This window comes from Oncorhynchus kisutch, linkage group LG19, assembly GCF_002021735.2.
Source record: "Oncorhynchus kisutch isolate 150728-3 linkage group LG19, Okis_V2, whole genome shotgun sequence".
Classification (NCBI taxonomy): domain Eukaryota; kingdom Metazoa; phylum Chordata; class Actinopteri; order Salmoniformes; family Salmonidae; genus Oncorhynchus; species Oncorhynchus kisutch.
This window is the reverse complement of record NC_034192.2, coordinates 33,446,116-33,672,206: the sequence shown is the minus strand read 5'-3', so window position 1 is coordinate 33,672,206 and position 226,091 is coordinate 33,446,116. Positions and strand designations below refer to the sequence as shown.

Sequence of the window (226,091 nt, the reverse complement as noted above, 5' to 3'; positions counted from 1 at the left end):
GATGCCAAGCAAAGAGGCACAGAGTTTGAAGGTAGGCCTTGAAATACATCCACAGGTACACCTCCAATTGACTCAAATGGTGTCAATTATCCTCTCAGAAGCTTCTAAAGCATGACATGTTCTGGAATTTTCCAAGCTGTTTAAAGGCACAGTCGACTTAGTGCATGTTAACATTTGACCCACTGGAATTGTGATACAGGGAATTATCAGTGAAATAATGTAAATGTCTGTAAACTATTGTTGGAAAAATTACTTGTCCTAACCGACTTGCCAAAACTATAGTTTGTTAACAAGAAATGTGTGGAGTGGTTGAAAAACAAGTTTTAATGACTCCAACCTAAGTGTATGTAAACTTCCGACTTCAACTGTATAGTAACAGACAGTTATATGACCTAGAGCATGGTCAAGCAAATGTCTGTTTCCAACATTTTCAGACCACTAAACAGCTATTGATTTAGAACCACAGTAGATATGGGAGTTTATTAAAATTGGGTTTGTGGATCTGTGTAATCTGAGGGAAATATGTGTCTCTAATAGTCATACATTTGGAAGCTCAGTTTCCACCTCATTTTATAGATAGTGTTGCGCATAGCCTGTTAGCTGAGCTTCTCAGTCATTTTTTGTTCGCCTCACAAAAGTCAACAAATTCAGTTTTTTGAATATCCATTGCGAATGATAGTTCCTCAGCGTTTAAAAAATCTTTCCAACACTCCTGGCCTCGATAATAACCAAGCCTCGGTGTGAAGGAGCAAAATATCACGATCTGATGATCCTATATATCCAGTGGAAACGTCATAATAAAACAGTTGTCTGTCCTGAGCTCACTGGCCCAGGAAACTCTGAGGGTCCGAAATAGGCTAGTTGATACAACGATGCAAGTTCGCCAGCTACAGCTTCAGGCCGGACCCAGTGATGATTTAATACAATGTTGCACTTCACTAGCAATAGCTCAAGTCAAAACAGATAGAAAGAGAGGAAGGACAGGCGGAGTGGAGAGATTGTGGAACTAGAATTTTTATCAGGATATTTTCTACTGTTTTTATTTGTCAGCTTTAGGTCTATGTATTTTACTTAGTTGATGATGGAAGTTATAGGCCTACTGCTGCATTGGCCAATAGCCTATCTCTGAGTTCTATGCTCTCATTTCTTTAGCCGCCAATGGGTCACAGATTGTTAATGTGTCCATATGGCAGAGGGTAGTGCTCTTGCCATAGTTGATTTTGAACTTTTAGACCTGTATCATTTTACTTCCGACTTGTATGATTAACCACATGACAATGATTTTGAGAAACTAAAATGTAATTATTGAAATGAAACTGTTCCACGGAAATGCGTATATCAAAATAATCATAAACTGGCACACAGATCGGTAGGAATGGTCAATTGCAAGCTTCCCCAAACTTGAAACTCACGAGCAGCCTATGGTCTTTGCTATTACACCCATAAAAACAAATCTAAATGCAAGCAAGTGCACACATAGGAGGTCCCGTGCAAAAACGTGCCCCGCCTATGGAAATCAAAGGCCCGGCCAGCTGATTCGTTCTGCCGCCGGCCCTGGAACCTCGTAATCCCAAGCACTCGTTTGTGTGTGTGTGTGTGTGTGTGTGTGTGTGTGTGTGTGTGTGTGTGTGTGTGTGTGTGTGTGTGTGTGTGTGTGTGTGTGTGTGTGTGTGTGTGTGTGTGTGTGTGTGTGTGTGTGTGTGTGTGTGTGTGTGTGTGTGTGTGTGTGTGTGTGTGTGTGTGTGTGTGTGTGTGTGTGTGTGTGTGTGTGTGTGTGTGTGAGAGAGAGAGAGAGAGAGAGAGATATGGTCTACTTGAGTCTGTAATGTTTTATAGGTGACTGGGTCTTTCAAACCTCAGGCCAGAAGTATGTGAGCTGAGCTTATGCTGAGCTGGTGTTCATTTCTACTGAAGGGGAGGGTGAAGGCTGCCACACTGATCTGGTTACTGTCGTCTCACACACACTCTCTCTTTCTTCCTGTCTCTCTCTCTCGTAAGCAGACACATTAAACACACTATATAACAGAGAGAATGCTTCTGTCCTCTACCCTTAGAGAATAGCATCTGAATGAATTCGTTCTAAACCAGCACCTACAGTAGGAACACAGTACATGAGAGTAAACACATATCTCCCACTTGGCAATGCTAACAAGAAACCATGACACGTTCCTTTCATAAACGGATGATGATGAGACCCATTAATTTAGCCTCCTCTGTATGCTAATGAGGATGATGAAGGTGAGGGTATTGTCTTCCTGTATACCAAGGGCATCTGTATTGAGATTCTATAACCTTTATAGCCCAAAGCATGACAGCTGTTCCTGCCATACTGCCAATGAATCCCACAAATCTAGATCAAATCAAAATCAAATCAAATTTATTTATATAGCCCTTCGTACATCAGCTGATATCTCAAAGTGCTGTACAGAAACCCAGCCTAAAATCCCAAACAGCAAGCAATGCAGGTGTAGATGCAGGAGAATCTTAGACAGGTGTGCTATGTCTTCCATTTAGGATGACACATTTAAAATACCCAAATGCAGGACAAAGGGACGATTTGGCGGGACATTCGGCGGGATAGTTTTTTTGGGCAGTACCGCGTCAGTTTAATCACCTTATATATACTTTCAGTCTAATAAGGCTATTTATTTACTTTTGTAGCTCTTTGTCAGAAGCATGTTTTGGTTTTTTAACTGTCCTCCAAATTTAGCTGGAATTTTGTGATTGGTATGACATTGGCCTACATCTCGCCTTGCACTCCACAGAATATCAGATTTCAACAACCATTGGAGAAGTGATTAACATCATCAGTGGCACATTCTTATGATATATATCTTGTCAAAAGAGCAACGAGACTGTAAACAGAGATCTGTATATAATGACGAGATGCTCATGTCTCCGTCCTAACAATGGGTAGTCGTCGTCCCAAAGGTGGGAAGGCAGGCGAAAAGCTTCGGTCCAAAATAAGCCCATAGAAACGCATTGGCCAAGATAAAGCAAAACAGTGCGACAAAAAACACAGAGTTACACATGGGATAAACAAAAGTACAGTCAATAACACAATAGAAACATCTATATATAGTGTGTGCAAATGGAGTAAGGAGGTAAGGCAAAAATAGGCCATAGTAGTGAAGTAATTACAATTTAGCAAATTAACACAGGAGCGATAGATGTGCAGATGATGATGTGCAAGTAGAAATACTAGTGTGCAAAAGAGCAAAAAAAAGTAAATAAAAACATTATATGGATGCGGTAGGTAGTTGGATGGGCTATTTGCAGCGATCGGTAAGCTGCTCAGATAGCTGATGCTTAAAGTTAGTGAGGGAGATATAAGTCTCCAACTTCAGCGATTTTTGCAATTAGTTCCAGTCATTGGCAGCAGAGAACTGGAAGAAAGGCAGCCAAAATAGGTGTTGGCTTTGGGGAAGACCAGTGAGATATACCTTCCGGAGCGTGTGCTACGCATGGGTGTTGTTATGGTGACCAGTGAGCTGAGATAAGGTGGAGCTTTACCTAGCAAAGACTTATAGATGACCTGGAGCCAGTGGGTCTGGCGACGAGAGCATACAGGTTGCAGTGGTGGGTGGTATATGGGGTGGGTGGTATTTGGTGACAAAACGGATGGCACTGTGATAGACTGCATCCAGTTTGCTGAGTAGAGTGTGGGAGCCTATTTTGTGAATGACATCACTGAAGTCAAGGATCGGTAGGATAGTCAGTTTTATGAGGGTATGCAGACGATGCAGTCATTTGAGAAACCAAGGCTGTTGAGTCTGCCGATAAGATTATGGTGATTGACAGAGTCGAAAGCCTTGGCCAGGTCGATGAAGACAGCTGCACAGTACTGTCTTTTATCGATGGCAGGTAATGATATTGTTTAGTACCTTGAGCGTGGTTGAGGTCCACCCGTGACCAGCTTGGAAACCGGATTGCACAGCGGAGAAGGTACGGTGGGATTCGAAATGGTCAGTTTGTTCACTTGGCTTTCGAAGACTTTAGAAAAGCAGGGCAGGATGGATATAGGTCTTTAACAGTTTGGGTCTAGAGTGTCACCCCCTTTGAAGAGGGGGATGACCGCGGCAGCTTTCCAATCTTTAGGAATCTCAGACGATACGAAAGAGAGGTTGAACAGACTAGTAATAGGGGTTGCAACAATGGCGGCGGATAATTTTAGAAAGAGATGGTCCAGATTGTCTACCCCAGCTGATTTGTACGGGTCCAGATTTTGCAGCTCTTTCAGAACATCTGCTATCTGGATTTGGGTGAAGGAGAAGCTGGGGAGGCTTGGGCAAGTAGCTGCGGGGGGTGCGGAGCTGTTGGCCGGGGTTGGGGTAGCCAGGAGGAATGCATTGCCAGCCGTAGAGAAATGCTTATTGAAATGATCGTGGATTTATCGGTGGTGACAGTGTTTCCTAGCCTCAGTGCAGTGGGCAGCTGGGAGGAGGTGCTCTTATTCTCCATGGACTTTTTGGAATGAGAGCTACAGGATGCAATTTCTGTTTGAAAAAGCTAGCCTTTGCTTTCCTAACTGACTGTGTATATTGGTTCACTGACTTCCCTGAAAAGTTGCATATCGCAGGGACTATTCGATGATAGTGCAGTACGCCACAGGATGTTTTTGTGCTGGTCGAGGGCAGTCAGGTCTGGAGTGAACCAAGGGCTATATCTGTTCTTAGTTCTACATTTTTTTGAAAGGGGCATGCTTATTTAAGATGGTGAGGAAATTACTTTTAAAAAACAACCAGGCATCCTCTACTGACGATATGAGGTCAATATCCTTCTAGGATACCTGGGCCAGGTCGATTAGAAAGGCCTGCTCGCAGGTGTTTTAAGGAGCGTTTGACAGTGATCAGGGGTGGTCGTTTGACCGTGGACCCATAACGGATGCAGGCAATGAGGCAGTGATTGCTGAGATCCTGATTTAAAACAGCAGAGGTGTATTTGGAGGGCAAGTTGGTCAGAATAATATCTATGAGGGTCCCCATGTTTATGGATTTAGGGTTGTACCTGGTGGGTTCCTTGATAATTTGTGTGAGATTGAGGGCATCTAGTTTAGATTGTAAGACAGCTGGGGTGTTAAGCATATCCCAGTTTAGGTTACCTAACAGAAGATTGGGGGCAATCAAGTCACATATGGTGTCCATGGCACAGTTGGGAGGGTCTATAACAGGCAGCAACAGTGAGAGACATTTCTGGAGAGATTAGAAGCTCAAACTGTTTGGGCATAGATTTGGAAAGGTGTGTGTGTGAAAGAGAGAGAGAGCGCAAGAAATTGTGAATGACCCTTGGGAGATCCTGATGTTGTCCCAGTCGCCCTTTAAAGTTGATATTTACACCAAATTTTTTTTAGGGGAGTTGTGACCATATTAGGAACATCCTCTTACCAGACCTACACGGAGGAAATGTGCTGGAGGGAGAATGGCTAACACTGGCGGTAAAGAGAGCTGCCTCCCATCTGAAAACATCTCCTGCCTGGAAAGGTGAATGGGAAATGTCCATCCCTAGTCAAATGGTTAAAGTGTTTCCTAACGATGTGACCTAGGCAGAAAAAGAATAACTAGGACTCTAGTTTTTAAATCAGGGACAACTCCTGAACCTATAGCCAGAGGAGGAGTACTGAACACCTCCTTATACCTACATCTGCCCAGGGAGGAAACCTTACCCCACCTCAGTCTGTGTGGCAGTCCAGGTAAAGGATGGACCAGTCTCTGATGAGAGGATCTGGAGAGAAGTAGGTTTGAGATTCAGGCTGTCCATCCTAGAGGGTATTGTGATACAGTACTAAAGGGGATGAAGGCCAAGGCTGGTCGATAAATGACTGGCATGATTTAAGAGGTTTTTTGTTCTGTTCTTATTCCAGACAAATCTTAGGGAAAGGTCTGGACTGGAGAAGTCTGCATCAGAGACTTGATCTGGTTAGCTATTAGCTAACGTTACATTCTCAGAGGCCAACTAAGATCGTGTCTACATCATAACGTTGATGTGAAATCAGCAAGTCAATAAGGATACGATTACAGAGGGGTTCAATCCAAAGCACAGGATTCTGTTTATTGAATATTTTGCACGCAACTTGGAACAGGTGAGGAATATTTACAGAGATGTAAACAGTCAGTACCTGCAACACTGGGGGAGCACAGTGTGGCACACACGCATTACAACAGACACACACGCATAGGTGTAGACAACATGCGCACACACACACAGCGAAGTAGCAGTATAAACACAGAGTGGACAGTCTGAAAACACAGAGCACAACAAGCCCCTTTGGTCAGCTACTTCAGACTAGTGTCAACAAGTTAATTACAAGTTACCATTGACAGTTCAAATAAAAAAATGGAACACATACTGTAAGAACAGTACTGGCAAATATAAGTAGACCTACAAGGGGCTTTTTTGACCTACAACATTAGATCTGTCAGTGGTAGACTGGTACACACTCCTGATTTTTGACCTTCTTGTTGTTGTGAAGACAGTCAACGGCATGGAATAGGAATGAGGCCAATCTTGTTTCTCTTGGTAACATAGGCCATAATAACCTGTACATAAATGGATCACATTTCCCTGGATTCATGTGAATTCCTTTTCATTTCATTATAAACCCAGCATGTAATTCAAAGCCAGTTAAAAGCAGCTCAAAAGTAGGACAAATGTCACATGCAAGACAATCGAAGCAAACTGAAACAAACGATTCTCAAAAGACAAGTGCAAATGCTGCAACATCCTCAATGCTTTCGCCTTATTTCCCTTCATCAAGAATAAAAAAACTATATAGAGGGAAACAAACAGAATATAGAGGGGGAAAAAAGAATTAACTGCACACTGTGGTGTCAAGAGGCATGCCTGATAAAAATGAAGAGAGAAGACACGTGCCGTCAGAGGTTCCTGCACAGCAGGAGGTAACACTGAGGGAAAGACCAAGCCATGTCTAGGAAAAATGTACACTATTCATCTCTACCTCCCTTTGCTCAGCTCCTACCCTGCCTCATTCTCTCTCCTACTCCCTCCCTCATCTGTAGTGTTGTCTGGCACAGTGCCTGATTCCATCCATATCAACAGTGCGTTGCCAGGCAGGTGTCCTGTCAACAGTTCCTGTTGCACTACACTAACAGCCACCGCTGATCCCAGAACAGTCAAAAGGTTAGAGCACATGAATCCAAGCAGCTCAGAGGAGCTACTCACTCTGATCGCATACCAGTCACAGGGCAGAGCCCATATAGACAAGAAGCTTAGAAGAGCTACTCAGAGGCCAGGCATCAGCTATAAAATCAGGCCAAACCCCATACAGCGAGGCATATAGGATACATTAGACTAGTGTAAGTCTAATACAAACCTATTGTATAATTATTTTACACAAATAAAGATTAGCACAAATTCCTTTTGTACAACCATTCCGTTTTCTTCTCAAAATATCTATTCTGAATCATTTAATCCGAAATGTTACCCCAACTTGCCTATTCAAGTTGAGGGATTTCTACATACTATGCGATTAATCACAACATCATACAGTATCAGGGACCATGTAGCCAATAGACCAGTAACTCGGGGCAGTTAACAGTTGAACTGCGGTCCAGTATATACAGTGCAGCCCCTCAATCTTTTGACACGGACATACCTCAGGCCATTCCCATAAGTAATCCCAAATGAAGCAAATTCAATTTCAAATAGAATTGGATAAGAAATGATGAATAGATTAAACATCGTTGATCCACAAAACGTAAATTCCAGACAAATTTGACAAAAACAAAGCAAGTTTGATCCTTGATCAAGAGCTACTGTAGCATGTTCCCTGTATACTACTTCAACGCAGTGAATAACCAGATAGATCTTAGCCAGTAGGAAGCAAGAGCTTAGCACAGATAGAAAGTCCACAGTAGGTTTGATAATAGTTAACATTGCAGTCCCTAATATCAAATATTCACCATGTTACACATACAGTATCGTATAATTACAGTGACAATGAGTTATGTAGCTAAAGTACTTATAGTATGTTGCAAAATGCATACAAAGTATTTTGAGGCTGTCTGCACTCTTTTCATAAAATCAATGCAGGAGAAAATGGCACTAGCTTTCACCGTACGGGAGATTTGGATCTGGTATTCAAAACGACAGCCCTTCTTTCTGCATCTGTGGTGAGTGACATCAGCTTCTAAAGTAAGGTGTCAAACCCTCCCAAAGTCACAGTCTAAGGTCGTTGTGGGAAGTCCAAGACAGTGTGCCAGGCTACACTGTTAGCCTGGTTAAACCACTGTCCTTCCATTGTCATTCAACCAGGCTTTTAACATTGTAACAGTCCACAGCCCAACGGCTCAAACGCAGACAGCCCGTCACCCATAGAAAACGTCGCCACCATGTGGACGGAGGAGTGTATTACTTCAAAAAAAGGGAAAATAAAACTAGTGGTCACTGAGGCACTTGATTGTAACTGTATTCACATAGCAACAAAATGCAACACAGAGCCATTAAATCAAGTCAGCATGCCTTGGATCACACAGAGAAGGCAGTAACATTCAGGATCAGACCCAAAAACAAGGCTACAAACTCAAATCAGCCTCTCAACCTTCTCACTCCCCACGCATAGAAAAAGGATGCACAATTTAGCATGCACAGTTAGCATGTCACCGTTATTACACACCTTGTGATACAGAGACAAACTAGCTGTTGTACTGTGACCTCCACACATAGACTAATGCATGCGCATAGACTCGTATTGAGTCCTCTACAACGCTACTGTGACAAGATTGCCACGTGGTACTATTAGAAGACAAACTGAGAAAAGCTATCGGTTTAACCAAATCAAAAGAAAACATGAATAAATACTTCATATTACAGTGATGGCGACAGGAGTACAAATGAGCAAACAAGAATGAGGTAGAGACATGGATTAGCCACTTGAGAAACTCAAAGAGGAACGAGAGTGAGGGAGAGTGAGAAAGAGGTGATGAGCAGTATGAGAGAAAAGGAAAGAGAGAGAAAGACAGTCAGAGAAAGACAGACAGGCACAGTCAGAGAGACAAACAGACAGACAGAGAGAGACCAGTCTCTTGCTGATATTAGTTGATCTCATTCCTGCATATTAAGGTGAGCAGGACAGAGAGTGAATTGGTCATCTGGCTAGCTGGCCTCTCTTTCGCCTCACATCCGCATACGGTGTCGGGGGTCTGCGAGGGGGGGCTCGGAGTCGTCCATGGGCAGGACCAGGCGGGTGCCCCTCATCACCAGCTCGTGGTCACCGTACGTCAGCTCGCGGTCCAGGTCATCGGCGGAGATGACGGCGGAGGTGGTGCCTGCGGGCCCGGCGCTGATGTGGGCGCCGCTGGCGTCTGTGCTCACCGTGATGTCACCGTAGGTCAGGCTGATGTCCCCGTCCGTCAGGATGAGGTCCGAATCGTCATCCTTCAGCTGGCACTCGTTCTGGTTGCAGGAAAGTGAGAAAGGAACATTTAAGAATAGGTCACAACTAGCTCTAACGGATCAAACACTCCTGTTATAACTGAACTAATTCTTTAGCTTTTATGAAACAGGCAACTCTTCATTTGAGTACATTCATCAGTACGTGAGCCATTGTGATACCCATTAAGACAAAGAAGAAAACACTACATGTCATCGCTATTACCATAACCACCCTAACAGGGTCACCGGGTTAATAGGAACACATGGTTTGTGGGGACTGACCTCGTAGGCCTGTGGGCTGGTGAGGCATCTGGCCAGTGGTCCACAGCAGGCAGGCATGGTGACGGTGAGAGGAGGGCCGCTGTGGGTCAGGATGGGCTTCAGGTAGCTGGAGAGGGGTTACAGTCAAGGCCTCAACTGTGTCACAGAGAATCAAAAACAAACTGCTCAAATACGTAATGGAGATTTAGTATGTGTACCATACTCCTCTACCTGAATACACCAGCCTCCACTGCTGTAGGCTAGTATGTTATTGCAGAAATTAAGCACACATACTGTATACAATGCATTTGGAAAGTATTCAGACTCCTTTACTTTTTCCACATTGTTACATTACAGCACTACTCTAAAATTGATTAAATTGTTTCCCCCCCTAATCAATCCACAAATAATACCCCATAATGGGGGTCAAAATAATACCCCATACCAGTCAAAAGTTGACACACCTAATCATTCAAGAGTTATTAATTTGACTATTTTCTACATTGTAGAATAATAGTGAATCACAACAACAACAAAAAATGTATATAGTGTTAAACAAATCAAAATAGATTTTATATTTGAGATTCTTCAAAGTAGCCACCCTTTGCATCGATGACAGCTTTGCACTCTTGGCATTCTCTCAACCAGCTTCATGAGGTAGTCACCTGGAATGCATTTCAATGAACAGGTGTGCCTTGTGATGTGACATGGTAGGGGTGGTATACAGAAGATAGGGCTATTTGGTAAAAGACAAAGTCCATATTATGGCAAGAACAGCTAAAATAACCAAAGAGAAACGACAGTCCATCATTACTTTAAGACATGAAGGTCAGTCAATCAGGGAAAATCATGGTTTTATACTCAGAGAACAACTGGATAGAGAACAAAAAATGCTTTGAAATGAATGTCACTGGAGTGCCATCTGCTGTGTGCTGATGGGAGTGACACCAAAGGATACTTGTGGTCAAAGTTGTACCAGATCCTGAAGAGCCAGGCACTCTCGTGTTTGGTGCTCCGCCGCTCTGATCCCTCTGTCATGCTCATCTGAGGAGACAAGAGTCACAGAAAAGACAGATACAGAGATCCACTCAAAACAACAGCACTACATTAAATCAGATGGATTACAGCAGTCGAGTCAAATAACTCAATATTCATAGGCTTAATACTCACTGAGTTATCTGCATCCGAATCTACACCCACACTGTTAGAAATGCAGAAACACAAATGAGTCTACCAGATCAGTGTTCACAGACGATCATACTGAAACTGGACAGACAACTCTACGTGCTGTGTATATCCGAAATTAGAATAAACATCAAAAGGTTCATTTTGAAGGCAAAAAAAAGACATACACCAACAACCCCAAACTTTGACTTCCGACCCCCATGGTGGACCTACCGTATGTGCTGACAGGAAAGCATCTGGGTGGTTCCGCCTCCACAGACCCATACAGTGAAGAAGACGATGAGGAGGGTGGTTGTGAACATCATCTGACGGGCGTAGGTAGCCGTGTCCCGGATGGAGAGGGCAAAAGTCATCGCCCCACGCAACCCTAGGGAGGACAAGGAGAGGTTATTTAAGGTATAAGGCACGAGAGGGTGTGGTATATGGCCAATATACCACAGCTATGGGCTGTTCTTAAGCGCGACGCAGTGCCTGGACACAGTCTTTAGCCGTGGTATATTGGCATATACCACAAACCCCAGAGGTTCCTTATTGCTATTATAAACTGGTTACCAATGTAATTAGAACGGTAAGAAGGAATGTTTTGTCATACCCGTGTTATACGGTCCGATATACCACGGCTGTCAGCTGAAGGGTATGGATTTCTGAACTTTAAATGTTATTAATCATTAGAGAGACCTGAGGGGCGTCATAGCCGAGGGGCTACACCAAAGGTTATCTGTAGGGGGAAGGTATATGGTGGGTGCAATTATGCTTTGAATGTACTGAGTGTGGAAAACGATCACATGGCAGACATTGATAAGGGGAGAGAGCCATGGATTTGTGATGAAGGGGGTCGAGATCAGGTCACTTTAAGGGAGAAGGAAAAAAGTTTATTGTCCGTATCACTTAGTTTGCCTAGCAATAAAGATAAATGTTTAGCGAGGAGGAGACTCCGCCCAAAGTGGGGTACAAATACCACCACTATTGTAAACATGTTTTTGTCGTTTCAGTTGTTAGATTTTTTGGGAAGAATAAAACTTGGTTTAAGCTTTCAGTGTCCGTCGAGTTCTTACTCTAATAATCAGAACAGTTGGCGTTGTCGGCAGGATTCACCACGATTTACAGTCAAACCAGAGAGTCGGGATCAGTGGAGCAGGAGCTGGCAACAAACTAGGTAGGCACAGTTCCTAAACACGTTTCAAATCATGTTGACATCTTGGGGAGATGAGAATTGTAGACCGAACAATTATAGGATACAGACCTAGAAAGCCTGTGTTTATTCAGTAGGCCCATTGTGTAACGACCGGTAGTAAATATATGGTGTAGGGTAGGTTCCATAGGGATAGGTCCCGAGTAGGGGTGATCCTCTGTGAGATCCATGAGTGTCATGATGGTGTAGGGTAGGTTCCTTTAACCTCTTGAAACTAGGAGGCACCATTTTTATTTTTGGAATAACATTCCCAAAGTAAACCGCCTATTTCTCAGGACCAGATGCTAGAATATGCATATAATTGACAGCTTAGGATAGAAAACTCTTAAGTTTCCAAACTGTCAAAATATTGTCTGTGAGTATAACAGAACTGATATTGCAGGCGAAACCCTGAGGAAAATCCAATCAGGAAGTGCCTCTTATTTTGAAACCGTTGTGTTCCTATGCACCCCTATTGGCCATTGAAAGGGATATCAACCAGATTTGACGTAGTTTCACGCCTTCATGTTGAAGAATGAGTGTAAACGACTACATTGCGTAAGTGGCCAGCTGAGGGCTCTCAGAGTGATTCTTGCGTAAAAGACAGAGGTAGTCAATTTTCCTCTCGCTCCTACTGAAAAGCCAATTATCCCGGTTGTTATATTATCGAATAGATATTTGAAAAACACCTTGAGGATTGATTATAAAAAACGTTTGCCATGTTTGTCGATATTATGGATATAATTTGGAATGTTTTTCGGCGTTGTCGTGACCGCTTATTTCCGGTGGATTTCTCAACATAACGTGACCAACAAACGGAGGTATTTTGGGTATAAAAATAATCTTTATGGAACAAAAGGAACATTTGCTGTCTAACTGGGAGTCTCGTCAGTGAAAACATCCGAAGATCAAAAGGTAAACAGTTCATTTGATTGCTTTTCTGATTTGTGACCAAGCTTCCTGCTGCTAGCTGGACATAATGCTATGCTAGGCTATCGATAAACTTACAAACGCTTGTCTTGCGTTTGGCTGTAAAGCATAATTTCTAAATCGGAGATGACAGGGTGATTAACAAAAGGCTAAGCTGTGTTTCTCTATATTTCACTTGTGATTCCATGAATATGAATATTTTCTAGTAATATTTCTTGACCGATGCGCTATGCTAATTAGTTTAGTTGATGACAATTCTCCCAGATCCGGGATGGGTAGTTCCAATAGTTAAGGATAGGTCCCGAGTGGAGGTTTTGCTCTGTGAGAGCTAGGTAAATATATGGTGTAGGGTTGGTTCTTTAACTTCTTTGGGGTAGGGGGCAGTATTGGGAATGTTGGATGAAAAGTGTGCCCAAATTAAGCTGCCTGCTACTCAGCCATAAAAGCTAGAATGTGCATATAATTAGTAGATTTGGATAGAAAACACTCTGAAGTTTCCAAAACTGTTTGAATGATGTCTGAGTATAACAGAACTCATATGGCAGGCAAAACCCTGAGAAAAAAAAAATCCGCCAGAAAGTGGGAAATCTGAGGTTTGTAGTTTTTCAACTCAGCCCCTATCGAATACACAGTGGGATATTGGTCATGTTGCACTTCCTACGGCTTCCACTAGATGTCAACAGTATTTAGAAAACTGGTTTGAGGGTTCCACTATAAAAGAGAGGCTCATAAGAGCTCTTTGAGTGAGTGGTCTGGCAGAGTGCCACAGCATCAGTCTCGCACGCTCACGTGAAAGGTAGCTCAGTTCCACTTCATTTCTGAAGACAAAGGAATTGTCCGGTTGGAATATTATTGAAGATTTATGTTAAAAACATCCTAAAGATTGATTCTAAACATCATTTGACATGTTTCTACAAACTGTAATGGAACTTTTTTTTACTTTTCATCTGCTCCTAGTGAAAGCGCGTTATGAATGTGGATTACTGGACTGAACGCGCAAACAAAAGGAGCTATTTTGACATGAATTATGGACATTATCAAACAAAACAAGCATTTATTGTGGAACTGTGATTCCTGGGAGTGCATTCTGATGAAGATCAAAGGTAAGTGAATATTTATAATCCTATTCTGACATCGGTTGACTCCAACATGGCGGATATCTGTTTGGCTTGATTTGGACTCTGAGCGCCATACTCAGATTATTGCTTTTTCGGTAGTTAAAAAAGAATCTGACACAGCGGTTATATTAAGGAGAACTGGATCTATAATTCCGTGCATAATACTTGTATTTTCATCAACATTTTATGAGAATTTCTGTAAATTGATGTGGCTCTCTGCAAAATTCACTGGATGTTTTGGAACTACTGAACGCAGCGAGCCAATGTAAACAGATTTTTGGATATAAATATGAACTTTACCGAACAAAACATACATGTTACACAATACATGAAGTCCTATGAGTGTCATCTGATGAAGATCAAAGGTTAGTGATGAATTCTCTCTATTTCTGCTTTGTGTGACTCCTCGCTTTGGCTGGAAAAATGGCTGTGTTTTTCTGTGACTAGGTGCTGACCTAAAATAATCACATGGTATGCTTTCGTCGTAAAGCCTTTTTGAAATCGGACACTGGTGGGATTAACAACAAGTTTATCTTTAAAATGGTGTATAATACTTGTATGTTTGAGGAATTTTAATTATGAGATTTCTGTTGTTTGAATTTGGCGCCCTGCACTGTCACTGGCTGTTGTCATATCGATCCCATTAACGTTATTTCAGCCGTAAGAAGTTAAGAACAAATTCTTATTTTCAATGACGGCCTAGGAACCGTGGGTTAACTGCCTTGTTCAGTGGCAGAACAACATATTTTTACCTCGTCAGCTCAGGGATTCAATCTTGAAACCTTTCGGCTACTAGTCCAACGCTCTGACCACTAGGCTACCTGCCGCCCCGCTAAGATGTAGCATTGTGAATGCTAACAAAATGTACACTTTCTTTTCCAGAAGAGGGGATTTCATTGTCTCTCGTTGGAATGTTCCCTTAGACTGTGGTCTTGGAGAAAGCAGTTAACTTCGAGTGTATTTTTGTTTTTGGCTAAAAAAACGTACCCATTTGAAACTGCCTATTTCTCAGGCCCAGAAACTAGAATACGCATATAATTGTCAGATTAGGATAGAAAACTCTAAAGTTTCCAAAACTGTCAAAATATTGTTTATGAGTATAACAGAACTGATATTGCAGGCGAAAACCTGAGGAAAATCCAACAAGGAAGTGCTGTTTTTCCTGAAAGCTCTGTTCCATTGGATGCCTTGCTTCCATTTAAAGGGATATCAACCAGATTCCTTTTCATATGGCTTCCTCAAGCTGTGAACAGTCTTTAGACATAGTTTCAGGCTTTTATTTTGAAAAATGAGCAAGAAAGAACCCATCGCGTCAGTGGATGGCTGGGTGCCAGCAGAGTTTTTCATGCGCAACAGCCATTTTCTCTCTCTCCTATGGAGGAAGCTACATTCCGGATGACATATTATCGATTATATATTGTAAAAACAACCTGAGGAATGACTATAAAAAATATTTGACATCTTTCTACCCACTTTACTATTCGGAAGTTGTCTGCGATGTCGTGACCGCTTGAGCCTGTGGATTTCTGAACATACCACGCCAAACAAATGGAGGTATTTTGGATATAAAAATCATCTTTATGGAACAAAATTAACATTTATTGTGTAACTGGGAGTCTCGTGAGTGCAAACATCCGAAGATCAAAAGGTAAGCAATTGAATTTATTGCTTTTCTGACTTTCGTGACCAATCTACTTGGCTGCTAGCGGTTTGTAATATTTTGTCTACCGAGAGAGATGTTCTTAAATAAACGCTTGTTATGCTTTCGCCGAAAAGCTTTATTGAAATCTGACACGCCAGGTGGATTAACAATAAGCTAAGCTGTGTTTTGCTATATTGCACTTGTGATTATGAAAATTAAATATTTGTAGTAATTTAATTTGAATTTGTCGCTCTGCAATTCAGCTGATGTTGATGAAAATGATCCCGCTAACGGGATGGGTGCGTCAAGAAGTTAAGTATAAAAGCAACTGGAATAGGCCACAAACAGAGTTCCCAGATAAGGCCTGTTCATGTGCGTTTTGACCTACGGTTTACCACACACAATTTACTGGTTATGAATATGCGTTAGTGGTGTTGAGACTGTGGGATTTATTTTGTGTGGGGTCTTTTCAATTTGGTTTTAAATTGGGTATGCAGAATGATGGAAATGTTTGACATGTTTTAAAGGGTTTCTGAAGGACAGGGAAAGAAAGGGGAGGGGAAAGGAAATATTTAATGGTGTTGTATGCCCTGTACCCTGACTTTCTGGTGAGGCCTGATCAATCTCACTAGAAAGGATCAAAACAGGTGGGATTTAATTATAAAATGAATGAGAAACACCAGTCTCTCTTCTATTTTACCATTACTTCATGAGATATCATTATTTCCTTATGGAGTTATCAAGAGTTGTAATTCTAAGTTGATGGGTTATTCAAATTGGTTTATTTTAGATTTAACAAGACTTTGAATCCCAATGTGAATCATGTGTTCAAAGGGGAAACTACCAGCTGATTTCATGAAATGGATTGTGATATGTGAATTGCTGATTTAATTTCTTGACATTGTTTTGATACAACATTTCACAAGATTGGGTCTGCTGGATTGTTGGGATTCTCCCATGGGTTAGGGTGCTAACTCCCTGACCTGGTAACTCTTCCGAGAGGTCGCCAGTAAAATAAGGGAGTATGAACTCATTTTAAAAATGGTTTCAACTAACAGTATGTTGTTATGCTCTTTGGCATTGGTCGTAGAAATAATGTTAATAAGGAAATTGGGAATGTAATAGTTTGAACCTCAAAACCATCCCTAACTGGCTGAAGAAAGAGCAAAAAAGGCGTTCGATGCGAAAGTGACTTTAAACACTCCAATCTGAGTCCGAGCCATTAACCTGGGGGCGGCAGGAGTGCGCCATGAGTCCTGAGACCGCGCATGTGGAGTGAGATAACATACAAACTTCTCTTATGCTCCTGTTGTACTGGTGGGAGAAATGGACCAGACAGAATGGTGGTAGTGGCTCAGGTGAGAGAATTGTGTATGTGGGAAAAACGGATTACTTTATATTGAAAAATCGGGACATTACCAAGAGCCATCAAATCTGACAGGCAAGAGTTACATACAGTTGAAGTCGGAAGTTTACATACAAATCAATTTAAACTCAGCTTTTCACAATTCCTTGTCTTAGGTCAGCTAGGATCACCACTTTATTTTAAGAATGTGAAATGTCAGAAGAGAGAATTATTTATTTCAGCTTTAACTTCTTTCATCACATTCCCAGTGGGTCAGAAGTGTACATACACTCAATTAGTATTTGGTAGCATTGCCTTTAAATTGTTTAACTTGGGTCAAACGTTTTGGGTAGCCTTCCACAAGCTTCCAACAATAAGTTAGTGGAATTTTGTCCCATACCTCCTGACAGAGCTGATGTAACTGAGTCAGGTTTGTAGGCCTCCTTGCTCACACACGCTTTTTCAGTTCTGCCCACAAATTGAGGTCAGGGCTTTGTGATGGCCACTCCAATACCTTGACTTTGTTGTCCTTAAGCCATTTTGCCACAACTTTGGAAGTATGCTTGGGGTCATTGTGCATTTGGAAGACCCATTTGCGACCAAACTTTAACTTCCTGACTGAGGGTCTTGAGATGTTGCTTCAATACATCCACATGATTTTCCATCCTCAGGATGTCATCTATTTTGTGAAGTGCACCAGTCCCTCCTGCAAAGCACCCCTACAACATGATGCTGCCAACCCCCGTGCTTCACGGTTGGGATGGTGTTCTTCGTCTTGCAAACGTCCCCCCCTTTATCCTCCAAACATAACAATAGTCATTATGGCCAAACAATTCTATTTTTTTTTCATCAGACCAGAGGACATTTCTCCAAAAAGTACAATCTTTGTCCCCATGTGCAGTTGCAACCTGTAGTCTGGCTTTTTTAATGGCAGTTTTTGAGCAGTGGCTTCTTCCTTGCTGAGCGGCCTTTCAGGTTATGTCGTAAAGAACTCGTTTTACTGTGGATATAGATACTTTTCTACCCAGCATCTTCAAAGTCCTTTGTCGTTGCTCTGGGATTGATTTGCATTTTTCGCACCAAAGTACATTAATCTCTAGGAGACATAACGCGTCTCCTTCCTGAGCGGTATGACGGCTGTGTGGTCCCATGGTGTTCATACTTGCGTACTATTGTTTGTACAGATGAACGTGGTGCCTTCAGGCGTCTGGAAATTGCTCCCAAAGATGAACCAGACTTGTGGAGGTCTACAATTTTTTCTCTTGAAGTCTTGGCTGATTTCTTTTGATTTTCCCATGATGTCAAGCAAAGAGGCATTGAGTTTGAAGGTAGGCCTTGAAATACATCCACACGTACACCTCCAATTGACTCAAATGATGTCAATTAGCCTATCAGAAGCTTCTAAAGCCATGACATTTTCTGGAATTTTCCAAGCTGTTTAAAGGCACAGTCAACTTAGTGTATGTAAACTTCTGACCGACTGGAATTGTGCTACAGTGAATTATAAGTTCAATAATCTGTCTGTAAACAATTGTTGGAAAACTTGTGTCATGCACAAAGTAGATGTCCTAACCGACTTGCCAAAACTATAGTTTGTTAGCAAGACATTTGTGGAGAGGTTGAAAAACTAGTTTTAATGACTCCAACCTAAGTGTATGTAAACTTCCGCCTTCAACTGTATGTGCCATTGGGAAGGAGGAAGTGCCGGAGGAGGGGGTGGTATTGAGGAAGGTCTACACACTGCGAACAATCTAGACTAAGAATGCATTGAGATACCAATCGTTCATTACCATGCCACTCGCGACAGGAAAACAGGGATAAGGGGGGGGGGGGGGGGTCAGAATTAGTGTGATCAGAATTAGTATGTTAAATCGCATCAACACATATAGATTGCTGGATGATACGGTACAATTAATTGCATACAAGGCTCATAATGCAAGACCCAGACTAACACCCAAGGACGAAAATGAAGGAGACGGGCACGGAGACCAGCATCACATGGGCTTGGAACGTAACGGATGGATGGTTCTTTCCCCAGTTTTAGTCGCATCAAGGGTGGTGTGAAATTATTGAACCCTTACTTTTTCCTCTTTCCTTTTCAAGCCAATACGTTTTTAGGTTTCGTGCAACACAAGTGTGATCATTGTTCCAGGAGGGACTGATGTACATTGACTAATTGATTTAAGAATGTGTTAGTATGTTTCTAACTGTAGAAGTGCATTAGGGGGTAGGGACTAGTGTGTTATGGTTTAGATGGAATGATATGTGTGCAAATGTATCTGTAGCAGGAAGTGAGGTACACATGAGATCTGTGTTTGAGACATAATGTTTACATAAGGCTGTTAAGTGAGATGGAATGTGACTGGGGTGGAGATCTGTGGGGCTCATAAGAGACTATGTATATTGTTACAGGAGAGAGTTGTCCTCACTCTCCTGCGAGCTAACTGTGCACGATATAGGGACTACTATGAAGTTAAACTGAACGTTACACATACCCAGATCATGGTGTGAGTAGCAGAGATAGTGTTGGCATTTCAGACACTATTGTCAACATTCAAGAACTCTGTGACGCAAAGAGTTTTGTTCGGTTGGATATCCTTCATTCATCTTTTCCCTATTCATAACAGCCAGCGAACACTTGAAAGATTCCATGCAGTAGCTACTCACGGCAGTTGCTGTAGGGACAGTAATTAAAAGGAGGCTATAGTAACAAACAGCATGGAATTGGACTACGGAGCAAATGAGGGAGATTGATGTATGCGTCACGGGCAGGGTCAGTAGTAGCAAGGGTTATTTTAGTAGCATTGTTGGGATAGAATTTTATGAGGACTCATGCCACATGGCTTGGTAACTGGGAGACCGATGGGAGTACCGGGGGCTGTTATACATGTCACAGATTAGTGATCTGGGCTAAGGAGAGTCTGTGTTGTCAGGAAATGACCAATGCATTGCAGTGTGTATATTCCCAGGTGGAAGCAGCACATGAGGAGCAGCAGATAACCGAGGGCACGGGCTGAATTCTGGAGATTGCGTGTACATTAATATACACCAGGCAGGGGGTGTTGGCACAGCGTTGGTCTGGTCTACACACAGTACTCCTTACAGCACCTGCAGCGGTAAAGATCGTCATGTCTCTCCTCGGTGGGTTCACGGTTCTCACATGAAGTGAGGTCCAGCCGCATAATGGGCGAGCTTGAAGACGCCATGACAGAGGAAGCGGAGCTAATGAGAGAGAGAAAGACTAGATTCCACTGTAGACATACAGATGGTTTGGGTCTGGGAGCTACTTCAACCACCATAGTTGGGTTGAGTTGCCTTTTTGGTTAATGCATCAGATGAAAGGATATATGTTGGGGTTATTGTACTCTGGACAACATTCTGGAGGCATTGGTGTGAAAGCACATACAGTGCTGAGTTACCTCAAGAGTAGCGTTGATCAGGGCTATGCACTTGCACATCAGGTGGCAAAGAAGGAGACGGGGAACAAAGTGAAAATGACATGGCTTGGGAACACCTCTCGTAGCCTGTGGCAGGAAAGGGGAAGTCTGGGTGAAAGCATGAGGAGGTTCTCTAGGGCCTTCATGTTTGTGGAATCCAGCAGAAAAGTATCCTGGAGGCATAGTCAGGCGAAGAGAGAGTGGGAATTGCCATGTTATCAGACTTTAGGTTTTCATGCATATATAATTATGCATAGCTTACCACACTGTGAATACTGTTACGTTTTGGGTTTCTTTTTGCTTTTCAAGTCTTGTGCCGTCACTCTCTTAGGAACCAGAAGGAGAAAGTTGAAATGGAAGAAGTCAACAGCTCCAGCGGACACGTTTATCATCAGTGTTCTATGAGAAGTGGAAATGAGCGTGTGCTTCCTGTGATCATATAGAACACAGGCCATGAATGTGAATGTTATTGTCATTGTTTGTCCATTTAGAAGTAATTTCCAAGTTTATGTGATGTTGAACAGTATGATGTCAAATGTTCAAAAAAAGGGGGGGGGGGACTGATGGGTTTGAATTTCTGAATTTTAAATGTTATTATTCATTAGTTATACTAGAGACCTGAGGGGTGCCACAGCCGAGGGGCTACACCAGAGCTTAATGGTTATCTGTAGGGGGAAGGTATATGGTGGGTGCAATTAGCTTGGAATGTACTGAGTATGGAAAACGATCACGTGGCAGACATTGATAAGGGAAGAGAACCACAGATTAGAGAGGAAGGGGGTTGAGGTCACGTTAAGGGAGCAGGAAAGGTTTATTGCCCCCATCACTTTGTTTCCTGCCTACCAATAAAGATACAATGTTTAGTGAGGAGGAGGAGACTCCACCCAAAGTGGGGTACAAACACCACCACTATTGTAAACATGTTTTTGTCAATTCAGCTGTTCGATCCTTTGGGAAGAATAAACTTGGTTTAAGCTTTCAGTGTCCTTCAGGTTCTTACTCGAATATTTAGAACCTAACACAGCCAATCAGCATTCAGGGCTCGAACCACCCAGTTCGTATGTGTGTGCACAAGCGACAAGCAGTGTGTGTCTCTCCACAAGTCATATCACTTAAAAAAGCTTTTTGTTAGATAACGTGGCTGGTGTGGGAACTTTGTAAACAGCTTCAATAACCGTCATCAGATGACAATCAGTTAGTACAGTTACATAGCGGTCAATTCAACAACACGTTCTGGTATGACTTGTTTTTTATATATTTATAATAATAATAATAATAATAATAATATTATAGAATCAAACGGAACTATCCTGGCATTGCAAGCACTTCTCTATCAACTGAGCTTCAGAAGACTAAGGATGTAATGGCAGAACAGTGACTCCTAAAAATCACTGGACACAAGAATTCACACTCATAAATCAACCTAGTTCAAAAAAGTGGCAGGATATCCCAGCCTCTGCACTTTTAAAAATTTCCATAAAAATGTTTTAAAGTAATAATAAATACAAAAATTGGGGCAGATATTTCATCAATTGAAACCCAGAAACTGGACAGAAAGCAAGATATCATCATCACCTTTTCTCTTCAAGTAAATTCAATGTTATTTAAATCTAGTGATTAAAAAATGAAAATGAAAAATGGTGGCGCCAGATCTCCGCCTGGCCACATTCCAATCTTAGTCTTTTGACACATTAGAACAGCTCTTTTGACAATAAATTGGGCAAATGATCAGAATTGGGCTGCCTGTGTAAATGCAGTACCTGCAAACATCATCATGTGTTGGAAGTTGGAGCTGATCTTGTTCCTGCGTCCAAGGTTGAGCAGGAAGGACAGGGGGTAGATGTTGGCTGCTCTGCCCAGGAACACTGCCAGCTGGGAGTGATTGTTGTTGAGGTCCATAGAGGGTAAAGAAACTAGCAATCTCCTGAGAAAAACTTTTCAGTCTAGTGCCTTCCCAGCATTACAAACCAAATGCTGTACTTAGATGCCCAGTAATGCTACTTACTCTATTATGACTACAGTGTTTAAATAAAGGTTAAATAATGCCCAGTTTGTCATTGCTTATGCCATTCCCACCCAGTCTTACAATTTAACCCCTATACACTACTCTACTCTTAGACTAGGGTTGCCTGCTGTACTCCCATCATCTCATTGCATTATAGGCGAGGATACAAAAGCGCCCACGATGAAGGTGGGGTTGAAGATGTGGTTCTGGAAGGTGAACAGGGCCAGACCCATGTAGGAGAAGATGAAATTCTCTGCCAGGAAGTTCAGCAGCTCAAACAACTACAGGACAACACAAAAACAACCTTTCAGGGACCATGATGGAATGTCAATATTTAGCAGATGACATTGCTGTCCAGCGTAGCTCGCAGTAAATAAATGCAATGGTAAACGTGGTCCTCACCTGTTTGGTCCTGTCCTGTGATTCAGGAGACAGGTTGTTGAAGGTGTAATGAGCCTGAGTGATCCCGCAGAAAAGCACTGCCACCACACCTGCAGACACAAAACAACAACAACCAGACACACCATGATAAAGTGAGTCATGGGGGGGGGGGGGGGGGGGGGGCTATCACTGGTTCAGTAAGATGATTGGTTACCTGTGAAGCCACAGGCCTCTGCCATTAAGAAGGTGCTCCAGGACATGAGGAAGAAGAGAGCAGTCTCCAGTAGCTGGAAGTCCCTCAGCTTAGTGAACTTAGTGACGTGAGGATAACGGTCAAGGAGAAAATGCGCCATGAAAACGACCACACTACACAACTCACCAAACAATGAAAGAACAGCTTAGACTCCAGAGCATTGAGGTCAATATATAGCAACTAGCAAGTTGACAATACCAAAAGCACTTTAGCAGACGCTCTTATCCGGAACGACATACAAGAGCAATTAGTGCCAAGCTCAAGGGCACGTCGATAAGACCATTTCCCTCGTCGGCTCGGAGATTCAAACCAGCGACCTTTCAGTTACTGGCCCAACACGCTCAACCGCTAGGCTAAGAATCTACTTCATCCATTCTAAGACTAGAACAAAATCATTTGCATCTGTTTGTAACCTTGCTGTTACTGTAATATCAATATTTGCATTTCTAGACCTTCAAATCACACAAAGGATATGAGCGCTGTCATGACCCCGGTGGCCACTCCCAGGGCGAATGATCCACTGAAGACACCCAGGAACATCCCAAAGGACTTCAACATGGCCATCACCTCAAAGGTGTGACTGTTGTCCCCCTCTGGCTGGTACGACACGATGGACCTGGTACACACACACACCGAGTCAATCCCAGAAAAGTTGCAAAATAATAGAGTAGCTCAAGCGGCCTGTGTGGATGGATGAAGTGTTACGAGGGTGGAAAGGGAAATTAAATACCGGTTTTTACTGCTTCATTTCTGGGCATGAGAAATGAATGCGAACCATAGACCATTAGTACGTTTTGACCTAGAGAGCTGGTTAACAAAATGTGCTTCCTGAGCAGGTTGAACTTCTTGAGAAGTCCCCAATGATATCAGAACTAAGGTATGGTGCACCAGGTGTATCCCTATAGACCAGGGGAGGCCTTTATACAAATGACTCTGATGAGGCTAATGACCCAAGAGCACTGAATAGTGCCCGGTCTGTTTGAAGTGCAGATGACTCCCTTATGCAAATATATAGTGGCTCGCTGGGTCAATATCTACAATGACTATCGTAGTTTCACATGGGAAACCCATTAAGAAATTATGAGATTATACTACATTATGTGCACATCAGTGGGGGCTGGTGGGAGCAGCTATAGGAGGATGGGCTCATTGTAACGGCTGGACTGGAATACATGGAACGGAATACGGTTTCCATGTCTGATACCGTGCCATTTATTCCATTCCAGCCATTACAATGAGTCCGTCCTCCTACAGCTCCCCCTACCAGCCTCCACTGGTGCACATACTCGTGTATAGACATCTGCTAGTAAGTACGGTCCTGTATATGAAGTGATACCATTCTCTTAGCAGCAATGTTCTACACTGGAGGGTTCTATGGGACTACTAGCTACCCAGTCTTAAGGTATCTCTCAGTACTGACTGTAGCAGAAATACTTCCAACAGCTTTCCATTCAAGCCAGACCAGAGGGAGTATTAGGCATGGGTTTTTCAACTCATAGATACGGGGAACCACTCGTGAAAGATTAGCTGAAGCTTGGAATTAGTGATTCTAGATAACATGGTTCAATCCAAATTCCAATAAATCCAACCTCGTTATACAATTCTGGCTCATGCGGCAGCAAAAGAAATCCGTGTTAAACTTAATCAAATAAGGGGGTTATCACTATTCCCTTAAAAATTTAACAATTCTCTTACATAACATCATTACCAGGGCATACGTACATGGCTGAGAGAAAAGCAGTGAGTGAGAGAGCGGTTTGACCGAGAAGACAGAGAGAGGAAGGGAAAAAGGGGTTAGAGCCGAGCAGCAGGACCATGCAAATTGGGGGCGTAATAAACACCTGTCTCCCAAACAGCAAATCACCAGGATTCTACACCACGAGAACTGGCTTACATTTTGAATTGAGGACTCAAGAGTTCACCTAATGCATACCTCAAGATCCACAAAGCAGATGCCATGAAATATAGGCACAGCACTCTAGCTTTTAAGTTAGGCAAACATCTGACACACTTTTGATGTCGGAGTGAACTATCCGTTTAAGGGTTGTACTTGTATAGCTGCTATCTGGGGTGTAACGGCTGGTCATTTGCCGTGCATGTTCTCACGATGCAAAAAGAAGCCACCGCAAAAGCACTCTGAGCTAGCACACCCGTTCAGGGGAGTGTCTCGCGTCGCCGCCACGCCCTCTACCCACTGATTGGCTGATTGACTGGCTCCAGGGGCGTGCTGCACCCCCACGCTGAGCCGACCATAAACCATTAGAATTCTGAAAATAATCAGAGTTCCAAGCAGAGGGAAGGTACTGGTTAGGGTTACCAAAGGGTCAATCTCACACATTCCACAGCATTAGTAATAGTTATTGGTTTAGTACAACCAGGTCACACACTGGATAATCAATACCAAAGAACATTTGGTTGAGGGTGTGCATGTCCGTGTGCATGTGTGTGTGTTTGTGTGCGAGAGACTAGGACAAACCTCCCCTTTATCCAGCCCAAAATATCTAAAACAGTTCCAAAGCACAGCTGTTTGAAGATGAGGTTTGTCAGCCAAAGCTTCACAACAATGGATCACAAAGACAAATACCAAACTTCACGATGTGGGTGTGTCAAGGACAGACAGACAGACGGTAGACAGGTGTGTCAGGTTAAGACGGAGGACTCACGAGGACAGCACCACGGCCACGGCGTCATTGAGAACGCTCTCTCCAAACAGCAGAGCATACAGATCCACGTCCACCTGCAGCTCGTTGAAGATGGCCAGCACCGTCACTGCAGGACATGAGACACAGTAAAGTAAAGGCTTCCACATGCTTCAGTTCGGCTGCGTACTCCCTTAACAGACCTTCGCTTGAAAAACTAGAAAAAAAAGCAGCAATTAGTACTGTTTGTTCATTTAGAGACACCGTAGCCTCAAATAGTTTTTGCAGCTTGTGAAATCAGGAAAACCCCCTTCGGATAACAATATATGACTAGGCATATTACTGCTGAAGCACGCGGTTCAACCATTCCCGCATGGTCCATTATTGAGTGTCTGAAAGAGGTGACTAAGATGAACAGAGACTGTACCTGGGTCAGTTGCAGAGACAATAGCTCCAAACAACAGACAGTCTGTGAAGAAAAAGTCCCCGTCAAGCTGTCCGACCTGCTTCATCAGCGTGACACAGCCGTACATCAGCAACCTGCACAGAGGTAGAGATCATATTACCTCAGTTCAGCATTTCTCTGACAGGTCACACGAAGGACTAAAGGTGTATGAACACACAGATGTAACACATACATAATACAGTATAGCTGGGTGTAAACTTGCAGGTTGGCATTTGTCATCATGAATCTTGCCCTGGAGGCAGCTCTGCAGAGTGGTCAATAGAGCTGGCACAGCCACAAAGTCATAATATCAGATTTTAAACCTAACTAACCTAAACCATACTGCTAACCCTAATGCCTAACCTTAATTTAAGATCAAAATGCACATTTTTATTTTTATTAATTTAGACTTTGCAGCTGGCCCATCTAGCGGAAATCGTTCAGTTCAGCCTCCATGGCAAGATTCATGACAATAAAAGTCCAGCTGCTATGAAACTCACCCAATGATGAAACATGATATGACTGTTCCCAGAAAGGCGTAGGCCAGGATGGACCCCATGTTCCTGAAGAAGTGTCTCTGAGAGATAGAGTTATGTGAAGGACTAGGCCTAAATATTACCGACAAACAAATCAGCACTGTGATATTTAACTATTGATTCAACTTTTAAACAACTAACCACATGCCTTACCCTCTTCAGACTGTAGCCGGCATGGAAGATGATAGGGGGCAGGAGGATGTTGAAGAACACCTCAGGGTCAAAGGTCACCTGAGAAAAGAAGAAAAAAACTCAGAAGGGTTGTATTACATCACTGTACAGTGTCCCACTGACTATAATAAAATGTGATTTTTGTTGTTGTTAAAACCCAATTAGAAATGCATGTGACAATAACGAACTAGGGTCCAAAGTCCATTTTCCATCATTGTTGTTACCTTAAGAAAACTCATTAGACCATAGGCCTACTGGTAAAATCCACATAAGGGGGTACTCCGAGCAGTGCTAAAAAATCTATTGGTGGTACAGTAACCAAAAAAGGTTGGGAACCACTGGCACACAGCCACATGAAGTAGGGATGCTGAGGGTCCTGCAGCACCCTCTGAAAAATCCTAAGATTGATATTATTTGTTTACATTTCCACAAAAGTAGTTGCATTGAATAACAGTGCTCTGTAGGCTACCTCATGTTATGCTCCGAGTTAGACACAGTGTGCATGTGTCCGTGTATTAGACAGTGAGTACGTGTGGAAAATGCCTAGGGAACGATAGAAAGGAAATATGTAAAGAAAGGCAACTAATTTGTCTGAGTTGTACAAAGCCTCCCAAACAGCAGTTTAGATTTGAAAAAAAAAAAACACGTTTCGACAATAACCACGACTTATGAGGAAGCAGACACTTTTCTGGTCAGTCAAGCTATCATTTTCTGTTTCAAAATGAATAATGACCACGTGTTTGGGACTCTACCTTGCGAAGCATCTCGTTGTCTTGTACATCACTGATCTCAGAGGCGCTGATCTCGCCCTTCAGCGTGTACTCGTAGAACTTGCCGCTGACGTTGACGAGCAGTGTGGGTGGGCTGGCGTTGACATGGCAACTGAGGGTGACGTTACTAATGTCACGGGGTACGTGGATACCATAGCGCAGGACCACCCCAACCAGCACGCCTGGAGGGAGAGCGAGGGAACAGAGTGAATGAACTTGGGTTAACAAATAGCGAATTGCATCTATCAGTTGCCCTCTCTGCCCTTCATGCCGGAACAGCACCATGCGCAATGTAAATAAATAACCTGGGACTTCAGGGAGTGCATGAAGTGTTCAGAGCAACTAAAGAAAAATACTGCTAAGTGAGTTGGACCTTGCTGGGTGTGTGACATTGAACAGTATGGGTTTAGTACCTGCACACAGTAGCATAACTGATAAGGTATAAATATTATTCCAAACACCAACAACAGAGATCTAATATAGAGATATGGCCATTGTTGGCCTCATTTTTGCCAGAACCTTGTGTTGTCTCGACAGCATCCCTATTTGAATGACAACAATGTTACCAGATTTACAGTAAATGTCAATAAACATACTGTGCGTGACCAGTAGCTACATAAACAGTATGACGTTTATGTAGTATGACTTTTGATATTGTGTTGGACTAGTCAGAGACTAGTCAGAGACTAGTCCAACAGACTAGAGACTAGTCCAGCATTATTGCAAAGTCTCTTGGTTGCATCGAAGCTAAGTATGACGATAAGTAATGACGACATTATGCAGTCTCCTGACATGGAGGCCTCTCACCCATACTCACCATAGATCATAGCCAGTCCCGTTTCATGCAAAAACCTGAAACGACGGTGCTTGAATAACCATATGGTTAAAATCGTGAGGGTTAGGAGCATGATGAAAATCAGCAGGTCGGCACTGTCTTGTCTGTGGTTATCCTCAACCTTCCTCTCTGTTACCATGTTCTCCATGGCACTATCCTCTGCCCTGCAAACACAGATGCAGAACGACAAACAGGCTAGAACAGTCAGAGCTAACGTCTTCGACATCTTCCGAGTAGCGTTGACTCTGAATTTATTGTAACCCATTTTGACGATTCAATCTTCAAGAAAGTACGTCGTCGTTTTTCGAGGTTTCTAGAAAGATATTTCATGCAAGCTAGCTAAGCGGAGACAGCAACAGTAGACGGATGATTCCGGAAGGAAAAGTGATTGTTTTTATTTCAAAGTAAAAGTCATTTTGGATATTGGTATGATACAAATGTGTTACTGTATTAACGACTAATGTGCCAAACTATATATAGATTTAGTAACGAACTCAATATGCTTTAAAACAACTAAAACCAAATCTAACGTAAACACGGCAAAAGACAACTCAGAACTCGGACATTTCCGACTTGGAAACTCCTTGTAGAAAGGTGTGCGGCGTTAAGGTCCTGACGGAAACGCGGCAATTTTGACTTGCTTACTCGTTATAAAAATAAACTAATAAAAAAAGTCCCTTTTTCAGGACCCTGTCTTTCAAATATAATTCGTAAAAATCCAAATAACTGCACAGATCTTCATTGTAAAGGGTTTAAACACTGTTTCCCATGCTTGTTCAATGAACCATAAACAATTCATGAACATGCACCTGTGGAACGGTTGTTAAGACACTAACAGCTTACAGACAGTAGGCAATTACGGTCACAGTTATGAAAAGTTAGGACACTAAAGAGGCATTTCTACTGACTCTGAAAAACACCAAAAGAAAGATGCTCAGGGTCCCTGCTCATCTGTGTGAATGTGCCTTAGGCATGCTGCAAGGAGGCATGAGGACTGCAGATGTGACCAGGGCAATAAATTGCCATGTCCGTACTGTGAGACGACTATGACAGCGCTACAGGGAGACAGGACGGACAACTGACCGTCCTCAAAGTGGCAGACCACGTGTAACAACACCTGCACAGGATCTGTACATCCGAACATCACACCTGCAGAATGGCAACAACTGCCAGAGTTACACCAGGAACGCACAATCCCTCCATCAGTGCTCAGACAGTCCACAATAGGCTGAGAGGCTCGATTGAGGGCTTGTAGACCTGTTGTAAGGCAGGTCCTCACCAGACATCACCGGCAAAAACGTCATCTATGGGTACAAACCCACCGTCGCTGGACGAGACAGGACTGGCAAAAAAGTGCTCTTAACTGACGTGTCACGGTTTTGTCTCACCAGAGGTTATGGTCGGATTCGCGTTTATTGTTGAAAGAATGAGCATTACACCGAGGTTTGTACTCTGGAGCGGGATCGATTTGGAGGTAGAGGGTCCGTCATGGTCTGGGGCGGTGTGTCATAGCATCATCGGACTGAGCTTGTTGTCATTGCAGGCAATCTCAACGCTGTGCCTTACAGGGAAGACATCCCCCTCCCTCATGTGGTACCCTTCCTACAGGCTCATCCTGACATGACCCTCCAGCATGACAATACCACCAGCCATACTGCTCGTTCTGTGTGTGATTTCCTGCAAGACAGGAATGTCAGTGTTCTGCCATGGCCAGCGAAGAGCCCGGATCTCAATCCCATTGAGCACGTCTGGGACCTGTTGGGTAGGAAGGTTAGGGCTAGGGCCATTCCCCCCAGAAATGTCCAGAAACTTGCAGGTGCCTTGGTGGAAGAGTGGGGTATCATCTCACAAAAAGAACAGGCAAATCTGGTGCAGTCCATGAGGAGAGGATGCACTGCAGTACTTAATGCAGCTTGTGGTCACACCAGATACTGACTGTTACTTTTGATCCCCCTTTTGTTCAGGGACATATTATTCAATTTCTGTTAGTCACATGTCTGTGTAACTTGTTCAGTTTATGTCTCAGTTGTTGAATCTTATGTTCATACAAATATTTACACATGTTAAGTGCTGAAAATAAATGCAGTTGACAGTGAGAGGACACCGTCCTGCTCCCATTCCGGCCAGTAGGTGGCGGAATGTGCCGTTTGAATTTTAGGTAAGACCTAATTAAATAAGACTTTTCCGGTTTGCTGTGTGCATCAGTCTATGTGTGAATCGATAAGGCTCTTTATTTTTCATTTCAAAGTAGTCACCATGCAGAACAAAAATACAAACAATGTACCTCCAAAATAAAATGTACGTTTTGTTAACATGGAATATTAGAAGTTTGTCTTCGGTGAAGCTAAAATGAAATCAGTTAAAGTTACTAGAAATTGTCAGACAGCTCCAGTAACTAGCCAGTTAACTACACTGAAAAATATATTAATTATATTATATATTAATTATATATTAATTTCAAAGATTTTACTTAGTTACAGTTTATATAAGGACATCAGTCAAATGAAATAAATTCATTAGGCCCTAATCTATGGATTTCACAACTGGGCAGGGGCACAGCCATTGGTGGGGAGCCAGGCCCAGCCAAACAGTATGAGTTTTTCCTCACAAAGGGGCTTCATAACAGACACATCTGTGGCTTTGTGTTGTTGGAAAAAACAGCACATATTAGTGGCCTTTTCTGGTCCCTAGCATAAGGTGCATCTGTGTTCTCGAGACGCCACACCTGTTAGGTGGATGGAATATTTAGCCAAAGGAGAAAAACCCACTAACTGGGATGTAAACAAATTTGAGAGCAATAGGCTTTGTGCATATGAAACATTTCTGGGAGATTTTATTTCAGCCCATGAAACTGACAATGTACATATTTTTGTTAATTATAGATAGCTACCATTAAAGATTAATATTATTCTGTTATTATGCACTAATTTGCAGTGGGGAAGGTCAGTTTAAAAAAAACACACGATGAAGCACAACATGAGCTGGAGAGTCAATTTGTCCTGTGGCTGCCCACAATAAGGATGGAGTACAGCAGTGATTCCCAACTTTGGTCTTCATGTTCCCCCAACAGTACACATTTTTATTGTAGTTTTGGACAAACACACCTGATTCAATTTATCACCTAATCATCAGGCCCTCAATGAGTTGAACCAGGCATGTTTGACCTGGGCTACAACGAAAATGTGTGCAGTTGGGAGTACTCGAGGACCAATCAAATCAAATCAAATTTTATTTGTCACATACACATGGTTAGCAGATGTTAATGCGAGTGTAGCGAAATGCTTGTGCTTCTAGTTCCGACAATGCAGGAATGACTTTTCATAAGAGGTTAGGAGAGCATTAAAGCAAACTCTTTTCCTAACCTTAACCTAATTCTCCTAACCTGTGTCATGGCTAGAAGGGATCTAGCCCTTGATCATGAAGGCGTCTTCTGTGGGAGGGGAGTTTTGTTAATAAGATCCCTGATCCTCAGTCTGAACATTAACATGCATCGCTTGCGTTACGGACCATAGCTTTCATATCAGCGAGAAATCATGAAAAAAAACAAAAGGTTAAATTAATACACACCTTGATAGAGTTAGTGTTCCCACAGGGCCATATCTCCATGTTACAGCTCCTGTTTATGGAAAACAGACTGTAGACAAGAGGCAACCACCTGTGATAATTATCTGTATAGCATACTCCAAACAGCGTAAGCGTAACTCGGGAAGTGTAGTTTTGTCAGATGAAGGCACCCATACCTGTATAATCTATACAAAACTGCTACAATAAGTGTACACTATATGTACAAAAGTATGTGGACACCCCTTCAAATGAGTTATTTTGACTATTTTAGCCACACCTGTTGCTGACAGGTGTATAAAATTGAGCACACAGTCAGGCAATCTCCATAGACTAACATTGGCAGTAGAATGGCCTTACTGAAGTGCTCAGTGACGTTCAATGTGTCACTGTCCACAGGAGGCTGCTGAGGGGAGACCGGCTCATAATAATGGCCTGAACGGCGCAAATAGAATGGCATCAAACACCTGGAAACCTTGTGTTTGATGTATTTGTTACCATTCCAGTCATTACCACGAGCCGTCCTCCTCAATTAAGGTGCCACCAACCTCCTGTAGTACCGTCATAGCATGCCACCTTTCCAACAAGTCAGTTGATCAAATTTCTACCCTGCTAAAGCTTTCTCTGGTGTGATGAATCACGCTTCACCATCTGGCTGTCCGACGGACGAATCTGGGTTTGGCGGATGCCAGAAGAACGCTTCCTGACCCAATGCATAGTGCCAACTGTAAAGTTTGGTGGAGGAGGAATAATGGTTTGGGGCTGTTTTCCATGCCCCTTAGTTCCAGTGAAGGATAATATTTGCGCTGGCTACAGCATACAATGACATTCTAGATGATTAAGCACTTCCAACTTTGTGGGGACAGTTTGGGGAAGGCCCTTTCCTGTTTCAGCATGACAATGTCCCTGTGCACAAATCAAAGTCCATACAGAAATGCCTTATAGAGATTGGTGTGGAAGACCATGACTGGCCTGCACAGAAACCTGACTTCAACCCCATGGAACACCTTTGCGATGAATTGGAGCTGACTGTAAGCCAAGCCTAATCTCCCAACCTCACTAATGTTATTGTGGCTGAATGGAAGCAAGTCTCCGCAGCAATGTTCCAACATATGGTGAAAAGCCTTCCCATAAGATTGGAGGCTGTTATAGCAGCAAAGGGGGGAACAACTCCATATTAATGCACATGGTTTTCGACGAGCAGGTGTCCAAATACTTTTGGTCATGTAGTGTATCTTTTTTTTATTTGAACGACTCTTTATCGCTGAAGAAAGATAAAGCCCATATGTTTCTTAATCATAGCGCAAGTGATGATTATTACAGATTATAAATGTCAAAATGCAGCGTCGGGATTGTAGTTGACATAAGGCAGTCATGGGCGAAGCTTAATGGCTGAGAACTGTTAAGGCGTAATGCCGCCTAGAGGTTGAGAGCTAGGCGGGATCTAGTTTTTGTCAAATTAACGTCAACATTTTTTTGCATTTTCGCTAACCTAACCTCTTTATCTAACCTAACCCTTGCCATGCCAGGAACCGAGTCGGTAATGGATGTCTTTCTAATTTGCATTATCTCTGACAAAAGAATATGCCTCAACGATAAACGGATTACCCAATCTAGCAGCATGAACCTCAAAGACAGACTGGTAGGTCAAGCTCTATTCAACTCATTTATGGTCTAATATGTATTGAGCCGTCATGTGTTGCTAGTTCAAGTGGACCTTGTTGTCCTAACTGTTCACTCACACCATTACCACACTTTAATGTAGAAAGTTAGGCTTTGTAATTTGCATAATTCAAATCAAGGATACTGTAAAGTGGCCTCATTAATCATGCTGATTAAGCCATTTGAAAGTAAAGTAGGAAGAACCTTGTTTAACCCTAAAGCCTATTTTAACATTTTGGTTCATATGAGTTTATTCAATGAAATCTCCCAGCATCACATCAGAGAATGTCCATTCCTTACCGGGCATGTAGGATATATAGCATATGCATCTATAGTATACTATCAATAGGCATAGGCTTATGACATAAGTGTGAAATGACATGCTGCTCCCTCTCCAGTTAATGGTCACCATGGCATCGTGTGAAGGGACCGCATCCCCTACTGGTGGATCTGTCCTGCATCCTGGAGTCTCTGAAAACGGTCTTTCTAGAAGACTGCTGACATCTGTCAGTTTGGACAGGAAGGATGCGCTCATAGAAGTGAGTAGGATTGTGTATAGACCAGTTGTCAACAGCGGCAGTGTCTGCTCTATGACTCAGGCCGCCTTGTTCTATTCTGTATTGATAATGACCTCGCATATTATCGTTTTTGTGTTGACTTTTCGAGCATTCTAAAAAGGTCGATTTTTCATTGCTCTTTGGTCTATGATGAACTGATATTCATTGACCCTGTTCTGTGTGCGGCAGATGCTGGTGTGCACTTTGGACGGAGACCTCTACCCTCCCCTGGAGGAGCCCACTGGTACTGTAGACCCCAAGAAGGAGAAGGTCAAAGACGAGGTCAAGAGCTTTGTGTGGAACCATGGCAGTAAGTAGAACTATATCCCCTCTGTATTGAAATTTGCTGAGTGTAGCACTTTGTAGCCCGGCTGCCGAGACTTAACCTCAAGCCTCAGCAGGTCTAGAAGTTTGCTTTTTGATCGAGCTGTGAACTTTAAATCATAATGTTTTGGTCTCCCACCTGTCCTCTGAAGAACACAAGGAAGAGAAGATTCAAGAAGATATTTAAAAAAAAAGAGAGCTACTGACATTCGTTTCCTCTTAAGCGCTCTTTCCCTTCTTCTCGTGAATATTTTCTTAAGATGATGCCGAGATCTCGTCCCAGGCCCTTTATTCAAACGACATAAAAATAGCAACAGCAGCGGAAGTAAACTACGATTTACATATATACTGAACAAAAATATAAACACAACATGCAACATTTTTAAAGATTTGACTGAGTTACAGTTCATATAAGGAAATCAGTCAAATTAAATAAATGGATTTCACATGACTGGGAATACAGATATGCATCTGTTGGTCACAGGTACCTTAAAAAAAGAAAGTAGGGCCGTGGATCGGAAAACCAGTCAGTATCTGGTGTGCCCACCATTTGCCTCATGCAGCATGACACGTCTCCTTCACGTAGTGTTGATCAGGCTGTCTGTGGAATGTTGTCCCACTCTTCTTCAATGGCGAAGTTGATGGATATTGGTGGGAACTGGAACACGCTGTCGATCCAGAGCATCCCAAACATGTTCAATGGGTGACATGTCTGAGTATGAAGATGTTGGAGGAAATTATGGTTGAAATGACTAATTATGTATACATTCCAATCAGAACTGACTAGTATGATGTACTGTACATATATGAATTTTCTCTCTTGCTCCCATTCCCAATTGTATATAATGTAGTCAGGAGTTTAGTAACAATGACGGTCTGTTCCTTGTACAAATGAATGAACTATCTCCAGATGGCAGGGACGGACAATCTCCAGACTGTCTAGAATGTTGATTTACAGTGACTGACCTTGGCTTTAGGAGAGGAGGCTCGAGAACTATAGGGCCTCTCTACCGGTGTTATGAAGAGATAGAACATTTAGGAAACGCTGACGTCATTTTCAGTTTATAACCTGTGGTAAAATGTGTATGTACCCAGTACTCTCTTGTAATAAATGCTGTTACCTGACTTTTAAGACTGGTCTCGATCTATTTCATGCATAATTCATGAATTTACAACTCATTAATGAAATAGAGAGAGTGCGAATTTGGTTTTGGCTATAAAACATATAGGAATTTAGAATTCCTCTAACAGAAGACGATGGAAGAACTGGAACATTTTTAGCATCTAGGAATTGTGTACAGATCCTTACGACATGGGGTTGTGCATTATCATGCTGAAACGTGAGGTGATGGCAGCAGATGAATGGCACAACAATGGGCCTCAGGATCTCGATACAGTATCTCTGTGCATTCAAATTGCCATCGATAAAATGCAATTGTATTTATTATCCATAGCTTATGCCTGCCCATACCATAACCCCACTGCCACCATGGGGCATTCTGTTCACACCGTTGACAAAAGCAACCCACTTTCCCACATGACGCCATACACGTGGTCTGCGGTTGTGAGGCTGGTTGGACGTACTGCCAAATAGTCTTGGAGGTGGCTTATGGAAGAGAAATTAACATTAAATTCTCTGGCAACAGGTCTGGTGGACATTCCTACAGTCAGCATGCCAATTGCACGTTCCCTCAACTTGAGACATCTGTGACATTATGTTGTGACAACTGCACATTTTAGTGGCCTTTTATTGCCCCCAGCACAAGGTACACCTGTGTGATGATCATGCTGTTTAATCAGCTTTTTGATATGCCATACTTGTCGGATGGATGGATTATCTTTGCAAAGGAGAAATGCTCACTAACAGGGATGTTAAGATTTGTGTACAACATTTGAGAGAAATAGGCTTTTTGTGTGTATGAAACATTTCTGGGATCTTTTACTTCAGCTCATGAAACTTGGAACCAACACTCTACATGTTGAGTTTATATTCTTCTTCAGTGTAAATAAAGGCCTATCTTCATTTGCCCCAAAGATATGCATAAAAGCAATCTAACTACGCTTTGATCCGAGCGAATGAGAGAAAGGATTCCTACTTTGTCTTTTGAATAAATCATCTTTAAGGTGCAGGGCCATATCGATTTGGCACCCTGTTTTATTCAAAATGTGCCAGATGTTCGCTCTGAGGGCAGTGTGTTTGTGTGTGTGTGTGCAGTAGTGTTGTGTGCCGAGGCGGTGTGCAGTAGTCTGGAGGCCAGAAGTAAATGTAATCTGATTTCCTCTGCAGTACATCGAGTCTCCCGACGTGGAGAAGGTAAAGAGATTGCTAAGCACTGACGCAGAGGCCGTTAGTGTCCGTGTCCTTTTATCTCACGCACTGGGGCAAACAAGCACATATATATATATATCACACAGACTCACTCTCTCTAATGCTGTATCAACCCGTCTCTTGGATCAGGGCTGTCAAACTCATTCCATAGAGGGTGCAGTGTCTCCGGGTTTTAGTTTTTTAAGACCTAGACAACCACGTGAGGGGAGTTCTTTACTAATTAGTGACCTTAATTCATCAATCAAGTACAAGGGTGGAGCAAAAACCCACAGACACTCGTCCCGCCGTAGAATGAGTTTGACACGTGCCTAAGGCGTACACCGTAAGTGAAACACAACAGCCTGTAGCTGTTGAGGAGAGGCCAGTGGGAGCCTACTCTCTGCTCTGCTGGGCCTCACCTGAACTGACTCCTGCTAATGTCTTAATGTCACCTGCACCAACACCTTCTCGTGTTAGCACTGTAATGAAACAATAAAGCAGCATGACAGAATAAGAGCACAGAACAGGGTACCGAAGGGGTAGGCAACCCTGTTCCTGGCATGCCGCAGGATTTTGTTCCAACTAGGCACCCCACCTGACCAACTGAGCTAATTGATCAGTTCATTGGTCATCTAAATTGAAGACACCTGGTCTTCAAGGTTGGTTAAATCAAAGACATGAAGTGCCTGCGGCACTCCAGGACCAGGGTTGCCTACACCAGGGGTACAGCATCAACAGCTCCCTGAGTGTTGATTTAAGTGGACTCTGGAACTTTAATATATCATTGTTGGCCCATATTGAAGCCAGTATGTTTGTAATAGTTGGAACATCACATAACTTAATGAAAGCAGTGAGGTAGTGTTTGGTGTCCAATGTTTCCCTAACCTGGTGTTCAGGTTGGGAGGTGATAGCTGAGGATGAGACCAAGGAGGCAGACAACAAAGGCTGTCTGGTCAACCTGGACTCAGCAGATGGGGCATGGCTCCTCTGGTAAGCACCATGGAAGTGGGCACAACAAGCTCCTCTCACATAATACTTTGATATTGTCATATAACAGATACTTTGGTTCCATACAGAGGGGCTCACAGTTAACACAATACATGTATTCAATATGTGGCTGATGTTTGAAATGAGAGCCATAACATGTTCCACTCTCCCACCACCTGAGAGCCACCCCACTGTTGAGGAAAACTCGTTCCAAGGATCAGGCAGAGCTCATTATCCAGTTAATAAGAGTTTATTCAAGCAATTGCAAGGGAGATCACACAGGATAAACCCGGAGAGGAACTCAAAGGTTACCGATTCACAGTCATTATATACCTCTGCACAAAGAGCTGCTTGCCTCACCTAACGGGAGGCAAGGTTACACGAGAGATGGCGGGACTTGGCTCCACATCTTTAAAGCATTGTCAAACAGGACCAGGTTCTAATCAGTTCTCGCGGCCTAAGTTGAACAAGTGTTTTTCCACTCCAGTACGTACAGTAAGTATAGTACTTAAGCATTTATAGAGAATTAGACTGTAACATAACTGTTTTCCCCAAACAACACCCATACAGAAGTTGGAACAAACGGTATGTCACATAGCCTTACACTGTCCCACTCCCAGCACAGTACAGTAGGCCCTAGTGGGTCCATAACTGTCCTACAGGGAAGACTGTGTTTTGTTGGTGGAGAGTCGTAAGAACACTGAAAACCGAAAAAATGATAATTTAAACAGATGGAGAGGGGATTGCAGTCGTACATATTCAGACGTTGGCATCCTGTCTCCATTTTGGCAACAAAATGTTCCTTGGCAATAACATTTTCATATCTATTCTAACAGGAGAGTGATTGTCTTGTAATTGGTATCAACGTGGCACCTATCAGAATGATCTGTCTCCGTTATTGGAATAGCAGCCAACGTGAGAAGAGGATGGGTGGGTGGGGGTGGGGGCTGATATGTGGGCGTAATTTCAGAACAGAAGCACCGCCTGAGGACCGACAAAAAGATCGGACATCAAATCACATTAACCACTCTATATGTCCCCTTGTCAAAATGGAGGACGGCAATACCCAACCCTACACAAATGAGCTTAAGTTAGAGTAAGACTGAGTTTTCTAGGTCAGACGGACGTCTCCATCCCTTCATCTCCAGTTATCTCCCCACTCAGAAGACTGACAGGTGCTCTCTCTCTCTCCTCCTGCAGCCTGGTTCAGTCACAGCTGGGCTAGCTCTCTGTCTCTCTGACAGCTCGGTGCACCTTCACTGGCTCACATGGAGCTGTCCGTCACACAGCTAAAGCTGCATCCCAGTCCTGCAGCTTTCCATTAATCTGTTGTAGAGCTGCCTCTTTTAATGGGTCAAAGTCTGGCTGTGGCTGTCCACACACATGCCTGTGAAACTAGTGCCTTTAAGGAGCCCATGACATCTGTAGCACGTTTTCTTTTAAATCAATACTCTTTGATTGAATTCAACGGATTCCATGTAACGTGTTTTCAGGCCATCTCCCTACTAAATGAGAGCCAATGTGGGCCAGAGAACGGAGAGCTAACATTAACCTCAGCCTGGTTCTGGTGTTGGATTCACTTTCAATTGGACTATTGCTGGATATACAGTGCCTTTGTGAAGTATTCAGACCCCTTGACTTTTTCCACAATTTGTTATATTACTGCCTTTATTTTTATTTTTTTCTCCTCAGCAATCTACACACAATACCCCATAATGACAAAATGAAAACAGGTTTTTAGACATTTTTTCAAATGTATTAAACTGAGCAATCAGGGGAGAAAGGCCTTTGTCAGGGAGGTTACCAAGAACCCGATGGTCACTCTGACTGACAGAGCTCTAGAGATCCTCTGTGGAGATGGGAGAACCTTCCAGAAGGACAACCATCTCTGCAGCGCTCCACCAATCAGGCCTTTATGGTAGAGTGGCCAGACGGAAGCCATTCCTCAGTAAAAGGCACATGACAGCCCACTCGGAGTTTGCCAAAAGCGACCTAAAGACTCTTAGACCACGATAAACAAGATTTTCTGGTCTGATGAAACCAAGATTGAACTCTTTGGCCTGAATGCCAGACTCCACATCTGGAGGAAAGCTGGCACCATCCCTACGTGAAGTATGGTGGTGGCAGCATCATGCTGTGGGGATGATTTTCAGCGGCAGGGACTGGGAGACTAGTCGGGATCGAGGCAAAGATGAACAGAGCAAAGTACAGAGAACCTGCTCAGGACCTTAGACTGGGCCGAAGGTTCACCTTCCAACAGGACAGCGATCCTAAGCACACAGCCAAGACAACGTAGGAGTGGCTTTGGGACAAGTCTCTGAATGTCCTTGAGTGGCTCAGCTAGAGCCCGGACTTGAACCCGATCAAACATCTCTGGAGAGACCTGAAAATAACTGTGCAGCAACGCTCCCCATCCAACCTGACAGAGCTTGAGAGGATCTGCAGAGAAGAATGGGAGAAAGGACGACGATTTAATCAATTTTAGTATAAGGCTGTAACATAACAAAATGTAAGGGGTCTGAATTCTTTCTGAAGGCGCTGTATTCTTGAAGAATATCACTGTCATACCCCACTGGAACCCAAAATATAAGTTTGTTTTACTCCAAGGTTTGTAAACAAAGAAAATGTAAACAAACACTATGTAGCCCCAAAACATGTTCATGTTGATAACATGGATGGCAGTCCTTGCATCCATAGCTCTATGAATTAGAGCGTAGTTACATTTCTCCAGCCCCATCCCTCAGCTCTTCACCGAAACAGGTGCGGGGGAGTATGCTTTGGTATTGTTTATACTGCTGATTCCTGGAGGCAAACTACCTGATTGCCACAGGTTTTGATGGAAGAAGGAAGCATGTGTTCTGATTTGTGCAAATCAGAGGCCCTTGTTGGTTTTATTCAATTTCAGTTGGCGTGTAGCAAATGGCCGTGTCTTGGTGCTGCTGTGTGTGGAATAGTCAGTGGGTTGAATCTCCATACAAGTTGTCACCTTCTAGTGTTTCCTTTCCCTGCTTCATATGCATCTTAAAGAGGATCAAAATGACACATGTCCAGCTTATTGCTTTCACTCAATGTAGATTTTAAGAGTGGAGATGAGGAATGAACTCGGTTCCATTGAGCTATTGTGAAACCTGTGTGTTTTGAGGAAACCTGACGCTGTAAATGGTTCTTCTGTGCCTCCTCCTGTAGTGATGGAGTACCAGGTGCAGGTAGACGGTGTGAAGGCCAAGCTGAAGGAGACGGGCGCCAGCAAGAAACAACAAGAGGACCTCATCATGAAGGTGGAGAACCAGGTGCTGAAAGTGAGCTATAGACACTACTTTTACATGACATTTGAGTCATATAGCAGAGTGAGATGACCACAGACTGATTTCATATAGGCCTTCAAAAAGAAGTCTTGTACTCTTTCACTCAAATGCGCACACACAACCTCGGAGGGAGAAGTATTTATGTGGAATATAACCACTCTAAACTACTACGTGTCAAACTTCCCAAACTCCGACCGCAGGGCAACTTGAAGATGTAATTTTTTTAGAAGGCATAAATATTACATTTCTGCCATCAGCCCTTTGTGCGTTCCTCACAGGGAAAAAACCCCATAAAAATTCATAGTTCCGCCAACAGCTCTTCGGGGCAGATTTAAAAACGTGTGAGACACGGGCAGCCTTGGCTTGTTTTACCAAGACTTTTCAGCTCTCTGCTCGGCTGGCCTCGCCGGGCTGAGTTCTCTATCTTTCACCATTATTATCCCAGCCACAGGAAAAGGTCACGGGATTCTGACTGACATTCCAAATAGCCTTTCTGTCAGGTGAACGATACGCTCAATACGCGCAACGGCAGGCTCCAATTTCAAACATCAAAACAAGCTAAGGGAACTGTCTAATGCTGAGACAGACTATACTCTGCTCTTATTTAGCAGAACTGCTATCAGGCTCTGCTCAATTAAATCATTCATCAGGAGGAGCGATGGAGCAGGTAAGATTGGCTGAGCTAGACTGGAAGGTGCATTTAAAACCGCATCAATTTATATGTATATTGATCATTTCATTTGGTATTAAGCAGAATTTACCATAAAGGAATGCAAAGGGGAAAGTATACTGTCGCTATGTTACAGTGCAATTAAATGCTTGAATTGAATAGACAAACAAGCACACAAACACTTTTTTTTATATATTTTTATATAAGAAGAACTTTATTGAACTGCCATTTTCTTCACCTAGCAACTGAACATCCAATGGCGAGGGTTTTCTTTATTTCTAAGTCAATTCTTTGACTCAATCTAAATCGATCTTAATTGGAATTGTCAAGAACTCTTAAAACCAATCCAACGATCAGTATTCAAGTCCCGTCTCTGTCTTCACATCAGCTTGTTTTGCTGTTTGTATTGACAAATGAATGGAAAAGGAATAATGTTGGAAGACGTGTTAATCATTATCCACTTAGCCTACTAATTACACCCGGGCATTAGGCATCAATCAACCCTCCCAATCTCTGCTCCAACAGCTGGCCTCGCTTCAGGAGCAGCTGGACTCACTGATCGAGAAGTGACCCAAGTGACCACCAGGGGGCAGCCAAGCGTCAAATGGGTGCTGTGAGACCGGCTGGGGAATAGAGAAGAAGCATCTGCCACCACTGAAAGAGCACTCCTCCTTTACATACTGTTTCATTCCATTATATATTTTCCCTTTTGCCTCCAGACATCATGGACTTGTTGGAGGACTCGTGTTTCCTGTTTTTGTATTCTTCCTATTTTATTTAATAGGTTGGTAGATCTCTGTAAATAAACTCTTTGTTAAGCCATTGAATCGTTTGTGTTTGACATTTCCTAGTGACAGATCAACACTGTTTCACCTCATTTGACCTAGCAATGGAAACCACTGAGTCTGACCATACCAATTACAGAGGCAGAGTAGTTAGTCATCAACCCCTGTTGAGTAGACAATGGCCTCCCACGTCCTCGAGGATTACCTTCCTACCTTCTAGAAAGATCTTCTTCCACAGTGATCTCTCTCTGCCTCGCCCTCACATGTTCCTCTGGTCACCCACCTCTTCAACTTCTTACAGGGGATTATTCTGAGGATTTTGGGGGGGGGGGGGATTAGCATGCCCAGATTAAAGTGGCCATCTTCAAACCCTGGTAATCTAGCAATCTGTCAGAGAGCAGGAGGACTGCACCGGGCTGCCTCAGGACGCCAACACACTCCCTCCTCACTCTACTAATTAGGGAAAGCAGGGGAGAGAGTCTAACTTCACACACTGCTGCTTCGTCCCCCTGCAGTGTAGCCCCAGGGTTTAAACCACACCTTTTTACCTAGCCACAGTTTAGAGAAAAGTACATTTGGGAGCTAAAATGGAGGAGACGTACCTGCTGAACTACCCAGGAGTCAAGAAGAAGATTCTGGCCGGTGGGAATGGCCCAATGCCTCACTTTCCACCGGGGACCAAGGTAAGACATAACGCCCACAGACATGACCGTGTGCGTCTGTGATTGCATCCTATTTCTTATATAGGGCAAGTCTTTTGACCAGGGCCTGTGTAGGGCTGTGGTTCAAAAGTAGTCTCCTATATAGGGAACAGGTTGCCTTTTCAGAAACCGCTGAACTCTAGATATGCCTAGGGTTTAATGTGTGGAGGAAATTATGCAATGTTTAATTAGCGTTGTGTAGCAATTAATACTTTACAGAACGATGTACATTTTTAGAGTATCTCTGCCCACCTCGATTAGAATAATTCCGGCGAGGGAGTAAAATATTCTGTATCTGGGTGTAACACCCCTCTAACACTGGGTCAACACAATTGCTACACGGCGTATTGCCATCTGTGGGGATTGAACAGTCACGGATCAGTGTGTTCATGCATAGGCTTTGTGGTGCTGATGACGTCTCCTAACTACACACACACACACACACATCGCCTGATCATGTCCAGCCATAAGGCCCCAGGCCTGGAGTCCTACGATGACTAACATTTTCCTGGAAAATGACATGAATATCTGGCCCATTCAACAGCTGTGTTCTGTGTTGCTCCCATTCTGTCGCAAGCCTCAAACAAATAACTCCAGTTAACGAGAGCAAAATAAGGTTGGGGCCATAGCATCCCAAACACACACAGAGAGGAGCAGAGGGTCAGCCAGAGTCCAGACACCCACAAACACACTCCAAATGACACTATGTATGTGTAGGTGCAAGTGCATACGTGTGTGTGTGTGTTGACAATGGAAAGCTCTGGAACGTATGACCACAGTTAATCCCCACTCTTTCTATATCCCTCCCTTCCCTTCCCTCATCTCCATCCAAGCTGGTGTTCCACTTCCAGACGCTGTTGGACAACTTTGAGCGCACGGTGATTGACGACAGTCGTAAAGCCAAAGCCAAAGTGCCAATGGAGATCTTTGTGGGGAAGATGTTCAAGATGGAGGTGTGGGAGACTCTGCTGACCTCCATGAGGATCGGAGAGGTGGCTGAGTTCTGGTGCGATGCTGTTGTGAGTCCAGGGACCAATTAAACACACACACAAATGAACACACACAGACATCTTCCCCTCCCGATGCGAAAAAGAGGCGAGAGTCAGGAGATCCAGGGACCCCAAATTGTCTGGTAATTAGTGTTCACTGAGGTGGCGGAGGAAGCTTTGCTCTCCTCATACTTCTAAAGATGAACCTACCTCTGGTGGCCTCCTACGTACACAATTAAAAACTAAAACAGAAATCTTTTTGTCTGCAACAATTTTTCTATTTCTCCTTCTGGGAAAAGCAAAGAGTAGCAAACATTTGCAAGTCAAATGGTGCTTGTGATTCGTTAGTTTAGGGCCGCTAGTTCAGCAACCAGCAGGGGTGAGGTGAAAAAGTACCTCGGAGTCTATTTTAGTCACATCGATATTGTGCGTGTTTGTTTCCTAAATGGACTCCATTTGTGTCACACCGGAGTTGTGTGTGTGTGTGTGTGTGTGTGTGTGTTTGTGCAGGCTAGTCTCATAGACTAGACATAACATAAAAAACGTAAATCCGGGACACTCAAATTAGTATGATACTGTATGTTACGTTTGGTATGGTTACGTAAGATAGATGGTTACCTAAAGTAAAAATGAAAGAAGGGTGGTTGGTCGTGGCCTAACCCTAACCCTAACCCTAACCCTAACCCTAACGCGAACATTTAGCAACCCGAAGGTTGTGTGTTTGAATCATCACAGACAACTTCAGCGTTTTAGCAACTTTGAAACTACCTAGCATGTTAGCTAACCCTTCCCCTAACCTTAACCCTTTTAACGAACCCTTCCCCTAACCTTAACCCTTTTAACGAACCCTTCCCCTAACCTTAACCCTTTTAACGAACCCTTCCCCTAACCTTAACCCTTTTAACTAACCCTTCCCCTAACCTTAACCCTTTTAACTAACCCTTCCCATAACCTTAACCCTTTTAATTAACCCTTCCCCTAACCTTAACCCTTTTAACGAACCCTTCCCCTAACCTTAACCCTTTTAACTAACCCTTCCCCTAACCTTAACCCTTTTAATTAACCCTAACCTAACCCTTAGAGCAGGGCTCCTCAACTCTGTTCCCGTAGAGCTGCCGTCCTGTAGGTTTCGCTCCAACCCTAATCTAGCACACCCGATTCTAATAATTAGAGCAAATTGGAATTCGTAACATATCATCTGTTTAGCAAATTCCTAACATATTGTACTAATTGCAATTCCTAACATATCGTACAAGATGGACGATGGACATCCACAAATTAACACATACCATACAGTATGAATACAGTATAACACATCTTACTAGAGTGTCTCGGATTTGCATACAGAATAATATGAAATGCTCTGAGGCCACGTTGGTTTGTCCCTCTGACTCTATTTGAGTCATAGTGGTGTTTTTTCCCATCTCAGCACACAGGCTTGTACCCTATCGTGTCCAAGGGGATGAGGCTGATTGCCCAGGGCAAGGACCCCCTAGAGGGCCAGAGGCACACGTGTGGCATGGGGAACATGTTCCACTACAACACTACTGGCTGGCCTGAGCTGGATGAACTGATGAGGACACCTCAGGCACTGATCTTCATCATGGAGCTCATTCAGGTAACAATCTGTTACAATATCGTCATCATTTTAGTTATTAACCCTTCATTGACCTGGTAAGTTGACAGTGACATTTACATTAAAGATCTGGGGACGAGTTGCAGGAGGAGGAGAGGGGTTAAATGCACTACACACACAACACACATGTTAAATTGGCACAGAGGGAATACACATGCACCAGTGGTTATACACCTAGTCCATTAGAAGTACACACCCCTCAGTTTATGAACACATCTCCCAATGTGAACAGCAACACACCTCTGTCACTCACACACATCTGTCCAAAAAAACACATCTCGGCGCCCACAAACAAACCTCCAGACAATCATTTCCGTCCTTACATTACAAACCGACTCCAAACACAGCCTTCTCTGTCTCCAACGAACAACAGCTCATCCTACATCAACCACTCGATTCACAAATGAAACGGTTTATGTAACCAGCCGCTAACCACCAGGGGGACTAGCGGAGTCAAAGGCAACACATTCGATCCTTAGCCAAGTGGAGGTGGGTTGTGTTCAGTTCGCACCAAACAGAAGAAAACAGGGAGGGACTAATAGGTCTTGTCCAATTTCCGTTGCAGAAGATTTTGGAACCGTGTGTCTAAATGAACCAGACCCTGGATGACTTTTTACATTTGTTCTGCCTGTCGCCCCTGATCTCCCCAGGTGGGAGACCCCTTCTCGTACAAGCGGGAGTCGTGGATAATGGACAAGGATGAGAAGATGAAGGAAGTGCCCTCGCTCCACCTGCAGGGCAATGCGCTGGTCAGACAGGGACACTTCAGAGAGGCTGCCAAGAAGTACCAGGAAGCTGTGGTGCTACTCCGGATTGTACTGTCCAAGGTGAGAGGAGGGAGGGAGGGAGGGAGGGAGGGAGGGAGGGAGGGAGGGAGGGAGGGAGGGAGGGAGGGAGGGAGGGAGGGAGGGAGGGAGGGAGGGAGGGAGGGAGGGAGGGAGGGAGGGAGGGAGGGAGGGAGGAGACGAGTAAGGATATGGTCGGATGGATGGAGGGAGGGATAGAGAGAAAATAACAGGAGAGAAGGTTATGACGAGTGAAAGAAAGGGGCATGGAGGGAGGGATTGGAAAAGATAAGTGTAGGGAGCGAGGGGGGATGTGATGGGAAGGAAATGAAGAGAGAAGGAGGGAGAGCATCCATGACATACAACATGAGGAGGGAGGGATAATGTCAACATGATAAAGAAGCTGGTCACAGACACTAATTTCCCACCTGTAGGAGATGCCAGGTGATGAGGACTACATAGCCGTGGACAGGCTCATCACCCCCCTAGTGTTGAACTACTGTCAGTGCATGTTGGAGCTGGAGGAGTACTATGAGGTTCTGGAGCATACCAGTGACCTGATACACAAACACAAAGGTAACACACACACATAAAGATATACACACACACATGCAGGCACAAATACAAACAAACAGTCATGCAATCCTGGGTTTTGTATCCGAAAATGACGTATTGAGCAAATATTTTTTTTAATGGGAGTCATTAGTTGGAGTTGGAGCATGATGGACAACAGTGATGATTGTCCCAAAAAATGGAGAATAATACTTGTCTGTCTTTTTACGTTTACTGCCTATATTCTTTGTATAGCCCTTTTTGCATGTACAAGCCAGCTGTTTCTTCAGCAACATTACTGACACCTTCACTTCCTGTCTTGAAGTCCTTTTTGGCGTGCACTGCAGTTGAAAGACGTTTCAGCTTGACTCAGGGATTAGCGCTGTGCTGCCTTCTATGTGTCTCCACAATCCTCAAGGAGTCGCCATTCTGACATGCACGTAGCTCAGTGCCCTATGACTGAACCCTGAGACACTGTCCATAGGCTGTTTTTGTCTTCACTCTCTGTTCTGTTCCTCTGCTTCAACTTATAGCGATGGCTGCCTAGTGCCTTCCTCTCATCTCATTCGATGAAAGCATCTCCTCTCCTCTCTGTCCTTTCCTCTGTTCTCCTGTCGGTCCTTCTCTTCTCCTCTATTTGTATGTATTTGATTGAACCTTAATTTAACGAGGCAAGTCCGTTAAGAACACATTCTTATTTACAATGACGGCCTGCCCCGGCCAAACCCGGATGATGCTGAGCCAATTGTGCGCCGCCCTATGGTGCTCCCAATTACACCCGGATGTGATGCTGCCTGGATTCGAACCAGGGACTGCAGTGACGCCTCTTGCACTGAGAAGCAGTGCCTTAGACAGCGGCACCCCTCGTCCACCCTCTCCTATTCTACACTCTCTTCTCCCCTCCTTTTCCCCTTCTCACTCTCTCCCGAGCCTCTTTACTCTTGTCATTGTTATCTTGTCGTCTCTATCACTTCCAACCTGGCATTCAACCTTTCATTAGCATCTCCTACATCCCTCCTTCCTTCCATCTGGGAGACATCTTCTTTCTGAGAGGGACTCTGAGTCGGTGAAGGTTCTCCGTGGCGCACCGGCTCGGTTATTCCCAGAGGCTATGAAGAAATCAATTGAAATGTTGGCAGAATGAAAGATTGAGGGGAGTTCGGATGAAATGGAGAGGAAATGAGAGGAGGAGAGGAAAGCCATCAATGGAGATCTAAACCAGTCACTGCAGCCCACTCATCTCCGCTCCTCAGAGAAACAGGATTAGGTGGTGTGCGTGTTCTGAGACAGGGGGCCTGAGTCAGGGGGCCTCTCGTTTTTTATTGAAATATTATTCTTTCTCTTACTCTCACTCACTCACTCACTCACTCACTCACTCACCCTAAGCGGGTATCTCCGCTGATAAGATAATACAGTGATTGGAGATGTCATTTTCAAGCATGCACAGCCCTAGATGAGTACAAATTGAAATCTTAGCTACTGTGTGTTGGTTAGTGTCACTACACTAGTGCATCCAGTCTAATGAAGCCTTACTTTCAAAGATGGTCGTGAATATTGATGAATCTCGCTCTCGCTGTGTCTCTATTTCTCCATCCTTTCCACCTCCCTCCCTCTCTCCTACAGACTGTGTCAAGGCGTACTACAAGAGGGCCAAGGCCCATGCTGCAGTGTGGAACGAGAAGGAGGCCAAGAGAGACTTCAACATGGTGGCCAACCTGGACATAACTCTGGCCCCTCTGGTGCACAAAGAGCTGAGGTTCCTCGCTGATAGACTGAAGGAGAAATACTGGGAGGAGAAGGAGAAATACTGGAACTGCCTGGAGCAAGAGGAGAAAGAGGGGAAGAAAGAGGAAGATGAGGAGAAGGAAGATGAAGAGGGCAAGAAAGAGACGGATGGTGAGAGCACAGTGACCAAGGTGAAAGATAAGGAGAAAAGCAAAGATAACTCAGCCTCTTCCAAAGAGGAAGTGAAAGATGTCAAGGATGACAAGCAGAATGAGACAGGGTGGAAAAAGGCTATAGAGAAGGATGGAACAACCATTACTGCTACAGTGAAGGATAAGGCTAAAGTGAAGGATAGAACTGCCAATCAGGCTACAATGAAGGATGAAACCGCCAATAAGAGGACAGAGAGCACCCCGGAAACCCAGCCAGAGACCAATCAGAGTGCTCTGTCTGTGATAGAGGGGATGGACTGGCAGCAGAAGTTACGACACATCATGTTCCTGGAAAAGGAGGGTAACTTCCTGCTTACAGAACAGAAACACAGCGAGGCCACAACAAAGTTCAAGGAGGCTCTGGAGTACGTGGACTTCATTCAAAACAAGGTTAGTGTCCATTAATTGTCAGTTCATTCAATGGTGTTTTCTTTCAATAGTGTGTTCATTCCAATAGTGGAATGTTCATTCATTCATGGGTGTGTCCATTCGGTGTTATGTCTTCATTCAGTGTGAAACAACTAATTAATCTAGAGGTCACAGCTGTTGAACGTCAGAGACACTGATAATACAGAGATAAAATAATTATTTATTGGAATGACAGGCTGAAAGTAAAATGTTGTTATGAAATAGCTAAGAATGACAATACATGAAGGCATTTGTTGGATAATCTTTTGAACATACAACTGCCATCTTTGGAATGCTGGAGTTTGTTGGTCATTGTTTGAGCAGTGTGCAAGCGCCTCAAGAAGACTCCTCTATGATACCTGTTACATAAGAGCCATTGGTTCTTGGCATCTCACAGGCTCTATTCATTTTGCATTGTTGCCACTCCACTGAAGAGAGAAGAGCAAGGCTATAGGATTGAAGGTACACTGGCAGAATAGAACAGGAACACGAAGAGGAGAGCTAAAAATAACAGAGCGAGACCCTTGGAGATCTTAAGAGTGACAGCGCTCACCCAAGCATCTCTTACTCTTTGTCATTCCCCTCTATCCCACTTTCCTCCACGTATCTCTCTTCGACTCTTCCTATTCCTCTCTCTCCCCTCCATCTACTGGTCTCTTTCCCCCTTCCTCTCTTTCTCCCCCTCTCCTTCCCCGATCTCTCCCTTCCTGTCCCTTTCTCCACTCCCTCTGGCTATCCCCACCCCCTTTTCTCCCTCCATCTCCCTGTGCAGGAGGTGTGCTATAAAGACAGGAGGGAGGACTGGGACTCTCTGGAGAAGGTGCGTGTGCCGATCACTCTCAACCTCAGCCAGTGTCTGCTGGAGCTCAGGGACTACCAGGAAGTGGTGGCGCTCAACACCAAGCTGCTCAAGAAACACAGAGGTACTTTCACACACACACATACACACTACCTTCCCTTTTCTCTGTCTGCCTTTCTCTTCCTTTGTCTCTTTGTTTCTTACCTCTCCCCACCTCTCTCTCGGTCTTCCTCTCTCTTCTCCCTGGACCTGTCTCCTCGTCTCCTCGTTCCCCCCCCCCCCGTCTCCTCCTCTTTTTCCCCACTCACTCACTTCCCCCTCACCCCCTTTATACATTTTTATCCCACTCTCTATCTCTTCCCTACATCTTATTATCATGGTTGAGAAGCAGCTGCCATTGCTCTCGAAGAACCCAAGGCATTCTGCCTTATCCCGAAGGTTTTCAGAGCACCGCTTACAGGTGGGACCATGTAAACTACAATCAAGACTCTGTTTTAAAAAGTTTAGAAACGTCAATCATTGCGTGCGAAACGGTTTTCGAAACATACGGAACTTATCTTTCATATCAGTGAGAAAGAATCTTTTAAATAAAAAATATACACTTACCCCAGCTAGCAAATTTGATTCCTCGGAAGTTGTGGGAACGAAGCAATACGTTTCCTGACCCGTAAAACGGAATGTTTTTTTAAAAACGTTCTGAGATCAGAAGTGAATATTTCACCTGTTCTGGGAATGTTTATTTTTAGGTTGCAGGGAGGTTCTGATAAGGTTCTCTGGTTCCTTGAAAGTATTCCAGGGAGGTTTTATTAATGCTCTGATAACAGAAATGATTGGTTATTTGGAGGTTTTTGAATAACTTCCTTAAAATGATCACTGAATGTTTCAATAAGACTTTTAATAACAATGCGGGTTCACTTTTATGAATTCCAAGCACAGATAGGACACATGGAAATTCATTTCTGTAGTCATTAATCATGTAAACAAATGTATTTCTTATTATGGCATCAGTGAGATTCAAACCTATAATCTTCTGCTCTCTGTCCATGGAATTAGTCCACTGCGCCACCAGGATGGAGTTAAAATGCCATGTTTTACTATGTGTACAAAGCTGTTCATTTTCATCTATTCAAATAGACCCCATTTCAAAGGAATCAAGGACTCATTAAGATCAGGTGTGGCCAACTAGTGGGCACACCTGAACATACTTAACAAGATAGAGGATGGAGAGTTTTGTTGAAGCTGAGAACGGAATGTGTATGTTTTTAAATAACAATTCTTATAACGTTCTCTGAACGTTACAACTATTTTCTTTTGGTTTTCATGGAACGTTTTAACGTTCTCTGAACAATGAAAACATGACTTTAAATAGAAGCATGAGGTAACCTATAAGAAACGTTATGCTGAAATTCCCACAGAAAAATGTTGTTTCTTAACATTCTGGAACAATTTGAGAACATGACTTTAAATAGAACCCTGAGGAAACATTATGCTGAAGTACTGAAATTCCCACAGAAGAACGTTGTTTCTTAATGATCTCGGAACTATTTGCGAACATTCCCAATGTCAAACCAGTTGGAGAATGTTTCTAGAACATTATCAAAATTGAAATGAAATGTAACCATGTTTGAACTTTTAGGAAAAATGCTGTTAAAGTAATGAAATACCAAGAAAATAACCATCCTGCACCAATCCCAGAAAGTTGTGGGGAGGTTGTATGCAAAGAAACCACACTCTCAGTTGGAGAGCTCTAAGAAACATATGGTTCTCAGAACGTTATGTGCTAGCTGGGCTCTGTTTTGAATGCTCGACATCTGTAGTACAAATGTTGTCTTGATGCAGACCTCGCCCTTGTGTTGCTCTCCGACTTGATTTTTCAATCTTTCGTTCTCCCTTTTTTTCTGGAAGCTTCAAAACCCACTTGCATCATTCTCCATTATTGTGGTTCTTCGTTGGTACTGTACTCTTAACACAACAGGAGTGAAATTCGTTGTTTTCTTTTTACCTGAATTATTTATCGCAGAGTTAGATGTGATATGCTACTGATCATAGCCTTCTCCTTAACTCTCTTTTTTCTCTCACTCCCTTTGTATTTTTCATGTTCTCTCCATTTCTCTCTTACCCACTTTTTTTGGTCTATCTCCTCTCACTCACTGTCTGACTGCACATCTTTTACTGTCTCTGTCTCCCTGTCTCTTCTAATCTCCCTCTCTCTAATTCATTTCTCTCTTTTGTTCTCCCTGCTTCTTCTCCTCTCTCAATGTCCCTCCTTACTTTTTTCTGTGTCTCTCTTCCATCTCTTTCCCTCTACAAATATATTCCTCTACCGTACTCTGTTTCTCTCCCTCCTCTACCTCCCTCCCTCCATCCCTTTATCTCTCTGTAGATAACTTCAAGGCAGTGTACCAGCGGGCCAGAGCCCACTCGGCTCTGTGCAACGAGGAGGAGGCCAGGAATGACTTCCAGAAGGTGGAGCATCTGGAGCCCAGGTTCAAGCCCATCGTCAATCAGGAGATGAAGAGGCTGGGCGAGAACCTCCGGAACAAGCACATCATCGACAAGAAGAACTACTGGGAAGCTACAGAGGAAAAATGGGGCCTCGAGGGCACCAAGACCAAAGCCAGGAAAGTAAAGAAGACAGTGAAGTTTCAAGAGGAGAAAAAAGTAGAGGGGAGCGTTCAGAAAGAAGGGGAACCAGGGAAGACTGTAAAAGAGGGAGGTAGTGATGGAGTGAGAGAGGAGAAGAAACCAGAGGGAAAAGGAGAGGAGGGGAGTGCGAAGAGTGTGGAGAAAGCAGCCATTGCTGAGAAAGAGGGAGGTAGTGGGGGAGTGGAGAAGGATAGTGGGAAAAGAAGAGTGAGTATAGAGGTAGAGAGAGGTGGGCAGGCGGGGTTAGTTAACAGAGCAGGAGATAAAGAGACCGATATGGCACAGACCAATGAAGGCAGAGATAATGTAGCCACAGAGAGATCAGGGAAGGATAAGGCTGTGAAAAAGGGAAAATGTCACTTAACTGCCGCCCAGGAATTAACCAAGGGAAGCACAGGGAACAAAGGCACCAATGAGAGTACAAGAAGCAAAGCCATTCAATCTGAATCGACCAATAGGAGTCCATTAGCCACTGCTGACCTCCCTAACCCACAGGCCACAGAGGTACTCTCAGAGGTAGCTGAGGAGAGAGTCGGGTTAGACACGCAGATCAACAGACCTAACAAAGGAGAGGCAGGGGAAAGCAAAATGAATGAAGGGAGTAAATCAGAGGGAAAGAGTTCTGACGAACAGCTGTGTTCATCGGAGGGGGCGAGCCACACCAAATCTGGGGTCTCAACTGGACACCCGTCGTTCAAGTCCAAGCGTAAACACAAGAAAAAGAAATGAAGGATGCTCTGGCATTGATATGATCGTTAAGTATCATGTGATGATTCTCATAATTCAATTCAGGATCATCGCTTGAGGCATACACCCAACACAAGCAGACGTTCTGTGTAGCAAATACAAATTTTATTTATCCTTTTGTACACAAAGAGTAGAAAGCAGCCAGTAACCCACTCGTTATTAAAAAGGCATTTCTTTCACAAACGTTTTATACAGATTAAAAACCGACCGGGAGGACAGCAATAGGGAGGAACGTTAGTACAGTACATAAACAATGAAATAAATGGCATTGACACATTAGTCAAACAAATCATCACGTAATGAGGCGTGGTAATGTTAGTTTTAAAAAAATGACTTCAGATCGAAATTAAAATAGAGATGATGAGCTTTTTTTTTTTCGGCAGCGAGGCATCTGCCTGTGTCGTAGCATAGGCTAGTGTATGTTGTCATAGCTCTGATTCCCGTAAGAGTTCAGGTGATTCATGGCCCTGCCGTGTTACAGAGCGCCAAACAACCCTCGCTGTGTCTCGTAAACAATGCCAGAGTGCACAGAACTCAAACATGGAAGGTCTCGCAGCATGTTGGGATAAATGAGCGTGCTCGTTAACGGGTTGACCCCACCATATATAGCAGGGGGCACCACCCGTTGACCATGTTCTCTAAACTCTCTCTGCCTCGCTCTGTCTCCAGAGACGAGCGTTTCTCTTCAATCCAACTGAAGATGGTGGTACTAGTTCCCCAGCGTGCGGTCGCGCTACGGGGAGTTACTGGTTCTATTTTATTTTAGAACATTAGATGCCTCAGATGGATAATCATATGACTACAGAGAGACGTGGTGTGGGCAGTATAATTCATTGTTAACACTCCCTCAGAGAAAAAACGCTTTTGGTGGGTTAGTCTTCAGGGGGCCACTACAAAGACAGTAGTGGCTTCTGGGAGTTTGAGTAAGTGGGGCACAGTGAAGAGCTACAGCTCTGCTGCATTACAAACAGACCATGTGAATATATAGTGGCAAGAAAAAGTATGTGAACCCTTTTGGAAATACCTGGATTTCTGCATAAATTGATCACAAAATTTGATCTGATCTTCATCTAGGTCACAACAATAGACAACTGAACACTGAACACATCGTGTAAACATTCACAGTGCAGGGTGGGAAACGTATGTGAATCCTTCGCTTTAATAACTGGTTGACCCTCCTTTGGCAGCAATAACCTCAACATAAACGTTTTCTATAGTTGCGGATTAGACATGCACAACAGTCAGTAAGAATTTTGGACCATTCCTCTTTACAAAACTGCAGAAGTTCAGCAATATTCTTGTGATGTTTGGTGTGAACTGCTCTCTTGAGGTCATGCCACAGCGTCTCAATCGGGTTGAGGTCAGGACTCTGACTGGGCCACTCCAGAAGGCGTATTTTCTTCTGTTGAAGCTTTTCTGTTGGTTTACTTCTGTGTTTTGGGTCGTTGTCCCGTTGCATCACCCAACTTCTATTGAGCTTAAATCGGAGGACAGATAGCCTAACATTCCCCTGCAAATTGTCTTGATAAACGTTGGAATTCATTTTTCTGTCTGACAGTAAGCTGTCAAGGTCCCGAGGCAGCAAAGCAGCCCCACACCATGATGCTCCCTCCAACATACTCTTCAGTGGGGATGAGGTTTTGATGTTGGTGTGCTGTGCCTTTTTTTCTCCACATATAGTGTTGTGTGTCCATTCCTAACAACTCAACTGTAGTTTCATCTGTCCACAGAATATTTTGCCAGTAGTGCTGTGGAACATCCAGGTGCACTTTTGCAAACTTCAGACGTGCAGCAGTGTTTTTAAAAAAAGCAGTGGCTTCTTCCGTGGTGTCCTCCCATGAGCACCTTTCTTGTTTAGTTAACCCACTGTACCTAGGGCGTCATTGTAAAATAAGAATTTGTTCTTAACTGACTAGTTAAATCAAATAAAACGTTTTCTATTGTTGCGACTTAGATGAAGATCAGATCAAATTTGATGACCAATTTATGTGGAAATCCAGGTAATTCCAAAGGGTTCACATACTTTTTCCTGCCGCTGTATATACAGTTGAAGTCGGGAGTTTAAATACACCTTAGCCAAATGGATTTAAACTCAGTTTTTCACAATTCCTGACATTTAATCCTAGTAAAAATTCCCTGTCTTAGGTCAGTTAGGATCACCACTTTATTTTAAGAATGTGAAATGTCAGAATAATAGTAGTGAGTGATTTTATTTCAGCTTTTATTTATTTCGTCACATTCCCAGTGGGTCAGAAGTTTACATACACTCAATTAGTATTTGGTAGCATTGCCTTTAAATTGTTTAACTTGGGTCAAATGTTTCAGGTAGCTTCCCACAATAAGTTGGGTGAATTTTGGCCCATTCCTCCTGACAGAGCTGGTGTAACTGAGTCAGGTTTGTAGGCCTCCTTGCTCGCACATGCTTTTCAGTTCTGCCCACAAATTATCTATAGGATTGAGTTTAGGGCTTTGTGATGGCCACTCCAATACCTTGACTTTGTTGTCCTTAAGCCATTTTGCCACAACTCTGGAAGTATGCTTGGGGTCATTGTCCATTTGGAAGACCCATTTGCGACCAAGCTTTAACTTCTTGACTGATGTCTTGAGATGTTGCTTCAATATATCCACATAATTTTCCTACCTCATGAATGCTATCTATTTTGTAAAGTGCACCAGTCCTTCCTGCAGCAAAGCACCCCCACAACATGATGCTGCCACCCCGTGTTTCACAGTTGGGATGGTGTTCTTGGTGTTTGACTGTGGATATAGATACTTTTGTACCTGTTTCCTCAAGCATGTTCACAAGGTACTTTGCTGTTGTTCTGGGATTGATTTGCACTTTTCGCACCAGACTGAGTTCTTTTGATTATCCCACGATGTCAAGCCAAGAGGCACTGAGTTTGAAGGTAGGCCTTAAAATACATCCACAGGTACACCTCCAATTGACTCAAATGATGTCAATTAGCCTATCAGAAACTTCTTAGGCCATGACATTATTTTCTGGAATTTTCCAATCTGGTTAAACTTAGTCAACTTAGTCTATGTAAACTTCTGACTGACTGAAATTGTGATACAGTGAATTATAAGTGAAATAATCTGTCTGTAAAAAACTTCTGGAAAAATTACTTGTGTCATGCACAAAGTAGATGTCTTAACCGACTTGTGGAGACATTTGTGGAGTGGTTGAAAAACTAGTTTTAATGACTCCAACCTAAGTGTAGGTAAACTGCCGACTTCAACTGTAGTTCTGTCTGACGAACTGCATGCCACAGTGGCGTAAACATTCATTCCACCTTGCCTCTCATACCTCACTATCGTCCAAAATACACAAAACATTTCTATAGGTCTACAGGACCTATGGGTAGTTCCTTTTGGTTTCTCGGCCTAACCTCTTCTCCCAGCTATAGTTCAATAGATGCATTATTTCACACACAGAGAGAGATGCGATGTGGCCGCTCCTACATATAGTCATAGCCTCGAGTACTCTATGTTCAGGGTGGCTCATCAAGGTGTAATGAGATGTATAACATTAAAGAGTTAACATTTCTTCGTGTTGGATGTTTTTTTTCCCCCACTCGAGCACTTCTTTGTTCCTGGATCCTGACATGAAAGAAAGGATGCCGGTGCATGTCAGCGCTTGAAAAAGGTAGAACAGATGATAACGACTATCTACTGTATGCCAACTAAACAGTGGCAGGCCTCATTAAGGTGGGGGAGGACAGGGGGAGGTATGGAAACGTGGCACTCTCTCTTCCCCATATGGTTATTAGCATTTCCATTATGGACGGCGCCCCACCTTGCCGACTCACGACCTGCAGCGCCGTGTCCTTGGGGGACAGTTCCCTAGCAACGGCATCAAAACAAACAAGACAGGCACAGCGGCGCTCAACGATGTCAAATGTGAACGTTGGCGCCTGGAGGGGATAAAGCCTAACGAATACCGAGATGGGATTCAAACACATCTTGTTCTTGGCCAATAAGGTCAGGACGTTCTCTGGATTATTCGAAACCATTCGCATCATGTCTCCCTGCGAATGTGGGTGTAATAGCTTTATGGTTATGGAAGTGGTATGCTACATAATAAACCCAGAGCATCTTTCCTCTTTCCCAGGAAATAACTCACCTCCTGTCTGTCTCTTTCTGGAGATTTGCTGTGGCAAGCACATCATAGTGGATCGCTCCTTTCAGCTCAGCCCAGGAGTGATAAACGGACCATTTCTTTCTCTTGTCTCTCAGATCTCCACCCCCTCCGAGCCTCCCTTCCACCTCCCTCCGAGCCTCCCTTCCACCTCCCTTCCGTCCTCCCTCCACGCCTCCAAAAAACCCTATTTGACCCCAGCCTTTTCTAACTAGTCTCTCAGGTGCTAGGCCGCTCTAGCGCTGTGAATTCCCACTGTCTTCCCTTTCCATACTCTTAAAGCCTCTCTAAATCCACAAATACAATGCAAAATGCCCCAGACCCCTAAACCGAATCTCACCTTGTATGAAATCCACATCCACCCACAACACCCCACTGATCCAATCTTGTCCTCTGATTGTGAAAACGCTGAGTGAACACACTAAGCCAGTACTTTAACATCTGGCCACAAGCATAAAAAGAGAAAAGAAGAGAGGGAAAGTGGGAGCCAGGGCCAACTCCATTCAATAATGTTTCAGGTAGCAGCATGAAAACACACGTATTAGACCGTGACGAGCTCTGTTTGGGTTTAAGGCAAATAGACTGTCCTCTGCCTGGATTGTCACATGATCCTGGTGTGATGGTAGCCCAACCCCGTATCAGACTCTAGCTCCTACTATCCTAGGCATTTGTGTACCCCTGAAATGTTTATAGAATAAATATGGTGAGCCTTCCACCCAGCAGAGGGAAAAGTGAAGTTATTAGCATATTGCTTATCTGATCATTTCAGATGATGTGCCATGTAGAAAGGGCTAAGAGTTGATTTTGGGGGGGGCGAGAGTCCACAGTGGAGGGCCCGGCATTTAACGCTAGACGCTTTCTCAGATAAACACACTTAGGTATGATACAAATTAGCCTCGACTCGAGACCCTCTTTCTGAACACTACGAGGCATATTCACAGCCTATCTCGCTCCACTGCTCGTGGATGTGGGTGTAAGCGTGTGTGTGGCTGTGTGTGTATCTGTTTTTTGTATTCCTGTGTGATATGAATGTTGATATGAATGTGTGTTAGTACAGAATGAGCGTTCATATGAAACAATGCGCACGTGTGTCTGTGTGATGGAAGCAGTGAAACTCACAGTGCACAGAAGCAGCGCTGCCTGGCCTGGGGGGCACTTTGGCTGTCTTAAATAAATCATTGGGTTTTACTGATGATGTGTCAGTCCCACAGTGTCAATAAGCTCGTTGTGGGTCCCGCTGGCTACCCGGCAATCTGCTCTGTTCTGCTCGGGGTACGGCTGCCGCAGCCACCCAATCACAGCCGCGTGAAATGCAGCCAGCCTGGCCCAAATCAACAGTGATGCACATGAACGCCCCATTTAAAAAAAAAAAAAGAGAAGTTTGAAACGCATTGGGGGGAATAAGGAAAACACACATACATACTGAGAGGAGCACACAGTTACTGGCACTCGGACAGAACAAAACATGGGGAAAATCCCCAACCGTTTTTGCATTGTGTCAAAGTCATTTTCGTGGAACGTCCTTGTGCTGTACAGATATAAGGCTTCACACCTTCGGGCAACTACACAGACGCTGGTTAGCACAGTGTCTTGGCTGGGCTGCTAGCGTTAGCCGTTAGCTTCCTTAGCTGGTTAACACAGTGTCTGGCTGCACCGCTAACATTATCCATTAGCCTTAGCTTGTTAGCATAGTGCGTGGCTGGTCCTGGACGTTGGCATTAGCCGTTAGCCTTTGGCTCCCACAGGGGTGAGGGAGAGGGGTCAGCTCTCTGACGGCAGCTATATGGGGCACGGGCCATCAGGCATCCAATCAGGCATCACTCTGCACTCCAGGCCCCGCCCTGGGTTAGATGAGTGACGTTGCTCCTGGAAGAGGAGAGAGGAATAGAAAGTGTCCATTAAGAGTGAAGATGATGTGTTTTAGAACACATGCAGAATAGCCAAATCTGTACTAACAGATGAGGGTTTGGCTGTAGAAACACTGGATTGACCTTTACTCTGGTAGCCTTGAGGCCCAATAGGTATTAAAGGCAATGAATCAGGCACCTATATTGTAGTTCCCCACTGAGATAAGAACTTTTGTAGCTTATCTTTCTAGACACTCCTCAGACATTCCTTATCTTGTTTCCGCATCTGTTCAAGGTCATTTTGTATCACTGTCTTCAAAGTTCATTTCAAAGTTGTATCAGTCTCATTTTACTTAAAAAAAATAACAACATTTGAGCCATTTGGCAGATGCTCTTATCCAGATCAACTTACAGTAGTGAGTTCATGCATTTTCATGCTTTTTTCATACTGGTCCCCAATGGGAATCGAACCCACAACCCTGGCATTGCAAGCACCATGCTCTACCAACTGGGGCATGTATACAGTACATCATACAGAATTACGATATAACCCTGAGACCCCCTCAGGAAAAATCTATGTGTGTCTTCATCAGGTTCGTGGTTCTGGTTCTCTGTCTCAGGTCTGTAGGGTCCGAGGCTCACCAGGTTCTGAAGGGAAGACGTTTCTCAGCTGCTCTATGACCTCCTGCAGCTGCTGCACTGTGTCCTGTTCATGATCCTCATCTCCATCTCCTGGCACACACAGCATCACACAGAGAGAGATGAGCGACAACGGAACACTCAATCATTCCATTCTGTCTGAACTAATGTTGTTGTGGCCCACAGAATGAGCAAAACAATGTTTTTTTTCAGTCATTAATCCAGGAGGTATTTCTTGGAACTTGCACCCCACCAGTGAGACCTGACCTACTATTTGGGAATGTTTGTCTTAGTAGCTCACCCGCGGTCTCTGTGTCTGTGGTCTCTCTACTGGGTTCGTCCCCCTGACGGCCTCCCCCTGACACTGGAGATGACAGGGATGAAGGTTCCGATCCGTTGGCCTCCGAATCATCTTTGGGCTGTTGGAAAATAAATAGTGTCATCAATCCCAACAGAATTCTCCTTTTGACAGCTACTTCAGAAAAGCACAAATGTTTCTTGGAACGTGTTGGGGTTGAAGGATACAGTAAACATGTACTGTAGATGCACTAAATAAGTCAAAGTGTTCCAGTGAAACTGAAGGCTGCGTTGGCTGGGGATTCAGACCTAGTTCCACGATGAACAAACCAAGATCTACTTTCTACAGAGATGAAAACAGAGGTTGACGGTTGACACCGAGTCGACTACCCACCCCCACTCCACCACTTTCCCTGTTCCATCACTTCATGTTGGAATGATAAACAGACTCATATAAAGAGCGTATGTGCAGGATTATTTCTTAGGAAGATATTGAAATGCATTATATGGTTGGGAGGTTCATAGAAGTGTACAGGAAGTTAAACTCTATATATTTTTTAGAATGTTTGCTATTCTGTCCCTCTCTTCCCATTCCCCTCTTTCCACTAAATCAGTCTCTCTTTCAATCTCCTCTCTCTATTCCCAATTTGCAAAGTCTTTTCACGTGAGGAAATGTCTTTCTGTCACTCTCTCTTTCTCTCTCTCCCCTAGTGCAGCAGTACAAATTAGCTTTCATTCCTTCCTCTCCCTCTCTCTATTCCTCATTTGCACATTCATATTCCTCAACAGCGGTGTCATATTTTCTCTCAATCCAGCCACTATCTTTGCTATTCCCCTTTCTCTCTTCTGTTTAGTGTCAGTCCCATATCATTCTGCTTCTTAATCCCTCTTGAGTCTATCCCCCTCTCTCTTTCTCTCCTTACGGTAGGTATTTCCCTCTGTCTCTCGTGGTATCTATCCCCCTTCCTGTCTCTATACCTGCAGTTTAAGTCATTAGTCTTTTTCTATTTACTAGAGATGTTCTCTACCCCACCCCTCCCTCCCCTCTTTTCCAACCAATCTTTTCTTTCTTTCATCTTTCTTACCACTTTCCAATTGTTTCTCCTTCCTCCCTCCCTACCTGCAGCAATAACTCTCGTAGCCTCTGCAGCTGGGACTCCAACTGTTTGTTGTGGTCCTCCAGGATCTGCATTCGTGTCTCTAGGCGAGTCTTGTGCTGCCGAAGGACCCTCGCCTCAGCCAGGAGCTCCTCGTCCTGCTGGCCCCCCGTGGGCGATCCCGGACACCCCTCACCCCCCTCCGTCAGCTGGGGCGCCGCCGCCGCCTCCTCATGCCTCCACTTCAGTCGCCGCCACTCCCCCTGCAGCACCCTGGGAATAGGAGGGAGGACAGAGAGGACATCAGCAAACAGCATTTTAAAGAGCTGGGAGTTTCACTGACACACACACTGGCCACAATAAGCTATGATAGTAAATGCTGTGAGATGTCTGCTAAAGCGTCCATATGTTGTTCACTGTCTGCTCATAGTCTATATGTTGTTCACTGTCTGCTCATAGTCCATATGTTTACTGTCTGCTCATAGTCCATATGCTCATAGTCCATATATTCACTGTCTGCTCATAGTCCATATGTTTACTGTCTGCTCATAGTCCATATGTTTACTGTCTGCTCATAGTCAATATGCTCATAGTCCATATGTTCACTGTCTGCTCATAGTCCATATGTTCACTGTCTGCTCATAGTCAATATGCTCATAGTCCATATGTTCACTGTCTGCTCATAGTCCATATGTTCACTGTCTGCTCATAGTCCTTATGTTCACTGTCTGCTCATAGTCAATATGCTCATGGTCCATATGTTCACTGTCTGCTCATAGTCCATATGTTCACTGTCTGCTCATAGTCAATATGTTCACTGTCTGCTCATAGTCCATATGTTCACTGTCTGCTCATAGTCCATATGTTCACTGTCTGCTCATAGTCCATATGTTTACTGTCTGCTCATAGTCCATATGTTGTTCACTGTCTGCTCATAGTCCATATGTTCACTGTCTGCTCATAGTCAATATGCTCATAGTCCATATGTTCACTGTCTGCTCATAGTCCATATGTTCACTGTCTGCTCATAGTCCTTATGTTCACTGTCTGCTCATAGTCAATATGCTCATGGTCCATATGTTCACTTTCTGCTCATAGTCCATATGTTCACTGTCTGCTCATAGTCAATATGTTCACTGTCTGCTCATAGTCCATATGTTCACTGTCTGCTCATAGTCCATATGTTCACTGTCTGCTCATAGTCCATATGTTTACTGTCTGCTCATAGTCCATATGCTCATAGTCCATATGCTCATAGACCATATGCTCACTGTCTGCTCATAGTCCATATGCTCATAGTTCATATGTTCACTGTCTGCTCATAGTCCATATGTTCACTGTCTGCTCATAGTCCATATGTTCACTGTCTGCTCATAGTCCATATGTTTACTGTCTGCTCATAGTCCATATGTTTACTGTCTGCTCATAGTCCATATGCTCATAGTCCATATGTTCACTGTCTGCTCATAGTCCATATGTTGTTCACTGTCTGCTCATAGTCCATATGTTCCCTGTCTGCTCATAGTCCATATGCTCATAGTCCATATGTTCACTGTCTGCTCATAGTCCATATGCTCATAGTCCATATGCTCACTGTTTGCTCATAGTCCATATGTTCACTGTCTGCTCATAGTCCATATGTTCACTGTCTACTCATAGTCCTTATGTTTACTGTCTGCTCATAGTCCATATGTTCACTGTCTGCTCATAGTCCATATGATCACTGTCTGCTCATAGTCCATATGTTCACTGTCTGCTCATAGTCCATATGTTCACTGTCTGCTCATAGTCCATATGTTCACTGTCTGCTCATAGTCCATATGTTCACTGTCTGCTCATAGTCCATATGTTCACTGTCTACTCATAGTCCTTATGTTCACTGTCTGCTTAATGTGCATATGTTCACTGTCTGCTTAATGTACATATGTTCACTGTCTTCTCATAGTCCATATGTTCACAGTCTGCTCATAGTCCATATGTTTACTGTCTGCTCATAGTCCTTATGTTTACTGTCTGCTCATAGTCCATATGTTCACTGTCTGCTCATTGAGCATATGTTCATTGTCAACTCAAATAATGAGCAGATCATTATCACCAGACATGGTAAGAATTTGTGTTAACAATCACTAAACATAATATACACTGTATGCAAACAGATATTTAATTGGGTTGCGATTTCATTGAACTGTTAGTCGAAGTTAACTCAAGTTTGACAAAAAGACGAACTCTGTGGATTAACTTTCACAGCTCATAATCTATTTCTGTCTCTATGGAGACAGACTGCCTGTCTCTATAAAATTCACACAGAAAATAAAAATATATATTTTCAGAGCAGCGGTATTGTGTGGTATTCTATGTCCTTACCAATTTTCCCAGACAGTCACAACCTCCACACTCACGGTGAGCAAACATGTTTTTGTCAGATTTTTGGAGGTCAAGCCCAGTTTACAACATATGACCTGGGGTCCTATAGACCAATTAGAATAAAGGAGGACAACTCCTAGTGCTAGATGAGGAACACACAGGGATATAGCTCATCATAAAATGGGAAAAACAGAAATAATACCAAACTGGGTCAAGGTTTCAGACATCCAAGGGCTGTGTGTATATATGGTATTAATCTAGCATCATTAACGTATTATTCACCAAGGACAGAAGGAAAGCATGTGTGTGTTTGTGTGTGTGTGTGTGTGTGTGTGTGTGTGTGTGTGTGTGTGTGTGTGTGTGTGTGTGTGTGTGTGTGTGTGTGTGTGTGTGTGTGTGTGTGTGTGTGTGTGTGTGTGTGTGTGTGTGTGTGTGTGTGTGTGTGTGTGTGTGTGTGTGTGTGTGTGCGCGCATGTGCGTGCGCATGTGTGTGTGCGTGTGTGCTGGCCAAAAGGTCAGGGACATGCAGAAAATACAAAGAGATAATAATTCAGATGAATCACACCTATGAAGGTTGCCTCTGATGTCAAATTAAGTGGATGGGAAAAGGCAATCTTCTATCAAATTTTGGCTTTGTTTACATACTACTTAATATAGTACACGTATCAGAATTTGGTTGTAATTCAGAGAGGTTAGAACAAGTATCTAGATCGTCGATGAGGCTGTACTGGGATCCAAATTGTGGATTTAAAAGAAAACATGACTCATCAGCGTACAATGACACTGTTTTTAAGCCCTGGATTTCTAGCTCCTTGATATTACTGTTGGATCTGATTTTTAACAGCTAACATTTCAATGGCCATAATAAATAGATATGTGGATAATGGACAACCTTGTTTTACTCCTCTTGACAGTTTTATACTATCGCAGAAGTAGCCATTATTGACTATTTTAGGCATAGGGTTACTATTACATAACTTTAACCCATTGAGATTACAAGAGATTCTCCAAAATGTTATGTATAAATTCCAGTCGTACTTTATCAAAAGCCTTTTCAAAGTCAGCTATGAATACCAGGCCCGGTTTTCTATTGTGTCCCGTACTTGTCTTATATAATCTCCAATGTATCATCCATGTAAAAAAAACCTGCTTGATTAGGATGAATAATATCCGACAAGAACTTTTTAATTCTATGCGCCTTGAATTTTGCCTCCAATTTTTTTTTTATGGACTGGATCTTTATATTTACCACTTGGGTCCTGTTTCAGTAATAATGAATTCAGAACCTTTTGTTGAGTATCTGATCATTTAGCATTTGTTATGTGAGTGGTTAAAACATGTGAATAACGGTCCTCTGAGTACATCAAAAAAAAATTGGTATACCTCAACTGGTATGCCATCCAGCCCTGGAGTTTTCACAGACTTAATTGCATCAAGAAGTTTCTCCTCTCTAATTTGACCTTCACATTAGTCTTTCTGTAAGGCTGTTCATTTGATCTTGTTAGTAGAAAAAAAATCCATAAAATCCATAACTTTGGTTATTGGAGGAGACTGAAAGGAAAACATATGCTTCAAGTACTCCGCTTTCAGTAAATCAAGTTCCAGTAAATCATTTTCGGTAGCATTTCTATGTTTAAGATTAAAAAATAATTTGATTAAAAAAATAAAAAAAAATTCTTCTGCCCTAGTTTAAAAAAAACAAGTTATCATTCAATAGGCTTTGATAAAATGTGCAATATCCTCACATGCGTGGAAATTCTGTAAGAGTAATGTACATGCCAATTATTTGACGGTCCAACCACATTCTGTCCCCTAGCAACCATTTTTTAACTTTTGGTTTAGAATTACATAAGAAGGTAGTCAAGACGACTAGCTTGATTGAGCCTCTGCCACGTATATCTCACTGGGTCAGGGTATTTAAGCCTTCATATATCCACTAGTTTCAATGTATCCATGATATTTGTGATTTTCCTAAAGTGCATGAGGGTGATAGTTTGTAGTGTGATTTCCTTTACAGCCCATTGAGGTATTTTAAACCGTATTATAGTCTCCCTCCAACATAGTATTGTATTGCTTGTAGGTTTTATAAATTATTATATATTGTCACGTTCTGACCTTTATTTCCTTTGTTTTGTCTTTATTTAGTATGGTCAGGGCGTGAGTTGGGGTGGGCAGTCTATGTTTTGTGTTTCTATGTTTGGTTTCTGTTTCGGCCTAGTATGGTTCTCAATCAGAGGCAGGTGTCGTTAGTTGTCTCTGATTGAGAATCATACTTAGGTAGCCTGGGTTTCACTGTTGGTTTGTGGGTGTTTGTTTCCGTGTCTGTGTTTGTCACCACACGGGACTGTTTCGGTTTGGTTTATGTTCATGTTCACATGTATTGTTTTTTAGTGTTCAGTTTATGTTTTATAATAAACGATATGGACACTTACCACGCTGCGTTTTGGTCTTCAGATGAAGAGGAGGAAATCTGCCGTTACATATATATTTTCAAAGAAGTGTGGATCATCATTATTTGGACTGTAATGAGACAAATCTGTTTATGGTCCAGTAACATATTTAAAATCATCCATCTACCTTGCGGATCTGTATGGACAATTTGCATATTCTGATCAAAATTAAGATCATCACCCCTTTTGAGTTGCTCAAGGGAGAAGTATTTCGCACTCCCCAGTCCTTTCTCCACACAACTTCATCTAAAATTGCTGAATGAGTTTCCTGTAAATAATAGATATTATATTACTTCTCTTTTAGCCAGGTAAATACAATCTGCTAAGCCATTACAATTATAACTGGCTATACTTATTTCAACGTTTACCATAACGAAATACAAGTTTCAATAATATTTATCATAATATGTTTGTAACCTACCATTAAAAAGTACCATGATGGTTGAGTGGCCATATAGCTGTACCATGATATTTGCATTGCTACTAAGTAAACCTTCAATTGTTCTCCACTATTCCACCTGCTAAAACCTCCCCCCATCCCAAGTTGGGTTGTCGTCCCGGTGACCGGCTGACCACCCCCATGCCCCCAGATTCCACTGTCCCCGAGAGACCGGGACACACCCTTCAAAAAGAGCAAACAGTGCCACTCACAGAACAGAAGCAGATTAACCGACAAAATCATTTCCAACGCCCTCACCTCAATTGTATTATATACAGTTACAATGCATTCAGAAACTATTCAGACCCTTGACTTTTTCCACATTTTGTTACGTTACAGCCGTATTCTAAAATTTATGAAATAGTTTTTTCCCCTCATCAATCTACACAAAGTACCCCATAATGACAAAGCAAAAACAGGTTTTTAGAAACTTTAAAAAACTGAAATATCACATTTACATAAGTATTCAGACTCCTTACTCAGTACTTTGTTAAAGCACCTTTGGCAGTGATTACAGCCTTGACACTTCTTGGGTATGACGCTACAAGCTTGGCACACCTGTATTTGGGGAGTTTCTCCCATTCTTGGAGGTTGGATGTGGAGCTTTGCTTAACAGCTATTTTCAGGTCTCTCCAGAGATGTTCAATCGGGTTCAAGTCCAGGCTCTGGCAGGCAGGGGCGGCAGGGTAGCCTAGTGGTTAGAGTGTTGGACTAGTAACCGGAAGGTTGCAAGTTCAAACCCCAGAGCTGACAAGGTACAAATCTGTCGTTCTGCCCCTGAACAGGCAGTTAACCCACTGTTCCTAGGCTGTCATTGAAGATAAGAATTTGTTCTTAACTGACTTGCCTAGTTAGTTTTAAAAAATTTAAAAAGGACATTCAGAGACTTGTTCCGAAGCCACTCCTGCGTTGTCTTGGCGTTGTGCTTAGGGTCAATAGATGGTTGTCCTTCTGTAAGATTCTCCCATCTCCAACTCTAGAGCTCTGTCAGAGTGACCATTGGGTTCTTGGTCACCTCCCTGGCCAAGGCCCTTCTCCCCCGATTGCTCAGTTTGGCCAGGTGGACAGCTCTAGGAAGAGTCTTGGTGGTTCCCAACTTCATCCATGTAAGAATGATGGAGGCCACTGTGTTCTTGGGGACCTTCAATGCTGCAGACATTTTTTGGTACCCTTCTCCAGATCTGTGCCTCGAACACAATCCTGTCTCGGAGCTCTACGGACAATTCCTTCGACCTCATGGCTTGGTTTCTGCACTGACATGCACTGTCAACTGTGGGACCTTATATGGACAGGTCTGTGCCTTTCCAAATCATGTCCAATCAATTGAATTTACCACAGATCAAGTTGTAGAAACATTTCAAGGATGATCAATGGAAAACAGGATGCACCTGATCTCAATTTCGTGTCTCATAGCAAAGGGTCTGAATACTTTTTTTGTTTTGCTTTATCCATTTTAAAATAAGGCTGTAACGTTACAAAATGTAGAAAAAGTCAAGGAGTCTTACTTTCAGAACGCACTGTATCTTTACTGATTAGATCATGTATGCCCAGTTTATAATTTATCGACTTTAGCAAGTCAGTTTCTGCACTTATTCCCGATGGTGAAAAGCATAAATTGTTTATGTGCATCGAGGAGTCTCGTTTTCTTTTGGGAGTTGGTTCTCCATGCTTACTCTCTGACATGTTTGGGTGTTGATTGTATTGCTGATATTGGTCAATAAACTCCCAGCAGTGTTCCAGTTGTGTTGTGATTATGTGGACGCTTTGAGGACATGAAAAAGCTGGGTCTTTTATGGGCCACTGCTTTAACAGGTGCACTTTGTAGTCTGTGTGTGGTGTGTTTATGACTTGGGAAGGGCATTGTAAACTATGATCATAATAACAATGGTTACATTTACATAGCACTTTTAACTAGGTCTCAAAGCGCTTAACCTTGTCTGGCGGCACTCATGTCATCCACTACCAATGTGTAGTTCTCACATTTGGTGCCAGAAGCATAATATAATTGATTATGATGGCCTTGGTAGTGGCCCTGTAAGCTTTCAAGACCTAACAGCTCTAAGTCCTAAAGGTTCTACGACCAAAAAGGTTATAGGTCCTAAAGGTTCTACAACCAAAAGCTTATAGGTCTTAAAGGTTCTAATACCAGAAGATTATAGGACTGAAATGAGGCCGAAAGGTTCCAGTTCTAAAGATTATAAGACCAAACGGTTCTAAAACCTAAAGGTTATGTTTTCTCACCGGTTCTCATTCTCCAGACGGGCTAGCGTTCTCTGTAGCTCGTCCTTGTCCTGACAGTCCAGGTGGATCAGCAGCATCTGCTGTCCGCTGGGGGAGTCCTGGTCCAGGGTGCCGGGGCTGGAGTGACGCAGGAGGTACTGATCTTCATCCCTGAGTCCCCCACATAACACAGCAAAGGAGACACTCAGCACACTGAGCCGCAGCACAGCCACAGACAAGACGGCACAGGACAGGACAGGAAAAGCACAGAGCAGCACCGAGCCATTGACACACTGGTACAGAGCAGACAGACAGGACAGCCACACAGCAGCACAGGCAACAAAGCAGTAGCAAAGTGTCACAGACACATGGGTATAGAAGAGCAGTACTGACACACTGGCAGCAACAGACACACGGACAGCACGCACCAGACACACGGACAGCACCAGACACACTGACAGCACCAGACACAATGACAGCAACAGACACACGGACAGCACCAGACACACTGACAGCACCAGACACAATGACAGCAACAGACACACGGAGAGCAACAGACACACAGAGAGCAACAGACACACACACACAGCAACAGACGCGCGGACAGCAACAGACACACTGGCAGGATAGACGCACATCAGCACAAGCACACCGGCAGTCTGAAGAAATTCAAGACAGCACCCAAAACACTTGCGACACACATAGCCACAAAGGCAAAGAGAATAGTCTTCCAACAGCACAGAGACACACAGCCAAGAACTCGCAGGCAGCAGCACACTGAGCAACTATACAAACAGTCACATTAAACTAGCAGCCTCACACACCATGCCATTACCCTCTCTATTTAGCAAATACCCATGTGCACATACACACACACACACACACACACACACACACACACACACACACACACACACACACACACACACACACACACACACACACACACACACACACACACACACACACACACACAAACTCACACACAGACACACACGCAGACAGGAACACACCCACACGTATTCACAGAAATGAATACACACACTGACTTGAACAAAGACACAGATGAATATACACACACGTAAATACAAACACTCTCTCACTATTTCTCTAGACACGAAAACACACACAGTAAACCCTTTGATCAAGGCCACTACCTTGGTTGGAAAATGCATCATGAAAACACACACACCCTACACACATGCCGACACACTCCCTCACACACACACACACACACACACAGATATATATATGTAATCTCTCTCTCTCTCTCTTTCTCTCTCTCTCCCTCTCTCTCAGCCAAAGCCTTTGATCAGGGCCAACACCTCAGCGACCAGGCCCTTTCATGAATTGAGTTGGTTTATAGCATTCCTTAGTGAGGGGTTCACCTGATTGATTCAACCAAAGCTACTACTCACCCCCCCCCCTTCTTCCCCCACCCTCCAGTTTTTGTTTCAGCCACCCTCTCCTCTTCCTCTGGTCTCCTGTGCAGCAGCCCTTTCTATTTGTTCCCACTGCCACAGTCTTTAATCACAAAGACTTTTATATGATGAAGGGGGAGTATGCATTGCCATGGGTCATTTTCATTAACTTACTGATTTCTTTATGTGATTGCCCAGCCTCCCCTGAATGCGTGGGCACACACACAGGGGCATACACACAGGTACACACATGCCGACACACTTCCTCACACACACACACACACACACACACACACACACACACACACACACACACACACACACACACACACACACACACACACACACACACACACACACACACACACACACATGCACACACTACATATTTCAGAGCAGGGCCTCGGCTGTAATGAAAGGGTTCAGTGTGTGGAGGAGGTGGCAGTGTACTCACAGACTCTCATCAGGCGACAGACTATCCGTGAAGAAGGAACAATTCTGGTTCTCCATCTCCGCCAACCTGGACCACAAGAAAACACACACACATACACACAGAGAGAGATCTTTTGAAAGAGGAGAGGTTTTCCCTTCCAAGAAGAGCTATTCAGTACAGCGCTGTAGTGCGGTATTTCAGCACCACGAACAGTTACCACACAGCTCTTCTCCTTCTACCCTGTTACAATGGGGTTGAGACGATTGGCAGTTCAGCACCATGGATAGGGACTGTCACTTTTCAGCACCATGGACAGCTCCCACACTGCTCTTCTCCTTCTACCCTGTTACAATGTGGATGAGATAATTGGCAGTTCAGCACCATGGATAGGGACTAACTTTTTCAGCACTATGGACAGCTCCCACACTGCTACAAACTGTCATCTCCTCCTCCCGTTTTACCAGGCAGCTGAATAGGGAGAAGTTTGCTTTTAGCGCACTTCACTCTCTCAGCAGTGGGAATGGCCTTCTGAGGGAGCTGCCAGGAGGGCTGTGTTGGAACCATCAGACACGTACAGACTCCGCCAGAGATACTAATGAAATGTGCTAAGTGCCTCATGCTACTCCAGCTCCCCAAACACACACACTCACACGCCAACCACCACCACCACCACCAAAACTAATTTACTAATGGACGGCTGGAGGGACAGGAAAGAAGGATGAAAATGGATTGACGCTTGTCAGAGGGATCCATATTGCATCCTTATGCCCCTTCCACCAAGATACAGGACATCCACTCTCACTGTGGCCAGACCTGGCCTCTATGGCTGACAGTCCTTTATTCAATCAGTCAGGTCATTCATTCATAGGACCAGAAGGCAGGGTAGAGAGGAGAGTGACCAGCACCCCAGCTAGGGACTACAGCAGGAGGGGATGGAGAAGGTCACTAACCCCCAAGGGGACTGGAGGGTGAAAGGGGTGCAAGGTTGGGTCACATGGTTGTAAATGTGTGTGTGTGTGTGTGTGTGTGTGTGTGTGTGTGTGTGTGTGTGTGTGTGTGTGTGTGTGTGTGTGTGTGTGTGTGTGTGTGTGTGTGTGTGTGTGTGTGAGAATCTGTATGTGAGTTGTGTGTGAAACTGTGAGAATGAGACTGTGTGTATGAACGTGCGCATGTGTGTATTTCGTGTGAGAGCCGTAGACTTGGCAGTCATGAAGATGAGGGAATTTGTGAGTGAGTCAATTCCTATAAGAGTCCTATGTGGAGTGTTCTCTCTCGCTCCCTCCCTCGCATCCCCAGGCCATCTCTCTCCCTCCACTTGCCTCTCCCTCTACCCCTCCCTCTCTCCATTCCTCTCTCAGAACTGGAGTCTGTACTTATGATGAAAGGAGAGCTATCCACTGGCACCTCGGTGCATGTGTGTGGGGTACGCCAGAAAATCTGTCCCTTAAGAGGCAACCAAAACATCAAATACCCACAATCTTCCTCTGGGACTAAATATTATTAACCTGGATTAACATGAACACCCCTCATTTGACTGAATGGACAGACAAACACTCTTCTATGAGGACAGCCTCAGGGACCTTTAATATAGCTGTATGGCAGTTCTGACACTTCTGATATTAATTAGATGTTTCATTACTTTGGGACGGGACAATGATGGGGGAGGGGTGGATAAATATATATATTATATATATATAGTCCCTCATTTGATGTGTTTTTGAAGAGTGAGGGAGAGAGAGCTAGAGAGAGTATGAGAGAGAGAGTGTGAGAGAGTGTGAGAGAGTGTGAGAGAGAGAGAGCGTGAGAGAGTGTGTGAGAGAGAGAGAGAGCGAGACAACATTAATGATTAGAATTGTCAGAAGACTAATATAGTGCATTCGGAAAGTATTCAGACCCCTTTTTCCACATTGTGTTACATTACAGCCTTATTCTAAAATGTATTAAATAGTTTTTATCCCTCATCAATCTACACACAATACCCCATACTGGAGCAGCAGGTAGCCTAGTGGTTAGAGCATTGGGCCAGTAACCGAACGGTTGCTAGATCGAATCCCCACCTGACAAGGTAAAAATCTGTCATTCTGCACCTGAACAAGGCAGTTAATCCTGTTGGAAGGTGAACCTTCCCCCCAGTCTGAGGTTTTGAGCGCTCTGGAGCAGGTTTTCATCAATGATCTCTCTGTACTTTGCTCCGTTCATCTTTCTCTCGATCCTGACTAGTCTCCCAGTCAGGATCGAGAGTCCCTCCAGTCCCTCCATGCTTCACCATAGGGATGGTTCCAGGCATCCTCTTGGCATTCAGGCCAAAGTGTTCAATCTTGGCTTCATCAGACCTCTTGGTCTGAGAGTGGTCTGAGAGTCCTTTAGGAGCCATTTGCTAGAATGATGGAGGCCACTGTGTTCTTGGGGACCTTCAATGCTGCACATGTTTGTTGGTACCCTTCCCCAGATCTGTGCCTCAACACAATCCTGTTTCGGAGCTCGACGGACAATTCCTTTGACATCATGTCTTGGTTTTTTCTCTAACATGCACTGTCAACTGTGGGACCGTATATAGACAGGTGTGTGCCTTTCCAAATCATATCCAATCACAAATGGACTCCAATCAATTTGTAGAAACATCTCAAGGATGATCAATGGAAACAGGATGCACCGGAGCTCAATTTCGAGTCTTATAGCAAAGGGTCTGAATACTTATGTAAATACGGTATTTCAGTGTTTTCTATAAACCTGTTTTTCTTTGTTATTATGGGGTATTATGTGTAGATTGATGAGGATTTTTTAAATGTTAAATCCATTGTAGAATGAGGCTGTAACGTAACAGAAACGTGGAAAAAGCAAAAGGGTCTGGACATTTTCCCGAATGCAGTGTAAATGTGAGAGGACTTGGGAACAGAAGCATATCATTTCAGTCAATAGAAATAATGGATCTGAATGACTGGGAGAGAAGAAAGAGAGTGAATACAATGACTAAACAAAATGTGTGAGAGAGACTGAAAGTGAAGTTCAGAGAGAGAGAGGATCAATACTGAGAAGCACAATCACACATACAGTGCAAGAAAGTGATCTGTGCCCTCTCTCTCTCTCTCCACCCCAGTGATCTATCCCCTGCTCTGCTCTGCTATTGGCATGACTGCCCTGGGTGAGAGACTGCTCTGCCATGCCCTGGCTGTGCCCTCTCTGTAACCCTGACAGACAGACACTGATCTGCTCTGGCGTCCACCAGGTACCCAATGGACCCAGTGCCCTGTCACAATGCTTTACCATGCCACCAGGCATCCACATTCAGGTGACCCCTGCTCACCCTAGACCAAACGTACTGCACCCTTCTCAGTGTGTGTGTGTGTGTGTGTGTGTGTGTGTGTGTGTGTGTGTGTGTGTGTGTGTGTGTGTGTGTGTGTGTGTGTGTGTGTGTGTGTGTGTGTGTGTGTGTGTGTGTGTGTGTGTGTGTGTGTGTGTGTGTGTGTGTGTGTGTGTGTGTGTGTGTGTGTGAACGAGAAAGAGAGAAAGAGAGAGAGGATACCAGTTGGGCACAACAGTCTACACTCAAGTCAAAGCTCAGACCAAGATGCAACCAGATCAATATCTTAATCAGACTGAGGAGAGAGAACTGGGGAGTGTGAGGAGAATGGAAGGAGGGAAGGAGACAGATGGTTCAGGACTGGAGTAGGCAGAGGAGTTAAGTAAGGGTAGGATGGGAGTATTTATTTCGTGCGTGCGTGTGCGTGTGTGTGTGTGAGCGTATAACACCCGACCTGCTAGCGAAGTGCTCGATTCTGCTGTGTGTGTCTGCATGGGGTAGCTTGGGAGAGGAGCACGGCCTGGTAAAACACAGAAAACATCATTAATACCTCTAGTACTGGTACTTCATGGTGTCTACTTCTTAAAAACGTATTGAATCCCACTCATGTACAACCAACCGCATCAAAACAGAAGTGCTCCCTTCCCCTCAACATCATAGAATACTGCCAACAAAGCTTACATCGTAATATTATTGGAAAATGTATTGCTGTCATATATATAAGCAGTCTCCCTCTCTCTGTCAAATCATGTTTCCTGTCTTCTCTGTGCCAGTCTGTCTAGCCATATGTATGTGTCTGTAGAGGTATGACTCACGTCTCAGAGTTCTCAGCCTCCAGCACCGACTGGACAGGCAGGTAGCCCCGCTGAGGGTGCTTGCTAAAGTACTGCTTCGACCGGAACTTGTTCTTCAGCGTTTTGGCAAAGTCCCGCATCTTTTCTCCTGAGGTGGTCTGCCACATGATTTAGATGAGGGGGCCGGAATGGAGGAGAGGAGAGGGGAATGGCGGTGGGAGGACAAGAAGACAAAGTGCAGCACTTTAGAATTCGTTACACTACACATGCACGCTAGCACACACACGCACACACACGCACTCATACCCACACACACAAGCACGCACGCAAGAGAGAGAGAGAGAGAGCGAGCCTTGTCTTGAACTAAACTTTCTTATAGTGCCCTGCTGCTAGTCCAGTTGTCATGCCCCCCTCTATCTCCCTTTGACCTCACTGGACTACAGTTCTACAGTCTTGTACCCCCCCCCCACTCCATCATAGAACCCAGCACCATAGGAGTCAGAGCACTGAAAAAAAATACTCCAGCCTAGCTCCACTTAAACCTTCCCCTGGTTGAAATACTGCCCTGGGAGAAATCATTTGGCGCATAGCTCCCTACCATATCCCACAGCCCCACATTGATTAGAGCTGAAATAGTGAGCTAGTGTGACATCCACACTCTCTTAAAGGGGCAACCAGCGATTGCTAAATCCATATTTGGACTTTTAAATGAATGAAATATACACATTGATTCTTGAAGAATCTAACTTAAATATGCCTCTTGGTCTTAGTTCAACTGTCGTACCCCATCAGAACCTGAAATATAAGCTTGTTTTAGTCCATTGCTTGTAAACAATGTAATTCTTAACAAACACTGTATGGGAGAGTGGGGTATGTTGAGAAAATTTTTACATTCCGCATTACTAGGGAAATATAAACTCAGGAAAAAAGAAACGTCACGTTTTCAGGACCCCGTCTTTTAAAGATAATTCCTAAAAATCCAAATAACTTCACAGATCTTCATTGTAAAGGGTTTAAACACGGTTTCCCGCTTGTTCAATGAACCATGAACAATTAATGAACATGCACCTGTGGAACGGTCGTTAAAACACTAACAGTTTACAGACGGTAGGCATTTAAGGTCACAGTTCTGAAAACTTAGGACACTGAAGAGGCCTTTCTTCTGACTCTGAAAAACACCAAAGAAAAATGCCCAAGGTCCCTGCTCATCTGCGTGAATGTGCCTTAGGCATGCTGCATGGAGGCATGAGGACTGCAGATGTGGCCAGGGAAATATATTGCAATGTCCATACTGTGAGACGCCTAAGACAGCGCTACAGGGAGACAGGACGGACAACTGATCATCCTCGCAGTGGCAGACCAAATGTAACAACACCTGCACAGGACCTGTACATCCGAACATCACACCTGCGGGACAGGTACAGGATGGCAACAACAACTGCCCGAGTTACTCCAGGAACGCACAATCCCTCCATCAGTGCTCAGACTGTCTGCAATAGGTTGATAGAGGCTGGACTGAAGGCTCAGCAGGTCCTCACCAGACATCACGACGCCTATGGGCACAAACCCACTGTTGCTGGACCAGACAGGACTGGCAAAAGTGCACTTCACTGACGAGTCATGGCCCTTAAGCATGACAATGCCACCAGCCATACTGCTCGTTCTGTGTGTGATTTCTTATAAGACAGGAATGTCAGTGTTCTGCCATGGCCAGCGAAGGGCCCGGATCTCAATCCCATTGAGCACATCTGGGACCTGTTGGATCAGAGGGTGAGGGCTAGGGCCATTTCCCCCAGAAATGTCTGGGAACTTGCAGGTGCCTTGGTGGAAGATTGGGGTATCATCTCAAAGCAAAAACTGGCCAATCTGGTGCAGTCCATGAGGAGGAGATGTACTGCAGTACTTAATGCAGCTGGTGGCCACACCAGATACTGACTGTTACTTTAGATTTTGACCCCCCCATTGTTCAGGGACACATTATTCCATTTCTGTCTGTCACGTCTATGGAACTTGTTCAGTTTATGTCTCAGTTGTTGAATCTTGTTATGTTCATACAAATATTTGCACATGTTAAGTTTGCTGAAAATAAAAGCAGTTGACAGTGAGAGGACATTTTTTTGCTGAGTTTAGTATTCTTTCAAACAAAGATCTCTACATATATTTCATGATGTTGTGTATCCCTCGAAATAATCAGAATTCATGTAAACATAACAGATCGGAAAGCATATCTTGTCCAAAAAACGTATGCCGTGGGTGGTGGTGTCCTGTGAAAGTGGGTGACGGTGTCCTGTGAAAGTGGGTGACGGTGTCCTGTGAAAGTGGGTGACGGTGTCCTGTGAAAGTGGGTGACGGTGTCCTGTGAAAGTGGGTGACGGTGTCCTGTGAAAGTGGGTAACGGTGTCCTGTGAAAGTGGGTAACGGTGTCCTGTGAAAGTGGGTAACGGTGTCCTGTGAAAGTGGGTGACGGTGTCCTGTGAAAGTGGGTGACGGTGTCCTGTGAAAGTGGGTAACGGTGTCCTGTGAAAGTGGGTGACGGTGTCCTGTGAAAGTGGGTAACGGTGTCCTGTGAAAGTGGGTAACGGTGTCCTGTGAAAGTGGGTGACGGTGTCCTGTGAAAGTGGGTAACGGTGTCCTGTGAAAGTGGGTAACGGTGTCCTGTGAAAGTGGGTAACGGTGTCCTGTGACAGTGGATGACGGTGTCATGTGACAGTGGGTGACGGTGTCCTGTGAAAGTGGGTGACGGTGTCCTGTGAAAGTGGGTGACGGTGTCCTGTGACAGTGGGTGACGGTGTCCTGTGAAAGTGGGTGACGGTGTCCTGTGAAAGTGGGTGACGGTGTCCTGTGAAAGTGGGTAACGGTGTCCTGTGAAAGTGGGTGACGGTGTCCTGTGAAAGTGGGTAACGGTGTCCTGTGACAGTGGATGACGGTGTCATGTGACAGTGGGTGATGGTGCTGGTAGGTAAAGTTTAATTCATGGAATGGGGGTGTGGTGTATTGTATATCTTCAATGCATGCCTACATTCAGATATAAAGCTCTCTCCTCAATATCACTTACCCTTCTATTTCTTGACCAGTTGTCTGGGACAGGGATGTTGTTTTCGATGTACCAATTCATAGGCAAGATTTCTGCATTTGAGGCTACTAAGGCCATGAAACTGGTCCTCAAGATTCTTCATATGTTTTGCAAGCTCAGACACCATGTCATCAGATAAGACCTTGTGTGCCTCTGCTACTCTATCAGAGCCTCTCACACAGGTACATGTTCATTTTCTTTGATATCAAAGTACCTTTTCAGTGTCATTCAGTATATTTTCTCATCCCTTGCTGCTGCTCGAATGGACTTCTTCCCTTCTCTCACTTCATTGGCTGCTCTCTCAAGAACCTCAAGAGGGGCTAGACCCCTGATTTTTAATTTAATGTTAAAAAGCAGGGATGAATTCATTTTTAAACATTTGTATACATACAGTGCCTTGAAAAGGTATTCATCCCCCCTAGATGTTTTTCCTATTTTGTTGCATTACAACCTGTAATTTAAATTGATATTTATTTGGATTTCATGTAATGGACATACACAAAATAGTCCAAATTGGTCAAATGAAATTTAAAAATGACTTGTTTAAAAAAGAAAAAAAAAGAAAAGTGGTGTGTGCATATGTATTCAACCCCTTTGCTATGAAGCCCCTAAAAAACCTTCAGAAGTCACATAATTAGTTAAATAAAGTCCACCTGTGCTCAATCTAAGTGTCACATGATCTCAGTATATATACACCTGTTCTAAAAGGCCCCACAGTCTGCAACACCACTATGCAAGGGGCACCACAAAGCAAGAGGCACCATGAAGACCAAGGAGCGCTCCAAACAGGTCAGGACCAAAGTTTTGGAGAAGTAAAGATCAGGGTTGAGTTATAAAAAAATATCAGAAACTTTGAACATCCCCCGGAGCGCAATTAAATCCATTATAAAAAAATTGAAAGAATATGGTACCACAACAAACCAGCCAAGAGAGGGCCACCCACCAAGACTCACGGACAAGGCAAGGAGGGCATTAATCAGAGAGGCAACAAAGAGACCAAAGATAACCCTGAAGGAGATTGGAGTATCTGTCCATAGGACCACTTTAAGCCGTACACTCCATAGAGCTGGCCTTTACAGAAGAGTGGCCATAAAAAAAGCCATGCTTAAAGAAAAAATAAGCAAACTCAGATGAGACAAAAATGTTGCTTTTTGTCTATAAAGGAAAGCGCTATGTCTGGTGCAAACCCAGCACCTCTTATCACCCTGAGAACACCATCCCCACAGTGAAGCATGGTGGTGGCAGCATCATGCTGTGAGGATGTTTTTCATCTGCAGGGACTGGGAAACTGGTCAGAATTGAAGGAATGATGGATGGTGCTAAATACAGGGAAATTCTTGAGGGAAACCTTTTTCAGTCTTCCAGAGATTTGAGACTAGGACAGAGGTTCACCTTCCAGCAGGACAATCAAATCAAATCAAATCAAATCAAATTTATTTATATAGCCCTTCGTACATCAGCTGATATCTCAAAGTGCTGTACAGAAACCCAGCCTAAAACCCCAAACAGCAAGCAATGCAGGTGTAGAAGCACGGTGGCTAGGAAAAACTCCCTAGAAAGGCCAATACCTAGGAAGAAACCTAGAGAGGAACCAGGCTATGTGGGGTGGCCAGTCCTCTTCTGGCTGTGCCAGGTGGAGATTATAACAGAACATGGCCAAGATGTTCAAATGTTCATAAATGACCAGCATGGTCGAATAATAATAAGGCAGAACAGTTGAAACTAGAGCAGCAGCACAGTCAGGTGGAAGTTGAAACTGGAGCAGCAGCATGGCCAGGTGGACTGGGGACAGCAAGGAGTCATCATGTCAGGTAGTCCTGGGGCATGGTCCTAGGGCTCAGGTCCTCCGAGAGAGAGAAAGAAAGAGAGAAGGAGAGAATTAGAGAACGCACACTTAGATTCACACAGGACACCGAATAGGACAGGAGAAGTACTCCAGATATAACAAACTGACCCCAGCCCCCCGACACAAACTACTGCAGCATAAATACTGGAGGCTGAGACAGGAGGGGTCAGGAGACACTGTGGCCCCATCCGAGGACACCCCCGGACAGGGCCAAACAGGAAGGATACAGACAATGACCCTAAGCATACTGGTAAAGCAACACTCGAGTGGTTTAAGGGGAAACATTTAAATGTCTTGGAATGGCCAAGTCAAAGCCCAGACCTCAATCCAATTGAGAATCTGTGGTATGACTTAAAGCTCGCTGTACACCAGCGGAACCCCTCCAACAAAAAGGAACTGGAGCAGTTTTACCTTGAAGAATGGACAAAAATCCCAGTGGCTCGATGTGCCTAGCTTATAGAGACATACCCCAAGAGACTTGCAGCTGTAACTGCAGCAAAAGGTGGCTCTACAAAGTATTGACTTTGGGGGGGTGAATAGTTATGCATGCTCAAGATTTCTGTTTTTTTTGTCTTATTTCTTTTTTGTTTCACAATAAAACATATTTTGCATCTTTAAAGTGGTAGGCATGTTGTGCAAATCAAATGATTACAAACCCCCCCAAAAATATATTTTAACTCCAATTTGTAAGGCAACAAAATAGGAAAAATGCCAAGGGGGTGAATACTTTCGCAAGCCACTGTAGGGCATGATGATGTCTGCTCTGTAACAATACAAATTCACTATCTTGAGTTCATATACATGACACATTGCAAAAATACTGTTCATATTATGCATAGTGACCATTGGCTCAACTTACCCCAAGGCAATCATTTAGACTACATTAGCCACACAGCTACAAAGATGCACTTTCATGATAGGTTTAAGACCTCATATTGTATCTTTGGAGACCCCAACTAATGTATAAAACAATCTTAAAATGATCTACTTTGGTTTAGATACAAGCATCATGAAACCTATAACCCAATAAATTCATTAGAGAATTTTTGAAAAAATATATATATTTTTCCTAACTTCCATGTGGTTTCAACCTTCAGACTCCATAAAATGATGACTTCTCCCTAAATATTTGGTCATATAATTAACTTTATGTATAACCTCCTAGAAAAAGGGGTGGCTCAATTTACCCCACACTCCCCTACAATCATATCAGATGCCAATGTGGATATAGGCCTATACCTGTAAATCCATTCCTTTGTTGCACACGGTTTATCACATGTTCAATTTGTTGGATAATGAGTGTGAATAGGCATATCATATAGGATTAGTCTATACTTTTTTTATAAATTAATTAACACGCAAAATATGCAATTCATGTAGGAATCCATAGGTCTACACATTTGATTGACGAAGTGTAAGCTTCATTAGGGTTTTTGAAATCATTCATTTCCAGACAATTCATTTTGGGGGTCAGAATATTCAAAAACAGAAAAGTATTAGATTAAACTAAATCATTTAAATATGATATACTTGAATTAGTCATATTCTTGTTTTGAATGTGACTTGACAAACTGAATAAAACGCTTGAATATGAAACCGACTCATACACAGAAAAGGTTTCCTTCAGGTTTCTGCTTAGTTATTGCTGCTGTTAGGAAGTAAGATACTTAAAGAAGGGATTGAGTCCATTTGGATGTAATTCCTTACTCCTTATAACACACACACACACACACACACACACACACACACACACACACACACACACACACACACACACACACACACACACACACACACACACACACACACACACACACACACACACACAAACGATATATTATGCAAAACCATTCCAGTCAGTTCAATTATGAGTTTGTCTGAGACCTTGGTTCTTGGCATTCCAGCACACTCCCTCTGTCCAACACAATTACAGCAGAGCTATGGAGCAAGCAGGCAGGCCTATACTGATGCAAAGCACCCTGGGATAGGCCACCCTGGACACCAAGAGGGCCAGAGTGTTGGCTGTCCCGCTGGCCTTCCTACACTCCCTGTGGGATTTGATCTACAGCTCAGCAAAGCGGCCTGGATTAGCCCCACACACCTTTGTGGAGGGAAAGAATATCCAGACCTCCCTGCATTCACTGAAAGGGTCTTAAATCACTCTAGTGCGCCAGCGGCCGCCCGTCAGCTAATCACCCTCTCCAAGTCATTTTTTTGCAATTAAGCAGCTTTTCCCTCCCCGGTCGGCCATGTCAGAGGTGTTTGCACTGAGCCGGAGTCAGAGAGAATGGTGGTTCTGTTGCCATCTGTCAAAATGTGCTAGATCAGTCAGTTGGTATGTGATCCCCGAGCGGAGCGGCTTCCAGCCCTCATAGATTGTTTGATAACCGGGGAGGGTTCAGTTCTGTGGTACTTTTCCATTAGGATAGCAAGGCCCTACAGGAAACATGCAAGTGTTATCAATGTTTTGCTGTTGTATTTGACTGTATTGCTTTCCAATGTTTTCCAATATTAGGTGTAACCTTCTAGATCACACTTCCTATGATCTGTATTGCTTCTCCTCAGGACACTTATAACACAGCTAATCCTGATTTAGTTCTGAAATGAGTTATTGGAAAACCATATACAGGACATGTAGCTAAGTAGCCAAACCCTGATCTATTGATTGGGTGTGAATGTTCTGGCAGTGAGAACATCGGTGGTGAGCTGTTGGCCACCGTCAGCCCCGGCTAACCTCTTCCTAAATATTTGGGCACATTACATTTGATGTATAGTTTCCTAGAAACAAGGGGTGGCTCAAGTAGCCACTTGTCTCAACTTACCCCACTTTCCCCTATAGCCTCAAACCATGGTTAAAACTATAATTGTTATCTTGTATGGTCAGTCCTTGCATCAATAGCTCTGTCTATGGATTTGAGAGTGGTTACGTTTCCCCAACCCTTTGTTATTGTTTGAACTGCAGATTGTCCCTTTAAGATGGTAGTGTAGAGCGTAGTATAGGCTGCGTCGGAAATGGCACCCTATTCCCTGTACAGTGCACTACTATGCAGTACTAGGTGCACCCTATTCCCTGCACAGTGCACTACTTTTTAAAATATTAATAGGGTGCCATTCGTGAGGCAGCCTGGGTGTACTACTCCTTCTTACTGGGGTGTAGTACTCCATGATGGGGTAGTGGAGCTTCTTTCCCTTGGTGGTGCGTCCTGTGAGGAAGCACGTCTGGCAGATGTCCACGTTGAATTGTTTAAGACTGCGGTACCTGTCAGGACAGATCAGCAGAACGGAAGACCATGTCACAGTCAGTAACATTAGAGAGGTCTTAGCAATAGCTCTATCCTCAACCTAGATGTTTTTTTTTTTGCGTGTGCATATAGTATGTGTGTCACACATCCACCTTTATTAATCTCCGATAGAGGTACAAATGACCCACCTGAATCCCTTGATGGGGCACTGTTTACAGATGTAACACTTGGCCTGGTGCTTGGCGGACTCGGCCACAGCCACACGCTGCAGAACAGCCAGCCACACTACAGATTGAGGCTCCAGACTCATCCACTCCAGGAAGTGCGATACCTCGATGGCTAGCTTACCTGGGGCCTTCGGGAGGAAGAACATAGGAAACATCATACCAGAGTAACTTATGTTTGTTTGTTCTCCTGTTTGTTTGTCTGTAAAAATGCTATTATCTAGTACAGCTATGCAGTACAATTTACTTACCACTACATCAAATTACCTGTATTTACATACTGTAGGCTACTTATTACAAGGTAATGGCATATTCACTGAAAATGACCCTTGAAGAAGTCGTATATAAAATGCTGCAGAAAGCACAAATGGAGAAAGAGGAAGTTGATAGCGGCCAGTGAGCGCGGTGACTTTGTCAGAGGACCTGTTGCGGTTCTAACGTTCCAAAGCCATTCCGGCATTCCAGAGACGTGCAGAAAAATGGGATAAAAAAGTCAGGCTAATAAAGGAGAATTCGTAATGTGTAAAATTCTCATTAAGTGTGCATCAGAGATGCATTAAAACGTTGATTTCCCTGGAGTATCGTCCTGGCTCAGCCAAAGCAGCATAATTAATGTGTAAGTGTGTGTGTGTGTGTGTATCATGGCCGAGGAGGCGTGCTGGATCGAGAGTTCTCCAGGGGAACGAGGCTCCTCTCCTCACTGCTCTTTTCTCTGCCCTGCTCACCTCTCCTCGACTCTCGTCTCTGCTTTATGGTTCAGTAGCCAGCTCTGATTGTGGGAGGACAAATGTTTCAGCATACTGAACCCCACTGAGTACACTGAACACCGCAAAGTATATATTGATTCAAATAATAATCAAATCAAAGCATATATAGATTATTCTGGCCACATCAAAACTTAGCAAACACACTGACTACACAAAGCAACAACACACAGAGAAAACACGCTCTCCATCACAGGGAACAACAGGCTGGTCTCTCTATACACACAGACCACGGAGGGCCACAGCATTTCATGCCTGCTGGAGGGTAACTCTCTCCTCTCTGATCCTCCGTCCTCCATGTAGAGCCAAACCCATCTGCCCCTCTGTCATCAATGACTCCACTACGCCTCTCCGCCCACAACAGGTGCCAGCTCGTGTCATCTGCTCACTTTGACTTCATTACCATGCCAACGTGATAAATTGTCACTACACTGATAATTCAGGCTGCTCATAAAAGAGTTGACATAGAGCAAATGGTGAAATGAAGGGGTTTAAATCCCCCCAAGTTGATATCAGAAGTATGGATGGGAATAGAGCGAGATTTAATTGAGGATTCGCTGTAAAAAAAGGGAAGAATTAAGGGTTTTAGAATGGTTTTAAAAAGGCCACCTCCCCAAAACCTGGTCCCCGCTCGTCCCAAATCTATAATTAGTTTCTCTCCTGAGCTAAATGCCACGAAGCGGGATTCCAAAAATGTGAAACCCCATATATGAGAGTGGAAATGACAATGCCCTCAGCAACAGCAGTGGAATGGGAGGGAAGAGTTGTTCACAGTTCTTCATTGCCTCCATCTTGCAATGGCAAAACGTTAAAATGATGTTAAGGTATATTCCATATGGTTCCATCTACACAAGTCTTTATTAATAATTATGTTAAGGTATATTCCACATGGTTCCACCTACACAAGTCTTTATTAATAATTATGTTAAGGTATATTCCATATGGTTCCACCTACACAAGTCTTTATTAATAATTATGTTAAGGTATATTCCATATGGTTCCACCTACACAAGTCTTTATTAATAATGATGTTAAGGTATATTCCATATGGTTCCACCTACACAAGTCTTTATTAATAATTATGTTAAGGTATATTCCATATGGTTCCACCTACACAAGTCTTTATTAATAATTATGTTAAGGTATATTCCACATGGTTCCACCTACACAAGTCTTTATTAATAATTATGTTAAGGTATATTCCATATGGTTCCACCTACACAAGTCTTTATTAATAATTATGTTAAGGTATATTCCACATGGTTCCACCTACACAAGTCTTTATTAATAATTATGTTAAGGTATATTCCATATGGTTCCACCTACACAAGTCTTTATTAATAATTATGTTAAGGTCATTCCATATGGTTCCACCTACACAAGTCTTTATTAATAATTATGTTAAGGTATATTCCATATGGTTCCACCTACACAAGTCTTTATTAATAATGATGTTAAGGTATATTCCACATGGTTCCACCTACACAAGTCTTTATTAATAATTATGTTAAGGTATATTCCATATGGTTCCACCTACACAAGTCTTTATTAATAATTATGTTAAGGTATATTCCATATGGTTCCATCTACACAAGTCTTTATTAATAATTATGTTAAGGTATATTCCACATGGTTCCACCTACACAAGTCTTTATTAATAATTATGTTAAGGTATATTCCACATGGTTCCACCTACACAAGTCTTTATTAATAATGATGTTAAGGTATATTCCACATGGTTCCACCTACACAAGTCTTTATTAATAATGATGTTAAGGTATACTCCACATGGTTCCACCTACACAAGTCTTTATTAATAATTATGTTAAGGTATATTCCACATGGTTCCACCTACACAAGTCTTTTGAACCAGATTAATTTCATTAAAGTCCGTAGAGGGTGACTGCACTTCTGATTTGGCCTCGTTTTGAAGATTGCTCATTAAGAAATGCTAGCGGCTAGGACTGAAGTCAAACGAGAGTTGTCTTGGGGGTGTGGTTTGATGTGGATGTGCTATGTTCGCATATCGTACCCTGACAGGTACTGTTGTTTGTCCCACCTGAGTCACCGTAGCCCTGTCTAAGCCCTGTCTAAGCCGGGAACTAAGCTATATGGAAATGTTTTAAGATGGTCATAGTATGGATCTTTTAGCAATATTTTTCAATATCTAAAAAAATTATAATATTAGATTTAAAAAAAAAAACATTTATCCTTACTGCTATTAGCCCTTACAAACGCATTGAATAACAGATTGACTACATGGAACAACAGATAGTCCCCCAAATTGTTTCAAAAGGAGGTTTGTTCTGAATTGTCTGTCCTTTATCTGAGAGATAAAATAAAGACATGTATTTAACCCCTTTTTTTGTCACTAAACAGTCTCAATACAGCATATACTTCCATTCAAATCCTTTTAATAGTTTAGATTCTTCAAAGTAGCCACCCTTTGCCTTGATGACAGCTTTGTACACTCTCTCAACCAGCTTCATGAGGTAGGCCATTTCAATTAACAAGTACCTTGTTAAAGTACATTTTATGTGTTTGATCCAATCAGTTGTGTTGTGACATGATAGTGGTGGTATACAGAAGATAGCCCTATTTGGTAAAATACCAAGTCCATATTATGGCAAGAACAGCTCAAATAAGCAAAGAGAAACGACAAGCCATCATTACTTTAAGACATGAAGGTCAGTCAGTGCGGAAAATTTCAAGAACTTTTAAAGTTTCTTCAAGTGCAGTCGCAAAAACCATCAAGCGCTATGATGAAACTGGCTCTCGTGAGGACCGCCATAGGAAAGGAAGACCAGAAGATAAGTTTATTAAAGTTAACTGCACTTAAGATTGCAGCCCAAATAAATGCTTCACAGAGTTCAAGTAACAGACATCTCAACATCAACAGTTCAGAGGAGACTACGTGAATCAGACCGTCATGGTCGAATTGCGTCAAAGAAACCACTACTAAAAGGACACTGCAGCCAACGTGAGTAAAACATTTAAATGTGTTAACCCTCGCAAGGCTGCCAGCCCAGACGACATCCCGAGCCGCGTCCAGACCAGCTGGCTGGTGTGTTTACGGACATATTCAATCAATCCCTGTCCCAGTCTGCTGTTCCAACATGCTTCAAGAGGGCCACCATTGTCCCTGTTCCCAAGAAAGCTAAGATAACTGAGCTAAATGACTATCCCCCCTATAGCACTCATTTCCATCATCATGAAGTGCCTTGAGAGACTGGTCAAGGATCATATCACCTCCACCCTACCTGACACCCTAGACCCACTCCAATTTGCTTACCGTCCCAATAGGTCCACAGACGACGCAATCGCAACCACACTGCACACGGCCCTAACCCATCTGGACAAGAGGAATACCTATGTGAGAATGCTGTTCATCGACTACAGCTCAGCATTTAACACCATAGTACCCACCAAACTTGTCATTAAGCTCGAGACCCTGGGTCTCGACCCCGCCCTGTGCAATTGGGTCCTGGACTTTCTGAAGGGCCGCCCCCAAGTGGTGAGGGTAGGAAACAATATCTCCACCCCGCTGATCCTCAACACTGGGGCCCAACAATGGTGTGTTCTCAGCCCTCTCCTGTACTCCCTGTTCACCCATGACTGCGTGGGCATGCACGCCTCCAACTCAATCCTCAAGTTTGCAGACGACACTACAGTGGTAAGCTTGATTACCAACAATGACGAGACGGCCTACAGGTAGGAGGTGAGGGCCCTCAGAGTATGGTGTCAGAACAAAACCTCACACTCAACATCAACAAAACAAAGGAGATGATCGTGGACTTCAGGAAACAGCAGAGGGAGCACCCTCCTGTCCACATCGACGGGACAGTGGTGGAGAAGGTGGAAAGTTTTATGTTCCTCGGCATACACATCACGGACAAACTGAAATGGTCCACCCACACAGACCGCGTGGTGAAGAAGGCGTAATAGCGCCTCTTCAACCTCAGGAGGCTGAAGAAATTTGGCTTGTCACCAAAAACACTCACAAACTTTTACACCTGGTACGGCAACTGCTCTGCCCACAACCGTAAGGCTCTCCAGAGGGTAGTGAGGTCTACACAACGCATCACTGGGGGCAAACTACCTGCCCTCCAGGACACCTACACCACCCGTTGTCACAGGAAGGCCAAAAAGGTCATCAAGGATAACAACCACCCAAGACACTGCCTGTTCACCCCGCTATCATCCAGAAGGCAAGGTCAGTACAGGTGCATCCAAGCTGGGACCGAGAGACTGAAAAACAGCTTCTATCTCAAGTCCATCAGACTGTTAAACAGCCATCACTAACATTGAGTGGCTGCTGCCAAAATACAGACTCACATCTCTAGCCACTTTAATAATAAAAAATTGGATGTAATAAATGTATCACTAGTCCCTGTCGGGGAAATTTCCTCTATTTACCAAATCATGAGAGCAAACCACACACAAGACAGAGTTAGTTATCACAAAGTCCATCTTTAATTATATGAGCTCTATCACAACCCTGTGACTCTCAGATCAATTCAGTGTCTATCAATGAATTCTCTGAGAGTCCCTCACACATTGTTACTGAGATCCTTTATAGCAAAGACACACATATCCAGACAGCATAGGCATAATTTATCGTTCAGCTTTGTCTCCTAAACTATGTTCTTTTCTCAAACTCAGAACCATAAACCAATCCTCCATATCAACAGGCATATATCAAATCCATCCTATCTTGACAAGATCACAGAGACACACTGACTGGCACACAGACATTGTGGAGCCAAGAGATACACGCTTGACCTCTCCCCTCTCTCCGGCCCAAGTAACTTAGTCTTGACATAGAACAGATACTGCAACCCCGCCACAGTATTATACAAAAATAACATTCTGATGAGAAGTAACTTACAAACATATGATGAATATAAAACATCTTACCTATGTTACCAACCAATTCTGATTATTCCCCAACATCCCTTTAAACAATGTCACTTTATATAATGTTTACATACCTTACATTACTCATCTCATATGTATATACTGTACTCTATCATCTACTGCATCTTGCCTATGCCGTTTAGCCATAGCTCATTCATATATTTATATGTACATATTGTTATTCATTCCTGTGTATAATGTAGTTGTTGTGAAATTGTTTCGATTACTTGTTAGATATTACTGCACGGTCGGAACTAGAAGCACAAGCATTTCGCTACACTCGCACTAACATCTGCTAATCATGTGTATGTGACCAATAAAATTGGATTTGATTTGAATTAGAAGAAGAGACTTTCTTGGACGCAAGAAACACAAGCAATGGACATTAAACCAGTGGAAATCTGTCCTTTGGTCTGATGAGTCCAAATTGGAGATTTTTGTTTCCAACCTCCGTGTCTTTGTGAGATGCAGAGTAGGTGAATGGATGTCCTCCACATTTGTGGTTCCCACTGTGAAGCATAGAGGGGCGTGCTTTGCTGGTGACACTGTCTGTGATTTATTTTGAATTCAAGGCACACTTAACCAGTATGGCTACCACAGCATTCTGCTGCGATACTCCATCCCATCTGTTTTAGGCTTAGTAGAACTATCATTTGCTTTCATCAGGACAATGACCCAACACACCTCCAGGCTGTGAAAGGGCTATTTTAGCAAGAAGCAGAGTGTTGGAGTGCTGCATCAGATGACCTGGCCTCCACAATCACCCGATCCTCAACCCAATTGAGATGGTTTGGGATGAGTTGGACCACAGAGTGAAGGAAAAGCAGCCAACAAGTGCTCAGCATATGTGGGAACTCCTTCAAGACTGTTGGAAAAGCATTCCAGGTGAAGCTGGTTGAGAGAATGCCAAGAGTGTGCAAAGCTGTCATCAAGGCAAAGGGTGGCTACTTTGAAGAATCTCATATATACAATATATTTGGATTTATTTAACCATTTCTGGGTTACTACATGATTCCATGTGTGTTATTTCATAGTTTTGATATCTTCACTATTATTCTACAATGTAGAAAATAGTAAAAATAAAGAAAAACCCTGGAATGAGTAGGTGTCCAAACTTTTGACTGGTACTGTATGTAAGTAGATTGTTGTTTGTTCTCACCTCGAACTTTGCTCCATACAGGCAGTCGTGCAGTTTATCAACGACGGCCCACTTTAATGCTAGATATTGTATCTCATGAGCAGGGTAATTACACTCAGACAGGGATAAACCTTGGCGCTAATGAATGCAACTGGATGCAGATGTTGATCCTTGTCTTCTTGGTACAGTACACCACCTAACCCTTCACCGCTTGCATCAACATGTAGTACATATTGCCAGAAACAAGTCTCTCACCGTTGCTGCTTGCTATAGACCACCCTCTGCCCCCAGCTGTGCCCTGGACACCATATGTGAATTGATTGCCCCCCATCTATCTTCAGAGCTCATGCTGCTAGGTGACCTTTACTGTGACATGCTTAACACCCCGGCCAGCCTACAGTCTAAGCTTGATGCCCTCAATCTCACACAAATTATCAATGAACCTACCAGGTACAACCCCAAATCCGTAAACACGGGCACCCTCATAGATATCATCCTAAACAACTTGCTCTCCAAATACACCTCTGTTTTTTTCAACCAAGATCTCAGCAATCACTGCCTCATTGCCTGCATCCGTAATGGGTCTGCGGTCAAACGACCACCCCTCATCACTGTCAAATGCTCCCATTTCGAATCCCACCACACCTTCTCCACTATGCAATCTGGTTTCAGAGCTGGTCATGGGTGCACCTCAGCCACGCTCAAGGTCCTAAACAATATCATAACCGCCATCGATAAGAGACATTACTGTGCAGCCGTATTCATCGACCTGGCCAAGGCTTTCGAATCTGTCAATCACCACATTCTTATTGGCAGACTCAACAGCCTTGGTTTCTCAAATGATTGCCTCACCTGGTTCACCAACTACTTCTCTGATAGACTTCAGTGTGTCAAATCGGAGGGCCTGTTGTCTGGACCTCTTGTAGTCTCTATGGGGGTGCCACAGGGTTTAATTCCCGGGCAGACTCTCTTCTCTGTATACATCAATGATGTCGCTCTTGACACCATTCTGTATACTTCTGGCCCTTCTTTGGACACTGTGTTAACTAACCTCCAGACTAGCTTCAATGCCATATAACTCCCCTTTCGTTGCCTCCAACTGCTCTTAAATGCAAGTAAAACTAAATGCATGCTCTTCAATCGATCGCTGCCCGCAACTGCCCGCCCGTCCAACATCACTACTCTGGACGATTCTGACTTAGAATATGTGGACAACTATAAATACCTAGTTGTCTTGTTAGGCTGTAAAGTCTCCTTCTAGACTCACATTAAGCATCTCCAATCCAAAATTAAATCTAGAATCGGCTTCCTATTTCACAACAAAGCATTCTTCACTCATGCTGCCAAACATACCCTTGTAAAACTGACCATCCTACCGATCCTCGACTTTGGCGATGTCATTTGCAAAATAGCCTCCAACACTCTACTCAACAAACTGGATGCAGTCTATCATAGTGCCATCCGTTTTTGTCACCAAAGCCCCATATACTACCCACCATTGCGACCTGTACGCTCTTGTTGGCTGGCCCTCGCTTCATACTCGTCGCCAAACCAACTGGCTCCAGGTCATCTACAAGTCTCTGCTAGGTAAAGACCTGCCTTATCTCAGCTCACTAGTCACCATAGCAGCACCCACCCATAGCATGTGGTCCAGCAGGTATATCTCACTTGTCACCCCCAAAGCCAATTCCTCCTTTGGCCGCCTTTCCTTCCAGTTCTCTGCTGCCAATGACTGGAACGAACTGCAAAACTCACTGAAGCTGGAGACTCATATCTCCCTCCCTAGCTTTAAGCATCAGCTGTCAGAGCAGCTCACAGATCACTGCACCTGTACATAGTCCATCTGTAAATAGCCCATCCAACTACCTCATCCCCATACTGTATTTATTTATTTATCTTGCTCCTTTGCACCCCAGTATCTCTACTTGCACATTCATCTTCTGCACATCAATCACTCCAGTGTTTAATTGGTATATTGTAATTACTTCACCACCATGGCCTATTTATTGCCTTTACCACCCTTATCTTACCTCATTTGCACACACTGTATATATTATTTTCTACTGTTTTATTGACTATATGTTTGTTTATTCCATGTGAAACTCTGTGTTGTTGTATGTGTCAAACTGCTTTGCTTTATTCTTGGCCAGGTCGCAGTTGTAAATGAGAATTTTTTCTCAACTAGCCTACCTGGTTAAATAAAGGTTAAATAAATAAAATATTGCTGTTGAGGGTTTGCAAAAGCCAGCACCGGAGCTTTAGTGAGGCTTTCCTTCAGCTCTCAAAGGCCATTTCACATTTCTCACCCCATTTAGATCTGAAGGGTTCTTGATGTACACATTGTCTGTTCTTTCCTTGGGCTTTCCTCCTTTCTTAGCTGAGGGAAGGTAACCATGCAGGAGTTGGTTCAAAGGATAACTCAATTTTGAGTAGCCTTTCACAAATCTTCTATAATACACACAGAATCTGAGAAAAGAACGCAGAATGTCTGGTCTCAGCCATGTGGTTACTGCTTCGATCTTCGAAGGACCTGTACCCTCTCCATCCTGGGATACTATGTGTCCCACACAGTTGACTGACGTTCGGCAGAATTGACAATTGTCCAAAGACAACTTCAGTCCTCCTTCTTTCAAGCGATCCAACACTTTGAGAAGCCTCTCTTCATGTTATTCCAGTGTCTTTCCGAACACTATCAGGTCGTCTAAGTACACTAGAACTTTCGAGCAGGTTCATGTCCCCCAACGGTCTGTTCCATTAACACGTTGAAAAGTTGCTGGTGCTCCTGACAACCCTGCGTCATCCTCTCAAACTGATAGAATACCAGCCAGCATATGAAAGCGGTCTTCTCTTTGTCAACTTCACTCAACAGAATTGACTAATATCCACTTCTGAGATCCAACATGCTGAGCCATTTGCTTCCATTCAAACTGGTCAGGGCATCTTCAGTTTGTGGTTCGGTGTATTGGTCAGGAACTGTGCGTCTGTTGAGCGTTCTGTAGTCCACACACATCCATATGGTTCTGTTCTTCTTCCTCACCACTACAATCGGCGACGACATAGGGGCTTCTCGACGGAAAGATGATTTCAGTGTCTTTCAGGTTCTTCAGATGTTTCCTTTCATCTTCCACATCAGCTGGGGACAGCCGTCGAGACCTCCCCCCCAAACAGTGTGTTATCAGGGACTCTAACGGTATTGCGAGTACTCTTGGAACAACCAACGTCCAACTCATGAGTTGAGAAAACATATTTTTCTTTGCATCATCTTGTAAGTTAACCTCCTCTTCCATTCTTCAGGTAAAGGTGAGTCACCGAAGTTGAATTAAGAAGACGTCAGCTTCTCAGGTAAGTTGCGCTTCCTCCCCTCAGTGGCAGCAGGAACAGGAGCTACATCTACAGGAAACAGGGAAACAATGGGCATGCCACATTGTAAGGTTATCTCCCTTGATGATACATCCCTCACTGCAACTGTTATTCTTCTAGATGACACAACCATAGACATCTGAATTTCAGATCTCACAAGAAGTTCTTCTGGAAACCGGGAAACTTCTGGACACTGGGATTCTTCAGGCCTATCCACCAAAATGGGTACATGGTGATCCAGGAAACTTTGGGAATCCCGGTGACTCTTGCTAGTCCACCAGGTGGCAATAGAACAGGTTTTGTCTGTGAAAACCATACTGTTCCTCTTTTCTGGTCCTCAACATCAGTTGGGATCACATTCATCTTCTCATAAGCCTCTTTGATAACAGGATGAACACGTAGAGTGCTCAGGAAACCTTCACCTCCTTTCTCTTGACAGGCCATCATCAGCCTTCTAACCACAGAAGTGTTTGTACCAACAAACCAACACAAGTGCTTCTATGATCTCCGTTACACCTACTACTGATCGTGAAAACTCCAACTTCAAAGACAAATAGCCATCATCTGGGTATTGCTCTGAACTAAGACCCCAAATCTCTAAGTGTCCAATGAGCTTTAATGGCAGATGTGTCAAGTACTTGTTAAAAAATGATCTGTAGAGTAGGGTAATCTGAGACCCAATATCTAGTAAAGCTTTAGCATAGATGCCTTCAATCTGTACAGGAACAACAGCACTAGGTCTCACTAAGCCGGTAGGTAGCACGTCTTTTGCTTCTTCACGCTTCTTGTTGCACTTGGTGGAATGTATCTTCACCGGGACGTCAGGTCGCTCCTTTTCTGGGTCCCGCTGTAGTTTTCCGTTGACCGTTTCTGGCTTGTGAGACGCTAGTTGACTTTCCTCGGATTTTCTACGCCCTCACAGTCTCATTTTAAGTGTCCATCCTCTCCACATTTATAGCAGAAAATACCAAGTTGGCCTTCATCTTCACTCAGCATAAAACACCACAGCTACTCACGGTTTCATAGAAACCCCCTGAAACCAACAGTTCCAAGGCCGTTGCCTATTTATAATCCAATTGGCAGAAATTGCCCTGCATGCATCCGGAATGTCCAGCATCAACGAAGCCATCAAATTCCCTCAGACCAAGCCGTCCTCTTCAGCTCCCGATCCGACAAATCCAAGCTAGCTCCCGAAGCGTCTAGAATCTTCGTTAATCCAGCCAAGCAGAAATTAAAACCAATTCAGGAAAAAAATATTTTAGTACACAACATGTTATTTTTCCCTCCACAAGAGTATCTCTCCCCCTTTCTTTCTCTCCTCGGCAACAATGGAGAAACCTGCAAAGCCCTCTGCACACCACATATGGTGCATCTTGATTGTTCCAAACCGAGCATGCACCCATCGCATGAACAGAAACCATAGTTCTAAATAAATGATTTAGCAGGGCATTACAATAGGATGCCGCCTTTCCAACAAGTCAGTTCATCAAATTTCTTCCCTGCTAGAGCTTCCCCGGTCAACTGTAAGTGCTGTTATTGTGAAGTGGAAACGTCACAGAGCAACAACGGCTCAGTGGAAAGCCTTCCCAGAAGAGTGTTATAGGTTGTTATAGCAGCCTCCATAGCAAGGGGAAACCAACTCCATAATAATGCCCGTGATTTTGGAATGAGATGTTCGACGAGCACGTGCCCACATACTTTTGTTCATGTAGTGCATCTAATTGTGCTCTTTCCCCTGAAGGAATTAATGAAAACGTATGTAATTGAACTCAATTGAATTTAGGTAATTCCTAGCCTGTGTTACCATAGTATCCTTAACCAGTGTATGGTGAGGTTATAAGGAGTGTGTGTGTGTTTGCTTGTATTTGTGCGCTCATGCACGTGCCTGTCTGTCTGTGTGTGTGTGTGTGTGTGGTCTCACCATGCGGAAGCAGCTGCGTACACTGGGCTCCACGTTGCTCCCTCCGAAGGCGGCCACCTCTCCCAGCTGTCGCGGGATCTGGATGGCTTCATAAAGCAGCATAGTGAGGTGACGCTGGTCGGTCAGACCCCCTGGACCAGACACCTGCCTGAACAAGTCTGATGAAACACAGAGGGTTAATAAAACATGTGTGTGTTTGTGCACAAGATTGTTCTGTATACCTGTGTGACTATGTGAATGTGAATCTATTCACATCTATATGCGTGGATGTGAATCTATTCACTTCTATATGCGTGGATGTGAATCTATTCACTTCTATATGCGTGGATGTGAATCTATTCACTTCTATATGCGTGGATGTGAATCTATTCACTTCTATATGCGTGGATGTGAATCTATTCACTTCTATATGCGTGGATGTGAATCTATTCACTTTTTTATGTGTGTTTGTGAATCTATTCACCTATACAGTGCCTTGCGAAAGTATTCGGCCCCCTTGAACTTTGCGACCTTTTGCCACATTTCAGGCTTCAAACATAAAGATATAAAACTGTATTTTTTTGTGAAGAATCAACAACAAGTGGGACACAATCATGAAGTGGAACAACATTTATTGGATATTTGAAACTTTTTTAACAAATCAAAAACTGAGAAATTGGGCGTGCAAAATTATTCAGCCCCCTTAAGTTAATACTTTGTAGCGCCACCTTTTGCTGCGATTACAGCTGTAAGTCGCTTGGGGTATGTCTCTATCAGTTTTGCACATCGAGAGACTGACATTTTTTCCCATTCCTCTTTGCAAAAACAGCTTGAGCTCAGTGAGGTTGGATGGAGAGCATTTGTGAACAGCAGTTTTCAGTTCTTTCCACAGATTCTCGATTGGATTCAGGTCTGGACTTTGTCTTGGCCATTCTAACCTGGATATGTTTATTTTGAACCATTCCATTGTAGATTTTGCTTTATGTTTTGGATCATTGTCTTGTTGGAAGACAAATCTCCGTCCCAGTCTCAGGTCTTTTGCAGACTCCATCAGGTTTTCTTCCAGAATGGTCCTGTATTTGGCTCCATCCATCTTCCCACCAAACATAACGTTTTGCATTGTTGCCAAAAAGTTCAATTTTGGTTTCATCTGACCAGAGCACCTTCTTCCACATGTTTGGTGTGTCTCCCAGGTGGCTTGTGGCAAACTTTAAACGACACTTTTTATGGATATCTTTAAGAAATGTCTTTCTTCTTGCCACTCTTCCATAAAGGCCAGATTTGTGCAATATACGACTGATTGTTGTCCTATGGACAGAGTCTCCCACCTCAGCTGTAGATCTCTGCAGTTCATCCAGAGTGATCATGGGCCTCTTGGCTGCATCTCTGATCAGTCTACTCCTTGTATGAGCTGAAAGTTTAGAGGGACGGCCAGGTCTTGGTAGATTTGCAGTGGTCTGATACTCCTTCCATTTCAATATTATCGCTTGCACAGTGCTCCTTGGGATGTTTAAAGCTTGGGAAATCTTTTTGTATCCAAATCCGGCTTTAAACTTCTTCACAACAGTATCTCGGACCTGCCTGGTGTGTTCCTTGTTCTTCATGATGCTCTCTGCGCTTTTAACGGACCTCTGAGACTATCACAGTGCAGGTGCATTTATACGGAGACTTGATTACACACAGATGGATTGTATTTATCATCATTAGTCATTTAGGTCAACATTGGATCATTCAGAGATCCTCACTGAACTTCTGGAGAGAGTTTGCTGCACTGAAAGTAAAGGGGCTGAATCATTTTGCACGCCCAATTTTTCAGTTTTGTGTCCCACTTGTTGTTGTTTCTTCACAAAAAAATACAGTTTTATATCTTTATGTTTGAAGCCTGAAATGTGGCAAAAGGTCGTAAAGTTCAAGGGGGCCGAATACTTTCGCAAGGCACTGTATCTGTGTAGATGTGTTCCAGATTATGTTTTTTTACCTTTATTTAACTAGGCAAGTCAGTTAAGAACAAATTCTTATTTTCAATGATGGCCTAGGAACAGTGGGTTAACTGCCTGTTCAGGGACAGAACGACAGATTTGTACCTTGTCAGCTCGGGGCTTTGAACTTGCAACCTTCCGGTTACTAGTCCAACACTCTAACCACTAGGCTACCCTGCCGTCCCATGTTTACCAGAGCTGGGGACAATTCGAATTGACAAACTGATTTGAATTTGTGTTTACATTATATCTGCTTGTGTATACAAGAGCATATTAGCGCTACTATTCACACCTACACATATGTACCAACATCCATGTTCTCAGCGTTTCCCTAAGTGAGCCTGTGTGTGGGTGTTACTTCCCTAAGCCTGTTTCTAGGTTTTTTGAGAGAAAGAAAGAGAAAGAGAGAAAGAGAAAGAGAAAGAGAGAGAGAGAGAGAGAGAGAGAGAGAGAGAGAGAGAGAGAGAGAGAGAGGAAGGGCAGGCGTACTGATCTAATTGCAGACAAAAGGGCTGCATTAGCGCTCGCTACCTCATCAGGCTCTGAATGGAGCCTTCATCTGCGAGTCGTGATTCCGCCTGTCACTGAGGAGATGGATACTGACAGGTGTTTGAAGGTGCTGCACAATGCCAGTATAAATAGCACCAGCACCAGCCACAGCCAGAAAACCCTGACAGCCAGCCTGCCTGCCTCTACCCTGCACACAGCTCAAGCTCTGGGGGGGGGGGGCAGGGGGACAAAAGACAAGCACACACACACTGTGTCTGCCACACTACCACGTTCACTCACTCACTGCCACCAGATGCGCCCCCTTGTTTACTAGCATAATCAGGGGTCATCTCTCCCCTGAGCTCAGGAGAAAAAATGTGTGATCAATCACTGGGACAAATTGGCATGGTTTGCATCACAGCCCCCCCCCCCCCCCCCCCCCTGCCTGCCCGCCTCTACCCTCACAATCCTCTAGGGCCAGGCCTTCTGTGCTTCGTCTGCCATAAAAAAAACACTCCAAATCTGTTGCCATTCAATTTTTACAAGCTGTCACAGATGGTGTGCCAACTGACAGTGGGCCTGCCCTGACCCGTCGGGACTGTCTAAAATCTCATACCGATGAGCTCATTCTCTCTCCTCTCCCCCTCCTCTACATATTTACAAGGCTGTGTTGTAAAATGCGGTTAAGATGCTGTAAAATGGTTTTACTTTCCCTGAGCTGGGCACCAGTGAAATATTAGCGCATAATTGAACATGGAAAAGGGAAGCCAGAGGGGCCAGAGAGAGAGAGCTGAGTGTGGTGTGTGTGTGTGTTCTCTCTACCATAGTGTATTCTCTCTGCCTAAAAGCCCAATGTACTTTGGAGAAATAAAGAGAGAGAGAGAGCCTTTCCCCATTATTGTGCAGCAGAGTAATTCCCTCCATTAGGCTAAGTGGTTGTCTTTATGTAATGCTTGCAATCAGGCTGGTTTTGTTTTGGCCCTTTGTTAGGGGGCTGCAGGGCTGTGGTGTCTACATGAGAGGGTCTCATACTTACATTTATACTTCTCCTGAACATCCGCATTGCACAGGCTCACCAGTCCCGTCTTGAAGGAGAGGACGCGCATCTTTCCATTGCGACCACTAGGGAGAAAGCAGGGCAGGGCAGGGAGAGGGAGAGGGAGAGGGAGAGGGAGAGGGAGAGGGAGAGGGAGAGGGAGAGGGAGAGGGAGAGGGAGAGGGAGAGGGAGAGGGAGAGGGAGAGGGAGAGGGAGAGGGAGAGGGAGAGGGAGCTATAAAAAGTAAAATATGCCAGAACAAATACATTTACATAAGCAAACAGACACATAAACTAAGCCTTTACACTGAAAAAACAAGGGGATTAGAGGCAAAAACAGATCCATAAACAGTGTTCTCTGGCCAATGGCAAGGCCACAGAGTTGGGTTGGGACTGGGAGAGCTGTGTCCTGACTTAAATGGGTCACATTATATCTGTGTGTCTGGGAGGCACAGGGACACTGCCACTAGAGTCAGACAGAGGGAAGGGCAGGGCTGCGGTTACTGGCTTTAGTTGGGAGCTTTGCTGCTTTTCTTTTCTCTGCCTTGACTGTCAGGAGGGGATTACAGTCATTTAAAGAACATTAGAGGCAGTGGGAGTCAATGTCAGTGGGAGAGACACATAGAAGCACTGCCTTTAACGTGTGACAAAATAGGAGTCAGGAGACTGCAGAGTCCATTAGGCAGTAGGAGGCAGTAGGAGTACATTAGAGGCAGTGCGAGTCTATGTGAGAATATAAGAGATGTTAAAGTTACTGGGGGAACATTAGAGGCATTGTGAGAACAATAGTCAGTGTGAGAACAGAGACAGTGTGAGAACATTAGTCAGTGTGAGAACATTAGAGTCAGTGTGAGAACATTAGAATCAGTGAGAGAACATTAGTCAGTGTGAGAACATTATAGTCAGTGTGAGAACATTAGAGTCAGTGTGAGAACATTAGAGTCAGTGTGAGAACATTATGGTAAGTGTGAGAACATTAGAGACTGTGTGGGAACATTAGAGTCAGTGTGATAACATTAGAGTCAGTGTGAGAACATTCGAGTCAGTGTGAGATTATTAGAGACAATGCGAGTTTATTAGAGTCATTGTGAGAACATTAGAGTCAGTGTGAAATCATTAGAGTCAGTGTGAGATTATTAGAGACAGTGTGAGATCATTAGAGTCAGTGTGAGAACATTAGAGTCAGTGTGAGAACATTACGGTCAGTGTGAGAACATTAGAGTCAGTGTGAGAACATTATGGTCAGTGTGAGAACATTAGAATCAGTGTGAGAACATTAGAATCAGTGTGAGAACATTAGAGTCAGTGTGAGAACATTAGAGTCAGTGTGAGAACATTAGAATCAGTGTGAGAACATTAGAGAATGTGTGAGAACATTAGAGACAGTGTGAGAACATTATGGTCAGTGAGAAAATTATGGTCAGTGTGAGAAAACGAGAGACAGTGTGAGAACATTAGAATCAGTGTGAGAACATTACAGTCAGTGTGAGATTATTAGTCAGTGTGAGAACATTATGGTCAGTGTGAGAACATTAGAGACTGTGTGGAAACATTAGAGTCAGTGTGAGAACATTAGAGTCAGTGAGACAACATTAGAGTCAGTGTGAGAACATTATGGTAAGTGTGAGAACATTAGAGACTGTGTGGGAACATTAGAGTCAGTGTGATAACATTAGAGTCAGTGTGAGAACATTAGAGTCAGTGTGAGAACATTAGAGTCAGTGTGAGAACATTATGGTCAGTGTGAAATCATTAGTCAGTGTGAGAACATTAGAGACTGTGTGGGAACATGAGAGTCGGTGTGAGAACATTATGGTCAGTGTGAGAACATTATGGTCAGTGTGAGAACATTAGAGTCAGTGTGAGAACATTATGGTCAGTGTGAGAACATTAGAGTCAGTGTGAGAACATTAGAGTCAGTGTGAGAACATTAGAATCAGTGTGAGAACATTAGAGAATGTGTGAGAACATTAGAGACAGTGTGAGAACATTAGAGTCAGTGTGAGAACATTATGGTAAGTGTGAGAACATTAGAGACTGTGTGGGAACATTAGAGTCAGTGTGATAACATTAGAGTCAGTGTGAGAACATTAGAGTCAGTGTGAAAACAGTAGAGTCAGTGTGAGAACATTAGAGTCAGTGTGAGATTATTAGAGACAATGCGAGATTATTAGAGTCAGTGTGAGAACATTAGAGTCAGTGTGATATTATTAGAGTCAATGCAAGATTATTACAGTCAGATCTAGGGGGAGGCAGGGGGAGACCTAGGGGAGGCAGGGAGAGACCTAGGGGGAGGAAGGGGGAGATCTAGGGGAGGCAGGGAGAGACCTAGGGGGAGGCAGGGGAGACCTAGGGGGGGCAGGGGGAGACCTGGGGGAGGCAGGGGGAGACCTAGGGGGAGGCAGGGGGAGACCTAGGGGAGGCAGGGGGAGACCTAGGGGAGGCAGGGGGAGACCTAGGGGGAGGCAGGGGGAGACCTAGGGGGAGGCAGGGGGAGACCTAGGGGAGGCAGGGGGAGTCCTAGGGGGAGGCAGGGGGAGTCCTAGGGGGAGGCAGGGGGAGACCTAGGCGGAGGCAGGGGGAGACCTGGGGGAGGCAGGGGGAGACCTAGGGGGGGGGGGCAGGGGGAGACCTACACACACATTTCTCCTGAATCAAAATCACTCTGACCCACCCACTCTCCAAAATTACCAGAGAAAAGACTGGGGGAAAAAATCAGCTTTTCCCTTTAGTAATACTGAGAACACAACACTAGTCTGTGGGTAGACCTCATGATGATTACAACTCACACACACACACACACACACACACACACACACACACACACACACACACACACACACACACACACACACACACACACACACACACACACACACACACACACACACACACACACACACACACACACACACACACAGAGACAGACAGACAGATCCCACTGCATGCTCAGCTCATTCACATTCACAGCCTGTGTTTATCGGAAAACAAAAAGCAATTACAGGGAATGCATGTAAAGGGTAAAATGCTGATTTCCACTCATTAGAAGCAGGTAGTTAAGGGCTGCAAAACAAATGTATAGTATTTAGAAAAAAATGGGGCTGTTTTTTATATTCGCCAGGAATTGTGCCTCTCAGATTGTCTGCGGAGGGCTTGGCAGTTGGCAGAGAGAGATGGGGTCAGGGCAATCAGAATCAAACAGAGGAGGCTTTCTGCTGGGTCTCAGTGGCCCTGATTGGACACCTGCCCGCTTGATTGAGCTACAGCCTCTCTGTGATCCTACTCACGACACAGCCTCCCAGGCACAGAGCGTACTTCACCAATGAGACGCCACGCTGAGAGGGCTCTCGGCCAATCACAGCATTGGACTAGCAGAGAGTGATGGACCTTGATTGTGGGAAAAGGGTGAATTTGACCAAGGATGTGTGAGAGGTTATATTAGCAGTAACGCTAACTGTGTCACGCATAGAACAGTGCTGCATATGAAACAGAGGTGACAAAAACAGAGTTATTTGGTTCATTAGAACATAGTAGCTCAAAGTGCCACTGACAAGTAGCTAACAACACAAGTGGAATGAACAGTCGCAAATTAGATGAAGAATAAACTGTATATCTGAACACAAATGAATGCATAACTTAAGGTCATGAAATAGGTTCTTGACTGACACCGGCTAAATAACCTTGCCGAAAGTAGACGTGTTGTATGCGGGAGTGAACTTCATCTTACTGGCTAATTAGTGTTTATTTTCTATTTCCAACCCCTTAAAGGTAATATAAGATCAAGTACCTGTCAGACATTGTCGCACTGAGCAGCCAGTTACAACACATGACCTGGTCTGGTTGATGTCATGTAAGGTTCAGGGTCAAGGGTCAAGGTTGAAGGTCAGTTGTCAGTAGTACCTGTCGTAGACATTGAGCAGCCAGTTGAGGCACATGTCGACACAGAGAGGGATGTTGACCACGATGGCCCTTCTCTCCTCCTCCAGTCTCTCATACAGGCCAGTCAGGGCATGAATCATCTCCACCACATCCATCACATGTTCCCCATGCTGCAGATCCTGCTCCCTGAACACGTCCACCACACTCACCAGCGTCAGCAGGTCCACTGGATGGGTGCACACACACACACACGCACACGCACGCGCGCACACACACACACACACACACACACACACAGACAGACAGACAGACAGACAGACCACCGGGGACAGTAGAGTGAAGGAGAGAACACTTATTCAACTTTTCTCCCACTTAAGTGCTGGCAGATTGTGAGAGCGTCAATCCAAATGTGATTTTGTTCCTCTAAACTAATTTGAATGGCCATCCCAGGCTGGGCAGAGGACTGGAGATAAAAGTGTGTCCTTTAATGACAGGTGGAATTGAACAGGGAGATAAAAGGGTGGCAGAGGAGAGGACATGGCTGGAGTGGGTTAGGGTTGGGAGAGGAGAGGAGAGGAGAAGACATGACTGGAGTGGGTTAGGGTTGGGAGAGGAGAGGACATGGCTGGAGTGGGTTAGGGTTGGGAGAGGAGAGGACATGACTGGAGTGGGTTAGGGTTGGGAGGGGAGAGGACATGACTGGAGTGGGTTAGGGTTGGGAGAGGAGAGGAGAGGACATGGCTATAGTGGGTTAGGGTTGGGAGAGGAGAGGACATGACTGGAGTGGGTTAGGGTTGGGAGAGGAGAGGACATGACTGGAGTGGGTTAGGGTTGGGAGAGGAGAGGAGAGGACATGACTGGAGTGGGTTAGGGTTGGGAGAGGAGAGGACATGACTGGAGTGGGTTAGGGTTGGGAGAGGACATGACTGGAGTGGGTTAGGGTTGGGAGAGGAGAGGACATGACTGGAGTGGGTTAGGGTTGGGAGAGGAGAGGACATGGCTATAGTGGGTTAGGGTTGGGAGAGGAGAGGACATGACTGGAGTGGGTTAGGGTTGGGAGAGGAGAGGAGAGGAGAGGACATGACTGGAGTGGGTTAGGGTTGGGAGAGGAGAGGAGAGGACATGGCTATAGTGGGTTAGGGTTGGGAGAGGAGAGGACATGACTGGAGTGGGTTAGGGTTGGGAGAGGAGAGGAGAGGACATGACTGGAGTGGGTTAGGGTTGGGAGAGGAGAGGACATGGCTATAGTGGGATAGGGTTGGGAGAGGAGAGGACATGACTGGAGTGGGTTAGGGTTGGGAGAGGAGAGGACATGGCTGGAGTGGGTTAGGGTTGGGAGAGGAGAGGACATGGCTAGAGTGGGTTAGGGTTGGGAGAGGAGAGGACATGGCTGGAGTGGCTTAGGGTTGGGAGAGGAGAGGACATGGCTATAGTGGGTTAGGGTTAGGAGAGGAGAGGACATGGCTGGAGTGGGTTAGGGTTGGGAGAGGAGAGGAGAGGACATGGCTGGAGTGGGTTAGGGTTGGGAGAGGAGAGGACATGGCTGGAGTGGGTTAGGGTTGGGAGAGGAGAGGAGAGGACATGGCTGGAGTGGGTTAGGGTTGGGAGAGGAGAGGACATAGCTATAGTGGGTTAGGGTTGGGAGAGGAGAGGACATGGCTGAAGTGGGTTAGGGTTGGGAGAGGACATGGCTATAGTGGGTTAGGGTTAGGAGAGGAGAGGACATAGCTATAGTGGGTTAGGGTTGGGAGAGGAGAGGACATGGCTGAAGTGGGTTAGGGTTGGGAGAGGAGAGGACAAGGCTATAGTGGGTTAGGGTTAGGAGAGGAGAGGACATAGCTATAGTGGGTTAGGGTTGGGAGAGGACATGGCTATAGTGGGTTAGGGTTAGGAGAGGAGAGGACATGACTGGAGTGGGTTAGGGTTGGGAGAGGAGAGGAGAGGTGAGGACATGGCTGGAGTGGGTTAGGGTTGGGAGAGTAGAGGAGAGGAGAGGAGATGACTGGAGTGGGTTAGGGTTGGGAGAGGAGAGGACATGGCTGGAGTGGGTTAGGGTTGGGAGAGGAGAGGAGACACTAGAATACATTTTACATGTGCCTTTGTGAGCCTTCCTCAATCATCCTTACCAAGAGGGAGGGAGGGAGGGAGGGAGGGAGGGAGGGAGGGAGGGAGGGAGGGAGGGAGGGAGGGAGGGAGGGAGGGAGGGAGGGAGGGAGGGAGGGAGGGAGGGAGGGAGGGAGGGAGGGAGGGAGGGAGGGAGAAACTCAGTAGTTACTATGGCAGCCTGGCAATTAATTCTCCTAACGACACGAACTAGCAGACCAGCACATGATGAGGCGGGCTAGAGAGAGAAAAATAAATAAATATATATATATATATATATATAGAGAGAGAGAGAGAGAGAGCGAGAGGGGAAGAGAGAGAAAGCAATAGGAGGGTATCGTTTTCAGCGGTCCATTTATGCTGTGCTTTCGCAGGCCATTTCCCCGTGTCGGAGAGAGAGGGTTGGGGTGGAGAGAGGGGTGGAGGGATGGACAACGGAGAGAGAGAGTGTGAATGGAGAGAGTGTGGAAAAGGATGTGAGCGGCCAACCATGGCGAAGCATGGCCGCAGGGCTGACTCAGGGTCAGGTGGAGCCAGGGAAGGAGGGAGGGATGGAGGAGAGGAGGAGAGGGGGATGTCTGGAAAGTGGAAGATAAGGCTACTACGCTTGGTCCTGGAAGACACACACACACGTTTATGCCTCACTCATCCACATGGCCTTGGCTAATTACCTCCCCTCATGTAACTTAACTGGGCCAATTAATGAGTTTAATTAGCATGTATGACAGTGATTTAGACCTAACGATGGATAGAAAGGGTTGTAGCTGGATGGATGAGGAGTTGTAGCTAGCTAGTTAGCGCTAGGCTAATCAATGACTTCGATTGGTAGTGGTGACCTTGGTGGCAGATACACCCTAGGAGTTAAGGAAGGGAATGGGCAACTCCTGATTTCACCAATCATGGTCTAAAATGTCATAGTTTTTCTGGCTGAATTAGGTGTGCTATAGCCGGGCTGGAACAATAGCCTACACACACTGCTCTGGAGCTCCAGCTTTCTCACCCAATGAATGAGGTTTGAAAACACAATACGTACATCTCAGAGCCTTCTGCACCCGCCGCAGCTTCATGGCCGTCCGGTATGCTGAGAACTTGATGTTGTTTAGATCCGCTAATGAGGGAGGGAGGGAGGGAGGGAGGGAGGGAGGGAGGGAGGGAGGGAGGGAGGGAGGGAGGGAGAGAGGGAGGGAAAAAGGAAAAAGAGAAGATCAGAGGATGAGGACAAGAGAGAAAACAAACCCCCTTTCTACCCCCTTCTACTCTTCCGTCCCCTCTCTCTTGCTCACCTCTCTCTCTCTCTCTGTCTCTCTCTCTCTCTCCATCCTTCTCCCCTCCTACTGTCTTCCTCCAGATGAGACAGACCACCCCTCGTCTGCCCTCATTCTCCCCACATTTATCAGTCCATCAGTGAGTCATTAGCAGGGGCCATGTTGCTACATAATTCCGCTCCCTCCATCCCTGATAGCATCTCAACGTGTGTGTGTGTGTGCGTGTGTGTGTGTGTGTGTGTGTGTGTGTGTGTGTGTGCGTGCGTGCGTGCGTGCGTGCGTGCGTGCGTGTGTGTGTGTGTGTGTGTGTGTGGACAACCCCCCTGTCAGATCCCATTAATAAAAGGAATCCGATGCCATTTAATCACAATTAATTTAAATGCAGGAAATAGCTAATCACAGAGCCGACACAGTGTCGTCCATCTCGGGGGTGTCTGAAATACAGGGCCTTAATGAGGTACGGGGTGACAGTGGCGAGGCCCCTGTGGAGATGGCCGGTGAGGGCCTAAGTGGAAAAAGCTCAGAGAGGGGAACTCTTTAATTGTCTCTATCTTACCCAGTGCCTGGTACAGCTCCGTCATTTTTGGATGATCCCAGCATGTCGTCTGGCCCTGATGGCTGAGGGAGTTGAGGAAGGGAGAGGGGAGAGGGGAGAGGGGAGAGGTGGAGAGCAAAGGAGGACAGAGTTACAGGAGGAACGAGTAAAGTAGTTAGAGAAGAGGAAAAAGAAACAAAGAGCAAAGAGAAAGAAGAAGAATTTAGAGAGAGGGTGGGGGGAGCAGAGGATAGTGTAGAGAAGAGGAGGAATAGAGAGACAGGTACAGTGTAACAAGGGAGAAAGTAGACAGAGTTGTTTCTAATTACGAGTTTATGAACCTGCAAAGCTCCGACACACAGCAACAACAAGGCAGTAGGACCTATGTTCCACTACGGTCACTCCTCACCCTTCACTGTGTACCAGCTGCTACTACTGCTTCACCCTACTGCTCTGACGGAGCTACGGCAACCATGTAAGAGGCTTCACACAGAGAGCTGCTACTGTCGCTACACTTCATTAAACAGACAACCTATCTGAGCACTCAACCCAAATCCCTGCCAGCAACTGCTACATGGAGCACCGCAGCGCAGCGCAGGAAAAGGAAAATATATAGGGGAGAAAAAGATAGCCAATAAATAAATGACGAGCACAGTGAAATAAATGAGCGAGCCCCGAGCAGGAAGTTTGCCAGGACCCCGGGGCCACTTCACCACCAGCGCTCGTTATTACCTGTGTGAGACTGTTGGAATCGATTAGGTGCCCGACAGAGGGCCCATCAGATATTCCCCTCCAGTGGCACAATTACACAGCCCATAAGGAATTATCAGGCAGCACAGGGAGTGGGGGCTACTGGGGCTGGGGGGGGTGGCAAACGGGGCAGTAGAGAGGCCAAACGGGGCCCACCAGGGCTAACAGCAGTGATTAAGAAAATAAATAAACTCATTTGTATGAGTATGAATGCGTTCTCTCCAGGTAACTCAATACTGTTCTCCGAGGGATACCTTAGTATGAATGCGTTCTCTCCAGGTAACTCAATACTGTTCTCCGAGGGATACCTTAGTATGAATGCGTTCTCTCCAGGTAACTCAATACTGTTCTCCGAGGGATACCTTAGAATGAATGCGTTCTCTCCAGGTAACTCAATACTGTTCTCCGAGGGATACCTTAGTATGAATGCGTTCTCTCCAGGTAACTCAATACTGTTCTCAGAGGGATACCTTAGTATGAATGCGTTCTCTCCAGGTAACTCAACACTGTTCTCAGAGGGATACCTTAGTATGAATGCGTTCTCTCCAGGAAACTCAATACTGTTCTCCGAGGGATACCTTAGTATGAATGCGTTCTCTCCAGGTAACTCAATACTGTTCTCCGAGGGATACCTTAGTATGAATGCGTTCTCTCCAGGTAACTCAATACTGTTCTCCGAGGGATACCTTAGTATGAATGCGTTCTCTCCAGGTAACTCAATACTGTTCTCCGAGGGATACCTTAGAATGAATGCGTTCTCTCCAGGTAACTCAATACTGTTCTCCGAGGGATACCTTAGTATGAATGCGTTCTCTCCAGGTAACTCAATACTGTTCTCAGAGGGATACCTTAGTATGAATGCGTTCTCTCCAGGTAACTCAACACTGTTCTCAGAGGGATACCTTAGTATGAATGCGTTCTCTCCAGGAAACTCAATACTGTTCTCCGAGGGATACCTTAGTATGAATGCGTTCTCTCCAGGTAACTCAATACTGTTCTCCGAGGGATACCTTAGTATGAATGCGTTCTCTCCAGGTAACTCAATACTGTTCTCCGAGGGATACCTTAGTATGAATGCGTTCTCTTCAGGTAACTCAATACTGTTCTCCGAGGGATACCTTAGTATGAATGCGTTCTCTCCAGGTAACTCAACACTGTTCTCCGAGGGATACCTTAGTATGAATGTGTTCTCTCCAGGTAACTCAACACTGTTCTCCGAGGGATACCTTAGTATGAATGCGTTCTCTCCAGGTAACTCAATACTGTTCTCCGAGGGATACCTTAGAATGAATGCGTTCTCTCCAAGGAACTCAATACTGTTCTCCGAGGGATACCTTAGTATGAATGCGTTCTCTCCAGGTAACTCAATACTGTTCTCCGAGGGATACCTTAGTATGAATGCGTTCTCTCCAGGTAACTCAATACTGTTCTCCGAGGGATACCTTAGTATGAATGCGTTCTCTCCAGGTAACTCAATACTGTTCTCCGAGGGATACCTTAGTATGAATGCGTTCTCTCCAGGTAACTCAATACTGTTCTCCGAGGGATACCTTAGTATGAATGCGTTCTCTCCAGGTAACTCAATACTGTTCTCCGAGGGATACCTTAGAATGAATGCGTTCTCTCCAGGTAACTCAATACTGTTCTCCGAGGGATACCTTAGTATGAATGCGTTCTCTCCAGGTAACTCAATACTGTTCTCAGAGGGATACCTTAGTATGAATGCGTTCTCTCCAGGTAACTCAACACTGTTCTCAGAGGGATACCTTAGTATGAATGCGTTCTCTCCAGGAAACTCAATACTGTTCTCCGAGGGATACCTTAGTATGAATGCGTTCTCTCCAGGTAACTCAATACTGTTCTCCGAGGGATACCTTAGTATGAATGCGTTCTCTCCAGGTAACTCAATACTGTTCTCCGAGGGATACCTTAGTATGAATGCGTTCTCTCCAGGTAACTCAATACTGTTCTCCGAGGGATACCTTAGTATGAATGCGTTCTCTCCAGGTAACTCAATACTGTTCTCCGAGGGATACCTTAGAATGAATGCGTTCTCTCCAGGTAACTCAATACTGTTCTCCGAGGGATACCTTAGTATGAATGCGTTCTCTCCAGGTAACTCAATACTGTTCTCAGAGGGATACCTTAGTATGAATGCGTTCTCTCCAGGTAACTCAACACTGTTCTCAGAGGGATACCTTAGTATGAATGCGTTCTCTCCAGGAAACTCAATACTGTTCTCCGAGGGATACCTTAGTATGAATGCGTTCTCTCCAGGTAACTCAATACTGTTCTCCGAGGGATACCTTAGTATGAATGCGTTCTCTCCAGGTAACTCAATACTGTTCTCCGAGGGATACCTTAGTATGAATGCGTTCTCTTCAGGTAACTCAATACTGTTCTCCGAGGGATACCTTAGTATGAATGCGTTCTCTCCAGGTAACTCAACACTGTTCTCCGAGGGATACCTTAGTATGAATGTGTTCTCTCCAGGTAACTCAACACTGTTCTCCGAGGGATACCTTAGTATGAATGCGTTCTCTCCAGGTAACTCAATACTGTTCTCCGAGGGATACCTTAGAATGAATGCGTTCTCTCCAAGGAACTCAATACTGTTCTCCGAGGGATACCTTAGTATGAATGCGTTCTCTCCAGGTAACTCAATACTGTTCTCCGAGGGATACCTTAGTATGAATGCGTTCTCTCCAGGTAACTCAATACTGTTCTCCGAGGGATACCTTAGTATGAATGCGTTCTCTCCAGGTAACTCAATACTGTTCTCCGAGGGATACCTTAGTATGAATGCGTTCTCTCCAGGTAACTCAATACTGTTCTCCGAGGGATACCTTAGTATGAATGCGTTCTCTCCAGGTAACTCAATACTGTTCTCCGAGGGATACCTTAGTATGAATGCGTTCTCTCCAGGTAACTCAATACTGTTCTCCGAGGGATACCTTAGAATGAATGCGTTCTCTCCAGGTAACTCAATACTGTTCTCCGAGGGATACCTTAGTATGAATGCGTTCTCTCCAGGTAACTCAATACTGTTCTCAGAGGGATACCTTAGTATGAATGCGTTCTCTCCAGGTAACTCAACACTGTTCTCAGAGGGATACCTTAATATGAATGCGTTCTCTCCAGGAAACTCAATACTGTTCTCCGAGGGATACCTTAGTATGAATGCGTTCTCTCCAGGTAACTCAATACTGTTCTCCGAGGGATACCTTAGTATGAATGCGTTCTCTCCAGGTAACTCAATACTGTTCTCCGAGGGATACCTTAGTATGAATGCGTTCTCTTCAGGTAACTCAATACTGTTCTCCGAGGGATACCTTAGTATGAATGCGTTCTCTCCAGGTAACTCAACACTGTTCTCCGAGGGATACCTTAGTATGAATGTGTTCTCTCCAGGTAACTCAACACTGTTCTCCGAGGGATACCTTAGTATGAATGCGTTCTCTCCAGGTAACTCAATACTGTTCTCCGAGGGATACCTTAGAATGAATGCGTTCTCTCCAAGGAACTCAATACTGTTCTCCGAGGGATACCTTAGTATGAATGCGTTCTCTCCAGGTAACTCAATACTGTTCTCCGAGGGATACCTTAGTATGAATGCGTTCTCTCCAGGTAACTCAATACTGTTCTCCGAGGGATACCTTAGTATGAATGCGTTCTCTCCAGGTAACTCAATACTGTTCTCCGAGGATACCTTAGTATGAATGCGTTCTCTCCAGGTAACTCAATACTGTTCTCCGAGGGATACCTTAGTATGAATGCGTTCTCTCCAGGTAACTCAATACTGTTCTCCGAGGGATACCTTAGTATGAATGCGTTCTCTCCAGGTAACTCAATACTGTTCTCCGAGGGATACCTTAGTATGAATGCGTTCTCTCCAGGTAACTCAATACTGTTCTCCGAGGGATACCTTAGTATGAATGCGTTCTCTCCAGGTAACTCAACACTGTTCTCCGAGGGATACCTTAGTATGAATGCGTTCTCTCCAGGTAACTCAACACTGTTCTCTGAGGGATACCTTAGTATGAATGCGTTCTCTCCAGGTAACTCAATACTGTTCTCCGAGGGATACCTTAGTATGAATGCGTTCTCTCCAGGAAACTCAATACTGTTCTCCGAGGGATACCTTAGTATGAATGCGTTCTCTCCAGGTAGCTCAATACTGTTCTCCGAGGGATACCTTAGTATGAATGCGTTCTCTCCAGGAAACTCAATTACTGCCATCTCAAGCAAAGTGAATGTCTTTTCTCAACAACGACCTAAAGACCTTTTTTTGGACTGTCTGCACTCATGTCCCCCAGTTGGACTTAATGTACTACACACACACAGACCCCCCCCCCCCCCCACACACACACACACACACACACACACACACACACACACACGCAGTTGGACTTACTTGATGTAGTAGGGCACTTTGTTTGGAGAGATGGCGCGTTCCCAGGGTATCTGCACTGAACCTGAAAGTGAGGGGGAAATCAATTGCTGAGGCACATCAAGCATGAAAAGCCATTTGCACATAACCACTGACCATGTTCATGTCCCAAATGGCACCCTATTCCCTATTTAGTGGACAACTTTTGACCAGGGCCCTATGGGTATAGTGCACTAAATAGGGGAAAAGGGTGCCATTTAGGGCATGACCTGCATCAACCCAGACCGTCTGTGAACATTCAGGCACCACAGAGGGAGAGCTGCGTCACATAACAGGTGAGCTACAGTTGAATGAAGGGAAAAGCAGCCTTTTGTGTCCAGTCTCAGAGAGGATTAGGTTGTTTGCAAAGGCTAATGGGATATATGGGAGACGGAGGAGGAATATTGACAAGACCCATTCAATGTAGCATTTTAGCAGTAAACTACAGAGGTAAGCAGGCTGGGAATGGAATAGGCTAGACTGGAATGGCTGGGAAGTTAAGGGAGACACACACACAAGGACACCGTCACAATGAACACAGTGAGGCAGCTACACACACACACACATTCCTGGCAGGGATAAAGAGATCAGCCCCAGAAGCATGACAGTGCTGACACAGCAGAGCTGGATGGGGGGGAATCGAGGACAGTAGGGGTTCCCTTTTACTACCACCACCATCACAGAGCAGCACGCACACACACACACACACACACACACACACACACACACACACACACACACACACACACACACACACACACACACACACACACACACACACACACACACACACACACACACGTGACTGAGCACAGACACACAATACTGCTGCTGTGACTCAGTGGGAGCTCAAGGTACAAAGCCTGCCCCCTCGTCACACGACCCAGACAACACAGTCACACACACAGCCTCACACTGTGACCAACCATGTTCTAATCCCCCCCCCCCTACCCCATCCGCATTTTCAACATCCCACCCCCATCCTGCCCCCAGCCACTATACAGGCATAGCACCGCGTGGCACAGAGCATCACAGCACCCGGCACCAGCTTCTAATGAATGTGGAGGAGCCTTTACTGGAGAGGAAGTGCTGGGATCCAGGACCAAAGTCTCTATGGGCATCCTGCAGCTGCTTCAGACGCTCTTCAATGGAGCCCTGCGAGGAGACATACATTTACATTACATTACACACACATACACACATTTACATGACATTGAATTATACACACAAACACACACACATTTACATTATACACACACACACGCACACAAACACACACGCAAACACAGCGCGGGCAAAATTCAATTACATTTGATCAAAAGAATCAAAGAGAATAACGGAACCGTCTTTATCTCATCTCACACCCGCTACAAACACACACAGACATCTCCCTCCCTCCCTCCTCTCCTCATCCTTCGTTTGGCAGTTAGATAGGGCTATGGGAAAAATGTAAACATTGCCACACCTCCCCTGCCACCTTGCCACAGCCCTTTGAAGAGCATTGAGTAGGGAAAGACGACACTGAATCCACTCCGATCTGTTAGGCTCTTTTTAAATGAGGACAGTCATTTCACAGTAAGCTGTGTATCGGAATAGAGGTGTGGGGGTGTGTGTCAACAAGCGAGAGGGATTTGAGTTCATGAAAATAAGGTGTGCCATTCATTGTCTCTGTACGGTGTGTTTTTGTCGATGTGGCTGTCCCAAAAGGGATTTGTTGAGGACTAATCCTGGTTTATTTACAAGGTATTCGATTCAGCATGTAAATCATTGTCAGAGGAAGTCGAAACAGCTCCACAAACAAAGGGCGCTAAATCCACTCACCAAGGCCGGCCCTGGCCTTTTGGGGCCCTAAGCGAGAATTGGTTGGGGGGCTCCCCTACCTCGTGGGTAAAACATTTTAGTGGCCCTCTTGTTGGCGGAGAGAAAAATGTATGTATTAAAGCTACAATTCTACACATTTTGCCAAGACTTACCATGTTAATGATATCGGAGTGAGAGTGACCCCTGGATACCTGCCCTGCGTGATTACTACAAATATAGATTGCTGGCTAGACTAATTTACCAATCTAAAAATTGTTAGCTGACATGCTAATTGAGTGACTGTCAGTGACTGACATAACAAGACAAAAACTACTGCACGGCCAAATAAAAAACATTGCACTGTGTGTATTCTACTATTCTAACTCTCAACAGTAAGTCAAGACCCAGACTGAATTCCTAAAAAATGTGTATATACACTGAGTGTACAAAACATTAGGATCACCTTGCTAATATTGACTTGCACCCCCCTTTTGACATCAGAACAGCATGAATTCATCAGGCATGGACTCTACAAGATATCGAAAACGTTCCACAGGGATGCTGGCCCATGTTGACTCCAATGCTTCCCTCAGTTGTGTCAAGTTCACTGGATGTCCTTTGGGTGTTTGGACCATTCTTGATACACGCGGGAAACTGTTGAGCGTGAAAAACCCAGCAGCGTTGCAGTTCTTGACACACTCAAACCTTTGCGCCGAGCACCTGCTACCTACCATATCCCGTTCAAAGGCACTTTAATATTTTGTCTTGCCCATTCATCCTCTGAATGGCACACAGACATAATCCATGTCTGAATTGTCTCAAGGCTTAAAAATCCTTCTTTAACCCGTCTCCTCCCCTTCATCTACACTGTTTGAAGGTGACATCAATAAGGGATCACAGCTTTCACCTGGATTCACCTGGTCAGTCTATGTCATGGAAAGAGCAGGTGTTTCTAATGTTTTGTACACTCAGTGTATACAGTGCCTTGCGAAAGTATTCGGCCCCCTTGAACTTTGCGACCTTTTGCCACATTTCAGGCTTCAAACATAAAGATATAAAACTGTATTTTTTTGTGAAGAATCAACAACAAGTGGGACACAATCATGAAGTGGAACGACATTTATTGGATATTTCAAACTTTTTTAACAATCTAAAATACTTTCGCAAGGCACTGTATATATACACAACATGACCAAAAGTATGTGGACACCTGCTCATCTCCAAATTAATGGGGATTAATATGGTGTTGGTCCTCCCTTTGCTGCTATAACAGCCTCCACTCTTCTGGGAAGGCTTTCCACTACTAGAAGTTGGAACATTGCTGCGGGGACTTGCTTCCATTCAGCAACAAGAGCATTAGTGAGGTCTGGCGCTGATGTTGGGCGATTAGGACTGGCTTGCAGTCGGCGTTGCAATTCATTCCAAAGGTGTTCGACGGGGTTGAGGTCAGGGCTCTGTGCAGGCCAGTCAAGTTCTTCCACACAGATCTCGACAAACCATTTATGGACCTCGCTTTGTGCACAGGGGCATTCTCATGTCGAAACAGGAAAGGGCCTTCCCCAAACTGTTACCACAAAGTTGGAAGCACAGAATCATCTAGAATGTCATTGTATTCTGTAGCGTTTACATTTCCCTTCATTGGAACTAAGGAGCCTGAACCATGATAAATAGCCATAGACCATTATTCCTCATCCACCAAACTTTACAGTTGGCACTCTGCATTCGGGCAGGTAGCGTTCTCCAGGCATCCGCCAAGCCAAGATTCGTCCGTCAGACTGCCAGATGGTGAAGCGTGATCCATCACTCCAGAGAACCCATTTCCACTGCTCCAGAATCGAACGGCGGCGAGCTTTATACTACTACAGCCGACGCTTGGCATTGCACATGGAGATCTTAGGCTTGTGTGGGGCTGCTCGGCCATGGAAACCCATTTCATGAGGCTCCAGATGAACAGTTCTTGTGCTGACGTTGCTTCCAGAGGCAGTTTGGAACTTGGTAATGAGTGTTGCAACCGAGGGCAGACAATTTTTGTGCGCTTCAGCACTCAGCAGTCCCATTCTGTGAGCTTGTGTGGCCTTCCACTTTGCGGCTGAGCCGTTGTTGCTCCTAGACGTCTCCACTTCACAATAACAGCACTTACAGTTGACCGGGGCAGCTCTAGCAGGGCTGGAATTTGAGGAATTGACTTGTTGCAACGAAGCCACGTTGAAAGTCACTGAGCTCTTCAGTAAGGAGATTGGATGGCTGTGTACTCGTTTTTATACACCTGTCAGCAACGGGTGTGGCTGAAATAGCCAAATCCACTCATTTGAAGGGTTGTCCACATACTTTTGTATATACAATTCCAGTCAAAAGCAGCCAACAAGCACTGTTTGGTAAAAGACCAAATCCATATTATGGCAAGAACAGCTCAAATAAGCTAAGAGAAACGACAGTCCATCATTACTTCAAGACATGAAGGTCAGTCAATATGGAAAATGTCAAGAACTTTGAAAGTTTCTTCAAGTGCAGTTTCAAAAACCATCAAGCGCTGGCTCAAACTGGCTCTCATGAGGACCGCCACAGGAAAGGAAGACCCAGAGTTACCTCTGCTGCAGAGGATAAGTTCATTAGGGTTACCAGCCTCAGAAATTGCAGCCCAAATAAATGCTTTACAGTGTTCAAGTAACAGACACATCTCAACATCAACTGTTCAGAGGAGACTGCGTGAATCAGGCTTTCACGGTCCAATTGCTGCAAAGAAACCATTACTAAAGGACACCAATAAGAAGAGACTTGCTTGGGCCAAGACACATGAGCAATGGACATTAACCAGGTGAAAATGTGTCCATTGGTCTGGAGTCCAAATTTGAGATTTTTTGGTTCCAACCACTGTGTCTTTGTGAGACGCAGTGTGCGTGAATGGATTATCTCCGCATGTGTGGTACCCACTGTAACGCATGGAGTAGGAGGAGTTATGGTGTTGGTGTGCTTTGCTGGTGACACTGTCTGTGATTTATTTAGAATTCAAGGCACTCTTAACCAGCATGGCTACCACAGCATTCTGCAGAGATACACCATCCCATCTGGTTTGAGCTTAGTGGGACTATCATTTGTATTTCAAAAGGACACTGACCCAGCACACCTCCAGGCTGTGTAAGGGCTATTTGACCAAGAAGGAGAGTGATGGAGTGCTGCATCAGATGACTTGGCTTCCACACTCCAACGACCCCATTGAGATGGTTTGAGATGAGTCGGACCGCAGCGGGAAGGAAAAGCAGCGGACAACTGCTCAGCATATGTGGGAACTCCTTCAAGACTGTTGGATAACCATTCCAGGTGAAGCTGGTTGAGAGAATGCCAAGAGTGTTAAAAGCTGTCATTAAGGCAAAGGGTGGCTATTTGATTTGTTTAACACTTATTTGGTTACTACATGATTCCATATGTGCTTTTTGATGTCTTCACTATTATTCTACAATGTAGAAAATAGTACAAATCAAGAAAAACTCTTTAACGAGTGGGTGTTCTAAAACTGTTGACCAGTAGTATATATATAAATATATTTATCGTTTTTTGGGTTGGGGGCCCCTTAGTGCTGGGGGCGCTAAGCGGCCACTTATGTCACTTATGCCTGGAGCTGGCCCTGCCAATCACACTGAGAAAGAGAGTGAGATAGAACAAGGCACAGTTATCCCGAGGCACTTCAAGGACAAGCAAGCCCAACGAGCTGAGATGAGAAGTTAGCATTATGGAGAGAAAAACATTGCCATTGCTCAACATACACACGGCTGTGCACACTGGCTCGCCCAAATGAATAAGGCAGGATGCACTCAAGCCTACGCAGATTGCTTCAGACTAATTTGGAGCAGTTGGAATGCTGCAAGGAGATGTCGGTGCCAACTCTGCAGCGTACTACCATCTATCTCCACTACCGCTAGACTACTAGGCTAACGGAGGTTTGCAGCGGAATTACTAAATTATTCAAGACCAAAAATATTAGAGTATCAGCCTTAAAGAAAAAATGCATTACGTCTGTGTCACAGCAGAGAGAGCAGCAGCAGCAACATATGATGTTATTCAAATGACAGGGATTTAGCATCACATTATTCAACAGGAGAATGAGGGGAAGAGGAGAGCGAGAGGGAGAGAACGGGGGGCGGCGTTCAATAGGTTTCTGTGTTCTTACTTTGGCAACGGAAGACAGACTAATCACTGAATAGAATTGTTGAATTGAAAGAGACAGTAAGAGAAAGGACAAGAGAGACAGAGCAAGAAAAGAGTAACACACAAGGAGCAGGGGAGAAAGAGCAACACACAAGGAGCAGGGGAGAAAGAGTAACACACAAGGAGCAGGGGAGAAAGAGTAACACACAAGGAGCAGGGGAGAAAGAGCAACACACAAGGAGCAGGGGAGAAAGAGCAACACACAAGGAGCAGGGGAGAAAGAGCAACACACAAGGAGCAGGGGAGAAAGAGTAACACACAAGGAGCAGGGGAGAAAGAGTAACACACAAGGAGCAGGAGAGAAAGAGCAACACACAAGGAGCAGGAGAGAAAGAGCAACACACAAGGAGCAGGGGAGAAAGAGCAACACACAAGGAGCAGGGGAGAAAGAGCAACACACAAGGAGCAGGGGAGAAAGAGCAACACACAAGGAGCAGGGGAGAAAGAGCAACACACAAGGAGCAGGGGAGAAAGAGCAACATACAGGGAGCAGGAGAGAAAGAGCAACACACAAGGAGCAGGGGAGAAAGAGCAACACACAAGGAGCAGGGGAGAAAGAGCAACACAGGGAACAGAGGAGAAAGAGCAACACAGGGAACAGAGGAGAAAGAGCAACACACAGGGAACAGAGGATAAAGAGCAACACAGGGAACAGAGGAGAAAGAGCAACACACAGGGAGCAGAGGAGAAAGAGCAACACACAAGGAGCAGAGGAGAAAGAGCAACACACAAGGAGCAGGGGAGAAAGAGCAACACACAAGGAGCAGGAGAGAAAGAGCAACACACAAGGAGCAGGGGAGAAAGAGCAACACACAAGGAGCAGGGGAGAAAGAGCAACACACAAGGAGCAGGAGAGAAAGAGCAACACACAAGGAGCAGGGGAGAAAGAGCAACACACAAGGAGCAGGGGAGAAAGAGCAACATACAGGGAGCAGGAGAGAAAGAGCAACACACAAGGAGCAGGGGAGAAAGAGCAACACACAAGGAGCAGGGGAGAAAGAGCAACATACAGGGAGCAGGAGAGAAAGAGCAACACACAAGGAGCAGGGGAGAAAGAGCAACACACAAGGAGCAGGGGAGAAAGAGCAACACAGGGAACAGAGGAGAAAGAGCAACACAGGGAACAGAGGAGAAAGAGCAACACACAGGGAACAGAGGATAAAGAGCAACACAGGGAACAGAGGAGAAAGAGCAACACACAGGGAGCAGAGGAGAAAGAGCAACACACAAGGAGCAGAGGAGAAAGAGCAACACACAAGGAGCAGGGGAGAAAGAGCAACACACAAGGAGCAGGAGAGAAAGAGCAACACACAAGGAGCAGGGGAGAAAGAGCAACACACAAGGAGCAGGGGAGAAAGAGCAACACAGGGAACAGAGGAGAAAGAGCAACACAGGGAACAGAGGAGAAAGAGCAACACACAGGGAACAGAGGATAAAGAGCAACACAGGGAACAGAGGAGAAAGAGCAACACACAGGGAGCAGAGGAGAAAGAGCAACACAGGGAACAGAGGAGAAAGAGCAACACAGGGAACAGAGGAGAAAGAGCAACACAGGGAGCAGAGGAGAAAGAGCAACACAGGGAGCAGAGGAGAAAGAGCAACACAGGGAACAGAGGAGAAAGAGCAACACAGGGAACAGAGGAGAAAGAGCAACACACTGGGAGCAGAGGAGAAAGAGCAACACGGGGAGCAGAGGAGAAAGAGCAACACAGGGAACAGAGGAGAAAGAGCAACACAGGGAACAGAGGAGAAAGAGCAACACAGGGAACAGAGGAGAAAGAGCAACACAGGGAGCAGAGGAGAGAGAAAAGCCTTCTTTTCTTATCTGAGCCCTTGCCTTATTTGCTGATTCCTGGCATCCTCACCATTTTCCCCTCAGAACAATCCAATAGGTTTCACTCTGGAGACAAAAGGCATCATTTGTTGCATCCTCTCTAAAATGATGCAATCACAAGAGAGGCCAAGGCAAAGCTGCAGCTAAGCCTAAACCCACAGACTGTTGTAGCCTCTCACTTTACTATTGACCCATACTGCAAGAAACTCGGTTAGAAACTCGATCAGATGGTATTTGATTTTGGATGATTTTGATAAAGATATTTGTACTGCACTGTTGAGGAGAGCTTGCAGGTAAGCCTTTCTTTTTTGTAAGATTTTATTTTTCTTCCAACACAAAAGCATAAATAGACAAAGACAATAGACAACTCACCATTTCCGTACATTCATTTCTACAGACGTTAATGACTTCCCACTTGCTCAGACACACACGTTCCCACATGTACACTTTGATTTGAGATGTCTTGTGAGATGACCACAGATGAAGTGAGCCATTGAAGACCGGGTTATTAAAGGGGGAGTGGTGGTATGGAGGTTGAAGAGATGTTGTGGGAAGGTTGAGGATGTGCAATTACCACAGATGTGAAGTGAAGTCAATCATTTAAAACGTTACCAGCAAGGGTATTATGGGGAGGTTGAAGGGATTCTGAGGCCATGTTGAGGTGATGTTGTGGGGAGGTTGAAGGGAGGTTTACGGGATATTGTGAGGGTAGTTTGAAGAAAGATTGAGGGTAAAGTTAAGGTTTTCAGTTGAGATAATATTATCGACTGGTTGAGTGGAAGTCAAGGTGATGTTGTGGAGAGGTTGTATGGACGGAAGGTGGTTGTGGGGAGATTGTGTGAAGGTTATGGGGAGGTTGAGGGAGGTGGTTGTGGGGAGGTTGTGGGAAGGTTATGGGGAGGTTGAGGGAAGTGGTTGTGGGGAGGTTCAGGTCAAGTTACCAGCAATAGTTTCCAGCGGCTGTTGAGGTGCTCCAGGGAGTGGGCGTTGTCCATGGACAAATGGACATCAGAAATGGCCAGCTCATGAGCCAGGTCATTGATGTGCTTCATGCCTTCCTTCACCTGAGTTAGCTCCTCCTTAAACAACTGGAGGTGGGAGAGAGAGAGGGAGAAGGAAAGGAGAGAGATGTAGAAGGAGAGAAGATAGGAAGGGGAAATGAGAGAAAAAGGAAGGTGAGGGAGAAAGAGAACAAATAAGAAAGAGGGAAAGGGAGGAAATGGAGAGAAAATGAGAGAGGGAGAGGTTGAAAATAGAGAGAGAATTAGAGAGGGAGAGGGAGAAAATAGAGAATTAGAGAGGGAGAGGGATGAATTAGAGAATTAGAGAGGGAGAGGGATGAATTAGAGAGAGAAATAGAGAGGGAGAGGAAGGAAATAGAGAGTGAATTAGAGAGGGAGAGGAAGGAAATAGAGAGTACACACACACACACACACATGGTAGGGTTTTCAACTCAGTAAATTATAGAAATCAATTGAAATTTGGTTCATAACATTCATCAAATAATAAGAAATTCACAATGCATGCCCAATTCCTTTCCCCAAGTTGACTGAGTTTAATGGCATTAGACTCACTCTGTTATATGGCTGTGTGGACTGTGGACCTAGTATTGGAGCTGCTGCCCGCACAAACACCATCACCAAGGGAGAGATACAACAGGGACCCTTCATGGCTTACGCAACTTAAGAGTCAGATCAACCCAGCCAAAACAGCACTAATGATCTAAGGGATGTGTGAGTGTGTGTGTGCGCACACAGTGCTGTAGTTATATCAAGTTAATGGTGTCTGTGCTGCAGCCTCATGACAAAAACATGAGATAAGAGAGAGAGAAAGAGAGACAGAGAAGAGAGAGAGAGCGAGAGAGAGAGAGAGAGAGAGAGAGAGAGAGAGAGAGAGAGAGAGAGAGAGTGTGTGTGTGTACACCACAGACAGACAGAGCCTGCTGGAACGCCTGCCCTGGAGACATAGAAAAAGGAGGAACATGTGCTGGCACTGACAGCAAGGCAAACATTGACATGATCATTGTGACTTAACAACTAAACAAATAACTGGCTGGGGATTCAACATCAGCCAATCAACTGAGGGAACTCTGTCATATCAACATGTCACTGGCTATTGACTCAATGCACTGCCTGCTGTTGTCGGCTTAGTTGGCTGTCCGTTTGGGAGAATGAATGTAGGAGAAAGATAGAAACTAACACTTTCTCCGAAACAAATGAATTGTGTACATAAAGACACTGAAACACACTGAGTGTGACATTTAGGGTGGCAAAGGAGCACAGATTTGTGGGAAGGAAAGGCTACCATAAACCTCATAACAATCAGTCAAGGTAATTCAATTTGAAACTTTTCTGAAAAAATTTGTTATAAGGAGGTTAATATTTAACGTTAGTTTATTCAACTAAGTGAGGCACAGTTATCTTCTTACAACACACATCGCTGGGAAGAAAAGTTTCTATTTAGGGTTCATACAGCTAAATTATAATGAGGTTTACAATATATTTTGCACAGGTCTGTGCCCTTTCAAATCAAATCACAATTTTTTAAAAGTGCATTTAGCAAAACAGCAAACCAGTAAACAGTAAAACATGATATATTTAAGCCCCGAGGAGGTGTTGAATATGGTCAATACACCACGACCAAGGGCTGTTCTTACAAGACGCAATGTGGAATGTCTGGATACAGCCCGTACAGCCCTTTTCAGCCCCTTTTCAGCCTTTTGTCTATATTTGTACTATTTTCTACATTGTAGAATAGTAGTGAAGATATCAACACTATGAAATAACACATAGAATCGTGCAGTAACCCAAAAAAGTGTTAAACAAATCAAAATAAATGTTATATTTAACATTCTTCAAAGTCACCACCCTTTGCCTTGATGACAGCTTTGCACACTCTTGGCATTCTCTCAACCAGCTTCGTGAGGTTCTCACCTGGAATGCATTTCAATTAACAGGTGTGTCTTGTTAAAAGTTAATTTGTAGAATTTCTTCCTTCTTAATGCATTTGAGCCAATCAGTTGTGTTGTGACAAGGTAGGGGTGGTATACAGAAGATAGCCCTATTTGGTAAAAGACCAAGTCCATATTATGGCAAGAACAGCTCAAATAAGCAAAGAGAAATGACAGTCCATCATAACTTTAAGACATGAAGGTCAGTCAATCTGGAACATTTGCGACTGCACTTGAAGAACCTTTCATCAAGTGCTATGATGAAACTGGCTCTCATGAGGACAGGCATAGCAAAGGAAGACCCAGAGTTACCTCTGCTGCAGAGGATAAATTCATTACAGTTACCAGCCTCAGAAATTGCAGCTCAAATAAATGCTTTACAGAGTTCAAGTAACAGACACATCTCAACATCAACTGTTCAGAGGAGACTGCGTGAATCAGGCCTCCATGGTCGAATTGCTGCAAAGAAACCACTACTGAAGGACACCAATAAGAAGAAGAGACTTGCTTGGAACAAGAAACATGAGCAATGGACATTAGACGGGTGGAAATCTGTCCTTTGGTCTGATGAGTCCAATTTTTTAGTTCCAATCTTTGTGAGACACAGAGTAGGTGAATGGTTGAACTCCGCATGTGTGATTCCCACCGTGAAGCATGGAGGAGGAGGTGTGACGGTGTGGGGGTGCTTTGCTGGTGACACAGTCAGGATTTATTTAGAATTCAAGGAACACTTAACCAGCATGGCTACCACAGCATTCTGCAGCGATATGCCATCCAATCTGGTTTGGGCTTAGTTGGACTATCATTTTTTTTCAACAGGACAGTGACCAAAAGCACATCTCCAGGCTGTGTAAAGGACTCCAATCACCTGATCTCAACCCAATTGCGATTGTTTGGGATGAGTTGGACCACAGAGTGAAGGAAAAACAGCCAACAAGTGCTCAGCATCTGTGGGAACTCCTTCAAGACAGTTGGAAAAGCATTCCTCATGAAGCTGGTTGAGAGAATGCCAAGAGTGTGTAAAACTGTCAACAAAACAAAGGGTGGCTACTTTGAAGAATCTCAAATATAAATATAATTTGATTTGTTAAACACGTTTTTGGTTACTAGATGATTCCATATGTGTTATGTCATAGTTTTGATGTCTTCATTATTATTCTACAATGTAGAAAAATAGTTTTAAAAAATTAAGAAAAACCCTTGAATGAGTAGGTGTGTCTAAACTTTTGATTGGTACTGTATATATAATAATTAAATTTTGCTTCTGCAAATACAGTGTCTTATAAGCCCATGTGGCACACACGTCCTGAAGATGCAATACTTAAACACTAATAAGATCATAATAAATTAATTAAAAATCAAATCATGTTGCCCAGGAACACTGAGTCAATACTAACAGAAACAAAGCTAAGAGAGCAGAGGGATAGAGAGACAGATCTTCCATAATTACAGTGAAGTAACAGCCATCTAGCCAGCAGAGTGGAGGAGCCTCTTCACAGATAACAGATTAGCAAGCGTAGCTAGAGGGAATCTTCTAGACAGTTTTCTTATCAATATCTTCACAGCATTGTCTCCATATCTAAGCAATAAAGATGGATCTATTCATGTTTCAGGCACTATTTAATCTGTGTCGATTCCACAGGTATTTTATATTTCAAATCACTTTGATTTGAGATCTGATATCTGCAGATTCTGTCTGGCCCTGGTGTTGAGGAGCACAGTACACACACACACACTCACACACACACACACACACACACACACACACACACACACACACACACACACACACACACACACACACACACACACACACACACACACACACACACACACACACACACACACACACACACACACACACACAAACCCAGCTTTTTATTTGAAGCAGACAGCTTGCTTAATATTTGAGACGCACACATACATGCTTACCTTGGTGGCATCGATGTGGTCCTGCAGTGAGTCGATGAAGAGGTCCCCTACAGGCTCCCATGCATCCCGGACCCCCTCAGCCTGTTCTAGGGCCACCGCCAGCTCCTCCATGGCTGCCTGGGTCTGCAGCAGGCGCTCCAGGGTCCGCTCCATGTGCCTTGGACACAGACAGAATACTTTAACTTCTACAGTTGTTTTATACATAGTCATATGCAGTTTTACCACTAACGCAAGACGTCACCCTAATACTTGAGCAACACACCAACCCTAACCTTATTTCGGCCATAGTATTTTCCTTGATGCTCTCAAAATAAAGACCCAATGATATTTGAGTACAGGCACGGTAAAAACATCTCTAGCCAATCGAAAACCCAGAATCATGGGTGTATTGTAGCACAGTGGAGTGGGCCTGTGCCGCATATCTGACCTGTGTCGGTCCACGCAGCGGGCAGTCAGCTTCTCCCACAGGTCACTGGCCACGTTGGCCTGCTTCCACACTGAACGACTCACGTTCAGGATCCGCTTCCTCGGAGACACTTCTGGAGGAGGAGGAGGAGGAGGGGATGAAGAGGGGGGAGCAGGAGAGCAGGGTGAGGGATTGGGTAGGCAGGCAAAGAGAGTGTAAGCCCCAATTAGTGCAAACATCAGTCGAAAGAAACAGTTGGACAGGAGAAACTGTGGGAAATATATTGTTGGGGGCAGAGAAACAGGGAGAGTTCGCCCCCATATTTTCCCCATGCGTGCCACCAGTGGTGGAGAGCAAGAGGATGCTGGTTGGGGGAGGGGGAGGAAGGTGGAGAAGGAGAGTGGGGGGCAGAAACAGCCTAGCATGCTGCATTATTGATTTGACCAGATGGTGTGAACTGGGCTAATTGGTCCCGACCCAACTGCTCTCCCCAAACATACATTCTCTGATCCACTCTGATACAGCAGGACAGGTAGCTGCTAATCAGACCTAATGGTGGATACACAACTGCTGGAGATCAACTTACTGAACTCCCTATCTCTCTCTGTTCTCACTGCTCAGGTCTGGTTTTGGTGTGTGTGGCAGGGTGGCAGGGTGGGGTGGTATGGGGAGGATTGGCACCTACAGATGTAGGATCTTAATTTGATCACTCTTTTGTTGGTGACTCTTTTGTTGCAAACTTGGAGTGTATTCAGGTTTAAAATGGCTTCTAAAGTTTGTACTTTCCACTTTAAAATGTCCGACTTGATTTACCCTAACAAAAAATGCATACAAAACATTTCCATGAATTATAATCCACATAATAATTAACATTTCCTGTTGCTGCAGGATTATTTTCCTCCTGTAACAAACTAGCTCAAATTAAGATCCTGCATATGTAGGTTGTCATTTGACACGGTTTTGGAGTATGTGGGCAGACCTTTTCCGTCGGGCAGCGTCTCCTCGGGCTCCTGGAAGGGGTGCTGTGCCAAGAAGGCCTGAGCAGACTCCAGCACAGAGTAGATGAACGGCCCCCGAGACTTGACATCCTCCATGAATACCTGGAGACAGACAGGACAGGAGCCCACAAAGAGATGAAGGCATGGTTCAATCACATACAAACAACATGCATAGGCTCATTATAACACATAGTGTACAATATACACACACACACAGACATCAATTTGCATACATGAACACACACAGTGAGGAGCAACTTGCAGAGGGCCACATAGGACTGCCTAGCTGTCAGTCTGTACTATATCGTCTCTGTGCTGAACTGCCTGAGTACATGCACATTACTCTGCTGCAGACCTAGATACCAACCCAGCTGCCTAGTGGAATTAATGACTCATAGGCTGTCCCATAGGGCTCTGGTCAACAGTAATACACTTTATAGGGAATAGGGTGCCATTTAGGACGTAATCACAGAGAATCCAGGGGCAGGCAGTGTCAACCAGACTCTCTTGTCCTCAACAGCTAATCTCCATTCACCACTCAACTTATGCTAGGTAAAAACTTTAGCCTATATAATTAGTACGTTATTAAACTAAAGTGAAATACACTGACTGCACAAAACTTTAAGAACATGACGTAGACTGACCAGGTGAATCCAGGTGATAGCTTTGATCCCTTATTGATGTCACCTGTTAAATCCACACAGGGATTGTGTGTGTGTGCCATTCAGAGGATGAATGAGCAAGACAAAATATTAAAGTGCCTTTGAACGGGATATGGTAGTAGGTGCCAGGTGCACCGGTTTGAGTGTGTCAAGAACTCCAACGCTGCTGGGGTTTTCGCACTCAACAGTTTCCCGGGTGTATTAACAATTGTCCACCACCCAAAGGACATCCAGCCAACTTGACACAAGTGTGGGAAGCATTGGAGTCAACATTGACCAGCATCCCTGTGGAACGCGTTCGACACCTTGTAGAGTCTATGCCCCGACAAACTGAGGCTGCTCTGATGGCAAATGGGTATATTGTCAGGAAGAGTTGGAGGTGGAGGAAGCTGTGGAGCCATTATCCTGGCAACGCTTGTGGAAGGGTAAGTAGGCTCTTGCACGCTGAGCTAGCTGGAGCTCGACATCATCATCGCTGCTGGGCTTGGCAGCGGCCTCAGTGGTTTGATACTGCTGTTGCTGCCAATCGCTCGCTTTCTCCTTTTGGTTTTGTTTGGGTACCTTGGCGAAGCCAATTTTTGATATCCATCGTAGCAGTGGCAGATTAGCTGGTTCGAGCTAGTTAAATAGACTAAGGCTAATAACACTAACAATTTTTATAGCTAGCTAAGAAGCTAACTCAACTCTGTAGTCGTGGGGCGTGAGAAAAGCAAAGCAGCGTCAACTGTAAACTTGACTCCACCATTATAAATCAAAATAGAATATTACAGACGGAGGCATATCATGTTATTCACTTAGCCTACCACAGGAGTCATATCTAGGGATATGGCGGTCATGACATTTTGTCAGCTGGTGATTGTCAAGCAAATAACTGCGTTCTCATGGTAATTGACTGTTAATTAGCATAAACACATTTAGCATCTCCTAGCTTCCAAGCATAGCCTACAAGCTACTGATGTGGAACATCTACATTTTAAAAAGTCTAATAAACACATTTAATATAGCCAGTGGTGGAAAAAGTACCCAACTGTCATACTTGAGTAAAAGTAAAGATACCTCAAAGATAAATTGCTCAGGTAAAAGTGAAAGTCACCCAGTTAAAATATTACTTGAGTAAAAGTTGAAAAGTATTTGGTTTTAAATATACTTAAGTATATAAAAAGAAAATATAATTGCAAAAATATATTTATGTATCAAAAGTAAAAGTATAAATGATTTCAAATTGCTTATATTAAGCAAACCAGATGGCACAATTATTATTCTTTGTTTTATGTCAGGATAGCCAGGGGCAAACGTAATTTACAAATGAAGCATTTGTGTTTAGTGAGTCCGCCAGATCAGAGGCAGTAGCTATAATCATGTTGTCTTGACAAGTGTGTGAATTGGACCATTTTCCTTATGTGCTAAGCATTCGAAATGTAACGAATACATTTGGGTGTTAGGGAAAATGTATGGAGTAAAAAGTACATCATTTTCTTCAGGAACGTAGCGAAGTGAATGAAAAGTTGTCAAACATATAAATAGTAAAGTAAAGATACCCCCCCAAAAAAAGTAGTACTTTAAAGTATTTTTACTTACAGTTGAAGTCGGAAGTTTACATACACCTTAGCCAAATACATTTTTTTTTCTCACAATTCCTGACATTTAGTCCAAGTAAAAATTCCCTGTTAGGATCACCACTTTATTTTAAGAATGTGAAATGTCAGAATAATAGTAAAGAGAATGATTTATTTCAGCTTTTATTTCTTTCATCACATTCCTAGTGTCACGTTCTGACCTTTATTTCCTTTGTTTTGTATTCATTATTTAGTATGGTCAGGGCGTGAGTTGGGGTGGGCAGTCTATGTTTGATTTTCTATGATTTGGGGATTTTTATGTTTCGGCCAAGTATGGTTCTCAATCAGAGGCAGGTGTCATTAGTTGTCTCTGATTGAGAATCATACTTAGGTGGCCTGGGTTGCACTGTTTGTTTGTGGGTGATTGTCTATGTTAGTTGTTTGTGTCAGCACAGTCCTTATGATAGCTTCATGGTCTTTATTTGTTTATTGTTTTTGTATTCAGTGTTCAGTTCTTTCTTTAATTAAACATTCATCATGAACACATACCACGCCGCATTTTGGTCCTCTGATCCTTCTCGCCTCTCCTCTTCAGATGAAGAGGAGGAAGATCGTGACACCTAGTGGGTCAGAAGTTTACATACACTCTTTAAATTGTTTAACCTGGGTCAAAAGTTTCGGGTAGCCTTCCACAAGCTTCCCACAATAAGTTGGGTGAATTTTGGCCCATTCCTCCTGACAGAGCTGGTGTAACTGAGTCAGGTTTGTAGGCCTCTTTGCTCACACACGCATTTTCAGTTCTGCCCACACATTTTCTATAGGATTGAGGTCAGGGCTTTGTGATGGCCACTCGAATACCTTGACTTGGTTGTCCTTAAGCCATTTTGACAAACTTTGGAAGTATGCTTGGGGTCATTGGAAGACCTATTTGCGACCAAGCTTCAATTTCCTGACTGATGTCTTGAGATGTTGCTTCAATATATCCACATAATTTTCCTACCTCATGATGCCATCTATTTTGTGAAGTGCACCAGTCCCTCCTGTAGCAAAGCACCCCCACAACATGATGCTGCCACCCCCGTGCTTCACGGTTGGGATGGTGTTCTTCAGGCTTGAAAGCCTCCCCTTTTTTCCTCCAAATATAACAATGGACATTATGGCTAAACAGGTCTATTTTTGTTTCATCAGACCAGAGGACATTTCTCCAAAAAGTACGATCTTTGTCCCCATGTGCAGTTGCAAACCGTAGTGTGGCTTTTTTATGTCGGTTTTGGAGCAGTGGCTTCTTCCTTGCTGAGCGGCCTTTCAGGTTATGTCGATACAGGACTCGTCGATACAGGATATAAATCATTTTGTACCTGTTCCTCCAGCATCTTCACAAGATCCTTTGCTGTTGTTCTGGGATTGATTTGCACTTTTCGCACCAAAGTACGTTCACTAGGAGACAGAACGTGTCTCCTTCCTGAGCGGTGTGACGGCTGTGTGGTTCCATGGTGTTTGGTAAGACAAGAGGTGGCAGACTATGTATTTTTGTAAATAACAGCTGGTGCACAATATCTAAGGAAGTCTCGATCTATTGCTCTCCTGAGGTAGAATATATCATGATAAGCTGTATACCACACTATCTACCTGGAGAGTAGAGAACATGCTCACCCAGAGGCGGCACTCCTAGTAGCCAGGGAATTTAATGCAGGGAAACTTAAACCAAATTTCTAACAGCATATTAAACGTGCAACCAGAGGGGAAAAAAACCCTGGACACTTTTTTGGTTACTACATGATTCCATATGTGTTATTTCATAGTTTTGATGTCTTCACTATTATTTCTACAATAAAGAAAAAAATAAAGAAAAACCCTGGATTGAGTAGGTGTGTCCAAACTTTTGACTGGTACTGTATGTCTAGATGTTTAATGCATTCTAAGACGGCGCGATGCAACTCTAATGATGATTTGAAAACAGTTGAATGAAAGGCTTGAGCTTTGAGAAAATGGCGCCGGAGGAGATGGCCGCCGTTTTACGGTCTCCTAACCAATTGTGCTATGATGTGATTTTTTTCCGCGAAGTTTGTAAATTATTTTGTACATAATGTTTCTATAACCGTATCTTACGGCAGAAAAGAGCTTCTAGATATCAGGACAGCGATCACTCACCTCGGGTTAGACAAGATTTTTTCAACAACAACAACAGCAGCAGCAGCAAGCAGGACTCACACGATATTCTCCAAACACCCCACAGGGCAGACATCCCAATTATTCGCAAAAGGAAGCTACTCAGAGGACAATGAGCCGGATGCCTCGTCTGGACCCGCAGAAGACAACTAGGAAAGCTTCCATTACCATCAACATTACTCGCCAACATGCAATCATTGGACAATGAACTAGACGTGGTACGATCACGAATATCCTACCAACGGGACATGAAAAAATGTAATATCCTATGATCATTTCACGGAATCGTGGCTGAATGGCGACATGGATATTCAGCTAGCGGGATACACGCTGCACCGGCAGGATAGAACAGCACACTCCGGTAAAACCAGGGGGAGCGCTCTGTGTATATTTGTAAACAACAGCTAGTCACAAAATCTAAGGAAGTCTCTAGATTTTGCTCGCCTGAAGTAGAGTATATTATGATAAATTGCAGGCCACACAACTTGCCTAGAGAGTTCTCAGCTATACTTTTCGTGGCTGTTTATTTACCACCACATACAGATGCTGGCACTAGACCGCACTCAGTCAGCTGTATAAGGAAATACGCAAACAGGAAACCACTCACCCAGAGGCGGCGATCCTAGTGGCCAGAGACTTTAATGCAGGGAAACTTAAATCAGTTCTGCCAAATCTCTATCAACATGTTAAATGTGCAACCAGAGGGGGAAACAGGACGTCGTCCCCACAGTGACTGTACGTACATACCCCAACCAGAAGCCATGGATTACAGGCAACATTCGCACTGAGCTAAAGGGTAGAGCTGCCGCTTTCAAGGTGCGGGACTCTAACCCGGAAGCTTACAAGACATTCCGCTATGCCCTGCGACGAACCATCAAACAGGTAAAGCGTCAATACAGGGCTAAGATTGAATCATTCTCCACCGGCTCCGACGCTCGTCGGATGTGGCAGGGCTTGCAAACTATTACAGACTACAAAGGGAAGCACAGCCGCGAGCTGCCCAGTGACACGAGCCTACCAGACGAGTTAAATCACTTCTATGCTCGGTTCGAGGCAAGCAACATTGAGGCAAGCTTGAGAGCATCAGCTGTTCCGGACGACTGTGTGATCAAGCTCTCCGTAGCCGACATGAGTAAGACCTTTAAACAGGTCAACATTCACAAGGCTGTGGGCCAGATGGATTACCAGGATGTGTGTTCTGGGCATGCGCTGACCAACTGGCAGGTGTCTTCACTGACATTTTCAACATGTCCCTGATTGAGTCTGTAATACCAACATGCTTCAAGCAGACCACCATAGTCCCTGTGCCCAAGAACACTAAGGCAACCTCCCTAAATGACTACAGATGCATGGCACTCACGTCCATAGCCATGAAGTGCTTTGAAAGGTTGGTGATGGCTCACATCAACACCATTATCCCATTATCCCAGAAACCCTAGACCCACTCCACTTTGCATACCGCCCAAAATATCGACAGATGATGCAATCTCTATTGCACTCCACACTGCCCTTTCCCACCTGGACAAAAGGAAGACCTATGTAGAATGCTATTCATTGACTACAGCTCAGCGTTCAACACCATAGTACCATCAAAGCTCATCACTAAGCTAAGGAACCTGGGAGTAAACACATCTGCAACTGGATCCTGGACTTCCTGACGGGCCGCCCCAGGTGGTGAGGGTAGGTAGAAACACATCTGCCACGCTGATCCTGAACACTGGAGCTCCCCAGGGGTGCGTGCTCAGTCCCCTCCTGTACTCCCTGTTCACCCACGACTGCATGGTCAGGCACGACTCCAACACCATCATTAAGTTTGCTGACGACACAACAGTGGTAGGCCTGAACACCGACAACGACGAGACAGCCTATAGGGAGGAGGTCAGAGACCTGGCCGGGTGGTGCCAGAATAACAACCTATCTCTCAACTTAACCAAGACTAAGGAGATGATTGTGGACTACAGGAAAAGGAGCACCGAGCACGTCCCCATTCTCATCGTCTGGGCTGTAGTGGAGCAGGTTGAGGGCTTCAAATTCCTTGGTGTCCACATCAACAACAAACTAGAATAGTCCAAACACACCAAGACAGTCATGAAGAGGGCACGACAAAGCCTATTCCCCCTCAGGAAACTCAAAAGATTTAGCATGGGTCCTGAGATCCTCAAAAGGTTCTACAGCTGCAACATCGAGAGCATCCTGACCAGTTGCATCACTGCCTGGTACGGCAATTGCTCAGCCTCCGACAGCAAGGCACTTCAGAGGGTAGTGTGTACGGCCTAGTAGATCACTGGGGCAAAGCTGCCTGCCATCCAGGACCTCTATACCAGGTGGTGTCAGAGGAAGGCCCTGAAAATTGTCAAAGACCCCAGCCACCCCAGTCATAGACTGTTCTCTCTACTACGGCATGGCAAGCGGTACCGGAGTGCTACGTCTAGGACAAAAAGGCTTCTCAACAGTTTTTACCCCCAAGCCATACGACTCCTGAACAGGTAACCAAATGGTTACCCGGACTATTTGCATTGTGTGCCCCCCCCCCAACCCCTCTTTTACACTGCTGCTACGCATATTGAAGATGTTAGAAGAAGTGTCTACATTTAGCCTACTTTCGTCAGCCAACAAGATGAGTAGGCCTAACGAGCCTATGTCAATCTACTAACCCCCATAGTACAAAAGTTGACCTATTATATTGGTCAACTTGTCCTTCTGTGCAATAAATAAATATTGCAAACATACTCTTGGATAGTTGTGGGATGCGATAGATCCCAAATTAATACAACCACTAGCATAAAAAAAGCAATGAGGCTGATGCAACAGGTCAGAACGTTTAGCTTAAAATGTTGATCAACTATTAGGCTGTTTCTTCACATTATAAGCACAAAAAATCACACAAGGCAGTAGGCTTTGAGCGTGAATGTTCCAAAATGCAATAAATTAGCGGGAAAACACTGTTCTCAAAAGTTAACACAGATGTGATTATGCTTGTAATGCCTTATTATGAAGGTGCATTTATTTGGTGAAAATGATCTTCCCCGAATTTGACATTTGTTTTCCAGTGAAAGGCGCTGCATTGTCCATCCAACATCTGCATTGGCATGTAGCATTTACGGTGATATGGCCTCTGCAGAAGTCTGGGCAATCATACTTTTTCCGCTTTACAGAGTAGCGCAGAGCTGTTGTGAAGGAAGTTGTCAAGGAAGTGAGTTTGTGTTTATACAGGACCTAGCGCCCTCACCTACCGTCAACCAATCATGTCAACGCAGAGCAATACTGAGCCCTACGCAAAATGACAAAATCTGAGAGGCACGCGACAATGCGGTACGGAGCTCAATTTGGCATCTGCATGCGTCCGGGTGCTCCGCAATTACATCACGCCATCCATACACCGCCTTCGACCACATTTTCGGATCAAGCATAAATTGGCTCTTAGGCACTACACCGGTTGTAAAGCAGATTAATGTGCTTAATTTTAAGAAGTTATTTGTCCACTTTTAGTTGTGACACAAACGTTATCAAAACATATAGGCCTAAGGGCCAGGCTACATGAGGTGTGCGACTAGGATTTGAAAAAGTTTTTAAAAAAGCATTCTCTTTTCTTGCCTTACTGAACACGCTGGGCATTATTATTGATAATAAATCATTGATGCCCATCGTTGATAGGCTAATATAATCACCAATCAGGCTATTCATAATGTAATGTTGTCTTACATATACTAAATAATATGTTTGAAATTAGTTTTGATTTAGAATGGACCATTATAATGCACCTATCTCAGAACAGGGGCACGGAAAAAGAAATACATGTCATCTATGCACTTAAATAGCGAATGGAAGACGCTTTTCCCGTGGTTCATTTTCATACCAGCCAGGCAGGCTATACTCCGGTTGTAAAGCAAAGAAATTACCTTAATATTAGGAAAGCTGATAAATAAATATAGTAGGCCTAGTCTATAGAAAGCTAATTGCATCCTCCTCTTTTTAATAGAGGTAATCAAAACTCTGTTTTCTCACACAATTGCGTAGCCTATAGAAATGTTGCGCAACATGAGCTCATGGGCTCTCATGAAGTGATTGATTTTATTTTTGAAAACATTTGCATTGATGTCAGAGTGATTAGAGGGACAATAGAGTGCTGAGTACCAGGCAGTTAGCAAGTTTGGTAGGCTACTAATGACCATCAGCAGCATCAGAGCTTGAACCCTAATTACGCAACTAAATGGTCACGTGGAATTTGAATGTGGTCATGACTGCCGGTGCGGTGGTAATATGGTCACTGTAACAGCCCTATTCATTGCTAACCACCTCAGTGGCTTTCCATAGCTCCCCTACATACATCACAGCTAGCGCTGTCCATTGTGCTGACACAGTGCAGAGAAGATTTAGATTTTGCGCCAACGTGTCACTTTAACTTTTTAACTTTTAATCATTTTAACTTTTTTTGAGATTTTTATAAAGGGACATAAAAGTAAAACTGAGGAGGCACACGTTTCAACTGAGCCCCCTTTTGCTCCCTCGTGGAGCCGGGACAGGGTTTCCCCTGTGGCGAGCGGCGCAGTGGCGACTTTCTTTCAGTGGCTATTAAACCCCATGACTGCAGCCAGTCACTCCCTGATAACACCAGCCTCCCTCCTCACTGACGGAATTAAATACGGAGCCCCACTGAACTGGCATATACCACTGATGCTTAGCAAACATGCAGAAATGTGTTCTGTGCAGGAGCTGTGGTTTCTGATAAGATTTCCTGGTGAGGTTACTAAGGAAACTCAGATTTTAACCCACTTGTTTCGTTTTTTTCTGAGTGAGCGGTTGGTACCCAGGGTGGAATTGCGGGTTTACTTCCCTCCCTTAGGCCTCCGCTGCGTTAAAACTTTAATTCCAGCTAAATTTCACACTGAGGGGTGCCGTCTTTGGCTGAAGGAACATTAAATATAAAGACTTCAGATCCAATTAGGCTACATTATGCATGATGGAGGAGGAAGAGTCAGAGAAGGAAATGGTTTCATTGCCCCCTCCAAACATGTTGACAGTCCCCTATTTATTTCTGGGGCCCCCAGAGACCCCATTACACTGAGCTTTCTCAGAACACATGGCGCTTGTAACGTCAGGGAAGGGGGTTTGACTCCAGGGACCAGCCATTCGTAAAATGTATGTACGCATGACTGTAAGTCGCTTTCGATAAAAGCGTCTGCTAAATGGTATATATTACTATAATTATTTTTAGGTTCATTATTACTTCATCCTCCTCTCTTGTCTCTGGATGAATAGATTATGCACTACACACACACCTATAGAACACTACACACACACTTATAGAACACTACACACACACACACACACACACTTATAGAACACTACACACACACTTATAGAACACTACACACACACACACACTTATAGAGCACTACACACACACTTATAGAACACTACACACACACTTATAGAACACTACACACACACTTATAGAGCACTACACACACACTTATAGAACACTACACACACACTTATAGAACACTACACACACACACACACACACTTATAGAACACTAAACACACACTTATAGAACACTACACACACACACACTTATAGAACACTACACACACACTTATAGAACACTACACACACACTTATAGAACACGACACACACACACACACTTATAGAACACTAAACACACACTTATAGAACAATAAACACACACACACTTATAGAACACTAAACACACACACTTATAGAACACTACACACACACACACACACTTATAGAACACTACACACACACTTATAGAACACTACACACACACTTATAGAACACTACACACACACTTATAGAACACGACACACACACACACACACTTATAGAACACTAAACACACACTTATAGAACAATAAACACACACACACTTATAGAACACGACACACACACACTTATAGAACACTAAACACACACTTATAGAACACTACACACACACACTTATAGAACACTACACACACACACTTATGGAACACTACACACACACTTATAGAACACTACACACACACACACTTATAGAACACTAAACACACACACTTGTAGAACACTACACACACACACACACACACACTTATAGAACACTAAACACACACTTATAGAACACTACACACACACACTTATAGAACACTACACACACACTTATAGAACACTACACACACACACTTATAGAACACTACACACACACACACTTATAGAACACTACACACACACACACTTATAGAACACTACACACACACACACTTATAGAACACTAAACACACACACTTGTAGAACACTACACACACACACACACACACTTATAGAACACTACACACACACACTTATAGAACACTACACACACACTTATAGAACACTACACACACACACTTATAGAACACTAAACACACACACTTGTAGAACACTACACACACACACTTTTAGAACACTACACACACACTTATAGAACAATACACACACACACTTATAGAACACTAAACACACAAACTTATAGAACACTACACACACACTTATAGAACACTACACATACACACTTATAGAACACTACACACACATTTATAGAACACTACACACACATTTATAGAACACTACACACACACTTATAGAACACTACACACACAAACGTATAGAACACTTACACACACACTTATAGAACACTACACACACACTTATAGAACACTACACACACACACTTATAGAACACTACACACACACTTATAGAACACTACACACACACACACTTATAGAACACTAAACACACACACTTGTAGAACACTACACACCCACACACACACTTATAGAACACTAAACACACACTTATAGAACACTACACACACACACTTATAGAACACTACACACACACTTATAGAACACTACACACACACACTTATAGAACACTACACACACACACACTTATAGAACACTACACACACACTTATAGAACACTACACACACACACACTTATAGAACACTAAACACACACACTTGTAGAACACTACACACACACACACACACACTTATAGAACACTACACACACACACTTATAGAACACTAAACACACACACTTGTAGAACACTACACACACACACTTTTAGAACACTACACACACACTTATAGAACAATACACACACACACTTATAGAACACTAAACACACAAACTTATAGAACACTACACACACACTTATAGAACACTACACATACACACTTATAGAACACTACACACACATTTATAGAACACTACACACACACTTATAGAACACTACACACACAAACGTATAGAACACTTACACACACACTTATAGAACACTACACACACACTTATAGAACACTACACACACACTTATAGAACACTACACACACACACACTTATAGAACACTACACACACACACACACACTTATAGAACACTACACACACACTTATAGAACACTACACACACACTTATAGAACAATAAACACACACACACTTATAGAACACTAAACACACACACTTATAGAACACGACACACACACACACACACACACTTATAGAACACTAAACACACACTTATAGAACACTACACACACACTTATAGAACACTACACACTGTTACAGACCTATATCCATCCTGCCCTGCCTATCTAAGGTCTTCGAAAGCCAAGTCAACAAACAGGTCACTGACCATCTCGAATCCCACCGTACCTTCTCCGCTGTGCAATCTGGTTTCCGAGCCGGCCACGGGTGCACCTCAGCCACGCTCAAGGTACTAAACGATATCATAACCACCATCGATAAAAGACAGTACTGTGCAGCCGTCTTCATCGACCTTGCCAAGGCTTTCGACTCTGTCAATCACCATATTCTTATCGGCAGACTCAGTAGCCTCGGTTTTTCGGATGACTGCCTTGCCTGGTTCACCAATTACTTTGCAGACAGAGTTCAGTGTGTCAAATCGGAGGGCATGCTGTCCGGTCCTCTGGCAGTCTCTATGGGGGTGCCACTGGGTTCAATCCTCGGGCCGACTCTTTTCTCTGTATATATCAATGATGTTGCTCTTGCTGCGGGCGATTCCCTGATCCACCTCTACGCAGACGACACCATTCTATATACTTCTGGCCCGTCCTTGGACACTGTGCTATCTAACCTCCAAACGAGCTTCAATGCCATACAACACTCCTTCCGGCCTCCAACTGCTCTTAAACGCTAGTAAAACCAAATGCATGCTTTTCAACCGTTCGCTGCCTGCACCCGCCCGCCTGACCAGCATCACCACCCTGGATGGTTCCGACCTTGAATATGTGGACATCTATAAGTACCTAGGTGTCTGGCTAGACTGTAAACTCTCCTTCCAGACTCATATCAAACATCTCCAATCGAAAATCAAATCAAGAGTCGGCTTTCTATTCCGCAACAAAGCCTCCTTCACTCACGCCGCCAAACTTACCCTAGTAAAACTGACTATCCTACCGATCCTCGACTTCGGCGATGTCATCTACAAAATTGCTTCCAACACTCTTCTCAGCAAACTGGATGCAGTTTATCACAGTGCCATCCGTTTTGTCACTAAAGCACCTTATACCACCCACCACTGCGACTTGTATGCTCTAGTCGGCTGGCACTCACTACATATTCGTCGCCAGACCCACTGGCTCCAGGTCATCTAAAAGTCCATGCTAGGTAAAGCTCCGCCTTATCTCAGTTCACTGGTCACAATGGCAACACCCATCCGTAGCACGCGCTCCAGCAGGTGTATCTCACTGATCATCCCTAAAGCCAACACCTCATTTGGCCGCCTTTCGTTCCAGTTCTCTGCTGCCTGTGACTGGAACGAATTGCAAAAATCGCTGAAGTTGGAGACTTTTATCTCCCTCACCAACTTCAAACATCTGCTATCTGAGCAGTTAACCGATTGCTGCAGCTGTACATAGTCTATCGGTAAATAGCCCACCCATTTTTACCTACCTCATCCCCATACTGTTTTTATTTATTTACTTTTCTGCTCTTTTGCACACCAATATCTCTACCTGTACATGACCATCTGATCATTTATCACTCCAGTGTTATTAATCTGCAAAATTGTAATTATTCGCCTACCTCCTCATGCCTTTTGCACACAATGTATATAGACTCCCCTTTTTTTTTCTTTCTACTGTGTTATTGACTTGTTAATTGTTTACTCTATGTGTAACTCTGTGTTGTCTGTTCACACTGCTATGCTTTATCTTGGCCAGGTCGCAGTTGCAAATGAGAACTTGTTCTCAACTAGCCTACCTACCTGGGTGAAATAAAAAAAATCAAAATAAACACACACACTTATAGAACACTACACACACACTTATAGAACACTACACACACACTTATAGAACACTACACACACACACGTATAGAACACTACACACACACACTTATAGAACACAATACACACACACTTATAGAACACTACACACACACACTTATATAACACTACACACGCACACTTATAGAACGCTACACACACACACATACTTATAGAACACTACACACACACTTATAGAACACTACACACACACTTATAGAACACTACACACACACACTTATAGAACACAATACAGGCACACTTATAGAACACTACACACACACACTTATAGAACACTACACACACACTTATAGAACACTACACACACACTTATAGAACACAATACACGCACACTTATAGAACACTACACACACACTTATAGAACACTACACACACACTTATAGAACACAATACACGCACACTTATAGAACACTACACACACACTTATAGAACACTACACACACACTTATAGAACACTAAACGCACACTTATAGAACACTAAACACACACTTATAGAACACTACACACACACTTATAGAACACTACACACACACTTATAGAACACTACACACACACACACTTATAGAACACTACACACACACACACTTATAGAACACTACACACATACACGTATAGAACACAACACACGCACACTTATAGAACACTACACACACACGTATAGAACACTACACACACACACTTATAGAACACTACACACACACACACACACTTATAGAACACTACACACACACACACACACGTATAGAACACTACACACACACACACGTATAGAACACTACACACACACACTTATAGAACACTACACACACACACACTTATAGAACACTACACACACACGTATAGAACACTACACACACACACTTATAGAACACTACACACATACGTATAGAACACTACACACACACACTTATAGAACATTACACACACACGTATAGAACACTACACACACACATACTTATAGAGCGATGCGCACACACACAAGCACACGCAGGCACACACACACACAAACTGAAAGGGACACTTCCCCACGCACTGAAATACTGCAGAACAAATCCACTTAAGATCAATAACTCACATTTCGAAAACCCTGTAATTCTCCACAGAAAACTCCATACAATTTCCCTCTCCGCTTTGTCTGAAAAGTTTTAGAGCAACGTCACACTTGGGGAGTGAGAGCTCCTTAGATTATAAAGGAATATTGCATACAAATGGGGACATAGAGAAAAGAAAAGGGATGGTGGGAGGAAAGGGGTGAGGAAGGAGGAGGGTGGAGTGTAGAGGAGGGGAGGGAATCTATTGTGATTTTAGCAGGTATATACTAAGTAATAAAATCTGTAGTATGGGTGGGAGGGAGGAAACAGCACAGTGGGCTATAATCTCTTAGCAGTAGATAGAGAGATAGAGAGATTAGCAGGAGAGAGAGAGAGAGAGATTAGCAGGAGAGAGAGAGAGAGAGAGAGAGAGAGAGAGAGAGAGAGATGGTTTGTGACTATGGTTTTTGTCCTGTTAATTTGGAAGCTGATTTCACAGCAGCAGTCTGTGGCAGTGGAGGGGAAGGGGGAGGGGGAGGTGAGGACCACTCTCACTGTCAATACGGCTCTCTCTCCTCAGAGACACACTGCACAAACTGACAGCTGAGAAAATTGGAACGTAGGTGGAAAGAGCATTCTGCTGTAGTACAGGACCAATTATGGTGTGTGTGTGTGTATGTGTGTGTGTGCAACAACACACATCTGCCTTCCTGCCTGCCTGTTTGTGTTTGGGGGACATATCATACCAAATGGAGATGTTTTTACCGGGAAATGGATTTAAAAAAAACTGAAACCATTGCAAGGAAGGATTTTGTCAATGTTCAACTACAGAATAAGGACGAGTGCAGAACAAGCCCCTGAATGTGAGAGACTCTATCTCTCCTCCTCTTATATTCTGCACCCGGCATCTGCTTGTTTGGCTCCACAACTCTCAGCTTTCAACTAGTTGAATTCCCCTCTCCATCAACACAGAGCAGCTGGGTCTTTTTAACATGTCAAATAAAAAGATTTCAGCTGAACCACTCTTATTTAACTAGAGTTCAGGGTATCTTTTATAGATTCACCACTGGGTGGTTTTAACCAGTGGTGTAAAGTACTTAAGTACAAATACTTTAAAGTACTACTTAAGTAGTTTTTTTGGGATATCTGTACTTTACTTTACTATATATATGTTTGACAACTTTTTCTTCACTACATTCCTAAAGAAAATGATGTACTTTTTACTCCATACGTTTTCCCTGACACCCAAAAGTACTCGTTACATTTTGAATGCTTAGCAGGACAGGTGCAGGACAGGTGGACAGGTGGTCCAATGGTCCAATTTATGCACTTATCAAGAGAACATCCCTGGTCATCCCTACTGCCTCTCATCTGGCGGACTCACTAAACACACATGCTTCATTTGTAAATTATGTATCCGTAAATTTAAAAAACAAGAAAATAGTGCCGTCTGGTTTGCTTAATATAAAGAATTTGAAATTATTTATACTTTTGATACTTAAGTATATTTTAGAAATTACATTTACTTTTGATACTTAAGTATATTTAAAACCAAATACTTTAAAACTTTTAATAAAGTAGTATTTTACTGGGTGACTTTCACTTTTACTTAAGTCATTTTCTATTAAGGTATCTTTACCTTTACTCAAGTATGACAATACAGTACTTTTTCCACCACTACTTTCAAAACACACCACGGCCATTTTGTTGGTCCCGATCGCTCCTGCAGATAACAGCCAGAGTGTTAAATCCTGAAATAGAGTCGTTATTTTGATAGATGGCCAAATTAAGAGAGCCTCAAATCGAAGTGGTTGCTAATTGAAAGTAGGTAAATCCCTTTGGAGGGAGGGAGGGTTTAGGTATGTACTGCTCTCAAAGTGCTTGCTTCCCTCTATCCTTAATGTTACCGATGGGCTAACCTTAAACTAAGGTTAGTGTCAAAGCACTAAAACATAACCTAGTAGCCCTATTCATTCCAAACAGGTAAATAACGAGTTTCTAGGGAGAGACAAAGTGTTACTGGTTTGTGCTGTGAAGGCGCCTTTGAATTTGTTTGATCAATACGAGTCAACTGGATGGTAACTCAAACACACATTCCTGCAGCTCGGCATGAATGATGGTTTCCACTCAAGCAATTTGTAACTATAGTTCACTGTAGTTACTGTGTATCTGCCTATAGTAAATGAATTAAATCACACTTTCTATAGAAGCCATGGAATGAGTTGAATGTTCATTAGTGCCACAGAAAAAAACTTGGAATAAAATGGGAGGGTAGCTCTCCAGGAACAGGGTTGGAGAACCCTGCATTGTAAGAAAATCCTAATTATTACCTACCATTTTGTCACACCCTGGCCATAGAGAGGCTGTTTATTCTCTATTTTGGTTAGGCCAGGGTGTGACTAGGGTGGGCATTCTGTGTTATTTTTTCTATGTTTTTGTATTTCTTTGTTTTTGGCCGGGTATGGTTCTCAATCAGGGACAGCTGTCTGTCGTTGTCTCTGATTGAAAACCATACTTAGGTAGCTCTTGCCCACATGGGTTTTGTGGGTAGTTGTTTTCTGTTTAGTGTTTGTATCACCTTTCAGAACTGTTTCAGTTATTCCTTTTGTTACTTTGTATTTAGTGTTCAGTTCTATTTAATAAATATGAACACGTACCACGCTGCATCTTGGTCCCTACCTTCTTCCTCTGAATGCCGTTACACATTTTGGCTTGTTTCAGTGTTTGTGTGATGTAGCTTTTGAAAGGGGCCCAACACAGTACCTGGTGGAACTCCCTCTGGTGTTGGACGGCCCCCACGTCACCCCCTATGGGCAGCTGCTCTGACAGCTCCTCGTCCTTGGCCGTCAGCCATTCTATGATCTCCTGGAGGGAGAGCTGCAGCTTCCCACTGTTGTCTGAGAACGCCTCAAGCCGCACCCTGCGGACACATGGACAGACAGACAGACAGACAGACAGACATATAATAACCACAGTTAGGCGATGGCTGCTCATGATCCCCAATACATCTACCACCATTTATGACATTTGTAAACTACCGTCCCACAATCCTCAGTGTCAACTGAGTATCACTTAATGTTACAGATGCCTCTTTAAAAACATGACAACAGACAAATTGTATGAGATGATGAAGGAATGTATGGGATATTCAATCAGTACTGTATAAGTACAAATTATGTGTCGCTGCTGGATGAGTTTCTTTGACATTAATCGATATGATGCAATTTAATATTCCTTTCCTGTGCGGCGTTTACATACCATTTTTCTCAATTCTGCATATATCAACACATATGCAAGCTAAAACATTAAATCAATCATACCCGGTGTATATTACCATACACACAAGACAATGTGAGACTTTACTCCGAATAGCTACCTCTTGCAGAGAGGGTTGGAAGGTATACATTTCTGAATAAATAAATCCCAGAATGTATCTCTTTGCCACCTGCCAGAAGTGTGAGGGATTGTCTGGGCGAATCAGGGGAGCTCCATCAGGAGCACAGCTGGGTATGGGGAGGACGGGGGGAGGCAGAGTGTGAAAGTGCCCCAGTGTTTCAATTACACACTAGATCCCCAGCTTGCAGCTACCACTCAAAATATCATTATTTCTGCAGGATGTCATTCCCCACCAGTGTCAAAACACGGACGGAGAGTGGGAGGGAGGGAGGGAGGGAGGGAGGGAGGGAGAGAGAGAGGGAGAGAGAGAGGGAGAGAGAGAGAGAGAGAGAGAGAGAGAGAGAGAGAGAGAGAGAGAGAGAGAGAGAGAGAGAGAGAGAGAGAGAGAAGAGAAAGAGAAAGAGAGAGAGAATGTGTGCGTTTGCCACAGCTCTGACTGCAACAAAGCTGCCGATATGTGAGAGGAGGGGGGCACATTGCACGAATGCTAGTCAAGGTGATGTGGTGGCGGGCACTCTGGAGAAAGCCTTTGGTACTAATAGAACACTACTGTCACTGCCGATATGTCGACCAGGTCAACAAGTGAACAAGAGGTAAGTGCTCTAGCAGGTACAAAATAAAAGGAGACAAATCCCCAGCAGTCTGAAGAAATCACAGCAATTGTGTATTGGGTTTGCCGTTTCCTGCGGAGACAATGGCACTCTGGCTTTTTATTTCCTGTGACATCTCCTAGACACTGATTAGTTGACAAAGAAGAGAGTTGGAGTGTCTCTTAAAAGCCCTCAAGGAAGGAAGTTTGTGATTGTGGGTAGATGAATTGGGCGGGATAGCATGCGTGTTTGTGCGGTGCATGTGTGTGTGTGTGTGCTTGCGCGTGTGTGTGTGTGCTTGCGTGAGGGCGTGTGTGTGGTTGAAAGAAAGAGACAGATAGAATCTGTCTGTCTGTATGCGTACGTGTACAGTACCATATGTCCAAAGTCAAACCTGTGTGTATTTGAGCGTACTGTCCCCAATCCCCTCTGCCTACCCTCCAGCTCAGTGGTAAATGAATCAGAGCAAAGGCTATGGTGTCATGTGTGGCCCCAGCAGAACAGGCTCTAGATCAGATCCATTGGTTCAGAGGGACACATGTGGCCTATACCCCCTGGGGATCCCCTGTCCTCTGCCCAGAACATTACCACTGACCCGCAGCCAGCACAGGGCAGTAGCACACACCTGTGTGTGTGTGTGTGTTCACTGAGCAGGAGAACAAACAGCTCTCTGCCCTGTCACACTGACACACACACAATGAGTTTCTCTCCACACACACACACACACACACATACACACACACACACACACACACACACACACTTTGAGTACTTCCACACACCAAGGCACAGCACTCAGCTTGGATGGAAGCGTGGCTGATTTGCATCAGAGAGCCGGCCCTCTAATACCTCTTAGTTAGTACGTCCATCATCAGAGAGCTTTATTGGGGCGCTTCAAACAGCCACAAATCAAGCCTCAGCGCCCAGCCTCTCCTCTCACAGACACCCATCACATCCCCCACTTTCATTTCATAGTGAAGGCGAGAAAAATAGAGAGCCGCGCTGTTGTAATGGAATCATTGCCACGCGCCAGGAGCTGCCTGCTACAGCTCCAGACCAGCTAGACCCAGGCTGGGATAAGCTGAGCTGGGCTGTCAGTAGAGAAGGTATGGCGACCGACGAGGTCTGGAGGTATTTCATCCCCGTTGAGCACACTAGGATTAGTTATGGACGCTTTCTGCTGCCATCTCAATGCAGATGGCAGCAGAAATTGAGATGGCAAGGAGGGAGACAAGTAAAGGAGAAGGAAGAGAGAGAAAAGAGAGAAAATGTGACTCTCAGTGACCCCCTACTGAGGCAATGTCAGTGTGGCGTGTCGGTTGCCACGGTGACAGTAGTCGAGTGATGTTACAGTCACAGTCACACAGGGCATTGACTTTACGAGTGTGCACAATAGTGTGTGTGTGTGCGTGTGTGTGTGCGTGTGTGTGTGTGTACCTGTGTGTGTACCTGTGTGTGTATGCGTGTCTGTTTATGTAGACCTAAGTGTGAGCGCATATGTATACGTGTACCTGTGGGCGCGTATCAGCCCATCGGCTCAATATGAGCCATCAGGTTTCATGACAGGGCTAAAGGTCATCAATAACAATGGCCTAATGAGACGTGTAGCTGGGATGTGTAGTCACTTGGGCCGTGAGGTAGACAGACAGGCTTGTTTCCTCCACACAGGACAAATAGAACCCGCTCCATCAGGATCAAAAGGTAGAGGGAGGGAGAGGGAGAGAGAGAGAGAAATAGAGAGAGAGAGAGAGAGAGGGAGAGAGAGAGGAGGAAAGCGTGCCTGCGGTTTGTGTCAGGAGAATTGTCTTTGAGGCTTGTGTCTTTTCTCCCCCTCCCCTCCCTTCCTCCTCCTCCCCATTACCCTTGCAGATATTTCATAACAGGCGTTGGACCTCTGTTGCACTTGGCGGCTTTCAACTAAATGTAAAAAAAAAACAGACAGAGACTGAGGTAAAGGCAAAAACAGAGACAGAGGCAGAGATTGGGGCAGAGGCAAAGACAGAGATTAGGGTAGAGACTGGGGCAGAAACTGGGGCAGAGGCAGAGGCAGAGGCAGAGACTAGGGACTATGGGGAGCGGAACTGGGGAGCCCAAAGTCTTAAAATATATAGACAGCCTCTCTCTTCCCCATAGTGCTCCAGTGACTCATCTCCCTCATTAACCTGCATTCACTGGCTCTCTGTATGAATCACACTCTTGTTGAGTACAAACTGGCACACACACTGATGCATGCGCACACGCACACACACACGTGTAGGTTATGCAAAAAAGGTGCACATGCTTGAGGACACACACATTGAAACATGCTATTATACCGTATACAGTATGTAGTATTAAATGAGATGCTCGTTGAGTGTAGGCTCAGGTGCACACGTATGGAGCACACACACACACACACACACACACACACACACAGATGTGGAGGATGTCAAGGACAACTTGTAGACAATTGATGAAAAGGCTGCGCAGGGTCTTCTGGGTATGAGAGACATTTGAAGGTAACACAGTCTGGCAGGTAGATGTGAGGGCTCTATTGCTGGTTAAATTGACACAGAGACAAGCTGAGACTAGCCCCCTCTCCCAACACACATGCATTCAGGGGGGTGGGGGGGTGGGGGGGCTGTGTGTGTGCTTGCCCGTGTGTCCGCCTCTGTGTCTGCATCCTGGTACAGATGTAGGATCTTAATTTGATCACCCTGTTGCAGGATACATTTCCTGTAATGCAGGACATTTACTTGTAGTGTATTTGAGGTTTGAAAGGCTTCTGAAGTTTGTAATATCCACTTTGAAATTTCAGACTTGATTTCTCCTAACAAAATCAACCCCGTGCCAAATTAAAAAATGAATGGTATGAGGCCGAAACGTCTGCTCAGTTCCTTTCTGATTTTCATTAGCACGTTGCACTTTCACTTTTTGTATTTTTTTGAGCATGGATTCAATTAGTTATACTATTTTTGCATCTCGGCCTCCTTGGATTATTCCTTTTCATGGTTTTGAGTGCGAGTCATTTTTTAACTCTACAGAGCTGTACAGTTTCTCTCCCACACACCGGCCACTTTTCTTTCTAGCCTGTGCACAAACCCTCATACTAGCTTTCTAATGAATTATAATCCACATAATAATTCACATTTCCTGTTGCTGCAGGACTCTTTTCCTGCTGTAGCATACTGGCTCAAATTAAGATGCTTACATCTCTGTGCACATCAGTGAATTACCGGCAATTCAAAGAGACGCTGTGGTAGTCCAAAACCTAACTTCCTCCACTTTGTTTCTAATCTCACCAAGAGCGTGTGATTTGTTCTGCACCACCTGACGGAGAGCGCCCCTACACAGCTCTGTCCAGTTTCATTCCTAGAATCTACACAAAGAACAGCGAGTGGCCTGGTGTTTTTAAGCAATAAGATCAATGGGGGTGTTGTATATGGCCAATATACCACAGCTAATGGCTGTTCTAAAGCACGACGCAATGCGGAGTGCCTGGATACAGCCCTTAGCCGTGGTATATTGGCCATTTACCAGAGTTGCCTTATTTCTATTATAAACAGGTTACCAACATAATTAGAACAGTAAACAATTTGTTTTGTGTCATACCCGTGGTATATTTAAGCAATAAGGCCCAAGGAGGTGTGGTATATAGCCAATATACCACGACCAAGGGCTGTTCTGATGCACGACGCAACACGGTGTGCCTGGACACAGCCCTTAGCCGTGGTATATTGGCCATGAATCACAAACCCACGAGGAGCCTTATCGCTATTATAAACTGGTTACCAATGTAATTGGAGCAGTATAACTAAATGTTTTGTCATATCCGTTTTATACAGTCTGATATACTACGTTTTACAGCCAATCAGCATACAGGGATCGCAAGTCCCGGTTTATAATATGAAATAATGAATGGCTCCCTAATTCCCTGTTGAGTGTTCCACCCCGCTACGAGCCTGCATGGTACCATTCCCAAAAGATGCTGGAGCTGTGTCCCCTCCGTTTCTCTTAAACTTCATCTCCCGTCCCCTCCGCTGCCAGTATGAAGCCAATGATCTCAAGCTGTAACAGGAATTATGTACAGTTACACACTCTAGTTTGCCCCGAGTAGAACGAGACAGGCGAATCGACTAACATGGTTAAGCGAGGCAACTCATTAGGGAACCAATAAGAACATTTAAACACAACCCCCTGAGGCTACCAAAACCTAATTCTGACACTAAAGAAACTATATTTACTGACAATTACATCCCACCCACCCACACCAACTGACTAGATGATTGATGTCTGAATGATCCAATAATATTTAAGTTCTTCCCACCTCTACTATCACATTGGCCCGAGGGCTATTTTCACACTTGACCCTTAACTAATGTTGGATATAAGGTCTATTCAGAAATCATTATCATGTAATTGGAGCGCAACAGAGCCTGTAGAGGCTAGGCCTAGTCAGGAGATACTGCAGGGAAGAGCTGGTGGAGGATAAAGTGGGGCACAACACTGACTGTAGTTAACACTGACTGACTATATGGGGTACTGCCAGGATATGAGAGAGGAGGGGGGGTGGGACATACAGAGAGAGGGGGGGAGAGAGAACTACAGAGAGAAAGAGAGAGAGAGAGAGAGAGAACTAGAGAGAGAAAGAGAGAGAGAACTACAGAGAGAGAAAACTACAGAGAGAGAGAGAGAGAGACAGAGAGAGAGACAGAGAGAGAGAGAGGATGATGGAGAGTGAAAAAAAACTACTGAGAGCCCTGCTATAACCCAGACAGAACCCTGCTATAACCTAGCCAGGACCCTGCTATAACCCAGACAGAGCCCTGCTATAACCCAGCCAGAGGCCTGCTATAACCCAGCCAGAACCCTGCTATAACCCAGCCAGAACACTGCTATAACCCAGCCAGAGAACTGCTATAACCCAGCCAGAACCCTACTATAACCCAGCCAGAACCCTGCTATGACCCAGCTAGAACCCTGCTATAACCCAGCCAGAACCCTGCTATAACCCAGCTAGAACCCTGCTATAACCCAGACAGAACCCTGCTATAACCCAGCTAGAACCCTGCTAGAGCCCAGACAGAGTCCTGCTAAAACCCAGCCAGAACCCTACTATAACCCAGCCAGAACCCTGCTATGACCCAGCTAGAACCCTGCTATAACCCAGCCAGAACCCTGCTATAACCCAGCTATAACCCTGCTATAACCCAGACAGAACCCTGCTATAACCCAGCTAGAACCCTGCTAGAGCCCAGACAGAGTCCTGCTATAACCCAGACAGAACCCTGCTATAACCCAGCCAGAGGCCTGTTATAACCCAGCCAGAACCCTGCTATAACCCCGACATAGCCATACTATAACCCAGACAGAGAACTGCTATAACCCAGACAGAGAACTGCTATAACCCAGACAGAACCCTACTATAACCCAGCCAGAACCCTGCTATAACCCCGACATAGCCATACTATAACCCAGGCAGAGACCTGCTATAACCCTGACATAGGCATACTATAACCCAGCCAGAGGCCTGTTATAACCCTGCTATAACCCCAACATAGCCATACGATAACCCAGACAGAGACCTGCTATAACCCCGACATAGCCATACTATAACCCAGACAGAGACCTGCTATAACCCAGACAGAGAACTGCTATAACCCAGACATTGCCCTGCTATAACCCAGACATAGCCATACTATAACCCAGCCAGAGCCCTGCTATAACCCAGACAGAACAGAGAATACAGAGACTTGCTCAGAGGGTCTGGCCCTCAGACACAGTGGATCAGAGCACAGGAGGGTGGCACTCTGAAATCATCCCAGCCATGCCATGTCTCTCTCCCTCCACGGGCACATACTGTACATTCCCAGCGTGCCAGTCTGCCACCCACGTCACCCCCAGAGGGAATTCTCCACAGGCCACAGTACGTCAGTGTTACACACACCACCAGAACAATAGCCCACTGTTGCAAGGGCATAACAAAGATAACCTCTATAAACTTTTGTATCATGATGATGAAGAGGATGATCAGTAAGGTGGGCCTAACTGAAAGGCTTGGGACCATTCGGCCATCAATTCAGTTAGTAATTCGAATTGCATTGCTCACACACATTAACACGGTCTCGTTCAAACGAGTAGCACTTTCCTCAAGCTCTAGGCACGTTACGTTATACGAAGGGTTCATGTGTTGCATTCACCTGCAATAGTAGCTCATCTGATGTATACCTGTTTCACCACCACGCCCCAGGAAATCAGGTGTTTTCCCATTCACATCCGTAATCATCTAGAGTTCATTATGACAGCTATGTCTACAGAATACCTATCAAATGGAGCTGTGGCGTCATTGATTGGAGTCTTAATCATAACAAAGCTCAAGCAACCAACCATTGCCTCAGCAACTGTATAATAAACACAACGTAAATTACAGACTGTACTCGGTCTAGTCCTTCGACTTTTTGTTGTTGTAGAAAATATAATTACCTCTACTGGTGTGACTCACTGAGAGAAGAAGTTCTTAATGTTCTTAATGTCAACCTTCAGAATCTGTGAATTACCAAGCTTGTCAACGTGTTTCAACGCACTGAGCATTCAAACGTGGGTTAGTAATAATCATTCAGCATTATGCATTACAGATACTCTCAATGTACAGTGCCTACACACACAATGAATGCAGATCGCCACAAAGAAGCTACTGTCGTCTACACAGGACCATGGTTGCAGTGTGGTTTCTATGGTGACAGGCAGAAGCAGGAGAAGAAGGAGAGGCCTTGGCCAGTTAGTCATCAGGAGGACTTTAACTCCATAATTTCTCCTCCTCCTCCTCTTTCTATATCTGCCATTGGAACAGAGGCTCCAACACCACATATCCATCAAACCCTGACAAGCCATTATAAAAACCAACCTCCACTTGTCCAGGAGTTGGCACTCAGTCCTGTACACATCTCTCGGGGACATCTCTTGGCTTTCACGCTCCACTCGCTCTCCACTCATGACTGTTGTTGTAGCGATCTGTCTCTCTCTCGCTGTGGGCCAAATGATGTCAGAAGGGGTTGAGTGTGTGTGTGTGTGTGTGTGTGTGTGTGTGTGTGTGTGTGTGTGTGTGTGTGTGTGTGTGTGTGTGTGTGTGTGTGTGTGTGTGTGTGTGTGTGTGTGTGTGTGTGTGTGTGTGTGTGTGTGTGCGCGTGCGTGCGTGTGTGTGTGTTGGTGGGTTTGCCTGGGTGTGTGTGTCTGGGTGTGTGTGTGTCTGGGTATGTGTGTGTCTGGGTGTGTGTGTGTGTGGGTGTGTGGGTGTGTGTGTGTCTGTGTAAGCGTATGTGTGTGCTACCACTGCAGGACATCCATAGAGATCTCATTACAATACGCTGCAGGGAGAACTGTCTTAACCAATATCCCCACTAATATATTCCTTCCTATGTCCCCTCTGGATGAATTGGGATGTTCGGGGTCAAGCTAGTAATTAAGGGATGCCAGCTGAATTGAAGACATACCAATGATATGCCAGGCATGGGCGCCATCCAATTAAGCATCAAAGCAGTACTACAGTTGTTCCTAATTGTTTTGCCTATGCAGACCTCTCAAGTATAAGTGGGTGGGGGGGGGGGGAATCAGTATTAACCCACATATTATCCATAATGGCTAGGCCCACTCGGAGTTGGAAGAGAATAATTCATTTCGTGACAGCACATTATAGAGACAATGGTTTTTTAATTGTGGGAACAGCAGTGAACAAATTGGATTAACAGGTTTGAAACGCAAGTACAGCGAGGATATTAGAAATATCAACACCGCAAATACATCCACGCATGAAGGACTCACTGAAGGACGCATGTTTGCACAGCATGTTGTGAGAGCGGGGTTTTGAAATATGTTTTCTTGAAGTTATTTTGTTGATTCTCTCCCATTGCCTAAAGTAAGTGGCATTTGATTTGTATTGAAACCCAATGTAAAACGCATCCTACACCCATTGAAAACACAATGTAAAACACATTCTTCACCCATTGAAAACACAATGTAAAACACATTCTTCACCCATTCAAACCCAATGTAAAACACATTCTTCACCCATTGAAAACACAATGTAAAACACATTCTTCACCCATTCAAACCCAATGTAAAACACATTCTTCACCCATTCAAACCCAATGTAAAACACATCCTACACCCATTGAAAACACAATGTAAAACACATTCTTCACCCATTCTTCACCCAATGTAAAACACATCCTACACCCATTGAAAACACAATGTAAAACACATTCTTCACCCATTGAAACCAGGTGCACAACACACTCCCATTGAAACCCAATGTAAAACAGAATCCTAACCCCATTGAACCCCATTGTAAGCAGCCTCTTACCGGATGTTGAGGGACTTGCGTTTGATCTCGTTCCAGCAGAGGTTCATGTCTCCAGACGTGTGGTGCCCTCCCAGCCTGCTACACTCCGTCCCCACCACTCCGTCCTCCTGCCCTTCAGGATCCACCGTGGACTGGCAGGGCACACAGTGGCATCCCGGCCACCCAGGCCGTCCCGCTGCTACACACACACACACACACAACACAGAATACACCCACATTAGCACACGAGCCCATATCATTGTAACTCATGAATAGGGCACTGCGTTTTACCCGAACATTGTAACATCACCAGGATAAAGTCAAAGCCCTACTCTTATACATGTCTACACTTGGATGTGTTGGCAAATACACGTGCATACAGCCAGACCTGAGATGCATGAAAGATTTAGAACAACCATTCCGTTCGTTACATTATTCCATTGCATTAAGCAACAGCAGCACAGCCGGAAACCTTTCTCTCAGACTGGAGAGGCTCTGAGAGGAACCAGGCCCTGCTGGAAGTGGAAGGCATCAGGGATTCGGTTCACACTACACCCACTCACACACAGACATGCACACACGCACACAAACACACACACACACAGCTATCTCTCTAGCTCTATAGACTGCTGCAACTGGGATGCTTTGCCAAAAACTACTTTCGCCTGAAATGTGTCATGGGAGAACTTTGGTTGCAGTGTCAACATTTGAAGCGAAATACACTCCCTCCTGAGAGAGAGAGAGAGAGAGAGAGAGAGAGAGAGAGAGAGAGAGAGAGAGAGAGAGAGAGAGAGCATTAGACTCGCAGGAGGCTCATCACCTATCCACAGGCATACAGTATATCGCTCCTCTCTCTCCCTCTCTGTCTCTCCTCTCTCTCCCGTTCTGTCTGCCTCTCATTGTTGAGACATCCCTCTGTTTGTTCAAGGGTAATTTCTCCATCTTGTATTAATTACCATCTCGTTCTCTCTCCTCCTCTTCCTCTGTATAATCCACTGATGAGAAAACACACAGGCTCACTGGAACTCCAGCGATTGAACCATATTAAAACAACCAGCAGCGTGAGCAGCCAACAGGACCTTTTCCCCGGCTTAGCCTAATATTGCTGAGCAATTATGACTATACACAGACGGACCATAATAACACACCACATGGCAATACAGAGTGATATGGAGCGGGATGACCATGTTTTGTTTGTTTACTTGATGGCAAATTGAGCTGAATCAACAGAAAGCTCATCAACAACAGCAGTGGCGGATGAATTGCGCCCCTGGCTATGGCTTTACAGGAAGGCATTTTTCCAGCCAATGTGAAGCCAGAGCCTTGTGTTAGTCATACCGGAACACTGGGCTGGCCTGGGCTCTCCGTCTTCCTCTCCTTTCTCTGTGTCCAGACCGGTGGCCAAAGAACGGACACAGAGACAGGCACTGGCATGGTCACTGACAAATGCATCAGGCAGGAGCACCAGCACCAGACCAACATACCCATGCATGCACTCACAACACACACATACACACACACACACACAACTAACACACAACTAACTCACTTGATTTGATTTGACACACAAACCACTGAAAATCATGGACAAACTTTCTTCCTTTCGTACACACAGACTCACACACACATACACAAACACTTATATTCCCCAAAACAATTACATACCATAAATTCAGTAAGGTATTTGACATGAACTCACGTTACACAAATGGACACATGGGTCTGATTTTCTGCATGCTTCAAAACACAGGTATATCTCTAGACATATACTATTGGCTGTCTTGACTCAGTGTTGTATCTGATGATTGCCGAAGCACTCTTCTGTTTTCCCAAGAGGGCTGAGCCTGTGTGGGGAGCACTGAGGTTTACCGGTAAGCTCTTCGCTTCATGCTGCAGCACTAGGCTGTATTCATTTTGTTGCTTTGGCAAGGATTCTCACCTAGACTGTGTTGAATAAAAACCGTTTCACACCGATTCCGAACATCACCACCATTTCAAAACCTAGCTCACCAATATACTTCAACATATTTGCATCCATTGACCATGTTTATCCAAAATGTACTCAAAAGTTTCTGCGTATTTTCCCAAGATGAGAAATAAACCAGATCAAATGCATTCCAAGACGATACACAGTTTTTCCTCATCTCCCAGACAGAAGACAACTAACTGTTCCAACTACGCAGATGAAACTGCCAGCTGATCAAAGAACTGACAGTAGCTCTAACTCTTGTCTACACACGTACGTACAACACCTTGATAATAAACTCCAGGTAAGAACACCACCACTTCTCTCAGATCTGTTTATCTGAGAAGCAGCAGTGCAATATCTCCAGATGCTAGCGCTGCAACAGTGATCCTCTCCCATCGCGATAATACTATCACTATTATAACATTGTATTTCTTGTTACACTGTTTATACACACCGCCTGTATTTATATACTGGGTTCTTGACATGTTTCACTGTAATATATCTACTTCTGTACATTTTGATGTACAGTATATACGCATAGACTGCTTTTGGATGACTGATACAGGTGTTATTTGGGTTGAGGATTCGTTCTGGTCTTTTTCTATTCATGGTGTCATATCATCATTTTAATGGTGAAAGGGGAAATGCCCAGGTCATTATGTTGTCTGCTATCGAATACATTACACAGCTTCCTCATGCAGCGAAGCTATGGTCATCAAGTTACCTGTGCTTGTGTATTCCCAGTAGCGCTGGATGTGCTGATAACTCCTTTATTGAGGGAAAAATGTACCTACTACGACTGTGTTATTTGTAAGTTGCTCTGGATAAGAGCATCAGCTAAATTACTCAAATGCAAAATCACGTTGAGCCCAAGTGTACATCTTTTTTTAATATAAGCCTACACACGCAATGCTGTAGAGCAGGAGCAAGGAAAAGGCTGTCTCCAGCTGTTGGGGGTTTCGTTTGGGAGTCCATCATTCAGCTCCGGAATATCCAGGGGCCTTCTCAATGCTCTGACATCAAACGATGCTCCAGGGAATGCTGCTTCGCATTCTTCTTCCTGGCAGTATAGTAGTTAGGTCATTTCCTGCAAGTCGACCCGGGAAATAAACACACTGGGAGATTTTTTGTTGTTGGTGCATTTGGGAACAGAGTGGAAAAAGTCAAGAGGAAAGGATTCAAAACACATGCTGCTCTGCTGTGCACACCCACAAACACCCACTCATTGAAGTGGCTTAGCATTATGGTTCTTGTGGTCCTTCGTGGCTCAGTTGGTAGAGCATGGCGCTTGTAAATCCAGGGTAGTGGGTTTGATTCCTGGGAACACCAATATGTAAAATGTATACACGCCTGAATGTAAGTCGATTTAGATGAAAGCGTCTGTTAAATTTGCACTGGACTATTGAGCTAGTAACACAAGCATTTCGCTGCACCCACAAATTTGATTCAATTTCAAGTGGGATTCTACACTATTCTCAAAGTGACATTTGTCCTGTCTATGGCCTGCAGAAAATGGAGGGAATGCAGTAATGGCTTTGGTGAGGAGGGTGCGGTGTGAGGAGGGTGCGGTGTGAAGAGGGTGCAGTGTGAGGAGGGTGCGGTGGGGACACAGAGAGACAGAGGCTCCCTCTCCGGTCAATGAACTTATTGTCGCTGCACATTCCTCATCCCACCAACCTGGTCCTCTACTCTTACAAACTAGGCCCAGGAAAAGGCCACCTGCCCAGTGTCTTCAGTCACCCACCTTCAGTGACGTACAGGCTACAGTTTCGTGCGGTGGTCTATCGAAAGCATTTTGGAATTTCCCTTATGGTTCCTCAAGATGAACGGGGAAGGGAGCCTTGTGACCTCTCTGCCGAAACAACACACTCGTCTTTGGAGAAGAAACAATGTGCTGGAGCTCTCACATGGGTTAAACTGCATCGCTGCTTGGGATTAGGTATGTACTCCTCCTTTCCTCTCCTTCCAGACCAGAGAAAGTTACTGGCAAAAGCTCTATCAGAAGACTAACGCCATAGTCCAGTCTTAAACCAGTGATGGGTCCTGATCCCCCATCTAGGAATCACTGTAATGAAGTGACCACCATACAACGGTACACACAGTGACACCCAGAATAGATCTGCCACGCAGCACAGGCAGTATCCACCGGGACACGACTCTGTGGCTGCGAATTTTGTTATGCCACAGCCTAACACATCCTTATAACACAACTTTGGCTAGAACAACTAAATGCCAGGCCAACACAGACTTAGATAGAGAATGGGCATCCAGTTTGTGTGGGGGGGTCCAGTTTGTGTGTGTGTGTGTGTGTGTGTGTGTGCTTTCGTGCATGTGTGTGTGTGTCACATGTCTATCTATTCACAGAGAACTGAGTTGGAGCCTCCTCCTGTAGCAGCTGCCTGATGGGGGTTAGTGGTGCCTCTATCTCCATGCTCCACTGCCCCATATCCCATATTCCCCCAATGGCCACCGGTTTGAGCTGACCGAGCCGCCAGGAAAAACCCAGCAGCACTAGAGTTTGCTCACGCTCACGCAGGACAGAGGAAAGACAGAGCATAGGAGAAAGAGAGTGTGAGAGAGGGGAGAGAACGAGAAGAGAGAGAAATAGGAGAGAGATGAGAGTCAAGCCCCCCCCCCCCACCTCACTGCTGCAACTGTCACACATTACTGGAGTGAGTGAAGGAGCTCCCGTGACAGGCTCGCAAAGGCTGACACAACACACACACACATGAATGCACACACGCACGCCCACTGCATGTCCATGTGCACACACACACACACACACAGTAGGGGCCACAAACTAGCTCTCACAGTCTCACGTCAGAATGAAACGTTCATCCATGTTTCTCAAAAGTCAAATTTTGAAGTTGTTCCAAACATCAGATTTTGAAGTGTTAAAGGTTACGTTAACTCTGAATTGTTAAGGTTAGGGTTAAGTTTAGGCATTAACTCTGAATTGTTAAGGTTAGGGTTAAGTTTAGGCATTAACTCTGAATTGTTAAGGTTAGGGTTAAGTTTAGGCATTAACTCTGAATTAATAAGGTTAGGGTTAAGTTTAGGCATTAACTCCAAAATGTTAAGGTTAGGCATTAACTCCGAATTAATAAAGTTAGGGTTAAGTTTAGGCATTAACTCTGAATTAATAAGGTTAGGGTTAAGTTTAGGCATTAACTCTGAATTAATAAGGTTAGGGTTAAGTTTAGGCATTAACTCTGAATTAATAAGGTTAGGGTTAAGTTTAGGCATTAACTCTGAATTATTAAGGTTAGGGTTAAGTTTAGGTATTAACTCCAAAATGTTAAGGTTAGGCATTAACTCCGAATAGCTAAGGTAAAGGTTAAGGTTTGGGATAGGCTTAAAACTAAATTATTAAAAAACGACTTTCTATCACTGGATTCAAACTTGCAACCTTGCAACCAAAGATGCTTACACCCATCCACCATGCCCTAATGAAACCGAAACCTACTTGAAGGTAACAGCGCTTAGTGTTGCCCCTAGTGTCTGCTTTCCACGTCCCCTCCCGACCTCCTCAGACATGGATGGACGTCAAATACTGACTTGTATCACGGGTGACCTGGCTGGGGCAACAACCTGTCAAAATGGAGATATTCCCCCTGAAAGTGGCAGCAGCCCTCCCAGTTCTGACTGGTCCTTCTCTCCAGAGGAACACAGATGTGATTTGTGATGTGGACCACCGAGAAAAGCAGACAGGAGAAAGGAAGCGTTTAAATTCACCGACCCCCCCCCCCCCCCCCCCCCCCCCCCCCCCTCCCCGGCCTCCCCCTCTTCCACCGAATGATTTTGACCTTCAGTCTCACATCATTATCCTTCCAACACTATTATACTTTCAATGACAAACAGTCTTTTGTAACTTTCCCCGTTGCTCAAACATACCACGCAACATACTAGTTTATGAGTGCTCTGTCCTTGCTGCGTTGGTTTCTGAAGAGCTCAGCGTTTTGAAATTAGACCCTCATTAGCATGAGCAGTCATTATCCCGTGTAGAAGGCTATCTGACTGCCGGGCGGCACAGGAGCAGATACAGTATGTTATTGGAGCCCTGCGCTCTTCTCGATGCGTCGTCACATCAGGTGAACAATTGCCCATGTTTTATTCATGCGTCTGTGAGCTAAGCTCCGTGAAGTGCTTGAGGGGCAACAGTCAAACTTCCACTGACTACATGATGACTGTGTGTGTGTGTGTGTGTGTGTGTGTGTGTGTGTGTGTGTGTGTGTGTGTGTGTGTGTGTGTGTGTGTGTGTGTGTGTGTGTGTGTGTGTGTGTGTCTGTGTGTGTGTGTGTGTGTGTGTGTGTGTGTGTGTGTGTGTGTGTGTGTGTGTGTGTGTGTGTGCCCTTTGCCTGGCCCCTGTCCTCTCCCCACAGGTGCTGACTTCAGAGGTGACATACCATAAAACTTCAATTAAATGCTGAGTCTCAAATAGCTGCCTGTAGCTTTTAATAGCCAGGCAACGGCACACATTTCAACAAATAAATGCCTGTTTCAAATAAACGCTGGGTCTAAATGAATTGTTTACGAGGTCACCATGAATTACCTTAAATTGTTTACAAGGTTTAATGTTTGATTTGATGCATTAAATAATTCAGTAATGACTAAAAAATATTATGGCAATCAGACATTTGTATCGCCAGGAAGAAACTGCTAGCCATAGAGAGCATTAGTAGTGTCGTCTTTTTGTAGACACTAACTCCGCCCTGGTTCGTTGGACAAAGCCTATGGAGAATGAAGGCCAAAAATAAGGTCTGTGGTAAACACAGGCGTAGGAGATCTTATACGTTTTGTTCTGAGATAATCTTAATCAGTTAATGTCACTTTTTATGAATTTTAAAGCATTTATGTAATCAGAAAAAGCACATAAAGGCTTAATAATTCATAAAGTTCATGTTAACTGATATTATCTCATAGAACAAAAGGTATAAGATCTCCTAAGCTTGTGTTTACCTCAAAACCTTATTTTCGGCGCTTATTCCAAAACCCTATTCTTTCCCGATTCATTTCCCCCATAGGAATGGCTGAACGAAGGATTTTAAAAAATGTTTTCCCTCATCAATCTACACACAATACTCCATAATGACAAAGTGAAAAACATTTGCAAAATTGTTTGCAAATGTAAAAAAAAAATGTACAAAAAAAATATATATATTAAATATTTATTTACATAAGTATTCAGACCTTTTGCTATAATACTCTAAATTGAGTTCAGGTGCCTCCTGTTTGGGATGTTTCTTGATTGGACTCCATCTGTGGTAAATTAAATTGATTGGACAAGATACACACCCGTGTATATAAGGTAACACAGTTGACAGTGCATGTCAGAGCATGAGCCAAGCCATGAGGTCGAAGGAATTACGCCGAGACAGGATTGTGTCGAGGCACAGATCTGCGGAAGGGTACCAAAACATTTCTGTAGCATTGAAGGTCCCAAAGATCACAGTGGCCTTGATCATTCTTTATTTTTTTATATATATTTTTTAACTTCCTTTTTCTCCCCAATTTGGGGATTACGATCTTGTCTCATCACTGCAACTCCCCAGCCTGCATGCGCCTGGTCTGCCACATGAAGTCACTAGAGTGCGATGAGCCAAGTAAAGCCCCTGCTGCCAAACCTTCCCTTAACTTCTTTGGGACTGGGGGGCAGTATTGAGTAGCTTGGATGAATAAGGTGCCCAGAGTAAACTGCCTGCTACTCAGGCCCAAAAGCTAGAATAGGCATATAATTAGTAGATTTGGATAGAAAACACTCTGAAGTTTCTAAAACTGATGTCTGTGAGTATAACAGAACTCATATGACAGGCAAAAACCTGAGAGAAATCCAACCAGGAAGTGGGAAATCTGAGGTTTGTAGTTTTTCAAGTGATTGCCTATCCAATATACAGTGTCTATGGGGTCATATTGCACTTCATAAGGCTTCCACTAGATGTCAACAGTCTTTAGAACATTGTTTCAGGCTTCTACTATGAAGGGGGAGCGAATAAGAGCTGTTTGAATCAGGGGTCTGGCAGAATGCCATTAGTTTAGTCACTCGCACGGCCGTGAGAGCGAGCTCGGTTCCCTTTCATTTCTAAAGACAAAGGAATTGTCCGGTTGGACTATTATTGAAGATTTATGATAAAAACATCCTAAAGATTGATTCTATACATCGTTTTACATGTTTCTACAAACTGTAATGGAATTGTTTTGACTTTTTGTCTGGACTAAGTGCCCGCACCTTGGGAATTTGGATTTGAACGCACAAAAAAAACACAACATTGACTCGATAGTACCTAACAAAAGTTCTAGACGACACCCAACTAGCAGAAGCCACATTTCATCAAGGGGACCTCCTCGGAGCAGGGCCCACGATGTAACTACTCATCTAGTAGAATGCGCTACCACAGCAGACGGCAAGGGCTGTTATGCTGTAGTAAGTGTCCACAATCCAATGTGAGAGTCTCTCAATGTTTCGATAGGCTCTTCCCCAGAAATCTCTGACCATAACACACAAAGAGCTGATCCGACTAATGTATTGTCTTAGTCCGTGTAACGTAAGTGTCAAGTGTAAGCGGGCACAGCACACTTGGGCGGAAAAAAAGCCAACTTGCAGCCATGGGACAAAGATAAGGGCCGGTTCAACGTGTGTCAGACAGTACCTTCGTCAAGAAAGAGGGGTTAGGCCGGAGGATTACACTCCCCTTGTCTGCACACATTCGGAAAACATTCAGCGCTCACTGAAAGAACATGAAGTTCACTAACCTTCTGAGTGGAGGTAACAGCCAACAGGAATGCCACCTTCATGGATAGGTGCTTCAAAGACGTTAACCCCAGGGGCTCGAAGGGTGGCCTAGCAAGTGCTGACAGCAACACATCAAGGTCCGAACTGGCCTTCGCTGGACGCAGACTTCTAACTCCCTTCATAAACTTGGAGAGCAATGGGTCCCCCGGGACATCATCATGGCACGCCACAATTGTGGTCAAAGACACTCAAAGCAGATGCCGCTCTGCCCGCATTAAGCAGTGATTGTAAAAAGTGTAAAACCATTTGTACAATCACACGACTCAGGGGCAACATTCTTACCCTCACATCAAGTAGGGCTCACGAGTGGCGCAGCGGTCTAAGGCACTGTATCTCGGTGCAAGAGGCATCACTACAGTCCCTGGTTCAAATCCAGGCTGAATCACATCCGACCGTGATTTGGAGTCCCATAGGGCGGCGCACAATTGGCCCAGGGTCGTCTGGGTTTGGCCAGGGTAGGCTGTCAAGAATTTCTTCTTAACTGACTTGCCTAGTTAAATAAAAGGGTAAACAAAAAAATAAAAATAAAAGTACAGAATATGCCCCACCGCATTTGTTATGACACATTGGTGGAGGAAGCCCTGGCATTCTGCAACGTGTTCACCACATTGTCCTGAATGCCTAGACTTGCCCATGAACACCTCTCATGGGCCAAGCCCAAATCTGGAGGAGGCATGGGTCTGGAAGCCACAGTGTCCCCCGAGTCTGAGAGAGCATGTTGGGTTTCAAATCAAGCTGCCATGGGGTCCCAAAGAGGAGGGACAACAGGAGTCTGAAACATGGTCTTCTTGGCCAGTATGGGGCTATCAGGAGCAGCTGGTGGCCCTTCAAACTGACCCTGTCTCTTGTAACTTTGATCAGGGGAAATGGTGGGAACGCATAAAGAATTGTTGATGGCCAATCGTGAGCTAGGGCGTCCAAATCCAGAGGTCCTGGAGGGTCTGACATCGAGAACCAGCTTGGACAATGAGTCCCCCCTGGTGATTGACATACGCCACTACCGTGGTGTTGTCTGATCTGACCAGGACATGCTTCCCCTCCAAATAGGGCATGAACTGTTGATGTGCCAGGTGAACTGCCCTGAGCCCCAGCACATTGATGTGCTTGCCAGTCATGCCATGCCTCTGAACACTGCCCCCCAACTCGATAGCGAGGCATTGGTGGACACTAGCTCCCTGCGGTGGACTCTATTAGTATCACTCCCTCGAACAGGAAGGAGTGAGAGTGCCATTTCAACAGAGTCCTCACACATTAATTTGTCACCGATAGCTGACAATGTACAGTATGTGTAGATGGTGAGAGTTGAACCATCGCTGGAGTGGCCTGAGGGGAAGTAAGCCCAGCGGAATCAACAGAGAAGTCGAAGTGAGTGGACCGAGTAACTTCTGGCACTCTAATACGGTCACGGCTCATCCAAACCGGAAAAGGTCTAGACAGGCAAATCTCTCATAAGAGTTGAGTCGATCAACATCCCCAGGAAGATCACAGTCTGTGAGGGAGTCAAGTTGCTCTTCTCCCTGTTTAGGGTGAGGCCTGTTGCTTGCTCTCTTTTTTTGAGCACACACCAACCAGTCGTCCAGGTAGTTCAGCAGTAGAATACCCTGGGACACGATAGGCGCTAAGACAGCACTTTGTGAATGTACGCGGCGCCAGTGAGATGCCAAACGAGAGGACATTGAATTCGTAAGCCACTCCTTCAAAGGCAAACCGGAGGTACTTCCAGTGATCTCGATGAACAGGAATGTGGAAGTATGCATCCTTCAGGTCGACCGTGGTGAAACATTGGCCGCTCGAGACTGCTTGCAACACCCTCGCTGCCGAGAGCATCTTGAACTTGAGCTCCTTCAAAAATTTGTTGAGGCCGTCAGGTCCAGGACCAGCTGAAATCTGCCGTCCTTTTTCGACACTATGAAATTCATGGAGTAGAACCCACTTAGCTGTTCTAGAGCCCCACCTTCCTGATTGTGTCCTTGCTCAGAAACGACCAGAATGCCTCCTTCCTCATCCCATCTGCCACTGAGGTGACCCAAATGCCCCTGTAGGACAGCGGTCGACTTCGGAACTGGAGTTTGCATCCCCTCAGGACTGTGACCAGCACCCAGGGAGACTCCACCTGCCTCTCCCAGTTTGCCCTTTGAGTCTGGGAGAGATGACCGTCCCACCGCCACCTGGCACGTAGCAAACTGTGTGAAGACCATTTCTTCCTAACAAAGACCATAATTAATTTGCCAGTATTTTACATAATTATGACATACCATTGAAGGTTAGGCAATGTAACAGCAATATTTAGACTTAGGGTTGCCACCCTTTCAATAAAATACGTAACGGTTCCGTATTTCACTGAAAGAATAAAGTTTTGTTTTCGAAATGATAGTTTCCGAATTTGACCATGTGAATGACCATATTTCTGTGTGTTTATTATAATTAAGTCTATGATTTGATAGAGCAGTCTGAATGAGCGGTGGTAGGCAGCAGCAGGCTTGTAAGCATTCATTCAAACAGCACTTTCCTGCGTTTGCCAGCAAATCTTCGCTGGGCTTCAAGCATTGCGCTGTTTATGACTTCAAGCCTATCAACTCCCGAGATGAGGCTGGCAATACTATAGTGCCTATAAGAACATCCAATAGTCAAAGATATATGAAATACAAATGGTATAGAGAGAAATAGTCCTATAATTCCTACAATAACTACAACCTAAAACTTCTGAACTGGGAATATTGAAGACTCTTGTTAAAAGGAACCACCACCTTTCATATATTCTGAGCAAGGAACTTACATGGCACATATTGCACTTCTACTTTCTTATCCAAAACTGTTTTTGCATTATTTAAACCAAATTGAACATGTTTCATTATTGATTTGAGACTAAATAGATTTTATTTATATGTTATATTAAGTAAAAATAAAAGTGTTCATTGTTCATTCAGCATTGTTGTAATTGTCATTATTACAAATATATATAAAAATCGTCCAATTAATCGGTATCGGCTTTAAAAGGTCGTCCAATAATCGGTATCGGCGTTGACAAATCATAATCGGCCGACCTCTAATAATTCGTTTTTAGATTTTACAGCACCTTACACAACTTGTATCTGCACATTTCCCTAGTCACCCCGTTCACTCTGTCCAGTTTGAAATATAGTTGAATAGTGGAGACCAGAGTCTATCAAACTTGGGCTGTCTCTTGTGGAGGTCAAAAGTGAGCTTTTCAAGAGGGAGAAAGTCAACAATCTGGTCAATCCACATTTTAAATGTAGGGGGGGGGGGGTATTAGAGTCCCACAATAGAAGAATACATTTCTTAGCAAAGTATGTAATAGTCATAAGCAAATTTTCTCTGTCAGGATAAAGAACAAAGTCCCGCTGGGCATTAAGAAGATAGACACACGGGGTCATATCAAACTGTACATCTAGTATTTTCTGTACAGCAGTATGTATAGATTGCCAGAATCTGGCAATCTCTCTACAGCTCCAAAATACATGCATATAGGTTCTACTTTCAGAGGTACATCTTTTACAGTTAGGAGACATATCTGTTTTCATTCTATCTAGTCTCAAAGGAGTGTAATAAAATGTGTACAAAAATGTGTAATTGGATTCTTTCATTTTTACATTAGTAGAGGTGCAGTATACCCTGTTGCAAACCTCCGCCCATAACTCATCACTGATAGTCAGACCAAGGTCCTTTTCCCAAATTATTTTCAAAGGAGTAAAGGAGGAGCCTCCTTTCTCAGAAAGGAGTCTATAGATATAAGATATTTAGCCTTTAATGGATTGTGCTGTGACAAAAAGGGTTTCAACTTCATTCAACTGAGTTCTAAACCTCCTCTTGGAGGTAAATGAGGAAATTACATGTCTAATTTGAAGATAATTTTAAAAAAGGGACCTTGGCACATTGAATTCACTGCAGAGCTCTTGAAAGGATTTCAGTGTAGTGGTTTTCTGATGAAATAGGTCGGTTGACTGTATTTTAACCCAATGACCACTGATAGTCTTGAAATCTAGCTGGGTAGATAGCCAATGAGCTGAAGTAAGCGGCAATATGCAATGGTTGTGTGTTGGAAGACCAACCCATGTCGTAAAATCCTGCGTAAAGAGAGTCATTTGCTATTGAAGTTTTATTCCGGAAGGAGCTACGCATTTTACGCACAGTGTTGTTCTGGTAAACGCGCAGATTCAGCTGTTTATATATCAATCAGTATGGCGACTAAGTCAGGAAAAGCTAAATCTAAGTCTAGATATACCGATGTACACACAATTTTAGAATAAATTGATCTGAAAAGTGAGACAGAGATTGTTGTAGGACGATTCATTTAGCGATTCACAAGTGGAGGAATATTTTTTGGACACCGTTGTAGCCACTGTGTATAATCTGTAACGTGCCTGCAGAAGAGGAACAATGTCACCGTTTTGGACTGGTAAATTATTCTCATGCTAATGTCATTGTTTAATTAATAATATAAAATATTATTTGTGAAATGAAATAGCCTATTTGAGGCTGTTGAGGGGAGGGCAGGCACACAACAATGGCCAAAGTGAAATGGAGACAGTAGATACAGCTGGTCTGTTGTAATATAATAAAGACAGTAGATCTATCTGGTCTGTCATAATATAATAGAGACAGTAGATCTAGCTGAAATGTCATAATATAAAAGAGACAGTAGATGTAGCAGGTCTATAATAATATATTCAACCTTATGTTCCCTGTACTCTATATATATATCTGTTTATTATAACTCAGCAGCACAATATTGTGTAGAGCTTTGGCAAAGTGGGTGATGTTATATCCTTCCTGTTTGGCCCTGTCCGGGGGTCTCATTGGATGAGGCCACAGTGTCTCCTGACCCCTCCTGTCTCAACCTCCATTATTTATGCTGCGGTAGTTTATGTGTCGGGGGGTTAGGGTCAGTCTGTTATATCTGGAGTACTTCTTCTGTCTTATCCGGTGTCCTGTGTGAATTTAAGTATGCTCTCTCTAATTCTCTCTTTCTCTCTCTCGGAGGACCTGAGCCCTAGGACCATGCGTCAGGACTACCTGGCATGATGAATCCTTGCTGTCTCCAGTCCACCTAGTCTTGCTGCTGTTCCAGTTTCAACTGTTCTGCCTGCGGCTATGGAACCCTAAACTGTTCATATGTTACTCTAGAGGTGCTGTCATGTTGTATCCTCTACAACTACTGTGATTATTATTATTTGACCATGCTGGTCATCTATGAACGTTTGAAAATCTCAGCCATGTCTCCACCCGGCACAGCCAGAAGAGGACTGGTCACCCCTCATAGCCTGGTTCCTCTCTAGGTTTCTTCCTAGGTTTTGGCCTTTCTAGGGAGTTTTTCCAAGCCACCGTGCTTCTACACCTGCATTGCTTGCTGTTCGGAGTTTTAGGCTGGGTTTCTGAGATATTAGCTGATGTGCAAAGGGCTATATAAATACATTTGTTTTGATAGAGGACTGAGGGTCTTTCTAATATTGAAAGTGTGTAAATAAGTTACCCATGTTATTTTGTAAATGTATATATTTTTTTCTTCATATTTTTTTCTCCATTTTTTTTGGGGGGGGGGGTGTATTAGAATACCATTTTGGCATTTTGTATATAGTTATTTGTTTCAAAATGTATACCTGTATACCAATTTGGCCACTTGGGTACATTTGGGCTACTTGTGTGGGACACCTGGGTGACTTCATGATAAATGTCATGTAGCACACTCATTTTGGAAGAGTGTACTGTTGCCCTCTTATATTGTTCACTGAAATTGTCCCCATCATCCTATCTGAATGTTTGTTTTATCTTGTTCATTGTAAAGATGATGATACAACCATAAAAAAATAAAAAACATACGGTTTTTTCATTGTATTATCTAAACCAGATCTATTGTGTTGTATTCTCCTACATTCAATTCACATTTACACAAACTTCAGAGTGTTTTATTTCGAATGGTACCAAGAATATGCCTATCCTTGCTTCTGGGCCAGAGCTACAGGCAGTTAGATTTGGGTATGTCTTCAGGCGGAAATATGCCTGTTACAGTGACCCTATTACCACCACACCGGCAGCCATGAGTCATGATGGCAGTCAAATTCCACCTGACCGTTTAGTCACAATAATTAGGCTGCTGATGGTCATTAGTAGCTTACCAAACTTGCTAACTGCCTAGTAGTCAGCACTCTATTGTACCTCTAATCACTCTTACATCAATGTCTTCCATCAATGCAAATGTAATTGAAAATCTAATCAAACACTTCATGAGAGCCCATGAGCTCATGTTGCGCCACATTTCTATAGGCTATGCAATTGGGTGAGAAAACAGAGTTTTGATGGACTCTACTAAAAAGAGGACGATCCCATCAGCTTTCTATAGGCTAAGCCTACTATTTATCAACTTTCCTAATATCAAGGACATTTCTTCGCTTGACAACAGGAGTAGGCCTATAGCTTACCTGGCAGGCATGAAAATGAACCATGGGAAAAGCATCTTCCATTCGCTATTTAAGTGCATAGATGACACATTTTTCCCATATGCCCCTGTTCCAAGACAGGTGCATGATAATGGTCCATTCCAAATCAAAACTAATTTCACTCATATTATTTAGTATATGTATAGACAACATTAAAATAAAAAATATCTGATGGGTGACAAAATTAGCCTATCACTTGTGGATCATGTATTATCACTTGTGAATGATGCCCAGTTTGTGCATTATGGCAAGGAACGGCACATGCCTTTAAATAAATTAAGCACATTAATTAAGCACATTAATCAGCTTTACAACTGGTGTACAGTCTAACAGGCTGCGCATGAGTTTCACGTTTGGAGAAGATAATTTTCACCTTAAAAATGAACCTTTTTAATAAGCTTTACATGCATAATCACATTTGTTTTCACTTTCGAGAATAGTGTTTTCAGCTAATTGATTGCATTTTGGAACATTCACACTTATAGCCTACTGCTGTGTGCACATTGCTGTGCTTATAAATAGCCTAATAGTTGATCAACATTTTAAGTGAAACGTTCTGATCTGTTGCATCAGCCTCATTGCTTTAAAAAAAGTTTTTTTGATGCGAGTGGTTGTAATCATTTGTGATCTATCGCATCCCACAACTGTCCCAGAGTATGTTTGGAATATTTATTTATTGCACAGAAGGACAAGTTGACCAATAGCATAGGTCAACTTTTGTACTATGGGGGATTGACATAGGCTAGTGCTTTTGCTGTTCGTTAGGCCTACTCATCTTATTGGCTGACGAAAAATAGGCTAAACATGGACAGTTCTAATATCTTCAATATGCGCCTCGGAATTCGATAACAACGAACGCAGTTCCATCCCCGATCTGTCTGTCTTCACTTGTAGCCTACTTCTTAGCTGAAATGTCTGTAAGATGGACACAATCACGTAACAGGCATTGGCTGAGCGAGTCAAAATGAATTAGAGGTGCTTCGGAGAAGAAAATTATCATTATTATAATCAGCCCAAGGGCACAACGGCCACTTTGGTTGCAAAAGGCTTGGATTTTTTTAGAGGGAATTACAGCCACACAAGGGGAAATTCAAGGCCTGATGAGAATATTATCAAGTGCTTGTCAAATTGTGAAGGAGAGTCTGATGAAGTGTATGCAACTTTTGACTTTTTTCAAATCACCATTAAAAAACCTCTTAAGGATCGGACCCTTTTTTTCAATTTTCGCCTAAAATGACATATTCAAATCTAACTGACTGAAACTCAGGCCCTAAAGCAAGGATATGCATATTCTTGGTACCATTTGAAAGGAAACACTTTGAAGTTTGTGGAAATGTGAAAGGAATGTAGGAGAATATAACACATTAGATCTGATAGAAGATAATACAAAGAAAAAAATAACCGTTTTTTTGTATTTTCTTTTTGTACCATTTATTTTCTTTTTGTATGCAAGAGAAAGGCCATAATGTATTATTCAATTTTGACCATTAGAATTAGGCCACTAGATGGCAGCAGTGTGTGTGAAAAGTTTCAGACTGATTGAATGAACCATTGCATTTCTGTTAAAATTTTTGTATCAAGACTGCCCGAATGTGCCTAATTTGTTTATTAATAACATTTCATCTTCAAAACTGTGCACTCTTCTCAAACAGTAGCATGGTATTATTTCACTGTAATAGCTACTGTAAATGGGACAGTGCAGTTAGATTAACAAGAATTTAAGCTTTCGCCAATATCAGATATGTCTATGTCCTGGGAAATGTTTTTGTTACTTACAACCTCATGCTAATAGCCTACGTTAGGTCAAACGTCCCGCAGGGGACCCACCAATCCTGAAGAAGTTTTAAAGTCACATCATGCAGCCTTAGAATGTATTAAAAATCAAATATATAGCTACTACTTAAGATACTCTGAAGAGGAAGGGTTTCAGATATTTTCAGAAGACGTGAAGGGACTCTGCTGTCCTAGCTTCAGGGGGAAGCTGGTTCCACCATTGGGTTGCCAGGTCAAAGAAGAGCTTGGACTGGGCTGAGCAGGAGCTGACCTCTCGTAGCGGGCCAAGAGACAAGAGATGACAGAATGGAGGGGCAGTTCCTCTTGTTGCTCCGTAGGCAAGTACCATGGTCTTCCATTGTCAAGGAAAAGTTATTTTTTTACATTTTTTAAATAGAGGCATATTAAGGCAAAATAAATGTGACACGGTGTGTAAACGGTAACCCATTAGTAAATTAAGAAACTAGCTGCAAGTGAATGCTGGAATTAAACAATTAACTATGCAAATAAGCAAAAGCTGTGGCATTAAGGAAATAGATGCCTGGCTCAACCAGAAGCCTGTCTCTAATAAGCGCCTGTTGTGTTCAGTGATTTAAGCAAATTCACTGAACAAAAATATAAATGCAACATGTAGTGTTGGTCCCATGTTTCCTGGCCTGAAATAAAATATCCCAGAAATTGTCCAGACTCACAAAAAATGTATTTCTCTCAAATTCTGTGCACAAATTTCTTTACATCCCTGTTTTTGAGCACTTCTCCTTTGCCAAAATAATCCATCCACCTGACAGGTGTGGCATATCAAGAAGCTGATGAAACAGCATGATCATTACAGAGGTGCACCTTGTGCTGCGGAAAATAAGATGCCAAAACACAATACCACAGATGTCTCATGTTTTGAGGGAGTGTACAATTGGCATGCTGACTGCAGGAATGTCCACCAGAGCTGTTGCCAGAGAATGTAATGTTCATTTCTATACTATAAGTCACCTTCAATGTCATTTTAGAGAATTTGGCAGTACGTCCAACTGGCCTCACAATCACAGACCACGTATAACCATGCCAGCCCAGGACCTCCACATCCGGCTTTTTCACCTGCGAGATTGTCTGGGACCAGTCACCCGGACAGCTGAGGAAATTGTGGGTTTGCACAACCGAAGAATGTCTGCACAAACTGTCAGAAACCACCTCAGTTCATCTGCGTGCTCACCAGGGTCTTGACCTGACTGCCATTTGCCATCATAACCGACTTCAGTGAGCAAATGCTCATCTTCGATGGCCACTGGAACGCTGGAGAAATGTAGTCTTCACGGATGAATCCCGGTTTCAACTGTACCGGCAAATTGGATGTTGTCTGGGCTTGTGGTTTGTTGATTTCATCATTGTGAACAGAGTGCCCCATGGTGGCGGTGGGGTTATGGTATGGGCAGGCATTAGCTATGGACAACGAACACAATTGCATTTTATCGATGGCAATTTGAATGCACAGAGATTCCGTGACGAGACCCTGAGGCCCATTGTCATGCCATTAATCCGCCCCCATTACCTTAACTTTCACCATGATAATGCATGGCCCCATGTTGCAGAAACGTATACACAATTCCTGTAAGCTGAAAATGACCCAGTTCATCCATGGCCTGCATACTCACCAGACATCTCACCCATTGAGAATTTTTGGGATGCTCTGGATCGACATGTATGACAGCGTGTTCCAATTCCTGCCAATGTCCAGCAACTTCACACAGCCATTTAAGAGGAGTGAGACATCCTTCCACAGGCCACAATTAACAGCCTGATCAACTCTATGTGAAGGAGATGTGTCACACTGCATGAGGCAAATGGTGATCACACTGGATACTGACTGGTTTTCTGATCCACACCCCTACCTTTTCTTTAAGTATCTGTGACCAACAGATGTATATCTGTATTCACAGTCATGTGAAATCCATAGATTAGGGCCTAATGAATTCATTTCAATTGACTGATTTCCTTATATGAACTGTAACTCAGTAACATCTTTGAAACTGTCGCATGTTGCGTTTATATTTTTGTTCAGTGTAAATGCCTGGGCTATTGAGTGAAGTTTTACGGTACAGGGATCGGGAGGTGCTGGAGGGCCCTTGATTTTGACCGAGCTCCACAAAGGCCCACAGTGTGGATAGTCTCTCCATTGAAGAGCCCCTCTGGCCTCCCTCCTCCACTCTAGGCACCCTAAAAAAAAAGCCATGTTAGCTTTAGAAGGCTGAGCTAATACTGTAACTCTCACTGGTATAGGCTACGTCCCAAATGGACTCTAATAAGAGAGTCATGCATTCACTCTGTAAAGATATTGAGCTCTATCCCAACGGAGATTAAATATGTGATCTATGCATTCACTCTGTTATGGTATTGAGGTCTATCTCATAATGACTCAACATCACCATATGAACCAAATGGAAAAGAGCCTCAGTAAGCTCCACGACACATGATAGCGATCATCACAATATCCCCATACGCATTTCATTTTTACAACAAGGGCTCACATGCATATGACACAGTGAATAACCACAGCACAATACACAGCTTAATGATGTTGCTATTGATATGGAATGCAATGTGTGAGAGAGAGTCAGTGAGTGAGTGTGTGTGAGTGTGTCATAGCCCTTGACGTTATTATCCATGTGTGTGCCTACATGCAAGTATGCTGCTTTTCTACTTGGAGATTTTGATTTATAGTGACGCCATACACTCGGCAGTATAACACTGGGTGCTTATGCAACTGTCAGTGTGTGGGCCTGGGGAGATTCATGTAGTCTTCCGTTCAATTATATTTATGACTAATGAAGTGAGCTGTCACGAGTCTCACTGCTGTCAAGCTGTGGAGATCTAAGCTTCAGAAGTTAATAAGGCTGAGGAGGTTGAGGCGGAGTCGCAGTAAATGCACCAGTCTGATGGAACTTTGTCTGTTAGGGATTAGGACGGCAGCTCAAGTTTGACGTTATATCAAAGAGGAAAGGTTGTCCCTCCTCCAGGATTCTTGTATGATTGAAATGCACTTCCTCCTTCACGACATGTACAATTCTTGTACAATTATTTACTGAGAGTGATTTGATGATGTGATTCCTTGATATCAAATTGAAATGCAGTGGGGGGTGGGGGGGAGGGGGAATCACAAAACAAATCATATTTGTTAGTTTGGGATATTAAAATGCGCTGCTCAAGTACAAGTGGAAAAGTAATTAATTTGGTGGATTAAAGTGCCTTTCTTAATTAAAATGCAGATTGGTTCCTGAGGAAACGAGTTACAGTGCACCGCTTTGTGCACATTCAAATGAGCACTGAGTGAAACACTGATGTGGTGGAACTGAGTGTTGGAATCTGGGAGCAACGGAATGCAGAAAAAGCAATCCACTTCTAATGAGGGTTCAATGTGTCACACTGAGGGCAATATCTAATCTGCTTTGACTGAGAACGATGTGCCCCATACCTGTGGGAAGTGTGGGTGCTGAGGGTGCTGCAGCACCCCCTGAAAAATCTGAATACAATTTATTTTATATCATGAATCAACAAGTAGTGAACTGGGACTTTACTAGTCCTGTGGTTAGCAGACCGATATAGCCGTCTGTAGTGCAGGCAAAAAAATAATAATCTCATTGGAGTTGATATTGTGGGCTTAAGTCTCATTGTTGAAGTGTACATATTCGCATTACAAGCCGTACTTTTTTAAACATCACAATGCACCAGATGAAAAGAAGCTTTGAAGTGAGAACCATTGGTTCTCTGGGAATGTGGAAACTACTCAAAAGTCACCCAGTAAATGAATGCACTCCCTCTCATCTGAAATAACTGTTTTCTCACAACAAGAGAGCACTCTATGTTTAGACTTAATTCAAATTCAATTAATATAAAGAAATACATGTACCTCGGCTGCATGTAAGCCTCGGCTGCTGCTTTCTAAGAGCCAGCCACGTGTGGAGAGAGGTAACACTTGTTTCAGAAAAAAGCTAATTTGCCAAACCCCAACTGAGATGCCGGCTAATTAAGATGAGTTTCTCAACAAAGGCTGCGAAGAGAAATGTTCCATCAACACTGTACAAAGCAAACACTGCACATCACAAAGACTTCCATTTCACAGCCTCAGCCAACCAACGTTGATCTAGCACTAATTCTGCTTTTCTATGGAAATTCCCTGCGGTGTTTAGGCAAACGGCATATGGTGGTAATGCACCTAAAGAGCTGGTTTGCACGCCGCCATTCATCTCAGACGAAGAAGAAGAAGAAGATGGCTTAAAGTTGAGGCTGTTGTAGCACACTATAGAGTGACTCCGTTCACAGGTACACACGGGCTAATGATGGACACCATCACCCACAGAAAAAAAAGTACCGGCTGCCAACAGCCCTAATCAGAGAGGAAGTGCTTTTAATGGCTCACACACACAGAAGTTAGGCTAATTTGAAAGCTGGGAATCTCATTAAAGGGGAGAGAAAGGGATTGTGACAGGGTCTGGTGTAACATTTGGCTCTCTGCTCGCCCGCCCGCACTGGCAGGCCTGTCAGCCTTGTCACTTCCTATTTGCTGAGCCGGCCATAGAGATTGTGAGAGACGGGAGTCCGGGAGACAGCTTGCTGTTAAGTAAAAAGCCAGCCAAGAATTATGAAATGGGACGAGAATATCTAGCTGCCCAGTCCACCGTTAACTGACAAACAGTTATGGACGGTAGGATAAGTGGCACAGTATGTGCAGCACACCTGTAATGTACTGCGTCTTGTGCTGTAATGTACTGCACCTTGTGCTGCACCTAGTACTGCAATGTACTGCACGTTGTGGTGTAATGTACTACATTTTACTGAGCAATCTTACGGTATGTTCTGTTCCTAAAGAGAATACATGAACCAGAGATGCAGAAACATGAGTGAAGGACACAGAATTTTCCTAGTTGGGTCAGATGAAGAAAAACAACTTCAGGACTTAATCATGATAGAAGCTAACTACAATTGGAAAAGAAGACATGAAGAAGACAAAATGTGTTTAGCTGGTAGCATAAGACATAACAGACTCATTGCCTTACAAACTCAATCTAATTAAGACTCATACTAATCTGATGTATGAACAGCTGTTCAAGAAAACAGGGCCGTGTCTGTTTTCCTCTCATTACAAGAAACGAGTGCAGTCACACAGAAAAAACTGTTACTGTAATTATTTATGTAAGTGATGACAGGACAAAACAAAAAAAGGGAAAGAAAACAAGATGAGGCCTTCCGAGTGGCGCAGTGGTCTAAGGCACTGTCTCACAGTGGAAATTCACTAGAGATCCTGGTTCAAGTCCAGGTGGCCGTGACCGGCAGACCCATGAGGCGGGACGCAATTGGCCCAGCGTCGTCCGGGTCGGGGGATAGATTGGCCGGCAGGGATGTTCTTGTCCTATCATGCACTAGCGACTCCTGTGGCAGGCTGGGCGCTGACACGGTTGCCAGGTGTACGGTGTTTCCTCCGACACATTAGTGCGACTGGCTTCCGGGTTAAGCAGGTGTTGTGTCAAGAAGCAATGCAGCTTGGCATGGTTGTGTTTCGGAGGACGCTCGAGTTCGTACAGGAGTTGCACCGATGAGACAAGACTGTAACTACCAATTGCATACCACGAAAAAGGGGTAATAATGTAAATAAATAAACAAGATGCAGACTGAACATAAATCAACACACAAACAAAAGGAGTCACATGAAAATAACTAAGTACCAATCACTTGAAATCTTCAGTAACCCCAATGAAAAATCCCACTCCATCATCATTTTCAAGGCCCTGCATGCGGTTGATTTAAGAAAAGGGTGAGAGAAAAATAAAGGGAAAGGGTGGGAAGGAGAAAGAAAGAAAGTGTAATATGTTTCTATTACATGCATCTAGGTCTGTGTTCCAATACACTAATGATGTGCTAATGATGATTAAAATATTCAGACAATGTTAATTCTCAGCAGGTCTTCGAGACCGCATTAACATGCTCTGACTTTCTGTTACCCTCAGTTCAAAGTCTGGCAATTTGGAGACTTTGGAGATTCACAAAGGACCCCCAGACCCCCCCTATGCCTCCTCCCTCTACTTGGCATGTGGTGACATTCCCCAAAACTCTGCCCTTTAGCACAGGGAGAGTAGGCAGCAAGAATGGACAGAAAGTTACATTTAAGAACAACAATTTGACATAGCATCAAACCAGGCCTTTTGAAATGACATTCATTGTTTCCAGGGTTGAAGACACAGCTGTTTTTGCTCTTTGCAACATAGAGGACTGTATTCAGGCCAGACTATTGTTAGGCAGAAGGAAGGACAACACAATAAACGTCAAAGCCTCTGAATATAAACTGTTAAGAGCACATGAGAGAAAGGGTAGACAAGTGCTTATAAATATGCATATACACCATGGAAGAGTTTACTGGAAAGAGCCCACAGCCTGAACACTATGTTGTTACAACAAAGGTAGTCAAATGAACGATGGCGGTATTTTGTCTGGGAAAAAAGAGCTTTATGTAACCTCAAAGAAAGAAGAAGTGGCAGAGAAAAATAAGAAGAAGAACTGAAGTGAGAAAATGTATTCTAGCTCATTAGAATGTGAGAACTACAAGACAGTTACTATGGCTACAGTGTCGTTATCTCATCAGCTCCCTGTCATTGTCCAACTCTGTATCGGCCTGTATGAAAATCACACAGCTTATCCGCATCATTTGATGCACTTCACATAATAATATAAAGCTCATTGAGACATCACTAATGGTTATTGTATGAGGCTAACATTTACCTCCCACCAGTCTGTGGTGTTGTCGCAATGGGAGGCCTTTGGAACTGCTTTCTAACAATGGGAATACAGTGGCCTATCAAGCTTTCTGGGTGCATTCACTGGCTTCCTCTGAGCGACCTATACTCCTCTGCCCTTCCTACCCCCTTAATGCCAACTCATCCTGAAGTCAGAACACACACAGAGCAATGGGTTTATGCCAGCGGAGACATCATAGAATAATCATGGCCTGCTTTTCCACCAAAACCTACAGAGGAAACCAAAGGGACATGTTATTCACCCAGCTACTTTAATATTCATATATTCAAGCCTATTATGTAATACAACACTACAATACATTCCTGCTAGGAAGGTTAGTTCAGAGGCACTTGATCTCTCTGATGGCCTGAAAACAGAGGTTTTGGAATAAAGTGTTTGGTAAAGCTTTGCTGTTGTGAATTAAAGGCAGCTGGAGCTAAAGTTAGTTAAAGCCGCTGTTACTGCTTGGGCTCCTGGCTCCAGGGGAGCTGATGAGTTTGATTAATGGCTCTTTGGCTATGGGACGCAACAGGAAATGCCCTTCACTGCAGATCTTTCATTTGGAAAACCAGAAAGTGTTCCTGTCAGTCTGGCTCACTGTTGATTGCTACAGAGAAACAACCAAATAATCAAGAGAACAAATTCCTCCTTTTCATTGGCCGATCCTTTTCATTGGCCGAGAGAGCTCTTTGGCCACGCACACCAGTGGTGGGTTTCACGTCATAACAAAGATGCCTAGGTAGAAAAGAACCCCATACCTACTGTAAAATATGGTGGTGGATCTTTGATGTTATGGGGCTATTTTGCTTCCACTGGTCCTAGGGCCCTTGTTAAGGTAAACGGTATCATCAACATTACCAAGAAACAGGACTTTTTAGACAGAATACCTGGTTGCCTCTGCCAGACTTGGCGGCAAGTGGACAATAACCCACAGCACACATCAAATCCACAAATAAATGGTTAATTGGGGGCCTCCCGAGTGGCGCAGTGGTCTAAGGCACTGCATTGCAGTACTAGAGGCGTCACTACAGATCTGGGTTTGAGACCGTGCTGAGTCGCAGCCTGCCGCGACCGGGAGGCCCATGAGGCGACGAACAATTAGCCCAGCGTCGTCCGGGTTAGGGTTTGACTGGACAGGATGTCCTTGTCCCATCGTGCTATAGCGACTCCTTTTGGTGGGCCGGACGCATGCACGCTGACCTGGCATCCACAATCACCCGACCTCAACCCAATTGAGATAGTTTGGGATGAGTTGGACCGCAGAGTGAAGTTCCAAGATAATGCCAAGAGTGTGCAAAGCTGTCATCAAGGCAAAGGGTGGCTACTTTGAAGAATCTCAAATATAAAATATATTTTGATTTGTTTAACACTTTTTTTGGTTACTACATGATTCCATATGTGTTATTTCATAGTTTTGATGTCTTCACTATTATTCTACAATGTAGAAAAAAGTAAAAAATAAAGAAAAACCCTGGAATGAGTAGGTGTTTCCAAACTTTTGACTGGTACTGTATATATACACAAAGAAGACAAATAAAAAATATAAACATGGTTAATTTACCACAAAATCAACATTTTGCAATGGCCAACTCAGTCTCCGGACATAAACCCGCTTGAAAACCTGTGGTTTAAAGAGGGCAGTCCATAAGCGCAGATGAAGGATATCAAGGATCTGGAAAGATTCAATGTGTGTTCTACAATCTTATAAAACATTTTAGAAAAAGAGGCCTTTATCCTCGCAAGATGAAGCATTGAAAGGTATTGAAAACACGGGTGCCAATAATTGTTATACCTATCCTTTTGAGAAAAAGGATAATTATTTCTCTGAGCAATTGTATTAGTATAACGATATAGCTCAGCATTTGTATTATGTATTTTATATAGTATTTTTTGCGCACCTTTATCAAGGTTTACAATCATTTTGGACCTGATCAATAAGCCTACATAGGCTACAGAGTATAAACTGAACCTTATAACACTATGCGTAAGCACAGCTCAAAACGTTTGTGCAAATCTTCCATTGACATCAATGGCATCCTTGCGTGATTTAAGCCAAACCCTGGGTTCCATTGTGTGTTTCTAGGCCTAAGAGCCCTGAGCCTTGGGAGAAAAAGTCCTTAATCATGTCTCTAAGCAGACTCATAAAGCATGGAGCAGACCTCCCCAAGGAGCCACACTGGGTAAACAATACCCTCGCTCTGTCATCCTGTTGAATTAGGGGATTGCTACACGCATGTAATTAACATTTGTATTTGAGAGAGGACAATAATTCATCTTGATTAAATGGAAATTGAGCAATCCGCTGTGAAATTGAGAAATGGAGATAAACGCGGAGTCATTTCACCCAATATGGAGTTAGTACAAAAAATTATATCACTAAGCAAAACTAGGGACACAGCTAGTGTTACACATTCGGTACTAGTGTTTCTTTAGGAGCAGGCTGGCACTGACAGTGTCTTTGTGTCCCTGGGAAAAGGCATTAGGAAAGATATCTACTGTCGGAGAGAGAGAGCTGGCTGGATGGGGTCAGTCCTCCCTTCTTTTCCAGGGAAAATGCTGCAGAAGACAAGGGTGTGCTGGTGTAAAAGTGACAGAGTGATGTATTGTGACTGCAGTGGTGGACATTTTAATTATCTGTCCTAACCTTTTGGGGAGGTGTCAGGGCCATGCATCCACCCATTCCACCCTTGAACAAAGCAATGTACGTCTGAGTGTTTCCTGGCTAAACTAAATGCAAGAGACAAAGTCATTTAAATACAGGGGAAAGAGGTAGAGAGTGGGAGAGGTGAAGACAGAGACCGATTTTATGTATTGATGATGTTTACTTGACAGGGACTATGCACAAGAAAACAGAAGTCTCAGAGCACTGAGAAAACATGTCGCACTAGATTTAGCTAATTGCTCATTTCCATCTGAGTTTCCTAAAACATACAGTGAGGTTCGAAAATGATTGACAATAAGCAATAATGACAGTATACAATAAATAATTCAAATACTGAGCTATATTGTACGCTTCAAAAAATGGGGAAATTATATTATTTTATATTAATACAATTGCTCAGAGAAAGAGATTTTGTTTAACAAGTAATACTTTTTTCTCTCAAAAAGTTAGGGGTTAAAAGAATCCCTAAAGGTTCTTATAAATAAAGTAGTCAAAATTTTTGTATTTGGTCCCATATTCCTTCTGCATGCAATGATTACATCAAGTTTGTGACCCTACAAACGTGTTGCATGCATTTTCAGTTCATTTCAGGTTGTATTTCAGATTATTCTGTGGCCAAAAGAAAGGAATGCTAAATAATGTGTTGTGTCATTTTGGAGTCACTTTTAGAATATGTTTCTAAACACGTCTACATTAATGTGGACGCTACCACGATTAGAAATAATCCTGAATAATCCTGAATTATGATGACTCTTTCAAAATGTTGTTATGCTACAGCCTTATTCTAAAATGTATTAAATCGTTTTTTTCTCCCTCATTAATCTATACTCAATACCCCATAATGACAAAGCAAAAACAGGTTTTTAGAAATGTTTGCAAATTTACAAAACACAAATATATTATTTACATAAGTACTCAGACCCTTTGCTATGAGACTTGAAATTGAGCTCAGGTGCATCCTGTTTCTATTGATCACCCTTGAGATGTTTCTACAACTTGATTGGAGTCCACTTGTGTTAAATACAATTTATTGGACATGATTTGGAAAGGCACACACCTGTGTTTATAAGATTCTACAGTCAACAGGGCATGTCAGAGCAAAAACCAAGCCATGAGGTCGAAGGAATTGTCCGTAGAGCTCTGAGACAGGATTGTGTCAAGGCACAGATCTGGGGAAGGGTACCAAAAGAATCCTGCAACATTGAAGCTCCCCAAGAACACAGTGGCCTCCATCATTCTTAAATGGAAGAAGTTTGGAACCACCAAGACTCTTCCTAGAGCTGGCCGCCCAGCCAAACTGAGCAATTGGAGAAAGGCCTTGGTCAGGGAGGTGACCAAGAACCCAATGGCCACTCTGACAGGGCTCCAGAGTTCCTCTGTGGAGATGGGAGAACCTTCCAGAAGGACAACCATCTCTGCAGCACTTCACCAATCAGGCATTTATGGTAGAGTGGCAGATGGAAGCCACTCCTCAGTAAAAGGCACATGACAGCCCGTTTGGAGTTTATCAAAAGGCACCTAAAGGACTCTCAGGCCATGAGAAACTAGATTCTCTGGTCTGATGAAACCAAGATTGAACTCTTTGGCTTGAATGCCAAGCGTCATGTCTGGAGGAAACCTGGCACCATCCCTAAAGCATAGTGGTGACAGCATCATGCTGAGGAGATGTTTCAGTGGCATGGACTGGGAGACTAGTCAGGATCGAGGTAAAGTGGAATGGAGCAAAGTACAGAGAGATCGTTGATGACAACCTGCTCCAGAGTGCTCAGGACCTCAGACTGGGGTGAAGGTTCACCTTCCAACAGGACAACGACCCTAAGCACACAGCCAAGACAACGCAGGAGTGTCCTTGACATTATGGGGTATTGTGTGTAGATTGATGAGACAAAAAAGCATTTCATCCATTTTAGAATAAGGCTGTAATGTAACAAAATGTGGAAAAGGTTAAGGGGTCTGAATACTTTCCGAATGCACTGTATATATATACTGAACAAAAATATAAACACAACATGTTTATATTTTTGTTCAGTATATCTATAAAATAAAATATATAGATAGGGAGCAAGTGAGAGGGAGAAAGCGAGAGGAGGGGGCTAAACAATTTGAAGCAGCAATGTCTTCCTGCCTGAAGGTAGCCAGTACGCTAACTCTCCCATTCTCTGTCTCTCCTGAGCGAGGAGTTTGAGAGGCTTTGAAGATCACAGTGATGCCAAGGCCGTCTGCATTCACCTCCCTACCAGTGGCCCAGAACAAGACACAATCTCTCTCTCTATCTTTCTCTCAGTGGCACTTTCTTTCTCCTCCCTCATATCTTCATGCTCTCTTTATCCCTATCCTCCCCATTTCTTTATACGGGACTCCTTAAATCGTTCTTAGATTATTACCAATTTCACAAGGTACGACTCCAAACACCCAGAAAAGGCTACTCTTCTTGATGTTATCCTCACAAATAATCCTGATAGGTATCAGTCTGGTGTTTTCTGTAATGACCTTGGTGATCACTGTTTTACAGCCTGTGTTCGTAATTGATGCTCAGTGAAACAGCCTTTCCTGATTTGTCATAGATGTTTGCTAAAAAACTTTCATGAGCCAGCCTTCCTTCATGAACTGAACCCCCTTCTTTTTTAATATTTTCAGTTGTATTGTTAACAAAAACAAACTCATAAAGAAAATGAGAATTAAAAACAGGTTTGACCGTGATCTTGCAGAGATACTCCACCTCAAGAATTGCATTTGGCGAAAGGCTCGGCACACACATACTCAGGCTAACTGGCTCTCGTTCAGGCAAATGAGAAATAAGTGCACTTAGGCTATCCAGAAGGCCAAAGTTAGTTACTTTAAGGAGCAGTTCTCTCTCTGTGCGTCTAACCCCAAGACGTTCTGGAGAATAAACCTTCCTCCTCATAGCTGGCCATGTCCCTTAAAATTGATGATGTGGTTGACTCAGCCATGCCTCCTTGCCTGTCCAACATTTCCTCATCTCCCACCCCTTCTAATGCAACTATCCCCGATGCTTTTCCTTCTTTTTCCCCTGACCCGCGACAAAGCTTCTCCCTGCAGGAAGTCACTGAGTCAGAGTTGCTAAAGGAGCTCCTGAAACTTGACCCCCCAAAAACATCTGGGTCAGATGGTTTTGACCCTTTCTTCTTTAAGGTTGCTGACCCTATCACCGCCAAGCCTATTTCCGACCTTTTTAACCTGTCTCTGCTTTCTGGGGAGGTCCCCATTTCTTGGAAGGCAGCCATGGTTCATCCTTTATTTAAAGGGGAGATCAAGCTGATCCTAACTGTTATAGGCCTATTTCTATTTTGCTCTGTTTAAGTGTTGGGAAAACTTGGAAATAATCAACTGACTGGCTTTCTTGATGTCTATAGTATTCTCTATGCTATGCAATCTGGTTTCTGCTCAGGTTATGGATGTGTCACTGCAACCTTAAAGGTCCTCAATGATGTCACCATTGCCCTTGATTCTAAGAAATGTTGTGCTGCTGTTTGTATTGACTTGGCCAAAGCTTAAGATACGGTAGACCATTCCATTCTTGTGGGCCGGCTAAGGAGTATTGTTGTCTCTGAGGGGTCTTTGGCCTGGTTTGCTAACTACCTCTCTCAAAGAGTGCAGTGTATAAAGTCAGAAAATCTGCTGTCTCAGCCACTGCCTGTCACCAAGGGAGTACCCCAAGGCTTAATCCTAGGCCCCACACTCTTCTCAATTTACATCAACAACATAGCTCAGGCAGTAGGAAGCTCTCTCATCCATTTACAGTGCCTTGCGAAAGTATTCGGCCCCCTTGAACTTTGCGACCTTTTGCCACATTTCAGGCTTCAAACATAAAGATATAAAACTGTATTTTTTTGTGAAGAATCAACAACAAGTGGGACACAAAACTGAAAAATTGGGCGTGCAAAATGATTCAGCCCCTTTACTTTCAGTGCAGCAAACTCTCTCCAGAAGTTCAGTGAGGATCTCTGAATGATCCAATGTTGACCTAAATGACTAATGATGATAAATACAATCCACCTGTGTGTAATCAAGTCTCCGTATAAATGCACCTGCACTGTGATAGTCTCAGAGGTCCGTTAAAAGCGCAGAGAGCATCATGAAGAACAAGGAACACACCAGGCAGGTCCGAGATACTGTTGTGAAGAAGTTTAAAGCCGGATTTAGATACAAAAAGATTTCCCAAGCTTTAAACATCCCAAGGAGCACTGTGCAAGCGATAATATTGAAATGGAAGGAGTATCAGACCACTGCAAATCTACCAAGACCTGGCCGTCCCTCTAAACTTTCAGCTCATACAAGGAGAAGGCTGATCAGAGATGCAGCCAAGAGGCCCATGATCACTCTGGATGAACTGCAGAGATCTACAGCTGAGGTGGCAGACTCTGTCCATAGGACAACAATCAGTCGTATATTGCACAAATCTGGCCTTTATGGAAGAGTGGCAAGAAGAAAGCCATTTCTTAAAGATATCCATAAAAAGTGTCGTTTAAAGTTTGCCACAAGCCACCTGGGAGACACACCAAACATGTGGAAGAAGGTGCTCTGGTCAGATGAAACCAAAATTGAACTTTTTGGCAACAATGCAAAACGTTATGTTTGGCGTAAAAGCAACACAGCTCATCACCCTGAACACCATCCCCACTGTCAAACATGGTGGTGGCAGCATCATGGTTTGGGCCTGCTTTTCTTCAGCAGGAACAGGGAAGATGGTTAAAATTGATGGGAAGATGGATGGAGCCAAATACAGGACCATTCTGGAAGAAAACCTGATGGAGATTTATCTTCCAACAAGACAATGATCCAAAACATAAAGCAAAATCTACAATGGAATGGTTCAAAAATAAACATATCCAGGTGTTAGAATGGCCAAGTCAAAGTCCAGATCTGAATCCAATCGAGAATCTGTGGAAAGAACTGAAAACTGCTGTTCACAAATGCTCTCCATCCAACCTCACTGAGCTCGAGCTGTTTTGCAAGGAGGAATGGGAAAAAATGTCAGTCTCTCGATGTGCAAAACTGATAGAGACATACCCCAAGCGACTTACAGCTGTAATCGCAGCAAAAGCTGGCGCTACAAAGTATTAACCTAAGGGGGCTGAATAATTTTGCACGCCCAATTTTTCAGTTTTTGATTTGTTAAAAAAGTTTGAAATATCCAATAAATGTCGTTCCACTTCATGATTGTGTCCCACTTGTTGTTGATTCTTCACAAAAAAATACAGTTTTATATCTTTATGTTTGAAGCCTGAAATGTGGCAAAAGGTCGCAAAGTTCAAGGGGGCCGAATACTTTCGCAAGGCACTGTATATGCAGATGATACTGTCACGACTTCCGCTGAAGTAGGTCCCTCTCCTTGTTCGGGCGGCGTTCGGTGGTCAAAGTCACCGACCTTCTAGCCATCGCTGATCCACTTTTCATTTTCCATTGGTTTTGTCTTGTCTTCCATCACACCTGGTTCCTATCCCATCAATTACATGTTGTGTATTTAACCCTCTGTTCCCCCCCCATGTCCTTGTCGGTAATTGTTTCTTGTAGTGCTTATGCACGGTATGCTGGTATTTACCGGGTTTTGTTTGACCCATTTATTGTATTGTGGTTTATGGATATTAGACGACACCGTTGTAAATCAGTTTTCGTTCTCCTGCGCCTGACTTCTCTGCCGCCAGTACGCACCTCACTACAGATACAGTCTTATACTCAGCTGGGCCCTCCCCAGATTTTGTGCTAAATGCTCTACAACAAAGCTTTCTTAGTGTCCAACAAGCTTTCTCTGCCCTTAACCTGGTTCGGAATACCTCTTAAACAAAGGTCATGTGGTTTGGTAAGAAGAATACCCCTCTTCCCACAGGTGTGATTACTACCTCTGAGGGTTTAGAGCTGAGGTAGTCACTTCATACAAGTGCTTGGGAGTATGGCTAGACAGTACACTGTCCTTCTATCAGAACATATCAAAGCTGCAGGTTAAAGTTAAATCTACACTTGGTTTCCTCTATCGTAAACGCTCCTCTTTCACCCCAGCTGCCAAACTTACTCTGATTCAGATGACCATCCTACCCATGCTAGATTACGGAGACATACTTTATAGATTGACAGGTAAGGGTGCTCTCGAATGGCTAGATGTTTTTTACCATTCGGCCATCAGATTTGTCAACAATGCTCCTTATAGGACTCATCACTGCACTCCTCTGTACACTGGTCATCTCTGTATACCTGTCGCAAGACCCACTGGTTGATGTTTATTTATAAAACCCTCTTAGGCCTCACTCCCCCCTTTCTGAGATATCTACTGCAGCCCTTATCCTCCCAATACAACACCCGGTCTGCCAGTCACATTCTGTTAAAGGTCCCCAGAGCACACACAGCTAGCGACTGGAAAGAGCTGCAACAAACACTCAAACTGGACAGCTTTATCTCAATCTCTTCATTCAAAGACTCAATCATGGACACTCTTACTGACAGTTGTGGCTGCTTCGCGTGATGTATTGTTGTCTCTACCTTCTTGCCCTTTGTGCGGTTGTCTGTGCCCAATAATGTTTGTACCATGTTTTGTGCTGTTGTTACCATGTTGTTGTCATGTTGTGTTGCTACCATGCTGTGTTATCGTGTGTTGCTGCCTTGCTATGTTGATGCCTTAGGTCTCTCTTTGTGTAGTGTTGTGTTGTCTCTCTTGTCGTGATGTGTGTTTTATCCTATATTTATATATTTTTTAATCAAAGCCCCCGTCCCCCAGGAGGCCTTTTGCCTTTTGGTAGTCCGTCATTGTAAATAAACATTTGTTCTTAATTGACTTGCCTAATTAAATAAAGGTTAAATAAAAATAAATAAAAATATCCTGACTAAATTCACAATCTGGTCCTCATACCATCATGGCCACCTAATCATCCCCAACTTCCAATTGGCTCATTCATCACCCCTCCTCTCCCCTGTAACTATTGGTAAAATAAGGGTTAAAAAAAACAACGCCCATCATTACGATGCACTCAAAGACAAGGGAGAGAGGCAGAGCAGATAGTGCATTGCCCTATTCAGGCAGGCCAAACCCCACAGGAGGGTGCACAACAAGGGTACCCTGGATAAAGCAATCATTAGTTCCTGGAAACATCATGCTCGCAGTGATAGAGAGAGAGCGAGGGTGAGGGCGAGGGAGAGAGAGAGGGCAACAGAGAGAAAGAGGGCGAGAGAGACTAGGCATGAGAGCCTGAGTGATGCTCATGACCTCTGTGCTTACAGAGAGAGAGGCGAGAGCTATTTCTGAATGCACCATGAATCTTTCACAATTAGACAGCCTGATTGACAGTCCTCTGGTGCTACATGATGACAACTTGCAAGAGTGCATGCATACCTTCACAACGCAGACATTTATCTGTGTCTCAACAGCTCTTTAATTAACAAAGCACACCGAAACTTAAGACTTCATTTTTGCCACAGATTTTGTCTAAAGTGAAGAAACCAAATAAACATGTATGAGTTTAACAGACAATTGACAATTTGGTGCTTTAATTACTTTAATTGTCCGTTTCGTGCTACGGAGGAGATTTCATTGATCTAAACTGTGAGCTCTACCTCTATGTGACTTTACTGACAAACCAGCCATGTATGAAAACCACTACTGTATGCAGAGCTTTGAGACAATGCTGCAATGAAAAGTGCTATACAAATTAAATGTATTATTTGTATTACGATTACTGTACACAGCTGCCATGACGCCTACAGTTCTTTCCCTAACACTCAAACTGAACTCAGCGCGTCCCTCTTGCAGGCAGTGGTGTGACCACTGGAGCAGGCTGCTACATTTCCACCCTCCGGTATGTGCATGGTTGAGACTCCCGTCCGTCCGTCTGTCAGTCCAGGGCACTGGTCACGCCATGCTGCCTGGCACCATTACAGCAGCCATCACTCAGGCACAGAGCAGGCATTATTCATGGTCCCGGAGGAGTTTGTCAGGAGGCGTGCCCGAAGGTGCTGTGACAGTGCTCTCGATCACCCACTCTCCAGCAGCTCCCATGAACCCCACCAAGATGGCAGCCCACGTCCCGGCCGTCCTCCCTGCCTCCCAGCCCCAGTTGAATGGGAATCGACATCCTTCGGTGAGCTACGTCCATACATAAATACAGCAGTGAATACCTTCATTTGGAATCTATGTGTTTCTGATGAAAGCCCACAGGGCGCCTGGTGTCTGTCCGCATCACAAATAGCGGCCAGTGACACACATTTCAGCACCTAGCCTGTCAACGTCGACACGCTACCGGATAAAAGATTGCCAGGGGATTGTATTAACTTGTTTGTTCAATTTCACAGAGCCACATAACTCCTAGCGCCATCAGGAGCTCTCCCCCCAAACACATCGCCACTGGCGTGCGAGCCATTACTTTCTCCCGGTGCTGCCTAGCTAGCGTACGATACACTACACCAGGTGGGCCTGGGAACATAATTTATACACAACCATTCAGGTGTGCCATCCTTCACGGCAGACAGGTAATATCCCTCCTCCTGTCACCTTCTTCTTTCTGCTGACAAAGTGAGGAGGGATACGTGGGGCATATTTACCTAATAATACTGCACTTGATACATTTACATGGAATCTATCACCGCTGTCCTCACGCCCGGCATCTCAACTCAATCACAGACATTAGAGAGACTGAAGGTGAGTTGTCGGCTCGTGTGTTATTTACGACTCCCTCCGACAACGTGCATAAGTTCAGTCGCATTACGGGAGCTATATTCCAACGCTCGACTTCTGCTCAAATCCATGATTAACTCTCCCTAAGGAGTGTGGATTTATATTTATTACTCTGCAGTCCTGTATTTATGTTTTACCACGGCGCCGAGCATCCCATGTTCTTTGAAGGATGAATAAGACTTGGTTCCGTGGCTTTAGTGAGATAACAGAATGCTATATGTAGCCTTTCCAAACATGGAGGATGGGGAGGGAGGTTGGATAGAACAGTTGAGCACTTCTTCAAGCTCATTTCTAATTTACCATTTATCCAGGCAATATAGAATAATGTTGAGTTGGATCTGTGTTCCGAGACCCTCGCGAAACACTAAGTAAGATGATTTTTACGCACACCCACTTCAGGACTCAGCGGTCCCGTTCTGTGAGCTTGTGTGGCCTACCACTTTATGGCTGAGCCATTGTTGCTCCTAGAAGTTTCCACTTCAGAATAACATCACTTACATTTGACCAGGGCATCTCTAGCAGGGCAGAAATTTGACTAACTGACTTGTTGGGAAGGTGGCATCCTATGACAGTGCTGATTTGAAAGTGACTAAGCTCTTCAGTAAGCCCATTCTACTGCCAGTGTTTGTCTATGAAGATTAGATTGCTGTGTGCATGACTTTATACACCTGTCAGCAACGGGTGTGGCTGAAAATAGCCGAATCCACTAATTTGAAGCGGTATCCACATACTTTTGTATATATAATGCACTTGGCATTACTAAAAACAGTGTGGCTAATCGTCAAGTACCTTTACTAATTAAGTGTGGAGCAGATGATGTGTATCAAAACAGTAGCAGGTTCAATCCAGCGGATAATTGCATTAATTGATTAGTTCAACCCCGGAGGATCGAGACACGTCGGGCAGCAACCGCCTCACAAATCACATCCTAAAATACTGATGAGGAGCTTCATAAAAATGACTAGCTGTAGAATACACACACACATGATGTAGGATCTTAATTTGTGTCAGTTTGCTTCAGGAGGAAAATAGTCCTGCAGTATTAGGAAATGTGAATTATTATGTGGATTATAATTCATGGGCATTTTTGTAGGGGTTGATACATTTTTCAAAGTGAAAATAATAAACTTCAGGAGCCTTTGTAAACATCAAACGCACTAAGAGTTATCCTGCAACAGGATGATCAAATTAAGATCCTACATCTGTAGCCAATCACACTCACACTCACACACATGCACAAACCCACACACACAAGAAACCTTAGTCACTCACATTGAGAAACACATGCAAGGATCCTCATCGACAGCTAGCAACGCCCTTTACCGCAAAGACCCCCTCTGGCAATGAAGCCTTCGTCCGAGCAATATCTGCCACCATAAATAGGGATTAGCTCCTTGCTAATGAAGGGCAATCTGGTGGTGGTCTTAGAGAGCGCCAAAAGGAAGCACCCTGTTTCCCTCCCTGACAATTACTCAGCGCTGCCGGCGATTAGGACTGCTGGGAAACGCCTGGAGAATGCTGAAAGGTGCGTCCGTTTCTATCTCAGGCTGATACAGAGACTTTTTTTATTACAAGCTGGCTTGACTACTGTAATGCTTTCCTGTCTGGTCTACCCAAGAAAGCCATTGGTCAGCTGCAAAACATACAGAATGCTGCAGCGTGGGTACTGGCCAAGACCAGACTGAGAGCACACATTACACCAGTTTGAAAGTCAATCAATCAATCACATTTATTTATAAAGCTCTTTTTTACATCAGCCGAAGTCACAAAGTGCTATACAGAAACCCAGCCTAAAACCGCAAACAGCAAGCAACGCAGATATAGAAGCAGGGTGGCTAGAAAAAACTCCCTAGAAGGGCAGGAATCTAGGAAGAAACCTAGAGAGGAACCAGGCTCTGAGGGGTGGCCAGTCCTCTTCCGGATGTGCCGGGTCAAGATTATAACAGTACATGGCCAAGATGTTCAAATGTACATAGATGACCAGCAGGGTCAAATAGTAACAATGGCTGCCTGTGAGTTTTAGAATACATTTGAAGATTCTTCTATTGGTTTTAAATCAATCCATGATTGTGCATCAAATCAAATCAAATTGTATTTGTCACACGTGCTGAATACAACAGGCAGTGGTGGTTCTAGCTTGTATGGCTCCATGGGTGAATCCCCCTTCAGCCCCTACACTACTGCACTTCAAACAAGAAACACACAAACTAAATTGCACAATTGCCATCCAAAGTCTCTCAAATGAGGAGCTGACAGAACAATGTGAGGCTGAGGTTGCAGCATCAACAACGACATTAAAAATGGTCACCTCCAGGTTCTTCAGGGCATCACTCAAAGGCTCATCAAATGATTCGTATGAAAAGTGAACGCTTTGTGGACCTCAGCTTTTTTTGTTGTAGAACGGACTACATTCATACCCTCGCAAATATCCTTGCCTGACGTTTGTGCAGTCATAAAGCCAGTTGCTCTGTAGTTGCTGAGACCTCTCTATAGAGGTTGTGGACTCGAGTCACATGACTCGGACTCGAGTCAGACTCGAGTCACAAATATGATGACTTGCAACTCGACTTTAACACCAATGACTCGTGACTTAACTTGGACTTGAGCCTTTTGACTCGAACTGACTTGATGTCCTCCACAAGCCCAAATATGAAAAATAATGCTATTTAAAAAAGTGTGCAGCGGATCAACTCTTCATTTAACAGATTACAGTTTGAATCGGACAGCAGCCAATCACATTGTGCCAGCGGAGAAAATGTTGCCCGTGGCAGTGCAGAGGAACGTCGGCGGGTGAATTCAGATGGAGCCCTTGGAAAGATGAAAATTATTATTTTCAGATATAAAGACTACGCTGTAGTCAACAAAAAATGGATTGCAACTTGCAAAACATGCAGGACGGAGGAGCAACTTCCAACTCTGTTCGACATTTGAAGCTGCACAAAGAACGGTAAGTCGTGGCTAATATAGCCGACAGCTATATATAACTTTGCTAGTGTAGCATGTAGGCTAATGTAACGTTAAATCAATGAGCCTCCACACAGTCAGCCAGTACGGGAATGGGATCATTGCACCCAAGATTGAGCTACAACTGGCTAGGCAGTTGGTAGCCTAAATCCTGCCTGATGTTACTGCTGTTTCTAAAAACCATTGACATATGTAACCTACTGTGTGTGTGTGTGTGTGTGTGTGTGTGTGTGTGTGTGTGTGTGTGTGTGTGTGTGTGTGTGTGTGTGTGTGTGTGTGTGTGTGTGTGTGTGTGTGTGTGTGTGTGTGTGTGTGTGTGTGTGTGTGTGTGTGTGTGTGTGTGTGTGTGTGTGTGTGTGTGTGTGGTGTGTTGGGCGATTGTGTACAAGCCTACATCGCCAGATCGCCGCTCAATTATTTTTTTACATGCTTACCTCTTGCAGATTTCACCAATACCAGATAAACAAAAGTGCCACAAGTGAACCACAACAGTCTCCAATCTCACAGTTCATGGAGACCCATGTAGAGCAGTACAGCATGAATCATCCACAGCAGAAAGCTATCAACATGGCAATACTGTCCGACCTGGTTATCGATTGCAACTTGCCTCTGTCTATTGTGGAAAACAAGAGTTTGTCACTTTCTGTCAGTGGTTGACAGTAAGTACAGCCCAGTGTGTCGTAGAACATTGACATCAAAAGTAGAGCTACAGAGAGACGTTCAAAACTGAAAACTCAGTTGAGCAATACAGACCATGTTTCAGTCACCGTGGACATTTGGTCCGACCGAAAGATGAGGGGGTTCCTTGGTGTCACTGTGCACTGTATGGAGAAAGATGAGGGGGTTCCTGGGTGTCACTGTGCACTGTATGGAGAAAGATGAGGGGGTTCCTGGGTGTCACTGTGCACTGTATGGAGAAAGATGGAGAGAGGATACAGCTCAAGTCCAATCTCTTGGCCTGTGACCGCTTCAAAGGCCCACACAGGGACGAAAGAATCTGTGAGAAATTTGAGGCCATATGTGGTGAGTACAGCATTGAAGATAAATTGGACTATATCATTAGTGACAATGCTGCCAACATGAGAAAAGCATTCACGGTGTGCTTCCCCATTGAACAAGAAGAGGAAGTACATGACGTACAGTAGATCACCTTGATGACCCAGATCTCTGGAATGACCTAACACTGGAAGACCAGCAAACAGTGGATGCTGCTATTGCAAAAAAAACTGTGCTTGCAAGTGTTTTGCCCACACTCTCCAGCTGGTGGTGGGAGATGGCTTGAAAGAAACAAAAGTGATGACTCCTTCTCTTTCAAAGTTATCAAAAATCAGCTCACTGCTGCATACAAGCACAACATTAAAATAGGTGTTTGAGGCTGAGTTTGGGGAAAGAGGCATCCCTGCTGCTGTCAACACAAGATGGAACTCAACACTGAGACAAGTGAAGGCAGATATCCAACGTGACCATCTAAAGCTCAGGCATGTTCTAGAAAAGGCTGGGCACAAGGAGTTGTTGTTCACAATACAGGAGTTGAATAAGTTGAAGGAGTTGGTAGACATACTGAAGCCATTTGGAGAAGCAACAGATTTGACACGGAGAGAAGATAGTCACAGTCAGTTCTGTTGTTCCCTCGGTCCTGTCCCTGAATCACCACCTGGAGCAGCGGAAGCCTCAAGTCCATTTCCTGAGCGGCGTGGTCAGAAGTCTCCAGGCATCCTTGAACAAACGATTTATTGGAATCTTCATCAATGTGAAAACGGCCTGGACACAAGATGGAATCACTGCCCCCTTTTCAGATCCAGTCTATCTCAAAGCAGCTGCCTTGGATCCGGCTTTTTCTCTGAAGTGGGTGGAGCACCATGTGCTGGTCAAGGAGGAGGTCAAGGAGGAGGTGGCACAAAGAGTGAAAGGTCCATATTATTGAGTTTAATGTAACCTTTTCTCATAATTTAATCCAATTGACTGCAACAATAATACTTCTTCAGCACATGGTGCTCCACCCACTCTAGTGGTGTGGGGGCTGTGCTTTGGCAAAGTGGGTGGGGTTATATCCTTCCTGTTTGGCCCTGTCCGGGGGTGTCCTCAGATGGGGCCACAGTGTCTCCTGACCCCTCCTGTCTCAGCCTCCAGTATTTATGCTGCAGTAGTTTATGTGTCGGGGGGCTGGGGTCAGTTTGTTATATCTGGAGTACTTCTCCTGTCCTATTCGGTGTCCTGTGTGAATCTAAGTGTGCGTTCTCTAATTCTCTCCTTCTCTCTTTCTTTCTCTCTCTCGGAGGACCTGAGCCCTAGGACCATGCCCCAGGACTACCTGACATGATGACTCCTTGCTGTCCCCAGTCCACCTGGCCATGCTGCTGTTCCAGTTTCAACTGACCTGAGCCCTAGGACGATGCCCCAGGACTACCTGACATGATGACTCCTTGCTGTCCCCAGTCCACCTGGCCATGCTGCTGCTCCAGTTTCAACTTCCACCAGACTGTGCTGCTGCTCCAGTTTCAACTGTTCTGCCTTATTATTATTCGACCATGCTGGTCATTTATGAACATTTGAACATCTTGGCCATGTTCTGTTATAATCTCCACCCGGCACAGCCAGAAGAGGACTGGCCACCCCACATAGCCTGGTTCCTCTCTAGGTTTCTTCCTAGGTTTTGGCCTTTCTAGGGAGTTTTTCCTAGCCACCGTGCTTCTACACCTGCATTGCTTGCTGTTTGAGGTTTTAGGCTGGGTTTCTGTACAGCACTTTGAGATATCAGCTGATGTACGAAGGGCTATATAAATAAATTTGATTTGATTGATTTGATTTAACCCACTGCATCACCAATGCTCCAATACAGGCCTTTCTGTTTCTGCTTTTACATGTTTTGCCAGAACTGATTCTGCAAAATGCTACAGGGACTGAGCAAGCTGTGCCTCTTGTTGATGAGGAAGAGCGAGAGGACCATAGACAAGAATAGACAAGAAGAAGGGCTGTTTGCAGCACACTGTAAGAGGCAGAAGAAAGCTGTTGGGACCACTCCAGCACTACAGCTAAGTCACTACCTTGACATATGCGAAGGACAGAATGCGCTCTTGTTCTGAGCAATGAACATGAAGGCTCTTCCTTCACTGTCCCGAGCGGCCATCAGGGTCTAGGCAGTGCCTGCCTCCAGTGCTCCGGTGGAGATTGCCTTCAGCCAGGGTGGCATCGTACTGCGGTCTCATCGTGCACAAATGACTGACAGACTTTTTTATCGAATTTGGTCTTTTGCAAATTCAATGCATCACAGGGCCCTGAGATAAGAGAAGAAAATGAAACTGTTTATGCATTACACACACACACACACACACACACACACACACACACACACACACACACACACACACACACACGTAGTTCAGGTTTTATCTCCCATCTTTGGGATCTGTATTTTTTTCTCAGACATTCAGGCCAGTGTTCAAATTGTAGTCCTACTTGAAGTTCGGTAGCAGTTGTTTTGATGTACCTTTTAATAAATGATTGTAACTTTATGGCAGGATTGATTTAGGTGTCTAGAGTATATCTAGAGAGAGAGAGAGAGAGCACTACAATATTTAGTTTTTGTTGTCATATTGATGTGTCTTTCTCATGGCTACCCATGTATTTCCATGTAAATATAACGTTTATTTGGAAAGTAATAAAAATATATATTTTTAAAAGCATTCATGATTTGTGTAAATGTAATATACTAACACTTACTCTTGTTTAAAAAAATGAAATGGTATTACATTTGGTGAAGAGCACATTAGGACTCAAAGTTTAGGACTTGAGACTTGACTTGGGACTTGAGTGCTAAGACTTGAGACTTACTTGTGACTTGAGTGCTAAGACTTGAGACTTACTTGTGACTTGTAAAACAATAACTTGTTCCCACCTCTGCCTCTCTCTGTCTTTCTGAGAAGACTGACTGCAACATCCACATGCATACTGGGACACTGCATCAGCTTGCTCACATGTTGGATCTGGCTCAAGATGTCATACCACACCACTGTACAGATGCTGAAGCGGTATCCCACCTTCTCTGACAAGGACTGGACCTCAATCTTTATCACAGGTTCTTTGGTTTGATCCCTCACCTCAATCAGTGCCTCTCTCACCGCTGCTACCTGATACCTCAGTGGCTCAACACTCTCAACTTTACTCTCCCACCTTGTCTCAGTCCACATCTTCAAAGTGATGTCCACATGTTTCTACAGGATGGCCCATCACTGTGTGGAGCCTGAGAACAAGGTGTACAGTTTGTATAAGATGCCAAGGTAACCTGTGGCATCGACAGAACTTTTAGTAGCATCAGCCACAACCAGGTTCAATATGTGAGCACAACATGGCACAAATAGAGCTCTTGGATTCCTTTCCAGGAGTCTGGCTTGGACACCTTTGTTTTTGCCTCTCGTGTTGGCCCCATTATCATAAGACTGTCCTCTGCAGTCCTCAAAAGCTCCTCTAATCTTTTGAGAATCAGGGATGCCAAATGTTGGCCCGTGGACTCCTCTGCCCTCCAAAACCCCCATAAAATGTTCCTTTATGTGGGGCTACACCTTCGGGGACACAATTCTAATCGCAACTGACAACTGTTTCATGTGGCTGACATCTGAGGTGCAATCTAGAATGATAGAGAAGAATTTTGCCAGCTTGATGTCACCTGCCATTATTGAAATGACCTTGCTGCTCCACAAATCAATGAGTTCATTCTGTATTTGGTGGCCAAGGTAGCTGGTGGTGTGACTCGAGGTCCCTTTTTGGACACGGTTAAGGTGCTCTTTCATGACTGGATCAAATTGTGCCATCAGTTCAACCGCTTTGAGGAAATTTCCATTTGATGGGGAGTACAGGGTTTCTGTGTGTCCCCTTAGTGCCAGATTTCTAACTGCCAGAGACTGCACAATAGCAGTCAGACGTATCAACATCTCTCTCCATCTTATCCTCTCAGCCTTCATAAGTGCCATCTCATGTTTATCAATTGTTTCCCCTTTTTTTATCCTCATTGCCAGTTCTTTCCATGTTTTCATGCAGTTTTGGTGTTCTGGACTGCTGTCGTGTGAAGTCAGCACAGAACTTGCATGTTTCCAGTCTGTCAGTCCTGAGTTTGCTAAATTAATTTTCTTAGAAAAGAGTTTGCAGCAGAAGGAGACGAGGCTGTTGTTTCTTTCAGAATACACCAACCAAATTCTAGGGATTGTTTCACCACTCACCAAGGTCTTCCTGAAGTACTGGTGGTGGCAACTTCTTCCATCACTCTCATTCCTTGGGAAAACAAAGTGAGGTGGTACCTTGGTCCTCACTTGGTCCTCTGCAAACTAGTTGCGTCCGAATTCTGTCAGTCAGAACCGAAGGCCTGTCAGGAGGGTCTGTAGACAGTGGTTCATCCTCGGCAGCAGGGTCTGTAGACAGTGGTTCATCCTCAGCAGCAGGGTCTGTAGACTGGTTCATCCTCGGCAGCAGGGTCTGTAGACAGTGGTTCATCCTCAGCAGCAGGGTCTGTAGACAGTGGTTCATCCTCAGCAGCAGGATTTGGTGGGATGCTGCTACAGGCATTTTTAATGGAGAGCACATGGGCAATAGTTTACACATGTTATTCACAGCATTTATAGTGGTGGAACATCCCACATACAAACCCAGTAATAATAAAATCATCATTGTTACCTACAATATGGAAACTTAAAACATTGCAAAAGCGAAATTATTTATTTAGTTTGTGTTATGCAGGGATGCACACATAAACACATATGTGTGTACCCACACACACATGTGCGCGTGCGCACAAACACACCTGAAGAATCCTGCTGGGGAAAAGTGGAAGCAAATGGGTCTTCATCCTCATGCTCAGGCTCAGACAACATTTGTGAAGACACCTGTGTGGGTGAGGAGGTGGATGGCTCCTCATTCTGAGGCTCCAAGATAATTTCTGAAGAGGCCTGTGTGGCTGAGGAGGTAGATGGCTCCTCATCCTGGCCAGTGCCAAAGGGTGCTCCAAAATATTTCAGAAGTGCCCCTGAATTTGCATTGAAAAACAGTATATGAGTCTGACACCCTAAATACATTTGTTGCACAATTAAATATACATGTCATTATGCGCAATTTATAAAATTTTCAGAATAGGAACCAAATGAACCATACAACCTCCTTGGCTAATTCTAAGCATAAGACACCCCAAAAGACTCAATATATCACAAAAGGTGCATAATATAGATGTATTTTAAGTTAGCCTACAACATTGGAAATTCCCCTTACTGAGCTCAGGACCTAGGCAATACAATGACAGAAAAACTTTCTGATGTCACCTCAATGAAAGTGAACTAAATCAATAATGTGCTAGTTTGGTTGTAATCGTTTTGCTGCATTATCATGATGAAACTGTGTGAAATCATATCTAATGTTGTGTAAGCTATTTGGACAGAAAACGGAATACAGTCGCCCCATGTATAATAGCAAAGCAAGCAACATAGGCTAACAAACATAAGTGTTATACTAGCCTATTTCATTACATGCATCGTATTATAAAGAGATGATAGAGCTGCAATACCTTTTATCTTTTATGTGTTTCTCCTCTTCTTCTTTCCTCTCTTTCCTAAACTGGGCACCTGATGGCTTAGACCCTTTCTTATCCATTTGTGTTGATTTGGCACTCGAGCATCAATACATTACCCATCCCTCAACACTGTCAACCAAGAGTCAAGACTAAACCAATTCACCTTGGTGTTGTGCAGACTGCTTTTATATTATTCATAACCATTTCACACAAACCAGAAACAAATTCAGCAATATGTCTGTGAAACTATATGCTCACAGTATTATGAATGAATTGTGGTTTATTACATAGCGTTTCGTAGCGTGACTGATATATCGTACTTTTGAGTGGGAGACCTTTCTAGGCAGTAGGCCTGCCCAGCTCACAAGCTAGAATGAGGGCGCCCACTCCGCCAAGGTTAATTGACCCACAGTCCCACATGGTGACATGATGTCATTGACGTGACGTGCAAATGAGTGACAGAAAACCGATGGCGCAAATGTCACCATTCGATATTCTTTGGTGCGGGAGCCCCGTGCAGTTCCCGGGAAGATGTCGCCCTGGGCGGCTGCAGATGTCGCCCATACCGAAATCCACTACTGACAACGGGTGTAGACCTTACAGTGAAATGCTTACTTACAAGCCCTTAACCAACAATGCAGTTTTAAGAAAATACCAACAAAAAAAGTAAGAGATAAGAATAACAATTCATTAAGAGCAGCAGTAAATAACAGTAGCGGGGCTATACACAGGGGGTACCGGTACAGAGTCAATGTGTGGGGGGCACCGGTGTCGAGGTAATTGAGGTAATATGTATACGTAGGTAGAGTTATTAAAGTGACTATGCATAGATAATAACAGAAGAGCAGCAGCGTAGAAGAGGGGGTAGAAGCTGTTTATAAGCCTCTTGGACCTAGACTTGGCACTCCGGTACCGCTTGCCGTGCGGTAGCAGAGAGAACAGTCTATGACTAGGGTGGTTGGAGTCTTTGACAATTTTTAGGGCCTTCCTCTGACACTGCCTGGTATAGAGGTCCTGGATGGCAGGAAGCTGGTGATGTACTGGTGATGAAGATGGCAGGAAGCCGGTGATGTACTGGGCCGTACGCACTACCCTCTGTAGTGCCTTGTGGTCGGAGGCTGAGCAGTTGCCATACCAGGCAGTGATGCAACCCGTCAGGATGCTCTCGATGATGCAGCTGTAAAACTTTTTGAGGATCTGAGGACCATTGCCAAATCTTTTCAGTCTTCTGAGGGGGAATAGGTTTTGTCGTGCCCTCTTCATGACTGTCTTGCTGTGCTTGGACCATGTTAGTTTGTTAGTTATGAAGACGCCAAGGAACTTGAAGCTCTCAACCTGCTCCACTACAGCCTCGTCGATGAGAATGGGTGCGTGATCGGTCCTCCTTTTCCTGTAGTCCACAATCATTTCCTTTTGTCTTGATCACGTTGAGGGAGAGGTTGTTGTCCTTGCACCACACGGTCAGGTCTCTGACCTCCTCCCTATAGGCTGTCTCATTGTTGTCGGTGATCAGGCCTACCATCAGCAAACTTAATGATGGTGTTGGAGTCGTGCCTGGCCGTGCAGTCATGAGGGAACAGGGAGTACAGGAGGGGACTGAGCATGCACCCCTGAGGGGCCCCCGTGTTGACGATCAGAGTGGCGGATGTGTTGTTACCTACCCTTACCGGATGGGTCCACAGTGTCTCCTGACCCCTCCTGTCTCAGCCTCCAGTATTTATGCTGCAGTAGTTTATGTGTCGGGGGGCTAGGGTCAGTTTGTTATATCTGGAGTACTTCTCCTGTCCTATTCGGTGTCCTGTGTGAATCTAAGTGTGCGTTCTCTAATTCTCTCCTTTTCTCTTTCTTTCTCTCTCTCGGAGGACCTGAGCCCTAGGACCATGCCCCAGGACTACCTGACATGATGACTCCTTGCTGTCCCCAGTCCACCTGGCCGTGCTGCTGCTCCAGTTTCAACTGTTCTGCCTTATTATTATTCGACCATGCTGGTCATTTATGAACATTTGAACATCTTGGCCATGTTCTGTTATAATCTTCACCCGGCACAGCCAAAAGAGGACTGGCCACCCCACATGTGCTCTCTCTAATTCTCTCTTTCTTTCTCTCTCTCGGAGGACCTGAGCCCTAGGACCATGCCCCAGGACTACCTGACATGATGACTCCTTGCTGTCCCCAGTCCACCTGGCCGTGCTGCTGCTCCAGTTTCAACTGTTCTGCCTTATTATTACATCTTGGCCATGTTCTGTTATAATCTCCACCCGGCACAGCCAGAAGAGGACTGGCCACCCCACATAGCCTGGTTCCTCTCTAGGTTTCTTCCTAGGTTTTGGCCTTTCTAGGGAGTTTTTCCTAGCCACCGTGCTTCTACACCTGCATTGCTTGCTGTTTGGGGTTTTAGGCAGGGTTTCTGTACAGCACTTTGAGATATCAGCTGATGTACGAAGGGCTATATAAATAAATTTGATTTGATTTGATTTACCACCCGGGGGCGGCCCGTCAGGAAGTCCAGAATCCAGTTACAGAGGGAGGTGTTTAGTCCCATGGTCCTTAACTTAGTGGTGAGCTTTGAGGGGGCTATGGTATTGAACACTGAGCTGTAGTCAATGAAGAGCATTCTCACATAGGTGTTCCTTTTGTCCAGGTTTGAAATGGCAGTGTGGAGGGCAATAGAGATCGGATCATTTGTGGATCCTTTGGTGCGGTATGGAAATTGGAGTGGGTCTAGGGTTTCTGGGATAATGGTATTGATGTGAGCCATGACCAGCCTTTCAAAGCAATTCATGGCTACTGACGTGAGTGCTACGGGTCGGTAGTCATTTAGGCAGGTTACATTAGTGTTCTTGGGCACAGGGACTATGGTGGCATCCAATATATATCAGACATGTCCTCTGGCCTTTTAACTATCCTAAAGCCTAGGACCAAGAGGCATGGAGAAGCAGCCTGCTATGTAAATAAAGTGTGATTTGAATAAAATCCCTTCCTTCAGCTGTAACATACAGCAACACTCTGAACAAACACACACACACCAATACATATACACATACACACACACTCTCACAATACACACACCACTGATCAATGGGTTCACCCTTCCCCTAATCTCCATCACACACACACTCCACAGCGACCCTACGACGTGACGTGTCAGTGTGGCACCAAAGTCAGGCACCATACACTGAACAACACAGAACAGTTTTACACTTCCCCTACTGCCCCACCCCACCCAACACACACTCTCCTTCACACAACGGTTCGCCCGCCACAACGCCGCCAGTATTTCACATGAAAGCTCCTCTCACATCGCACAAAGCTGCTGAGAAAGCATCATTCATCCTGGCTAGTCGAGCTCTAATGATGATGGGCCTCCCAATTTGGTTCAGCAACATCAACTTAGATTAACCAACGCCGCCTCGCACACATTTGAAGGTTGCCCGCGCCCGTTTTAGGGCAAGCTTTCCATTTGAAACGGGAAACAGCTCTAGCCGCCTCAGCAGGCAGAATAGAAAGCCTGATTACTTTTCAGTGATGTCACACTACACTACATCCATTGTACTTATGCATAAATCATCATCACATTTATTTTAATGCTATTCAAGGCTCTTCTCCATTTTCTTGACATTCTATTTCAAAATAACGTTTTCGCTCTATAATGATCAATTTACTCTGATTATACAAGACAGGGTTGGGCCCAGAACAGTATAAAATAGAATGTGTGCTTTCATTGACAACCCCATGCGCTATCACACAGGCCATCCTCACTCGTAAGCAAGAAAAATGTCTTGCTGCCCCCATCTTCCATACAACAGGACACTTAAGGAGTCCATTGTTCAGTATGACATCCATATTCTCACTGATATGATCAGTGTAAATGAGCTTCCCCGGGGGTTTGAGTGGAACACGTTGCAGTAGGGAGAGGAGGGAAAAGACCCAGATTCACAATGAGGCTAATATTACTGGTTTATGGGCCGTCTGCTGAGGTAAATCGATACAGATAATCTAATTGGCTAACGCTTTAGACACTTCAGATTAGATAAAACAACTGAATTGATCTTACCCAAGCCTCCCTGATCATGGCTCTGTGATCTAACCCAAGCCTCCCTGATCATGGCTCTGGGATCTAACCCAAGCCTCCCTGATCATGGCTCTGTGATCTAACCCAAGCCTCCCTGATCATGGCTCTGTGATCTAACCCAAGCCTTCCTGGTCATGGCTCTGTGATCTAACCCAAGCCTCCCTGATCATGGCTCTGGGATCTAACCCAAGCCTCCCTGGTCATGGCTCTGTGATCTAACCCAAGCCTCCCTGATCATGGCTCTGTGATCTAACCCAAGCCTTCCTGGTCATGGCTCTGTGATCTAACCCAAGCCTTCCTGATCATGGCTCTGGGATCTAACCCAAGTCTGCCTGATCATGGCTCTGGGATCTAACCCAAGCGTGCCTGATCATGGCTCTGGGATCTAACCCAAGCCTCCCTGATCATGGCTCTGGGATCTAACCCAAGCCTGCCTGATCATGGCTCTGGGATCTAACCCAAGCCTGCCTGATCATGGCTCTGGGATCTAACCCAAGCCTCCCTGATCATGGCTCTGGGATCTAACCCAAGCCTCCCTGATCATGGCTCTGGGATCTAACCCAAGCCTGCCTGATCATGGCTCTGGGATCTAACCCAAGCCTGCCTGATCATGGCTCTGGGATCTAACCCAAGCCTGCCTGATCATGGCTCTGGGATCTAACCCAAGCCTGCCTGATCATGGCTCTGGGATCTAACCCAAGCCTGCCTGATCATGGCTCTGGGATCTAACCCAAGCCTCCCTGATCATGGCTCTGTGTCAGAACAAAGTTTTGATGTTATTTAATGGTGAAAAATGAACACTTTTGATGACTGTATTGGCTCAGTGAGAGAGATATCCTCAGTATAAAATGAAGTAAGGTGACATTTTTCTGATGGAGGAATTGGAGCAAGCATCTGTCTCTAACATACAAAATGTCAAGTCCTGTTAGCCTTAACTGAATGCCTGCCTGCTGACGTAGATTTCATTTCACACAGGCGTATGCAGGCTGACGTGCGTGAAGGAACATGAGAGCGCCCACATGCACACAGGGAACGTTTCTCAGCTCAAAACAAAAGTTGTGTGGTTGTTAACATAACAGACACACATACACCTATCACCCCCCCCCCCCCCCCCCCCCCCCCCCCCCCCACCACCACCACCACCACCTACACTTAAACACACAAACACACACAGTGGTGTAATAAAGTACTTAAGTAAAAATACTAGAAAGTACTACTTAAGTAGTTTTTGGGGTATCTGTACTTTACTATGCTATTTTTTTTATTTTTGACAACTTCTACTTCACTACATCCCTAAAGAAAATGTAGTACATTTTTCCTGACGCCCAAAAGTACTTGTTACATTTTAAATGCTTAGCAGGACAGGTAAATGGTCTAATTCACACACTTATCAAGAGAACATCCCTGGTCACCCCTACTGCCTCTGATCTGGCGGACTCACGAAACACATGCTTCATTGGTAAATGATGTCTGAGTGTTGGAGAGTGCACCTAGCTATCCGTAAATTTAAAAAAATAAAAAAAATGGTGCTGTCTGGTTTGCTTAATATAAGGAATTTGAAATTATTTATACTTGTACTTTTACATTTGATTCTTAAGTATATTTTCAAATCAAATAGTTTTAGATTTTTACTCAAGTAGGATTTTGCTGGGTGACTTTCACTTTTACTTTTGTTATTTTCTATTAAGGTATCTTTACTGTTAGTCAAGTACGACAATTGGGTACTTTTTCAACAACTGCACACACGCTCCAACCCCCACACTTTGAACCCATAACAAGTGCACACACAATCTCAATATCTCTCTATTTCTCTCATACACACACACACAGACACAGACACACAGTGAATGCTCCATTGAGAGCTCAACATACAAAGTCTGCTCCCTGCCACCCTATCCTCATCCCTATCCACTGCATTAGCCACAGCCTCTGGAGCAGAGGAGACAATAGAGATTGTGCTTCTTCTTTCAGTTAGCATCGAGCACTGAGAAGAAGGAGGGGTGGGCCAATAGGAACCAGGGAGAACACTGGTGGGGAGAGGATGCCACAGTAGAGCATCCTTAGAACCGCTGCGCTCCAAGAGCCGTCCAGAGGAGAACCCATACACTGGGGTCGCTGGCTCCTCCAAGAGGGAGCAAGAGAGAGGGGTGAGGAGGGGGGGGGGAGGAGTAGAGGGGAGAGGATTGTGAAGCAGAAAAACATTCTGGTGTAGGGTCGTAGTGTGTGACATAGTGGACATAGAGAGTGGTGACTGGCCGTTTAAGTTGGTGGGTGTGATTTACAGATCAGGCGGTGAGTGTGTGGGGTCTATAGACGTTATGGACAATCAGAGACTATGTGGCCTGAAGTTTTCTATGTTCTCTACAAAGTGAATTTGTATGATCTCCTTTGATTGTCCTGTGTATAACCATTACTAGCTACCCTCTTAGCTCAGAAAAGAGAATTTTACATCCATGTAAATGCACTTCCTGGTTTGAATATATGGCTAAATAAAGAAGAACATCATGTCAAATCAGTATGTCTAGATTACTCAACATGTCCCAAGAAAATACTACTGTACATAATTCCACAGTTAGATATGGATTATTATGGTAAGAGTATTAGTTTTAGTAAAATGTCTTGGTTGTAGCTTGGAGGTGACAGGAAAGGCTTGGTAAGGGTAAGAAGCATTATGTATATTTTAAGAGATGAGCATGAGAATGCTTAGAGGGAGGTTTTCCATATTAGCTCCCTCTAAAGTAAACAGTTGGCTCTGAACATTCTGTGACACACACAGGAGCATAGTGACATTAAGAAAGGGTAATTTCAGCTGTCGGCTACGTGAAGGAATTAAGCCATCGCCTTATGGCACACATCTGAGGAGAAATTTAGCTTTTTACACCAATTTGTATCAACAAAATGGAAGGGCAAGGAACTAAACTTCCATCTTCCAACCTAAAAAGGAAATCGTCCATCTCCAGTCCAGAGTTCTATTGCATAGATAAGGGAGAGGAGAGAAAACAGGAGATGCAATCACACTCTTGTGTACTTCCTGGTAAAATAAAGCAAGCTTTCCTCAAATGTCTCAGAGCAAGATAAGATTCTAAAAGTCTCCAGAGGCAGATCTGTTATTTCTGCTGGAGCGTCGAGGCAGCATCCCTGCGCACGGCCAGTCCGACAAAGTGTGCCAGAGCCAGAGTCTGTGAAGCTAAGACTGCGCTGTGGTGCCAGCCTGCCAGTCCCGGGCATAGAGGGGCAAAGTCCCCACCAGTTCACTGTCTCTTACACATTACCACACAACCTAGCTACAGTTGAAGTCGGAAGTTTACATACACCTTGGCCAAATATATTTAAACTCAGTTTTCACAAATCCTGACATTTAAACCTCGTTAAAAAAACTGTTTTAGGTCAGTTAGGACTTTAATTTAAGAATTTTAAGAATGTGAAATATCAGAATAATAGTAGAGAGAATGATTTATTTCAGCTTTTATTTCTTCAATCACATTCTCAGTGGGTCAGAAGTTTACATACACTCAATTAGTATTTGGTAGCATTGCCATTAAATTGTTTAACTTGGGTCAAACATTTTGGGTAGCCTTCCACAATAAGTTGGGTGAATTTTGTCTCATTCCTCCTGACAGAGCTGGTGTACCTGAGTCAGGTTTGTAGGCCTCCTTGCTCGCAAATGCTTTTTCAGTTCTGCTCACAAAAATTATATGGGATTGAGGTCAGGGCTTTGTGATGGCCACTCCAATACCTTGACTTTGTTGTCCTTAAGCCATTTTGCCACAACTTTGGAAGTATGCTTGGGGTCATTGTCCATTTGGAAGACCCATTTGCGACCAAGCTTTAACTTCCTGACTGATGTTTTGAGATGTTGCTTCAATATGTCCACATAATTTTCCATCCTCATGATGACATATATTTTGTGAAGTGTACCAGTCCCTCCTGCAGCAAAGCACCCCCAGAACATGATGATGCCACCCCCATGCTTCACGGTTGAGTGTTCTTTGGCTTGCAAGTCTCCCCCTTTTTCCTCCAAACATAACGATGGTCGTTATGGCCAAACAGTTCCGTTATTGTTTCATCAGACCAGAGGACATTTCTCCAAAAAGTACGATCTTTGTCCCCATGTGCAAACGGTAGTCTGGATTCTTTATGGCACGTTTGGAGCAGTGGCTTCTTCCTTGCTGAGCGGCCTTTCAGGTTATGTCGATATAGGACTCATTTTACTGTGGATATAGATACTTTTGTAACTGTTTCCTCCAGCAAGGTCATTTGCTGTTGTTCTGGGATTGATTTGCACTTTTCACACCAAAGTACGTTCATCTCTAGGAGACAGAACGCATCTCCTTCCTGAGCGGTATGACGGCTGTGTGTTCCCATGGTGTTTATACTTGCGTACTATTGTTTGTACAGATGAACGTGGGACCTTCAGGCATTTGGAAATTGCTTCCAAGGATGAACCAGACTTGTGGAGGCCTACAATTTTTTTCTAAGGTCTTGGATGATTTCTGTTGATTTTCCCATGATGTCAAGCAAAGAGGCACTGAGTTTGAAGGTAGGCCTTGAAATACATCCTCCTTTACACCTCCTCAAATTATGTAAATTAGCCTATCAGAAGCTTCTAAAGCCATGACATAATTTTCTGGAATTTTCCAAGCTGTTTAAAGGCACAGTCAACAGAGGGTATGTAAACTTCTGACTCACTGGAATTGTGATACAGTGAATTATAAGTGAAATCATCTGTAAACAATTGTTGGAAAAACTACATGTGTCATGCACAAAGTAGATGTCCTAACTGACTTGCCAAAACAAAAGCTTGTTAATGTGTGGAGTGGTTGAAAAATGAGTTTTAATTACTCCAACCTAAGTGTATGTCAACTTCTGACTTCAACTGTAACACCCTGTATTTCCCGTTCTCCCTCTGCAAATAGTTCCGCTTCCCTGCCCGACACGCCGGGGCTGGTGCTCTTTCATTTAGAGCCAGAGATAAGGGTAGGCGAGAGGATATTACTTGTGGGGAGACACTAACTGAATTGGCTCCAGCGGGTCAAACACACCTAAATGACAGCTCACCCAGGACCCAGCAGGCATTTATCTAACTCGGAGGAGAAGCCATGGCTTGTCTGATGGGGTCGGGAAGTGTAGGGAAGACTGACTGACTGCTGGCTGGGTGTGTGTGTGGGGGCGGATGAAAATGATTAAATACATTGTGTGTTGCAGGGCCAGGGGCAGAAGCGGGGTTGCAAAACAAAGCATGCTCTCGTCTTTCGCCACGATCATGTGAACCCATACGATGTGTGGGAAGGGGAGTAAACAAATCAACACGGATATGACCCACTGCTAGGGCATTCAGAGGGCATGCGATGGAAGGAAGGAGGAGGTGGAGAGAGAGAGAGAGAGAGAGAGGTACACAGAGTGGTCTTCTTATATCTTATTTTCATTGAACACTTTAAGCCTTACTTTTTCCATTTCAGTCTCAGCTCTGGAGAAACAACATAGGGTTAGCAGTGCTAGCGCCTGGTTAATAGCCATTAGCAAACCATTGGCACACAAAGAACACACTAAAAACACTGCAGACTTGAACATAAGACCCATGAATGGCTGTCATAAGCCCTGCGGTCACCCCCTACATTGACTGGCACGTGTGTGCTACAGTGGTTGCTATTCTTCTCAGTTGAGGCTTGCATTTCATACAAAAACATTGGTTTAGCCTCCACTTTTCTATCCATCTGAAAGAGGCCCGATTTGAAATGTTATTGGTGAGTTTGCCACACTTCTCAGATGGCACCAGGAGACTGAATGAAATGTATTTCTAGTCGATTGACTGAAGAAAGACATCGGCCCTTTGATCGGGCCTCTGGGGAACCCAGCAACCCAGGTCCTATGTCGCATGCTTGGCTTGAGAGATCACCTCCTGCTCCCTCTCCCCCCTCTCCTCCACTCTCCCTCCCTCCCTCTCTCTCTCTCTCTCTCTCTCTCTCTCTCTCTCTCTCTCTCTCTCTCTCTCTCTCTCTCTCTCTCTCTCTCTCTCTCTCTCTCTCTCTCTCTCTCTCTCTCTCTCTCTCCCTCTCTCCCCCTCTCCTCCACTCTCCCTCTCTCTCTCTCTCTCCCCCTCTCCTCCACTCTCTCTCTCTCTCTCTCTCGCTCTCTCGCTCTCTCTCTCTCTCCCTCTCTCCCCCTCTCCTCCACTCCCCCTCTCCTCCACTCTCCCTCTCTCCCCCTCTCCCTCTCTCCCCCTCTCTCCCTCTCCCTCCCTCTCTCCCTATCTCCCCCTCTCCTCCACTCTCCCTCTCTCCCTCTCTCCTCCACTCTCCCTCTCTCTCCCTCTCTCTCCCTCTCCTCCACTCTCCCTCTCTCTCTCTCCCTTAACATCGCACCCTTTGAGAGGTTAGGACTTCAGATAAACATGGATGAAATCACTATGGAGGGGAAAACAACATAAAACTTCCTCATCTTTGAAGCTAGATCTGCAATCTCTCCACACACCAAAAAACTGAAATCGGTCGCTTGTGATTAATTACCCAGTGGTGAAGACGTGATTGACGTGGCTGCAGATTCGGCGTCTCCGTGGAATCAGGCCAACGCGTCTCTTCCTAGGGGAGGGCCAGTCGCTGGCACGTGGGGGTCCAATGGCGCTCTCCTTCTCTCCTCAGAGGGTGGACCTATGAGGGGAAGTGAGGAGGGTCAGAGAGGCACATCAAACATCTGTCATTTTGGCATTTTTAATTATTGGATTTGGGCAGCGTGCCAATGGAGAAGCCCTCCTATCAAAACCAATGACATACAGACATGCAAAAGCATGCTTTTCTATGTGTTCAGTCTTTAATTGTATGAGAGAGAGAGAGAGAGAGAGAGAGAGAGAGAGAGAGAGAGAGAGAGAGAGAGAGAGAGAGAGAGAGAGAGAGAGAGAGAGAGAGAGAGAGACTGGATAGGTGCAGTGAAATGTGTTGTTTTACAGGGTCAGCTATAGTAGTACGGTGCCCCAGGAGTAAATGATGGTTAAGTGCCTTGCTCAAGGAAGAGAGAGAGACTGGCTCCACCAGTCCCATCATCCCGTTATAGGGTGTTTCTTATCAGCAGCCAGCACGCGCCCCCCTCCTCATACTGGCTGCTGGGGAGCTGAACACTGAGCCCTGGCTGTCAGTAGGAAACAGAGAAACAGAGAGGCGGATAGGGGAAGAATGCCAATGAGCGTGGTCCCCTGGCCGAGCCAGCTCTGAGATTTCATTACTCCCCCAGACGGGGATATAGCGCTAGCCTGTGGAGCACTTCGACCCGTTCCAAGTCTGATAGCCATGTTAACATGCAACAGGAGCCCTCTCCTTACTCGCCTTAACACACGCCCACCGCCCCCAGACGACCGACCTTTACAAACATCGATAACTGCACAAATCCCATTTGATTTGGCCCCTACTTGAAGGTTTGGGGGTAAAATGCCTGGAAACGACGGCTAAGAGGGAGATAAGAGATATACTTTGGGGGAGGTTAGGCAGTTACCAGGTCTGTGTTAAGGTGTGTCGAGCTCTCTAATACATCTGTGTGGGGAAGAAAGGTTAGAGGTGACCAAAATTGAGTGCACTCCCAAAGAGTTCAAACAGAGCCATAAATGTTTCATGCACAGCTGGCAGCTGGCAGCTAGCAGCCCGGCAGAAACAGGTGAGTGAGATGAGCTATTTTCAAAGCTGTATTAAAGTTTTAGGTGGAAGAAAAGAAGGTGTTTCTGTTCAGAATCCTTGTCTTCCTCTCCAACTTTGCACATTCTATCTTCTATTATCTGCCGTGTTTGGAGACATGTCATAATGTTCCATACCTCAGACTTGGCAAAATGCTAACTAGCAGCAGAGACCCTCTCAAGAGTCGGGGAGAGAAATCAAGAAGATAGCTCACACTGGTTGTCACTTAACTCTGAGTGACAAGAAGCAGGGAAGCTTTCATTTTCCAATCTCCCCCAAAGAATCACCCCTAGAACATCTATTATTTAAAAAAAAAATTTAACATTTCATTGGAACAAATGAAATCTCTCTTTAGTAACACTGGTATTATACATATTTAATCAAGGACGCCTGATCCGATTATAAATCTTTGAAAAACAAACCCATGGCTGATATCGATGAACTACTACACACACCCACAGTAATAATGACCAGAGGTGGGAAGTGAAGGAAAGAGGGAATGACAGGGAGAGAAGAAGACAGGGAGGGAAAATGAGAGAGAGAAGCAGGAGTAGAGTAAGGCAATACACACTTTAAAACGTCCCTCTATCCCCTGTCCTCTACATTACTGGATGTCTTCTCTTTACCCTCATATCTCCACTCCCCCACCACTCACCATCAATCCATCCATCACCCAGTGCCCCTGAGCGTTTAGCTGACTAAAATCGGCGTAACATGTTTTAAAAGATACCATCTGGGCACCCTTTCAAATAGCAGGAGGAAGAGGGCCGAGGATGTCAACGCATCCATCAACTAGTTGGACCAAAGAACATGTGGCTGAGAGAGCCTGGAGAGAGGCGCAACAGTAAAAACCACTCAGGCAACCCACCGGACGCCCTATTCCCTCCACCAGGAAGAGGCCTCAGAGTTCAGTCACGAACCGAGGAGACAGAGTCACTAGTCGCTTTGGATAGGACACCACGCTGAAGTGGCTTCTTTCACAACACAACGCCAATTCATCATCCACACTGTTAACCCCCCTGTCACTTCCCCTCTGCCCGGATAATGAAGTGTTTTGTCACTGGAAATTGGTGTCCGTTCATTCAGATAAGCTTCAACAACGTTCCGGGAGCATGAAATAGCTTGTGATGGGGGTCGGGGTGACGTGTAGGGTTGACTTGATTGAATCAGTCCTTTTGGGAGTGTTGGTATGGGGCAAATTCATTGGAATTCAATCACTTTTTGACAGCATCCTTTTTAATACAAACAAAACCTTCCATACATGTTTGCCCATGGAAGAAGGGTGAAGTGACTTTTTGGACCTGAATGCCCCCCCAAAAATACCGGGCAAGTCAGCTAAGAACAAATTCTTATTGACCATGACGACCTACACTGGCCAAATAACGCTGGGTCAATTATGCGCCGTATTAGACTCCAATCACGGCCGTTTGTTATTGTTTAAACATTTATTTATTTATTTCACCTTTATTTAACCAGGTAGTCTAGTTGAGAACAAGTTCTCATTTATAACTGCGACCTGGCCAAGAATAAAGCAAAGCAGTTCGACACATACAACAACACAGAATTACACACGGAATAAACAAACATACAGTCAATAATACAGTAGAAAAAAATCTATATACAGTGTGTGAAAATGAGGTAAGTTAAGGGAGGTAAGGCAATAAATAGGCCATGGTGGCGAAGTAATTACAATATATCAAAACACTGGAGTGATTGATGTGCAGAAGATGAATGTGCAAGTAGAGATACTGGGGTGCAAAGGAGCAAGATAAATAAATAAATAAATAAAGTATGGGGATGAGGTAGTTGGATGGGCTATGTACAGGTGCAGTGATCTGTGAGCTGCTCTGACAGCTGGTGCTTAAAGCTAGTGAGGGAGATATGAGTCTCCAGCTTCAGTGATTTTTGCAGTTCATTCCAGTTATCGTTCCAATTATACCACCTGGATTCGAATCAGAGTGATGCCTCAAGAACTGAGATACAGTGCCTTAGACCGATGCGCCACTCATGGGCGCAAATATTTTACATTCAAGAGATAAAGGTGCTTAAAGTTGACCCATTTTACATACCTCGCCATACCATGAGACAAACATGTCTTCATCACTGGAAAATATAATAGGTTTGAGTTTGATATAATTTAAAAGTTTTTTTGTTACCATATCTTGGAGAAAAGAAAATTCTACAAATTGTCATTTTGAAACCTTCAATTGTCAAAACAATCTCCACATGTTTTCATATTCACATACAGTATGTTGTAGCTTAAACAATTTCGCATAATCTGAGGTTTTGTGTTGTGCCCGCCATCGGTTGAGACACAACATGCTCTTGTAAAATAAGGTCTAAGTTACAACATATGTGAATATAAAAAAATGACAGTTAATGCGCTTTTAGATAACTGAAGTTAAATGTACAAAAAAAAAGTCATACTTTTAAAAATAATAATTTGCAAAAAGTTGTTTGTAAACTTATTTTCAACCGTTTATATTTTCCAGTGATGACGATATGGATGGCTCATGGTATGGTGGGGCATGTAAAATAGGTAAACCTAGAGCACCTTAATCTCTTGAATGTTTTGGCATTCAAGAGAAAAAAGTCCCTCTGTAACGAGTGCGCTGAGAGTCGGGAAGCAAGTTCAGGGAGTGTTTTCATAAATAAACCAAACCAAAAACACGAAACACAAACAACGCACCGACATGAAAACAGAGTCAATAACACCTGAGGAAAGAACCAAGGGGAGTGACAGATATAGGGAAGATAATCAAGGAGGTGATGGAGTACAGGTGAGTGTCATGAGGCACTGGTGCGTGAGACGATGGTAACAGGTGTGCGGGATAATCAGCAGCCTGATGACCTAGAGGCCGGAGAGGGAGTATACGTGACAGTATCCCCTCCCCTCCAGCCGCAGGACGCCGGCAAAGGCGACCCCTGCTGATGTGCGGGAACCTGTCACGCCAGCTGAGGCACGGGAACCTGTCGAGTAAGCTGGGTGTGCGAGGAACCTGACAGACCGTTTGAAGCAGGGGAGTCTGGCAATCCAGTGGTGGCATGAAAGCCTGGCGATCCGGCTGAGGCAGGGGAGCCTGGCGAGTCGGCTGAGGCATGAAAGCCTGACGAGCCGGCTGAGGCATGAAAGCCTGACGAGTCGGCTGAGGCAGGGGAGCCTGGCGATCCGGCTGAGGCATGAGAGCCTGTAGCGGTTCCCGGACCCAACGTCATTTACTCTGACACAAAAAAAAAGGCACTCCCTGATGCTTCCCTAGGTGAGGTGTTATTCTGTAACGGGTGCGCTCAGAGTCGGGAAGCAAGTTCAGGGAGTGAGTGTTTTAATAAATAAACGAAATAGAAGATAATCAAGGAGGTGATGGAGTCCAGGTGAGTGTCATGAGGCGCTGGTGCGCGAGACGATGGTGACAGGTGTGCGGGATAATCAACACCCTGATGACCTAGAGGCCGGAGAGGGAGTATACGTGAAAATCTGAGCATTTCTACCATGGGCAAATATGGATGGAAGGTTTCATTCAAATCAAAAAGAGTGCTGTCAAAAAGTGATTGAATTCAAATTAATTTAGTGGGCTATTACACAGAGGCCACAACAATAACAACAAGTAAAAACCTGACCAGCACACAGACAGCAGGGAGACATGAGCACCTGGCCTGATGTAGGAGAGGGATCACACTCACACACACACACACACACAAACTGAGTGTGCTCCAATGCTCTTTTTGACAGTGAGAGAGCCTGTGATTTCTGATCATACAGCAGAATTTATGTAGACAGAGCAGCCTCGCTTCAGAGAAAAAGAGAGAAAAAGATAGAGAGAAGAAACAGAGATGAAGAACAGAGAGAGAAAGAAGCAGCAGCAGCTCTGGCCCAGCCCTTCCCATTAAGACGGGCTGTGTGAAATGAGAGCTGAAGCACCGGGAGAGCCTGCTGTCAGCCTCACTTAGTCCAGCCCACGTCAATGGTCCCATGGCAGGCCCCAGCCTCACAGCAGTGGTCCCATGGCAGGCCCCAGCCTCACAGCAGTGTGCTAACATAATAATACACACCTTAGCCACAGCTACAGTACACTAGCTAGGCCTGGATGAGCCATAAATGTACACACTAGTGTTACAGCACTACGGTTTATTTTAAAATCACTTCATCAGTACATTTGTTCAATTGATTTAGTTGATATTACAACAAGGAATCAATACTTCATCCAACATTTAAGATGGCAGTGTCTATCGTTACCTAATTGCAGGTATACTCCGGGCAATTTAGGTTATAAAGGAATGGGGTCCTTATTGTAGGATCAAGAGGTAGAGCGTAATGATATAATATATATACAGTATTTGGTTGTGGTCTGTAGACATGGGGGAAGCTTAGTTCCCTATCTTTATCTACTTACTTCGTTAGCCAACTTGATGTCATGCCAAACAACTTGATGAATGTACTTTATAAACACTCAGGCTACAATTTATCCACCCACACAACTATTTATCTAACACATAATTCAAAAACATATGCTCTAAACAAGAAGTGACTACAACTACATACACCAGTAGTAAGTCCATAGAGAACTGGAGGGAGCATCTGACCCTGTGTCTTAACCTTTCTTATCCACAGCAGTCAGAGAAGAGAGGGAGATAATGCCAAAGAAAGAAATGGCCCCTCTAGCGTAACGGGCAGTATTGTGCCCAGCAAGGTGGCATCTCAGGAAGCCATCTTCATTACTGTGTCCTTGCTTCCCTCTCGCCAACCTCATCACCACGGTTACATTATTCATGCTCACACATGGCAGGGACCCTGCCCAAGGAGGTTAAGTGAGGATTTTTCAGCCACTCAGGGGTAGGTATGTGTGTGTGTGTCTGCCCTTATTCCTTATGCGTGCTGTGTTGCATCTTTCTTCGCCACATGCCTCCAGGATCACCTTGAGTGGGCACGGTGCCGGGAGTGTCAGGGTCTGCTGCTGAAGCTACTGCCACACAGCATAACAAGCCAGTAGGACACTTTGCCTGAACCCTGGGCAGTTCAACTTCCAAATGGGAGGGAGACATTTTGAATGCTGTACATGGGGGGGGGGGTTAAGTGTTTTGATGGCTTGCAGGTCATCTTATCTGGCAATGAACCCAGGCTGTAGTGTAGATAACCCAGGCTGTAGTGTAGATAACCCAGGCTGTAGTGTATATGACCCAGGCTGTAGTGTATATGACCCAGGCTGTAGTGTATATAACCCAGACTGTAGTGTAGATAACCCAGACTGTAGTGTATAGACCCCAGGCTGTAGTGTATATAACCCAGGCTGTAGTGTATATAACCCAGACTGTAGTGTATAGACCCCAGGCTGTAGTGTATATAACCCAGGCTGTTGTGTAGATAACCCAGGCTGTAGTGTAGATAACCCAGGCTGTAGTGTATATAACCCAGACTATAGTGTAGATAACCCAGACTGTAGTGTATATAACCCAGACTGTAGTGTAGATAACCCAGACTGTAGTGTATATAACCCAGACTGTAGTGTATATAACCCAGACTGTAGTGTATATCACCCAGACTGTAGTGTATATAACCCAGACTGTAGTGTATATAACCCAGACTGTAGTGTCGATAACCTAGACTGTAGTATATATAACCCAGGCTGTAGTGTATATAACCCAGACTGTAGTGTATATAACCCAGACTGTAGTGTATATAACCCAGGCTGTAGTTGTCAAGGATCCCTCTGGAACTGTGTTATTACTCACACCTGGTCCCCATCCCCATTGATTAGTAATTTAATGAATGTGCCCTTTGTTCACCATTGTCGTGCCGATTATTGTTACAATGTCCGTTGGTCGTGTGAGTACCTGTTCTGTGTTGTTTTGGCTTTCGTGCCACTGGTATTGTGCAGATGATTACGGGTTTGGTCCCGTGTGGTATCATTGTGCGCCCCATGTATTTATTCGAGGTACTCCAAGATATTTTGTTTGGGTTTCAACCCTGTGTGTTGTATACGTGTTTGTTTGGTCTTTGTCCCCGTGCCTTTACATAGCATGCTGTAATTTGGGTCAATTAAAACCCCTATTGCGCATTCCTGCGCCTGTCTCCCGATCCCTTATACCAGCGTGACAGTAGTGCATATAACCCAGGCTGTAGTGTATATAACCCTGTAGTAGGCTGTAGTGTATATATACACCTGTTCTGAAAGAGCCCAGGCTGTACTGTATATGCACACCCAGGGGGATGCAGAGAGATACTGGCAGTGTCCCAAATGTCACTCTATTCCCATAGTGCACCCACAGGGCTCTGGTCAAAAGTAGCACACTATGTGGAGAATAGGGTGTCATTTGGGACACATTGGCTGTATCTAGCAGCATGTACTCAGCAGCTCCTGCTGATATCTCATCTTTAAGCTCCAGAAGCCACAAAACGTTATGGCTATTCATGAATAATTATGATGACACCCTGTGTCATTTCTCCTTAAGATCATCCATCTTTGATTCCAATGCCCATAAACACCACCATTAAATCTGCTTTAAACTACTTTTAAAGTGCTTCTATGACACAGCAGGAGATTGAGCACCGTTTTAACTGAGCATCAGCAACCCATTTAGCTTGCAAGCCTACGATTTGGTCAACCCTCGTAGCTTCGTTTTATTTCCTTGGCCCATTGATTCCTCAAAGAGGCTGTGGTGCATATGTGTTTACTTCAGAGCAAGTCTGGGAGCCGTGGGAATAAATAAACTCTCTTTCCTCACTCTCTGTGCAAAGCATCCTTACGTTTCCTTAAAAGAAAGTGCATACAGTGCCTTGCAAAAGTATTCATCCCCCTTGGTTTTTAAATATTTTGTTGCATTACAACCTGTAATTTAAATTGATTTTTATTTGGATTTCATGTCATGGACATACACAAAATAGTCCAAATTGGTCAAGTGAAATTTGAAAAATGACAAAAAAATTGAAAAGTGGTGCGTGCATATGTATTCACCCCCTTTGCTATGAGGCCCCTAAATAAGATCTGGTGCAACCAACAACCTTCAGAAGTCACATAATTAGTTAAATAAAATCCACCTGTGTGCAATCTAAGTGTCACATGATCTGTCACATGATCTCAGTATATATATAGTTGAAGTCGGAAGTTTATATACACTTAGGTTGGAGTCATTAAAACTCGTTTTTCAACCTCTCCACAAATTTCTTCTTAACAAACTATAGTTTTGGCAAGTCGTTTAGGACATCTATTTTGTGCATGACACAAGTAATTTTTCCAACAATTGTTTACAGACAGATTATTTCGCTTATAATTCACTGTATCACAATTCCAGTGGCTAAGAAGTTTACCTATACTAATTTGACTGTGCCTTTAAACAGCTTGGAAAATTCCAGAAAATTATGTCATGGCTTTAGAAGCTTCTGATGGGCTAATTGACATAATTCGAGTCAACTGGAGGTGTACCTGTGGATGTATTTCAAGGCCTACCTTCAAACTCAGTGCCTCTTTGCTTGACATCATGGGAAAATCAAAAGAAATCAGCCAAGACCTCAGAGAAACAATTGTAGACCTCCACAAGTTTGGTTCATACTTGGAAGCAATTTCCAAATGCCTGAAGGTACCACATTCATCTGTACAAACAATAGTACGCAAGTATAAACACCATGGGACCACGCAGCTGTCATACCGCTCAGGAAGGAGGTACGTTCTGTCTCCTAGAGATGAATGTACTTTGGTGTGAAAAGTGAAAATCAATCCCAGAACAACAGCAAAGTACCTTGTGAAGATGCTGGAGGAAACGGGTACAAAAGTATCTATATCCACAGTAAAGCTAGTCCTGTATCGACATAACCTGAAAGGCTGCTCAGCAAGGAAGGAGCCACCGCTCTAACACCGCCATAAAAAAGCCAGACTATGGTTTGCAACTGCACATGGGGACAAAGATCGTACTTTTTGGAGAAATGTCCTCTGGTCTGATGAAACAAAAATAGAACTGTTTGGCCATAATTGCTTGTGTCATGCACAAAGTAGATGTCCTAACCAACTTACCAAAACAGTAGTTTGTTAACAAGAAATTTGTGGAGAGTTTTAAGAACGAGTTTTAATGACTCCAACCTAAGTGTATGTAAACTTCCGACTTCACCTGTATGTACACTACCGGTCAAAGGCTTTAGAACACCTTCTCAATCAAGGGTTTTTCTTTATATTTAGTATTTTCTACATTGTGGAATAATAGTGACGATGACAACACTATGAAATAACACATTGAATCATGTAGTAACCAAAAAAGTGTTAAATCAAAATATATTTGAGATTCTTCAAATAGCCTCTCTTTTCCTTGGGGCTGTTTTCTGTATACCCCCCTACCTTGTCCCAACACAACTGGCTTAAATGCAATAAGAAGGAAATAAATTCCACAAATTAACTTTTAAGAAGGCACACCTGTTAATTGAAATGCATTCCAGGTGACTACCTCATGAAGCTGGTTGAGAGATTGCCACGATTGTGCAAAGCTGTCATCAAGGCAAAGGGTGGCTATTTGAAGAATCTCAAGTATAAAATATACAGTATTTTGATTTGTTTAACACTTTTTTGGTTACTACATGATTCCATATGGGTTATTTCATATTTTTGATGTCTTCACTATTATTCTACAATGTAGAAAATAGTAAAAATGAAGAAAAACCTTTGAATGAGTAAGTGTTCTAAAACAAGTCCTGTATTAGTGGACCGATATAGTTGTCTGTAGCGTGGGCAAAAACTGTAGGATTAGTTTTTAATCATTTGAACCTGTTTTCCTGTATTTCCAGTGTAGCTAGGCTGTCTGAACATGATTATTTCATTGTTTTGAGGTCTTCACTATTATTCTATTATGAAAACCCCCTTAATGAGTAGGTGTTCTAAAACTTTTGACCGGTAGTGTATATTTCTTAAAGAGCTGCAGCTCTTCAAGAAATATTGATACGCTATGCTTAAATTCCATTAACTGGGAAATGTAAAAAATATTTAATTTCAATTCAATTCAATGTTTTTACAATTCCAATTCAACTTAAATTCTCCATGTTACGAGTGAATTAAAAAATGACCCCAACCCTGATGCCAATACAAGTGGGTCAGAAGTTTGAGACAGGGATCTATATATCCGGACTAGCGTTTGGTTAAATTGAGTGGTGCATCGATGCATGGACATTGGCCATGACCCCTGACTTTGTGTAGACGACGGTCATTCTTCTTGGCGGTTAGCAGGACTGGTACGGTGAACCAGTGATACTAGTGGTTTGAAAGAGACTTACTGTAGCTCACTGCTGGGCTGACTCATATTCATGTCAAATCAAATCAAATTGTAATAGTCACATGTGCTGAACACAACAGACCTTACCGTGAAATGCTTACTTAAGAGCCCATAACCAACAATGCAGTTTACATCTTTAAAAAACAAACAAAAAAAGTTAGATACACTGCTCAAAAAAATAAAGGCAACACTAATATAACACATCTTAGATCTGAATGAATGAAATATTCTCATTAAATACTTTTTTCTTCACATAGTTGAATGTGCTGACAACAAAATCACACAAAAATTATCAATGGAAATCATATTTATCAACCCATGGAGGTCTGGATTTGGAGTCACACTCAGAATTAAAGTGGAAAACCACACTACAGGCTGATCATAAAATTAGGCTCAGTAGTGTGTGTGACCTCCACGTGCCTGTATGACCTCCCTACAACACCTGGGCATGCTCCTGATGAGGTGGCGGATGGTCTCCTGAGGGATCTCCTCCCAGACCTGGACTAAAGCATCCGCCAACTCCTGGACAGTCTGTGGTGCAACGTGGCGTTGGTGGATGGAGCGAGACATGATGTCCCAGATGTGCTCAATTGGATTCAGGTCTGGGGAACGGGCGGGCCAGTCCATAGACATCAATGCCTTCCTCTTGCAGGAACTGCTGACACACTCCAGCCACATGAGGTATAGCACTGTCTTGCATTAGGAGGAACCCAGGGCCAACCGCACCAGCATATGGTCTCACAAGGGGTCTGAGGATCTCATCTCGGTACCTAATGGCAGTCAGGCTACCTCTGGCGAGCACATGGAGGGCTGTGCGGCCCCCCAAAGAAATGCCACCCCACACCATGACTGACCCACCGCCAAACCAGTCATGCTGGAGGATGTTGCAGGCAGCAGAACGTTCTCCACGGCATCTCCAGACTCTGTCACGTCTGTCACATGTGTTCAGTGTGAACCTGCTTTCATCTGTGAAGAGCACAGTGCGCCAGTGGCAAATTTGCTAATCTTGGTGTTCTCTGGCAAATGCCAAACGTTCTGCACGGTGTTGGGCTGTAAGCACAACCCCCACCTGTGGAAGTCGGGCTCTCATACCACCCTCATGGAGTCTGTTTCTGACCGTTTGAGCAGACACATGCACATTTGTGGCCTGCTGGAGGTCATTTGGACTGGAACGAACTACAAAAATCTCTGAAACTGGAAACACTTATCTCCCTCACTAGCTTTAAGCACCAACTGTCAGAGCAGCTCACAGATTACTGCACCTGTACATAGACCACCTATAATTTAGCCCAAACAACTACCTCTTTCCCAACTGTATTTAATTTTAATTTATCTATTTATTTTGCTCCTTTGCACCCCATTATTTTTATTTCTACTTTGCACATTCTTCCATTGCAAAACTACCATTCCAGTATTTTACTTGCTATATTGTATTTACTTTGCCATCATGGCCTTTTTTGCCTTTACCTCCCTTCTCACCTCATTTGCTCACATTGTATATAGACTTGTTTATACTGCATTATTGACTGTATGTTTGTTTTTACTCCATGTGTAACTCTGTGTCGTTTTATCTGTCGAACTGCTTTGCTTTATCTTGGCCAGGTCGCAATTGTAAATGAGAACTTGTTCTCAACTTGCCTACCTGGTTAAATAAAGGTAAAATAAATAAATAAATAAAAATTTTGCAGGCCTCCTTGCACAAAGGCGGAGGTAGCGGTCCTGCTGCTGGGTTGTTGCACTCCTACGGCCTCCTCCACATCTCCTGATGTACTGGCCTGTCTCCTGGTAGCGCCTCCATGCTCTGGACACTACGCTGACAGACACAGCAAACCTTCTTGCCACAGCTCGCATTGATGTGTCATCCTGGATGAGCTGCACTACCTGAGCCACTTGTGTGGGTTGTAGACTCCGTCTCATGCTACCACTAGAGTGAAAGCACCGCCAGCATTCAAAAGTGACCAAAACATCAGCCAGGAAGCATAGGAACTGAGAAGTGGTCTGTGGTCACCACCTGCAGAACCACTCCTGTCTGTCTTGCTAATTGCCTATAATTTCCACCTGTTGTCTATTCCATTTGCACAACAGCATGTAAAATGTATTGTCAATCAGTGTTGCTTCCTAAGTGGACAGTTTGATTTCACAGAAGTGTGATTGACTTGGAGTTACATTGTGTTGTTTAAGTGTTCCCTTAATTTTTTTGAGCAGTGTATATATATATATATATATATATATATATAAAAAAAAACGAATAACAAATAAAAGTAACAAGTAATTAAAGAGCAGCAGTTAAATTACAATAGCGAGGCTATATACAGGAGGGTACCAGTACAGAGTCAATGTGCGGGGGCACTGGTCCTAATGCTATGATGGAACAGCCCTATTCTTACAAATGGACTGATATTGTATAGAGAAAAACTAAATGGCAGGCCTACAGTATATTATCTATAATCTCCATTAAATGATAGTCACAGTGGAGAAGTGTTTATTTTCATATAACTAGCACCAGTACTTCTTCATTTGTTGTCCTCTGCTTAATACCAAACAGCACAAAGAAAGTGTTATCAGATCATATCAATACAATACTTCATTATAGGACTGTGTTGGTGTGGAGACTATGACATTAGGCTGAAAATAGAAGTAGTCATGAGAAACATCTGCAAACATTTTTCTTCTTCCCTTGGCTGGCGAAATGTACTGAAAAATGACCTGTCAGCCCCACATCTATCAAGCAGAATAGTATGCCTTCACAGGAGAGGCTATTACCACCATTGAAAGACTGTCTTAATAAACGTTTCGCACACACGCTCACATTTACAGTTTCTTTCTTCTGTTTCCTTTCATGAGTCTTATCCAATCATGGCTGTCAGGTCAAATTTAAATAGAGCCCAGCTCAGTTATCATGAGAGCCTACCCACACTGCTGGATTAGCTGTGGACAAGAGGAGACAGAGAGGAGGATCTTGTCCTTGCTGTGAAGTGTATGGCATTCTGCTGGGTGCCACTAAAGGCTTGATGTTCACAAATTTCATGGCCACTATTCTCTCCACAAATCACAGATTATCGGTCCCTTCCTCCTCTCCCCCCTCCTACCCCTCGTATGTTCCCTGCTCGGAGCCTTCCGCTTTTACATTGAGGTCCTTGAGGTGCCTGTGTTAAATGTTCGGCGGCCGTAGCAGAGGGCTAAGTGTGCGCTGAGTTATGTTGACAGAAACATTGCTTCACGGGAGCAACCCCTGCCTCCTTCCTCCTGCACCACCCCCATCCCTTTCAGAGTGACATTTCGGGAATGAATGATACTGTATTTAGGGGCCAGATGGAATTTCACTTGAGCAATGAAATGACCCATTGTTAAAGGAAAGGAAAACGAATGCAATCAAGCCATTGATTTTCAGATAGAAAATGTCCATGCGGTGGTCCATTGGAGGCAATAAATCCAGTGTATAAATAAGAAGGCTCTGCCTTTGTGCTAAGCCTATAACAGTACAGAGAAACAGATATTCTACTCATTTGAATTGTGATACACTATTGGGGGAATGCTATATTGGAATACTGTTCCTCAGAAATAGAGTACACAGGAAAGTGGAATTTGCCCTCATATTATGCTATTGTGTCCCCTAGCTTATTTTTTTTACCTAAGAGCAGAAGACCCATGAAGCAAAATACAGGTCTACGTACACAAAAAAATTCAATGGAAAGCAATTAAATGTATTTACATCGATTTAGACAGGGGGACAACACTGTTTCATGAAGGGGCCTGACCCGCTTCAGCAATTGTAGTGGAAACACTGCTTAATACTGCAGGTTTTGTCTTGCGCATTTCCTATTTGTCACAGATCAGAAATGAAAGGCATTTCCCACATGGGTTATTCCAACCAAAACGATTGGTGACTGAGGTACTATCAGACATTTTTCTCTCGTGCTTAAGTCATAATTTTCTTCCCAAGTGAATATGCTTGGCACAGCACTGCTCAACGGTTGACAGTTACTGTCACCTGGTGAAACGCAAACGCAAACTCTCACTCGCAGTCCAATCCTACTCCATCTCTCACCCACTGACAGCTAGACCTATACCTATTCTTATACTTGATTGAATTCATTTTTTTTTTGTGGCAGTAGTGTCGAATTGATTTACAACATCAACAAGTAAGAAGCTAGTTTTCATTTCTAGTCTTATGTTAGCCCTATACTATGGTATACAACCTAGTTGTGTGTACGTAGCCTTCATAAACCAGTTTAATGCAGACAGAGAACTAAATAGTAGAAGTGCTTCTGTTTATGAAAATCCCCATCAAGGTCATTGAAATTAGGAAAGGTGTCGCTTTATACTGGGGATACCAGTACTTACAATACACAATACCGGAAAGAATTTAACTTCAAAGTCTCGTCATATCAGTAGGACGTTAAATTGACGGAGAGCCATGAAATAACCCTTCCAGGACTGAAGCCCCAAAAGATCCACATCAATAGGCTTCTTTAACTTTAATAAGAAATACGTAGCAAGCAAGTACAATTTTTGTTTTATTCTACACCCGAGCCAGACATCTTGAGAAGAATAGAGTTTTTCCGATGTCAATTCCGTAAAGCATGCACAGCAAATTTCACACAACCATTTTGCGCTCTGCTGATAAAACACATTGAAAGCCCAATGACACAGACAATGCCTTCAGATGAGGGAAGAGCGACGTTCCCTTTCTCACGCTCCTTTTCCATCAATGTCCCAAAAAACCTAGTGAACAGTAGTATTGGAAAAGAAAAATTTCATAAAAACAGACTATGGCATTCACAGATACACTTCAAAAGAGCAGGGCAAATCATTTGGCTGAGGATGAAGCCATCAAACAAAACATGTTCATTTGGAAAAAAAACGCAGCAGCTGATAGCACTCCTTTCGCAAATGATTAAAGCATCTCTTTCTCTGGCATGGATGCCATTGTTTCAAGTGCTATTTGTGATAACACTTATTAGAGCCAATCGGTAAGGTCCAACACAATGACACTAGAACTGTGCACCTGCCAGCCACTCTCTCTCCCAGCCAGTGTTTTCAGCTCAGCTCATCTCATCTGCATACTGGAATTCACAGCTCTTTAATCAAATCCAAAATCAAATCTAATTTTATTTGTCACCTGCACCAAATACAACAAGTGTAGGTAGACCTTACAGTGAAATGCTTACATACAAGCCCTTAACCAACAATGCAGATTTTTAGGGATTTTTAAAAGAAAATTCCCCCCAAAAACAAGAAATAAAGAATAACAAATAATTAAAGAGCAGCAGTAAATAACAATAGTGGGGCTAAATACAAGGGGTACCGGTACAGAGTCAATGTGTCAATGTGTGGGGGGCGCCGGTGTCGAGGTAATTATGTACATGTAGGTAGAGTTATTAAAGTGCATATGCATAGATAATAACAGAGAGTAGCAGTGGGGGGGCAATGCAAATAGTCTGGGTAGCCATTTGATAAGCTGTTCAGGAGTCTTATGGCTTGGGGGTACAAGCTGTTTAGAAGCCTCTTGGACCTAGACTTGGCGCTCCGATACCGCTTGCTGTGCGGTAGGAGAGATAACAGTCTATGACTAGGGTGGCTGGAGTCTTTGACCATTTTTAGAACCTTCCTGTGACACCGCCTGGTATAGAGGTCTTGGATGGCAGGGAGCTTGACCCCAGTGATATACTGGGCAGTACGCACTACCCTCTGTAGTGCCTTGTGGTCGGAGGCCGAGCAGTTGCCATACCAGACAGTGATGCAACCCGTCAGGATGCTCTCGATGGTGCAGTTGTAGAACCTTTTGAAGATATGAGGACCCATGCCATATATTTTCAGTCTCCTGAGGGGGTATAGGTTTTGTTGTGCCCTCTTCACAACTGTCTTGGTGTGCTTGGACCATGTTAGATTGTTGGTGATGTGGATGCCAAGGAACTTGAAGCTCTCAACCTGCTCCACTACAGCCTCGTCGATGAGAATGGGGGCGTGCTCAGTTCACATTTTCCTGTAGTCCACAATCCCCTCCTTTGTCTTGATCACGTTGAGGGAGAGGTTGTTGTGCTTGCACCACATGGTCAGGCCTCTGACCTCCTCCCTTGTTGGTGATCAGGCCTAACACTGTTGTGTCATCAGCAAACCTAGTGTTGGAGTTGTGCCTGGCCGTGCAGTCACGAGTGAACATGAAGTACAGGAGGGGACTGAGCACGCACCCCTGAGGGGCCCCCGTGTTGACGATCAGCGTGGGGGATGTGTTGTTACCTACCCCTACCACCTGGGGGCGGCCCGTCAGGAAGTCAAGGATCCAGTTGCAGAGGGAGGTGTTTACTCCAAGGGTCCTTAGCTTAGTGATGAGCTTTGAGGGCGCTATGGTGTTGAACGCTGAGCTGTAGTCATTGAATAGCATTCTCACATAGGTGTTCCTTTTGTCCAGGTGGGAAAGGACAGTGGGGAGTGCAACAGAGATTGCATCATCTGTGGATCTGTTTGGGCGGTATGCAAATTGAGTGGGTCTAGGGTGTTGATGTGAGCCATGACCAGCCTTCAAAGCACTTCATGACTAAAGACATGAGTGCTACAGGTCTGTAGTCATTTAGGCAGGTTACCTTAGTGTTGTTGGGCACAGGGACTATGATGGTCTGCTTGAAACATGTAGGTATTATAGACTCAGACAGGGAGAGGTTGAAAATGTCAGTGAAGATACTTGCCAGTTGGTCAACGCATGCTCGGAGTACACGCCCTGGTAATCCGTCTGGCCCAGCGGCCTTGTGAATGTTGACCTGTTTAAAGGTCTTACTCACATCGGCTGCGGAGAGCGTGATCACACAGTCGTCCAGAACAGCTGATGCTCTCATGCATGCTTCAATGTTACTTGCCTCGAAGCGAGCATAGAAGTAATTTAGCTTGTCTGGTAGGCTCGTGTCACTGGGCAGCTATCGGCTGTGCTTCTCTTTGGAGTCTGTATTAGTTTGCAAGCCCTGCCATATCAGACGAGCGTCGGAGCCAGTGTAGTACGATTCGATCTTAGTCCTGCATTGACGCTTTGCCTGTTTAATGGTTCGGAGGGCATAGCGGCT

At 44.1% G+C, this 226,091-nt stretch overlaps 4 protein-coding genes across 7 annotated transcripts; 2 read left to right on the top strand and 2 right to left on the bottom strand.

The window, feature by feature from the left end:
* Nucleotides 1-6,016: 6,016 nt before the first annotated feature.
* LOC109864722 (sodium/hydrogen exchanger 6) lies at nt 6,017-29,079 on the bottom strand. 2 transcript variants are annotated; one of them, XM_020452615.2, is made up of 16 exons: nt 28,497-29,079; nt 27,662-27,861; nt 26,892-26,969; nt 26,703-26,779; nt 26,185-26,297; nt 25,782-25,887; nt 23,593-23,734; nt 23,080-23,185; nt 22,887-22,975; nt 22,652-22,765; nt 22,240-22,351; nt 11,050-11,203; nt 10,822-10,852; nt 10,610-10,704; nt 9,673-9,778; nt 6,017-9,411 (listed from the first exon to the last, which is right to left on the bottom strand). In XM_020452615.2, exons 1-16 carry the CDS (start codon nt 28,777-28,779, stop codon nt 9,133-9,135), a joined length of 2,085 nt encoding a protein of 694 aa, XP_020308204.1. In that variant the 5' UTR covers nt 28,780-29,079; the 3' UTR covers nt 6,017-9,132. The 2 variants fall into 2 exon arrangements, with proteins under 2 accessions (XP_020308204.1, XP_020308205.1); XM_020452616.2 differs by having other exon boundaries at nt 10,610-10,695; nt 28,497-29,076.
* Nucleotides 29,080-33,297: 4,218 nt separating this feature from the next.
* taf7 (TAF7 RNA polymerase II, TATA box binding protein (TBP)-associated factor) lies at nt 33,298-42,715 on the top strand. Of its 3 annotated transcripts, none has more exons than XM_031797039.1 (4): nt 33,298-34,276; nt 34,484-34,604; nt 41,100-41,203; nt 42,414-42,715. In XM_031797039.1, exons 1-4 carry the CDS (start codon nt 34,118-34,120, stop codon nt 42,456-42,458), a joined length of 429 nt encoding a protein of 142 aa, XP_031652899.1. In that variant the 5' UTR covers nt 33,298-34,117; the 3' UTR covers nt 42,459-42,715. The 3 variants fall into 3 exon arrangements, 2 of the variants coding, with proteins under 2 accessions (XP_031652899.1, XP_031652898.1); XM_031797038.1 differs by having other exon boundaries at nt 33,299-34,276; nt 41,100-41,212; XR_004204123.1 differs by lacking the exons at nt 33,298-34,276; nt 34,484-34,604; nt 41,100-41,203 and adding an exon at nt 41,479-41,885.
* Nucleotides 42,716-43,068: 353 nt separating this feature from the next.
* On the top strand, nt 43,069-57,419 carry LOC109910144 (FK506-binding protein 5). Its single transcript, XM_020509287.2, has 8 exons — nt 43,069-43,356; nt 44,208-44,393; nt 45,793-45,981; nt 46,650-46,826; nt 47,219-47,360; nt 48,960-49,663; nt 50,454-50,604; nt 52,864-57,419. The coding sequence occupies exons 1-8, from the start codon at nt 43,261-43,263 to the stop codon at nt 53,853-53,855; spliced, it is 2,637 nt and encodes an 878-aa protein (XP_020364876.1). The 5' UTR covers nt 43,069-43,260; the 3' UTR covers nt 53,856-57,419.
* On the bottom strand, nt 53,960-208,760 carry drp2 (dystrophin related protein 2). The gene is made up of 24 exons (XM_020509411.2): nt 208,639-208,760; nt 153,462-153,639; nt 143,901-144,057; nt 126,347-126,467; nt 125,389-125,500; nt 124,962-125,118; nt 121,021-121,167; nt 113,319-113,397; nt 112,228-112,288; nt 107,085-107,146; nt 106,297-106,371; nt 103,182-103,386; nt 99,282-99,367; nt 95,799-95,956; nt 83,663-83,829; nt 83,380-83,491; nt 75,335-75,471; nt 74,974-75,039; nt 71,240-71,305; nt 69,386-69,535; nt 61,915-62,164; nt 60,799-60,916; nt 60,501-60,590; nt 53,960-59,877 (listed from the first exon to the last, which is right to left on the bottom strand). The coding sequence occupies exons 2-24, from the start codon at nt 153,506-153,508 to the stop codon at nt 59,858-59,860; spliced, it is 2,643 nt and encodes an 880-aa protein (XP_020365000.2). The 5' UTR covers nt 153,509-153,639; nt 208,639-208,760; the 3' UTR covers nt 53,960-59,857.
* Nucleotides 208,761-226,091: the final 17,331 nt, after the last annotated feature.

What these genes read in the sequence shown, in the direction of transcription:
- LOC109864722 (XM_020452615.2), bottom strand. Translation starts at nt 28,779, where the DNA reads ATGGGTTACAATAAATTCAGAGTCAACGCTACTCGGAAGATGTCGAAG. An exon ending in CCTTCATCGTGGGCGCTTTT is followed by an intron (nt 22,352 to 22,651) that starts GTATCCTCGCCT and finishes AATCACTCCCAG; the next exon opens with CTGGCAGTGTTCCTGGGCAG. An exon ending in ATTCGGATGCAGATAACTCA is followed by an intron (nt 10,705 to 10,821) that starts GTGAGTATTAAG and finishes CTGTGACTCTTG; the next exon opens with TCTCCTCAGATGAGCATGAC.
- taf7 (XM_031797038.1), top strand. Translation starts at nt 34,118, where the DNA reads ATGCTGCTCCCTCTCCAGTTAATGGTCACCATGGCATCGTGTGAAGGG. An exon ending in GGAAGGATGCGCTCATAGAA is followed by an intron (nt 34,277 to 34,483) that starts GTGAGTAGGATT and finishes TGTGTGCGGCAG; the next exon opens with ATGCTGGTGTGCACTTTGGA. An exon ending in TGGAGAACCAGGTGCTGAAA is followed by an intron (nt 41,213 to 42,413) that starts GTGAGCTATAGA and finishes CTGCTCCAACAG; the next exon opens with CTGGCCTCGCTTCAGGAGCA.
- LOC109910144 (XM_020509287.2), top strand. Translation starts at nt 43,261, where the DNA reads ATGGAGGAGACGTACCTGCTGAACTACCCAGGAGTCAAGAAGAAGATT. An exon ending in TCCGGATTGTACTGTCCAAG is followed by an intron (nt 46,827 to 47,218) that starts GTGAGAGGAGGG and finishes TCCCACCTGTAG; the next exon opens with GAGATGCCAGGTGATGAGGA. An exon ending in GCTGCTCAAGAAACACAGAG is followed by an intron (nt 50,605 to 52,863) that starts GTACTTTCACAC and finishes ATCTCTCTGTAG; the next exon opens with ATAACTTCAAGGCAGTGTAC.
- drp2 (XM_020509411.2), bottom strand. Translation starts at nt 153,508, where the DNA reads ATGAACCTCTGCTGGAACGAGATCAAACGCAAGTCCCTCAACATCCG. An exon ending in ATCCCAGCACTTCCTCTCCA is followed by an intron (nt 112,289 to 113,318) that starts GTAAAGGCTCCT and finishes CCTCACTTTCAG; the next exon opens with GTTCAGTGCAGATACCCTGG. An exon ending in GAGGCTGAGAACTCTGAGAC is followed by an intron (nt 75,040 to 75,334) that starts GTGAGTCATACC and finishes GTGTTTTACCAG; the next exon opens with GCCGTGCTCCTCTCCCAAGC.